The sequence below is a fragment of the Lissotriton vulgaris genome, chromosome 5 (genome assembly GCF_964263255.1).
Source record: "Lissotriton vulgaris chromosome 5, aLisVul1.2, whole genome shotgun sequence".
NCBI lineage: Eukaryota > Metazoa > Chordata > Amphibia > Caudata > Salamandridae > Lissotriton > Lissotriton vulgaris.
In genome coordinates this window covers 68,539,617-68,827,974 of record NC_141693.1, presented here as the reverse complement: position 1 = coordinate 68,827,974, position 288,358 = coordinate 68,539,617, and the positions used below count along the sequence as shown (strand labels likewise).

The 288,358-nt window shown below is 48.0% G+C and overlaps 1 protein-coding gene across 1 annotated transcript; it reads left to right on the top strand.

Moving 5' to 3' along the window:
* Positions 1-118,619: 118,619 nt before the first annotated feature.
* Positions 118,620-247,615, top strand: LOC147710199 (E3 ubiquitin-protein ligase TRIM39-like). Its single transcript, XM_086919328.1, has 5 exons — positions 118,620-118,961; positions 128,279-128,452; positions 207,478-207,500; positions 236,601-236,650; positions 247,107-247,615. The coding sequence occupies exons 1-5, from the start codon at positions 118,620-118,622 to the stop codon at positions 247,613-247,615; spliced, it is 1,098 nt and encodes a 365-aa protein (XP_086775454.1).
* Positions 247,616-288,358: the final 40,743 nt, after the last annotated feature.

The window sequence follows — 288,358 nt, the reverse complement described above, 5'->3', positions numbered from 1 at the left end:
CTGGTGGTATGAGGTGCTGATTCATCTTGATCATTGTTAACCTCTCCACATTTTTGGGCGAGAGGCGGCTCTGTTTGGAAGTTACAATGCCACCAGCAGCACTGAAAACACGTTCAGAAGACACGCTTGCGAGTGGGCAAGACAAGTAGTTTAAAGCCAGGTTGGAGAGCTGTGGCCACAATTCTTTTTTCCCATGCCAATACGCCAATGGGTCATCATTAACATAGACCTCTGTTGAGTCATTCAGATAGTCCTTCACCATCGACTCAAGGTCCTCCTCCAAGGTTCCTCCACTTTGCTTAGCTGTTGCTGTGACCTTTTGAGAACCAAACCCAAGCCGAGCTAGCCAATCCTCTTCAGCCTCCAATGTTACTGTTGTGTCTGGTGCAGATGATCCCCTTCCGGTGTCTTTAACGGCTGAGAGGTCACTTGTGCCACAGCCACAGGTGCAGAAGTGGATTGTTTTGACTGCCTCTCCTTCCACATGTACTTGGGCTTGTACTTGCACATGTGGTTGTGGTTGTTGTTGCGGCTGTGGTTGTTCAACACTTGTCAGATGAGTTACAACAACCTGTGTTGATTCAGGGACATTGCTGCTACTTTCTTGCGATGAGCCAACATCACTGGTCGATGGTGATTGAAGTACACTGACTGCCTCTGCAGCACTCAAGGGCTTGGACTTAAGTTGGCGTGGTGGTGGCGGCACTGAGCCCAATGGAGCGGGGGTGCTGCTCCCAGCTTTGTCCCCAGCGGATCCCGCCGCTGCTGCAGGCGTACTTGTTTTTTTACTCCCAAAAAACATGGCGGCCAGCACACCAGCCTCCTTGGTAACTTGCTTCTTCTGCTCCTTACTGGCAACTTTCTTGCTAGAGGAGCTACGGGGACCTTTTTTTGGGGCCATCTTCTTCAGAGCAGGTCAGAACAGCAGGCCGCAGTTGCACGAGTTGTAGAGTTGTCTGTGGCCAGACGTGATGTCGCGTGACGTTATGCTGCACACACACACCGCTGCAGGACTTCTTACTGGCACTGGTGGTTCTCCTGAGTCTTGTGCACCTAAAAACAATGGAAGACAGAGGAACATCAGTTCAGTTATACACCCCAAAAAAATCGAAAAACACAGAAAAATCAGCACAATCCCATGCCCTCCATGATGTTTAAATTCAAGAAAACCCACAGAAAGACTAGGCCCATGCAACACTCACTACCCCTGGTGAAAGGGCCACAACAACAGGCCAAAAAAACGAACATCACAGAAAAATAAGCACAATCCCAAGCCATCCAGCCCCACCATGATGTTTAAATTCAAGACAACCCACAGAAAGACTAGGCCCATGCAACACTCACTACCCCTGGTGAAAAGGCCACAACAACAGGCCAAAAAAACGAAAATCACAGAAAAATCAGCACAATCACAAACCATCCAGGCCCTCCGTGATGTTTAAATTCAAGACACCCCACAGAAAGACTAAGCCCATGCAACACTCACTACCCCTGGTGAAAAGGCCACAACAACAGGCCAAAAAAACGGAAATCACAGAAAAATCAGCACAATCCCTAGCCATCCAGCCCCTCCATGATGTTTAAATTCAAGACAACCCACAGAAAGACTAGGCCCATGCAACACTCACTACCCCTGGTGAAAAGGCCACAACAACAGGCCAAAAAAACGAACATCACAGAAAAATCTGCACAATCCCAAGCCATCCAGCCCCACCATGATGTTTAAATTCAAGACAACCCACAGAAAGACTAGGCCCATGCAACACTCACTACCCCTGGTGAAAAGGCCACAACAACAGGCCAAAAAAACGTAAATCACAGAAAAATCAGCACAATCCCAAACCATCCAGGCCCTCCATGATGTTTAAATTCAAGACACCCCACAGAAAGACTAGGCCCATGCAACACTCACTACCCCTGGGCATAAAGGTTGAAAACTAGGCAAAATGGTTGCAGGCCTAACAACACTGCCTGCATTCAAAATGGCCCCCTCCCTCCCAGCACATGGTCAGGGCCTGTAGCAGCACTCAAAATGGCCCCCAGCCACATGGCCTGTCCCCATGAACACCCCAAAAAATCGAAAAACACAGAAAAATCAGCACAATCCCAAACCATCCAGGCCCTCCATGATGTTTAAATTCAAGACACCCCACAGAAAGACTAGGCCCATGCAACACTCACTACCCCTGGTGAAAAGGCCACAACAACAGGCCCAAAAAACGAAAATCACAGAAAAATCAGCACAATCCCAAGCCATCCAGCCCCTCCATGATGTTTAAATTCAAGACAACCCACAGAAAGACTAGGCCCATGCAACACTCACTACCCCTGGTGAAAAGGCCACAACAACAGGCCAAAAAAACGAAAATCACAGAAAAATCAGCACAATCCCAAGCCATCCAGCCCCTCCATGATGTTTAAATTCAAGACAACCCACAGAAAGACTATGCCCATGCAACACTCACTACCCCTGGTGAAAAGGCCACAACAGGCCAAAAAAACGAAAATCACAGAAAAATCAGCACAATCCCAAACCATCCAGGCCCTCCATGATGTTTAAATTCAAGACACCCCACAGAAAGACTAGGCCCATGCAACACTCACTACCCCTGGGCATAAAGGTTGAAAACCAGGCAAAATGGTTGCAGGCCTAACAACACTGCCTGCATTCAAAATGGCCCCCTCCCTCCCATCACATGGCCAGGGCCTGTAGCAGCACTCAAAATGGCCCCCACCCACATGGCCTGTCCCCATGAACACCCCAAAAAATCGAAAAACACAGAAAAATCAGCGCAATCCCAAACCATCCAGGCCCTCCATGATGTTTAAATTCAAGACACCCCACAGAAAGACTAGGCCCATGCAACACTCACTACCCCTGGTGAAAAGGCCACAACAACAGGCCAAAAAAACGAAAATCACAGAAAAATCAGCACAATCCCAAGCCATCCAGCCCCTCCATGATGTTTAAATTCAAGACAACCCACATAAAGACTAGGCCCATGCAACACTCACTATCCCTGGTGAAAAGGCCACAACAACAGGCCAAAAAACCGAAAATCACAGACAAATCAGCACAATCCCAAACCATCCAGGCCCTCCATGATGTTTAAATTCAAGACACCCCACAGAAAGACTAGGCCCATACAACACTCACTACCCCTGGGGAAAAGGCCACAACAACAGGCCCAAAAAACGAAAATCACAGAAAAATCAGCACAATCCCTAGCCATCCAGCCCCTCCATGATGTTTAAATTCAAGACAACCCACAGAAAGACTAGGCCCATGCAACACTCACTACCCCTGGTGAAAAGGCCACAAGAACAGGCCAAAAAAACGAACATCACAGAAAAATCTGCACAATCCCAAGCCATCCAGCCCCACCATGATGTTTAAATTCAAGACAACCCACAGAAAGACTAGGCCCATGCAACACTCACTACCCCTGGTGAAAAGGCCACAACAACAGGCCAAAAAAACGTAAATCACAGAAAAATCAGCACAATCCCAAACCATCCAGGCCCTCCATGATGTTTAAATTCAAGACACCCCACAGAAAGACTAGGCCCATGCAACACTCACTACCCCTGGGCATAAAGGTTGAAAACTAGGCAAAATGGTTGCAGGCCTAACAACACTGCCTGCATTCAAAATGGCCCCCTCCCTCCCAGCACATGGTCAGGGCCTGTAGCAGCACTCAAAATGGCCCCCAGCCACATGGCCTGTCCCCATGAACACCCCAGAAAATCGAAAAACACAGAAAAATCAGCACAATCCCAAACCATCCAGGCCCTCCATGATGTTTAAATTCAAGACACCCCACAGAAAGACTAGGCCCATGCAACACTCACTACCCCTGGTGAAAAGGCCACAACAACAGGCCCAAAAAACGAAAATCACAGAAAAATCAGCACAATCCCAAGCCATCCAGCCCCTCCATGATGTTTAAATTCAAGACAACCCACAGAAAGACTAGGCCCATGCAACACTCACTACCCCTGGTGAAAAGGCCACAACAACAGGCCAAAAAAACGAAAATCACAGAAAAATCAGCACAATCCCAAGCCATCCAGCCCCTCCATGATGTTTAAATTCAAGACAACCCACAGAAAGACTATGCCCATGCAACACTCACTACCCCTGGTGAAAAGGCCACAACAGGCCAAAAAAACGAAAATCACAGAAAAATCAGCACAATCCCAAACCATCCAGGCCCTCCATGATGTTTAAATTCAAGACACCCCACAGAAAGACTAGGCCCATGCAACACTCACTACCCCTGGGCATAAAGGTTGAAAACTAGGCAAAATGGTTGCAGGCCTAACAACACTGCCTGCATTCAAAATGGCCCCCTCCCTCCCAGCACATGGCCAGGGCCTGTAGCAGCACTCAAAATGGCCCCCACCCACATGGCCTGTCCCCATGAACACCCCAAAAAATCGAAAAACACAGAAAAATCAGCACAATCCCAAACCATCCAGGCCCTCCATGATGTTTAAATTCAAGACACCCCACAGAAAGACTAGGCCCATGCAACACTCACTACCCCCGGTGAAAAGGCCACAACAACAGGCCAAAAAAACGAAAATCACAGAAAAATCAGCACAATCCCAAGCCATCCAGCCCCTCCATGATGTTTAAATTCAAGACAACCCACATAAAGACTAGGCCCATGCAACACTCACTATCCCTGGTGAAAAGGCCACAACAACAGGCCAAAAAAACGAACATCACAGAAAAATCTGCACAATCCCAAGCCATCCAGCCCCACCATGATGTTTAAATTCAAGACAACCCACAGAAAGACTAGGCCCATGCAACACTCACTACCCCTGGTGAAAAGGCCACAACAACAGGCCAAAAAAACGTAAATCACAGAAAAATCAGCACAATCCCAAACCATCCAGGCCCTCCATGATGTTTAAATTCAAGACACCCCACAGAAAGACTAGGCCCATGCAACACTCACTACCCCTGGGCATAAAGGTTGAAAACTAGGCAAAATGGTTGCAGGCCTAACAACACTGCCTGCATTCAAAATGGCCCCCTCCCTCCCAGCACATGGTCAGGGCCTGTAGCAGCACTCAAAATGGCCCCCAGCCACATGGCCTGTCCCCATGAACACCCCAAAAAATCGAAAAACACAGAAAAATCAGCACAATCCCAAACCATCCAGGCCCTCCATGATGTTTAAATTCAAGACACCCCACAGAAAGACTAGGCCCATGCAACACTCACTACCCCTGGTGAAAAGGCCACAACAACAGGCCCAAAAAACGAAAATCACAGAAAAATCAGCACAATCCCAAGCCATCCAGCCCCTCCATGATGTTTAAATTCAAGACAACCCACAGAAAGACTAGGCCCATGCAACACTCACTACCCCTGGTGAAAAGGCCACAACAACAGGCCCAAAAAACGAAAATCACAGAAAAATCAGCACAATCCCAAGCCATCCAGCCCCTCCATGATGTTTAAATTCAAGACAACCCACAGAAAGACTAGGCCCATGCAACACTCACTACCCCTGGTGAAAAGGCCACAACAACAGGCCAAAAAAACGAAAATCACAGAAAAATCAGCACAATCCCAAGCCATCCAGCCCCTCCATGATGTTTAAATTCAAGACAACCCACAGAAAGACTATGCCCATGCAACACTCACTACCCCTGGTGAAAAGGCCACATCAGGCCAAAAAAACGAAAATCACAGAAAAATCAGCACAATCCCAAACCATCCAGGCCCTCCATGATGTTTAAATTCAAGACACCCCACAGAAAGACTAGGCCCATGCAACACTCACTACCCCTGGGCATAAAGGTTGAAAACTAGGCAAAATGGTTGCAGGCCTAACAACACTGCCTGCATTCAAAATGGCCCCCTCCCTCCCAGCACATGGCCAGGGCCTGTAGCAGCACTCAAAATGCCCCCCACCCACATGGCCTGTCCCCATGAACACCCCAAAAAATCGAAAAACACAGAAAAATCAGCACAATCCCAAACCATCCAGGCCCTCCATGATGTTTAAATTCAAGACACCCCACAGAAAGACTAGGCCCATGCAACACTCACTACCCCTGGTGAAAAGGCCACAACAACAGGCCAAGAAAACGAAAATCACAGAAAAATCAGCACAATCCCAAGCCATCCAGCCCCTCCATGATGTTTAAATTCAAGACAACCCACATAAAGACTAGGCCCATGCAACACTCACTATCCCTGGTGAAAAGGCCACAACAACAGGCCAAAAAACCGAAAATCACAGACAAATCAGCACAATCCCAAACCATCCAGGCCCTCCATGATGTTTAAATTCAAGACACCCCACAGAAAGACTAGGCCCATGCAACACTCACTACCCCTGGGCATAAAGGTTGAAAACTAGGCAAAATGGTTGCAGGCCTAACAACACTGCCTGCATTCAAAATGGCCCCCTCCCTCCCAGCACATGGCCAGGGCCTGTAGCAGCACTCAAAATGGCCCCCAGCCACATGGCCTGTCCCCATGAACAACCCAAAAAATCGAAAAACACAGAAAAATCAGCACAATCCCAAACCATCCAGGCCCTCCATGATGTTTAAATTCAAGACACCCCACAGAAAGACTAGGCCCATACAACACTCACTACCCCTGGTGAAAAGGCCACAACAACAGGCCCAAAAAACGAAAATCACAGAAAAATCAGCACAATCCCAAGCCATCCAGCCCCTCCATGATGTTTAAATTCAAGACAACCCACAGAAAGACTAGGCCCATGCAACACTCACTACCCCTGGGCATAAAAATTGAAAACTAGGCAAAATGGTTGCAGGCCTAACACTGCCTGCATTCAAAATGGACCCCTCCCTCCCAGCACATGGCCAGGGCCTGTAGCAGCACTCAAAATGGCCCCCACCCACATGGCCTGTCCCCATGAACACCCCAAAAATTCGAAAAACACAGAAAAATCAGCACAATCTCAAACCATCCAGGCCCTCCGTGATGTTTAAATTCAAGACACCCCACAGAAAGACTAGGCCCATGCAACACTCACTACCCCTGGTGAAAAGGCCACAACAAAAGGCCACAAAAATGAAAATCACAGAAAAATCAGCACAATCCCAAACCATCCAGGCCCTCCATGATGTTTAAATTCAAGACACCCACAGAAAGACTAGGCCCATGCAACACTCACTACCCCTGGTGAAAAGGCCACAACAACAGGCCAAAAAAACGAAAATCACAGAAAAATCAGCACAATCCCAAGCCATCCAGCCCCTCCATGATGTTTAAATTCAAAACACCCCACAGAAAGACTCAGTGCCCCAAAACAGCCCAAAAATCGAAAATTCCAAAATTGTAGTTGCAGCAACTGTAATGCCCCAAACAAACTTACTTGTGAAATTTCTAATCCAAAAGTGATCCAAAGAAAGTCAAAAAGGCCTCAAATCCAAATATCCAGCAGCATCCACAAAAAGTAATCCTTCCAGCTCCAGATCCAAATGAAAAGTGACCAGGAGATGGACAAAGCACAGGGAGGAGCCTTCTGGACAGGAACAGGAAGTTGAAGACTGTGGGGCACTTCCTTCCACCCACCCCCCCCTCCCCAAAATGGACTACTCGCAAAAAAAGTGCAGGCAAATGTCAACCTGAGGAGTTATTCTAATAAAAATCATCATTTCCAGAAGGTTTATGCTGCTTGCTGGTGAATTTCTTGTGCAGAATTGCAAATTTTGTATTTTCGCGAGTGCGAGTTTGTTGCTGCTTGCCGCATCTACAAGCTCGTAATTGCGAAGTCCCGCGATACGTGATCACGGCGTACTCGCGTTGACAAACTCTCCCTGTGCAAGTTGGCAAGCCGCGATGACGTAATCGCGCTCGCCAAATTCCCGCGGGATCCCGCAGCAAGATCCAAAATGGCGCAGCACTTGCAAAATATCGAGAAAAACAACTCGGCAAATGCTGAATGACGGTAAGTAAACGCCGCGCGCCGCAAAATTGTATCACCAAGAAAAAAAAATCCGCTGCGTGCGAATTTGCGGATTTTCGGTAAATTCGCGAGCGTTCGCGGATTGCGAATTTACCGAAAATCCGCGAGCGTAACAGATTTTCCGCCCATGCTTATCCTCCACTCCGCGGCCACAGAGGCGACAAGGCTGATCACCCCCTTTTCTCTCCCAAGGGGGAAGAAACTGATTAATTGCGCCAATCCCCAAGCGAAGTTTTAGGAATTTTTCCTTTGTTGTAGTTTTTATTCCGATTTTCAAGTAAGATTGCGGTTTTAAAGCTTTGTACGTATTCAGTACTGCCCATCCGTGTGATCATTTGGATAACGTGTTTTTATCTTCTACAACAGGCAATTGTCGACATACCCTGGTTACTGTTTTTTTAAATACTGGGTCTGACACTGTAATGTTCCAGAGATCTGTCAGCCCTAAGAGTTTATTTGAGTCCTGCAAGTAATCTCTAGCTGGTGATTTAGCTGGACGGAGTAACTCAGTCCAAATTTGGCTGTTCAGGGATCCTTCTGCTGTTTCTTTGATTTTATGCCAGCATTTTACACATGCTCCCCTTCTTTCGATTGATTGTTTTTGTAGCCCGAACTCCAGCCGTATTTGGGCCAGGGAAGCATACCTAGGAAGGTGAAAAATGGATCGATGTGCGTTAGTTATTGTGTTTTCTACAGATGTTGCATCTTTGCCCTTCATTGCTGGGCTACCATATGTGATTGTAGGATGAAGTTTTGCTTGCAGTACTTTTATTAAAGGGTCGAGTGTTAGGTCCGGCAGTTGCTTCTTTAGAGGTTTTATGGCCAAATACACCGTTACACCTTTCCTTCGCACGATTCTATCTGTGGTTTAAATGAGTTGTTTTGGTCTAATATTAATCCTAGATATTTGTAACTGGGTACTTGATCTAGGCAATGCCCATCCAGGAATCAATTGAAACTTTTCTTCCTGTGAAAATTTACTGCCATTATTCTTGTCTTGCTGTAATTTGTTTTCAGGGCGTTCCGTTCTGCGAAGCTATGAGTCACATTCAGTAGATGTTGTAATCAAATGGGCGTTCGACTTATCAGAACCAAGTCGTCGGCATATAACATATTTGATACGGTTATATTTCCTAGTTTCAGTGCGTGATTTTTACACTTGTCCAATTCCCCAGGTTAGTCCGCAAGATATAGGTTAAAAAGCGACGGGGCAAGGACGCACCCTTGTTTTAACCCTTTTGAGGTAGGGATTTCTTTTGATACGTGGGTCCCTGCGCCTAGCCTTATCCTTATCTAAGTGTTTGTGTGCAAGAGCCTTAGCTGGTCCAGAAGCGGAGGTGGTATTCCCATCCCTTGAAGTTTTTGCCAGAGCTTTTTTCTGTCCACGTGGTCAAAGGCGGCTTTAAAGTCAATAAAGCAGAGGTACAGGGGATATTTCCCCTGTTTTGCTGAGTCCATCAGTAAAGTTAGGGCCATTATATTTGTTGTTGTTCCCTGACCTTGTCGGAACCCGGTTTGTGTTGGTGAAATAATATGGTTGTCTGTAGCCCAGGTTGTTAGGTCATTTAAAATAAGCCCCGCATAAGATTTTGCCTCGGTGTCTATAAGGGCTATCAATCTGTAGTTTTTTGGCTCAGACCTCTTCCCTTGTTTGTAAATCAGGCTTATGATTGAGCCTCTCCAGGACTGTGGAATTGTAGATGTTTCAAGTGCATGTTTGAAGACTGGTTCTAGTGCATTGCTCCAAAATTCAGGATCATGTTTGTACAGCTTTGGCGGAATGCCGTTGAGGCCGGGGGCCCCTGCCTGTCTTCCCTTTGCTCTTTGTTTCTGAATCAAGGTAGTTCCCAGGCTATTGGGCTTCTCTTTTGTACTTGCTACATTCCCTTTGGTCTGTGTTGTGACCAATTCACTTGGTAGTCGGATGGAAACTTCGGAAAGTTTTTCTTCTGGATGGACGTGGTTTTGAAGTAGCATATCCTTTGTCGAACTGTTCACTCTCTCAGTGCACAGAGTGGCACTTAGAACAAGTTTAGAGTTGGCTTCATTGAAATGGTTATAAAGAAAGTCGACCCAGGCCGTTTCGGAGATATTAGAGTTTATTCCGTGATGGGTTGGGCGTTGTAATCTGTTAAGTGATTGCCAAAACTTGACGCTATTTTTCATGTTTGACTCGTAAAGTAATTTAGCCCATAGATCGTTGTTCAGTGATCTTTTCCTGTCCCATCTCCTTTCTTTTAGGAGAGCCTTAGATCCTCGGAGAGATTGCTGCAGTTTTTGATCAGCCGGTGTTTTTCGAAGTTCCTTTAAAGTGGAGTTTATGATCTGTTTCGTTTTTTTAGAGACTGGGCTTATAGCCTTTTTTGTTAAATTGACATCCTTACTGCTCGGATTCTGGTTGGTACCTGTTGGAGTTTTGTCTCCAAGCAACTTGGTGAATTTTTCCCAACTGTCCATCGGGTGTTCTGAATTTTCCTTAGCACGGGTTAGTGTGTTTTTTGCTGTGCTTGATACTATCTCCATGTTGAGTGAGTTACATCTTATTCTCTTGAGATTTATTGCTTCTGCTGAGACTATATTTTTATCAGCCTCCAGTAGTAGGTCTGTCTTTGTTTTTAGTGTCAACTCCTGTGGCATATGGTCACTTGCTACATTATTGCCTATTTTGAAAGTGGCTATTATTTTAAACAGAGATAAGGACATGAAAGTAAAATCCAGATGTCGGCGCTGGTGGATTGTCCTCCTTGAAGCGGCCATTTACTGATCTTAAATTTAGGTGTTCCAGTTCCTGAATAAGGCATTTGGAACACCGTGTTTGCTTCACTTTTTTTACGGGGCCTTGGGCTGGAATTCCCCGTGCGGCTGTTACTTCAGTTGGCGGTAGTTATGGAGGTATTGATGATATCGGTGAGCACAAGGGAGATGATGGCTCTTCCAATGTTGTATATGAAGTGGACCATAGGTCTGAGGGGGCTTCTGAGTGGATGATATTCATCAGGGATGTGGTGTCTTCATTTCAGAGGGGCTTCCAGTTGCTTAGCTGCTGTTTGGCGATAAGGGAAGTGTCCTACTGGCCATTCATATTGGTATGCTGTGGGTCGAATGTGTTGTAGATCTTGGCAATCTTCTGTAGAAAGAAGTTTGAGAGGTCATTGCAGAGTTCTTGGGATGGGATGATGTTGTTGCTGGCAGCTGAGGGGTTGTAGAACTCCTTGATGATGGTGAAGAGTTCTTTGTCTTTGTTGGTGCTGGCTTCAAGAATGAGAGTTAGGGCTTTTTTCTTTGCATCACATGGTTGTTAAAGGTAGAGGTTGAGGGATGCTTTGTATGTGGATTTTGTGGAGGTGTTTTCATCGAGTATCTTTTTTTTTCTCACATTGTTTACAGTAGCACTTGGACTTCCTGAGGTCCTGAAAATTATTCTGGCAGCTGAGTTATGAATAGTCCGCAGTCTTCTGGTGAGTTATTTTTTTGGTCCCGGCATAGAGGGTATGCCTGCACTCCAGACTACTTGTGACAAGGGCATTTGTGACAGTTTTCCAGGTGCTAACTGGGAGCCATTTCAAAATCTCCCTCAGCATTTTCAAGGTATGGAAGCATGAGGCGGTGACAGTGTTGCTTGAGTGGCCATTTCTGTTGATGACGATCCAGAGGTTCTTGGTGTAGGTGGTGGGTGTCGGTCCTGCTCTGTTGGCTACTAGGTGGAGTCTAATGGTGAAGTGCCCTTCCCGAAGATCACAGTTTCAGTCATGTCAGTGTTCAGCTTTAGACAGTTAGTCTTCATCCAGTGGGCGATTTGAGTCATGCAGATATTGAAATTGATTCAGGTCCTGGGCATCTTGTCAGTGAGGGAGATAATGAGCTGTGTGTCTTATGGTAGGAGAGCACATTGATGTTGTGAGAGCGGATGATGCGGGCTATAAGTATCATGTATGAGCAGATGAGGGTCGGGCTCAGGGAGGATCCTTGTGGAACTGTGAAGATGAGGTTGGAGACGTACAAAGTGTTTGGTGCCAGACTGACTGGCTGGCTCCTTCCAGTCTGAAAGAAGTAGATCAATCGGAATGCCTCCCTTTGGATTCCATTGTTGTCTAGGCGTTGGATGAGGGTAGAGTGGGAGACCGTCTCAAATGGTGCGGAAAGAAACAGGAGGTTGAGGGACATTGTATCGCCTCTTCCCAGGTCAGTAGGAGATAAACAAATATCACATTTAACGCCTTCGACACTCATGACGAGCTGTGCTCGTCATGAGCCACGGCGCTCCGGTGCTCATGACGAGCTCAGCTCGTCATGGCCCGTGGAACGCTCAGGTGCGGGGAGAATTTCCCCGCTGTGCTGAGCGTTCCACGGGAGGCAATACACCTGTGACGAGCTGAGCTCGTCATGAGCACAGGAGCACTGTAGCTCATGACGAGCTCAGCTCGTCATGAGCATGCGGGCGCTGTGCGCGCCCCCTCCCCCCCAGCGCTGCGGGGGAATAACCCCCGCAGCAAAGGGGTTAATGAGGTAAGTTTTCAGGTGTTTCTCATCCTAAGAAAATCAGATTGAACATTTATCGAGGTCAAGCCCATTCTGTAAGCACCTCCTCTTGGGATTTAAGACATCTGGGTTTGATACGGTAGAGACAAAAAGCTTTTTTTTCCCTATGATCTTTCATGGGTTGTTAGCGTGTTATCTACTCCGCCATCAAAGTCTTCATCCAAGACATAAAGCACGTTTAATTGAATTCTTTGTTGGGGGTGAAGCCAGTAGAGGATAGAGGGCGTCAGTGTAAGTGATGTTAAAGATTTAGGAACAACCTAGCAACCTTTTTCCAGATTATCAGTGGCAGCTAGTGACCTTTAAAAGTGGTGAGACGTAATCTTTGGCTTAGATTCATGAAAGAGCCTGACTTCTCAGAGGGTTTGGAGTTCTCTCACATGTGCCTGCTTGCACTCATTCTCAATCTCTCACTCCACTCATTCTCTTGAACACTTGCTTCACTTGGATTCATGTAGCCTCACTAATTCTCACTCATTCTCACTTAATCAATCCCACTCTGACTTACCTAGTCGCCCTTATTCTCACTTAGTCCCACTGATTCTCACTCATTCTGACTCAATAAGTGCCACTCTTTCTCACTCACTCAATATCACTCTAACTTGCCTAGTCTCACTCAGTCTTGCTTAATTCTAACTCACTTTGACTCAATCAGTCTCACTGATTCCGTTATGTTATGTATATTTGTATAGCACGCTAATCACCTACATTGTTATCCAGGCACTTTGCGGGTGGTTAGGTGGCGGTCTCTCAATGAGAATTTATACGGAAAGTCAGGATTTCAGTTTCTTGCGGAATTTAAAAAGAGATTAGAAGGCTGTGATATGCTGAGAGGTTGTTCCTTGTTCCATTCTTTGGGGGAGCTGTAGGAGAAGACTTTACCTCCTGCTCTGGTTTTGTGTATCTGGGGCACATGTGTTAGTGAGAAACGGGTAAGCATGGGCGAATTTTGCGAATCTGGCATTCGCGAATTTGCGTATTTGCGAACTCACAATCCGCAAAATCCGCGAGTTCTCGTGAATTTGCAGATTTTTTTTTGTGTTCGCAAGGGTTTCTGCCAGTTCGCGAGGGTTTTGTACCAGTTCGCAATTGCGAACTTACTTGTCGGCTCGCAACGGTCGCGACTATGTTGTTTCTACGTCTGGTTCATTATCACAGGTTCACAGCACCCTCTGTTTCACCACTGCCACCCTGTTTCACCCATGCCACCCTCTGGTACATCAATGCCACCCTCTGGTTCATCACTGTAGAATATGGGGGGGAAAAGCAAGCACACCTGCCCTGCTTCAACTGACATGAATTAATTTGGGGTTGATTTATTAATGTGTCACTGTTTTAAAATTCCAGTCTGGCACCTGCTTCCTTATCTGTAATTTGCTTTCTGTTGCAGTGCAATTTTTTTTCCAGGACCTTTGTGGCCTACTTGTAGCTATTCTATGAGCCTGCTGTGAGGGTCTGAGCAGGGTCATAGAATTGTTGCAACTAGCAACTGAACTCTGGAGGGGCCCCAGTCAGGAAGTACTACAGGGAATGGTTACTAATGATGAGTGAACTTTTGCACCTGCTGAGTGCTTTCAGTTTTGCAAAACTCGTTTTTCTGCAGAACAGCAACTGTAATGCCCCAAACAAACTTACTTGTGAAAGTTGATTTCTAATCCAAAAGAGATCCAAAGAAAGTCAAAAGGCCTCAAATCCAAAAAAGTGCAGGCAAATGTCAACCTGAGGTGTTATTCTGATAAAAATCATCATTTTCAGAAGGTCTATGCTGCTTGCTAGTGGATTTCTTGTGCAGAATTGCAAATTTTGTAATTTCACGAGTGCGAGATTGTTGCTGCCCGCCGCACCTACATGTTCGCTATTGCGAACTCTCGCGATGCGTCGCCAAACTCCCGCGGGATCCCGCAGCAAGATCCAAAATGGCGCAGCACTCGCAAAATATCAAGAAAAACAACTCGGCAAATGCTGAATGACTGTAAGTGAACGCCGCACGCCGCAATATTGTATCACCAAGAAAAAAAATCCGCTGCGTGCGAATTTGCGGATTTTTGGTAAATTCGCGAGAGTTCACGGATTGCGAATTTACCGAAAATCCGCAAAATCCCCGAGCGGAATGGATTTTCCGCCCATGCTTAGAAACGGGCTGAGTGCTGGTGCTCGAAATGTTGGTGGTGGAAGTGTATGGCTGTTGAGGTGGTGTTGCCTATATTGTGTGGTGTTTTGGATGTGTGTGTGAGGAGTTTGAACTGAGTGTGTTTCTGTATGGGGAAGCCCGTGAAGTTCCTTCAGGTGTGGAGTGATTTGGGTGTGTCGAGGTAGGTTGAGGACCAGTCTTGCTGCAGCTTTGTGGATAGTTTGGAGCCTGTACAAGAGCTGTTTGCCGATTCCTGTCTAGAGTATGTTGCAGTTTTCAAGTCTGCTGGTTATCAGGGCATGTGTGACTGCTTTCCTGGTGTGCTCTGGTAGCCACTTGAAGATTTTTCACAACATCCTCAGAATGTGGAAACAGGTGGAGGTCACCGCGTATTAATGGGTGGTCACGTCATGCTTGTTGTCTATGATGATTCTAAGTTTCTGCCGTGGGCAATTGGGGTTGATGGTGAACCCACGTCTGTCAGCCACCAGGTGTTTTCCTCCCAAAGATCACCATGTTGGTCTTGAGGCGGTTGGATCTCATTCAGGTGGCTACCATTGTCATGCAGGTGGCCACATAGTTTTTTATAACAGCAGTCTTGTCCGTCAGGGAGAGTATCAGTTGGGTGTTGTTTGCGTAGGAAAGAATGTTGATGCCGTTCGATGTGATGTCAACAAGTGCTATCATGTAAATGTTAAACAAGGTCAGGCTGAGAGATGATCCTCAGGGGACAGCACAGATGAGGCTCTTGGCTTCTGACGTGTAGGGTGGTATGATGACTTTTTGTGTTCTTCCTGTGAGGAAGGAGCAGATCCGTTTGAAGGCGTGTTCATTGAAGGCCCATTTCGTGTAGTCTTCTGATCTGGGTGGAGTGGTAGACTGTGTTGAAGGCCTCTGCGAGGTCGAGCAGGATGAGGGCAGCTCTTGCCCCTAGTTGAGGACCATCTTGATGTTGTTGTTTACTGCGATGAGGGCAGTTTTCGTGCAGCGATTAGGTCTGAAGCCTGATTGAGTGGTGTCTAGGATTTGGTGCATGTCGAGGTAGTGGGTGAGTTGTTTGTTGATTGCCTACTCTGTGGCCTTAGCTGGGTAAGGCAGGAGGGAGTTCAGGGGGTAGTTTGTGTGCTGGGTGGGGTCTGCCAAAAGTCTCACTCATTCTTTGTCTCACTCATTCTCTGACTTCCTCGGCTTCACTCTGGACCAGTCTCACACACAGTAACAGTTACAATCACTGACATTCTCCTGCACTCACGGTCATTCATTCTCGCTCCTACTCACTCACTGACTAGCTCACTCCTTCGATGATCCTGCCTTTCACTTACAATCCCATAGACACTTTTTTATTTACCTTGCTGCCTGTGCAGGTCCTATGTGGACTCCTGTAGTGCTATGTGCCATCGGGCAGCCATAAGCTCCGTTCTGCATCCAGCCAGGGCTGGTCCTAGGACTTTTGGGGCCCCGGGCAGAAAGGAAATGTGTGGGGCCCTTCTAATTTGCATACAGTGTGAAATCACAGGAAATTACATTACAGGAAGTCCCATTAATTGACTATCGTTCAGCGGCTTTGCAAGAAGTAGTTATCTTGGTGCGCATTACAGTAAAACAATAAAAAAATATTAAAAGTAATAAAATAAGTATACATATTTTTAAGTTCTATACATGAAAATAAATTCTATTAGTCATGTGGTACAATTCCTGCCTCCCAGTTATCATGCTAGCAAATGCTGGCCACCGCTGCATAGTGGTTGTTCCCAGAGTCAGTGCTGTGGCATACCGCTGGGATGAGCTGCCCCAGGCTTACCAGCTAATCTATTTGTTTTGCTCCACCTATTGAATATCCTGCTTGCCCACATCAATCCCTTGGCAAGCAAAAAAAGTTGGAAATTTGGCATCCACAGGAGCTTGCAGTAGGATCCAGGACAAACATCTAAGATGAAGAACAATCCTGTATCCTGTCACTCTACTTTGGTAGGCCTCAGAGCACTGGACCATGGCTGTGAGGTCCAGGCGAGAGGAGGACTCTCTTGGGCCTTGCAGAACTGGATGATGCTGCGTGGCGCAAGAGAGTGGGAACAGTGGTGTAGCAATGCCATACACCATTGTACAAGCAAGGTAAATTGTATCTTTCCACTACCATCTGGTCACTTACTGGACAGTAAAATACAGCCATAAGTTTTATGAATTGGGCCCACAACCCTTCTAGACCATGGTCACATTGCCCTTTCTACACTAGTGCTAGCGATGCCCTTTAGAGGGCTCCTCTTGCCCTTGGCATGGAAACCAGAAACTGTGCTGCAAAGCCCTGGGCAGCAGACTCCCTCACTTGGGCCTTTTAGCACTGGACTATGGTTGGGAGACTTCACCCTTGTCTGAACTCCGCAGCTCTGGATCATGGCTGTGCAGTGCATGGGAGAAGGAACCAGTGGCATAGTAGTAATGTAGATATCAGCCCTAATGCAAGAAAATGATTCCAGACAGTAAAACAAAGCCATAATTTGGGTGCATTATGTCCCTAATATCCTTGAGCCCTGCTGCAACTGCACCTACTGCACTATTGTCAACCACACCTGCTAATAGAGGACCCATGGGCCTCACAACCATGGTGTCCACTGCTGCTAAGTTCATGGGTGGGTGCCTCCTCCCCTGAGTTTCCAGCCATGACTGCGAGGACTAGGGAATGGAGGGCTCTTCCAGGCCTCACAGCTCTGGAACATGGCTGTGAAGCCCATAAAAGAGAGGGAAGAACCACAGCAATGGTGCCATGGCTCAAAGTAAAAGTAAGTGTCCCTTCACCCTCGTCCACTGGCTGCCCAGTACAGTAAAGCCATAATTTGGGAAGATACGGACTTTTTCTATCCCTGCGCATGGTACCACTGCACCTGCTGCACTACTGATTGCTATACCCCTCACATAGACCCATGCACAGGGCCAGGGTAAAATGCTGTGAGACAAATACAATTGGACCCACAGGTGAGGTCCCACACAAGCCACCCCCCTCTCCTGGGCCTATCAATCATGGTGTAGCATTGAGAGAATTAGGAGAGGTAGCTAACTACATATGGGTCTGACAGCACTGAACCATTGCAGCAAGGCCCAGGGAAGAGGGGCCCTCCGCAAGATCTTCAATTACTCCAGCATGGCTATGAGATGTAGGGCAGGGGCCTCCAATCCCTTAGGCCTTGCAACCACAGTCTAGCGATACAACATCAAGGGGGAAGACCCAGAATAGGGAAGCCCTCTTCCATGTGCCTTACAGCAATAGTGTAGCACTGCAAGCCCAGGGAAAGGGTGTTCCCACCTCTGAACTACCCCACTATGATCCAGAGTGGCGGAGTGAAGGGAAGGTTGGTCCCACAGCTGTGTTCTAGTGCTGCAAGGCCCATTGGATGTGGCCTACTGCCCTGGGCATCACATCCATGGTCTGGTGCCTCAAGGCCCAGAAGAGGAGAGTCCCCTTCCCTAGGACCCGCAGCCTTGGTCTCCAGACATTGCTGTCAGGGCCAAGTAGGGTGACCAATTTTCCATTATCACTTCACAGGACAATAGAGGGTGTCCAGTCACATGGTATAGTCATGTGAATGCAATAAAGTGGCTAATATATAGTCTTTCCCCAAGTTGGAGTGTAATGCCGTCCTGAGTCTACTAATGTAACCAACTGTTTGATCCTCTGCAAATAATTCTTTCCCTGTGCCTCATCCACTGATTTGACAATATGGCAGCACTTTGAAAAAGGCTTCATGTATGAAATGGATATTAAGAGCGTACACCCTTGACAGGGCCTGAGCATGGGTGGAGGAAGGTGGAAGATGGAGCTTGAGGACAGAGCTGCCGACTTTGGAACTGAGGTATCTGACGAGTCTGGTCTTGGCTGAACATCCTGTGATCCTGGGCAAATCACTTAATCTCTCCCTAGCTAAATAAGGAATATGTCCGTATAAAATGTAATTAGTGCTTGCGTAAAGCACTCCAGTACCTTTGAGTTGAGTTTGATCTATCTAAAAACTTCAGGAAACAAGCCTTTTCAATGCAATAGGTCTCGCATTTACTTGAGTTTGAGCTAGTGGCATTGTACATGACAATGCCTTTTATTTATGTTTTGGTTTTTAAAACAGATCAATACAAGGCATTGTCCTTTACAATGCCAATTAATAGCTTAAACTCGCGTAAATGCGAGACCTATTGCAGCAGTATAATATCTGCAGGGGGCAGACACGAGCAATCACCGGGGTGAATATACTGCTGAGTGACTAGAGGTGGGAACACCAGGGTATTCATGGAGTGGACTTATGTCTGAGCCTGGGCCTACGAGCCACACCCTCACAAGATGCAGCATGTATTTCTCGCAGCAGGCCAAGTAAGATATCAATAAGTCATTTCTCCAGCATCCCTGTTTCAAACACACACAGCGTATAGCAGTTCTTTCTGTAACATTTATTAAAATAAACATCTAATATCAGGAGACATTCAAGAATACATCTGTGACCTAATGATATTGCCGTGCGTCAGCTGAGTAATTTAGCACTTTGCCATTCATGACGGAATAAAGTAAGCCAGCGAAACAAAGTGACCCCTGCGGTCCCACAAGGTGTGCTCTTGATTCGTGAGAAGCATGTGAAGTGCAATCCGCATTAAGTTCAAGCAGGCAATCACATTCATACGTCTCAGCCGTCCTGCGTTTAACAATTGTGTCTGTAGCAGGGAGAGGATGGGGCAGTCCTGTGGTGCTCGTCATGGGTCAGTTATGGTGCAAGTCCTCCTGGGATACTGGCCGAACGAACTTTTGGCTAGCCCCCTCCCTAATGAGGGAACAGATGAGTGCACTTTCAGGGTCACGTGTACCTGTAGAGAACACATGAGAGTACACGCTGGGAGATGCTTAATTATGGGGGTTGGCAAGAGTATACCCTGGCTGGGGTAGGCATCAAGGGACAGGCGATGGTGCACCCTGCAAGTGACATATTTGCTGGGATGTGGGTAACAGTCCTCAGGACAGTGGGTAGACCTGCGGGGGCAGGTTTGATTACATTTGGGTAGGGATAAACCTGTGAGGGGCTACAGATGAGCGTTCACCCTCGGAGAGGTAGACCTGCAACCAAGGGGTGAGAGGAGTCACAGGGATGGACTCACCTTCAGAGGACAGTGAGGGTCCACCTGGGGAAATGTAAAATCAAATAGTGGAGGGACGCCGCGTAATTTTCTAGGGGGCAGCGAGGGTGCAGTAGGATACTGTGGGAGCAATCGCCGGGAAAAGCATACTGCGGGGGATCGGGGCGGTGGGGCGTCCTTAGAGGCAGGGGTATACCTGGAGGTGACAGGTGTGCATATTCGGGTGAGCCTGAGGTGACTCTTTATTGGGCGTACCTAAACTGAGCTTGCCGCTGTTGTGTGTGCACGGGGGGACCCAGGGAGAGCTAGGCGCGAGCCGGTCTCTTCCTGGGTATGTTCGCGCGAGAGTCAGGGCAACAGGTGGGGTCTGATTAGGGGAGCAGATATAAGGGAGTCAGGCTGGCGGTTGGGAACTGCGTGGCGGGAAGCTAGGGAAGGGAGGTTTTGTTTTGCGGCGCGCGTGTGTTTACCTTTATCTGGCTCCATGGAGGAAGCAGCGGAGGTGCGGAGGGCCGTGCAGACACTCTGCGAGGCCGGGCGAGAGGACCTGCTGCGGCCGGGTGTACCGGCGGAGGTGTGGGTCGGAATGGCCCGCCCCCCTCGCAAGGCTGCGGAGGGTGTGTCCAGGGCGGTGACAGCGTGTTTGTCCCCAGGCCCGGCGGAGGAGGAAGACGGAGAGGCGGCCATGCCGGCGGACGGGCCTATGCCGGTTCCGCCCCCCGCAGCTGTGGAGCCCCCGCCGGGTGTCCCGGGCGCCCTCCAGCAGGTATGTGCTTTACCGTTATTCAGTGCTGGTCTACGTGGGGCGCCCGGGGGGAGGCGGGGGCGTTCTGTGGGCCGGCAGGCTCAGCGCTCAGGCGGTCTTGCCCCGGGGAAGTCTGGGAAGCCACAGGCGGGTCCCAAAGCAAAGCGGGGGCGGAGCCTGGAATTGCATGGGCATACACAGCCCCCTCTCCCTGCTGCAGAGCATGTGGACACACCAGCTTCAGTGTCCGCCTTGCCGGAGGGGGTTTCCCCGTACCTCTGGATAAATGGGCAATGTTTCCTGCTCTCCCCTGCCACGCCGGTGCCTGGTCCTGCCCCCCTCACACTTTTGGCCCCCCACCACTGGGCGGTGCAGATGTTGGGCCACCTACTGCCGCGCCGCCTGCCTATTCCCCCAATGAGGCTACTACTCATGCTTATGTTTTGGACCCAGCGGGTGCTGTACCTCGCATGCTGCCCCCCCCGGCCACCAAGTCTGCGGCCCCCGGTGCGCCTGGCCCCCATACTGCCCCCCCCACGCCCTTGGCTCCTGGTGGGTTGGGTTTGGTCCACAAGGGGGCGCCCCCGGTTTCTGGGCAAGCTCTGTTCCCGGTCCCTAGGGGACGGCCAGGTGTCCTTCAGGGCGGTCCTGCGACTGGGTCGGGTGGTGTCAATGGTCTGGCGTCGGTGGGTCGTTCATCGGGGGGTGATTGCGATTCCGCTCTAAGGGAGGATGGTTTTGCGAATTCTTCCTTGTCTGGCTTGAGCGGCCGCAGTTTTCAATCTGCGCCTCCGGCTGGGCGGCTGTTGGCTGCTTCTACGGGCCCGGGAACTGTCCACACGGCTGTTTCCAGTGGTGGGCTTACAGGGGAGTTATCTGGAGCGGATATCTCTTCTGCAGCTTTACGTGCACACAGCTTTCAGAACATTGACTGGCAGTTTTATGATGGGGGTATTGGTGATGGGGCTATGCCTAGTGGCAGTGCGCAAGTTGCATTTTCTGACGAAGCTTTCCATGGGAATTTTCATGATGATGATTTGGAAGAAGGGGAATTGAGAGACAAAGATGTTGGGCTTTTGGCAGCACGGGCCCAGGGGGGCGGGTTGGGGCAACCCACTGTTTCTCGTGTTTTGCAGGCGTCTCGTGCGGACCATGCAGCAGTACGAGGGGCAGTGAGGTCTGGACCTTCTCAAGGGGATCGTGTGGCTGTTCAACCACAGTCGGAGCAGTTGCCAAGAGGTAAGGATGGGTGGTGGTCCGTGTGGCAACCCAGGGAGAGTCTCCCTGTTAAGAGTACAAGATCAATTGGTACGGGTGATGGGGTTGTTGGTGAGCGAGTCGCTCTGGCACCGAGGCTTGAGCGGCCGGTGATTTCGAATGTTTCTAGTGTGCAATTTTCAGGGGATGTTTCTACAGCAGGGGCTGGGGGGGCTGCTGCCACACCTGTTACGGAGGATAGTATCCTACCTAAAAAACTGCCTTATTCTGGGGTGGGGATGCCTTTGGGGTCCCATTTGTCTGAAAAAACGAAGAATCACATATGGTCTGGTGCATTTGTGGATGTTTTTCGGCTTCTACATAGAGATGTCCAAGCTAAAGAAGGGTCGAAGGAGGAGGAATTAGAATTGGCTCGGAGGCCTCGTGTCCCGAAGTCGATAGAGAATTGGACTTCGGCCTTTCTTATCTATGCCAGTGTTTATTGCCAACGTCATCCGGGCAAGGCGATAGACATGTTTAAATATGCCGATGTCATTCGCAAAGCTCACAGCTATTTCGGAGGCTTTGCCTGGTTGTCGTATGATGAAGAATTCAGGGCACGTATGAGTGTTTTTCCTGAGCGTTCGTGGGGGGAGGTTGATTCCGAATTGTGGCTACAGTGGATGGCATCGGCTCACCCGCCCGCTACGACCCACACGGCTAGCGGGCAACCAGTGTATTATCGGCCCTTTCCAGCTCGCCCCGCTCTGTCTGGGGCGGGGGTTTGGGGCAGAGGTCAATCATCCTCCTCTGGCACGTGCTGGCATTTTAACAGGGGTTCCTGTAACCGACCAGCTTGCAGGTATAAGCATGAGTGTTCGCAGTGTGGGGGACGGCATGCGCTCACCCAGTGTTTTCCCGGACAGCGATTTGGTGATCAAGGACGGGGTTCAGGGGGCAGGGGACAGCCTCAGCACGCTGTTTACAAGGGCTCCTACTCCTATTAAGCAGGATGTTCTGGATCTCTGGTGGGTCGATTATCCTGATTTTGAGGCTGCTAAGATTTTGTCTTGGGGTTTCAGAATTGGGTTTCGGATTGGGTATCAGGGACCCAGGGTGGGTAGGTGGTCTGACAATCTGAAATCTGCGAAAGAGAGTCCCCATGTTGTGCGGAAGAAGCTAGATGCCGAGCTTGCAGCGGGTCGGATTGCTGGCCCTTTCTTGAATTGCCCTCTCCCTGACTTGATCGTCTCGCCTCTGGGTGTGGTACCTAAAAAGGCGGAGGGGGAGTTTCGCCTTATCCATCACTTGTCATGGCCCGAGGGTGCATCCATTAACGATTTTATTGATCCAGCTGACTCAACTGTCAATTATGCTTCAGTGGACGATGCCTTGCGGCTCGTTCGCACGGCTGGTGTTGGGGCTTTGCTGGCGAAGAGTGACATTAAGTCGGCTTTCCGGCTATTGCCCATCCATCCTTGGGATTTCAGTCTTCTGGGCATGCAATTTGATGGTGGTTTCTACGTTGATAAGGTGTTGCCCATGGGCTGTTCAGTGTCCTGCTCCCTCTTTGAGACATTCAGTACATTTCTGCAGTGGCGCTTCACTTTTGTCAGTGGCCACGTCCTGGTCTGCCATTACCTTGATGATTTTCTTTTCATTGGTGAGGGTCACTCTGGGCAGTGTCAGTCGGCTTTGACAATCTTTCAGGCTCTGGCGGAAGAATTGGGAGTTCCTTTGGCGCCGGATAAGACCGAAGGTCCCTGTACATCCCTGACTTTCTTAGGGATTGAAATTGATACCATGTCTATGATGGCGAGATTGCCTGCGGCTAAAGTGCGGGAAATGGCTGCATTCATACACCTGGTGTTGGGGGAGCGGAAAGTGGTTTTGAGGACCGTCCAGAAGCTTTTGGGGTTCCTCAATTTTGCTTGCTGGGTTGTTCGAGCGGGCAGGACGTTCTGTAGACGTCTGGGTCTTTCAATGTCCGGCGCCAGCCTTCCCCATCATCGGGTGCGCATTACCACCGCTGTACGTGCCGATTTGACTGTCTGGCTCCGTTTCCTGCAGGATTTCAATGGCGTGTCCTTGTTTTTTGCGGATGAGGACATGGTGTGGCAAGTGCAATTGTTCACGGATGCGGCGGGAGCTCACGGATTCGGTGTATTTTGGGAAGGTCGTTGGTGCGCGGCCGGCTGGCCGGTGCACTGGAAGGAGCAGGGTCGCAGCATAGTGTTTCTGGAGCTCTTCCCGCTGCTGGTCGCTTTGTATCTCTGGGGGGAGGAGTTTCAGAATCGCTCCGTCTTGTTCCATGTGGACAATATGGCAGTAGTCCACCTTGTCAATCACCAAAAGGCTCGTGATTTGCGTGTTTTGCGGCTCCTGCACGCATTCATGCTGCGGTGTCTGCAATTAAATATTGTCTTTAAAGCTCGGCATGTTCCTGGAACTTCTAATTGCATCGCTGACTCTTTGTCTCGCTTTCAGTGGTCCGAATTCCGCAAATTGGCTCCTGGGGCGGACCTGGAACCAACGGCGATCCCACAGTACGTATGGGACCTGGGGGATTGAGGGTACACCATTTGGTCGAAAATTCAGTGGCTGACTCCACAAGGCGGGGTTATGTGAAGGCCTGGCATGAGTTTCTGCAGTTTGGTAAGGATTTGGCGGGGCCAATCAGGGCCGGGTTATCTGATGAGCAATTCCTTTTGCAGTTTGTTTTACATTTAGCGGACAAGGGCCTCTCGCCCACAACCATTTCTGGCAAGTTGGCTGGGGTTTCTTTTTATGGGCAGCTTTGGTGGGGGAGGGATCCTGTTGGGGGGGTGTTGGTTCGTAAAGTGTTGAAGGGTTTGACTAGGCTTCGGGCTGGTGGTCAGCAGCTCCGGCAGCCGGTGACTTTTGATCTGCTCCAGTTGCTTTTACCGGAATTAGAGGTGTGTTGCCATGATGCTTTTGAGTGTGCCAAATTTCGTTTGTGTTTTGTCTGGTTATTCTTTGGGGCATTTCGGGCCTCAGAGTTGTTGGGGTTGCGGGGTAGGGTGGGTATGACCAGCAGTGAGGTGGTGTCGGAGCATGACAGAGTGCGGCTGTGGCTGCGGACGTCCAAAACAGATCAGATGGGGAGGGGTAAGTGGGTGTTCCTGGGCAGGAGTGGTGTCTCTGCATGTTGCCCGGTGGGGGAATGGGAAGCTTTTGTGTCCTCCCAACATTTTTCCCAGGGGCCCATTGTTTGTCATGCTGATGGTAGCCCTATAGTTGCACCTCAATTGTTGGCTGTATTACGCAAGGTTTTGTTGCGCCTGGGGAGGGATCCCGTTCAATTTGGTACCCATTCATTCAGGATTGGGGCGGTGACGGAGGCCGCTAGGTTGGGGTGGGATTGGTCACAAATTCGTCGCATTGGACGTTGGCGCTCTAAGTGTTGTGAAAAATATGTGAGAAAATAGTAAATTTTTGCTTGTCTAACATTTCTTTTTCTCCTAGGTCCTTGGCCCTCAGTCGCCGGATCCAAGAGGAGGGTGTGGATCTTGGGGCACTCTTTTGTTAAACGGGCAGCTTTAGCCGCTGCCAGTCAGCTTTGTGGGAGATCACTTGGTTTAAACAGCATGACGCATGAAGTCTCCTGGCATGGAACGGGGGGCATGCGATGGGGTGGTCTTTTTCCCGCCTTGGCTACTTTGGTTTTACAGTGTTTGGGGGGCCCTCCGGATCTCCTGGTGCTGCATTTGGGCGAAAATGACTTAGTTTCACTCTCCGGTTTGACTTTGATGAAATTAATGAAACAAGACCTGGAAATCATCAAGACCACATGGGTGAGCACCATGCTGATATGGACTGAGTTTGTGCCTCGTTTGCAATGGCGTGGGGCGAGGAGCCATTCCGCCCTGGAAAAGGCTCGACGGAAAGTTAATAGAACAATGCGACTTTTTTGTCACTATTTAGGTATCTACAGTTTGGATCATTACCATTTAAAAGTCATTGGGCATTTCTTTTTACCTTTTGGAACTCAGGGATTTGATTAGCAAAGTTCTTCAGGTGCAGTTGTGGTGTGCTCCTTCCTTTCCATTTTTAGGTGGGGCAGGAAAACGCTAAAGGTTTTCCTGGGTGGCGGGTTTTTGCTAGTGGGGTGGGCAGCCTGGAGCGGGTTGGCCATCCTGAAGGGTAGCTAGTTGGGTAGTACTAGGGGTAGTAGGCAAGAGTTAGTTCGGGCTTTTGGGATTTAGGTTTTGTAGGCTCACTGTAGAGTTGAATTATGGTAAATAAATAAATAATGAATGTGTTCACGAAATTTATGATGCACCTGTCTTAAAATAAAGTGGCCTTTCTTGCTCCTAAAGAGGTGTGGACAGTGATTTCTTGCGCGAGGGGGGACCCAGGGAGAGCTAGGCGCGAGCCGGTCTCTTCCTGGGTATGTTCGCGCGAGAGTCAGGGCAACAGGTGGGGTCTGATTAGGGGAGCAGATATAAGGGAGTCAGGCTGGCGGTTGGGAACTGCGTGGCGGGAAGCTAGGGAAGGGAGGTTTTGTTTTGCCCCACCCACCCTCCCTCTTTTTTATTTTAATTTTTGGGTTTTTATTTTGCGGCGCTCTAGGTGCTGCTTTGTTTTTTAGGTTTGCCACTGTTAGGACAGGTGTCTTTGTTCTTTTAGGAGGCGGGTTTTTGCTAGTGGGGTGGGCAGCCTGGAGCGGGTTGGCCATCCTGAAGGGTAGCTAGTTGGGTAGTACTAGGGGTAGTAGGCAAGAGTTAGTTCGGGCTTTTGGGATTTAGGTTTTGTAGGCTCACTGTAGAGTTGAATTATGGTAAATAAATAAATAATGAATGTGTTCACGAAATTTATGATGCACCTGTCTTAAAATAAAGTGGCCTTTCTTGCTCCTAAAGAGGTGTGGACAGTGATTTCTTGCGCGATGCTGAGTCTTTGGGACAGGGGTGAGTCTGTGTGTTTGTGTGTGGAGGAGGGGGGGTTAATATACCCCTAGAGAAAGGTCCAACTTGACTGTAAATCTGAGAACTAAGGTAAGATTATATTTCAGTAGGTAGATAAGAAGGTAGAGTTATACCCGGGCCAGACCTACAGTTATACCTGGGGGAGAAGTTGGAGTATTACTCAGGAAAGAGGCAAACTGTATATGGAGAGAGAGGTGTCCACGTACAGCACGACATTCCTTTCAAAGTATCATGATATTGTTGCTTTTTCTAAACTCGTCTCGGTGTTTAAAGAGGTAACAGTTCAACGTTTGTATTTCATTTCAGTTGATGTATACACACCTGTCTCAGTAAAGAAGGAAGTGTGTACAGATAGGTTTTTTGAATGGCACTGTGTGTTGTCTTCCGGTTGTCTCAGAATGCTGACTTGAGTCCCAGGTGAGGCTGCGTCTCTCAAGAGGGAGGTGCGGTGTTATCTGAGTAGGGAGCGCGGATTATACTGGAGGATAAAGACAGGGGTATACCTGTGAGAGGCAAAGATATGCCCGGGTGGGCCGGACAGTGGGAACAATAAGGATGAAGAAGATAATGACAGGAGCAAGAGGGAGGTTACCCCCTACCAGACCAATACCATCATTTGAAAGTGGGCGCAACGTAGATGGGTAACACGCACCCTGCTATGGCCAGGACTATGGGCTTGGATAATTGAGGTACACGTGCCCTGTCCCAGCCTTTGCTGGTGGCAATGCAACAAAACTAACATGAAGTGCCACAGTGTTTCGGTCACTGTCGAAAACCAACGGAAATTAAACAAGGCGTCAGCGGTTGTTTTATTTAGTTGCATCGCCGTGAAATGGATCCAAAAAAAAACAAGCAACGGCTGTGAACACCCTCAACAGCCTGGATTCACAAGTGCAGCCCTTGCATGGCTGACTCAGGCTTTTATCCTCCCAGAGCCGTCCAATCTGTAACACTCTTTGTGTAAAGAGCCTCATTTAAAACTCCCCTGAAAGATCACCAGTACATACCAAAAGGAGCAAACAGTTAATAAAACTCGTAAATGCTAAAGATGGGAAGGGCAGCCAGGCATGGGAGATTTTAAAAAAAAATCGGGTTGGCGCTGTGTTTTTTTCGGAAAACAGAGCGCGCGCCTCCTGCTGTGGGCTGATATGGCACAGTATGCGGCGGCAGAAAGCATCAATTAAAACAAGCTGTAAAGACAAAGTTAAAACTGCCCCCACCCCACCCCAGCTCGCTGCAGCCAGTGCACTACGCCTAAAGAGACCCCTTCCGGGCCCTATGTCCTGCTGCAGTCGAAGACTCTAGAAACATTCACTCTGTGCACGGGATCATTGTCACCGTTAACTCATTCACCAAAGAGAAAAGCGTGAGCTGTCACCCGCTGTCTACAAGGGGGGCTTGGGGGAGGGAGCTGACCGAAGGGAGGTCTCCTCCCCCGGGCAGTTTGGGAGGGCTGCGAGGGGTTCTGCTAGCAGTAGCCAGAACGTTCTGGAATTGGGCTGGCCTAGTAGGTTTTGCCAGCCCAATTATAAATTCCTGTTGCCCCGCCTCCTAGCCACCATTTTAGGTTTGGTGACCTGTTGGCTAGGAGGACAGTTAGCGTTTTTTGTCAGTTAAGTTTTGAGGTGTTAATTCAGGGTTGTTAGGTAGCTCTTTATTGTTACTTTTCCCCCTTTTACACGTCTGAATGGAGGATTATCGAGTCTTGGAGGCCATGAGGCTGCTGTCGGAAGCAGGTCGCATGGACTTGTTGGTGGGAGGGGGGGCCGGCGCGCCCCCAGCGCCAGGCCTCCGCTGATGTGTCTGCTGCTGTTTTGGCGTGTTCATCGCCGAAGAAGAGGCGCTCTGGGCAGGTGAGTGAGAGGGACCGGTCTTGTACGAAGAAACCGGCCCCTCCGGGTCAGGCGCGTGTGGTGGTGGGGGCGGGGGGAGCTCCAGCGTTATCTGGCGCTCCTGTTACTGGTGCGCTTTTGGCGCGTCCGGCCCCTTCTGCCTCAGCGCGAGGGGCGCTTGCGGTGGGGGAAGCTCCGGCGGTATCTGGTGGTTCCGTTGGGCTTCCGAGGGAGGCGGGAGGCGCTTTGTCTAGCGCGTCGCTTTTGCAGGCGGGCGGGGCTCCTATTGTACAGGGCTTCGGATCGTCAGCACCGGCTGCTGGGAAGGCGGCCGGCAGGAGGGGGGGGGGCGGAGAGCAAGTGGGAAGCGCTCCGCTTCTGACCCGGTTGGGGAGAAACGGTCGGAGCATGTGAAGGGGATGTCAGTGCGTGGAGCGAGAAGAGGCTCCCTTCAGTTTGTAGAACTTCAGGGGTCTTTGCAGCATATGAGAGAGTCGGTGGGGCAGATATTAACCCCTCCAGGACATGTGGTTGTGGAAACTCAAAATTTAGTTGGCTGTGAGGAGGGGACATTATTAACCCCTTCAAGGCATGTTGTGCCACGGATGCCTGTTGTTGACAGGAATACTATAGGCAGGTTTTCTTCAGGTGGATTAGAGGGCTTTGGGGGTTTGAAACTTCAGGGGGGCCAGGTTTTATCTGAGGCTCATACAGGTATGGTTGTTCAGGGATTAGAGGGTAATGTGGGGAGTCCTTTGCTGTTTTCTACGCCTGGTTCTTCTGTGGGTGCTGCATTGTCGGTGGGGGGGGAGGGTTCCAGGGGAGAGGGGGAATGGGCTCAAATGGGGGGGGGGGGTTCAGTTTCTGGTGCTGCTTTGGATTTGGATGTTTCACGGCCTGCGGATATAGGGTCTTTTGGTCTTTTGGATGTGGATGACCGTTTTCGGAGGGAGGGTAGGGGTCGGTCACAGGTGGGCCAGAGAGCTTTTTCTTATGATACTAATGTTGGAGGGGCAGTGGTGGGTCATTCTGCAGGGGAATTGCAACCTGTTGTAAGAAGTGTGGGGGGTGTTGGTTTCCCTGACACGGCACCAGTTCATGACAGGGCATTCACACAAGTAAGTGGTGGGCCTGTGCAGGGCTTTAGGGGGGCTGTTCCATATTGGTCTGGGGGTGCGGGAGGCCCCTCTTTGATGTTTGGTTCTCCTGGGTGGGAGCATTTTGGTGCTGCAGGTTTGGCACAGCGTGGATTACAGAAGGATGGTGAGGGTCAAGTTCGGGGTGCAGGGGCCCCTTTTCAGGTTTCTTCTTCAGCAGTGGCGCTGATAACTTAGATGAGAGTGATGATGAAGAGGTGATAGGTGACTCTCCGGTCAGAAGGGTGCCTTTGAGGGGCTGTATTAGGGGGCGTTCTTTGGATAGGTTTCAAGGGATGGTTGTTGGTTCTAGTTTGCAGGGGACAGGGTCTGTATCAGGTGTTGTATTCAGGGACCCTAGCACACCAGTCCAAACTTTTTCTTTTCAGGATAGGGATAGGTGCGGCGGTCCAGACTTGGCAGGGCGTGGTCCAGTCCAATTTCGCCGAGGTGAAGTGAGGAGAATGCCTAGCGCGGCCCTCTCTGTTCCACCGAGGGAACCCGCCGCGGTTAGCACACGAGGGTCCGGTGTGACCCTGCTGGCCCCAACGAGTAGCAGGTATAGGTGGACTACCTTACCGGCGGCTATGGAGCCACAGAGTCAGCGCAAGGGGAGTTACAGGCGGGTACAGTCTGCTCCCCCCCCTGGAGGTTCTTCACAAACATTAAAATGTAATATTGTTGATACCGGGTTAGGTAAGACCCGTAGTGATGTGTTGCCTGCTGGTTTTGATTCGGTGGTCCTGGATTATGATGAAGATAGTCCTGAGGAAGGTGAATTACGGGATGTGGAGAGGGGGGGGGAACCCTCTCATGTGTCTGGTAGTGTTTTTCAGGCTCAAGTGGTGCAAAGTCAAGTGCAAGTCAGAAGAGAGCACGGCCCGTCGGTCAGGGCGCCTCGCAGACAGGATGCATTGGTTTCAGCACCACGGGTGGAGCCTTCAAGAGTGATCTCTTTGTTACCAGGTGAGCAGTTAGCTGCACAGGCCAAACCTACTATGGTGTCTGTGGGCACAGGAGGGGAAAGCAATGTTGTTATTGGTGAAGGGAGGTTGCTGAAAGGACGTTACGTTAAAGACACTGCTGTGGGCACTGATGATGTTTTGGAAGTCACAGGTAAAGTGGAGAGTGGTACTAGCACTGATGCTCCTAGTGCGGTAAAAGAGCCATTGGCCAGCAAGGAATTGAAAATTAAAAAGTTGCCTTATATGGGGGTCACAAAGCCTTTGGGTGCCCATTTGATGTTGGCTACAAAAGAACGTATTTGGAACGGTGAGCATGTGGAAATTCTTAAGCTGCTGCACCGGGAAGTCCGGTCCAAAGAAGGGTCGAAAGAAGAGGAGTTTGAGTTGGCAAAACGTCCTAGAGTTCCGTTAAACATTGAAAATTGGACGGCTGCATTCCTTATTTATGCGAGTGTATACTGTGAAAAGTTTCCAGAGCGCAGCGTGTCTCTTTTTAAATACATGGATGTTATACGCAAGGCACAGATTACTGGAGGGGGGTTTGCTTGGTCCCAGTATGATGAGGAGTTCAGGGCCAGGATGGCTTGGGATCCGGAGGCCAAGCGGGGGGAGCTGGACAATGACTTATGGCAGCATACCATGGGGTCTGCATCGGGGGGTAAGACTATTTTTACGGCCAGTGGTTTCCCCTTAATTTACCGGCCCTTTCAGGGCAAACCCACCCGGGGAGGGGTGGGGACTACTTCAACCACAGTCTGGAATGGGCACCTGCTGGGAGTTCAACAAGGGATCATGTAGCAGAGAGTATTGTAGGTTTAGACACGAATGCTCTGGCTGTGGTAGGCGGCACCCATTGTACAGATGCTGGGATAACAAGCCAGCAGGAAGTCAACAGGGGAAACAGGCAGGTGCAGGTGGCTCGGGGACGTCCCAACAGTTTTCAGGGGGAAGGGGATCCAGAGGTACTCAGGGTGTTGGGCCCAAGGGCTCATACGCCGGTTAAGTTGGAGAAGTTGCGCCTTGCACTTCAGGATTATGAGGATGAAGCTGTAAATAAAAAATTGTTGGATGGTTTTGAATTTGGATTCCGGTTGGGTTACATGGGTTCCAGACAAAGGACATGGTCTACTAATCTGAAATCAGCGTCTGAGTATGGCGCAGTAGTGCAAGACAAGTTAAATAAAGAAGTCCATGAAGGAAGGATGGCTGGCCCTTTTCATGATTGGCCGATCCTTAATTTGATAATATCACCTATTGGAGTGGTCCCGAAGAAAGATCCGGGACAATTCAGGCTTATTCAACACTTGTCATGGCCGGAAGGGTCGTCTGTCAATGATTTTATTGATCCAGATGCTGTTTCAGTCTCTTATTCCTCAGTTGACGTGGCCATGTCACTTGTTGTGACCGCGGGTGCAGCTGCTGAGATCGCCAAGTGTGATATAAAGTCTGCTTTCCGGCTGCTGCCTGTCCATACGGATGACTGGTGTCTACTGGTTTTACAATTTTGAGGCAAATGGTATCTGGACAAGGCTTTGCCGATGGGTTGCTCCATTTCATGTGCTCTTTTTGAGTGTTTCAGTACTTTTTTACAATGGTACTTTACTCATCAGTCTGGTCACTCACTGGTAACGCACTACCTAGATGACTTTTTCTTTGTCGGGTCCCCGGGCTCCACGGAGTGCCAGTCTGCTCTGGACACTTTCCAAGGGCTCATGGAGGATCTGGGAGTTCCTTTGGCTCCCGAGAAAACTATGGGTCCTGCCACTGTTTTGTCCTTTTTGGGAATTGAAATTGATTCTGTGGCAATGCGGGCTCGCTTGCCTGAGGATAAAAAAGTGAAAATGCTGGAGTTGCTTGAAACCATGTTATCAAAACGGAAAGTGTTGGTGAAAGATGTTCAGGTGTTACTAGGCCATCTCAATTTTGCCTGTAGGGTCGTGAGAGCAGGAAGGACTTTTTGTCGCAGATTGGGCAGGGCTCTTGCAGGTCAACATTTGCCTCACCATCGTGTTCGCTTGTCTGCTGGTGTCAAGGAGGATTTGAGAATGTGGAAATTTTTTCTCTCTTCCTTCAATGGTGTTCCTTTGGTTTGGGATGTTGACTTCCAGTGGGATGTGCAAATGTTTTCGGATGCAGCTGGCAATGATGGTTTTGGTCTATATTGGAATGGAAGATGGTGTGCGGAACGTTGGCCGGATGAGTGGTTGAATGGTGGTCGCAGCATTACCTTTTTGGAGCTTTTCCCTTTGCTGGTGGCTTTGACCCTGTGGGGGCAGGTCTTGGCACACAAGAAAGTGCTTTTTCGTGTGGACAACATGGCTGTGGTGGAGATTGTTAATCGACAGTCTGCCAGGGATGAACAGGTCTTGAAGCTCATGAGAGTCTTCGTGCTGGGCTGTTTGAAACATGACATTCACTTTCGTGCTTTGCACATTCCTGGTGTGGACAATGACATTGGGGATGCTCTGTCTCGTTCACAGTGGGGGAGATTCCGTGGACTGGCGAGGGAGGCAGACAGAGCACCGACCCCGATGCCGATTCATCTGTGGCACGTAGGCAACGTCGGGTCTTACAACTGGTGGTAGGTTCTTTGTCTGTGTCTACGCGTTCTGCTTATTCTCTGGCCTGGAGGGAGTTTCTGGAGTCCGGCGCTTGTAGGCGTGAGGAGGTTTGGCGTCGTTCTGAGGATGTGGTGAACTTCATTTTAGATCTCATGGATAAAGGGCTGACCAAGGTAACCATTGCAGGTAAATTTCCAGGGATAGCTTTCATGGGTAAGTTGATATGGGGTTATTCTCCTTCAGCGGGGGAGATTGGCAGGAGAATGCTTGAGGGTTGGGCCAGAGAGCAAGGGCACACCAGTAGATTCAGGGCTCCTTTATCTTGGCAGATTCTGGCTCGGCTGATAACTATTCTACCTTCGGTTTGTTCAGATGACTTTGAGTCAGGCTTATTTTCCATGTTAATGGCATTCATGTTTTTTGGAGCTTTTAGGGTTTCGGAGTTGTTGGGTTCGAAATGTAAGTGTGGCCTATTTTGGCGTGATGTTTTTTGTTCTGATGAGGGGGTGCATATCTGGTTAGCCAGCTCCAAAACTGATCAGACGAAGAAGGGGAAGGGAGTGTGGTTGCAAGCGCGTGCTCCGAGGATTACTTGCCCTTTACTGTTGGTGCGGCGCAGGCGTTCTTTATGCGGGGGTAGTGATGATGCGCTTGTTTTTCAGCATATTGATGGCACTCCTGTTACAGCATACCAATTTGGCATGGTTTTGCGCAAGGCTTTACACCACTTGGGTCTGGATGGGAACTTATATGGGACACATTCTTTCCGGATTGGTGCTGCAACTGAAGCCTTTAATAGAGGTTGGACACAAAGGGATATCATGAGGTTGGGGCGTTGGTCTTCAAACTGCTTTCAGCGCTACGTGAGAAGTCAAGCGGAGGAGGCGCATGCGTCATCTTCCTTCCCATGAGCTTTAACTCTGTTTTCTTTTATAGGATCTGTTGCTGGGCCTCGTTCTCCTGTGGTGACAGTCTGGATAGTTGGGCATTCCTTCGTGAAATGGGCCCGAGTCCAGGCGGCGCAGAGTTACTTCGGAGAGCTTCTGGGTTTTAATGCTCGCATGTTCAATTTGGTTTGGAAGGGGAAAGGTGGTATGCTCTGGAAAGAGTTAATTCCATGTCTTAACAACAATATGGTGGGCGGGCTATGTCCTGATATTCTGGTGATTCATCTGGAGGAGAACGATCTTTGTACCACTAAGGGTGTTGTATTGTTGCGAGCTATTAAGAAGGATTTGAGCCTTATCAAGGAGTTTTGGGCTTGGTGCCATGTCTTCTGGACTGAGTTAATTCCGCGTAGGATTTGGAGAGGAGCGGTCAATCCCAGAGCTGTTGACAGAGCCAGGAAAAAAGTAAACTCTGAGGTTTCTCGATGTTGCCGTTGTCTTGGTTTCAGCAGGATTTCCCATAGAGAGATTACATTTGAGACAGTGGAATTTTTCAGGGACGATGGTGTTCACCTGTCCAGAGTGGGGATGGACCTATATTTGTTAGAGTTGCGTGAAGTTTTGGCACGTTCACTAGCAATGCAACGTTGATCTTTGTTCATTTTTGCTTCTATTTTTCTGGTTGGGGGGGCAGAAAGGGAGGTGGTGTCGTTTTCTCTCCCCCCCCCACCTTTCTGGGTGGCGGGGTTTTTGTTGTCTCGGTGCGGTTTATTGTAATTTTTGATGAGTATTGGGCTGATTCATTGATTGACAGGTACAGGGGAAGTTGGTCATTGTTTGACCGTTCAGGTTTTGGGGGGTATTGGTGGGAGTGAAGGGTCAGGCAGGGTTTCTGGTTATCGAGGGCCTGGCTTTCAATATGTGATTGGGGTTTGATGACGTAATGGGTTAAGTGATGACGTAATGATTTGATTAATGACGTAATGTTTTATTGATGATGTTATGTTTATAATCATATTGTAATGTTTTAATGCTGTATTGTTGGGTGGGGGAGGGGCCAAATAATTTTAGGGGAGGGGGTGGGGGGCAGGGTTTGTAGTTAATTATTTATTTAGTGAGGTATAGTTTTGTAAGGCGTTGCCAGGGTTTTATATTTGTAATGTGCACCTGTTTCCTAATAAAGCGGCCTTTTTCACACTCAAAACATTTTTGGTCTACTTTTCTCCCACCCCTCGCCCTCCCTCCCAATGGCTGAAGCCGGAGTCCAGCGCTTTGAAGCGCTGCCACATCACCCCACCCTGGTGTAGCGTCCCCCCGACAGAACACTTTATAAATGGTGAAAGCGCGCACGCACGTGTGAATGCGGGTGCATTTTATATGTACTAGACGTGTGACCTTTCACTCACTTTATTAAAGACTGGAGTAAAAAGCGACGTCTCACTGTCCGAGCTGCCTGCAGACTAGTCCAGCACTTCAAAGCACCACCACCCCTCATCCGTGCTTTAATGAACTGTTAATGCGCTCGTGAACTGGGGCGCATCTGTAACAACTACTATTGAAAACTTTCAATCACGTAATTAAAGAGAAAGTGTAAACTTTTAGTGTTGTATTGCGCCTATTCTTTGCAGCTTCAAAGTGACGTGGCATGCCCGCGAGTTTGGACCTCACCTGCCTGTGCTGCATTTGGCTCTTGCTTCGCCGTGAAATGGATCCCAAAAAACAAGCAGCACTGAAAGTGATCACTTTCGTGATCGCTATTGAAAAATCACACTGGGTGAACACTGACCTTAAGGAGCCGAGTGATCCCATGAAGTATGCATTTCAGAATTCTTTATTTTAAACGAGCCGAGCGGCACCCTGCAGCCGATGATGAGTGGGAGGGCGGGGGCTGCCTGTGCATGCGCGCCACTCTGCAGTTTCGTTTTGCCGAGCGCGAGCCCGGAGAAGAGAAGTGCCGCATGAAGTCCCGGGTCCCAGGAGGGGGCCCGGGTGAAGACCAGCGGGGAGACTGCGGGGCCCCCATGCCTATGGGGAGAGCTCCGCTTCTTGGTAGAGGAGCTCGAGTGTTCTGCAGGGCTCCCTTGGCAGATGGTGCGAGTCCGACTCCGGTGAGGGGGGAGAGGGGGGGGGCGTGTGCCGTGTGCCGGTATGTGTGTGCATTCGCGCGCCTGTGTGTGTGTGTGTGCGTGCATGCAGAGGGGTGGGGGCTGGCTGTGTCTGTGTGAGCAGGGGCTGAGTTACTCTGCGCAAGCGCGTCTGAGAGGCGCGCTCCCGCGGTGAAATCTGGAAGGGAAAAGCGCGTGGGCGATCGCTGTCTTACATTCCCCCAGACACGCCAGCAAAAGTTAATCGCTACGCTATTGTTACGCTTGACCTAACAGAGGGGTGGGGGCTGGCTGTGTCTGTGTGAGCAGGGGCTGAGTTACTCTGCGCAAGCGCGTCTGAGAGGCGCGCTCCCGCGGTGAAATCTGGAAGGGAAAAGCGCGTGGGCGATCGCTGTCTTACATTCCCCCAGACACGCCAGCAAAAGTTCATCGCTACGCTCGACCAAAAAATGGGTTTCATTTATTTGTTCAAGGCTATTTGCATCTAAATAGCGGAAGGTGCTCCTGACCCCACAAGGAACATGACCCCCTCCTGTGCTGCAACGCCTTCCTATCTGCCCCTGATAAGCATCTCTTTCACAGCTCATCAGCGGCTGAGAGAGAGTTGCTTGTCTTTTTAAATGGTTAAAATGCGTGATAATGGGCATCATGTTTTGCCTTTCCGTAGAAAGTGATCTGGATCTCCATTCACGTGCCAAACTCACCAAATGTAGACGGACTCACAGCTACATCTGGAGCTGCAAGGCCCAGGGACGAAGGGGACCCTCCCCAGGGTTAAGCAGCCACAGCGGAAGTGGGCCTCTTCCCCAATTCCTCGCAGCGCTACACATGCCTGCGAGGCCCAGGGGAGAGACATCCCTTCCCTGGGCCTCGCAGTGCTGCACCGTAGGTGCGAGGCCTAAGACGGAGAAACACTTTTGCGAGGCCCCATGTTGGTGGGCTCAGCTGGGCAGCTGCCCCATGGTGCCCATGCCGATCGCCGGCCCCAGCCCTAGCACGAAACCAATACCTCAAACCTGTGAAGTCGTGAGTATTAGGTTTCAGCCTCTGATATTTCACTGCACCCTTTCCCAACTCCGTGACGAGCTAGGAGCTACAGGGTGTTAGGTGTTTTAGTCCCGGGCACTGGAGGGATTAAGCCTGCAGCACCCTTGGTACCTGTAGCAGTGGCGGTGTAACACATCACAGATGTTTAAGGCGGCGAGGCAGGCCAGGGCCCGGAGGCCAGGATTAGGATCTCACCAGCACTGGATATCACTCTCATGGCTGATGCAGGCCCCTACGCCACCTGTCAGAGAGTGGCAGCAGATGCCTCAGGTTGTTGCTGTCAGCCTTTTTTATTTTACCCAGAATATTCGATGCTTATTCACACTTGGTATAAAAAATGTGCCAGAAAACATGGAGGGCACAGGCCTGGGGCCCATAAGGGAGAGCCACCGCTGAGGATTATTCTAAATTGAGATTTTCTAGGTCAGTGTAGATGGAATTACAGTCATCCAGCTAGGTAAAACTAGGGCTATTGTGAGTGCAGCTCGGTGGAGTGGGACATAGGCACTGAAAGTTGGGTTTATGGTGGCTGCAGCACCCCCACAATATAAATGCCCATTTTTAGGAGTCAAAATCTCCCCCATATCACAAAGCCAAGCAACAGCAGGGCAGCCTGTGGTCAGTTACAGAACAATATCACAGTGGCTGATGCAGTCATTGGACAGTGTTTATATTCGGAAGGTGCTAATGACTTTAGGAGAGTCACAGAGTAATCCCTCATCTTCCAGTGAATAAGCGACAGGAAGTGACGCGCAATCAGACCAGCATTGCAGCTGCTACAAAGAGGAGAATGCCTCCTGCAGCTCAGTGTTTGAGGAGCCTAGAGAGGGCGAGGCCCAGGCTCTGAGGGACAGACTGATTCTCCTGTGAGGTTCTTGTCATCTGGATGTTGTAGACTGTACTCCACAAGCCTGCCAAGACGCTCTGGAACTGAATGCAACAGGGGCACGAGGCATGTGAAGTATCCGATGGTGGGACCACACGGCATGTTTACCTTCTGTTCCTCACTGTGTGCAACTAGCCTCGACTAAATCCAAACGTGCTCAACTCACGCACTTAGTTGTATTTAAGTGTAATCTGGTAATTCTGTGATGATTGCAGTTCGGTATAGTCTCCTGAGTAAGAGATTAAAGCAAACAAAACTAAATCTGCGCTTTCCTCCTTCGGTGAAAACTGTCTCTGCAATCTGCACTCAGTTCAATAAAGTTTCAATAATTCAAGTTGTAACCCAAAAAGTATTCATTTATTTTCTTGTTTCATCATTTATCTCTTTGTAGCGTAGTAGTCACGTTTACAACTTTTTGAAAAATTCAACAATGTGTCCACTGCATTTTGGGCTGCGCCCTTCATCAGGGCCCTTTCCCACAAGAATAGAACAAACTGAATTCAGTAAAAGATTCATCCAATCTTAATGCGAGTTAGTGGTGGTGGACAAGCCTCTGTAGATACGACGATTTGACTGGTGATGTGTGTCTCTCTTCGTGTCCTCGTACTGGTGATTCTTACAGTGAGACGCCGAGTAGTCAGGATAAGTAGTGAACGTCAGATCGCAGTTCGTAAAATGTGCTCTGTGAGTAACCTGAGGGGTAAGAGTGACCCTGAGAGAGCGCAAACTGACCAAAATGTAGAAATACATCACACTTACACGTAGTAAGCACAAATCATGAAGAGAAATGCCATGAGTGCTGATAGTATCCATAGTTATATTCTGAAATGTGTAGTTAAATATAGAAGTTTAAATAGAAGTGGAACTAATACAGAAATGTGTGAAGTAATACGATTTTATTAAGCGTGATAATTCCTGAATCCATGTTGTGTAGCTGCTAAAATGTAAGATGGCATATGGAAAGTTGAAATGTGGTAGGCCTCAGGGCCAGAGCAAGACGGGAGGGGGAAGGTGATTAAAATTCACAATATGGATTGCACTAATGTTTAGTATTAATGAGTAGGCTTTTTGATTTATAGATGTGTTTACCGAAATCAGTAGAATATGAGTACTAACATGCCAATAATTAAAGAAGAAGTTGAATGCTATAAAATATAGTAGAGCTGGAAAGCTTTAAATGTTGATTTATACGTATTAGTCTGGGTCGAAGAATGTTGCAATGCGGTTGGAAAACCATGAGAATTGGGATTAGGCTGCAGATGTCTGTCTGGAAGAGAAAAGGGGGTATTCAATTATTAATATAATGAATAGAAGCTTGTTCAAGAAATGGACCAGACATGGAGGAGGGTTCCGGAATGTTTAAGGGGTATCAGCGGGCCGGAGACGAGTCTGAGAAGCAAGGTCGACTCTAACCACAAGGCCTCATCATGGAAACAGCCAGAAGCTACACCACGTGAGGGGCGTCTCACGAGGGGCGTCCTAAATGTTGTTGTATTTTTGTATTAGGGACAGCACCCCTGGGGGAAGTTAGAGCAGACGCCTGAGGATCCTTTAGAGAGCGGATGGGTAGGCAGAGAGGGGCCATGATTGGAGAACTATAGGTTTTCACCAAGAGTTCGAGAGTGAGTGGCTTCCCTTGGGAGTCATTCACTGCTGACACCTTTGATAGATTGAGACCTGGTTAAGTAGGGATACCATCTAGAGCAGGGTAGGGAAAGCCTAACCTGTATTTTCCTTCCGCCTGTAAATGAGTGATAGATTTCAATATGTGTCTATGCTAACGGCACTATTGTTTTTAGAACTGGTATTGATAGTTTCCGTTGTTCGTCTGAGGGCTTTCAGAGAACACGTGTACGTAGTTGGGCCCGTGTATCTGGTGAATCTCATCTTGAGATGCTTGTACTTGCAACTTATAATAAATCTTTGAAAGCTAGAAGTTGTTTGTGATCCTTTGAAGCAGAGTCCTTTACTGGGGGAACTAACTTGGTAAGAGATGCACTTTCTTTCCTCAATGACAGGCAATAAAGATTCAGTCGGCCAGACCGGAGTTTTAGATCGATAGTGATAAGGTATTGATCAAAATCTCAACCCTTCCAGTTGGTAGCTATAGAGGATGGTTGCCTTCTTGAGGAAGGTGATCTAGGCCAGGTTAGATTACCCCAAGCCCCCTAGAGACCGATGATCGGAGGAACCGCCTGCGGAAGAAGGACCGGATGACGTGAGACAGAAAAGCAGCAGTATCGGTCGAGAGTGAGTATAAAGGGTCATGCGTGTTAAGATTGCGGTGTTTTGTATTGTATCTATGTTGTAATGTTTGGCGGAGTTGAATGACTGTAGAGAGACTGTGGAACAGGTTGTGAGCGCGCGCAACCGGTGGAAATCTTAGGCTCAAGGAGAGCTTAAGTGGTTCGGGTGTATCGGACACCCAGAAGTAATTGTTAACCAGGGTGAAGGGGGTCATGAGGTACCAGTGACCACCCGAAGGACCAGATAGGGGGAGTGAGTGCGCGAGTAACAGACGCTGGTCGGAAGTTACTGTGTGCGTAAAGAACCTATCAGAGTGACGACAGACATCTCGTCAGTTGGGTTGATAATTACAGATAGACTGTGGACGTACAGTCGAGGGAAGTGACCGCTTGGTCGGAAGTAGTCATTTTTCGGAGTATGAATGGGATGCATGCATGACCGCGAAGAGAGCTGAGAAAGGAGGGGTGCTGCTGCGAAGCGGAGACTAGTGACGTCAGAAAGTGCCGCGCTGGGATTGGCCGGCCGGGGAAAGACCGCGCTGCGATAGGCCAGCTAGCTAAGCCGCGCTAGGATTGGTGGATTGTCATCAGGAAGTAAACAAAGTATTCAAGCTGGAAATTTTGCGCATAATTATGAAGTGTTTTAAATGGTTAAGAGCGCTGTTTAAAAGAGAGCGCAGGGGATCGTATGAAGGGGAAGAAGCCCCGCCGGAGGGTACGCCAGCTCATTACATGGGGACAAATGTTGGGCTGCACACGATTCTGTGGATCTCAGAGTGGAGTAAGATGACAGATGGAAATGAGGAACTCACGTTCCCGAAGTACGGGACGTATAGATTAGAGGTGCTACACAGATTAAAAGCAATTATGACCTCTACGAGACCCTTGCCTAGACCAACTCAGTTCGAAGCCCTTAATGCATGGATTAGGGCAGCGCATGAGAAGAACATGAATAGACGGCAAGAAAGAGTGAAACGTTCGGTAAGAGCAGTACAGGATTCCAAGTGGGATGAGGATGCTAAACGATGGAGGGTGCATAACATGGAAGTAAATAAATTGTATCCAGTGTTAGAGATGCCCGGGAATAAAAACCCCCTAGAAGAGGATGACGAGAGCGAGACAGAGGATAGCCTGATAAACAGATTACTGACAGACAGGCCGCCTCCATATAACAGAGCAGGGGGAGATGCCGAGAAAGGGGGGGGCAATGCAGGAGAGCATGGGCCGCTTCCCAGTTCCGAATGGGATCCTGCTGCAAAGAAAGAACTGTCCCAGCCTAGCCAAGTGCAACAGGTGGTCGGGAGGTTTGTGGTGCAAAGAGCGCCAGAAATGGAGTGTGCCACATCCTACGCGTTACCTGATGCACTACAAGTACCGGTTACCATAGGTCCTATAGTATCGGTATATGATCCAGATAGGGCTAGAGGGGAGGAACGGGTACGGAGGGACAGAGAAAGAGCAGAGATGGCAAGGAGGAATGATACGATCAACTCCTCAAGCCAGTTGCCGATACCAAGAGATTGGAGCACCCCAGTACCCACGGCAGGGGATCTGGGGGACATTAGATACCCAGAGGATATGAGGGGACCAGGACGGAAATCCTTTCAGGAGTTAAATGAGTACATGAAGAAGTGGGATGAGGCAGTAGAGGCTCACAAGAACATCATAACTGCGGAAGCTGAAAGGGAAAGGCAGGACAGCAGAGCCCGGACTCACTGCGGGGCTGAAGAGAGCAGTCCGGAGTGGGACGGGAGGGAGAAAGACAGTAGGAGAGGCACCCATTGGGCCCGGAGTGGAGGTAGATCAGACCTGGAAAACGGAGGGGTGTCTCGCCCAATACGTAGTGATGAAGACAGAAGGGCTCGGGAGTACAGGGACAGCTTTAAGTGTATCCACTGCGTGCCAGACAATAGAGAACAGAGTGGGAGTTGCGAAAGGCCGCACCATAGTCCCTGTGATGACGGACATGAGCGCAGCCCAGGGAATATGGGAAACCAAGAAGGATCGTATCAGATACTGAGTGATACAAGGTCAAGAGGGGATGGGGACCGAAGGGAGAATAACAGGGAGTCCTACTGTGAGAAAAGAGGAGAGAACGGACAGAGTAAGGTAGGGGGTAACAGGCCTGTGTTCCATCACCTTCCAAGATCGGATGGCCGAGCATGGGATCTGGAGAGATGGGAACAAGAGAGAGCACTCCCCAACTCTCCCGAACCCAAACGAAGGGCCCGGAGTTGGGATGGGAGAGACACCTGTGAACCTCCCTCGAAGGAGATATTACGAGCAGAAATAAAAGCCAAAAGGCTCGATGTCTCCAGCTTAAAGTCAGATCTGGATGACATGGTAGATGGTACCCTGCCCTTAGAAAGAATAGACATGTATGAGCAGGGTGAAATTCTGTTCATGGCAAAGGACGTAACCCGAAAGGCGAGAGCAACCCATGAGAAATTAGTGGAACTAGCAGCCAAGTACATGGTAGACCTGTCAAGAACCAAAGCCTTACAGGGCAACCACAGGCTACATTACACAGACCGAGACCTAGATGAGAGGCGAACCATCGGATTGAAAACACACATAAGGGAATTGATCACTGGAATAAGGACATGGAGGGCCCTAGATAAGTGGGAGGAGAGGTGGTCCAAGAGAGGGACCGTCAGGAGAAGCACACTTATGATGACACCAGGAGGACAGCAGGGAGTAGAGACATACCCTTTGAGGGAAGTCGCAAATGGGACCTATGTCCACGTCCCTTGGAGTAGGGGGGATTTAGCTGCTTTTACCACCTCTTTCCCCAAATTGCGGGAAAACCCAGTGGAGTGGTATAAGCAAGTTGAGAGATTCGTAAAAATCTCAAAGGTCTTATGGATAGATTTGAACACGCTGTTTGACATAGTAGTGCCAGGAGATTTGTGGACCGCATGCAAGGTTAGCGCTGAGTGGCCCACCATAGAGCCCGAGAGAGATGCTAAGACTAATGGGCCGTCCGAGAGTGTGATGGCAAAGTTCGAGAGAGTAATGACTTGGCTGAAAGATAAAGTGCCAATGCAAGACATAGATTGGGTAAAAATTGACCGAACCAGACAGGAACCCAAAGAGACAGTTCACGAATACTATGAGAGATTGCTGAAGGCGTTCAAACAGTATAGCGGTCTAGATGTAATGGATCCAAAGGACATAGGGCAGTTTGTGTCCAAATTCGTCTTGGGTCTGAGACCGGATATTAGTTTAATGATACAGCAACACTTGATCTGTTGGCAAAATAAACCCCTAGACGAAATACTGAGGTATGCCAGGTACTGCTGTGATGAGATAGACTCCAAGGCTAAGAAACTAAAGGAGAAACTGATGGTGGTACAGATGCAGGCAGCAGGGAAGGGGGGACAGCAGCAACAGCAACCGGGAACAGGTACTGGAGGAAAGAAACAGTACAGTCAGAACAAGGACAATGGGGAGAACTCCACCTTTAGGCCCAGGATAGATATAACTGCCTTAAAGAAAACAACTAGGTGCCACCAGTGTAACGAGGTGGGACATTGGAAACGCGAGTGTCCCTATAATGTTGAGATAGGAGACGAAGAGGTAGAAGAGGAAGCGACCCAGAGTGCGCCTGCAAGAAGGGTAACGCAGTACCAGGGAAAGGTGCTCAAAGGGGGGGGGCCACCTCCCCGAGCTCAGTTCCCACAGCCACCCAGATTAGGGACTATGGGTAAGACCTATAGACAGATGCCACTGTTTGTCGGGGGAGAGGAATGTTATTATGTGGACCCACTAACTGGACAGAGGGTAGAAAGGGATGACTGCACCCTCGGGGCAGCTCTGGAGGTAGATCAGAGGGGACCCTACGTTGAGGCCGAAGTGGCAGGGTTCCCCACGACCTTTCTCGTGGACACAGGAGCCACCAGATCCACGATCAGGTCAGCCGCAGTGCCAGGCCTGCCCATGTCTGGAGAGACCATACAAGTGGTGGGGGTCGCTAACAGGAGGATGACCAGTCCTCTGACGGAACCCGTGCAGGTGAAAATAGGGAAGTACAGTGATGAGCACCAGTTTGTGGTTTGCGATTCTAGTCCTGTATGTCTGTTAGGAAGAGACCTTTTATGCAAATTGAACTGCACTATATACTGTACACCGCAAGGAGTGGAGGTACTGACAAATGATGATGATGCTGACTTTAAAGTCGCCAACTCCAGAATATGTGTGGAACTGTATCCCACCTTGACAGTAGACGAGCTCCCCTGGGATCTGAGAGAGACCGTTGCTCCAGAAGTATGGGATTTCACTGGGGAAGAGATTGGGTTGGTGAAAGGAGTAGACCCAGTGAAAATTGTAGTGAAACCACATGCTGAGTTCCCAAGAACCCCTCAGTACAAATTGACCCCAGAAACGATTGCAGGCATACAACCCGTGATTGAGTCCATGATTAAGCAGGGAATACTAAAGGAAATCGTGGGTAGTCCATGTAACTCCCCGATTATGGGTCTGCAGAAACCAAATGGGAAATTCCGGATAGTGCAGGACCTCAGAAAGATTAATAACATAGTCGTTTCGTGTTGTCCAGTGGTACCAAATCCATCAGTGATACTGTTTCAGATACCGTTCCAAGCAGAATGGTTCACTGTAATTGATCTTTGCCAGGCTTTCTTTTCGATCCCTTTGGACGAAGAAAGCCATTTTCTTTTCGCATTTAAGCTGGAAGGTCGCGTCCTAACATGGTGTCGTATTCCTCAGGGGTATACAGAGAGCCCATCGATCTTCAACCAGCTCCTGAAGAGGAATCTTGAAAGTCTAGTACTGCCCCAGAGGTCAGTTCTGGTCCAGTACATAGACGACCTCCTTGTGGCGTCAGAGACAGAGGAAGCTTGCAGGGAAGACTCTATTGCTTTGTTAAACCATCTAGCCGAAAATGGGCATAAGGTGTCCCCGGGAAAATTGCAGTACTGCCTGACAGAGGTACAGTACTTGGGACACAGAATTGAGAAGGGGAAACGGAAGGTGTCACCAGACAGGATAGAGGCCATCATGAAGATGAATGCGCCTAAAACGCAGAGAGAAGTCAGGATGTTTTTAGGAATGGTGGGATATTGCCGACAGTGGATCGCAAACTTTTCACTGAAAGCAAAGCCCTTACAAAAACTGACGCACAAGGAGGTGAGTGATCCGGTACCATGGGACAAAGACTGTTTGATGGCGTTCCTGCAGCTGAGAGAGGACTTGTGTCGTGCTCCGGCTCTGGGAATGCCAGATTACGATAAACCATTCTTGCTCTATTGCTGTGAGAGAGAGGGATGCGCGCTGTCTGTGTTAGTCCAAATCCATGGGAATGCCCGTAGACCAGTCGCGTATTTCTCGGCTACTTTAGACCCAGTAGCCGCAGCGTTGCCCGGATGTCTCAAATCCGTTGCCGCAACAGGTGTCAGCATTGAGAGGTGTGAGAACATTGTAATGGGGCACCCGTTAGAGGTGCATGTGCCCCACTCTGTTGAATTGTTGATGACCAGGACCAAAACCCAGCATCTGACGAATAGCAGGCTCACGCGCTATGAGCAAGTTATTCTTGCTGCAGAAAACGTGACCCTCAGGAGATGCTCTGTTTTGAACCCTGCCACCTTGATGCCACTTCCAAACGATATTGAGGGTGATGATGAATGTACAGACCATGACTGCCTCGATGTGACTGAACTATGCACCAAACCAAGACCCTACATCGTAGATGAGCCACTGACCGACCCCGATGAAATTTTCTTTGTCGATGGCTCATGTGTAAGAGACGAAGTTGGGCAGTTAAGAGCAGCTTACGCTGTTTGTACAATTACTGGAGTAGTGGAAGCTGGATGCCTGGAAGGAGTACACTCCGCTCAGGTAGCCGAGATTATTGCCCTGACGCGTGCCTGCCTGGCAAGCAATCAAATCCGAGTCACCATATACACAGACAGTCAATATGGTTACGGGGTAGTTCATGATTACGGGCAGTTGTGGTCTCAAAGAGGTTTCATGACCTCTTCAGGCTCTCCCATTCGCAATGGAGAGTTTGTGCGCCTGTTGTTGGAGGCATTGCAATGTCCAGCAGGTATCGCAGTTGTGAAGTGTACCGCACATACCAGAAATATGGACTTCGTGTCACAAGGCAATAGATATGCCGACGAAGTCGCACGGTATTGCGCGGAAACAGGGTACTCTTTCACCGAGGTGGAAGTGGGTGGAATAAATGTAAGGACTGAATTAGCTATGATATTGGAAACTGTTGATACTTGGGACGAACTGAAGGAGATGCAAGAAAATGCTCCTGATTGTGAAAAAGAAACATGGCAAAAGGCAGGATGTGTAGTGGGGGAGGCCCATTTCTGGGTTTCAGCAGATGGCAGAGCAGTGTTGCCCAATGAGATGGTGAGCCCAATGGCCCGACAAATACATGGTCCTGTCCACCTAGGAAGAGATGCTATGCTGAGAGTGTTTAGACAGACCTGGTACAACCCCAAGTTCAGAGTAGCAGCCGAAGCAGTGTGCCAACGTTGTGTGACGTGCCAGCAGTTGAATGTAGGGAAAAAGACACCAGTTGCACTGAGCCACATAGGGAGGTCAGGAGGTCCATTCAACCGAATGCAGATAGATTTTATTGAAATGCCAAGGTGCAGCCGCCTCCGTTATATCTTGGTGGTTGTTTGCGTTTTCTCCAGATGGGTTGAGGCATATCCTACACGCAGGTGCGACACCCTCACAGTCGCTAAGATATTGCTTAGGGAGCTTATCCCGCGCTTCGGGGTGCCGGCCTCTTTGGAATCAGATAGGGGAACGCATTTCAACAGCTCGCTTGTGAAAATGATTTGTGCAGCTTTAAATATAGATCAAAAACTACATTGCAGTTATCGACCAGAAGCTTCAGGAATTGTGGAGCAGATAAATGGCACCATCAAGGCCAGAATTGCGAAGGTGTGTTCATCAACATCTTTGAGTTGGCCTGATGCGCTGCCATTGGTCCTTATGAGCCTCCGTAGTACCCCGGATAGGAGAACTGGTTTGTCTCCTCATGAGGTACTGATGGGAAGAGCAATGAGGTTACCTTCTGTCCCAACTGCTGCATTGATTAGCATCACAGATGATATGATCCTGGACTATTGTAAGGGGCTGTCTGACGCCATTCATTCTGTGTCCCTTCAGGTGCAGGCTGCCGAGGTACCATCGTGCCAGGACCCTTGTCATGACTTGCTTCCTGGGGACTGGGTCCTGGTGAAAAAGCACGTGAGAAGCAGCTGCTTGGATGTTCGTTGGCGTGGGCCCTTCCAGATCATCCTGACCACCAACACGGCCGTGAAGGTGGGAGGCCTGCCCAATTGGATCCACGCGTCGCATACGCGGAGAGTTCCAGCACCTCTGGAAGAAACAGCTCCTCTCTCGGATAGACGTCCAGCAACGGACCGAGAAGCCATAGAGGGGGCTAGCCAAGCTGTAGAGGTGCCAGCGGAAGCAGGGAACGAGTCTGACCAAGCTGAGGACGGTCAGTACAACAGCGAGACAGACGACGCTACTGAAGGGGAAAGTAGCTGGGAGTACGAGTCAGACGCTGATAGGTCTGACAGAGAGCGTGAACAAACGAGAAGAAGACGGAGTAGAAGGGTACGCGGAGAAGCTGATTGGCCGCAGAGAAGGAGCTCTAGCCTAAGGTCAACTCTGGAGAGAACCCTTCCTCCGATATCAGAAGACTCAGACCCAGAAGACGGTGCTCAGGGCGCTGAAGCACCGGAGTTGAGGAGGTCAAGAAGAGTGCGGGTGCCTAACAGAAGATACTCCACCCCTGAGTGGACATATCTGGCGACAGATGGCTTCGAAACCAGTGACAGGGAGGATCAGAGCGGTGGTGGTGTCCAGTTCTGAGCCCATCGTAACAGTGGAGATACGATTGTTAGTACCCGGAGTAGAACAAGAAGGGTCACTGACATTCATGCTTCCCCGTCCTCCCCGCCTCAGCAAGATAAAGGACATGTTTCTCACAGAATTGCAATTCCCTGATTTTGGTACAAAGATATCAGCCGCAGAAGAGCACAATCTTCGTCTGGAAATATTGAATTTTGCTGTCGAAGCTGCAGGCGAGCGCCTGATAGTGGATGCTTAAAAGACTTTGTAAGTAAGCGTGAAGAAAAGAAGATTACCTAGCGCCTAGGAAGCAGAGAATCTTAGGGACTTTCCCTGAGTGGATGGAGAAGGGCTAGGGTTGTCTATATTGAACTAAAAGGAACTTTGGCGGAAAAGGTTGTCAGCTTCCAGTTGCGTGGTTCTCAAGACAAAAGGAGTAAAGAGACTGTAAAGGAACGAAAAAAAAAAGGGAAAGGAACTTTGTGCTGAGTTACGAGAGAGCCACACTATCTGACGAAATGGAGGCTGGTACCCAGAACCGCAGAGCGAAATGTATAATAGGTACACTAATAGTAGGAGTGATAATATTAATAGCTTTAGTAGTAACAGTCTCCTATGTAAAGGGACGTGAGGAAGAGGCAAAGGTAACTGATGTGAAATCTGTAGAGGCGCTTACACCCACCGTTGCGGGTGGGAAAGGGGAAAACACACAAGAGAAAGCGTTATTAGCTGCAGAAGCCCGCAGGTTACACGTAGATGAGTCCCAAGGTGACTTTAGGTCAAATGCTTATGCAAAATTATTGTATGAATATGTGGATGCCATGGAGGTCAAGGACTGCTATGTTTGCATGCAGTTGCCGGCATCTGTAGATGAAGGCATTCGATATCATCACCTCCCGCTGACATATGGCATTACATGTAGCTTATTGCTTAGTATATTTTATGGGAGAGATAGTTTTGAATACTATTTCTCCAATTATGACTCAGTGCTACCAGAAGTCCCAAATTATAAGCAGATGAATAAATGGGACTACTGGAAGAGTGAAGACAGATTGGCCAAGTTCTTCATTCCTTGGATTACATTAGATACTTCACATGCCCGCAGAAATAACCTGACATGTAAGGTGTCAGAGGTCGAGAAAAAGTTCATAGGGCAGGTGGATGATCGGAATAGGAGACAAAAGATTTTGAAAAAATCAGGACAAGGGAAAACAGATTGGACCGATGAAGAAAAGGTACACAAAAGAAAGGGTAGTAGTGGTCCAATAGCTTTAGATAGAACGCAGAGAGGAAAGTTATGTCTTCATAGAGCAAAAACATATTATGAAAATGTATATGTGGGAGAAGTTAGCTGTGAACATGCTTTCAATTTAGAGTACTACACCAAGGACTTCCTGAAGGGAATGCAAGTGATTCCAAATGTATATTTCGTATGTGGAAGAAATGCTTACGTGAAGCTACCTGATAATTGGTATGGCTCATGTTACTTGGCAATTATCTTCCCTAAAATATACCATGCCCAAGACTTAGAGATCATCGAGGGCAAGACATCATCGAGGGGAAGGAGAGATGTAGGAGGTGTAGAAATGGTTGGGGATGTCTTTGGGGCTGTGTTCCCTTTTCTAGGATTAATTCTTAATGATGTTAAAATTAGACGACTAGCAACAGTCGTAGACAGGTTGTCTGCCAGTACTGCTCAGTCCTTAATGCTGGTAGAAGGAGAGATGCAATCGATAAGGGCTATGGTTCTTCAGAACCGTCTTGCCTTAGATGTCCTATTAGCAAAAGAGGGCGGAGTCTGTAAGGCTTTGAAGGTCCAAGAATGTTGTACTTACATTCCAGACAATTCGAAGCCCCTTGAAAAGGTTATTAGGAACATAACTGATATTCACAAGGAGATCGAAGACCTGAGCAGAGAAAATGTCTGGGAAAAGGTGGGCCAAGGGATAAGTGACGCTGGAGGTTGGCTCACCACCTTAGGCAAAAGTTTTGTGTGGAAAATACTAAAACCTATCATCATAATATTGATCTGTGGGATCGTGTTGTGGGGATTGGTGAGGGTATTCAAATGGTACAGATCAAGAAGGTCAGAGAGGGCTCAGAGAAAGCAGCTGCAGAGATTGGCTGCCATACAAGATAGTCAGTACCGGAGTCTGAGGGCTTTGGAAACCCAGAAACGAGTTATGCTAGCAATCACTGCAGTTTGAATATTAATGATGACCCCGAGAGGTCATCAAAGGGGGGAACTGAGAGAGCGCAAACTGACCAAAATGTAGAAATACATCACACTTACACGTAGTAAGCACAAATCATGAAGAGAAATGCCATGAGTGCTGATAGTATCCATAGTTATATTCTGAAATGTGTAGTTAAATATAGAAGTTTAAATAGAAGTGGAACTAATACAGAAATGTGTGAAGTAATACGATTTTATTAAGCGTGATAATTCCTGAATCCATGTTGTGTAGCTGCTAAAATGTAAGATGGCATATGGAAAGTTGAAATGTGGTAGGCCTCAGGGCCAGAGCAAGACGGGAGGGGGAAGGTGATTAAAATTCACAATATGGATTGCACTAATGTTTAGTATTAATGAGTAGGCTTTTTGATTTATAGATGTGTTTACCGAAATCAGTAGAATATGAGTACTAACATGCCAATAATTAAAGAAGAAGTTGAATGCTATAAAATATAGTAGAGCTGGAAAGCTTTAAATGTTGATTTATACGTATTAGTCTGGGTCGAAGAATGTTGCAATGCGGTTGGAAAACCATGAGAATTGGGATTAGGCTGCAGATGTCTGTCTGGAAGAGAAAAGGGGGTATTCAATTATTAATATAATGAATAGAAGCTTGTTCAAGAAATGGACCAGACATGGAGGAGGGTTCCGGAATGTTTAAGGGGTATCAGCGGGCCGGAGACGAGTCTGAGAAGCAAGGTCGACTCTAACCACAAGGCCTCATCATGGAAACAGCCAGAAGCTACACCACGTGAGGGGCGTCTCACGAGGGGCGTCCTAAATGTTGTTGTATTTTTGTATTAGGGACAGCACCCCTGGGGGAAGTTAGAGCAGACGCCTGAGGATCCTTTAGAGAGCGGATGGGTAGGCAGAGAGGGGCCATGATTGGAGAACTATAGGTTTTCACCAAGAGTTCGAGAGTGAGTGGCTTCCCTTGGGAGTCATTCACTGCTGACACCTTTGATAGATTGAGACCTGGTTAAGTAGGGATACCATCTAGAGCAGGGTAGGGAAAGCCTAACCTGTATTTTCCTTCCGCCTGTAAATGAGTGATAGATTTCAATATGTGTCTATGCTAACGGCACTATTGTTTTTAGAACTGGTATTGATAGTTTCCGTTGTTCGTCTGAGGGCTTTCAGAGAACACGTGTACGTAGTTGGGCCCGTGTATCTGGTGAATCTCATCTTGAGATGCTTGTACTTGCAACTTATAATAAATCTTTGAAAGCTAGAAGTTGTTTGTGATCCTTTGAAGCAGAGTCCTTTACTGGGGGAACTAACTTGGTAAGAGATGCACTTTCTTTCCTCAATGACAGGCAATAAAGATTCAGTCGGCCAGACCGGGGTTTTAGATCGATAGTGATAAGGTATTGATCAAAATCTCAACCCTTCCAACCCCTTTGTCTCATGCATATCGGTACCAAGCTTATGGTGTTTTGGAAAGCGAACAATCTCTTGATAAAGGAAAGTCCAGTGAATCAGTGAAGCATCTGACACAGCCATGCTTTAGTGTGGCGTTACTAAAACACGAAAAAGTGAAGATGCGGGCCCTTGGTTCCTTTGTTATTCAACAGTGATTTCTTCTGGTACCTCATGTTCTACGTTTATAAATCAAAGCCTTAAAACCCTGCTTTTACTGATTCCCTCAGGTTTGTTTATTGGCCTCAGCATAAAGCCCCTGGTCCTATTGCTACTGGAACTGTTTTGGAATGAGACAGCCTAAGAGAAGGAGACGGTGGACTGCATGTCACGTGGACTAACATATTACAAACAAACAACTACACAAACAGGATATTTCATTTTGTTAAATCTTTATTAAAACAAGTTTTAATGTTTTCACAAATTACTATGTGGAGCGGCTATGATTAAAGGACACGGAGAGCACATAGACCAAAGAAGACACAGATATCTTAAAGCGAAGGCCGATACTTTGTAAGAGTTGTGATGTGTGTTACAGAGAAGTATCAGGTGAAATAACTGCACAAAGAATACATTTTACCAGCATTAGAATGAAAGAGCATGTGCTTGTTGTTTGTGTAAGAAAAAAACATTGATGGTTGACTAAGGGGCACTTTCCATTTGTTACTTACTTTAGCCACGCCCCCAGTGGTCCCCAAAGAGCCACACTCTGTACTCTGGGTTCCCTTCTACCATTGCATCCCTTTGTGTGAACTCAACAAGAGCCACCAAGTACTGGCGCGTCCCTTCATGATGATGATACCAGGCGCAGGACGCGGGTTGCAGGACGCTTTCCCGGACTGTCCTGACAACAGGTACAGTTCAAAGGTCATGCGAACCGTGGACGGTTCTGAGCAAAACGAAGATAGGTGCAACCCTGGGTCAGCCAATGTCACCAGTGATGTAACAAAACTTGAGGGGGCCCCCCTGCTAAGCACATAGAGGGGCCCCTCCCCGGCGGTCCGGCCCACCACCTACCACTTTGCCTTACCACCCAGAACTCTAATATATTTTGTTTTGACTTCAGCATGACATGGCCACGTTTTCTATCATGTTCATCAGTCCACTGCGTAGTGTACTGTTCCAGCAATATCTCCTAGGACGAATTGTGCTATTGAAAACCTAGGATTCCAAGTCTAAAACGCTTTTATTCGATTCCATCAGATAGATTTGCACATACTTGTCCTTTATACAAAGTGCTTGCCTGGGTCACCCCTGGGTCTGCTAGGCACTAAATGAAACTACAAATAAATGATCAACGCGACAAAGACTAAGGAACGGTAGCTGGCCTGGGCCCTCCCTCAGTCTGCGTTAGCGACTCTGAGTTCAAGAGAACCTGTTTTTTTTGCTTTGAATCTGCTGCTTTCAGTTTGGTATTCCTATTTGAATCAGATAATGTTTTTCAAAAGCAGTTACGCCAATGACGAGGTACACTACGCGGTGGATTGGTGAACATGATAGCAAATGTGGCCATGTCATACTGAAGTCCAATCAAAATATACTGGAGTTCTGTGTGGTAAGGCAAAGTGGTAGGTGGTGGGCCGGGGAAGGGCCCCTCCATGTGCTTAGGCCGCGATACCAAGCCTCAAGTAAAGACTTAGTGGGGGTTCCCTTCTTCCTATATCAATATCACTATCTTCCTGGTCCACGGGATGCAGCAATGATTAAGTGGTGGTCCACATAAATCAAAAGGTTAAGGACCACTACTCCGAACGCACACAAGCAGGAAACCACAAACAAAACTGCTGCGACCAGTGCCTAGGCAGCCATGCCAATCTAGGCTGCCAGTAAACAAGCTTTCCTGAGCCTGTCGATCTGGTATCACCTGCTCAGCCTTCCTTTGAATCATCCTGAAAGACTGCCCAGATGTGCCCAGACACCTCTCCGCAGGAGAGCACGGGAGAGAACCAGTGAAAGCGACACTAGAGCGAGGGAATCTGCTGGCTGGTCACAAACAGACAGCTTCTTGCAAGCACGCATTCAGCTAACCACAGGCAATGACCACACGTCGGTGGTCAAGAAGTGAGGCTGGCCCTTCCAGCCATGGCACCATCAAACGCCTCACTGCACTCCGAGCACACGACACATACCATCCTGGCCCAGGAACGTCAACATGCTGAAGCTGTTATGTACTATGCCAGGGCACCCCCACGTCATCCTGCTCCCTGCACAGAGTAGGGCTGCCAACCCGGGCGGCCCCTGGGGATACCAGGTGTCCCACCACTGAATTTGTGCACACAAAATCCACCTTCAACCCTCCTCTGTGTAAGAACGGACAATGCTAGCCTGCGCACCTGCCCCCTATGAGAGCAGTACATGCCTGCTACTTATTCCACCCACAATTCTGCCAGTCGGCCCCCGGCAGCCTTGATAGCATGGATAATGTATTCTCTATTATAACCCTCACCCCACCCGTAGCCAATGGAACTGGGAGCAAGTTAAAGCGGCTGCCTGGTAGCATCATAGGAGAGGCTGTAGGAGTTCTGGCTGATACCGTGGTCACCGGTGGATAAAAAAAACGTTCTTCCTCCAGAACTAGTAGCTGCAAATAGAGTAGGTGGAGGCAGCTGGGTTAGGAGGATAGTAGACACGGCATAAGCGGAACATAGAAAGGGGAAGAGAATAAGAGACATTCTCCCTTGCTGAGGTATAATAACAACCATTGCCGTTCTTTTGATGTACGTAACCCGGGTAAAATAAAACACTTTATTTAATGCTTGTGGTTTTGGCATGTTGCTGTTAAAGGCCACAAGGTGGCAGCACATCCCTAGTTCTGAATGAGGAAAGCCACACACACAAACACACACACAAACACACACACACACACACACAGTGTTTCCCTTGCGTGAACGAGCCGCAGCACCATCTGTTTGAAAGTTAATTACAAGCAGATGGTTTGAAAGCTTGTTCTCGCAAGGGAATCGCCAAACATGCACGCATTGCCATTGAAAGCATAGCAATGCGTGCACGTTTTTGGCAGAAAAACCGAATTGATTTCAAGAGGTCTCCTCCTATGCAGCGAATCTGCTGCATAGGCGAGACCTAAAAAACTCCATTACTTACAATATAATGCGTTGTAATGGCATGCATTGTAATGGTATGCGCTGCAATGGCATGCATTGTAATGGTATGCATTGCAATGGCATGCGTTCTAGTGACATGCGTTGTAATGTCTGAGTTGTAATGGGATGTGATGTAAATGCAGTCGCATTGTAACACCCGCGTTGTAAAGGTAGTGAGTTCTAATAACTGAGTTGCAATGGTTGTTTCCCCCCCAACTCAGACCCTGTTGTACCAGTTCATCCAACAGGGTCGCAGAGATTAATTAGCTCTAAGTCTCCCCATGACCCAGATCGGAATGTTGGTTTTGGGCGATGCATGAATGTGCGCAGTTGCGATTGAGTGAGTTTGAGATTTGATAAATGTGTTGGCTGGTGTGCAATCATGTATAAAAAAAACAACCAAATACAAATAGAAATGAATATATATATTGTTTTATAAAAAAAATGGAAAAAAACAAAAATGTATTTTGATATAACTGTTTTGAATAATAAAACTATGATAAATAAAATATATTGTTGAAGTATTGAATTGCTTAGACATTGTGTACAGTAATGTTTAGCCCACACTAGATTTTTTCTATATAGTAAAATAAATAGAGGTTGTGAGGGAGCTTGCTTTGTACATTTATTCTCCTTTTTGGTTTTTCCCTCTTCTCCCTTACCTTAACTTTCTTCAGAGTGGGTCCCCCTTGATAGTAATAGTGTTTCCCCCCACGTGGCCATACCAAAAACCCAAGATTGTTTTTATGGACTATTTTTACGGACATGCAATTGACAACCTTCTTTTGAACTGTACAAAGGCAAAGACACCCCTGAACATCAGAAGACTGCAAGGTGTCTCTACTAGAAGCCAAGATCTGCAGTGTTTTCGAAGTTAGGTATTTTTGTACCACCGTATACCATCTGCATAGTATAAGTGTGTAGGAAGCCGGCTCTCTAAGTTGGGTACTAAAATGAAGTGCCCTGTGCACAGAATCCACAGTGGATGTGCAGAGGTAAAATAGATACTACTAACCCTCTATTTTGTGGTAGTATGAGCGAACAATTAGGCTTATCATAAGGTCGGTCTAAGCATTTGTTGACACACAGAGGCCAGGAATGAGACTTGAATTACGTAGATTGTACAAAGTATTTATCCAATATAAAGATACTTGTTATTTCTCCACAAATTGGTCTCGGATTTATTCTTGAGTGTGTGTCTCATTCCTTGTCTCTGTGTGTGTCAACAAATGCTTATTACAACCCCGGATAAGCCTAACTGCTCACTCACATTACCACAAAATTGAGCGTTAGTACTGTCTATTTTGCCTCTGCTCACCCATTGGGGAACCCCTCGACTCTCTGTATTTCCCTCTCACAGAACAGGTTCATTAGAACATCAGCAGTGCGAGCTTCCCTCACATGAATAAGAGGTAAATCATGGCATCAGCAATGCGAGCTTCCCTCACATGAATAAGAGGTAAATCATGGCATCAGCAGTGCGAGCTTCCCTCACATGAATAAGAGGTAAATCATGGCTTCAGCAGTGCGAGCTTCCCTCACATGAATAAGAGGTAAATCATGGCATCAGCAATGCGAGCTTCCCTCACATGAATAAGAGGTAAATCATGGCATCAGCAGTGCGAGCTTCCCTCACATGAATAAGAGGTAAATCATGGCATCAGCAGTGCCAGCTTCCCTCACATGAATAAGAGGTAAATCATGGCTTCAGCAGTGCGAGCTTCCCTCACATGAATAAGAGGTAAATCATGGCATCAGCAGGGCGAGCTTCCCTCACATGAATAAGAGGTAAATCATGGCATCAGCAGTGCAAGCTTCCCTCACATGAATAGGAGGTAAATCATGGCTTCAGCAGTGCGAGCTTCCCTCACATGAATAGGAGGTAAATCATGGCATCAGCAGTGCAAGCTTCCCTCACATGAATAGGAGGTAAATCATGGCTTCAGCAGTGCGAGCTTCCCTCACATGAATAAGAGGTAAATCATGGCATCAGCAGTGCGAGCTTCCCTCACATGAATAAGAGGTAAATCATGGCTTCAGCAGTGGGAGCTTCCCTCACATGAATAAGAGGTAAATCATGGCTTCAGCAGTGCGAGCTTCCCTCACATGAATAAGAGGTAAATCATGGCATCAGCAGTGCGAGCTTCCCTCACATGAATAAGAGGTAAATCATGGCATCAGCAGTGCGAGCTTCCCTCACATGAATAAGAAGTAAATCATGGCTTCAGCAGTGCGAGCTTCCCTCACATGAATAGGAGGTAAATCATGGCATCAGCAGTGCGAGCTTCCCTCACATGAATAAGAGGTAAATCATGGCATCAGCAATGCGAGCTTCCCTCACATGAATAGGAGGTAAATCATGGCATCAGCAGAGCGAGCTTCCCTCACATGAATAGGAGGTAAATCATGGCATCAGCAGTGCAGGCTTCCCTCACATGAATAAGAGGTAAATCATGGCATCAGCAGTGCAGGCTTCCCTCACATGAATAAGAGGTAAATCATGGCTTCAGCAGTGGGAGCTTCCCTCACATGAATAAGAGGTAAATCATGGCTTCAGCAGTGCGAGCTTCCCTCACATGAATAAGAGGTAAATCATGGCATCAGCAGTGCAGGCTTCCCTCACATGAATAAGAGGTAAATCATGGCATCAGCAGTGCAGGCTTCCCTCACATGAATAAGAGGTAAATCATGGCATCAGCAGTGCAGGCTTCCCTCACATGAATAAGAGGTAAATCATGGCTTCAGCAGTGCAAGCTTCCCTCACATGAATAAGAGGTAAATCATGGCATCAGCAGTGCAAGTCTCATTCACTCACAGAACAGATACATCAGGGCATGAGCAGTGCAAGCTTCCCTGACTGGCCGACCAAGTGCAGCGCAGGCAACAACATTGTAGGCGACCTTCTTATACAAAACAAACATATTCTTCTCTTACACACAAAAGTGCTCTTTTTGCGGTCTGACCAGCATAGTTGTGGTAAGGCCAATAAAACCATTGAGAGACTCAGCAAAAATTGGTATTTTTCGTACTTTGAAACCAAAATAAAAATAGGAATTACAGGAAGAAAACACTTAAGACATGATTTCAGAACTGTTTATGCCATTCCTAAACTATTAAAAAAGCGAACTTGTATAATTGAAATGTTAAAAATGACACAGGCTCCAGTTCCTGCACTTACAAAATCTCGAAACCTCATGACGAGTAAATGGAATCAAACCAAGAGGTAATTAAATAACAGGCAGCAGAGGAGTCAGCCCCCTCCTGCTCTGTGCTGTAAAAGGAACCCGGAAGTCCCAGCGCACACAGAGAGGGGCAGACGCACAGACCCACCCACTTCACAAAGAGAGGGAAACTGAAATGTATAAATGATAACTTCCTGCATTTCTGCATCATGGCGTCAGCAGCTCAGCTCGGGAACCTGAAGAAAGAGGCCACTTGTTCCATCTGTTTGGATTATTTTACTGAGCCGGTGTCCATAGAGTGTGGACACATCTTCTGCCGCTCCTGCATCACCCAGAGCTGGGAGGGGAGAGATGGAAACCTCCACTGTCCAGAGTGCAGAGCAACATCTGGAAAAAACCTCCGACCCAGCAGGCAGATGGGGAACATGGTGGACATAATAAAAGAGATTCCTTTGCCCCCTGTGAAGTCCCCGGAGCAGAATCTGTGTAAGCAACATAATCAGGCACAGCTGCTGTTCTGTGCAGAGGATCAGAGGATGATATGTTCGGTGTGCCGGGAGTCCAAGGAGCATAGAAAACACTCAGCAAGTCCTGTAGAGGAGGCTGCAGAGGAGCACAAGGTACGTCTGTGGGCATTCGGGGATCACAAGGTCACACTGTGAGCCCCATCAAGGAGGCAGCCTTAGAGCACGAGTTATGTGTGGAAGTGTTCAGAGTTGACACGTCTTTCTGTGTGCTCCATAGAGGGAGCTGCAAAATAGCACAAGGTATGTGTGCACGTGTACAGAATTTACAAGCGAATACACTGCCGGCATTTTTGTGAAGAATTAGTGTCTCTGGGTGTTTAGGGATCAAAGGCACCCTGCGGGTCCCATACCGATGATTTTCCAAGTGCACAAGGTATGTGAGTGAGTGTTCAGAGTTCACTAATAAAGACATGCTATGAGTCTCTCATTTCAAAGGATAACTTTTTGTCACTCCTACACAAAGTTTCCTCTGGCTCTCCCAGCGATTGTTGCCCTCCCCCGGTCCTCCGAGAAGCCTTCACCTCTTGCCCGGACCCCCCCCTCGCTCTCTTGAACAACTCTTTGACCAGGGGGGAGGTCCCTGGACCCTTTAAACAGGCTGAGGTGGTCGCCATTTTGAAGAAACCCTCGGCAGACCCCTCCATCATGAGCAACTATCGCCCAATCTCCCTTCTCCCCTTTCTTAGCAAAGTTCTGGAATCGCACGTCACTCAGATTCTCAGTTCCTTTGTGGAAGACTCTGGTGTTTTGGACCCCCAGCAGGCTGGATTTAGACCCGCGCACTCAACAGAAGCCGTCATTCTTTCTGTTATGGAGGAACTGCGCAGGGGAGCGGACGGAAACATCTGCCAGGCTCTGGTTCTCCTGGATCTGTCGGCCGCCTTTGACACGGTTGACCATGATATCTTGGTCGACCGTGTCAGGGAGGCTGGCATCCAGGACACCGCCCTGGACTGGGTCCGCTCCTTTCTGACTCAACGCCACCAAGCTGTCAGACTATCACAGTTCTCTGCTTCCCAAGTCAAACTTACCTGTGGTGTCCCGCAGGGTTCTTCCCTGTCCCCCCTCCTTTTTAATTTGTATCTTTCCCCACTCATCTGTGCCCTCCGGCAGTTCAATGTCACAGCGTTCAACTACGCCGACGACATACAACTTATTTTCAACATCGATTCCTCTGCTGATTCCATTTCTACCTTCCAAAACACCCTTTGCTTTATCAGTAATTGGATGAGCTCAAACCATCTGAAGCTCAACCCCGACAAGACCGAGCTGGTTCTTGTCGGGGGCCCTTCCAACCCCTGGGACGCCTCCTTCTGGCCGGTCAGCCTCGGCAGCCCACCTCGCCCTGCCAACTGTGCCAAAAGTCTGGGAGTCGTCATCAGCAGCGACCTTTCTATGACGCCCCAGATCAGTGCGGTAGTCTCCTCCAGCCACTTCCAATTGAGGAAAATTAGGAAAATCTCCCGGCTACTTACTTTCGAGGCCCTTACCCTAGCTTTGCTAGCGTTAGTAATATCGAGGCTTGACTATGCCAACGCACTTTATGTTGGTATTCCAGCCTACCAGCTTAGGCGGCTTCAGCTCATTCAGAATCAGGCTGCCCGCCTGATACACTCTCTCCCAAGAGATCAACATGTTCGCCCCCTCCTGAAGAGCCTCCATTGGCTCCCGGTGGCCGCCCGTTGCAGGTTCAAGCTGGGCTGTATCATTTTCAAAGCCCTTGCCGGTCAGGGCCCCCACTTCATTTCTTCCCTCCTTCAACCCTATGTTCCCCCTCGCACTCTCCGGTCTTCCCAACTGGCCCTGCTATCCATTCCCAGATATAAGAGAAAGAAACATGGTGGGCTTAAGTTCTCCTATCTAGCCCCCACTCTTTGGAATTCCCTCCCTCTGCCCCTCAGACTGTCCACTCCGTACCCCAAATTCAGATCTTCTCTTAAAACTTTTCTTTTTACCGAATCCTACCAATAAAACTTCCTCTGTTGTTTCTTCATCTGCTCTCCTCATTATGGCGCCAAGAAACCTAATGGTGTTAGCTGCGCCTTACAAATTTCTTTAACATAACAATTTCTTTAACATAACAGTCTCACAAAGGAATACAAGGGGCCTTATTTATGAAGGCCTTGCGCCATCGGTGCGTCACTTTTTCCCATTTTAAAAGTGACGCACCGGTGGCGCAAGGCCTTCATAAATAAGGCCCAAGGTATTTAAAGCATATTTTAGGGATCACAGGTCTGTGATCATTCCGGGATGACTGTTCACTCTGTGGGTTTCCATGGGTCCCTAGAGAAGGCTGTCCATACGCATAATGTACGTTGGTAAGTTGTAAGTGAGTTTCAAAGAGAGATGCCTGTGTAAGAAACTGCAGAGGATCGCACTGTGTGTCCCTCAGACCCCCGAGATCAGAGGTTGTGCACTTTGCACCACATAAGCAGTTGCAGAAAATCAGAAGTCATATGTATGTGGGTGTTTTGGGATACAGAGACAGACTCAAAGGGTTTAATGTGGTAATGCAGAGTGTAGCGCCTCGGCTCACTCAATTGTCGGTGTGACAACGCAGGGTTAGCTTAGGGACTCATCTGATTATGGTACACAGCAGAAGAGGTGCAGACACAGTGTTGCAGTAATGCTGGGTGTGGCACAAGGGCTCACATTGGCATCCGTGCACATGACCCCCTAGCACTGCATATCACCTTGTAAGACACACCAGCTTCACACGACCATCAGTATATACTGGGGTGGTCCCAGTATTAAGAACATCAATAGTGTCAAAAAGTAAAAAGTACAGTGAGATTTCACAGATACAAATCAAAGCACGAATAACTTAATGTTTCAGTGTTGTTTAATCACACTGAAACTCATTAGCATTTTATCAGACAAAAATGGAAGGAAAGACATTTTTGTAAAAACATTGCAGTGCCCGGAGTGGGGGGTTGGGAAGGCGAAGGCTGTGATTTAAGTGGGGTGGTGAGGTAGACAAAGTCAAGGTGGTGATAACATATCACAGATAAACGTTCAAGCATTTATTATTCGTATCCCAGGATAAACACATCAATTAGATAATCATCATAGTACATAATCTCAGTACAGATTTGCCATGTAGCACAAGGTTCCACAGTAAAGTGAGTACTGTAGAAGGGACTGGCGTTTATGAAGTGTTGACGTTTCGACCCCTGTGTGTATGTACGATTATCAGGCACAGAGAAGTGTCGTGAATGCAGGGCTGGGTGTGCTAGAGCTACAGCATCAAGGCACACTTGGTCTTGGGAGGAACGCATGAATGCATGTCATGCTGGACAGTGACTGTAGGAGCCTGATCTTGGCAGTTTTCGATTCAACGACCTCCTCATGTTAAGTTTCTGAACACTGACCCAGGGGTGATCCGGACAAGTCCTCTCCTCGCAGGCCGTCCATCTCTGGAGTCCTTCAGCAGCAGCTACAGAGTCTCTTCCTCGGTCCTGGTGGTCTAGCGTCTCCTGTAGAAGGGAGACGGCCATCATTCCCGCCTCTGGTCTTCAGCGTTCTCTTCAGTAGAGGTCCTTCCTCGGTCCTGGGGTCTAGCGCCTCCTGTAGGAAGGAGACGGCCATCATTCCCGTCTCTGGTCTTCAGCGTTCCCTTCAGTGCTGTGAAGAGCTCCTTGATGTCAGCAGTTAGCGTCAAACCTTTGAATGGAACCCGTGAACTAGCGAGTGAACCACAAACGATCTCCCCACCGTTTAGGATAGATATTCAAGACAAACGGTTGTACGAGGCCTTGAAACCTTCTAATGGAAGGTGGGGGGGATGGAGCTTGGAGGGGGCAGGTGATACGCAGAAAAGGGGGGCTGTAGGCACTGACTACAACCAAGACTGATTCACCCTACAACAGAAAGCGTTTCACTCACACCGAGGCCCCCATCACGGCACACGGAAACCTCACCTCACATGTTCACAAGCCCTGCATCCTATAGACCTGGGCCTGAAGGTACCTGAGCCTGACAGCACCGTGAGGCCCTGCTAATGGTAATACAGCGCTGTACACATCTGTGTCACAGCATGCATGCTGCACATACAGCCAGATGGAGCCCAGATGTGACATACTACACAGACCCAAAAGGTAGTGTCAGTAGGCGCTCCCCTCTCTGAGGTTGAGGCGACATCTGCCCAACTACTATACTCCGCTGCCACAAATTGTTAGTAGTGTCATGAGCTGGTCATAGGAGGGGGATCCACCCGGGTTAAAATCAGGACAACTCCGGGTGGACCTCCATCTCATACTCTGCTGGAGAGCAACGCTCCAGATGTTAAGCACTTGTCAGGGAACTCGTGGTCCGGGGCTCCTGCACCAGAAGATATCCCAGGTCAGGATAGTAAACCGGAAGCAGTTTGTCACATGGACACTGCACCAAAACCTTTCACCCTACTGTTTACGCTCTCAATCTGACTGCTGCCATACACCCTGCGTGGGGTCAGTGTCTGCTCTCCTGCTCTGGCTGCCTGTTCTTTGTTGCAGACTGCATCAGCGTGCTGCCTGCTCTCTCACTACTCCTGTCTGTTCCCAGCTGCAGCCCTGTATGAGGTTGGTGTCTGTTCCCTCTTGCAAACCCAATAAAGAGCTGGTGTCAGCTCTCTAGTTCAGGCACGCTGCTTTTCACAGACCCTTTATGAGTCTATTGCCTGTTTTATGTTGCAGACCACATAAGAGGCTGGTGTCTGATTCTTGCTTCAGACCCTGGAAAGGGCTGGGACCTGCTCTGATGCAGAATCTCTCTGAGGGTAAGTGCCTGACTCCTGTCATAGGCCCTAAAAGAACATAATGTCTGTACTCACTCTCTGGCTGCCTGTTTCATGTCATCGACTCTATATGGTGCCAGTTGTCTGTTCTGTCTCACAGACTATGTAGGATGCTGGTACCTGCACCCTTCCTGTGACTGTTCGCTGACAGAGACAGTGTTCATGTTTGGTGCCCGCTTTCTCATTTCGGTTGTCTCTTCTCTCTTGCATACCCTATATGAGGCTTGCACCTGCTCTCTCTATGTGTCTGTCTGTTCTCTGTCACAGACCCTGCCTGGGGATGGGGCCTGCACTCTTCCTGTGTTTGTTTTCTATCACAGACCCTGCCTGGGGTTGGGGCCTGCACTCTTCCTGTGTTTGTTTTCTATCACAGACCCTGCCTGGGGTTGGGGCCTGCACTCTTCCTGTGTTTGTTTTCTGTCACAGACCCTGCCTGGGGTTGGGCCAGCACTCTTCCTGTGTCTGTTTTCTATCACAGACCCTGCCTGGGGTTGGGGCCTGCACTCTTCCTGTGCCTGTTTTCTGTCACAGACTGTGATCATTTCTTTGGTTAATTGGTCAAGTGGGTGTAGAAGCAACATATCCAAGAACAACAGTATGTGTGGCCAGAATTTACAATCTAGATATCTGTTGTTGGTACTTACAGTCTGGATACGGAGCCCCTGGAAAAAAATGTTGATGGGGGAGGTCAAAGGTGAGCTGTCAGGTCAGGAATAGTGTTCCTTCAAGTGAGGGGTCTTCAGATTTTTTCTGAATGTGGGAGAGTTGGCGCTGATGTCCTATTGATAGAGAAGCTGTGGCTGGTCCTTGGAGCATGAACGGAGAAGGCTTCTTCTTACGTTGTTTTGTCTCCAGTCTGGTGATATCCGTACTCCTGGTCTGATGTTGTTACCTAGAGCTGGCTAGTTTGCCTGACAGGTGAGCTGGGGTCTTGTTGAGCGCTTTATGTGATGCAGCCGGACATGAAGATGATCTGGCCTGAACAGTGGAGCCAGTTTAGGTCTTTTACCATGGCAATGATTACTTCAAGCCATTGCTGAGCTGCACCGCTTCATGAAAGCTGCCTTTCAGGAGGTGCTAGATTGGTGATGGGGAGATCGTTGACCAGGGCCTTGGGGAGGCCTGGTACGTTTGTTCTGAAGTCATGTTGCAGGAGAAACAACCTCTTCAAGAGAGGACATTAGAATCAAGCTTTCTTCGCATTCTTTTTCATTCATTCAGTGTGTTGCTTGAATAAGAGATCTGTGTGAAGGGTGGGGTAAAGACCGATAGGTTTCCGTTGGAGAACCAGGCGGAAATCTGTGGCTGTTTTGCGCTGGTGGCAGACAGGAAGAGTTCAGTCTTTGTGGGGTTTAACTTTAATACATTAGTTGACATCCAACACTGGGTGAGATCAGGGCAGATTTGAGGATGTCATTGGGTGAGGATATTTAAGGTAGAGTTGAGCATCATCTGCATATTGATGGATCTCGATGCTGCTGTCTGTAAGGATCCAAGAGATCCCATGTAGAGGTTAAAGATGATGAGAGAAAGGATAGAGCCCTGAGGTACTCTGCAAGAGACGGGGAATTACTGTGATAAACTAGTGCCAGTTGGTGCGGTAGGATGTGCACCATTTCAAGATAGTACCTGAAAATTACACACATTTATTAAGGGTGTTGATCAGAGCCAGTTGGTCGCCTTTGTCGAAGGCTGCAGAGAGGTCCAGGAGGTCAGGGGTCTTTCCACGTCTGGGCATACCCTGCCAACTCAGAGCGAACAAAGCGATACCAAAGGGGATGATGGACGGAGTGTTTGAGCAAATCAAACACTCAACCCCAGTCAACTGATCTGGGTTTAATCCATCACTGTTCTTTAGCTCACTCCACCACCCTAGTTCAGACATGGCCATATGCAAATCAGTCTGACCCTGTGCCTCATGGGAACAGTCCAGCCCGAACTGCCAAGCCATGTCTTCCCTGGACCGGAAACAAGCATCCTGGGACCGGTTTCGGATTTATAATCCTCATCAGCCAGGCTATCTTGAATCCAGTGGTAGAGTGAGCAAGGGAACCACGTCTGGGCATACCCTGCCAACTCAGAGCGAACAAACCGATACCAAAGGGGATGATGGACAGGGATGCAGCACGGTCTGAAGACAGATTGCTGGACCTGTAGAAAATTACTGTTGCTGATGTGTTTCTGTGGAGTGTGGCAACTGCTTTTTTGTTGATTATCCGTTTGAATGAAAGGTGGGTATTCAGGAAAACATTGGTGAGGTCGGCTGGGCCCAGGGATGAGTTCCTTAGCAGTAGAAATATCTTAAGAGTATCTGAGAGTGTTCTTTGACTTAGGGAAACGCTGAGAATGTTGTAGAAGGGCCTCTTCTTGGAGCAGTTGGATGATGAATAAAGGAAGGGCCTCATGTTCATGTGAGGTTACCAGAGAGAGTTCAGGATATTGGAGTGATCCATGTGCGATACTGGATTGAGTAAATTCCATTTGGTGGTGAGAAAATGAGGGATTGTTGGAAGCAGAGGGAGTGTGGAAGTGATACCAATCTCATTTGTTGATCTTGGTAAAGAAGAGTGTGATGGCATTGCATTTGTCAGATGATGCAGGGACTGATGGTTCCAGGAGAAGATTTATTCAATGTTTGACAGCCTTGAAGAGGGCTTTGCTTTTGTTGGTTATATCACTGATTGAGGTTTTGTAGTAAAAGAATTTAGCTGCTATGATGAAGGATCTGCAGTTAGTTAGTGTTTTTAGTAGGGCATTTAAACTACATGGTTGTTACGCTGTGACATTTCTGGTGGGCTTCGGTGTTTAGGCATGTTCTTCAATTCTTTACTGAAAAATGTCTTTGATGGAGTGTAGGCTATTTGTCATCTTTTCGGTTGTCCTTGATAACCTGGTGTAGTATATGTGATGGTGAAGGTTGTGGAAAGGTGGTCGGTTGACTTGAGGACGAGAAGGGGGCTGGTCCTGATGAGAGCTGAGGAGTTGTTTTATTTCCAGTGTGTACAAGGCTTCCTTCATTTGAGTTGGAGTTGCAGGGAAGTCTCAGAGGAATGTGGGTGGCTGCATTGGATGGATGCAGAGGTGATGAGAGGCAGAGGCGATGATGGCCGTGATTTCTTCTATTAGGTGCTAGTTTGGTCTGGCTAGTCTGTAGATCCGTTGAAAGGATCCTATTCTGTAGCTTGATAGAGGGAAGTGGTAGGAGAGGAGCTCAAAAGAGTTAGGTATGGTAGAGTTACCAAGGGTCAGAATGTTCTGTGTGAGACTGAAAGCCTCCACTGTCCTGTTTTGAGTGTGTGATCTACTCGAGGAAGCGTCTAATTTCAGAGATTAGGATACCCAGGATGTGCGTGAAGAAGAATGTGAAACAGGTCGAAGGTCAAAACTAGGTTGTATCACTGCACAGTATGCATTATTGGGCATCAATTAATTAATGTAGAATTAATGTTTTCATTCTTTGAGTCCCCAAAAAAATTTCTGTTTATTATTGGTAAATGGACTGCATACACGGTTATTGCATTTATAAAACGTGTTAGCTTAGATATTTTCACTTTGTTCTGTGTTGTTCTGAAATATTTGCTAGTGTCGCTTGGACAAAGTTTGTTCTTTAGTGCCCAGTATAAATCTTTCAATGCTTTGAGGCATAAAGTGGGCACAATGTCAATTAGCAGTAAGTGCCAGCGATGAAGCTAGTTTCCTTGGTGCAAGGATTCTGGTACCAGGTCCTTCTAGGCAAGAACAGGAACAAAGAAGTGATACCGTTGTCTGTGAAACTTGGGGCTGGTGCCCACAATCCTGATAAGTGCAACTGGTACTTACAATCTGAATCTGTTTGGGTGGTGCTCACAATATTGTTTTATTTTTAGTTTTTCAAATACAAACAATAGGAACTGCGAGTTCCATCAAAACCAGCCAGCATGACATTGCATTAATGAAACGGCATTACCGTACAAGACAACCGAGTGTCACCTATAGAGTAATACATCAGGTGAGCAGCTCGCACAATACAGTGATCAATATAACAATTCACATACCACTATCTTCAATTTTAACCATTGCAGACCTGAAATGCACTTGAATCCTCGGGGCGCACAAATAGCAGAGACCAGACAAGCACACTATATCGGAAAAATACACGTCAGAGAGTATATAATATCAAGGCAGTCCACAACAGTACCTGGAGGCCATACAGCATTAATCATCCACAGGTGGGCTGGGTTCAGGGAACCAGACCTACTGCGTGCCCAAGTTAAGAATGGTTCCCAAATGTCAAGTGGCCTCGAAGTTGGGGGCATTAAGTCCGAGAAAACGCTAAGTTGTGTGTGACCGTACGTGACATCAGTCAGCCAATCCTGTATACAAGGTACTCTCTTTCTCCCCCATCGAATAGCAACCTGTCTTTGTGCAAACAGTAAGAGGAGTGCATGTAATTTGCTCTCTTTTGGCGGTGTGTCTTTCAACTGCAGTAAAAACTGCCAGCCAAAATGTAGTAAAGTGTGGGCAATCCCAAGCTATATGTAAAAAAGAGGCAGGGTTGTATCCACAGTGCCAGCAGCTCTCGTCTTCCCTTAGTTTCATGTGAAAGCTCAGTTAGCTGTCTACCGCAGAATTCCCACTGTTCGTATGTCAAAGAGCAGGGGTAAAAGAGGACACCCATGTCTAGTGCCTCGCGTTATATGGAATGGGTCAGATAACAATCCATTTACCCTGATCCGCGCTATCGGCATATTATCTATACTACTATTATAAAGAGAGAACACAAACCTTTTGGCAAGGTAAACTCGGGAACCACAGCGCCAATCCACACACCCGATACATCGTTGTAATCCTCAGGGTTTGCAGATGGACATAGGCTATATAAATGAAAAATAAATACGTTATTAAAAAATATAAGTTACAAAAAAAAGTAGTCCCTTCAAAGTAGCGCCGGCCGCAATGTGCGTGCTGACATCAGGAGCGGCGTAGAACAGCGCGGGTTGTGTTCAACAGATTATCGCCAGCAATAAACGCCCTCTGGCAGAAGCAACACTTTCACTTTCATCTGTGCGAGGTGCTTTCCTTCCATGCAGTATACAGACCGCACATAAGCGGAGACAAGCACACGCTCTCCGCCCCGGGTCCGCAACAAACCTCACGGGTTTCTCCAGCTGCAGCAGGTAAGTGGCTCTGACCCGCCAGCTCTGTCCATAGGGCCACGTGCTCCTTCTTAAGTCTGCAATATTGGGCACCAAGGCACTCAAGCTCCCCTTCTCTGGCTAGGCAGGGGGTGGGACCCCACACCTCTGGGCTACGGTACCCCCGCACCACACACTTGATGGCTCTCACCTGGAAGGACTTCCTGCCGGCGGGCCGCCGGCTTTCTGCATGCTATATTGTTCGGTTTTTATAGCGCCGACCATCCGTGCGTTTACATTCTCTTTCCAAACGCTGGATTTCGGGAAGACACTGCAGAGGCGTGGGTGACGAATTGCAGAAAAGGTGGATGACATTAGGGAAGGAGGACAGGATAAGAGGGTGTGTTAAACGCAGACCAGGCATGGCCAAGTTAGCCTACCTGTGCCATGTTAGCCAGGCATGTAATTATCCTGTGACATGTGCCATGTAAGACTGGCTTCCTCCTCATTTGTCTGTAAAGCGTTCTAACATTTCCTTAGATAATGCCCGTGATAAATAAAAACTTTAGTCACTAAGTAAATAAATAAGGGCTGCAAGTGAAATTATGTTTGCTTCACAGGGGTCGGAAAGAGCAAGTCATTTAATATTTTGTCCTTCTAAGGCAGAGCATTTCCTCAGTTGGATTAAGGTCGGATCAGCCCTGCTGTCTTCTGGCAGGATGTCGTATTGCATCAGAGTGAAGGATGGATTCTTTCTGTGAAAGCCTGGGGCGGCTTTACCACCATGAATCAACCAAAGACCAGGCTTTAAGACTGCTCCACCCCCGCCCCTAACCGAAGTTGTTCTCCCCTAGAAGGGGTGGTGCAAAATAAAAACATTATTATTATTACCAGTTTCCTTCCACGCACAGACCACTTTGCTGTTTTGTGGTTCACTCTGTAGAAACCCTACCTCTTTGTACCTCAACAGAAAGAAACATCTGGTCCTTTGAAGAGCAGTGAAAGATGCATCTGCACTAAATGATGCGAAACATCTGTATTTTAAATATTTCCAAAGTAAGCGCTTGCATCATTGCTAGCTAAACCGCCTTACCCACTGCGCTAACATACCCCTTCTTTGAGGTGGTTTTCAGGGGCACCGGGAGGGAGCCCAGACTCAAGACACAACGTAGTTCGCGTTGATGTGCAGAAGGTCAGAGTGGGGCCTCATTCTAATTTCTATATCTGCCAGTATTGTCACCACTTAATATAAAGAACATTAATACATCAGAGTTTAGAAGTCACGAGACGTGGTCATGCGCTGAGAGCTGTGTCAGGCTGACGCACCCTTTAGTGGTGTCGGATTGGGATCACAATTTGGCCTGGGCACTGACGAAAAAAGTGTCCCACATTCAAGGGGCGCGGCCCACAATTAAGGGACGTGGCCCACATTCAAGGGGCGTGCCCTTTCATGAAACACCATTTGGTTACACACGTCACTGTCCTTGAATATTAGATGTAAATACATTAGGAATTTGGACAAGTATGGTAGTGCACTGTCCTGTGACCAGCTGAAGGAGGGCATCAAAGATCAGAAATCTATACTTCTATACTACTATTATAAAGAGAGAACTGTGTCCTTTGAGCCAGGTAAAGTACTCCACCAATCCAAACACCCAAGACATATTTGAAAACCTCAGGGCAAGCAGAAGGACATAGGCTATTAAAAATAAAAAATATATGTTGTTTAAAAAATTTAGAAATAAAAATAAAGTAGTCCCTTACAAGTAGCGCCGGCCGCGACTGCGTGATGACATCATTTGCGCTCCCTGGCAACACTTCCTGAAATGGCGGCGAATCGTGCTGCCCGGGGTGTCCGAGGCTGTGCAGCTCTGCGGATCGTGCCCACGTGCGTGCTGACATAATTTGCGCTCCCTGGCAACACTTCCTGAAATGGGAGCGAATCATGCTGCCCAGGGTGTCTGAGGCTGTGTAGCTCTGCGGATCGTGCCCATTGACGGAAGATCGCGACCTGCTGGGAGAACTGCCACGGCCCTGCTTGCTGCTGGGCGAAGTGGCGGCCTGTGCGGGCGGGGCGCCTGGAGCGGAACCGGACAATCTCTTTGAGCGCGGACGGGGGTGAGTCCTGGAGTGACTGGCGCTGCTTCATGCGCGGGGAGCAGGAGGTAGCAAATGGTGAATTACAGGAGGAAAAGCGCCTGGAGCTGGACCGGCGGCTGAGGTAAGGCTCAGGCTGTCCGGGACACGGGCGGGAGGGGGCCGGAGGGGGAGGGGGGCGGGAGGTTGGCCCTGAACAACGGCGGCTGATGTAAGGCTCAGGCTCCGGGACACGGACAATGTCGTGGCGGGCGGGGGCCGGGGCGGGAGTGCACGCAAGCCTGAAATGCTGCCCCCAGCCCCCTTCTGCCCCGGGCAACGCTGGGGCGGGCTGCTAGTTATTATTATTATTATTGCATTTATTGAGCGCACAGCTACCCGGAGGTTTCCCGGCGCTTGCCTTGGGAATCCGTCCTGGCTTTTCCCTGTGAGATAGCCCCTACAGGGCATCCCCAAGGTGAAAGCCAGGCATCCCGCCACAGGGGGGCCGTTGTGGAGATTAAGCAAGCTTAATGCCCAGAGTTGCAGAGTGAGAACCCATGATTAGAGCAGTCACCGAAGCGAGAATTATCAAGTCCATGGACATTTGATCTCAAGACCCTGCCGCGTCGGGAATTGAACCCTGGTCCCGGGTCTGACCTCAGCTTCCGGGTCTGCCTGCTCTACACCGTGAGCCACACTTCTCCACATAGTATACAATAGCCTTATACGGTTTATTAATAGAGGGCTTAGTCCCATGCGCGCTAGTATGGTGAATAAATATGGCCACTCAAGCGTGCCAAACGCTTTTGTTGCGCCTAAAAAAATAGCGGCGGCATGCACTTCTGGGTGAAGGTAGTGTAGCACCGAGAACAGTGTGCGCAAGTTATGAGATGTCGACCTTCCAGGGATAAACCTCGATTGTTCAGGGAGTGCAATTATGGGAAGTAGCGGCTGTAATCTATTTGGCAATAGCTTAGCATACATTTTGACGTCCACATTTATCGAGGATAATGACCTATAGGAGTCTACTTCCATTTCCACCTTCCCGGATTTCAATAGGGTTATAATTATGGCTTCCATCATTGACTTAGGCAGAGCTCCCGCCTCCTGCGCTTCCTCATAGACTGCCAGCAGTCTAGGGGCAAGCTCCTCCACATAGGTCTTAAAAAATGCAGTAGTCAGGCCATCGGGCCCAGGTGTCTTATCAAGTGGTAGACTTTTAATGACAGGGCTACGTCTTCCACCGTAATGGGGAGATCCATATATTCTCTATGGGTATTGTTGAACCACACTAGAGCAATGGAGTCTAAAAAGTCTTGCAGACCCTCTGGGCTAGATTTTTGGGTGGCAGTGTACAGGGTAGAAAAAAATGTGGAAAATTCACTAAGAATCTCTGATAGACCCCTACCAGCATCTCCGCTAGAGGTGTTAAACTCATGAACCAACATAGTGGACCTAGATGGGCGGATCATACCGGCCAGCGTGCGGCCCAGTCTGTCAACTTCGCCGTATCTTCTCGCCTCGGCATATTTGCCTACGAATTTGACCTCCCGCTGCGATTCCTCAGTAAATTCCAATAGCTTTTCCTTTAGGAGCGCAGCTGACCTCGGGTCGTTTGTAGAGTAGAACTGTTTCTCAAGATCTTTTATCTGCCCTTCCAAGGTAGAAATGGTACCTTTGATAGCCTTCAAGACCCTGGCCTGCCTGGCGATGCATTGACCTCTAATAACCACTTGGAAGACCTCTCAAAGTGAGGCCTCAGTATCTACAGAGCCAGCATTAAGAGTAAAGTATTCAGTGATATTAGAGCGGATTTCTTCCTTAAAGGCCTCGTCTAGTAGCGCATGAGGGGGTAATCGCCAAGTGAAAGCGTGGGAGCGTTCCCGGAATGCATAGCTTAAGCAGACAAGGGGCATGGTCTGACAGTGAGCGCGCCAAGTGCAATATCTCCGATGTCCAGGTAGCGATGTCATGTGAAACTAACCAATAATCCAGGCAGGACCAGGCATTGTGATGGCTAGAAATGCAAGTCCCCTCTCGAAGTTTTGGGTGGTGAGTTCGATACATATCTAACATAATATCTTGTAGTGCAGCGCTAGATTGTGGGTGTAGGGTACGAGATGTGCCCTGTCTATCCATGTCATCATCTAATATTGCATTCAAATCACCACCCCAAAGGACTGTATTGCAACCGGTTGCTCTAATCCTAGACCAAAGAGTGTGGAAGAACTCCGGAGAGTCCACATTTGGGCCATACACTGCCACCAATACTAAGGGTATACCACCCAGCTTCCCATGTAAGAGTATGTACCGCCCCTCTGGATCAGCATAAGCAGTTTGCTCCATCCAGTCTACCCCTTTCCTAATCAGCACTGCCACACCCCGGGCATAGTTCGAATAGATAGATGAATGCAATGTGACCCACCTGCTGTGCCTTAATTGGTGTGACGGTTTGACGTTTAAATGTATTTCCTGCAGTATACATATGTCAATGTTGTGTCTAGATAAATATGCATGTAGAAGCCTGGCCTTCCTACCATCGTATAACCCCCTAATATTCCACGTAAGAACATTCAGTGTATTAGTGTGTGTTCAGGCCGGGAGCCCGTGTATTCACCTTCTGCATCTGAGCAGCGCAGCTGCTCCGTATAACCAGCAAACACTCCAATTTTCTCTGACCCAGCATGCTGGCTTATGAACAAAAACCCAAACCCCATCCTCCACCCACCACCCACTCCAACCCCCCAATCAGGTTGCAGCATACCCATCCCAGTTCGAACCTGTGAAAACATCAAAAGGAATAAGGGGAGACTTCCCATGAGGGCGAAGTAAAGCCGGCGAACTACCCTGCTTGCACAGGGTGGCCGGGAGTAATGCATAAAGACAAGCAAAGGTTACCAACATCAGTGAAATAACATTTGTTCATGTGCCTCAGGACCGCCAGGCACCATCATCCCACCTCGGGAACTAACAGATCAAGGAGCGAAAAAAAGAAGAAAACTGGCAATGTTAAATGAGATCGGACCTCTCCATAGCTTGGTAATATATCAGCGTAGGAAAAAAGACATAAATACGGGGACAAGTCAGTCATTGTCACTGAGATGGCCTCCCAAAGTTCCCTCAGCAGCACCAGTGTTTTTCGACCTCTTCCCGCCGACATGTTTAGCAAACTTCAGGGCAGATTTCGCATCTGTGAAGTAGAGAGCAGTGCCATCATGCAAGACCTTTAACTTAGCTCAGTGGTTCCCAAACTTTTTCAACCCATGGCTCCCTTGACCTATTAGCCGTCGGCGGCGGCTCCCCACTAGGTTACATATTTTTTTTAGGGTGAGGGATGTAAGCCCGGCCTCAGCAGTACTTCCATTTTATTCCCCGAAAATAATTGGAATGATGCCAATGAAGGTATTATAATAATATGAATAGACCATCACAATTTAATTTAGCTGTAACCGTGAGTAGGAAGTATTTCCCTTGCACAGAGGATATTGGTCCCCTTGCCCACACCCAACTTGGTCAGTGTTTGTACGATGCAGTCTAGCGTTTTAGAAATCCTAGAAAAGCATGGAGAGGGTAAACGCTATGGTTCATCTTCCTCCAAGCGAGAGCCTTCTGAATGTGCCATGATGCAAATGTGGTAGAATAGGCACTACCACCTCCCCCAAATATACAAGGGACAATATGGGGATTAGTACATGAAGTGCAATGGGAGGTTTAGAAACCAGAAATGAAAAACAGAGAGCACGCTCCTTAGGTAAGCTGTTTAGTGTAATGAGATTATCCAGCTCACCTCAGCAGAATGGTATGTCGTTGGCTTAACAGCCACGTTTTCAGTGTGCACAAGTGACATTTCCATATTTTTTGGTCACCCATGAGTGACATTCACATTTATCATTTGTCACACCTTGCTTAACACTGTCACGTGCACTGGATTAAGAAAGGTTTACAAAATTAAAATTGTGTCTCATGAAATGTAGTGTAGTACCTGGATTAAATAAACCATCCTTACCTGAAATCGGATATCTTGTGATTTCTGAAGTTGCCCTGTGTCTTGTGCCAGCGTACCTTCCCCATATATTTTAAATTGCATTAAATAAATGCAATCTTTACCAACTAGCAGCTGTCTTATCTCATATAGCCTTTCATCTGTAAATTAGATATACATTTTGGATTAAAAAAATGTAATGCTAGTTTGGGAATCCAAAGTACTTCAATTGATAGTACCCCAAATTAATGACCCACAATCACGACTGACATAGTCCTCTTCACCACCTTAGAAAGCTGTGTCAGACTGACTAACACTACCAGTGCCTTTGAAATGCTGCAGTTACTGCCAATCCAGCTGCCACCAGCCTGCACGATGCACACTCATCACCACTTGCTTTTGAATTGTTGCAGGCTGGCTGACTGTTTCGCCACACTAGGATGGGGGGCTTCCAGGTTCTGTTGTGTAGCCAGGTTGCTTTTTCTGGAAGGGAGCCTGGCTGACGCCTTGGGACTGCAGATGTTAACAGCACTGGTTACAACTGTGCTTAAACACCTGGGCACTCCGCTAACTGTCAAAGCCCGGTATCAGTGATGAGACAATAATGTGCCTCTGGTTCCTTGAAACACACACAACCGGAGGGCAGGAGCTGTAAAGTTGACTTTCTTTGTCAAAAATCTCTTGGCAAACTGGGTCCGGGTTGGCGTGGGGACTTAGAAGGGCATGGGCCAAGCAGGATGCAAAACAACGACATCCTGCACAACGCCAGAAATACTTGAGCATCGAGTTGCACAGTGCAGAGGGAACCGCTGTTGCCAGATTGACTCCATATTGCAGAAAACCAGCAGGGAAAGGACAAGAACTGTAATAGGCCTCTCTGCCTCAGAATACTCATCCTGTACTGCATCGAGCCCGGCGTGCCTCTAACATGTAAAAAAAACTGCAGTTTGGAATGACCGTGATTTTGTTCGAAACGCTTGCAGTTCTAGAAATAAAAAGAAGACTGCACAAACACGGTCCTCGAAGGAAATGCATGTCTTTCACAGCTCAGTGGTTCCCAAACTGTGTGCTTGGTGCGCGGCGCCCCTCGTTGGTTTTGACGGCGCACCGGGGTGCCGCGGCGCACAGTTTGGGAACCACTGGCTTAGCTGGATAAAGCAGGGAGTATGTAATTTGTCCCTGCATGAGGATTCGCTTGGCGGGGAGACGCTCTCTTCGTGCTATCTGCACCGCTGGAGTAAAGTCAGGGTAAAAGGAGATAGTGTTGCATTTGTGGGAAATTTGACCTCTCTCCCTCGCCAGGCACAGAATAAGATCCCTGTCCTGGTAATTCAGTAGCTTGGCCAGAATTGGTCTGGGTGTCACACCAACAGAAGGCTTCGGACCTAGGGACCTGTGGGCTCTCTCAATTATGAAAACCGAGGACAAGTGAGGGTCAAAGAGCTCATGTAAGAGATCTGCAACAAAGGCCTCCATTTTAGAAATGGCAGTGGTCTCCGGAATGCCCGTAATTCGGAGGTTATTCCTTCTAGACCGGGCCTCCAAATCGTCGTTCTTGGCCCCTATGATACCTAACAACTTATCCATGTGCAACAATTGTTCCTTAGGTTCCACCTGGAATTCATGGAATTCTGTTTCCCTTTTTTCAAGTACGTCCAACCTAGTCTTGTGGGCAGACACCTGTGTCTTTACAGAATCCAATTACGCAGTCAGGGTGTCCAATTTAGTATCTATGTTCCGCAAGCTGGAGCGCATTTCCAGCATCAGGGTCCACAAGTCTTCCCCCTGATCATCAGCCTGTGAGTCTCAATGAGCATCGCCCTGTGCGTCCGGGTTTGGGTCTGTGTGTCTTGTGGAGCGCTGATTCTCAAAGTTCAGCTTAGGCTGTTTTGCATCCGGTTTACCCATTATGCCAGCAGCCAGCCGGCCACTCAGGGCTCACTGTCCTACACGTGTGTAATGGGCCTGCACGACGTCCCACAATCAGTTGCAAGCTAGCGGGCTATGTACAATTTCAATACTTTTCAGACTCTCGCTCCAGCAATATCCCCAACAACGACTGGTCAAGACCTTTTAGGGTCAGGCTTCAGTTGACCAACTGGTGTGGTCAATCAGGATGTAGCCGTGCCGCAACCCGTGCCAGTGTCTATCGTGTTATGCTTCGCCTCCAGTACATGCAGAGGGGTATACGGGCTGTTATTCAATATACAGGGACTTCAGTGGCCGCACAAATCAGCTTTTAATGGCATTGCTCTCCCCCGCCTGCGTGTCTCGCTTCAATGGCGGATGAGTCACTCAGGCCACAGCAATTACAGGTGGTCTCCCAGGCACAGCCTTTGGTGCAATGTAGCGGGGTCAGCAGCCCCTCGGGGTTAATGTATGAAATATGGCCCGATCTCCTGTGCTGGAACTGTACTCACCAGCAGCTCCCCTGCAAACGTATACCTTGTTCGAGCTTGTTGTGCGTGTATTGGGACACCACAACCCCACCAGCCGCCTCCTACCTCCTCACCGCCAGGGTTCTGCATTGGTACACAAAATGGCGTTCTCGGCCTCCCGGATCGCGCCTTTCCGATCTCCGCAAAGAGGTCTCCGCGTCCCAATGTAGCCTCGCAGCTCCTCGTACCTTTTGAGGTGGTTGCCCAGTCCGGGTACAGCCTCCGATCACCAATCCGGCCCTCTGCCGCCTCTCGTTCCACCCAGGACCTAGTAGGCCTCAACAGCCGCGGGCTCGATTTACAAGGTAGCCCAGTCGTGGCAATGGGCGGGAGTCAGCAGGTCAACCGCGGCTCTGCGTGACGACTTGTATCTCCGACACGCGATGCACTTTGCTCCTGAAACCATCAGTGATGTAGGAGCGGGTTCCCCAGCAGCTCGAGAGGTTATTTCTGCGCTGCTACAGCTCCCTGGGTGCAGGATAATTACAGGATATTCTCCCGGCCGGCGGAGCACGCTCACAAAGCGGCCATTCCACGGCTCGGCTAGCCACGCCCCCAGTGCTCACAATATTAATGTATGAATGGTATATACCAGGGGTCTCCAAACCGGTCCTGGAGGGCAGGATGCATGCCAGATTTTTTGGATATTCCCATTGAGATACATGTAGTAATTTTAAAAATCTGGCATGGATCCGGCCCTCCAGGACCAGTTTGGAGACCCCTGGTATATACATTCTTCACAAATGAGGCAGGTACTGCAGTGACTCTTTTTTGTAAGTAAGACCCCACTCTACAGATCTACAATTACTTCTTGCACTTTCATCCCTGCAGGTAAAACTTCAAGAGTGGCTGCATCGTCTGAAGAAAGAGGAGGAATATATTCTGGAGTCTAAAGCCAAGAAAGAGGAACAATGTAGAACCATGAGGGTGAGTGGCTGCAGTGTGTGCTGTGTTTCTGTGTGTCTGTATATGTCTGTGCCCATGTCGTTGTGTGTGCCTCTTAAAGTTCACGACACACAGAGGCTGATGAGTCGCCCTACAGACTGGGTCATGGTCCTCAACAAATAAATATACTTACTGGAGTCACTACACATGGATATTGGGCTGAAATCGGCCAAGGAGTTGTCCAAAAAAACATGAAATCAAGAATGGGAATTTGCTTAGTATCGTAACGGTAAGTCCCAATTCTATTAAAGACACGGAGGCGAGGATTATGCTTTATTCTATCTTTGCTTTATTTTAACAAGTTTAACAGCAGCCCAAAAACTCAAACTTTATCAAGAAACAAAAACTCAAACTTTATCAAAAAACAACAACTCCCATAAGTCCTAGGGAGATCCACAACAATGTAGTCATTTCATAGTGTCCATTTATATCCAAATAGTCCTTTCACACTGTCCTTGCTTCCTCTTTCTTCGTGCGAGTTACGCCAAAGTTTCCTCACTGGTCCGGTTTGGAACCGTCATCGCCTAGGAAAAATAGGGACAGCGAAAGGGTTGAACCAAAAAACCAATTGAAGATGCAAAAGTCAACATTCTGCCCTAGAGGAACTAAAACTCATTCCCAAATGGCAACTGCCACAGTCAACAGTATTATTACCGCACTCATGAACGAGTTACTTACCACCATACGGTGAGGGCTCGCCCCAAGGCGCTCCGGGCAGGATAATCCTCGCCTACGTGTCCTTAATAGAATTGGAACTTACCATTACAATACTTGGTCAATTCCGATTCTATGTCAGAACCGGAGGCTTAGATTATGCCAGTTCAAACCTTACTTACCACTAACTGAGCCATTTCAACTACCGGTTTGTAGTAAAATCCCTTGAGGGGCGAGTCTGAGGACCAATCCACCACCCGCATTAAGTACTCTAGAAGTGTCCCCAAGGAAACCGCTTTAGAGGCCATGGCTCCTCTTGCCGAATGTTCGCCAAACTGCTTTGTGTCTATGCCTGCTTCCTGCATAACCCAACGCACCCACCTGGCAATGGTGGGGGAAGAAATAGCCTTGTGGGGCTTTTTTAGGGCAATGAGCAACTGGCGTTCGCCCGTAGGATGAAATTCTTGAGTCAGTTCTTCGTACACCTTGAGGCAGTCCACTACACACAGCTTTGGCACGTCCGAAAAAGCCAGATATGAAATCGTGCGAGTGAGGGATTTGGTGCGACGCCCCACCGTGAAAACCACCCCATCAAGGGAGAACACTCTTGCTGGAATATTCAAGGCTCGCACATCAGACACTCTCCTGCAGGAGACCAAACAAAACCGCATCGCCAGCTTAGCTGAGAATTCTTTCACTGAAAGGTAGCTGTTCGGCTGCCAGGACAGAAAAAGATTCAGGACCAGGTTGACGTCGCACAGAGTAGAATAGCGTGGCTCCGGAGGTAAGAAGAGGGGAATGCCCCGCAACAACTTGCAAACGAAAGGGTGTTCACCCACTGGAGCCCCGTCCACCGGGGCATGACTCACGGAGATCGCCGATCTAATCTCATTGATTGAACGGTACGCCAAGCCATCCGTAGCCATATCTGCCAAGAAACTCAAAATTTTAACAACATCTGCAATCCAGGTTCCTCCGAAGACACCAACGAATCCATCTTGTCCAGGCGGAGCGATAATGCTGCGTTCCTCGAGGCAAACAACTCGCTCGACCCATCCCAGTCCAGATTTCGAGCTAACCACAGCACCGAGACCGCCCTCATCGCAGCCACAGACGACATCAGGACCCTGATGGACAAAGGAGAAACAACAGCTCTCATCCTCCTAGACCTCTCGGCAGCCTTCGACACCGTCTGCCATCGCACTCTAATAACCCGCCTCTTTCACACCGGGATCCAAGGAAAGGCCCTAGACTGGATTACCTCATTCCTCTCAGACAGAACACAGAGAGTCCGCCTCCCTCCCTTCCGCTCAGAAGCCACAGAGATCATCTGCGGCATACCCCAAGGCTCCTCGCTCAGCCCAACCCTCTTCAATATCTACATGAGCCCCCTCGCCGCCATCGCACGCAAACACAACATAAACATCATCTCCTACGCCGACGACACCCAACTGATACTCTCCCTCACCAAAGACCCAGCCTCACCAAAGACCCAGCCACAGCCAAAACCAACCTCCTGGAAGGAATGAAAGACGTCGCAGAATGGATGAAGCTCAGTCGCCTGAAACTGAACTCAGACAAGACGGAGGTCCTTATCCTCGGACAATCCCCATCGGCCTGGGACAACACCTGGTGGCCCACAGCACTGGGCTCTGCACCAACACCCACCGACCACGCACGCAACCTGGAATTCATCCTGGACTCCTCCCTCACGATGACCAAGCAAGTCAATGCCATCTCATCATCTTGCTTCAACACCCTGCGCATGCTCCGAAAAATCTTCTGGTGGATCCCCACCGAAACCAGAAAAACCGTCACCCAAACCATCGTTACCAGCCGACTGGACTACGTAAACGCCCTATACGCAGGAACCACAGCCAAACTTCAGAAACGAGTACAGTGCATACAGAACGCCTCCGCACGACTCATCCTCGAGATCCCCCGCCACAGCCACATATCCGTCCACCTGTGAAACCTGCACTGGCTCCCCGTCAACAAGAGGATCACGTTCAGGCTCCTCACCCACACACACAAAGCGCTCCTCAACAGCTGCCTCTCGTTCTACACCCCCACCCGCCAGCTCCGCTCCGCCAACCTCGCACTCGCCACCGTCCCACGAATCCGCAGAACCACCACCGGAGGAAGATCATTCTCCTACCTGGCAGCCAAAACATGGAACTCCTATGACTAAATCAGGACCATCTCACCTTCAGGAGACACCTCAAGACCTGGCTATTCGAGCAGTAGGCGACACCCCCCCCCCCTCCCCACCCCCCTTCAGCTCATTGAGACCCTCATGGGTGAGTAGCGCGCTCTATAAATGTATTGATTGATTGATTGATTGGTAGTACTGTCTGCCCATTGACAAGAGACGCTCAGTCGGCTGCGATAGGCCAGGGAGTGACCAGCGTTGCCTGAAAGTCGCCAGGCCATCAGTTGGAGGGAACCCTGAGCCGTGAAGTGATGGGGAACTTGGTCCGGATTCAGGAGCAGATGAGAAAACCAGGGGAGTTGGATTGGAGAATCCCAGGAAAGTTCCAGTAGAACCGAAAAACCAGTCTTGCGATCTCCAAAACGGAGTCACCATGACCACCTCCGCCACCTGATGACTGGTCTGGGCCGCTGACCTTGTGAACATCGAAAATGGAGGGAAGGCATAACCGTCCTCCTGACTTCAATCCTGAAGGAAGGCATCGGTGGCTGTTGCCAACGGATCCGGTCTCCACCTGAAAAATCTCAGCACTTGATGGTCGGGCGGGATGCAAAAAGGTAGGCTGAAACAGCCCCTGCAGGTCCTCCAGCCACCTGAAGACCAGTGTGCCCAACTTCCATAGGCTGAATAGATAAGATGTCTCAAGTGCCAATCTGCCACCTGGTTGGCTTACCCCAGAAGATACTGCGTTGTCAACGAGACGTGATGCGCTAGACAAAAATCCCAGAAATCTTTCGCCAGAGCCCCTAGGTGGTTGACATACCAAACCGCCAAAATGTTGTCCATTTTTAGAAGGACACATAACCTCGTCCCTGGTTCAACAACAGACAGCGATAGACCCCTCCAGGAGCTCCAGACAGTTGATGTGAAGGACTTGTTCGTCTAATGACCAGACTCCGCAAGTGGAGAATTCCCCGCAATGGGCGCCCCAGCCTGTGCTGCTTGCGTCGGACTCTATGACCAGATCCAAAGCGCAGCCGAAGATTCCTCGGCCATTTCAGGCCTCCATGTGAGCCAGCTACCAATCCATTTCTTCCCTTACTTCCGCATTGAGCGGCACTGACTGAGCTTAAGACAGACCCTTCCGAAGGTGGTAGGCCTTAAACCATTGAAGATTCAGAAAAGGGGGTGATGATGAACAGAGTGTCTGAATTAAGCAGACCACTCTTACCCAGTCCAAAGATCAGGGCTTGATCCATCACCGTTTTTTAGCTCACTGCACCATCCCAGCTCAGAACTTGGCTATATGCAAATTAGTCTGACCCTGGCCCAGTGCATCATGGGAACAGGGCAGACCAAACTACCAAGCCAATTCTTATACTGGGAAGGAAACAAGCTTCCGGGGACCGGTTTCTGGCATTTCAGCCGTCTTCGGCCCGGCTTGCTTGAATCCTGATGGTGCAATGAGCAAGGGACTCACATCTGAGTATACCCTTCCACGCTTATGGTGGACAAAAATGATTCAGAAAAGGGGGTGGTGATGAACATTGTGTCTGAATTAAGCATACCACTCTTACCCAGTCCAAAGATCAGGGCTTGATCCATCACCGTTTTTTAGCTCACTGCACCATCCCAGCTCAGAACTTGGCTATATGCAAATTAGTCTGACCCTGGCCCAGTGCATCATGGGAACAGGGCAGACCAAACTACCAAGCCAATTCTTATACTGGGAAGGAAACAAGCTTCCGGGGACCGGTTTCTGGCATTTCAGCCGTCTTCGGCCCGGCTTGCTTGAATCCTGATGGTGCAATGAGCAAGGGACTCACATCTGAGTATACCCTTCCACGCTTATGGTGGACAAAAATGATTCAGAAAAGGGGGTGGTGATGAACAGAGTGTCTGAATTAAGCAGACCACTCTTACCCAGTCCAAAGATCAGGGCTTGATCCATCACCGTTTTTTAGCTCACTGCACCATCCCAGCTCAGAACTTGGCTATATGCAAATTAGTCTGACCCTGGCCCAGTGCATCATGGGAACAGGGCAGACCAAACTACCAAGCCAATTCTTATACTGGGAAGGAAACAAGCTTCCGGGGACCGGTTTCTGGCATTTCAGTTTAGTCACCCTCTCAAACTCTGTTTGCAAATAAATCGCCTTCAGGCGTTGTCACGGGTTTCCCCCACAATACGGACCTCTGCTGGGGTGTTACTTATATATAATAAGCAGGGAGGACAGACCCGATCACCGGGCATAACTGTGGCAGCAGGGGACAAGGCTCGATCAACGCGACTCCCTCAGCACGGTCTCCTCGATCTGAAGAGACGGCGTAGCAGGAGGAGGCAAGACGGAGCACTCAACCTAGCACCGCACCAATACCGGTCTCGGCTGCGTAAGGGACCCCGAAGCACTCCAGCAGCTCAGGAAACCTGTGAAGAAAAACCGCAACAACGCGGGAACGTTCACTAATAAAGTTCACCAATCCAAACCACAACAGGCAAGCGATAAACTACACCATCCCCAATTAAGAACCTTAAACAGTCCCAAATAGAGAGAATGAAAAAACACAACTTAACTGGCTGGGAAGCAGCGAAGAAAGAGGAAGCAAGGACAGTGTGAAAGGACTATATGGATATCAGTGGACACTATGAAAAGACTACATTGTTGTGGATCTCCCTAGGACTCATGAGAGTTGTTGTTTTTTGATAAAGTTCGAGTTTTTTGGCTGATGTTAAACTTGTTAAAATAAAGCAAAGAGAGAATACAGCATAATCTGAGCCTCCAGTCCTGACATAGAATTACTCTTCTGACCTTAAGGTAGTACTTACATACTTAGAAGATGTATGTTAGAGTATGTATGTACAGGTGTAGCATTATCTGGCTGTCATTATGTACCAATGTGTGAGTGTGTATATTATTATTATTATTATTATTATTTGTAGGGCGCACAAATCATCCCCAAGGGTATCTCTCGGATCTATATATGTGTATGCATGCATGTTCACAATTAGGTGTACGTGTCTAAGTATGTAGTGAGTGTGCTGAGCGTCTGTTTTCCCAATATCCAAATTGAATGAGTTCAAAGTTGTTTTTTGTACATATTTTCATACTTTATTATTATTTCACATGCTTCTCCACAAGTGACATATGTTTTACAATCTGTTTTCCGATGATATTAGTATTGAAAATAACACGTTTCACCCCATACAAGGACATGGGATTGGTATCAGCTTCTAACAGCCGATGGCCTGGGTCAGGCTTCAAAGGCAGCAAGATCTTTGAAACTTTCCACTGTGCGATGCAGTTCCTGCTTGGGGGAAGGTTTTGTCACCTCCACCAAGAGCCGGATTTGTTTTCTGCCCTCTAAGGGTGATGGCCCTCCACCCATGGTGTAAGAAACATGTCTGGTAGTGGTAGCGGGCTAAGGCTAATCAGAGATCACACCAGTGCTGGTAGGTTTTCAGGTATACCTCTAAGGTGCCCTTTGGGTACATTTGTTAATAAATACAACACTGGCGTCAGTGTGGATTTATTAAGACGAGATGTTTGGTACTAAACATCTCTGGGTTCAGTGAAGCCATCTTGGTGCTGGGGAACTCGTAATGACGAGTGTCCAGCCCAGGTACTTGGTATGGCTTCCCTGTTCACTTACAATATCTGAGGATTTACTTAGGTATTGCAGAGCCATATCTGCTCAGGCAGATATGTCCACATGTCAGGTATAGTGCACCCTGCTGTAGGGCTTGCACAGCTTGCTATAGGGATGGCTTACCTATGTCTCATGCAGGGCTATGTGCCACGCAGACTCTTCAGTTTCTCTGCACCAAGACACGGAGCCTGCAATGGCAGTGTGCATAGCCTTGGTGAGGGATCTCTAGGGTGGCACAATTCATGCTGCTACCCTAGTGGCCCTCTTCAGTCCCAATGCCCTAGATACCAGGGGTACCATTTGCTTGGGAGTTATTTGGAGGCCTGAAGTTGTGTACAGTTTTGGGAAAGAGATCTGGCACTGGGCACCTATTTGGCAGAGACCCAGTGCACTTTCCTTAAAAATTCCTTCATCAAAAGTGGGAGCTAACAATGTCAAAAGAGGCACGTTTCTACACTGCGGAGTTCTGGATGGTTTGTACTCTTTTAGTGAGTTGCTTGGAGATCCCGGCGTAGAAGGTGCTCCCATCGTCCTACTTGCTGGTAATTAGGGTGTGAGTGACAGTTTTTCTAGTTGCTTGGGAGCCATTTGAAAATCTTCATTTTAAACATCTAAAATAATAAACTCAAATGTCTTGTTATCCAAGAAACATAGGTCTTGATTTAGATCTTGGCGGTAATGGTCCCACTATGGTTTTATTCTATTCTATTCTATTGTTTTGGTAAAGCGCAATCAGCCGCCCCAGCGAAGAGGCGTCCCGGCGCTAGAAAATCACAGACCAGGTCTGAGAATAGAAGAAGGAGAGGAGGATTAGGGGAGAGGGAATAAATGCGTTTTAGTGGCTTTTCGGAAGGCCGGTAGATTGTCTATGAAGCGGATGTTTTGTGGCAGGTCGTTCCATCAGATTCTCCGTCCGTCTACTAGGCGGTACGGCCGCTCTATTTAGATGCATGCAGGTCAATTGAGGAAAGAGCATCGAAGTGCCTCCGCCTCTGTCAGAATTTCTCACCTGCATCGACGGCACCATTGGGAAAAACGGCTGTTAGTGGGAGGACTGCCACTTAGTCCACCAGGCTAATCACAATGTGGATTCTCTCTGACATGACTGTGGCAGTAAAGCCTCCACACCTGAGTTGGCGAAGTGGATGGGATATAAGGCAGAAACACACCTTTTTCCACTTTCACACTGCCATGGACCTGATCTACTAAGTGCTACTGCTTCTGTAGCTGCTGAAGGTAAACACCTCATTTACCTGTTACCAAATCACTTCTCTGTTTACCTTTGCTCAGCACTCCTGCATTTTCAAATCTCTCATACAAGCAATAGCATACCAATGTGCAAGACATTTGTGTTTAATGTTGACGTTTAAGAAATTAAAAAGAACACACCTGTGTGATTACACTGCATTTCCAAATTTGGTGCAAGTTCCCTTAAAAAACATGGACATTTACATAAAACAGGACATCTATCACAATTTTTAAATGTGACCATACAGGTGTGTTGAAATAAACTGTGTAAATATAACATCATGTAGAAATTGCACTAGACATGATGTAATCTTTGCTGTTAAAATACCTGTAAAATCAATGTCAGCCCAAAACGTGACTCACAAAATATATTTGTTCACGTAACATTTCCCCTTGTCTAGTGCAATTCCTGTATTTAATAAAGTTGACTTGATACAATATTATTTTAAGGTGTAATGCATATATGTTTATTCCTGTCACTCATTAAGTTAAAATAAACACACCTGAATGGACACTTTATTGTTTTTTAAAAACATCTATTCATTGGGGCTAGCGTCCATTATCCTGATGAATGCTTGCACATAATCTCTAATGACATTCACATACCAGGGCTCGAAAAATCCACACGCCCACTCGATATGGCGAACCCCATTTAATCAGGACGCGCTATTCTTAGGAACTACTCACCTGTTCTGGGCTGACAATAGGTGTTCTGATTGCTCCCAAAGTGAATGAGCAGTAAAGGTGCCTTTAAATTTTGTTATCTTGTCACATTTGCTTGACTTTCAGAGACAGAGGTCAAAAGTCAGTTTGTCTTCCTACATTTACTTTTGCTTCTGTGACTGAAGTTAGAGGATTTTGTAAAGTGAACCGTGTGACAGCAGTGCTGTGCAAAGCATGTGAAATGAAAGGCTGCAAGATGTCAGGTTTTTTTTCTAACCCAAAACTGAAATAGCTAATCAGTGAACTGTTCAAACATTTCAAATATATTTCACTTGTTATGAAGACACATTTTTGTAATTTTGTGGTGAAAATAAGATTGTATAGGATCAAAACAAATCACAACACTTTACTTGGTGATGTGCAAATTAAATCTTTTGCTGAAATACAATTTCCTAACATTGTTTATGAGCTATATAGTTTTGTCAGTAGAACTACATGTTAGTGGGAACTTGTTGTAGCCAATTGAAAATGGGCCATCTGTAAATGACAGTGCACTACTACATCATGCTTTACTTATATATTTATGAAAAGTGAGTTTTTACACATGCACTGGATATATTCCTGCTTCTGCCCAGATGGCAAATTGATTAGAGAACAAAGAGGCAAGCCAGAGATCAAGTGTACCCTATATGTGGGCTTGATTCTTATCACACATCGTCGTGTGGCTCAACCCGGTCCTCCCTTCCCCCTCTCTAAGCAGTCCAGACACACGTTATTTTATTTAATTTGAGGTTTTTTGTTTTTTTTAAAACCTTTATTTACAAAATGCACGTTACACAGCGTCTGCCTACAACCCCTCAGGGCCGGCCACTATGACACACAGTAAAAGAATAAAGCAGGGCAGTACACATTAGAGACGATCACTGGGCGCACATTATGGTGTGGTGCACGAAACAATACTTAAAGGATATCGAAGGTTTAATTTTATAGTTTTGTCGAAATAAAACAACAAACACAAACACATGGCATTATACTGGCAAGGGTCATAAGAGGGGGGGGAGAAAGGGAAGGACTACTTATATGAAGGAACAAATCTGACGTGGGGGGGCGATCATGGAGGAAGAGAGGATACAGATAATGCAGGAAACAAAAAAGGAACGCCAATCATGGGGAAGAGGGGATAGCAACGTCATAATCGAGTGGAGGGGAACAAATATCACCACAATATGAATTCCACTGTGCCCAAACCCTGGACCATTTCTTGGGGCGGCCCCGTGCCTCGTACACCGTCTTTTCTCGAAACATGCACCAGTCCATGTTGTCCTTCCAGGCACTTAGCCGTGGTGTCCTGGCGGAACCCCAGAGCTGAGCAATGTCCCTCTTGGCAACCATGTTGCCCAGAGTGACCCAGAACGTCTGAGCAGCAGTACAGTCCGTAGGCTCCCACACATTGAGCAGGCAGCGCCGTGCCTCAGGAAGGAGGGGGACTCCAGTGACACGTCCCATCACATCATGCACCCTGGACCAGAAGGCCGAGACAACCGGGCATTCCCATAGGACATGAAGAAAAGTACCATCCATACCACACCCACGCCTACACCGTCCATCCGTCGCAAGCCCCATTCGCACCAGTCACATACCAGTTACATACACACGGTGGAGGATCTTTAGTTGAACGAAACGAAGCCGGGCCGGAATAGCTACTTCCTTAGGGGAAGAAACAGCCGACTGCCAGTCCTCATCGTCTAATTCAAGCCCGTCTGCCGTCCAGGAAGCACGGAGTTTCCCCAGCTGGTCAGCCCTGTTGTTAATAAGCTTCTTATATATTAAGGAAATCGTACTATCAGGGACGTGGCCATCCAGGATACGATCCTCCAATGGGGAGGATTGCGGAATATCAGTCCCAGGGGGAAAGGCTGAGGACAAGGCATGTCGAACCTGCATATACCGAAAATACTCCTTATCATCAAGCTGATATTCCAGTTTTAGGGCTGCAAAGGACTTCACAGTGCCCCTGGCCCAAAGATCCTCCACCTTACTGATCCCAATCATATCCCACCTGTCAAACCCTTTCGTCCGCCAAAGGTTGCCTAATCGATCAGAGTCGTACAGTGGGGTCATACGCGTCAGCTTGCCACTCCAGCCCGTAGCCACAGTCGCATCCCTCCAGGCCCGCACCGCACACTTCGTAGGACCTGTAAGGAGACGGATTGGTGACTTCGAGTACAGAGCCCTATTGAAGTTGCCACCGGGCAGCAAAAATTTGTCCAGGGCAAAGGCAGGAGCGGGTTCCGATGAATACGTTACGTGGTTAATGGCGCTTAGGTGCGAGACCCAGTAGTATCGTTTGATATCTGGCAAAGCAATACCGCCATCGTACCAGGGAAGGGTGAGCTTAGATAGCGCGATACGGGCACGTCCGTCCCAGATCAGTTGCCGCTGTAGACTTTCGATCTCGCGAAAGTAGCGAGCGGGGACTGGGTCGAAGAAATTCTGCAACGCGTAGAGAAATCGAGGGAGTGACATCATTTTGAAGAGCGCCGCTCGCCCCAGCGGGGACAAGGGCAATTCACGCCATCGCCTCACATCCTGTTTAAGACGACGGAGCGGAGCATAAAGGTTCCGTTCATAGCGCACCGCTGAAACCATGGAGACATAGATCCCCAAACACTTAAAACCGTCCTCCGCTACCAGAATCGGAAACCTATGGGGCAGCGGCGGCAGCACCCCGCTATGACATAAACACAGGATTTGGTCCAATTGATGACCAATCCGGAATTTTTACCAAAGGATGTAAGAACGTCAAAAAGCACGTTCAAGGACTTTTGGGGGAAGTAAAATAAAGGAGGATGTCGTCGGCATATAGTGAGACGCGATCTTCCAGATCCGGCGCCCACCGGATCCCTTTAATCGAGGGTTCCCACCGGAGCCACGCCGCAAGGGGTTCAAGCGCCAGCGCAAACAGGAGCGGGGAAAGCGGACACCCCTGACGGGTGCCGCGTCCCAATGGGAATGGGTCAGAGCTTCTGCCATTCACCACGACCTGGGCCAGCGGTTGTTCATAAAGAAGCCTCACCCACGCAATGAAGTTAGGGCCAAATCCGAATTTGGAGAGGGCCGCCCAAAGATAAGGCCATTCAATGGTGTCGAAAGCCATCGTGGCGTCCAGGGAGGCCACCACAGCAGGCTCCGCGAGAGTTGCAGCTCTTGCGAGAACACCATGAAGCCTACGCAGATTAAGTGCCGTGTTCCTATGTGGTATGAAGCCGGATTGATCCGGATGAATCAGGTCACAGATCACCGTCAACAACCTATTGGCCAGCACCTTGGCAAGGATTTTAGGTTCCGCGTTCAGCAGGGAAATGGGGCGGTAGGAGGTACAGCAAACACGAGGCTTGCCATCCTTATAAATGACCACTATAGTGGCAAGGAAGAAACAGAGATAAAACGATGGACCCTTCCTAATGTCAGCACCTGACTACCTTTCTCCCCGAAAAGTTACGTGGCCCTTGAGTTACTAAAGGGAATTGTGTGCACACTGGCTGGCACCCATCGTTACTGTGCCTATTCCCTAGGGAATCCAAGTACAAATAAAACAACCGCAAAGGTGCACCACAAAGGACAAAAAATAAGTGCAAATGATATTTAGCACAAGAAAGAATTTTTTCTCAAAAAGATGTTGGTAATCTTCTGGTAATCTTTATTTTCAATTTTCAGTAAAACATACAGCCACGCGTTTCGTCCCAAGCTGGGACTTCTTCAGGGCTTTTATAATCTTGGTTCGTCACTTTTAGAGCGAATATACAGGAAAGAGTCCGAAGGGCGCCTTCCCAGACTCAGTAGTCCTAATATGCAAGCCGGAATATGTATTTCCTTCCAGTTTGGAGCAGTCAGGGTTGAACTGTAAAGTTTTGAGTGGTGAGGACAAAGCTTTGCAGGATTCCTAAACAATAAGAAGGGTCGGTATCGCAACCTTAATGTGTATATGACTCATTTCATATTCTGAGTTATTTGTCGGAATTTCAAAGGACAAGAGGTCCTATATGTCCCAGGGAGGAGGATGTGGGCACTGTATTCCAGTAGGCCGTTCGTGTTAAAACAGCCGGCGCCCATCCACAAAGCCTTCGTCCCGCCGAAACACCCGCAAAGTCGATGTGTTCCTATATATGTGGCAAGGCGCTGTTCAAGCGGAAGGATTCCGGCCTCGAACGCGTCTAGAAACATGGTCCGCAAATGGGCAGCCATCTTGTCTGGTCGAAGTTTGTAAAGCTCGATAGGCAGACCATTGGGCCCCATCGCCTTACCCGAGCGCAAGGATCTGATAGCGAGGGCAATCTCATCCACCGTAAAAGGAGCCTCCAAAGCCAGGCTCTCCTCCTCAGAGACACAAGGAAGAGCTATATCCCGCAACAGTAAACGGGAATCGGCCTCATCACGATCACTCACCGGAGTGTAAACCTTCCGGAAATGGTCCACAAAACAGTCAACAATCGCACCGGGGTCAGACACACATTCACCAGACTCACGAACAATGACGGGCACCACACGATTCGTTCTTTCAGCCTTATCCAGCCACGCAAGGAGTTTGCTAGCCTTGTCTCCCACATCATACAGCCGGCCCAACTGATTTGCTCGCATCAACTTAGCAGCATCAGTCACACAAGCTTTGTAATCCGCCTGTTTCAACTCCATAGTGTGTAAAAGCGCAGGTGTGTCATCCCCACCCAGCTCACTTTCAAGTGCTGTAATTTCAGTTTCAAGGGCCAGCACGGCCTCCCTCTTGGCTCTCCGTTCAGCAGCAATAAGAGACAGTGCGGATCCCCGTATGACCGTTTTAAAGGCCTCCCAGAGAACCGTAGGGGAGTTCACCGAACCCACATTTTCATCGAAATAACAATCAATAGCCTTCACCAAATCTGAGCGGAGCCAGGGGTTTCGAAAGTGCCAGGGGGAACTCTGTTACCAGAAAAACCACCAACAGAGACCTCAAGCAGCAAGGGGGAATGGTCCGAGATACCCCGGGGGAGATGGCGAACTTCCCGCACCAAGGATAGGGTAGAAGCCAGCATAAAGAAGTAGTCTATCCGGGAGAGGCTGCCATTCGCACCAGAGTGGAAGGTATACTGCGTCTGAGAGGGGTGCAGCGAACGCCAGACATCCACCAAACCAAAAGTTTCAGCCATATCATTGAGCCACATCTGGGACTGCAGCAGAACTCTAGGGGGCAATCGATCACATTCGCCAGACATCACAGAGTTAAAATCCCCACCCATCATCAGCAAACCATCGGGGAGACCAAGAAGAGTCTTGCCGAGATCGGCATACGTTGTCGCCTGCAGCCCCGGTGGGATATAAACAGCTACTAACACAAGTGGCTTCCCTTCCCATCTTCCAGAGACAGCAGCATATCGTCCCCGATCGTCTAGGATAACCTCATCAATCTCAAGGGCCAGGGAGGATTTTACCATTATACCCACTCCCCGGGAGCCAGACGTGAAACCAGCGTGGGCGGCCAATCGGTAGCCCCGACGGTCGAGAGCTTTACAGGCATTACCAATCAAGTGGGTTTCTTGAAGGAACACAACATCAGGGGCATGACGCCTTATAAATTGTAACACAATGCCACGTTTAATCCTGTCACCCAAACCATTGACGTTCCAAGAAAGAACCTTCATCTCACCCCCCACATCCCAATAAGAACAACCCAACCCACCCCCCTCCCGTAACCACAGATCAAGAATGCTTGCACTCAGCAATATGCCATGAAAAGAGAAAAACAACAAGGAACACGAAACACAACCAAGTCCCCACCAACCACCCCCCAACCAGGAACCCGTTACAACGCCCCCCACCCTGCACCCCTGCTGACTAAAGAGCCACCCCAAACTGCAGTGTGCCTGTCGCCCCATCTGATCTACACAAAGAAACCCCTGAGGAGGAAGGGAGAAACCACCCGTACCCGCACCACCACGGACATAATCATAAAGCATACAATATGAGTTACTCTGCAAAGTTCACAGTCCCAAGCCGGACCTCTGGGGCCCCAAGTTAAACCTGGGCCGTCGCACCACCGTCCGCGCCTCCGTGGCCTCCGCTCTCGGTGTCATCTCTTGGCAACGAGTCCAACCAGTCACTAGCTCGATCAGGCTGATCGAAAAAGTAGGCACGTTCCCTGTATTCAATCCGTAGGCGAGCCGGAAACAGCATTGCATATTTCAGTCCCAAATCCCTCAGGCGACGCTTTACTCCAAGGAAACCAGAACGTTACCATTGCACTTGGGGAGTGAAGTCAGGATAAATCGAGACAGAGTTATTATCGTACTTCAACGGGCCATGTTTACGAGCGGCCTGAAGAATGGCGTCTCTGTCCCGAAAGTGAAACAGCCTAGCGATGATAGGCCTCGGGGGGCCCCCCGGCTTCACTTGACCACCTGGGAAGCGATAGGCACGCTCGACCGCAAAAAACTTGCTGAGGCCTGCGGGAGCGAGTTTAGCAACAATGAGTTCCTCGACCAGTAGATCGATCGAGGCAGCACCATTGTCTTCCGGCACTCCGACCAAGCGTATGTTGTTCCGCCGGGCCCTATTATCGTAGTCCTCCATGCGTTTGAGAAAAAAGGTCTTGCGAGGAACGTAAATTCCCTATCTCAGACTGTGCTTCCGCCATGTCCGTCACCAAACTCGATGCCTTTAGGTCCAACGCCTTGACTCTCTCGTTCGTCTTGGCCAAATCGGCACGAATAAGAGTAACATCCACCGCCACCGTGTCTATCTTAGACACGATGGCCTCGTATTGTTGACTCATATCGGCCTTGAGGCCTGCAATGGCGGCCAGCAGGTCCTGTAGGGACACGTCTGAGGAAGACGACATGTCCGTCTTCGGATCTTCCAAGCCACGACTGGCGGCGCCAGGGGAACCTCTCGGTTGGGTATAGCGTTCGATCATGTCAGACTGGATCGACCCCCCGCGAGTATTGGTCTTCTTGCGTTTCTCCGCCTCGGGTTTCGTCGCCATGATGTATTCAGCACCGGCCAGGGACACCCGGGTGCCGCTGAATAGTGACGAGTCTCGAACCCCAAAAGTCTGGTTTCGCAAGAGATTGTCACGGGCCACCTAGCTGGCACCGCAAGTGGAAGCGTTCTCAGTGAGAGCAGCAGACCAGGATGAAGCAGCAGGTCCCAAGGAGTCAGAGACGAGAGGGCTGGAAACCGAAAGTGAAAGTGGCACACCACCGGTGGAGCAGATGCCAGGCAGCCGTTGTTGTTGCATTACAGCTCGGTCATATGAAGCAGCAGAGACCCCGGTCTCGTCGGGGGGTTAGGCCAGAAAGTTGGAGACGATGCAAAAATGGTCCCCGATGTCCGATCTCGACCAAAAAAGGGATCGACGGTGTCAATGAGAGTAGCACTTCAAAAGCCCGTCGAAGTGACCAGGATAACTGAAGGATAAATCAAGAAGGGCGGCGCGGGTCTCAGGAGCCCTCTGCTCACGCGACCATCTTGGATGCCCGCGTAGCTCCTCAATTTGAGGTTTGTTAATGTCACAAACTCCACACAGCTTTTATGTTCGTAAGTGTTCACAAGAAATAAACAAAGGTTCTCTTGCCTGGGCCAGGTCCTTCTCCGGGGCTTCTTCCAGCCTCTCTCTACTTCTGGCTTCTTCCCACTGAATCAGGCTCAGGGATGGTCCCAAAACAAAGGAAGTGAACAAAAAAAACAACTGAGGCTACTGTCCACCTGAGAGTACAAAGGGGGGGAAAGTGTACCACCACCAGAGCCCTATCTTTGTGAGAGTGCCTAGTGTGGGGGCTTTGGTGCTCCCACCCTGGTGCCTTTCAAGCGTGCCCACAGCCCTTTAACAACCACGGCGCATGACCCGGGCACTTGCCTGCTTCCACAACCCTCCTGGGCCGTGGTGATGGAAGACCCTGCTCCCGAGTCCACATGGATAGCAGCGGTCTTAGACGCAGTGCACCCTGAGCAGTATCTATGTTCTACGTCATCCTGGGTCCTCATGCTCTCCGGTCCGCTGCAGTCATCCTCCTCTTCGGTGTGCTCCTTCTCATGCTTTCTCCCCACTTACTCGCGGTCCGTTTTCGTCCTCGCCTCTCCTCCGCCAGCACTTGACTCAAACTCCTCCAACCACACATTCGCCTCCCCGCAACCCTTTTCACCTGGCTCAGCTATCGATGAGCCAGGTGCTGCGTCCGCTAGACCGCCTCTTTCACTTCCGGTCTGGCGGATCGCGGTGGCCATGTTGGATAGGTCCGGGTTGTTTGATGGTTCCACACATCACAGTCTCTTGAATAAAGTTTTTTTGTACAGCAGAAATAGTGAACTTGCATATTTGAAGGTGCTCTCTTATGTGATAATAAAGGCGGCTCGATAAGACAAAATATTTGCCAAGGATCACACAATTTGAGACCAGTTCACAGGTCAAGTACATTACAGTTAGGTCGAGTAGATTATTCAAGTTACTAGACCTGCAGGTCTGGCAACATCTTTATGATTTTTCGAGCCCTGATTATTCTATTTTATGTTTAAATGTCTTTTATTGGTTTTCAAGTCAAGGATACAACATACAAGTAAGTCACGTTCTGGGCTTATCTCTAATGTTACAGCAGGTGGATCGGCTCGGATAGAGAACAATGACCCAAGAAACATTTTAACATTACCCCCTTACCAACCCATCCTCCAAGCCTTGATCATGTGCAGTGCGTTCTTTCAGACTCTTCTTATGTTTGGCTATTCCAGAAGGATTTATGCTTGTGTTGTGACTTATCGACTGATGTTACAGGTTGTGGTGGGTCAGCAAATCGCAGTAGAGTCAGATACTTCGGGCAGGTAAGTTCTGTAAACTCTGAAGTCAACGGTTTCAGGAAGGGCTCCCAAAGGTCTTGGAAGGAAGCTCCTGAATTAGGGAGCGATAGAGAAAGTTTCTCCTTCCCTAGTATCCCCCACAGTCTGTGAAGCCCCCCCAAGTGAGATGGGGTAGTCGCAGTGCCCCAGTGGGAGAGAATATTTTGCAGGGCCGCCCCCAGCGCTAGTGCCATTTACCTACCTCTCTGTGTTCTAAGTGGAAATGTGAGCGGATTAGGGAGGCTCAGAAGAGTATAATCAGTAAAGCGGGGTATTTGAGTGTTGAAGTGAAAGTCAATGTTGTCCAGAATTTTTCCCCAATAGTTTCTCAGATGGGGGCATTCCCACAGCAGGTGGGTCAGAGTTCCCAATGAGCTGCATGCTCTCCAGCATTGGGGACTACGTGACCGGTTGCCTCTCTGGAGTCATGGGGGGGTTAGGTACCAATATGTAGCGATTTCCGTAGCCGTCTCAATGCTCGCTACATTGCCCGCTGAGTGGCAGTCTCTGTAGTAAATATCCATCCATTCTTTTTTCAAAAGTGTCCTGCACAGTTCCCCATCCCATCTCAATTGTCCGGGGGATTTCCCTGGCCCTGGGTCACGTTTGAGGAGTTTGTAAAGCTCTGTGATTAGACGTGCTTCCGTATATCTTGTAAGTAGGCACTTTTCGAATGAAGTGAGGGGTCTCTTGGCATTTTCCCGTATCTCCGGGTGCATTGCCCAGTGTCTAACCTGCAGATATCAGTAGCGTTCTGTCTCTGGGAGGTTGTGCATTCTGCGAAAATCTGTGAAGGCAATTGGAACTTCCACGTCAAAGAGGTGTCCTTTAGAACAACAGCCTTCTTTTGTCCATTGTGCAAATTCTGACGAGTCCAGCCCTGGAGTGAAGTCTGGATTATTTACTATTGGTGTTATTGGATAAGGAAGAGTCGTAAGCCCGCTGTCCCAAGCCAACAGAGTGGGATGCATTACCTTGGAGAAGTATAGGTTTCGTGGCCTAGCTGCTTTAGCGAGAAAGGGAACTCCCCAGAGTGGTTGTCTAGCCAGAGCCCTATCCATGAATAGCCAATATTACTCAGACTCCGGCCATGACAACTCCACCAGTGGCCGCAGCTGCACTGCCCAAAAGTGGTCCTGCAGGTTAGGGATCCCCAACCTCAGCCGGGTCTCTAAGGCTTAACTCCCTATGTAGTCTAGGTCTTTGATCATGCCATATGAAGCTCTCCAGGTCCTGCTGTAGTGAGTGCAATACCCCTTTGGGGGATCAACTGAATGGTCTGGAATATATATATTATCTTAGGTAAAATTGTCAGCTTTATTGCTGCTATGCAGCCAAACCACAACAGTGAGTAAGGCCTCCACCTACAAAGTCAGTGTTGGATATGTCGCATCAGCGCCATGTAGTTCGTCGAATTGGTAGTCTGTATATTAGCCGTGAGCTGCAGCCCGATTGGATTATGTCTTGTGCCCAATGGAGATGGGGTGTCCGTTTGAGCGACTCTGAGGTTTTGGGACCCAGGGATAAATTGAGGGCCTGTGACTTGTGTATGTTGACCTTGAAGCCTAATCTTGAGCAAAGCGTTGCAACTGTGCCAGAAAGGCCAGCAGTGACTCCCCGGGTTTCTCTAGGGTGGCAACAATGTAATTGGCATAAAGGCTTATTTTATGTTCATCGCCCCCGAACTTTACCCCTGATATTGAGGGATCATCGCTCACTTGTTGGGCCATGGGCTCCAGGGTGAACAGGAGTGGCCCCAGCTAGAAATCTTCGCTCTACTTCAGCTAGATTGGTTAAGGTAGCTACGTTTAGGAAAGCCAGAACCGGCGGCAGAACTTTTGCGGTTGCTGCGGCCAAACTGTGGAATGGACTGCCTCTGGAAGTAAGACACATCAGTGAGCTCTTACCCTTTAGGAAAAGGCTAAAAACGTTGTTATTCCCCAAAGTTTAGCTGATGCATTGCCCTCTACTAGTTGCCAGTACCTTTTTGTTGCCTGCTTTTTGACGTGCACTTTGAGTTCTCAGCTCCAGGACGCCGTAAGGTGATAGAGCGCTTTATCAATGTAATAAATAAATCTAATAAATAAAATAAGAGTGGACATCCTTGTCTGGTTCCCTGTTGGCTGGAGAATGACCGTTCACCCGTACTGAGGCGAAGGGGCTAGTGTAACTGCTCAGCACCCAATTAATAAAATCTGCAGCCGTCCTTGGTGGCTCAGGGTTGCCTTGAGATAGGGCCAAAGAACTCTACTGAACTCCTTCTCGGTGTCTACTGAGAGTATCATGCGTTCATCCTTGAAGCGTTCGGACTGTTCTATTCTTAACATCTAGAATCAAAACGCTAGGAAAGCCTTTGCATTCACTGCTACCCTGTTGCAAGCTGCTCAATTTAATTCGTTTTTAAAATCCCCGTTTTTGGTCATTTCTTTTTTCTTCATTTACTTGTTTTACCTTGCTTTTAATTAAGGCCACTCGCAGACTCGCACTGCTGCCACCTTACCCCCACTCTAATTTGGTGAGATCACCGCGTTTTCGCGGGTCCCTGCCCACTGTCTTGTTTGGTGGCCATCTTGGGAGGGGGGACACTGCCGGCGGCTCGGTTAACGCTATAGTCTTCAGGCGCTCGGCGAGCATAAAGGCAGGCACCTCACAGGTGAGCACCCTTAACATCTAGAATCAAAACGCTAGGAAAGCCTTTGCATTCACTGCTACCCTGTTGCAAGCTGCTCAATTTAATTCGTTTTTAAAATCCCCGTTTTTGGTCATTTCTTTTTTCTTCATTTACTTGTTTTACCTTGCTTTTAATTAAGGCCACTCGCAGACTCGCACTGCTGCCACCTTACCCCCACTCTAATTTGGTGAGATCACCGCGTTTTCGCGGGTCCCTGCCCACTGTCTTGTTTGGTGGCCATCTTGGGAGGGGGGACACTGCCGGCGGCGCGGTTAGCGCTATAGTCTTCAGGCGCTCGGCGAGCATAAAGGCAGGCACCTCACAGGTGAGCACCCTTAACATCTAGAATCAAAACGCTAGGAAAGCCTTTGCATTCACTGCTACCCTGTTGCAAGCTGCTCAATTTAATTCGTTTTTAAAATCCCCGTTTTTGGTCATTTCTTTTTTCTTCATTTACTTGTTTTACCTTGCTTTTAATTAAGGCCACTCGCAGACTCGCACTGCTGCCACCTTACCCCCACTCTAATTTGGTGAGATCACTGCGTTTTCGCGGGTCCCTGCCCACTGTCTTGTTTGGTGGCCATCTTGGGAGGGGGGACACTGCCGGCGGCGTGGTTAGCGCTATAGTCTTCAGGCGCTCGGCGAGCATAAAGGCAGGCACCTCACAGGTGAGCACCCTTAACATCTAGAATCAAAACGCTAGGAAAGCCTTTGCATTCACTGCTACCCTGTTGCAAGCTGCTCAATTTAATTCGTTTTTAAAATCCCCGTTTTTGGTCATTTCTTTTTTCTTCATTTACTTGTTTTACCTTGCTTTTAATTAAGGCCACTCGCAGACTCGCACTGCTGCCACCTTACCCCCACTCTAATTTGGTGAGATCACCGCGTTTTCGCGGGTCCCTGCCCACTGTCTTGTTTGGTGGCCATCTTGGGAGGGGGGACACTGCCGGTGGCGCGGTTAGCGCTATAGTCTTCAGGCGCTCGGCGAACATAAAGTCAGCCATGCTGACGCGCAGCGTCATCACGCAGCGTCATCGCCGGAATGTCGCCGGAGTTTCGCCAGAGTCAAGCCCGTCTGTGCCCGTCCGGGCCCAGACGGGCTCAGGGCACAGTACTCTGCTTAACTCTGTTGCGCAAAAAGTTCCCACTCTGAGATATTCTAGGGAGTCTCTGCTGTCGTTACGTATGTCCAAACATTCCAGCTGCAGCTACTGCTGGGTGGAAGGTACCCCGTTTGCACATTGTAATGTGTGTTGTTCTGCTAGTACCTGTAAGGACCGGACTTTGCTCTCTATGGCTCTGCTTAATTGCAGATCACTACCTTGCCATGCCACGGAAATTAACTCCCTCCTTTTAGACCACAGCTTGGATGCCTTGTTCCTTACGGAAACTTGGCTGACCTCTTGTTCTGGTCCTGACATCGTTAAAGCCCTCCCTTCGGGATACCTCATGTTCCATTTGGATAGGCCGGATGGGAGGGGGGGAGGAGTGGCTATTGTATACAGAGACAAATACGTATGCAAAGCGGTAGATTGCGGCATTAACAACGCTGAAGGCTGTTAATTTTCCATATGCATATCTTCTACTGTCTCCATTTCCGGCCTTCTTGTGTATCGGCCTCCTGCAACGCTGGGCAATTTTGTAGACTCCTTCATCGAGGCAGTGATTCCACTGGCTGCCGCATCCTCCAACTTTGTAATTCTCGGGGACCTCAACTTACATTTCGATGACCCGGACGATGTAGTAGCGAGAGATCTACAAGCTATGCTAGGTGCACTTGATTTACATCTTGCCAACGTTGGTGTCACCCATAATAGGGGTCATCAGCTCGATGTCGCTTTTGCCAATTCAAAGAACCTGCAAGCGCTCCAGCCGTTGGCTCTCCCCTGGACGGACCACTACTTAGTCCCGCTTAGATGGCAGCTGGTGAAGTGGAGAGACCCTGTACCCACACAGTACACAGTAGAACGACTCTGGTCGAAGCTGCCAGTGGACAGTTGGGCGGCAGAGTTAGCTAGAACCTGTCCTCCCCGGTCGCTGATCCCATTATTGCTGACCAACACATGGGAATTTGGCTGACTAATGCTTTGGACTCGTTGATTCCAAAAAAAAGGAGGCCTGTCAGGGAAAGGAGAATTGGCTCAGCTCCCTGGTATACCCCCGAACTTAGGGGTCTTAGAACCTCATGTAAAAGATTAGAACGCGCATGGAGGAGAGAGCTGACGAAGGATAGTCGAGAAGATTACAAGAGAGAGATGAGGAAGTATAAAAACGCGCTGAAGGATGCCAAAAGGAACTTCTTCAGCGATAGGATCGAGAGTGCTAGTAATTCGCCAGGGGAATCCTTTAACATTTTTAAGGAACTTCTGAAGGCCCCGGTCCCGCCAGTATTATATGACAATCCTAAAGAAAAATGTGAAGTACTGGCTCACTTCTTTCATTCTAAAATAGAGAAGATCCTGTCCTCACTGCCTGTGACCCCTCAGATCCCGGAGTTAGATGTTAGCCCAGTAATTTGCCCTGCTGAGCTCTCCTCCTTCGCCCCTTTTTCTGAGGAGGAGGTCACAAAAGTTTTGAAAGAGATGAAGAGTGGATCTCCTAGTGACCCAGTCCCCATGAAATACCTTAAACTAGTTGCGAACACTCTGTCCACTCCGCTCACTGACCTTATCAACCGTTCACTCTCTCAGGGCATAGTGCCCCAGAGATGGAAAAAGGCAGTGGTGAAAGCACTTTTGAAAAAACCAGGATTAGATTCCTCTAACCTGGCCAACTTTAGGCCTATTTCACTTCTGCCCGGCTTCTCAAAAGTCGCAGAGAAGTTGGTCAACCGTCAGCTCTCTTGTCATCTAGAGTCACATCACCTGTTGGGAGACTCCCAGACTGGCTTCCGTCCCGGTCAGGGGACGGACACAGCCCTGCTGGCAGTAGTGGAGGAAGCAAGGAGCATTCTTGATACAGGAGGGTCAGTGGCAGTGATCCTCCTGGACCTGAGTGCTGCCTTTGACACCGTAAGTCATCAGGTGCTCCTCCATCGCCTGTCAGAGGTGGGTGTGTCAGGGACGGCCCTGAAATGGCTGGAATCCTTCCTCTCTAATCGGTTCTACCAAATCTGGGAAGCGGCAGAGCAGTCGACCCTGTTCCCTCTTCAATGTGGAGTCCCGCAGGGCTCATCCTTGAGCCCTACCTTATTTATTATATACATGACTCCGCTTGAAAGAGTGGTCGCCCCTTCAGGAGTGAAGATTATCAGCTATGCTGATGATACTCAGCTGGTGGTAGGCCTCACCCAGCTGGTGGAACAACCTGAAGTTTTGCATGACTGCCTTGCAAATGTCCATCGTTGGATGTCCCACTCTGCCCTAAAGCTCAATGGGGAAAAAACTGAGCTGATGCTCATAGGCAAATCCAGTCCCTCCATTATTGCTAGCTGTTGGCCCCGGTCTCTGGGTGATCCACCATCTCCCAAGAAGGAGATCAAGACCTTGGGAGTTTGGTTGGAGGAAGACCTGTCCTTCAGGACCCACGCCAGGAAGACCGCGGGGGTCTGTTTTGGTCTGCTGCGGTCAGCCCGTAAGGTGCTGCCACTGCTCCCTGATCCAGCAAGGAAGCTGCTGATTCGCGGTTTAATCTTGTCGAGGCTCGACTACGGGAACTCGATGTTTCTCGGTGCTCCCGAAGCGACTTTTAAAACTCTCCAACAAGTACAAAATGCAGCCGCCAGACTGCTGTTGGATGTTCCTAGAAGACATTCAGCTGCCCCGGCCCTGAAAACGCTGCACTGGCTCCCCGTTAAGGAGCGGGTGAAATTTAAAGCGTTATTCACGGCCCACAAAATTCTACATGGTAAGGGCCCTCCCATTCTCTCCACTATGGCACGCCCTTATAAGCCCACACGTCCTCTGCGTTCGGAGCAAGGACATCGTCTGCAGTCAGCCAGAGTAAGGAAGGCTCGCTCTGGGGGCAGGCGTTTTTCAGTGCAAGTGGCGACTTTATGGAATTCCCTGCCCCTTAAGATCCGTTCAGAGCCCAAGATCTTACTCTTTAGGAAACTTCTGAAGACTCACTTGTTTCCAGTGTAGCGATTGAGCTAAGCTTTCCTCCTTGTTCTGTCTCGCGCCGGGATGCTCCTGGGTAACTGAGCGCGCTATAAATGTTGTAAAATAATAATAATAATAATATTAGGTGTAGGAGGTGCTTAGTATTGTCAGAGCACTGACGGCCCGGGACAAAACCCGACTTATCAGGATATATCAGCCCTGGAAGGTGAGAAGAGAGCCTCTGAGCTAAGATACAGGTAAAGATTTAAGGAGGGATATGGGATGGTGTGACGCACATTGGCTTTTAGCCTTCCCTGGCTTGGGTATTACTGTTACTAGTGCTTCTAACATCGTGGGTGGAATGGGGGCAGAAGAACCAATCGAATTGTATACCCTCACCAGAAGTGGAGCTAATGTGGTACAAAAGCTTTTATAGAAGAGGGAGTGAAATCTGTCCGGTCCTGGGGATTTTAGCGGTTTTATTTTGAAAATAGTGGAGATTACTTCCTCCAGTCTGATTGGGGTTTCAAGTTTATTTGTTTGATTAATTAAAATCTTACAAAAAAATTGATAAAATATTATCAAATATAAAAAGATTTAAAACACTATCTACACGATTGCTATTATGTCTTACTAAAATACAATACAGGGTATATTTTGGGATACAGTGAAAAAATGAATTCAAATATTACTCCTCTAGTTTTTTTCCAACATCACTTAAAACTTTTACTAATGCAGAGATCATAAATATATCTTTAGAGTTTAGGCATGCCATCAATACTTGCCTACATGTCCCTACTCCACGGTCATTAAATAATCTCTTTAGGATAAATTTCCTTTTCGTTTCTAATTCGGGGCAAAGACATAGTAAATGTATAATCTTCTCTTGTCCACATTTACATAGCCTACATTCAGTGTTCTCTTCAGTCTTTTTCCATGTGGGTACACCCGGGAATAAGCCAAAGCGTGCTCTGATAAAGACTTGCTTGTTTTTCTGCGACCATGGTGTTTTAAGATATTCTTGGACTTCTTTTTTGATAAATCCATTTATAATTGGCCATGCATGTTTACTTTTTACAAGTATGTCCTTGTCTTTTATCAGCGACAGATGAGTAGTAAGTTTGTTAATTGTTTTTTTTTAAACTTTCTTGGGTAATGATATTCTCCCAAATCGATATTACACCAAATTCTTCCTTCACTTTCTTTAGATAAGACCAGGCCTGTAGCTTCCTATTGTTTTTGACTTTTTGCCGAAATAGCTGGGACATTTGGTTTTCTTGATCACTTTTTATTCGGTTCCACACTTTAAGAGCTTGGCCTTTACTTGCAAATAGGTGGTTATTTATCCCAAATTCTAGCCTCACCTGCGCTTGTAAGGCATTATTCGGCAGGCAAAATAAGATTTTATATGTTTTTGAAACTGCGTTGTTAATAATCTCTGCATCTTTCCCATTTAATAACTCACAGCCGTATGTCAGGGTTCGTAATAATTTTGCCGAAATGATCTTTAGTAAAGGGCGATAAGACAAGTCACTTATTTATTTCTGAATAATCCTAAATGCCGCAACCAAAGTATTAGCTTTTCTCGTCATTTCTTTTTTTTGCGGAAGAAAATTTCCACTATCATTAAATATAACTCCAAGATACCGGTAAGAATCAACCTGTTCTAATCGAGTTCCTTCCAACATCCAATTATATTTATTTTTAAGCCTTGCATTGTTTTTAACTACCATTACTATGTTTCATTTATCACTATATCATTTTCTTTTGCGTACATTGATAAACGATCAATTAACCTTTGCAACCCAACTTTAGTCTGACTTAAAAGTATATCATCATCTGCGTACAACAATCCGCTCGGATTCTTATATTATTCCGCTTAGAGCAGTTCTCGAGGTCCTTCGCTTGGGCCTGGAGGTCCAGTTGCTGGTCATGAAGGCAGAGTACCTCCTGTTGGAGATGCACAATCTCCCTGTCTCTCGTAGCGGTCTGCGTCTCTAATGCGTCAACCATTTCGCCCACCGAATCTATATCTCTTCTTATGTCTCGGAGTTCCATGGTTATCTCTTTCTACATGGAGTGGAATTCTCATTTCAGCGAGGCGAATAGATTTTCAAGAAAGGTAGTGTCATCCGGCCTATCATCTTGACTGACTTACGCTAGGGGTAGAGGGACTTAAATCAAGCACTGTATAACACTAACCACCAGAGGGCCCTGATAGGGCCTACTAAATATTGGTCCATCTTTGGCACACTGTACACAGAAAGCTCGGATGGAATAAAAAGATCACACAGACGACACCCCTTTGGGACACTGCCATTTTGGGTATATTACGCAATAGTAAAGGATTCAAACGATGGGATGACATAGGGACATCGCATGTAGGGGATCTCTGGGCCAAGGGAAAGGTAATTCCATTTGCCCAACTCCAAGACCAATACGAGATGGCGCCTGCAAAACTGTTTCGCTATCACCAGATTCGGCATGCACTGGAGGCAGCTATTCTGCCTGACACCGTCCCTCCAGAGGCTTCCCCCCCCCGGGAAGACAGGATATTGACTGAACACATGCACAAAAAAGTCACATCCTTAACATATAGGAAACTTATTATTAATCACCCTGACCCCTGACTTTCACTACGGGAGAGATCGCAGGAATAGGTGGGAGACATGGATGAGACGGATTGGCAGGAGGCGCTGGCGTCCCAGAGGGAGGTGGCGATCTCGTCAAAACTAAGTTTAATTCAACTCAAAGTTTTACACCGGATTTACTACACAAGGGTAACACGATCGGCTCACCTCGCCCCCGGGGTGCGGCACCGCAAGCCCGCAACTCCGTGGCAGGACCTGTCTCCGGCCCACCGCTTCAAAGGAGCTTCACTCACCACTCCTGGTGCTGCCCACGACCGCTGCGGCGTGTGCAGCTCCTGCTCCGAAGCGGCTGCCCGCCGCATGCAGCCCGCAGCTGTTCCCGTGCTGTGGAAAACCTTCTGCGCATGCGCGCACTCATCGGCATCCCCCCACAGTTATTCTGCCATCTGCTCTGCTTGCGGCCGACACGGTAAGTAGGCTGCGACGCGAGTGCCACCATGCAGCTCCTGGACACCCCTCCCATGCGGCAGGAGGCCGATGGAGCACTGTTCAGCCACCCCTGCTCACGCTACAACACCCCAAGAGTCTGCCGGTCAGCCACTCAGTGAAAGAGCACCTGGTAGCTGGGGCCCCACGCCCCAATACAACACCTGCCATAAAGCCAGACTGTCCTGCACCAGCGAAGCTGCCACCTGCACAACACCCCCACGCGGTGTTCAGGCCACGCCCCAAAGGTCGTGCTTAGCATGCACCGGCCTGCCATACGCCTCATCTGCTGCCTCATCACGCCCACTCAGCGTAAAGCCAAGCCACAAAACCCGCTGCGGACCACCCTACGGCGTTGGCAGCCCGGCCCGACCTCGCTGTTGCCCGCGCCAGCATGGCTACGGTGCACCCGCTTGAGCCCTTCACCATCACAGGGCCCCCGCCCTCTCAAGCAGCGCACTGGAATGAATGGGTGGAGCACCTAGAGAACTTTTTTGAGGCCGCGGAGATCGCAGTCTCACGGAGAAGGTCCATGCTGCTCCATCTTGGCGGGGCGGACATCCAAAAAATCTCAACGCGCATCAGAGAAGCAGGCCCGACCAGAAACTACGCCACAATGCGCGATGCCATCACGGCCTACTTCGAGCCATTCGCCAGCCCCAACTATGAGCGTTTCCTGCTGCGCGAGGCCCACCAACTCCAAGAGGACTCTGTAGACGTGTTCTACGCCCTACGGAAGGAGTTAGCAAGCACCTGCACCCTCCCGGACGCAGATGATGAGATCCGTGCCCCATTCATTCAAGGCTGTGCGTCGTCCAAACTGCGCGAACGTGTCCTGCAAGAAGACAACATGCCGATGAGGGTCATCCTAAGGCTCGGCCGCTCCAAAGAACTGTCAAAAGCCAGGGCTGCGCACATGGACCCTACGCCCACCGTCGCTGTCAAGACAGAACCAGTGTGCACCCTTCACACAGCGGCCCAGGAATCGCACCCCAGGACCGCCCGACCAAAGTCCACCGCGCCCTCTCAGCCCTCAGGCAGCCGGCGATGCGGATGGTGCGGAGGCCCATCGCCTCACGACGGAGCCTGCCCTGCGCAAGGTAAAACCTCAAAAGTGTATCGGTCAACACCGAGAAGGAGACAGAGTGGCCCACCTCGGAGAGTACGCACGGTTGAACCATCCCCCGAAGGTCCACCCAACAGCGACATGGATGACGATGAGCCCGATGCAGCCACGGTCCACGTGGTCAGGATGCTGAACACCCTCTCTGCTGACCAATCTGCCACTCCAATGTGCACCGTCAATGTACTAGAACAGACAGTAGCAGCCCTCATTGACACTGGGGCCACCATAAACCTCATTACAGCCAGCGTCTACAGAAGCCTGCTGACTCCCCCAGCACTTCGCCCCGCCAGGGTACAGGTCTACGCCTACGGCACCAGGTCTTCACTCAGGCTCTGTGGAGTGTTCCAGGCTGACATCCGCCACAAGACCTCCCACCAGCAAGCCAAGGTGTACGTCTCTCAAGAAGGATCTGGATTCCTACTCGGTTGCCGAACTGCACAAGATCTCAACCTGATCCACTTCGCATTCACTGTCCACGCCCACGACCTGGATAATCTGTTAAATGGGTTCGAGAGTTTGTTCGAAGGAATTGGATGTCTAAGGGGCCCTTCAATCCGCCTGCACATCCACAAGTCAGTGGCCCCTGTCGCCCTCAGTCACTGGAGAATTGCATTCCATCTTCGCCCCAAAGTAGAAGCAGAACTAAGCCTTCTAGAGAGAGCCGGGATCATCGAAAGGGTGCGAGGCCCAACCCCTTGGGTGTCACCCATCGTCGTTGCGAAGAAGCCGAAGCAATCTGATGCTGTCCGCATCTGCGTGGACTTGAGAGTCCCTAATATCGCCATCAAGCGTGAGCGTCATTTGACCCCAACGGTGGATGACATCATTGGAGAATTGTCAGGCTCTAAGTGGTTCTCTAAAATGGACCTACGCTCAGGATACCACCAAATCCCACTCCATCCGGACTCTCACCCCATCACAACATTCTCTACCCAAACAGGCCTGTGGCGCTACACCCGCCTCAACTTTGGAATCTCCAGTGCCGCGGAGGTATTCCAGAATATAGTCAAGACCGTCCTCCAGGGACTGGACGGCGTCCTAAATGTCAGCGGCAACATCTTCTGCACGCACCCACCCTTGAAGAACACCTCCAACGCCTTCACGCCGTGTTCACCCGGCTCCGAGACAATGGACTCACCCTCCACAGCGAGAAGTGCAAGTTCCTGAGGAGGGACATCAGTTTCTTTGGGTACTGCTTCTTCGACAAAGGGATCGGCCCTGATCCGGACAAAGTCAACGACATCCAAAACGCTCCTGCACCAACATCAGTGTCCGGAGTTCGCAGTTTCCTGGGCATGGTTACATATTGCGGACGCTTCATCAAAAACCTGTCAGACATGACTGGTCCCCTGCGAGACCTCACCAAGACCACCAGCCACTGGGTGTGGGAAGCAGTACAGGAAGAGTCGTTCCAGAAGACCAAGGCTGCCCTTTCAGACAAAACGACTCTGGCGTACTGCGACCCCAGAAATGAATCTCAGCTAGTGGTAGACGCTAGCCCCACAGGTCTCGGAGCGGTGCTAGCCCAGCAGCAGGCCTGTGAAGAGTGGGCCCCCGCCGCCTACACCAGCAGGACCCTTACACCCACAGAGCAGTGCTACTTGAAATTGAGAAAGAGGCTATTGCAATTTTCTTTTTTTTTTTTTTTTTTTTCCAAAACCTTTATTGCTCTTTGTCATTTTACACAGCCATTGGCCTACAACCCAACGGGCCGGCCGCTATCACAGTGTGGAGGTGAGCAATTATGTAAGAAGTCCATACATTTTGGTGTTATATCCGTGGTTTGATTAATCCGCAGTTTAGTAAAGGCGCATCTTACACCATCAATGTGTTAAATTAAGTAGGTTTGTTTTTTTGTTTTTTAAACAATAAACAACGTAAAAAATCAACAAAGAAATCACAGGTAGGTCATCACTTGCTGGAGTAAGTCCACATACATTATGCCTCTGTACGTTTCTGACACATGTATCTGCATGTAAGTCTGTAGGGTCGTATATATTGGTTGAACCTGATGTTAAGTACACCTGGGAGTTACAACGGTGTGGGTGCTCCGATTGTTCCTTCATTTCCAGCCCTCCCTTCCCTCTTGGCTCTCTTAACCCCCACCCCCACCTACACTCGCCGCCTACCTGGGAACTTTAATCATCCTCCCCCTCTTCGTCCGACGATATTGGATCATCTTCTGGTAAGGGGTCACAGATGTCTCCTCTGTATGTGTTCCACGGGGTCCAAATCTTATTCCATTTTCTCGGGCAGGCCCTGCTAGCATACACTTCCCTTTCCGTGACCATTACCCTGTCCATATTCTCACACCATTGTGTTCTCGTCGGCACTTCTGTTGCCCCCCATTTTTGCGCTATGTCTTTTTTAGCTATTATCATGCCCAATGTAACCCATTGCTGGCCGTGCCTAGTCAAGTCGTTAGGTTCCCACACATTGAGTAGGCATTTTCGAGGTTCAGGGGCCAGAGATATCCCCATAGTCTGTGATACTGTGCGCAGCACCCGTCTCCAGTAATCTTGAATGCGTGGGCAATCCCATATCGTGTGAAAGAACGTCCCTTCCTCCCCACACCCTCGAAGGCAGAATGGGTGTTGGGCGCGGTGTATGAGGTGCAGTGTTGTTCTAGTGTAGTACACCCTATGTAAGATTTTGAGCTGTATGAGCCGGAACTTAGCTGAGATGCCCACTTCCTTGGGCGAGGCCACTGCTTCATTCCATTCGGCCTCGTCCATAGCTGCTACGTCACCCTCCCATTTTTCCTTAAGTTTGGTCATGGGATCTGGCAAATTATTTATTAACTTACGGTATGTGAGCGAGGTGACTCATTGCAACATGAAGTCCGTAAGGAGGCGGTCTTCAAGCGGGGAGGCCTCTGGTACTTCTGTCTCGGGGGGGATGGCTTTAAGCAGTGCATGTCGAATCTGCGCATATCGGAACTCTTCTCGTGCTCCTAGCGCATATTGTTCTCTCAGCTGTGCAAATGGAACCACTGTGCCTCTTTCCCATAAGTCTCCCACTGTGGACAGCCCAATCTCATCCCAATGAGAGAAACCCTTGCTATTTCGTAAGTTCCCCAGCTCTCGGGAGTCCCACAGGGGAGTGAGTTTAGTTATTCTCCCTTTCCAACCTAGTGTCGACAGTGCCTTGTGCCATATCTCAGCTGTGAGTTTTGTGGGTCCCGTCAACTTGCGTGTTACCCGTTGGCTATTGCAATTTTATGGGGTTTTCGCCACTTACACATATACCTATATGGGCACCCGTTTGTGGTAATAACTGACCACAAACCCCTACGCACTCTTCCATGGGTCCTCATCATGACCCCACCCAAGAATAGAGAAGTAGGTATTGCAGCTTCAGGAATTTCAATTCACGGTGGAGTACAGACCGGGTACCCGCAACCCCGCCAACTTTCTGTCCTGGCACGCCCGGCCCATCACGGGGTTGGAAGCGGCGGAGGCCGCAGCCACGGAAGAAGATGTACTGATAATTATGGAACGGTCCAGGCTCCTCCCGATCTTGCTAGAAGAAGTAATACGGGCTACTAACGATGACGACTGTCTCCAGAACGCTGTCCAAGCACTTTCCTCAGGAGACTGGAGGCCCCTACAAAACCCTACGTCATTTCGCACCGCTGAAGCGCAGTCCACGTTGAAGGCTCTATACCAGGTGCGCAACAAACTGTCAGTCTCTGCCGATGGCTGTCTCCTAAGAGGTCCTCGCCTTGTTCTGCCCGGATGCCTGACTCACCAAGCTGCCCTCCTCGCACATGGAGCACACCAGGGGATAGTAAAGTTCTAGAACAGCCTCCGGAGCAAGGTCTGGTTTCCGGGCCTAGACCAACAAGTGGAAGCCATCATTCAATGCTGTCCGGTGTGCCTCGCGACCGGCCTTCCCAGCCGCCCAGCACCCATAATCACTGAAGCGGGCACAACCTCTCCATGGAGGCAGCCTCCCAGGAGGAAAATACATGTTGGTAGTTGTAGATGACTTTTCACGGTACCCTGAAGTAGAGATTCACTCCTCCTGGAGACGCAATTCCCAAACTGAAAAAGATTATGGCAACTCACAGCCTGATCGGAGAACTCCGGACGGACAACGGCCCGCCTTTCACCAGCAGTGAATTTTCAGAATATCTTTCGTCTCACCGAATCAAGCACCGCCGGGTGACCCCAAGGTGGCCCCAGGCGAATGGTTAAGTTGAGCGGCTGATGCGGACACTGAACAAGACAATCCAAATAGCCATATCCGACGGCCACATCCTCAAACAGGCCATATACCAATTCCTTCGGGAGTATCTCCTCACACCCCCCTGCACCACCAGAATCTCCCCGAGCCGCCTCTGTTTTGGCCGAGTGGTGACTGACACCATCCCACACCACCCGGTGTGGACTGAGTCCCCGAATCCTACGAATCAGTCAATGCCCAGCAAGAAAAGACCAACCAAGATGCATCCCAGAGGAGGCGTGCTGAAGACAGTATCATCGGTGTTGGTGATCGTGCACTAGTGCGAGACCGCCACCCAGGCGGAAAGTTCAGACTGCCATTTGAGCTGGACCCATGGACTGTGACTGAAGTCAAGGGCACAATAGTGACAGCCTCTCGAGGGAACGAGAAAGTAACCAGGAATGTATCGTTCTTCAAGAGGGTTCTCGCTGACGAGTTCAAAGAGTTTGAAACGCCCAATGAGCCAGCTCCTGCGGAGCCGGACAGCCTGCTCAGACCGGGAGAAGGTGCCCGAACCACCCTGGTTACAGAAGAGTCCCAAAGTTAAGAGCGCCAAAGTGTTCAGCCGGCACCAGAGAATGAAGACTCGATGGATGCACCTCTGACCCCTCCGGACAGAAACAGTCAGAGTCGATACAGTCTGCGGCCCTATCCGAGGCCGTCCCAGAAATACCGAGACTTTGCGGCCCACTGTCAACCACTGTAAGCCAAAAGTGGAAGAATCCCGGCGAATCAAGTAAGACTGTTCCATGAGTGTCTTATGTGTCAGAGACTGCTGACTATAGTTTAAAAAGTTAAACTGTTTACTCAATATTGTTTGTTCGTTCTTTGGGCAAAGGAGGAATGTAATGTTGTCAGGATAGACCAGCCCACCTCGCAGTTACCTAGAGGGGGTGGTCTCTGTAGACCCCTACTATGTCCTTGTAATGAACCGGCCCGGTCTGTGCTCGGCCGTCACGCAAGGCGCTTAATAAACAGCTCAGGAACCTGGGCATGGTTCCGTTCGAGTCTGGCCACCACTCCATGACCGTGTGTGTGCCCCTCATTTGTAGTCTGCCAGGCCTGCCTAGCTGCGACACTACACTGCCCTTTGCAATTAACATTGGGCACACAAACGGGCCATCTTCCTATTGTGTGACAGTATGATACAGGCATTTCATATTTTGCGTTCAAATGGCTCCTGTGAAACATCCCTAGAAAGGGCTACAGCAAAGAAACCTGGTAGAGGGATTCATCTAGTGACCAGACTGCACGTGCCTTTATATTATTGTGGACCTTGTTGAGAACCCAGTTGTCATAGTGCAACAATATTCCCAAAAACAAATTCCAGCACACAGAGGCAATGCTGATAGCGTTGGGGGTATTTTGAACCAGAAATACCGAGATACTGAGCAGAGCTCCCAACACAAGCAGGGAACAAGCGCTGGAAAACTGCCAAAAGCAAGATTTATAGGCTTATTTTCAATGTCCAGCTTTGTGGCATGTCAGCGGCATGTTCTAATTTGTTTTACTCTCGCTGCCAAACCCGGTTCCGGATCGAAGTGGACGTGTTTTCTGTGAAAAAGCGGCGCCCCCTTTTAATCGGCTGCTCTGGCTGTGAACTAAAGGGAGAGTTGGATGGGCTTAACAGGGAGTGCCCGAGAACATGGTCAAGGATAGGTTGCAACGCTCAGTGAGGAATGGGTGTTTCTGAGCAGCCATAGAGACTGGGAGTCTGTGACCCGGACTTTTTCTTGTAATTTGAGGTGCGGTTGGGTGCAGAGGCGCAACTAGAGCCACATTTCGGAGGGGGGGCTAGGAAAAAAATTCGGGGGGGGGGGGCTGAAACATTAAGCAGTAGGTAGAGTGGCGCTGCAGGTGCTCTTAGAAGGGGTGAAACATCAACAAAGCCTCTTTAACATGCACATGGTCTTTTAAAGACCTGTGAAGTGCTCGGGTGCAGCTGTGTGTGTGCCCGGGAGCTGTCTGAGCCCGGGCTGCCACACACGACGGGGGGCTGAAGCCCTTTGATTCCAATGGATGTTGCGCGCCTGGTTGGGTGACGCGCAATGGGGCACATCATGATGACGGACGGACCTGAGTCCGTCCGCCACCATACAGTAGGAGGGAACCTCCGCATGGCCTGCGGAGGTCCCTCCTGTGCAATTAGGATGTGACCTCCACCCTGGCGGTCACATCCTCTATTTTTAACATTGCGGCGGGTGCTGCTTCAAGCTGCACCCGCAGCAATGTTAAAAATGCACGCATTGCATTTGTATGTAGAAAGTGGCAGGCACCGCGCGGTGCCTGCCGCTTTCTACATACAAATACAGGGGGGTACCATAGGTACCCCCCATGTGCACCCCCCACCCCACCTTCACCTAGGGGGCCCGCCACGGGCCCCCGTAGTGAAGTTACACATGCTTTTCCATGGCGGAAAAGCAGCCGCGGAAAAGCATGTCTCAGAGCCCATCCTAATCTGGCTGACGGTGTCTGAGAGACACCGTCACCATATTAGTGCTTTTCCACCGCGGTTGTAAGCCAACCGCGGCGGAAAAGCTGCGGACGGAAACCAGGACCCACCAGCCATCCTAATGTGGCGGTGGGTCTTTGGTGGGTCCGCACAGGATTTTCCGCATCCTCCGGGCCGGCGGTGGCTTCCGCCGGCCCGGAGGATGCGGAAAATCCTCCATCCTAATGAAGCCCTAAGTGCTCTCGGGACAGGGCACAAGTCCTAAAATAAGAAGAGGTGGGACGCTGTCACGACTGGAAGTGACGTCACGAAACGTGGCATGTACCATCGCCTCCCCTCTCTCACCTATTAGATGCGATTGCATCTGTGAAGCCAGCGCGTGTGCAGCATGCAGTGAGCTCCGAGCTCCTCGTCCCAGAGAGGCCAAAGAGTGAAGTCCAGTAGTTTGGCAGGGGGGACGGCGTCCACTTGGTACAATAAGTGGGGGAACCTGCGTGGTACCCCGACTCGATCCCTGTCTCGGGCCTTGCACAGGGAGGAGGGAGCTTCACGATGATTGTTAAAGGGATACTGTGCTATCTACTGCGCAAAAGAATTCATAAATTGCATGTCCCGTAACTAATGCAAGCCTGCTGCATTTGCTCAGCCCGGGGGATAATTAATAATGTAAGCCTCGGAGACAGGCTGCAGCAGCAGGAGAGGTAAGAGGCTTTGGTCGAAGGCAGCCAGGTGCACACTCACAAGCAGGGTCAGGTTCAGTAACTCATGTGGCCGGCAGCCAGCTTTAGGAAATGGCGGATGATGGATGTTAGATAAGTGAGGCTAAGAAAAGGCTAACCCCACTGAAAGGAGAGCCTTCACAAGGAAACTGAAAAAGAAGAGCAAATAAAAGTAAGCAAATAAACAGAAAAGCAATAATTCAGGTAACAGTGCCATTCTTTAGGGATCGAAACCACCCAATCAAATGTGAAAATTAGCCACAGAAAGGATGGGATTTTCCAAAAGCACTTAAAGGAATCAATGGGAAGCGAGGGATGTGATCAATGTCCCTGGAGGAGGTACAGCATGCATCGCAGAGTAGCGCATGCGTGCTACTAGGCTCGACCTAAAAAAGGCACTATTGTGTTATGCATAATGTGTAATTTTAAAGTACAATTAGATAGACCTATCTTTTTCAGTTTTGGTAAACTACTAGTTGGTGACTTTTTGGTATTTGAAATTTTGTTGTCATGGTAGAAAATAGTGAGAAACATTGCCTACTTTCTATCCAGTCATAAATAAACAATCATTGGGCTGTTGGTATTTTAAAATGTATGATGGAACTAATAAAATACTACAACACTAGGCTTTGAGTTTGTTATTTGTGCTTTTATTCAACAAAACTAAAATAACTAATAAACCAAAAAAGGAAAAATCAGTCATGGTGAATGAAACCATTCTTGAAGTGCAAAAAATTGTTTCAAATCCAATGTCCAAAGTACAACTGCCCTCAAAAATGTGAATGTGTCCAAAAATAGTCCACAGAGTAAATGGTAGTCACACACTGGAGGAAATTAGGTTCTGCGTCTCTTGGAACTGTTTGTGGTGATCTTGCCAGACTCGCCTGGTGGTCCGAATGAACGTGGGCTCCTGCGCGGGGCTGGTGGATTCTCAGTTGCATGGACTGAGGTGGGTGCAGATATTGTCTCTTGTGCCAGGGCCTCCCTTTCTGGGGCTGAGGCAGATAGAGTTGACCCAAATGTAGCCGTACCACAGGAATGGGTAGATAGTTCAGGAAAAGCCCTGCAATTATGGGTGTAAATGTCCAGCGGCACCCCAGTCAGGGAGCCCAAATTGGAGTTGTGATTCTCCATCTGAACATTATGCTCCATTTGCAACTGCTTCAGGTCCCGGAGCTCTGTAAGGACCTGGTCCATCATATCTCAGGATTGATGGAAGGATCCTAAGACTTGGGCGATGGTGGCCTCGGTGAGACTGATCCCAGTGGCCTCACTATGCTGGTCCACAAATCCCTTAAATGACCCCTGCCCCTACTACGCTGTGGCCTTGAACCAGTTTCCCCACTCCTACTGTATCCTAGCTGATCTGTAGGTGGTGGTGATGTTGTCTCACCAGCAAAAAGGACTGGAGGGCACAAGATAGGTGTGATGGTGCTTTGAACATAGGAATTGGAGGTATTCCTTCTGCTGCCGCTCGAAGGGCAGCCAGGCAGAGAGGTCTCCCCGAGAGCCACATCCCTCCGTATTAACGTCATACATAAGAATCAAATATCAACAAACAAAAGGAAGATACCCCAGTGAATTTACAATAAGCATTGTTAATCAATCTTGAATTTCTTTTCCTCCGTTTTTCATGCTCCTCTTCTTCTCTCCCCCACTCTTTCTATGTTCTTCCTATCCTTCACCTCCACCATCCTTCACCGGTCACTTTTTTTTTTTTCAAGTATTCGATTTCATTTTTACAAGAAGTTGCTCAGCCTCATTTACATCAGTAAAAAAGTAAGTGTGACCAGATTTCATAACTTTGAGACGAGCAGGTTCTTGAAGGTAGACCGTTGCCCCCCTAGATTTAAAAGGATCGATCAGTTTACGCAACCCCCATCTTTTATCCATAGTAATCTTACTAAGGTCAGATTTAACAAAAAAAGTTACATTATCCAGTTTCATGGGAGAATTTGGTCTAGCTTTAATTGAGACCACTTGTCTTAGCAGATAGTTGTCGAAGTAGATCATAATTGGTCGCGGATATTTACTTTCCTTGTTTCTTAGAGTTATAGGCAATCTGTGCACCCGCTGCAGTTGGGAGTCCCAGTCCCAATCAGACAGGTCCGGGAATGCCCTTTCAAATAGTTTAACCAAGTAGGCCCTAGCATCTGAGCCCTCTGATCCCTCGGGAATTCCAAAGAGTCTTAAATTCTGTCTCCTCTGCCTATTTTCCAGTTCTTCAACTTTATTCTGCAGAGACCCTATTGCTTCGTTGTGTTGACCTGTTTGGGCCGTAGTAGTAGCTAACGTTTCCTCCACTTCGACAACCCTCTGTTGTAGTCCTTCAATCTCCTTTGAAACCCCATTCAGTTTATTAGTAACTTCCTGCATGCAACATTGAATCTTACTATTGTCTTCCCTTAGTTGAAGAAAGTGTTGTTGAGTTTCTTGGCGATGTAACATTAAAGTTTTAAGAATTAGATCCAGGGAAGAAGTATCAGAGGGTGTATTGGAATGATGGGAGGAGGTTACAGATAGCGCATGGAGAGCCTCGCACCCGGAAGCCGTACCAATCCGGGGAATATCTTTGGGGTTCGGTTGAGTATATCCAATAGAAGGTATATTATCATTGGAGGTTACAGTTGAAAATACCTCCAATGGCTCTAAATCTAAGTCTGGATCTAATAAAACCGCATTTTTTATGGGAGAATTTTGCTGTTTTTTCGAAATGACACCTTCTGTGGAAGTAATTCCTGAAGATATCAGGGCCATATTCTTGTCGCCCCCTTGAGGTTGCATCCACTTGAGCAGAGGTGTTTGGTCTCTTATCAATTTCCCTGCTATAGTTAATAGTGCTAATGTAGAAGTTAACATTGCAGGATCCAATTTTCTTCCCCCTTTCTTTGCTTTATTTTCCCCCCCCCTTCCCCACTTCTTGAGGCCCGAGGGGTTATTGTCCTTGACTTCAGTTGTAGCATGTTCTCTCTTTTCACACCCCTCCCCTTCTTCAAAAAGCTCTTCATACTCATTGTTGGAGTCATTGTCTAGTATTTCTTCTGGCATCACTACCCCATCTCTGTCTGCTCTCAGTTCTCCCGCGATCTGATCTGGTGCCGGGGCTTGTGTTGGCAAGGAAATATTTGTATTTGTATTTTCGGTTGTTATTTCTGTTGCAACAGTAACAGCCACCGCCATTGCCCGTGCCCTCGACGGAGTGAGTTCCTTCAATAACCCAGCTGTATTGTTATCAAGTTGAATGGCTTGAGTGGTCTGAGCGGTTTGAGTTATTTCGGAAAATTGAAGAGATAGAGGAATAGCATTTAATAGGGATGTTTCCAGTTCTCCCTCTTGTGCTTTCTCTTGTTTTTCCTGCTCTTCTTCTGGCTCCGCCAGTGGTTTATTTGCTCCTCCTTTTTCGCATAATTCCCCTGGCATCTTCAAATACTCCAGAGCGACCTTGGGCACATCACCCAGGCTCTTATTAGAGGCAACGGCCTCCACCAATTTGCTGATATCTGTCTCAGCAGCAATCTCTGCACCAGTTTCATCAGCGGACACAGAACAGCCTGCACCATCTAAGCCCATAGTATTCATTATGGCTTTCCTGGGAGATAAAGTTTTGTTTTTGTCTCTATTGGGGTTGTCTTTCAAGGTTGGCGAAAGGGTATTATCCTTAGAATGCGTAGAAGAAGGGAGAAGATGCGGGGGGTAGGCTGTGGCTTACCAGTTTTTCTCACTGTGTCACCCGGGCTTTCAGGAGCATCAACAGCACGCCATGGCATCCTTGCAACTACCGCCGGTGAAATAGGTTTAATCTGTTTGAATACCAGAGCGGAGCCTTCTTCTGCGCTTTCCCCCCCAGAGGGAGCACCCTCACTGCTCGATTCTGTCGTACCGGGTTTTTACGCGTCATCTACGCTGTTACTTCTCCTCCTCCTCCGTGAGGCACAACAACCGCTAACATCAAACAGTTACAATAGTCAATGAGTATCTGAACCTCACCTAACGGCAATCCTTGTAGTCACCACTCACCACTTAGTTAAGCACTGTCAGTTGAGCACCGTCACCACCACCACCGCAGCTCCTTGTTTTCGTTTATCCGCAGCAAACCATTCAGGGTTACCTCCGAGGAGCCTGAACCCCAACACGCGGTGAAGTAGTAGAGTGACAGGTAACAAGTAGCTAGTAGCGAAGTAGCAAAGTAGCAAGACGGGCAACAGCAGCAACCGCAGCCGTATCTTCACTATAGCTCCACCGTCAGGTCGGTCAGCACTCTGGGTCACATCCGTGATTTACACCACGTCGAACGCGCTGAACGCGCTAGATCAGAAACACCTGCACAGCCTTGAGCGAGCACTCGAGCGGCAACAGCAGCAGCAGTTCAGCAGGTTAAACAGGTCTGCCTCTTCAACTCTTCGAGACCGAACCAGCGACCCAAACCAGCAAGCCGGTAATCCCGTTAGCTCATGTACCTTCCTTATGTCTTATGATCATCAGTTCATATTCGCGTTCATATTCGCGTTTTGAATCGGCGAAAAAGACGCCAGTATCTTCGGAGTTCGGGGCTTCACCGGGAGCTACCTCTCCGTGGCGTCTTCAGATCGCCATCTTGCTTCCTGAGCACCAGGGGTAGGCTTCCGGGTAGATACGGGGAGGGAATGCTTTGAGGGTTGGGGGCTAGGGCCAGGGGTGAGTGTAGGGAGGTGAAGGGACCTCCCTGGTACCATAGTCCATACTTCCCTCCCCCTTACCTGGTCTGACCATTATCTTCTCCCGTTTGATCTCATATTCCCGGCGGCATCGAATCCAGTGGAATTTGGTAGGGATTATAGGAGAAAATGGCATCTAGTTAATTGTACGGCTTTAAAGCCCACTTTTGTGTGTCCCGTGGACCCACCTACCGATGACATTGATGCAAGTGTTACTCAATTTAATTCAGGTCTGTTATCGGCTATTGAAGTTACTGCCCCTTTGCAGTCTATCTCCTCGGCTAGATCCCGCCCTTCTGCCCCATGGTTCTCTCCTGCTTTGCGAGAGGAAAAAAGCTGTTGTAAAAAATTGGAGCGCAGCTGGCGACTCTGCTATAATCCCGAAGCAAAAAGCACTTATAAAGCTGCTTTAAAGAATTTTATTAAACTAAAAAAGTCTACAATGAGAGAAGTTTTTGCCTTACAAATCAAAAATGCAGAAAACTCGGCTAAAACTCTTTTTAACATTGTAAAAGACTTTGTTAAACCTCCTGCTATGACTCCTCAGAACCCTTCTAATCAGATTTTATGTAATGGCTTGTCCGACTATTTTCAAGATAAAATTGAGAAAATTACGTCCTCTTTCCCACTTGTCCCCCTATCTGAACTACCCCCTTTCAGTGTTGAGAACAAGGATTCTATCGCACCATCACTGATGGCTTTTAGGGATCTCACCACTGAGATGGCACTTAAATTACTTATTCAGTGTAAATCTGGTTCTCCTTTGGATATAGTCCCGCCCAAGGTGATGTGCAGCTTAGCGCCCCTTCTGATTGAGCCCCTCATTTCTATCTGGAATTCCTCACTACATCTGGGCCAATTCCCTACGGCCTGGAAGGAGGCCATGCTGGTCCCCATCCTGAAGAAGGCGGATGCAGACCCGTCACAATTTTGTAATTATCGCCCAATTTCCCTCCTTCCTAAACCAGCGAAGGTTTTGGAAAAGGCAGTCCAATTGCAACTCGCAGACTACTTAGAGACTAATTCTTTACTACACGATTCCCAGTCGGGTTTCAGAACGGGTTTCAGTACTGAGACAGCGCTCCTGGAGGTCTCTGAGACCATTCGAGAGTGTGTGGATGGGGGCGAGGAGGCCATGTGGGTCCTCCTCGACCTATCCGCCGCATTCGATACGGTGTGCCATAAAATACTACTGGATCGCCTGCAGCAGATCGGACTGGGGGGTTCCGCTCTGTCATGGATCAGCTCCTTTCTTAAAGGACGAACGCAGAGGGTACTACTTAAACTATTCCAATCCGATAGTAAGCCCCTTGTCTGTGGAGTCGCGCAGGGCTCTGCGCTGATTCCATTGTTTTTTAATGTTTATCTAGCCCCGCTGGCGAAGGTGGTTGAGTCATGGGGGGTCAGAGTGATCTCATATGCTGATGATACACAGCTAATGTTTTCTTTCAGAGATCACTCTGACTCCAGTTTCGCCAACTTTCGACACTGTCTTGGCGAAATCTGCTCTTGGATGACTGCTAACCACTTGAGACTCAATACTGATAAGACGGAGGTCCTTTTTTTTAATCAGAAAAACCCAATACCGTCGAAACTGTGGTGGCCTACGGTGCTCAATCCCCCTCCGATTCCTGTTCAAACTGTTCGCAATCTGGGCTTTCAGTTTGACGATGCCCTATCGTGTAAAACCCAAATAAACAAGGTCACTGCAGCCTGTTTCTGGAAATTACGTATGATGAAAAAGATCTTTCCATTCCTGCCCATTGATGCCCGCAGAACAGTCACTCATGCCCTAGTAACATCCCATCTGGATTATGGCAACAGCCTTTATGCTGGGGCCCCCTTGTATCAAATCGAACGACTTCAGATCGTCCAGAATGCGGCTGCAAGGTTGATTGGCAATATCCCCCACCGTCAGTCGGTTGCATCCTACCGCAAAGAGCTACGTTGGCTCCCCATCTCCAGTCGCATCCAGTTTAAAATGCTGACTCTAGCCTTCCGGGCCCTCAACGGGTCAGGACCGAGCTACTTACGAAGGAGACTTGTGATCTCCCAATCTGTTAGATCTTTACGGTCTAACAACCTACGTCGTCTCATTGTGCCTCGGTTTCGCAGCTCCAGAATGGGAGGAAGAGGTTTCACAGTCATGACGGCTAAACTTTGGAACAATCTTCCTCTTGACCTGAGGTTCACTTTGTCTGAAACACTCTTTCGCAGCCGACTGAAGACTTGGCTATTCTCCTCTGCATAGGTGTCTCCCTCCTTTTTCAGCATGTAAACTACAGCACCGGGACACCCCTTTCAGGGGTAGCCGTGCGCTTTATAAGCTTCAAAAATAAATAAATAAATAAAAAAGGGACTAAAACGGGGAAAAATTCATTGCAAGATGGAACAATGGTACAATGTAATCAAAAAAAGAAATAAGATATTCATTTGGTTTTTTAATAATAAACTTTATGTACAGAGGAAAGCTAAATTAGAGTTGATAAGATATGTCTTTGATTAGATGTATGATGTGGAATGTAGCTGGTCTCAATAGTAAACAGAAGAGGAGACTTGTACAAGAAGAAATGAGCATGTATAAACCACATTTGGCACTACTTTCAGAAACTCATATTGGGTATCAAGATAGGAAACTTTTGACCCAGATGGGATATGAGCTAGTTGTATGCTCAACTCTAGGGTCATCAATCCGGGGTGTAGCTATCTTAAAACATAAACAATTTATGATGGAAATTATTAGAACTGCATCTGATACACGGGGGAGGTGGGCAATTGCTCAGGGTCAAATCGAACACAAGAAATATGTATTCTGTCTGGTATATGGGCCTAATATAGATGAACCGAAGCTGTATGAACAACTTAGTATAGAATTATTGGATTGGGAGGGAGAACTAATGGTTATGGGGGATTTTAATTGTGTGATGGAATATAGGATAGATTCTTTAAGGCAAAGCTCTTCAATTAGGATGCGTAAAGTTAGAGCTGCCATTATAGAACTAGGTAGGTTACATAATTTGAGAGATGTTTGGCGTTTCAAATATCCCCATATTTCTGGATATACATATTATTCAGCACCTCATAAAATGTGTTCCCGAATTGACATGGTGTCGGCAGCTGATCGAATTCTAGATAAATGTAAAATAGAACTTTGCCCGAGAGTCACATCAGACCACAATCCTATCTTGCTAACATTTGATATTATAGATCAGAAGCAAATGGCCCGACCCTTTACATTTCCTAGATATTTATTTACAGATCTCCAATCTATTTCAAAACTACAAGAACATATTAGAGAATTTATCGAACTAAATATCAACTCTGCAACTAATAGTATGGTGTGGGATGCTTGTAAATGTAACATAAGGGGATTTGCCCAACAGTATATATTTAGAAAAAACGCTGAAACTAAGAGAGATACAAAGGCTACCACTACCAATATACTATTAATGGAACAACAATTAGTTGAGGCCCTTGAGCAGGGGAAAACTAATGTGAATGAGATAAGAATGAATTTACTAAAACTACAGATATCAATTAAAAAGACACTAAGAGAGAGATACTGTGCCAAAATCCACAAATATCAGTTAGCACAATGCTAGGAGGGGATAGAATTGGCAAAGTATTGGCATACAAAGTGGTTGACAAAAAAGCTAGAACAACGATTAAAACAATTAAAGGCTCAGACCAACTTAACTATAATCAATCGGATCAAATTTTAGATCAATTTGCAAAATACTATAGGAATCTTTATACCCCGGAAACAATCCCTATGAAGGATAAAATTACCCAATATCTCAATAAATTCATGCCAACCCAAAAAGATAATGAAGCCTTAAAACATCTTAATACGAAAATAACAGCTACAGAAATAAAAACTGCTATTTTAGCCCTACCCTCGGGAAAAGCAGCAGGAGAGGATTGCCTACCTATTGAAATATGTTCCAAAGAATTATTACCGCTTCTAGAGTTAGTAATAAATGCTATTGATGAAACAGAAAAGGCCCCCACATCATGGAAAACAGCTAAGATCGTTTTTTTTTCTTAAGAAAAATAAAATTCCTGAAGAATGTGGCTCATATCGGCCAATTTAGCTGATTAATGCGGACGCTAAAATATTCGCAAAAATCTTGGCAAATTGTTTGGCACCAATAATGCCGGGACTTGTCAATATGCAACAACATGGGTTTGTGATGGAGAGAGACACTACCGCACACATCAATACAGCCATTACAGCGTTCGATGCTGCTTCGACTACTCTCACCCCACTCACAATGGTGTTGTTAGATGCAGAAAAAGCATTTGACCGAGTGGGGTGGGAGTACTTGTGGGCAGTGTTGAAGACGCATGGTATCCATGGGCAGTATCTTGGATGGATTTGTTCACTGTACGATCACCCAACTGCCAAGATTAGTTGCTTAGGAGTAGAGTCAGCAAATTTTATGATAGAGAGGGGAACAAGGCAGGGCTGTCTACTGTCACCCCTACTCTTCGCTCTTTCTCTGGAGCCGTTTTTAAATTCATTGGAAGTACAAGATAATATCATCCCTGTGGAACATGGAGGGAAACGTTTAAAGATAACCGCTTTTGCGGATGGTATAGCGGTATTTACCACTGATCTAATAAAAGCAATTCCTGAGATAATTAAAGAAGCCATCAATTTTAGAGAAGTGTCAGGTTATAAATTGAACGTTAATAAAACCCAGGTTATTGCCAATCACAAACCGACAGAACCTATCGGGGGTTTATGCCCAAATGCAACTTATCTAGGAATTAAGATAGCGGCAGATGTGGATAAGATAATAACATTGAATTACCAACCAATGCTTAAGGATATACCTACCACCTTAAGAAACTGGCATAAGATACCCCTTAGTCTGGTGGGACGTATTAATTTAATAAAAATGAAAATTGTGCCCAAATTTTTGTATTTGTTCAGATCTATTCCTTTACAACTTAACAATTTTTTTAAAGAAACTGGATGGTATCTGCATCAGTTTCGTATGGGGCTATAAAAAAGCCCGCAGGTCAATCGAACTTTTAAAGCTACAGATTGAAAAGGGAGGACTAACATTCCCTGACTTTAAGTTATATTTTTTGGCGACTTTCATTAGTCGTATACGTAGTCTCCTTAAAAATGGAAGCCCGTTATTCTACCATCAATTTATGCTAGGACCCGAGAGTAATCGATTTCTACTTAGAGATCATGATCCAAATTACTTTAAAAGAGTAAAATTTAAGACCGCCAGACATATTAAGAAAATTTGGGATAAAATTATGACTATCGATAAGATCCCTTTCTATAATGCGGAAATACAATTATGGGGAATCCAAGATTACCTAATATTTTCTCGGATGGGGCTGGGACCCAATGGGCTGGATATGGTATTTCATTGGGGGAACTCTATGGATCTAATGGTTTCTTAAGTTTTGCTACTCTGAAACTTCTATATAAAATAAGCGATGATATGTACTTCAAATACATCCATATTCGAGATTTTCTAGTTCGAAAAATGAAAATTGAAGCAGTAGCTAGTTCAGATATTTTAAAATGTCTATACTCAGATAAAACAAAATCGCTTATTAGTCAAAGCTACAACTATTTAATTTCAGGTAAGATGGATGACTGTGGGAAAATAGCAACCAAATGGTCGAATAGCTTAGATATAAACATCAGCCCTAATCAGATCTCAGCTTCATTTAGAAAAATTAACCAGGTAGTACAATCCTCCAACTTAAGGCTCCAGCTTTATAGAACTATTAGCCAGCTCTACTATACTCCTCAAAGAATTATTAAATGGTCATCAGGAAACCGAACAAACGTGAGAACTAAATGCCCGAAATGTAATTTGGAAGCGGCTGGCATTGAACATATGCTTTTCACATGCCCGGAGCTATCTATATTCTGGAAAGGAATCATTGATGTTTTAACTAAGATGCAAATTGTAACTCCACCGCTTTCGGCGCATTTGGTTCTACTGGATATCCAAGATGTTCATTATCACCATAAAGATTTAATATCAATAATATACGCATGTGCTAGGTTAGTCATAGCTAGATTATGGATATCTAAGGAACCTCCAAGTATAATGGAATGGTGGATTTTGATTAACGAGGTTCGTACAATGGAACTGGCATTAGCTAAACTCAGAGGTCCTAAGGCCTTGAGTAAGAGAGAAAAAATCTGGGCACTATTTATTTGATTTTCGATTTTTTTTCGATTTTTTCGGACTATAGCTATTGGATGAGACCAATGTGAACTTGTACATTTTAGATCATTCTATGAAACGTATATATTGCTGTCCTCTGTCGTAAGTTAAAAAGGATATTAATGTTTCTTCTTTCTTAAATGATGTAATATGTTAATTTGAAGACGATATCTTTCTTGCAATAACAATAAAAATATTTGAAAGCAAAAAAAAAGGAATTGGAGGTATTCGTAGGCTCAGATGGTGTGATAGCTGGAGTGGGAGGTGTAGGTGTGGGCCGAGCGAGACTCACTGGAACCTTGTGCCGAGATGGACCAGGCCTCTACTCTTCACCTGGTCTTTCAGGATTGGTGTCCTCTCTGGATGCTTCATCCTGGGCTGGAGCAGAGGTTTCCTCAGTGGCAGATGGTGGGGCTCATGCTCTGGCTGTTGGACCTACTATGAATGTAAAAAAAAAAATATTTTATAAAAGTGTGGATTACACATCCAATGAATTTTAAGCCAAAAAATAAAGCAACCTAAAAGGGAAAATATTTTGCTTATCACGATTAGACCTTTCTATGGAATTGTAATGAATTACACAAACAGTTTATGTTTCATATTAAACTACTTCAAAGAAACAGGTAAGAAGATGTCCTGAAATTATAAAATATGATAGTAAGTATACTTGGGAGGTACCAACAATTCAACACAACACAGTTGAAAGGTGAAATATGAAATGTTAAACATTCCAACGTATAGCAGGCTAAAAAACAGACATTTACACAACTTAGAGAGATGTTTAGCATAAGTCATCATATAAACAGTGCAGAGTTCAGATTTCCTTATGCTACTTATATCCAGCGTACCTATTTACATGCCTTAAAGTTTTTGTAGGCCAATTAACATTGATTTGTGAAACTAATGACATCAAGTCAATTACATGACAAGAAAAGGACTACAAACAATTTTCAAAAGAGAGCATTAAATAGAGAATGAACAATAAATGTGATAATACAATAGCAAAGGGAGGATGAGCAAAACTATATGGCAATACTATTTTCACTAAACTGAAACAAGGCATCATGGTACTTGTAGTTATTTCAATGAAACATTCACAGCACTTCAAAAATTGTAACTTGGACATACCTTGTGTAAATCTGCAGTTAAAGGATAATAGACATTTACAATGTGAAACCCATATATGTTATTTGATATTTGGAGTACAACCACTTACAAGCACCATAACATCATGTGAAATGTGATGGCTATTGAAGCCTGTTATCTTAAATACAACTCTATACATACAAATAAACAATACAAACAAGATGTTACTGATATCTTTAGGTTCCTGTGTTAAATAAATTGTGTGGACCACAGTAGCAACAGCTAAGTTCAACACAAACAGGACATTTAGGTTTAGTGACACATTGAAAGGTGCAATTTACCAGCCTTCCCCCCACCAGGTATTCCTGTTAAGCATTCAAGATGTAGGATCTGCAAGACCTTCTCCTCCTAGGGAAAGAGTTGTAAGGGGGGCCTGGGAGAACCACCACCAGTCCTGTTGGCTTTCATGTGACGCTTGGAGGCTAGGGACACACTTTCCCTCGCAGGTCTTTCCAACTCTTCCTAATTTCCTCCTGTGTGTGCAGGTTCTTAAGCACAGCATTCACTCTATCTACCATACTGGGCCACATTTGCCTTTTCTGAGACAGGTATTTATTTTGGACTTGGACTCCAAACAATTGTGACTCTTAATTTTATGATTTCATCCACTATGAAAGACAATTGTCCCTCTGTAAAATGTAAATTGTTGTGCCCTGGCATTGTTAAATGATTAACTTAACTGAATGTAATTTCCCACAAAGGAAATAATTATCAAAAGAGACAAAATGAACAGTTAACAGGAAAAGCACAGAAAACTTGACTGAGAAATCGTTGTCAGATAATGTTGTGCTGCTGTGACATGGCAAAGGATCATAGTCTGAAATGGAGTGTGCTTTGTAGTTTGGTATGCAGGTGTTAACAACTAGGCAAAACACATAAGGTGTGTGATGCTGGCATCCACCCTACAGCCACAGGAATGGTTCAGTGCTGACTGCATCCAGTGACAGACTCACTCCGTTCGCTAACCACCGCTGGTACACCGCCAACACAACTATGAAATCTAAATAGACTCTGCACAACCCCGCCACTCTGACGGCGACGGAGTACTATTCGCCAGCAGAGGAGCCCATCGCGTCAGCAGTGGTGAGCCGATTACGCAACGGTAAACAATCTGTCGACATGGACGGTGGTTCGGTCAGAGCACATGTAAATACGGACGACATGAGTCCGTCAGCTTGATGGAGTGCTTGGAACCGCCTCCGCGGCCATCGTCAGTCTATCAGCTTTATGGAGTACTTGAAACCACCGCGGGACAACAGTAGTTCCGCCAATATCTAAATCAGGCCCTATGACTGACCCTTGTTTCTCTAGAAATGTAATTAGGACTACTTTACTGGCACTAGTGGGCAGCTCTCTTCCACATCTCCTTTTGGTCACTTTGGAGCACAAGAGACATTCCTCCCGTCCCCTCATTTAGAAACCAGCAGCAGACCCGGCTGTTCTCCAGAGCCTTTGAGTAAACCTCTTAATTTTGAATTTACATCTGCCAGAAGCAGTAGCTAGAGGTTACTGCCACATGTTTCAGGTATACATTTATGAAATAATTAAATAGACCTAGACCTCAGTCCCACCTGGCCTCAGGGAGCTTTATTATTACAGTTTCACACAGCACATGAACACTTTTCTTACTTGGACTGGTGATGCAACACAAGGACGCAACCCTCTACCAAGGAGAAAGCTAAGAACTTCAACCCTCCGCCAGGAATGGTGACACAATAAAAGAACACAGCACTACCATCTAACTGTATTCTAGTGACACGTCACAGGAACACAACCCTCTACCTGTATACTAGTGACACAGCACTGGAGCACCGCCCTCTACCTTCATACTAGTGACAGCACAGGAGCACAACCCTCTACCTCTATACTACTGACACAGCACAGGAGCACAACCCACTACCAGGAGTGGAGGCATAACTGACTCCACAGAATCCTGTCATTTTTGGTGAATCTAGAAAGAGACACCTCTCTCCAGGGCTGAAACCCTCCTATTTGTGCTGGGGGGGAGACATACATCACCTGATAACACACAGCCTCCTATCTTAGGATAGGACAAGATATGTAAACAACCTTCTCACCCATCTTCTATAGGAATCGCTGAAATACCTAATGAAGACTGTGCCGTAACATTGATTTATCCGGCAATTCTCCATTTCATAACAGAATACACATAATTTATTTATAATTCTGAACGTGAAATTACCACATCAGTGATTTCTTATCACTTTGATTGAGGGTCGTAGAAGGATATCCCCTCAGCATCTCCTGGGCAAACACAGCCAGTGTCCTGCAGGCAGGGGCAGCCCGCACTCCCCAAATCTCATGGCTTCCATCCCAAGTGCTGAAACTTCTGGGCCCCTTCTTCTTTTACATTCTCTCCTGTCATTCACATCCACTCTAACTTGACCTCAGCCAGTTTCTCCACTCAGCCTGACTCTGGGTCTTTGACTGTCTCTGCCTACGTTGTGTTCTCTTCCTTGCCCTCTCTCCATGGATTGAGCTTTTCTGCAGCTTCACAAAATCTGACGTCTATACAGTTTGTGAGGTGTCTCAGGGAAGGGGGAGGGTAGGAGTGTGAGAAGGACGGAAGAGGGTATAAGGGAAGGTAGTAAGAGAATGCAGTTCAGAAATTAGGAAAAACGCTCTTGTGTTCATATTTTTGACAGCAACTATCAATCCCTCCTCCTGAACGCCCACTCTAAGGACAGCTTGTAATATTTAACCAGCTTCTCTTTGCTTCTGACAGAACAAGCTAAGAACTCAGAAGAAGAAATTTGAAAAATGGCAGAAACTCATGGAAAAAAATGAGGAAAAACTACTTGATAGACTGGAGGCGATATCCAATCAAATCACCTCTCTCAATGCCCTGATAACGGAGATAGAACAGAAGTGTAAGGCGCCAGCTTGGGAACTTCTGAAGGTGAGATACTTTTTGGTAAATAAAACAAAAGAAGGTAGTGAAATAGTCATATTTTCTGTGCAGGATTAAATGTATGAGTGGAACACACTTGGAATATTTACAAGCCCTCACCACCCCCAGAGCGTCACTTTTTGTGACGCTCCAGTGGCTGAGCTCCCTGCACCATATTTACAAAGTGGCGTCAAGCCACTTTTTGTGGCTTACCACCGCTTTGTAAATATGCTACCTTTTCACGCTTGTATCTGCATGAAAGGGGCGTGCAATGGGTATTGGTGTGGGCGTTCCACCTCAACGGCCACTGCTTTTTGACGCTGCCCCAGATTTGCAAGTATCTGTAAATCCGTGACAGGGCCAAAAACTAATATCATGCAAGAGCAGGCATTAGAATGGCATAAGTAAAGAAAATGCTTTTATTTCTCCTTTTTCTATGTGTGCTGCATTGTGCAAAAAGCCAATAACGTTTGTGACCCTTTCTGCACATAAACAATCCTTAAATAATGACGATTTTCTACTTCTAGGTGTGCTGTCCAATGTAGCAGTCATAGAAGTAACAAATAGTCATTATGGATTGTTTATGTGCAGGAAGTGACTCTTTCTGCACATAAACAATCATTCCCTGCAATGTAGGCACCCTTGCACTACATTTTCTAGTAAACATGCGCGTTGACCTCCTGGCAGGGTAAAAGCGCAGTGACCCAATGCACTCTGTGAGCCGCATACAATACACAGACATGGATAATTTACAGTGTGCTACTCAATGCTGAAAGCCCAATTCAATATAAAAGCAGTGGAATGTGCAGTGACCACTTACAGTGTTACATACAAGTTAATGCAACACACCATGCAATTCCAGTGACCAAGGAGCAAAATGTGAAAAAAGCAGGATGTAAATGGAAAGCTGTTTAGTTCAATAGTCTTTATTCGGCCACAACAATGGCCATAAAAACACAAAATTAAAGTATATTATACATCATTTCGTTTTTCGCATTCATAGATTATTAAAGGCCTTTGCACATTAGATTAAAACAGATTTGCTGCCTAACACAGCAAATATATTAAAGTCCCCACAGATGATTAAAGGACAGGGCCAAGTTGCTAGTTCTAATTCGAGATCCTCAAAGATCTCCAGATTGTCTTGATTTGAGCCAGATTGCGCATACGGTGTACCCGATCTCAAGTTCGACCAACGCCCATGTGCATCAGTGGCTTTGCGTTTGGCTCCGCCCATAGCAACCTTAGCAAAAATTGCTACCCCCCCCCCCCGAATACTTGAAATCTGGGATGTGCAAGCCAGCATATTATAACCTCTCATACTCATCATGTTCCTTTTTTCCCATGAGATATGCCTTTCTTGAATACATACTATTTCCAGATTATTTAATCTAACAAACTCAGCCATCCGTAATCTTTTATTCCGATCATTTAAACCACCCACATTTATTGTGCATATACTTATCTTACCCATCACTAATTATTTTCTTAAACCAATCTGTTACTTCTTCCTTGTCTTTTACTACCTTACTGGATGCACATCGTAATGTATCTCTAATAACCTTAGATTCAACTCTACATTATACAACCCTGTCTGACTCCTCTGGCGACCTTTATGAGTTTAGTACAAACACCTTGTTGAGTGTAGCGGACCTTGGTGGTGATATCCCAGTGTAACCACCTTATGAGGTTCAGCAATGGCGGATCCACCCCAGTTTCTCCATTAATAACTGTTAGACCTGGTACCATTGGTGTGAGTCTCCCTTCCAATTTTCGCTGATTGCCTGTTTTTGATATATTTTGCTGGTTTAGATTCTTTGGGCTCTGTGCCACTGCTATTCAGTGCCATGGTGCAAGTGATCCCTATGTTAAATTGATGTACTGAATCCAGACGCCACCGTTTTGCTCTGATCGAAGCAACCGCGGAGCAAGAGCGGAGCAAGAGCAAGAGCAGGAGGGTGCGAGCGGAGGACGCGAGAGGGGAGATGCCAAAATCTGTTGAGGGTTGCTTAGGATTGTGGTTCTGTTCGGCTTTGAGAAATCATTTTTAAAAAGCCCCGACGAGACGCCGAAACTCGCGGTCATCCAGCCACCCGAGGGTAGCGGTGGCCATTACCCATGAAACAGAGCTGACCTGAAGCTATGCCCTCAGCTGGACCTGGAGCGAGTACAGTGTGGAAAACACAGGTGAGTACAACTGAGTACAACGAACTGGAGTGACGGCACCTTATTCTCCTGCATTACACACCCATAGTCAACAGTGGAGGGCGAAGGTTGTGCAGAAACGCCAGAGAGCTGTACATTGTGAGTACAGCAGCTGTTAGACAGCGGCTGCTGAGAGTGGGCTGCAGACGGTTGTGGAGGCGTACCCGGTCCGCTGGCTACATGCTCTCTGCTCCGGCCCGCCCTGGTCCAACGCAAATTACAGGATCTAGGACAGAAACAACGTGGGACGGACTAGCGCACAGAACCTGCTCCTGCAGCACCTCTCACAGTATCACTGCATCACATTCCTATTTTAGTATCATCATCGGGGTCTGACAATCCTTTGTGCAAACTTACCTGCCACTGCTGCCGTTGCTCAAAACGGTCAGGGGGGACCGCAACCCCGTACCTGCCCTCATGCTGCTCCCGCCTCCCGGACACCATTGCCCAGCATTCCCTGTGTGGCGCACGCATCTTGCGTCACAGGGCTTCTTAAGCGCTCAAGGGCTCCCGCATCGCCAAGGGCTGGCCCGTCCGCGCCCGTCAAAGGCCATGCTGGGCCACCCCTCCAACATTGACATTGGAACAGCAAGTAAGCCTGTGTAACTGGACCTGGTAACAAGGGGGGTCTTTCATTTTTGCTATAGGGACTGATCGAGAGACTGTGCTTCAAAACTACGTCAAACGTTTTCCATTGTAAACTGCTCAGTCTTCTACTTTTTGGGGATGAGTAAAGTCACTCGCAAAGGGGGGGCAGGGCCAGGAGGGGTGGGGACCTTAGACACCTTATTCACACGGGCTGAATCCGTGTTAATACACGAGATTGAGCTGACTGAACAGAGGCTTTCACTGGATCCACTAGGTTCATCTATAGGGCATGTTTCAGTGTTAGAGTCATCAGTGGTCCCACCTGTGAGCCCCCAATCATCCCCTGTGATCGTAGGTAGCTCACAGATAAGCACTTCCAAACCATGCCCTGTGGACAACTCATCCTCCTCGCCCCCAGCTTCCCCCATTAATATGCTCACTAGGCAGCAAAAGTTATCACAAGCCCAAGGAGGAAATGACCAGACAAAGAAAATGAAAGCATGGAGTGCCCCAAAGCCACCCACCAGGTCTCAAAGCAGGCTAAGAACAATAGTGTGGTATCTGGGAGGGGAGGGGAGGGTCCCAAGCTTTACCCACTGAGATTAATAACACCAAGGTGGGCGCTGTTAGTTTAGAACCATCTGCATTGGGGCCCGAGGAAGCCAAGCTCTTAGCCCTGATTGATCCCCTATGTCTAAATTAGAAGCTATAGACCAGAGATTAATCAAAATAGAGCAGCATATAATAAAATCCCAACCTACCTATCCTGGGAATAGCCAGTCTGAAGTTATAGCTACTGGTCTGGTGGGTAATCCATCTGGGTCACCCCGTCATATTGCGGCCTGCCTACTCCTTTCCATAGTAATTCCTCCGAAATCATCCATACCTGTAACGGGGTGGACCGGCGTGCCCATTCGGACCAGGACTTGGGGACCCTTCAGGGACTCTCAAAACATACCCCCCTTCTTTCTTGCCCTTCACAGAACGACTTACCAGATATCAATTGCGGAATTGGCTCACTGGAAGAGGAGATGGAAATGCACTGGCCCTTTAATTCCCAGTCAGCAGAAGAGTGGGCGGGTCTACACGAGGACGCTCGAACGTCAAATGCGGAAGTCGCAGGGAAGCCGGTGTGCTTGTTCACCCGGAGTGGAGACGTGTGGAAGGAGAAGGAAGAGGAGCGGAGAGATCAGAGGAGTGTAGAGGAGACGAGGAGACGAACGGAGGAAGCGGAGAGCAGTGGAGAAGCGGCGCCTGAGACGGAGGTTAAGCCAGGAGGCCAACGTCCCCACGAGTCGCCCAGCCACACACCCGGGGGAGGTGTGTGGCTAGCCCAGGTACGGAGCAAGATCAGGGGCTGGGTTGGAAGGAAGGGCGATTCTACCGAGTAGTCCTGGGTATTCCCTTATCCCGGTATCCCTTTCCCTGAGCACCGCCCCCCCCCCCTTTCACCGGCCGGACATCTAGAGAGTGTTACACGGGTTTATGCTTCCTCACTCCTTTTTCCCTGAGCACTTGTACATATCGAGCACCTTCCTCACGACTTGCTGTGTTTGTTTCTGTCAAGAGGCAAGACGGACATCGACGGAGCCTCGACCCGACGGAGTCCAGAAAGAGTTCGGAAGAGCGAGAAGGACAAACCCCGAAGAAGACGAACCTTTCGAAGCCGCTCACCCCGTCGAACTGACCCTACCCAAAAGACTTGTACAGATTACCTGTTTTCCACATTAAAGCCCTCTGTAACAAAGACATGCCTCTTGCCCATCACTCCCGCGCCCGTTACAGTGGTGGAGAATGCGGGCAAAGAAACCATCTGTATAGAAAAGATGGAGACAGTGGTACAACAATTGGTGAAGGGCCAGGAGCGGCTAGAGAGGGTAGTGGAGCAGCAGTTGAATTCAGCACAAGCCGACAGGGAGATCCTGAAGAAGGCCTTGTCAGCGCGGCCTGAACCTTCTCAGCCCTGGGTAGATCCGGTATCACGAGGAGGCAGTGAAGAAAGACTCATTTATTCATTTATTTATTTATTCGATTTGTATAGCGCGAACAAATGCCCGAAGGCGTCTCGGCGCTGTGGGCAGAGCAGGGTGTGAGTTGAGGGGGAGTATCATTGGTTGAAAAGCCAGGTTTTCTCTTTTTTTCTGAAGATAATCAGAGTGGGGGCTGATCTGATATCGGGATCAAGGGAGTTCCACAGTTTGGTTGTTGATACTGTAAAACTGCGATCGCCCCAGGTGACAGTTCTGGTTCGAGGGACCGTCATGACGAGTGCATTCCTTGAACGGAGAGATCGTTTGGGGACGTAAAATGCAAGGGGCTTTAGGAGAAAATGCAGACCATGTTTTTGCGAGGCTTTAAAGGCGATACAGAGGGCTTTGAATTTTATTCTGTTCCTTACTGCTAGCCAGTGAAAACCTTTGATGATGTGGGCAATGGGTTGAAACTTGGGAGTACCAGAGAGCATCCTGGCCCCAGCATTTTGTATGGACTGAAGCTTTTTGATGACTTTAAGTGGAGCATTGAGCAAAAGTCCATTACAATAGTCCACAGGGGACATTACAAAAGCGGTGACCAGGGTTTTGCCAGAGTTGGGGGGAAGAAATGGAAGAATCTTTTTTATGGTTTTTAGTTTGAAAAGAGATTAGGAACAATGGAGTTTACATGTGCCGAGAAGGTGAGTTTATCGTCGATGAGAACACCCAGATTTTTTACTTTGGTGACTGGGAGGGGAGGAGGGACTAGATCAGTGGGCCACCATGCATCAAGCCAGGTGGGGACGAGTTTGCCAAATGTAATGACCTCTGTTTTATTAGAGTTGAGCTTGAGACAATTTATTGCCATCCAGTTGCTAATGGCCAGCATACCCTGTTGGAAGTTTGCAGCAATTTTGTCTCCATTGTCTTTGATGGTAAGAACCAATTGGGTGTCGTCTGCATAAGATGTTAGGCTCATCCCACAGTCCTTAATGACCTTAGCCAAGTCTGTTACATAGATATTAAAAAGGGTTGGACTGAGGGATGAGCCTTGAGGGACACCACAAGGTAACGTCATCTGTGTAGGTTCCTAGCTGGACCGTTTGAGTTCGGTGAGATAGGAAAGATGACAGGAGATCTTTTGCTTTGGCCTGGATGCCGATGGCGTTGACACGGTCGATCAAGATTTTATGATCAACCGTGTCAAAGGCCGCAGTAAGGTCAAGAAGGATGAGCACAGCCCGTCCTCCTTGATCAAGGTCTGCTCTTATCTCGTCTGTAGCCTTGATGAGGGCGGTTTCGGTGCTATGGTGTTTTCGGAAGCCGAACTGGGTGTCATCGAGGAGGGAGTGCTCTTCAATAAATTGGCTCGGCAGCAGTATCCTTCCAGAAGTACCACCCTGGTGAGGATCCAGACTCGTTCTTGTTGAATTCGAGAGAGCGGCAAGAGCGTGTGGATGGCCCTTTAGCAAGTGGCCCTTCTTCCTGGCCCCGCTTCTCGTGGGCGAAGCCCAGGCCGCGTATCAAGTGGCCAATCCCACAAGAGACACCCCATATGCTGAGGTAAAAAGAATTGTACTGGGCCATTCTAGGCTTGGATCCAGAAGCCTACAGATTGAGGTTTCGGAAGGAACGGGGAGCCCTTGGAGAAAACCCCCAAACCCTTTTTGTACAACTGAAAATGGCCGCAGACAAATGGCTCACCCCCTCCACCAGCTCCAAAGAGGAGATCATGGACCGCATATATTTAGAGCAGTACCTAGAGGCTCTACCCTAAGCCACCCAACGGTGGCTTCGCCAGCACCACAACCTGACAACTACACAGGCCATTGATATGGCCGCCACCTTCGCCAGGGCACAGCCCAAGACCTCCGGGTGGGACAGCGAGAAAACCTCCAAACATGGTCCCAAAACAGAGAAGCGGCCTGTACGACCTCTAGACCCACCACGGCCTCGCCCCTGGAGGCCCGAAGGCTCTGGGCCCTCAGGGCCGCAATGTTTCGACTGCGACAACTGGGGCCACATTGCCCGCTTATGTCCGAGACGACGACAACAAGACGAACCTATGGAGGTGGGGTACCTGCCCAAAAGCGGTCTTATATTCAGCTGAGATGGGGAGCTCTTACAGAGTAAGTGTCAGGGTGAACGGCTCCTCTATTCAGGCCCTTTTATACTCAGGCTGCAGACAGTCCGTGATCCAGACCCAACATGTGGCCCTTTCTCAATACTTACCCCGGGAAAGGGTGAGCATAAGGTGTGTGCATGGAGACGTTAAGCCCTACCCCGTAGCCAACATCCCGATACAGCCCTTGCATGGGGAACCTCATATAATAAGGGTAGGCGTCCTATCTTTCCTCCCAGAAGACCTGATTATAGGGACAGACAACCCAGCCTTCCTGCACATGTTTAAGAAGAGTATAGAACAGGTCCCGGTTCTCCCTTCCCGACCATCCCAATCCAGAGACCCGTTCCCTGCCCTGTTGTTACCGGACCCCTGGGTGTTGGACAGGAGCTTCTGATTCCCCCAGGCTAATGATCCTACCCTCTTAAATGCGTGGGAACAAGCCCACCAAGACCAAGACAACGAACCTTCCAAGTACCCCCGGTTCCTGATACAAAAAGATCTGCTATATCGACAAGGAAAGCAAGATGATCCAGCGCAACTCTTGGTCCCTGTATCCTTTAGGGACCAGGTATTATTCTTCGCGCACAGCCATCTGGTCGCGGGGCATACCGGAGCGGAGAAGACCACCCAAAACGTTCTCCTGCACTTCTATTGGCCAGGAATCTATAAGGACACTGCGGTGTACTGCAAGAAGTGTAGTATATGCCAGAGGAAGAACATGACCAAACCGCCATCCGTCCCCTAACAACCCCTACCCATTATAGGGAAACCCTTCGAAAGGGTAGGAATGGACCTTATCGGGTCTCTACCAAAGACCCGGAAGGGATACCAACACGTACTTGTTGTCGTTGATTATGCCACACGGTTCCCGGAGGACTTCCCCTTAACCACTACCACCTCAAAGCAAGTTGCTGAGAAGATGATAGAATTGTTTAGCCGAGTAGGATTTCCCAAAGAGATCCTGACGGATCAAGGCACGCCCTTTGTTTCCAAGCTCATGAAGGAGGTCTGTAACAACTTAAACATACACCAGATTCGTACCTCAGTATACCACCCGCAAACCGATGGCCTGGTCGAGCGCTATAACCGTACCTTGAAAACCACGCTCAGGAAAATGCTGGAAGTCAGCGGGACCGAATGGGACCAGATATTGGCCCTAGCGCTGTATGTGATCCGAGGCCAACGACAGAGTAGTACGGGAGTGTCGGCTTTTGAACTACTGTGCGGCAGACAGCCGCGATAACTACTCGACATGACTAAGGAGGCCGGGGAGAACGAGATTCCAGTAGAGACTGCCACAACGTTGGACTACGCCCAGAGTCTCAAATCCAAACTAGGAAAACTACTATCTGAGTTCAAACGGAAGCGAATTCCACAGATTGGCGCGTTGTAACTGAACGTCCTACCGCCAGCTCTTGCCTTTTTTATTTTAGGGACTATAGCCTTACATGCCTGGCTAGAGCGGAGAGTTCTGCCCGGTTGATACTGTCTTGCTAGGTCCCGAATGATGGCCGGTCCTGTGTCCCAGAAGGCTTGATGGAATATACACATCGCCTTGAAGGCAATTCTTTGTCGCACTGGAAGCCAGTGCAGGCTGAGATGGCCGGCCTTTGCCGACATCCTTCGTGGCAGCTGGAGCACTGTGCGGGCCGCACAGTTTTGCACAATCTGAAGCTTGCGCAGTGTGTAGTCAGGGGCGCCCAAGTAGAGTACATTGTTAGAATCCAATCGGGACTGAATCAGACCCTGGATGACCACCTGCTTTGCCATCATCGGCAGAAGGGGAAGAACTTTCTTCAACGTCCTTAGGAGGCCAAAGCAGGTGGCCGCAAGTTTTGTGGCCTGCGTATTAAATGAGAGAGTCTTGTCCATCCACACCCCAAGGCTTTTTATATTATCCCTGGGTGCAGGGGGGGTACCAAGACATGAAGGCCACAGGGAGTTGACAGCAGAAGGGTTAGCTGGGCCCAGGAGTAAGTATGGGCGGAAAATCCGTTACGCTCGCGGATTTTGCGGATTTTCGGTAAATTCGCAATCCGCGAGATTTGCGAATTTCCCGCAAAATCCGCAAATTCGCACGCAGCGGATTTTTTTTTTCTTGGTGATACAATTTTGCGGCGCGCGGCATTTATCATCGTTTGCCGAGTTACTTTTCTTGATATTTTGCGAGTGCTGCGCCATTTTGGATCTTGCTGCGGGATCCCGCGGGAATTTGGCAAGCGCGATTACGTAATCGCGGCTTACCAACTTTTACAGCGAGCGTTTGTCAACGCGAGTACGCCGTGATCACGTATCGCGGTACTTCGCAATTGCGAGCTTTGAGATGCGGCGAGCAGCAACAATCTCGCACACGCGAAAATATAAAATTTGCAATTCTGCACAAGAAATCCACCAGCAAGCAGCATAAACCTTCTTGAAATGCTGATTTTTATCTGAATAACTCCTTAGGTTGACATTTGCCTGCACTTTTTTTGCGAGGAGTCCATTTTGGGGAGGGGGGGGTGGGAGGAAGGAAGTGCCCCACAGTCTTCAACTTCCTGTTCCTGTCCAGCAGGCTCCTCCCAGTGCTTTGTCCATCTCCTGGTCACTTTTCATTTGGATCTGGAGCTGGAAGGATTACTTTTTGTGGATGCTGCTGGATATTTGGATTTGAGGCCTTTTTTGACTTTCTGTGGACCACTTTTGGATTAGAAATTTCACAAGTAAGTTTGTTTGGGGCATTACAGTTGCTGCAAGTACAATTTTGGAATTTTCGATTTTTGGGCTGTTTTGGGGGCTTTTGCCCAGGGGTACTCAGTGGTGGGTGCACTGAGTCTTTCTGTGGGGTGTTTTGAATTTAAACATCATGGAGGGGCTGGGTGGCTTGGGATTGTGCTGATTTTTCTGTGATTTTCGTTTTTTTGGCCTGTTGTGGCCTTTTCACCCGGGGTAGTGAGTGGTGCATGTGCCTAGTCTTTCTGTGGGTTGTCTTGAATTTAAACATCATGGAGGGGCTGGATCATGGCATGGATTGTGCTGATTTTTCTGTGATTTTCGTTTTTTGGGCCTGTTGTGGATGGACAGGCTATGTGGTTGGGGGCCATTTTGAGTGCTGCTACAGGCCCTGGCCATGTGCTGTGATGGAGGGGGCCTTTTTGAATGCAGGGAGTGTTCTCAGGCCTGCACCCATTTTGCCTAGCTTTCATCCATTATGCCCAGGGCCCAGGGGTAGTGAGTGGTGCATGTGCCTAGTCTTTCTGTGAGTTTTCTTGAATTTAAACATCATGGCATGGGATTGTACTGATTTTTCTGTGATTTTTGTTTTTTGGGCCTGTTGTGGATGGACAGGCCATGTGGTTGGGGGCAATTTTGAGTGCTGCTACAGGCCCTGGCCATGTGCTGTGATGGAGGGGGCCATTTTGAATGCAGGGAGTGTTCTCAGGCCTGCACCCATTTTGCCTAGCTTTCATCCATTATGCCCAGGGCCCAGGGGTAGTGAGTGGTGCATGTGCCTAGTCTTTCTGTGGGTTGTCTTGAATATAAACATCATGGCATGGGATTGTGGTGATTTTTCAGTGATTTTCGTTTTTTGGGCCTGTTGTGGATGGACAGGCCATGTGGTTGGGGGCCATTTTGAGTGCTGCTACAGGCCCTGGCCATGTGCTGTGATGGAGGGGGCCATTTTGAATGCAGGGAGTGTTCTCAGGCCTGCACCCATTTTGCCTAGCTTTCATCCAATATGCCCAGGGCCCAGGGGTAGTGAGTGGTGCATGTGCCTAGTCTTTCTGTGGGTTGTCTTGAATTTAAACATCATGGCATAGGATTGTGCTGATTTTTCTGTGATTTTCGTTTTTTGGGCCTGTTGTGGATGGACAGGCCATGTGGTTGGGGGCCATTTTGAGTGCTGCTACAGGCCCTGGCCATGTGCTGTGATGGAGGGGGCCATTTTGAATGCAGGGAGTGTTCTCAGGCCTGCACCCATTTTGCCTAGCTTTCATCCATTATGCCCAGGGCCCAGGGGTAGTGAGTGGTGCATGTGCCTAGTCTTTCTGTGGGTTGTCTTGAATATAAACATCATGGCATGGGATTGTGGTGATATTTCAGTGATTTTAGTTTTTTGGGCCTGTTGTGGATGGACAGGCCATGTGGTTGGGGGCCATTTTGAGTGCTGCTACAGGCCCTGGCCATGTGCTGTGATGGAGCGGGCCATTTTGAATGCAGGGAGTGTTCTCAGGCCTGCACCCATTTTGCCTAGCTTTCATCCATTATGCCCAGGGCCCAGGGTTAGTACTAGTGAGTGGTGCATGTGCCTAGTCTTTCTGTGGGTTGTCTTGAATTTAAACATCATGGCATGGGATTGTGCTGATTTTTCTGTGATTTTCGTTTTTTGGGCCTGTTGTGGATGGACAGGCCATGTGGTTGGGGGCCATTTTGAGTGCTGCTACAGGCCCTGGCCATGTGCTGTGATGGAGCGGGCCATTTTGAATGCAGGGAGTGTTCTCAGGCCTGCACCCATTTTGCCTAGCTTTCATCCAATATGCCCAGGGCCCAGGGGTAGTGAGTGGTGCATGTGCCTAGTCTTTCTGTGGGTTGTCTTGAATTTAAACATCATGGCATGGGATTGTGCTGATGTTTCTGTGATTTTCGTTTTTTGGGCCTGTTGTGGATGGACAGGCCATGTGGTTGGGGGCCATTTTGAGTGCTGCTACAGGCCCTGGCCATGTGCTGTGATGGAGGGGGCCATTTTGAATGCAGGGAGTGTTCTCAGGCCTGCACCTATTTTGCCTAGCTTTCATCCAATATGCCCAGGGCCCAGGGGTAGTAAGTGGTGCATGTGCCTAGTCTTTCTGTGGGTTGTCTTGAATATAAACATCATGGCATGGGATTGTGGTGATTTTTCAGTGATTTTCGTTTTTTGGGCCTGTTGTGGATGGACAGGCCATGTGGTTGGGGGCCATTTTGAGTGCTGCTACAGGCCCTGGCCATGTGCTGTGATGGAGGGGGCCATTTTGAATGCAGGGAGTGTTCTCAGGCCTGCACCCATTTTGCCTAGCTTTCATCCATTATGCCCAGGGCCCAGGGTTAGTACTAGTGAGTGGTGCATGTGCCTTGTCTTTCTGTGGGTTGTCTTGAATTTAAACATCATGGCATGGGATTGTGCTGATTTTTCTGTGATTTTCGTTTTTTGGGCCTGTTGTGGATGGACAGGCCATGTGGTTGGGGGCCATTTTGAGTGCTGCTACAGGCCCTGGCCATGTGCTGTGATGGAGGGGGCCATTTTGAATGCAGGGAGTGTTCTCAGGCTGCACCCATTTTGCCTAGCTTTCATCCATTATGCCCAGGGCCCAGGGGTAGTGAGTGGTGCATGTGCCTAGTCTTTCTGTGGGTTGTCTTGAATATAAACATCATGGCATGGGATTGTGGTGATATTTCAGTGATTTTAGTTTTTTGGGCCTGTTGTGGATGGACAGGCCATGTGGTTGGGGGCCATTTTGAGTGCTGCTACAGGCCCTGGCCATGTGCTGTGATGGAGCGGGCCATTTTGAATGCAGGGAGTGTTCTCAGGCCTGCACCCATTTTGCCTAGCTTTCATCCATTACCCCAGGGCCCAGGGTTAGTACTAGTGAGTGGTGCATGTGCCTAGTCTTTCTGTGGGTTGTCTTGAATTTAAACATCATGGCATGGGATTGTGCTGATTTTTCTGTGATTTTCGTTTTTTGGGCCTGTTGTGGATGGACAGGCCATGTGGTTGGGGGCCATTTTGAGTGCTGCTACAGGCCCTGGCCATGTGCTGTGATGGAGCGGGCCATTTTGAATGCAGGGAGTGTTCTCAGGCCTGCACCCATTTTGCCTAGCTTTCATCCAATATGCCCAGGGCCCAGGGGTAGTGGGTGGTGCATGTGCCTAGTCTTTCTGTGGGTTGTCTTGAATTTAAACATCATGGCATGGGATTGTGCTGATTTTTCTGTGATTTTCGTTTTTTGGGCCTGTTGTGGATGGACAGGCCATGTGGTTGGGGGCCATTTTGAGTGCTGCTACAGGCCCTGGCCATGTGCTGTGATGGAGGGGGCCATTTTGAATGCAGGGAGTGTTCTCAGGCCTGCACCCATTTTGCCTAGCTTTCATCCAATATGCCCAGGGCCCAGGGGTAGTGAGTGGTGCATGTGCCTAGTCTTTCTGTGGGTTGTCTTGAATATAAACATCATGGCATGGGATTGTGGTGATTTTTCAGTGATTTTCGTTTTTTGGGCCTGTTGTGGATGGACAGGCCATGTGGTTGGGGGCCATTTTGAGTGCTGCTACAGGCCCTGGCCATGTGCTGTGATGGAGGGGGCCATTTTGAATGCAGGGAGTGTTCTCAGGCCTGCACCCATTTTGCCTAGCTTTCATCCATTATGCCCAGGGCCCAGGATTAGTACTAGTGAGTGGTGCATGTGCCTTGTCTTTCTGTGGGTTGTCTTGAATTTAAACATCATGGCATGGGATTGTGCTGATTTTTCTGTGATTTTCGTTTTTTGGGCCTGTTGTGGATGGACAGGCCATGTGGTTGGGGGCCATTTTGAGTGCTGCTACAGGCCCTGGCCATGTGCTGTGATGGAGGGGGCCATTTTGAATGCAGGGAGTGTTCTCAGGCCTGCACCCATTTTGCCTAGCTTTCATCCAATATGCCCAGGGCCCAGGGGTAGTGAGTGGTGCATGTGCCTAGTCTTTCTGTGGGTTGTCTTGAATATAAACATCATGGCATGGGATTGTGGTGATTTTTCAGTGATTTTCGTTTTTTGGGCCTGTTGTGGATGGACAGGCCATGTGGTTGGGGGCCATTTTGAGTGCTGCTACAGGCCCTGGCCATGTGCTGTGATGGAGGGGGCCATTTTGAATGCAGGGAGTGTTCTCAGGCCTGCACCCATTTTGCCTAGCTTTCATCCATTATGCCCAGGGCCCAGGGTTAGTACTAGTGAGTGGTGCATGTGCCTTGTCTTTCTGTGGGTTGTCTTGAATTTAAACATCATGGCATGGGATTGTGCTGATTTTTCTGTGATTTTCGTTTTTTGGGCCTGTTGTGGATGGACAGGCCATGTGGTTGGGGGCCATTTTGAGTGCTGCTACAGGCCCTGGCCATGTGCTGTGATGGAGCGGGCCATTTTGAATGCAGGGAGTGTTCTCAGGCCTGCACCCATTTGCCTAGCTTTCATCCAATATGCCCAGGGCCCAGGGGTAGTGAGTGGTGCATGTGCCTAGTCTTTCTGTGGGTTGTCTTGAATTTAAACATCATGGCATGGGATTGTGCTGATTTTTCTGTGATTTTCGTTTTTTGGGCCTGTTGTGGATGGACAGGCCATGTGGTTGGGGGCCATTTTGAGTGCTGCTACAGGCCCTGGCCATGTGCTGTGATGGAGGGGGCCATTTTGAATGCAGGGAGTGTTCTCAGGCCTGCACCCATTTTGCCTAGCTTTCATCCAATATGCCCAGGGCCCAGGGGTAGTAAGTGGTGCATGTGCCTAGTCTTTCTGTGGGTTGTCTTGAATATAAACATCATGGCATGGGATTGTGGTGATTTTTCAGTGATTTTCGTTTTTTGGGCCTGTTGTGGATGGACAGGCCATGTGGTTGGGGGCCATTTTGAGTGCTGCTACAGGCCCTGGCCATGTGCTGTGATGGAGGGGGCCATTTTGAATGCAGGGAGTGTTCTCAGGCCTGCACCCATTTTGCCTAGCTTTCATCCATTATGCCCAGGGCCCAGGGTTAGTACTAGTGAGTGGTGCATGTGCCTTGTCTTTCTGTGGGTTGTCTTGAATTTAAACATCATGGCATGGGATTGTGCTGATTTTTCTGTGATTTTCGTTTTTTGGGCCTGTTGTGGATGGACAGGCCATGTGGTTGGGGGCCATTTTGAGTGCTGCTACAGGCCCTGGCCATGTGCTGTGATGGAGGGGGCCATTTTGAATGCAGGGAGTGTTCTCAGGCCTGCACCCATTTTGCCTAGCTTTCATCCATTATGCCCAGGGCCCAGGGGTAGTGAGTGGTGCATGTGCCTAGTCTTTCTGTGGGTTGTCTTGAATATAAACATCATGGCATGGGATTGTGGTGATATTTCAGTGATTTTAGTTTTTTGGGCCTGTTGTGGATGGACAGGCCATGTGGTTGGGGGCCATTTTGAGTGCTGCTACAGGCCCTGGCCATGTGCTGTGATGGAGCGGGCCATTTTGAATGCAGGGAGTGTTCTCAGGCCTGCACCCATTTTGCCTAGCTTTCATCCATTACCCCAGGGCCCAGGGTTAGTACTAGTGAGTGGTGCATGTGCCTAGTCTTTCTGTGGGTTGTCTTGAATTTAAACATCATGGCATGGGATTGTGCTGATTTTTCTGTGATTTTCGTTTTTTGGGCCTGTTGTGGATGGACAGGCCATGTGGTTGGGGGCCATTTTGAGTGCTGCTACAGGCCCTGGCCATGTGCTGTGATGGAGCGGGCCATTTTGAATGCAGGGAGTGTTCTCAGGCCTGCACCCATTTTGCCTAGCTTTCATCCAATATGCCCAGGGCCCAGGGGTAGTGAGTGGTGCATGTGCCTAGTCTTTCTGTGGGTTGTCTTGAATTTAAACATCATGGCATGGGATTGTGCTGATTTTTCTGTGATTTTCGTTTTTTGGGCCTGTTGTGGATGGACAGGCCATGTGGTTGGGGGCCATTTTGAGTGCTGCTACAGGCCCTGGCCATGTGCTGTGATGGAGGGGGCCATTTTGAATGCAGGGAGTGTTCTCAGGCCTGCACCCATTTTGCCTAGCTTTCATCCAATATGCCCAGGGCCCAGGGGTAGTGAGTGGTGCATGTGCCTAGTCTTTCTGTGGGTTGTCTTGAATATAAACATCATGGCATGGGATTGTGGTGATTTTTCAGTGATTTTCGTTTTTTGGGCCTGTTGTGGATGGACAGGCCATGTGGTTGGGGGCCATTTTGAGTGCTGCTACAGGCCCTGGCCATGTGCTGTGATGGAGGGGGCCATTTTGAATGCAGGGAGTGTTCTCAGGCCTGCACCCATTTTGCCTAGCTTTCATCCATTATGCCCAGGGCCCAGGGTTAGTACTAGTGAGTGGTGCATGTGCCTAGTCTTTCTGTGGGTTGTCTTGAATTTAAACATCATGGCATGGGATTGTGCTGATTTTTCTGTGATTTTCGTTTTTTGGGCCTGTTGTGGATGGACAGGCCATGTGGTTGCGGGCCATTTTGAGTGCTGCTACAGGCCCTGGCCATGTGTTGTGATGGAGGGGGCCATTTTGAATGCAGGGAGTGTTCTCAGGCCTACACCCATTTTGCCTAGCTTTCATCCATTATGCCCAGGGCCCAGGGGTAGTGAGTGGTGCATGTGCCTAGTCTTTCTGTGGGTTGTCTTGAATTTAAACATCATGGCATGGGATTGTGCTGATTTTTCTGTGATTTTCGTTTTTTGGCCTGTTGTAGTGGCCTTTTCACCAGGGGTAGTGACTAGTGAGTGTTGCATGTGCCTAGTCTTTCTGTGGGGTGTCTTGAATTTAAGCATCATGGAGGGCATGGGATTGTGCTGATTTTTCTGTTTTTTTTCGATTTTTTGGGGGTGTATAACTGAACTGATGTTCCTCTGTCTTCCATTGTTTTAGGTGCACAAGACTCAAGAGAACCACCAGTGCCAGGAAGAAGTCCTGCAGCGGTGTGTGTGTGCAGCATAACGTCACGCGACGTCACGTCTGGCCTCAGACAACTCTACAATTCGTGCAACTGCGGCCTGCTGTCTGACCTGCTCTGAAGAAGATGGCCCCAAAAAAAGGTCTCCGTAGCTCCTCTAGCAAGAAAGTTGCTAGTAAGGAGCAGAAGAAGCAAGTTACCAAGGAGGCTGGTGTGCCGCCCGCCGCGTTTTTTGGGAGCAAAAAAAAAAGTACGCCTGCAGCAGCAGCAGGATCTGCTGGGGACCAAGCTGGGAGCAGCACCCCCGCTCCATTGGGTTCAGTGCCTCCACCACCATGCCAACTTAAGTCAAAGCCCTTGAGTGCTTCAGAGGCAGTCAGTATACTTCTACAATCACCATCGACCAGTGATGTTGGCTCATCGCAAGAAAGTAGCAGCAATGTCCCTGAATCAACACAGGTTGTTGTAACTCATCTGACAAGTGTTGAACAACCACAGCCGCAACAACAACACCATGTGCAAGTACAAGCCCAAGTACATGTGGAAGGAGAGGCAGCGCAAGGAGATGCGCAAGCAGAGGTGCATGGAGGGTCACAAGTGCCCACAATAGTTGTTCCTCCCGAAGTAGGGGCACATCAGGAAATCGACAATCAAGCCGAGGTATCATTGGAAGCCACTCCTCCTGATGATCATTCATTGTCTTCCACATCCCTAGCAAGGAAAAGATCAAGGTTGGTGTCTACATCTTCTTCAAGCCCACCTCCTTCTGATGAAACGGATCCCAATTGGGAACCAGCACCACTGCCGTCTGAGAGTGAGGCACACCATGATCTGACAAAGGTACCTAAGCGTAAAAGGAAGGTCGTCGAAAAACTCATAGCTATGGAGTGTGATGAGGCTCAACAAGAAGTGACGGATACTGCTGCTGGTGAAGCCTCTCACGATGACGACGGTGAGGCAGTCATCATAAAGGTCACTGCAGCCCCAGCGGGCATGCAGCAAAGAGACATTTTGACCCTATCCCGAGAAGCTGCTGAGCATGATGATGATGTCGACGAGGAGGCAATGGACATGGAAACTAGTACACCAACACCTACCGCTTCCATATTTCTTTCTCGCAAGAAGGGACCTCCATCCATCTCGACCTCAATTAGTGGTGGTGAAAGTGCAAAACGTACTGAAGTTCGGCAATCCACATCCTCCACTTCATCTGGCATTAGCAGCAGGACCACCACCACCAATATCGCCGCCTCCTCCGGCCCCCAAAGACATTTCAAGTCTCCAGTTTGGGACTTCTTTAGTGTTTGCCCAAAAAAGGAAAACATAGCCATTTGTAGCATTTGTAAGCTTCGAGTTAGTCGTGGTAAGTTTGGTACCAACTATGGTACCGGAGGCCAGAGAGGTCATCTTAAGAGAACGCACGCTGTCCAATGGCTTGCGCACCTAGATGCGGTCAAGGAAGCCCGAATTGCACGTAATGAAAACGTTGATTTTTCATCTGATGATGACGAGGAGGAAGAAGACGATTCAAACACTTCACTTACACCCAGTACCCCTGTCAGCAGCACACCCCATGTGAGCCACACTAAGAGTGTGGGAGAGAGTGAGACATCAATGCGAAAAAGTTCATCAGCGAGCGTAACTGGGTCAAAGATATCATCATCATCCCGTAAATCCTTGGTCCAGGGCAACATTAAAAAGATGTTGTTTACAGAAGCGCAATATGAACGCAACCACCCACTGACGCGTCTGTATAACACTAAGCTGGCTAAAATGCTAGCTCTGGACCTTCTCCCTTTTTCTTTTGTAGAAGGGGTTGGTTTTCTAGAATTAGTGGCAGCGCTCTGCCCTAAATGGAAGGTTCCTAGCCGGTTCTATTTTGCCCGAGTTGCGGTTCCAGCACTACATGAAGATGTTCTGAAGGTGATTGGGGCAGCTTTGCAGAAGAGTGCTGTTCACACTATACATCTGACAACAGACATGTGGACCAGTGGCGCCGGCGCTGATTACATGTGCATCACTGCACACTGGGTCTCTTTTTCAGGGGCTAAAGCAAAGCTAAACACAGGTGTTGACCCGGACATTGTTTTTAAAGCTGCTCTGAAACATGCAACACTAGCCATGTTTGGTTTGGAGAAACGTCACACAGCAGAAAACATTTTGGATGTCTTTAACACAAAGGTCCTTAACTGGCTGTCCCCCAAAAAACGCCAGGTTGGTTATGTTTCCACGGACAATGGCACCAATATAGTTAAGGCCATGAAGCTGGGCGACTATTTCAGAGTGCCGTTTTTGGCGCACTGTATAAACCTGGTTGTCCAAAAATTCTTGGGTAATAAAGACAGTGCAGCGTACAGAGTATTGGACACCTGCCGAAAAATGTGCAACCATTTCAGCCATTCTTTTAAGGCCCGGAAGCAGCTGAGGAGCCTGCTATATCAACGTCAAATGCCAGTGAAAGCACTCATCCAGGAGGTGGTAACACGTTGGAACTCAACCTTCTACATGCTTGAGCGTCTGTATAAGCAGTCAACGGTACTCGATCACTATATCTTAACACAGGGTACAGCTCAGAAGGAGGACCTGAGGATGGGTGCAGCGCAATGGAACATAGTTAAAAGCCTGACACGCATGCTTCGTCCTTTTGAGTTCTTCACGCGTGCAGTCAGCAAGGAGGACTGTAATTTGGGAAAAGCTATCCCATTGTTGTACATGCTGGAGCACCAACTGAAGGAGGTGTGTTCTGTGTTTGAAAAAGATGAAAAAAACCAAGACTCTTTTGTTCTGGCTGAGAAATTATTAGAGCACCTACAAGGTGATGAACGTCTTAAAATGATCCACTCAGACCAGCATTACATTTGTGCTACTATTCTGGATCCACGCTACAAAAAGGCGCTGGCAGGCCAAGCATTCTTTCCTTTTGCTGATGAAGATGTTACAAGTTACAAACGGTGGATAGCCTCCTCAGCCAAGAGGTTTGAAAGAGAACGGCAGCAAATTGAAGGAGAAGGCAGTACATCAGCATCAGCAGGCCATCCCCAGTCACAACAATCCTCTTCTGCACCTGTGGCTGCGGCACAAGTGACCTCTCAGCCGTTAAAGAGACCGGCAACCGGATCATCTGCACCACCAGACGCAACAGTAACATTGGAGGCTGAAGAGGATTGGCTAGCTCGGCTTGGGTTTGGTTCTCAAAAGGTCACAGCAACAGCTAAGCAAAGAGGAGGAACCTTGGAGGAGAACCTTGATTCGATGGTCAAGGACTATCTGAATGACTCAACAGAGGTCTATGTTAATGCTGACCCATTGGCGTATTGGCATGGGAAAAAAGAATTGTGGCCACAGCTCACCAACCTGGCTTTAAACTACTTGCCTTGCCCACTCGCAAGCGTGTCTTCTGAACGTGTTTTCAGTGCTGCTGGTGGCATTGTAACTTCCAAACGGAGCCGCCTCTCGCCCAAAAATGTGGAGAGGTTAACAATGATCAAGATGAATCAGCACCTCATACCACCAGATTTCAGAGTACGAGAAAGCGCGCCGGATAAAGACGAGGTGGACAGCAACATAGATGAGGGAATTTCTACTCTGTCAGGTGACACTGACTTCACCCTGCCTGAATTCGCAGAGTATGATGACGAAGCCTTATTCTTATTCACGGACCGTGATACCGAGCCCTGAAAATGAGACAACGAATCACTAACTTTCTTTTTCATCCTTATTCACTTTTATTCCTGTGTCTGTCTTTCTTTGTTGTGCACAGTTAATATAATTCAAACTTTAATCAGATAATCACAAAAACAAGCCCATCAGCAGAACTGTCTTCACTTGTTTGCTAATTGATTTGAAGGTGCCGCAGTCTGCATTCCTCAGGTTCACAAGTTCAGAAGAACATGCTCCTCTATCGTCCTCCTCCAGACTCCTATTTCCATCAAAGCAGAGGGCTGGTTTACGCCCAATGAAGAAAGACTCAGCACTTGTGGGGGTGTTGTTCTACCTCTTTGCAGGTGAGTTGACGGCGCTGGGGCCATTGCTGGGAAGCTCTAATACCGGATAAAAGTGGTTTGGACCAAATCCCAGGCGGAATTTTTTGTCTGTTTTTGATGACTTGCTTGCGTTTGAGGGGTTCTTAGGGGGGGTTCCGTCTGTTTGTGGGTGAGTTTCGGGGTCCGTGAGCACTGCTGGGACACTCTAATCTTGATTGCATTTGCTTTTCAGGAAATCCGTGTTGGCAAACCGGACTCATGGCCTAGCTACGCAGCGCGTTTGGACTGAAGGCCGAGAAATATTGTAAGTAGGAGATGTTGCTTTTGGCCTGTTTGGGGGTGTTATGCTTTTTGGCGGGTGGGCTGGCGGGTCTTCGGCCATTCCTGGGAAGGTCTAATACCGGGTAGAAGTGGTTGGGACAAAATCCACGCCGATTTTTTGTTGTTGCTATTTCTGACATTTTGCTCAATGTAGCATTTTCGGGGGCCTGTTTGGGGGCTTCCTGGTGTTTGTGGGTGGGTTTCGGGGTCTGGGAGCACTGCTGGCTATGGATACTTTACTTTGCAAGAGGTTTGAAGCAAATCCATGGTGGCAGAGGGGAGTTAGGGCCTAGCTGCAGAGCGCGCGCGGAGTGATTTGAGAAATTTGGAAAAAAATGACGAAGTCCCCATTTTTGTACTTTTGCTCTTTGGCTGTTTGGGGGTCTTCTACTCGTTTTCTCCTGGGTTGACGGCTCTGGGGCCATTGCTGGGAAGCTCTAATACCGGATAAAAGTGGTTTGGACCAAATCCCAGGCGGAATTTTTGTGTGTGTTTTTGATGACTTGCTTGCCTTTGAGGTGCTCTTAGGGGGGGTTCCGTCTGTTTGTGGGCGAGTTTCGGGGTCCGTGAGCACTGCTGGGACACTCTAATCTTGATTGCATTTGCTTTTCAGGAAATCCGTGGTGGCAAACCGGACTTATGGCCTAGCTACGCAGCGCGTTTGGACCGAAGGCTGAGAAATATTGTAAGTAGGAGATGTTGCTTTTGGCCTGTTTGGGGGTGTTATGCTTTTTGGCGGGTGGGTTGGCGGGTCTTGGGCCATTCCTGGGAAGGTCTAATACCGGGTAGAAGTGGTTAGGACAAAATCCACGCCGATTTTTTTTGTTGCTATTTCTGACATTTTGCTCAATGTAGCGTTTTCGGGGGCCTGTTTGGGGGGCTTCCTGGTGTTTGTGGGTGGGGTTCGGGGTCTGGGAGCACTGCTGGCTATGGATACTGTACTTTGCAAGAGGTTTGAAGCAAATCCATGGTGGCAGAGGGGAGTTAGGGCCTAGCTGCAGAGCGCGCGCGGAGTGATTTGGGAAATTTGGAAAAAAATGATTAAGTCCCCATTTTTGTACTTTTGCTCTTTGGCTGTTTGGGGGTCTTCTACTCGTTTTCTCCTGGGTTGACGGCTCTGGAGCCATTGCTGGGAAGCTCTAATACCGGATAAAAGTGGTTTGGACCAAATCCCAGGCGGAAATTTCTTTGTGTTTTTGATGACTTGCTTGCCTTTGAGGTGCTCTTAGGGGGGGTTCCGTCTGTTTGTGGGTGAGTTTCGGGGTCCGTGAGCACTGCTGGGACACTCTAATCTTGATTGCATTTGCTTTTCAGGAAATCCGTGGTGGCAAACCGGACTTATGGCCTAGCTACGCAGCGCGTTTGGACCGAAGGCCGAGAAATATTGTAAGTAGGAGATGTTGCTTTTGGCCTGTTTGGGGGTGTTATGCTTTTTGGCGGGTGGGTTGGCGGGTCTTGGGCCATTCCTGGGAAGTGCTAATACCGGGTGGAAGTGGTTGGGACAAAATCCACGCCGAAAAGCCTTTTGGCACTTTTTGTAACTTAGGGTTCGTTAGCCCTAGCAGCAGGATTGCATGTGTTTTGGGGTGTTCTACATTTTTGCAACTGAGTTCTGGGGTCTTAGAGCACTCGTGAGAATGTGTAATTTTGGTTGCAAGTCATTCGAAGAAAATCCATGGTGGGAAAGGGGGGATTTGGCATAGTTAAAGAATGCCTTTGCCACTATTCTTAACTTAGGGTTCGTTAGGGTTAGCAGTATTTCGATTGCATGTGTTTGGGTGGAGGGGTTTTCGAGTCTTGGAGCGATGCTGGCTATGGATACTTTTGCTTGGTTGCTTGCAAGTGGTTTGAATGCAATCCACGGTGGGTAAGGGTGTATTTGGGCCTACTTTTACTTTCAAAGTACGTTTTGTCACCAGTTTTCTACTAGGTCTCGTTGTTTGCGATTTGATTCGGGGTCTTCTACATTTTTGCGACTGGCTTTAGTAAGGGTCTGGGTGGGAGCACTGCTGGGAAGATCTAATTTTGTTCTAAAACACAGTTTACAGTACACCTAGCTTGAGGGGAAAGATCCGCTACATTAATTTGCCCATACTTATTTATCCTTCAAAAGGTGACTCAGACAGAGTACGCACTGTCAAAAATATTGTACTGTCTACTAGGAAAATCAAAGTGTGAGTTTTTGCACTCCACAGCCTACATACCTTATATTTATTTATCAGTGGTGTTGTAATAATATATCACTTCCTGTTTTTCGTTGAATAATTACAGGCCGGGTTTCAGTCTGTGCAATGGGGAAAAAAGGATGGAGTCAGGCTTCACATTAGCGAGCCGCAATTCAGCATCCGCCAGGCAGAGAGTGGACAGGGTGTCTTCTGGTCACCAACATTGATGGACGAAGCGTCAGATGGAATAGAGGAGTGCCGCTAATAAGAGGATTTTTTTTCTGCATGCAACTTACTTACCAAATTCAACAGGACAACTACAACAACATACAGATACAGTATCCATTGTGTTTTTCTAGGACTGTGACTGCATTTCTTGGATCTCTCTCTGCTTCTAAATTGATCCTTTAACACATCACTTAATCCACTCCACTATCACATCTGCACCACACATAGTCATTTGTAAGTGCTCCTACGTAATTCGCAAGTCGCAGCACGCCCCAGCCCGTAGAGGACTGGGATGGCCCCAATGATGAAGCATGTCACCAAGGGGCAACCCTGGTGAGTGAGGGGACACCTAGAAAAAGAGCAATTTCTCCTTTTCTATCTACTACACCTTCCAGACCAACCCCATTGAGTGTTGTGAATGGATTTATAGTGACCAGCAAGGCTCTCAGGTATCTGGCAACAGAGACCTTATCTTGAATATAGTTATCAATAATTCCACACACGCCCTGTACTGTCGCATTCTTTCTCTCACAGTTGTCGAAAGTACTACTTACTTTTCACTGACATGCATGCACTAGTGCATGCACTTTCAAAGATTGATGGATAGGTTTGTACCCAAAGCTTTATTTATGTTCAATTGTTTGTCCATGCTGTGCTTTTTTTACAGGGTGTCTTCTGGTGGTGACCAACATCGATGGACGAAGCGTCAGCTGCAATGGAGGAGTGCCGGTAATAAGAGGATTTTTTTTCTGCATGCAACTTACTTACCAAATTCAACAGGACAACTACAACAACATACAGATACAGTATCCATTGTGTTTTTCTAGGACTGTGACTGCATTTCTTGTCTCTCTCTCTGCTTCTAAATTGATCCTTTAACACATCACTTAGTCCACTCCACTATCACATCTGCACCACACATAGTCATTTGTAAGTGCTCCTACGTAATTCGCAAGTCGCAGCACGCCCCAGCCCTTAGAGGACTGGGATGGCCCCAATGATGAAGCATGTCACCAAGGGGCAACCCTGGTGAGTGAGGGGACACCTAGAAAAAGAGCAATTTCTCCTTTTCTATCTACTACACCTTCCAGACCAACCCCATTGAGTGTTGTGAATGGATTTATAGTGACCAGCAAGGCTCTCAGGTATCTGGCAACAGAGACCTTATGTTGAATATAGTTATCAATAATTCCACACACGCCCTGTACTGTCGCATTCTTTCTCCCACAGTTGTCGAAAGTACTACTTACTTTTCACTGACATGCATGCAGTAGTGCATGCACTTTCAAAGATTGATGGATAGGTTTGTACCCAAAGATTTGTTTATGTTCACAATTGTTTGTCCATGCTGTGCTATTTTTTCTTGTCTCCCAAAACCTTTCCCAAAACCCCCGTACCCATCCATTTTTCAAACCCTAACCCTCTTCCCCCGGGCTGTGTGGTTTTGATTGATGTGTGACTAAATTACAGCAATAAATCCACACACTTGCTGGGGAGGATAAGGTGATAGCAACAGGCTGGTGAAGAAATCCGAGGATATATTCTTACTCTGCTTGACAAAGACCCATGGCTAATGTCAAAGAACTTCAACCGAATTAGTAGTTATACTTTACCATTTGTTAGGCTACAATGTGGCACTGTTCTAGTGTACTGTCACCTGCTATATTCTCTATTGTACCGTTGTATTGCTCAGGAGGACAAACCATATTTCATTTTCTTTTTTTTCATAGGCATGCAACTGCCACTGTGTCACACCACTAGTACCACCGCTATGAGGAAATTTTATCCGCCCAGGATCGCCAACCTTATTCGCTGTTTCCCCTGGAGCCAGCCCTGGGTTTAGCCCTACTTTAAAACACAAATTACCGGTAAGATAAGCGTTTGGTGGGAGGGAGTACAATGGAGTATTAGGAGAGACGAGAGACTGACGGTAGTACTACTAAAGTCCTAGGACTCTTGAATTCACTTCACTTACTCTGTGAGAGGCACTTAGTGTTGAAAACATTTGGGCATTTACACTTAAAGGAAGAAAATGGAACTAAACTTTCAGGAAAACAAAGTTACTGTTAAACCCCCACCCACCAGGCAAGCAGTAAAAAACAGGTATGCTCAGATAAAGTTTGAAAAAGTATATTTATATGCCTAACAAAATAATCTCCCGCAAGACCCTCCCTAACCCCAACGGTTGTCCTTTAAAAGTCCCAAACCCAACTCCCGATTCCCACCCCCCAAAAGTCTCTAAAAAAGGGGCAAGGGACACTATGGGTGGATGCTGTTTACTTTTTGGGCCAGGGCATCATACTCCTGGCGGAGCAAGGCGTGCTCTACGCGGAGCCCCTCCAACACGTTTGTGAAGTGGTGGAGCTCCTGCTGAAGGCGGGACACCCTCAGGGTACTGCGGCGCAGGCGTGCCTTGCAGTTACAATGGCTGTGAGAGGCAGCTGTTGTCCTTGCTGCTCGGCGGTGGCGTTTGGCTTTGGCAGCCCGGCTCAGTCTGGCTGGAGCACTGTGCTGGGTGGCAGCCCGTGGGGGCACGGAGGCCGATGCAGACGACGTTGTTGTTGTGGTCGACTGCACACTTTCGTCGTCCTCCAGGGCCCCCAGCCGCCGATATTCTGCAACAGTGGCAGCGATCCTCCGTTTGCCGGGCCGCTCTAGCCAGCTCCTTCCTCCTTGTTTGTTTGGAAGGAGCATCTATATGAAGAAAGAAAGACATAGTCTGTAACCAATGCTCTTTAAGATTAACTCAATCATTCAGCAGAAATTTGTGTTGCAGTACAACTAGCAACTTGCAAGCACATTACATAACTATTGAGGCCAGTATCTATCTAACCTCCCACTTCTTCATCCTTGCTCTAACATTAGTGGGAGTTTAAGGAACAAATTCTACGAGCACTATGGACTTCCATTGGAGTCGACTATGAAAGTACACCAGTCTTATTCTTCTTCTTGTCTCTTGTTAAGGAAAATTGGTACGTTATCTTCTGCAAGCCGGCATAATGCCAGCGCAGTGAACTTGCACCCGAGAAAAAGAGACGCACGCCATGATGAGTGACCTAGACTTGCGTTACTGTACCGGTCCAGTACATGCAGGTGGTGAAGCTCTTACTTTTCTATTACGGTTGGCACTGAGAATACTCTGTTACAAGGGCTACTGCTTAATTAATTTAACTTTCACCCTACAGTGCAAATGAGTACTAGAAATGTAAAAATGAAGAAGATAAATAATCTGATTATCTATCACTTCACATGGGATGTTTTTGCTTACATATGGGATGACTTTAGGTGCTTTGCTTTTTATTGAGTGACCAGTGATACATCCACACATGAATGACTGAGTACTACTAAACTTATTAAGAGAGGTAGGGAGTGGCCACCGTAATAACCGGATCTATGCTGTGCTTGCAATACAAACTACTGCTACTATTGATGGTAGTATTTGGACAAAATTACAACTTCTTTTCCTTGCCTTTCCTACACTGGAACGGACGTGCGGGTGCTGTGTTACATGCTCTTCAAAGTTACACTTAGTTCATCCACTGACCGTCTACTCTCTCTAGATCATGGGTACTCACAAACTTTCTCTCAGGGGCTAAATTTACAGTGTAGTTTGTGGCCGAGGGCCGCACTGGTGGGGGCGGAGTCAGAGGGGGCGGGGCTAAAGCAAAATGAAAACTTGTGACCATGAGGTTGCACACAGGTCCCTGCAGCAGATGCCTTCATCCACTGAGCCACCAGACCCAGCATTTACATACATCTCTCTCCCTCCTGCTCTCCCTCCTGCCCTCCCTCTCCATCTCTCTCTCCCTCCTGCCCTCCCTCTCCCTCCCCCTCTGTCATCTCACTGTGTGTGTGTCTGTCTGTGTCAGCCTTCAGCCCGGGCTGAGACAGCTTCCTCAACGCGCACACACAGACAGCCACACCAAAGTACTTAACAGGTCTTTAAAAGACCATTAACATATTATTGAGGCTTTGTTTGTTGTAGCGCCCCTGCATCTCCACCCTGACAATCACTGCTTGCCCGGCCCCACAGAGCAGAGGCTTTGTTCTATTTCACCTCTTTGTGGCCCTGCATCTCCACTCTGCTCTGTGGGGGCCGGGGGAGCAGTGATTGTCAGAGTGGAGATGCAGGGGCGCTAACAGGTGAAATACAACAAAGCCTCTGCTCTGTGGGGGCCGGGGGAGCAGTGATTGTCTGCAAGGTCTGCGCACCGCCAAGGAAGGCTTGCCAGGCCGCCACCGGCCCGCGGGCCGTACTATGAGTACCCCTGCTCTAGATACACATATGCTATTTAAGAGTCAGATAGTAGCATGATCCAGGTATATTATGGACACATACAGTTTCTGTGTCACCCACCCAGGCTGTTGTCCTTCAGTTCCACCAATCATTGCTTCATCATTCACCCAGGCATGCATCTCATATTCTTTCCTTCCCAGCCACGTCTTCAATCTCAATAAGTAAGGAATATATAAGAGCTTACCTCTGCCCGCCACCACCACCGTCTGAACTCTCAAAGCCGGCACTGGAACCGCCGCATCCTCCCCTGAGGAATTGCCCTCCGCCTCCGTGTCAAGCACCACCACCTCCGCGTTGGCCCCGCCACCAGATGTTCCACCTACAAAGTACATTTAAGAATGTTAGAATAAACCACTCACTAGTATTTGGTCTAGGAATGAAGACATGTGAAAACAATGTAATTTGTGACTGTGTACTCTAAAGTAAAAAAAAAATGTCCCTTTTTCCAGGGAAGGGTGTTGTCTTGCTGCACTTTTTGGCACAACTGATGAAGGCTGGCTTTTTAACACGCACCATTTTTCTCCACACAGACAGAAGATGGACTTCTAACAACAAGATCAAGTTGAAACAAGGTGAGAGCTCGGCTCGACCACAAGAAATGTCTTCAATTAATCGTCAGCACTAACCACTTTTCCAGTCTCAGTTAAACGTTTAGTTTTTTTATTATGACTTCATTTTAATAAATGTGTTTACTTGTAATAAAGCTTTTAAACTTAAATAGACTCTGTGTTTTTTGGTCCAGACTAGAGTGACTGAGCGAATGATTTTGCAAGTTTTACAAGCATGAGTCCGTGCCTCTGACACTTCTTGACTCTGACTCCGTACTCTTGAGCTACGTTGGATAATCATCATTGGGGATCAATCATGGATGAATTCGGGAGGTAAATGACTGTGCCACACTATGTAGTCACTCAGTAAGGACATTGGGGGTTCAAAGTCTGTTATCACAGAGGTATGTGGAAACTCTAACAGCGCCTATTATAATTGATAAGCAATGTACTATTTATTGTCCATAGTTGTTTCTGCAGAAGAATTGTCCCCTCAACAGTAGTGGTATGGATTGTCCTCCTATCCAAACCAAAAGGTAGTATCTTATTCTTTCTTGGTGGTCATACACATTTTATAGTTGGGAATTTTCAAAGCAGATAGAACACTTCAAAAGACATTATGGACAATCCCAGAGGACTGCACTGCACTAAGTTGATAGAGCTATTGCTGACTAGAATGGGAGTTTCGCCAACCGTGCAATCTTAGTTAGCTACACAGACAGACTAATAAGAATAATGTAGTAATACCACAGGGAGTCATAGTAGAGGCAGGATAAGAATTTAGATACAGTCTACAAGAAGATCAAAGACGATTTTGAAAAAATCAAATGAGGAACGCTAGGAAAAATAGGTAGTAGTCTAAAATGAAAACTTACTGGGGCCAGCAAAGGAGCCCTGCCCGATCCTGGCCCTGTTCAACAGCATCCGCCGCCTGCTGCTCCTGTGTCCCCTCGCCCCTGGGGGGAGCTGACGTACAACATGAAAGAAAGAACAGAAAACATGGATGATTGTTGCTTGTCAATGTCAACCAAATCAAACTTTTCGTAACAACAATAACAAAATATTTCCGCCAAATTATATTGATTAGGGTTAGTTTTCATTGATTTGCGGACCTGCGACTTTGAAAGTCACGTAACTCACTAAACAAAGTACTCAAAGGTTCACCTAGGACTGGCAGGCAGCAGTCCGCAGGCAAGACGCAAAGTGACAGACAAACTCCATTGTCATTTCAGTCAGATCAGTGACAACACTAACAGTTGCCTGCTACATAACCAGTCATTTAAATAGTCAAACTATCAATCCACCGCCACTATTTTTCTTATTGTCAGGGGTACAAAGGAAGGGGCAGATTTAAGCCCCTTGCGGCTCTTTTGCTCCGTTCTTGCGTGACTTTTGTGACGCAGCAGCTAAACAAAAGAGGCGCCATGGTGCGGCGTATAATATTATAACAACGTGACGCATTTGGGAGATGCATCCCGTTATAAAGCCCTGCGCCATCAGGGGGCGTTCCGGCGCAAGGGAGGGCATTCCTGCGCTGGAACACATCCTAAAAGTGGCTGAGGGAAATCTACAAAATGTCAATCAGTCACCTTTAGGACAATGATGCGTCACACAAACCCTGCACCTGCTTGAAGCAGACGTACGGCTTGACCCAGCATTGGGGAGATAGGGTACCCCAGAGCATTGCTGGAGCTGCGCCATCGTTGCGACGCAACTCCAGCAGTAAAGCTTCGGTGACGTTTTGGGCCCATGGTGCGCCGCATTGCAAATACGGCGCACCATGTTTGGTGGTGGTAGCGGGCCGCACAATTACTGGCGCATCCCTGCTACTTTGCAGGGATGCGACGGTAATTGCAATTCTGCCCCTTAGGGGCATTCTTACATACGCGTTCTGGCGCATCTCCAGAGATGCGCCAGATCAAATGCGTCACGCAAAACTACCCTTGCGACACGGCAGATGCGCCTCATTTACAATGCGGCGCGCCCTGGCGCAAGGGTAGGCACTTGCGTGACGCATCTCGTCACGTAAGAGCGGCGCATCGCTGGAGTCACGTCGCCAATGCAATGCAACTCCAGTAATGCTCAGGGCCACCCAATACTTAACATGCTGTGTCAGTCCTTACGCCTGCTTCAAGCAGGCATAAGGAATTGAATTGACGTAGCAGCGTCGCAGAAGTGCCTGCGTTAAATCTTGTAGATTTCACGCAGGCAATTTTGCGAGGCGCACAGCCGCAGGACCGCCCACCCTGAATACTAGGAACGCACCCATTGTGGCGCAGGCCCATGGCTTTATAACGTGACGCATCTCCCTAGATGCGTCACGCTGTAAATGACTCGCAGGGATGCGCCACGTTTACGCCGCTGTTGCGTCACGCAAGGCAACGTAAACGTGGCGCAAGGGGCTTGTAAATGTAATCTGCCCCCTAGTGTCTAGCATTACGCAGTTCTGTGAAGTACACTCATACATAATTGTTACTCAGGCCAATGAGACCACAAAATAGAAAACAAATAAGCATAGTAGCAACGCCACTGAGAAGGAGAGCAGTGCACCTGAAATGCACAGAAGATTTTGAAATATAATTTAACTACAATGTAATCGTCAGCAGCATTATTGGCTTGCTCCATGTAAAAAACAAATATTTGCAATACAACAACACAGAGCAGGAGAAAACATAGTAGTGAGTGATGAAATAGCTACTACTACTCACCAAGCCCGGGGATCTCCAAGCCGAGCTGGTGCAGCAGGTCGCGCTCCCTGTCCAGGACGTCCGTCCAGCGGTGGGTGACCTGGCTGTAGGTGCGCTGGACCCCGGAGAGTTGGGACATGGCCCAGCACACCTTCTCCCACCGCTTCCGGCGCTCCCGGATGTTGTAGCCGGCCGCGATCCTGCCGCCTCCCGCGATGGTCCTCGGCAGGCGGCGCTGGACGAAGTAGACCAGCGCGCCCACTTCCTCCGGGCTGAAGATCTCCCGTCGGGTCACCTGCTCCCCCCTCAATCGCCCGCATGCTGTCCTGGCACGGGGTCCAGGACTCCTCCTCCCCGCCGCCGCTGCGTCCCTCAAGTGCCTGGGCAGCTTCACGGCGCCTGGCTTCACCATGGTCTGGGCAGGTAAGGTAGGAAGTAGAAAATTTAGAAGGAATAGGATAGGGAAGAAGAAAGGAAAAGAGTTTAAAAAGTAGTTTAAAAGTAAACAAAAATAGCAGAAAAGACAAAAATATACAGCTAGGAAAAGAGAGGGATAGATAAGAAGCAAAATCGTTTGAAAAAAAACTGAAAACAAGCAAAGGATGGCAAAGATAGCAAGAGGATAAACACCATGCCCAGACACAGGAAATGAATGAAAAACAAGATGGCCGCCCGTTCACGAGCGCGAAAGTAAGTTCGCACGCAATTTTCCTCGCGATCTCGTGCGAACTTGTACTCGCAATGCGCTTACCTCGCGAGATTATACGTAGCGGGCGGAAACGGAAATACGTCACGCAAACAAAATGGCCGCGCCCGTACTCGACCTTGGGGTAAATTTGCGTGTTGCGCTGCAAGAGGCTTGCGAATACTGCAAAAAAACTCGCGAAATAACACTCTGCAAAAAAAATATAAAGCTCATTTGCACGAATTGGCGGCTTCCGCGCTCGGTTTCGCACGACGCCGAGCCTCGCAAATAGCGCAAAATTACCGAAGAACGATTTTTGCAAAAGCAAAACAAATGAGCAGGTGCAAAAGGTCAATCTCATGATTTGTAACGATTCCCTGTTGTGCTTCCTGAGGGGGCCCTCCAGAATTCAGTTGCCTGCTTGCAACAATTGTGTGACCCTGCTATGACCTTAACTGTATGCCACAAAGGTCCTGACTCCTGATTTACAGCTAAGGGAGCAGACAAGCAGGTGCCAGGCTGGAACTTCAAATTCAGTGACACATTAATTAGCCCCTAATTCATTATTGTCAGTTGGGGCAGGGCAGGTGTTGTTAATAAACTAACCCCAAATTAATTCATGTCAGTTGAAGCAGGGCAGGTGTGCTTGCTTTTCCCCCCCATCTTCTACAGTGATGATGTAACAGAGGGTGGCATTGATGTAACAGAGGGTGGCATGGGTCAAAGAGAGGGTGGCAGTGGTGAAACAGAGGGTGCTGGGAGGCTGTGATGATGAACCAGACGTAGAAACAACATAGTCACGACCGTTGCGAGCCGATACTGGCAGAAACACTTGCGAACACAAAAAAAAAAAATCCTCAAATTCGCGGGAATTTGCGGATTTTGCGGATTGCGAGTTCGCAAATCTGCAAAATTCGCGAACGCGAGATTCGCAAAATTCGCCCATACTTACCCAGGAGCATCAACTCCGTTTTATCCCCATTCAGCTTGAGGAGAGAGGAGGTCATCCAACTCTTTACCTCCTCTAAGCATTTTAATAGGCCACCTGAGGATGGCAAGCCCGGCTCCTGCGCCAAGGAGACCACTAGATGATCTTAATGCCAAACGGACGGACAACCTCAGCCAGTGGTCTCATGTAGATGTTAAAAAGCGCAGGGCTTAAAGAGGAGCCCTGTGGGACCCCACACCTCAATGGCCTGCTTGAGGATACAGAGTCCCCATTAAAAATTTGGAAGGACCTGTCACTCAAAAAAGATTTGAGCCATAGCAATGCTCTGCCAGCTATTCCAACACTCGACAAACGCCCCAGCAAGATGTCATGGCTGACCGTGTCGAATGCCGCGCTCAGATCAAGGAGGATCACTGCCACTGATCCTCCCTGATCCAAGATCTTTCTGGTTGCCTCGGTAACTGCCAGCAGGGCGGTCTCTGTCCCATGCCTGGGTCTAAATCCCGTCTGGGTAGCATCTAAGAGCTGGTTGTTCTCGAGGAAAAGCATCAGATGGAAATTGATGTGCCTCTCGAGAACTTTGCTTGCCCAGGGGAGCAGGGAGATGGGACGATAACTGCTGAAGTCGCCGGGGTCCAAATTAGGTTTTTTTAATAGAGCACGCACCATAGCCTGCTTCCAAGCAGGCGGCACGATACAGGAGGATTTGGAAGCATTTAAGAGATTCAAGATGGTCGGCAGAATCACCTGAGGTGCCCACATCATGATTTGTTGAGGTGCTGGGTCACATGGGGATCCAGATGATATAGGTAAACTAAAAGAGAGACAGAAGCGTCAGAAAGTAGCCTACAACAGAGGAAAGAAATGAAGGCAACTTCAGAAAGACGACTGGGCTTTAGTTCTCCTATCATCCTCCACTCAGAAATTCCGAGCGGAATGGGTTGGACCACATAAAGTGATTGAGGCGATTGGTAGAACGAGCTACAAATTACAGATAAGCCTTCCAAGACGCAGACCTACCACATTAATCTGCTCAAAAAGTGGTTGGGACCCCTTTCGACAGGAGTGAACCTGGTTTCGGACCCCCCCGGGGAGTTCTTCTACGCGAGATCAACTGGTAATCAATGATGAGCTGGACATACAGCAGCTTACAGAGCTACAAGATACCCTTGGAGAACACGACTCCGTGCTCTCTAACGTCCCTGGAAGGACCTCTCTGGCCGAACACTGTATTGATACCCCACCTGGAAAAACAGTCAGGATCTGGCCATATCGAGTACCAGAAGCCCGAAGAACCGCCATCAGGAAGGAAGTACAAGATATGTTGGACCTTGGGGGTATCCGCCCCTCCAAGAGCAATTGGTCTAGTCCGATAGTCATGATCCCAAAACCTGATGGGACAAGACGTTTTTTCATGGATTTTCGAGCACTGAATGATATATCCAGCTTTGACGCATACCCAATACCTTGAGTAGATGAACTCCTTGAGAAACTTGGCGACACGCAGTATATCGCGACCCTAGACCTCACCAAAGGCTACCGGCAGGTGCCCCTAAGGGAGGAGGATCGAAGAAAGACCGCTTTTTCCACGGATGATGGACACTTCGAATTCACCGTCCTCCCTTTTGGGCTACACGGGGCACCTGCCACTTTTCAACGTCTAATGAATACCGTTCTGAAGAACTTAACCGGATTCGCGTCAGCCTATTTAGACGACATTGTCACTTACAGCCCGGACTGGACCACGCATCTCACCCACCTACACTCTGTGTTTAACGCCCTCGAAAAGCAGGCCTGAAGGTTAATTCAAAGAAATCGCGGGTGGCGTACCAAAAGGTGAAATATCTGGGCTACGTTTTGGGACACGGCCTCATCGAGCCACAGATTGAGAAAATACGAGCCATCGCTGACACCCCTTTTCCGACTATTCGGAGAGAGATGAGGGCCTTTCTCGGCCTAGTCGGATATTACAGGCGCTTTATCCCCCAGTCCGCCCATCTGGCCGCCCCCTCACAGACTCCCTGAGACAGACAGACAAATCCACCACTCCCATCCACCCCACTGAAGCCATGCAGAACGCTTTCGACCGGCTGAAACACCTCATCACATCCACTCCCGTCCTTTCATCTCCCGACTTTACACAACCCTTCTCCTTGCACATGGATACCTCAGATTACGGCATTGGGGCAGTACTCTCCCAGAGGGGGACCAATGGTCTTGAACACCCCATACTGTCCATAAGCCGCAAATTGTTTCCTCGTGAGCTTAAGTATGCGACCATTGAGAAAGAGTGCCTGGCCATAAAATGGGGCGTTGCGAAGCTTACCTACTACCTTGAGGGACACCCTTTTGACTTGTACACCGACCATGCCCCCTTGATGTGGATGGCCCGCAATAAATCCAATCACGCCAGGGTAATGCGTTGGTTTTTATCCTTGCAGCCTTATGCATTTTCAGTTCACCATCGCAAGGGTTCTGACAATGTGGGGGCTGATTTTCTCTCTAGGCATCCACTTCCCGAACGTAAGCGTCCAAAGGGGGAGGTGTGTAACGGGGTGGACCGGCGTGCCCCTCCAGCCCAGGATTTGGGGACCCTTCAGGGACTCTCAAAACATACCCCCCTTCTTTCTTGCCCTTCACAGAACGACTTACCAAATATCGATTGCGGAATGGGCTTACTGGACGAGGAGATGGAAATGCACTGGCCCTTTAATTCCCAGTCAGCTGAAGAGTGGTCGGGTCTACACGAGGACGCTCGAACGTCAAATGCGGAAGTCGCAGGGAAGCCGGTGTGCTTGTTCACCTGGAGTGGAGACGTGTGGAAGGAGAAGGAAGAGGAGCGGAGAGATCAGAGGAGTGTAGAGGAGACGAGGAGACGAACGGAAGAAGCGGAGAGCAGTGGAGAAGCGGCGCCTGAGACGGAGGTTAAGCCAGGAGGCCAGCGTCCCCACGAGCCGCCCAGCCACACACCCGGGGGAGGTGTGTGGCTAGCCCAGGTACGGGGCAAGATCAGGGGCTGGGCTGGAAGGAAGGGCACTTCTACCGAGTACAGAAAAGGGGGTGGTGATGGACAGAGTATCTGAATTAAGCAGAACACTCCTACCCAGTCAACAGATCAGGGCTTGATCCATCACCGTTTTTTAGCTCACTGCACCATCCCAGCTCAGAACCTGGCTACATGCAAATTAGTCTGTCCCTGGCCCAGTGCATCATGGGAACAGAGCAGACCAAACTACCGAGCCAATTCTTTACTGGAAAGAAAACAAGCTTCCGGGGACCGGTTTCTGGCATTACAGCCGTCTTCGGCCCGGCTTGCTTGAATCCTGATGGTGCACTGAGCAAGGGACTCACATCTGAGCATACCCTACCACGCTTGTGGTGCCCAAAATGATTCAGAAAAGGGGGTGGTGATGGACAGAATATCTGAATTAAGCAGAACACTCCTACCCAGTCAACAGATCAGGGCTTGATCCATCACCGTTTTTTAGCTCACTGCACCATCCCAGCTCAGAACCTGGCTACATGCAAATTAGTCTGTCCCTGGCCCAGTGCATCATGGGAACAGAGCAAACCAAACTACCGAGCCAATTCTTTACTGGAAAGGAAACAAGCTTCCGGGGACCGGTGTCTGGCATTACAGCCGTCTTCGGCCCGGCTTGCTTGAATCCTGATGGTGCAGTGAGCAAGGGACTCACATCTGAGCATACCCTACCACGCTTGTGGTGGCCAAAACGATTCAGAAAAGGGGGTGGTGATGGACAGAGTATCTGAATTAAGCAGAACACTCCTACCCAGTCAACAGATCAGGGCTTGATCCATCACCATTTTGTAGCTCACTGCACCATCCCAGCTCAGAACCTGGCTACATGCAAATTAGTCTGTCCCTGGCCCAGTGCATCATGGGAACAGAGCAGACCAAACTACCGAGCCAATTCTTTACTGGAAAGAAAACAAGCTTCCGGGGACCGGTTTCTGGCATTACAGCCGTCTTTGGCCCGGCTTGCTTGAATCCTGATGGTGCAGTGAGCAAGGGACTCACATCTGAGCATACCGTACCATGCTTGTGGTGGCCAAAACGATTCAGAAAAGGGGGTGGTGATGGACAGAGTATCTGAATTAAGCAGAACACTCCTACCCAGTCAACAGATCAGGGCTGGATCCATCACCGTTTTTTAGCTCACTGCACCATACCAGCTCAGAACCTGGCTACATGCAAATTAGTCTGTCCCTGGCCCAGTGCATCATGGGAACAGAGCAGACCAAACTACCGAGCCAATTCTTTACTGGAAAGGAAACAAGCTTCCGGGGACCGGTTTCTGGCATTACAGCCGTCTTCGGCCCGGCTTGCTTGAATCCTGATGGTGCTAATTTGCATGTAGCCAGGTTCTGAGCTGGGATGGGGCAGTGAGCTAAATAACGGTGATGGATCAAGCCCTGATCTTTGGACTGGGTAAGAGTGGTCTGCTTAATTCAGACTCTCTGTTCATCACCACCCCCTTTTCTGAATCGTTTTTGGCCACTATAGGTGTGGCAGGGTATACTCAGACATGAGTCCCTTGCTCACTGCTCAATCAGGATTCAAGCAAGCCGGGCCGACGACGGCTGAAATGCCAGAAACCGGTCCCCGGAAGCTTGTCTCCTTTCTGGTGAAGAATTGGCTTGGTAGTTTGGTCTGCCCTGTTCCCATGATGCACTGGGCCAGGGACAGACTAATTTGCATATAGCCAGGTTCTGAGCTGGGATGGGGCAGTGAGCTAAATAACGGTGATGGATCAAGCCCTGATCTTTGGACTGGGTAAGAGTGGTCTGCTTAATTCAGACACTCTGTTCATCACCACCCCCTTTTCTGAATCGTTTTTGGCCACTATAGGTGTGGCAGGGTATACTCAGACATGAGTCCCTTGCTCACTGCTCCATCAGGATTCAAGCAAGCCGGCCGACGACGGCTGAAATGTCAGAAACCGGTCCCCGGAAGCTTGTCTCCTTTCTGGTGAAGAATTGGCTTGGTAGTTTGGTCTGCCCTGTTCCCATGATGCACTGGGCCAGGGACAGACTAATTTGCATATAGCCAGGTTCTGAGCTGGGATGGGGCAGTGAGCTAAATAACGGTGATGGATCAAGCCCTGATCTTTGGACTGGGTAAGAGTGGTCTGCTTAATTCAGACACTCTGTTCATCATCACCCCTTTTCTGAATCGTTTTTGGCCACTATAGGTGTGGCAGGGTATACTCAGACATGAGTCCCTTGCTCACTGCTCAATCAGGATTCAAGCAAGCCGGGCCGACGACGGCTGAAATGCCAGAAACCGGTCCCCGGAAGCTTGTCTCCTTTCTGGTGAAGAATTGGCTTGGTAGTTTGGTCTGCCCTGTTCCCATGATGCACTGGGCCAGGGACAGACTAATTTGCATATAGCCAGGTTCTGAGCTGGGATGGGGCAGTGAGCTAAATAACGGTGATGGATCAAGCCCTGATCTTTGGACTGGGTAAGAGTGGTCTGCTTAATTCAGACACTCTGTTCATCACCACCCCCTTTTCTGAATCACTTCTACGAGTAGTCCTGGGCATTCCCTTATCCCGGTATCCCTTTCCCTGAGCACCGCCCCCCCCCCCTTCACCGGCCGGACATCTAGAGAGTGTGACACGGGTTTGTGCTTCCTCACTACTTTTTCCCTGAGCACTTGTACATATCGAGCACCTTCCTCACGACTTGCTGTGTTTGTTTCTATCGAGAGGCAAGATGGGCATCGACGGAGCCTCGACCCGACGGAGTCCAGAAAGAGTTCGGAGAAGCGAGAAGGACAAACCCCGAAGTAGACGAACCTTTCGAAGCCGCTCACCCCGTCAAACTGTCCCTACCCGAAGGACTTGTAAAGATTACCTGTTTTCCACATTAAAGCCCTCTGTAACAAAGACACGCCTCTTGCCCATCACTCCCGCGCAAGTTACAATACCACTCTTACCATCACCCTTTGCCCCATTGATTCGCAAGGAAGGACCAAAGGGCCCAGTGGGGAGACTACAGGGTCAAGGTGGGGTTATGTTTTTCTCCACCTTCCACCTGAGGCAACACCCTACACCATAGTACTGGCCAATTTCCCAAGCATTCAATTCCAAGAAGAGGAACATTGGTCTTCACAAGAACAAGGCCCTCCACTTTCTGAATACTAGGACAGGGCTTGGGAATCATCTCTTACCCGAATTTAAGATGGTTAGAAGGGTTGCTTGGGTAGGTCATTCTGATAAAGGCCTGGATGGAGACTGTGTAGTTCTAAGCTTCAGGTCTCCGAGCATGGTCCGGTGTATTCTGGCACGGGCAGTCTCCTTTAGGGTCAGTACAAAGGCTATTAATGTTTTCCCGCTGGGTCACTTTTATCAATCAGTTAGAAATCCCAGAGGGGCAATACAGAGGATACCCTTGCACCCGCCAGGCCCTCATAATTGTGCAGTCCTGACCTCCAACAGGTACGAGGTACTTAGCTCGCTGGAGGATAATGTTTGACTGTATCCTAAACTTGGTTCCAATACTTCTAGGGAATCCATTACCAAGGACTCAGGCAAATACGAAATCATATTGAATATCCAGAGCCCAGGGGGTCCTCCTCTAATAATAATCGATCCACCAGAGGGCTTAAATAATTGGGAAGATGGACCTGGGGAATACGATAGTCCAACTGAGACTATCTTGGATGGAGCGGGCACACCGGTGGGCGAAATTGATCTTTGTGTAGTCCCTGGTGACAACCGGTTCCATCCAAGCAGTAAATCCAGCCCTGGTCCTTTAAATTTACTTTGGTTTCCTGGAACATTGCCGGGTTAAAGAATAAAATAATATCATCAGACTGGCTGTCCTTTATCGGACAAAACAATATTTTGATATTTCAAGAATCATGGTCAGTGGGCCCGGAGTTTAGACAAGGCTGTTTAAATTTTTTTAAGCCTGCTACTCCTGGTCAAAAGGGTAGACCGATGGGGGGGACTAACCATCTGTGTGAGACAGGATGATAGGTATAAAGTTCAGCAGTTGGTCACTGAGAGTAACGATATCTTATTAATTAAAATTAAAATTCTGGATTTCAAGGACCTTTTAATTCTTAATGTTTATGCTAGAGGGATGCCTGGAGGTAAAGCTTCTGACATTGTTGCCCTCTTAGATTCCTATCTCGATCATTATAAAGGAGTGGGAAACCTATTAGTTGCCGGTGATTTTAACTGTTCTTTTAAACTTCTAGACACCAACGAGGTAGACCTTGGCCTTGAGGAGGATCTTTTATGGGACATTCGAGAATTAACCCTAATCCTTGGATGGAAGCTGCATTGCAGCTAAAAGTATTATGCCTAGAGCATGGGTTAAGGGCTGTGAATTGGAGGACGAAATCTGATAAGCAGGCTCTCCCACTTTCAGCAGCGGATTGCGTAGTAGTCGTATAGACTATATACTTCTTAACAAGGAATACTGGTCCTCTCTCAAGGACATGGTTGTTGTGGAAAGGGTGGAAAGTGACCATAACCCCTTGGTACTGTCACTTCACTTATTAGGAAGTTACGCCCCAGAAGATTGTTTAGTGGGTATAGAAGTGCAGCTCAGCAATGATACCAGGAGAGTAAAATGGTCGAACACTCTTAATAAAGAGGACCAATTAGTGGTCATGAGCAAGTTTGTCGCCGAGGCAACTATAGATCTCCAAAATTGTTTTACGCAGCAGGAAATCAAGACTAAAGTTATTCCTATCCATACCGAACTTTTTAACAAGCTTAAGGGCTTTTTTATAACTACCGTAAAAAACCCCAAGAACCATGCTAAATCCGCGGTGGATACATGGTACGGGAAATCATGTAGGGAAGCATAAAAAGCATTAGCCAGGGCGATGTGATCTAAAAACAGGGACAGAATTAAAAACGCGAGGGCGGAATACAAGCTAGTGCAGCACAAGGCTAAAAGGGAATGGGACGAGCAGTTTTGGAACAAGCTGTATCATGCCAGCAAAGATAGGAACATGGCTGCCTTCTGGCATTTGGTTAAATGGGGCAAGGGGAAGCCTAGTCAACCACCTTCCAACCATGTAGCACCGGAATTGTGGGTTTCACATTTCATGACGCAGTTTGCTTCCGCTGCTCGAGATTCTGAGCTGTCCCATGGTTTTCCCATTATCCCTGTAGACATTCCTGCCTTGTATTTCACTAAGCAGGAGGTTGAAACAGCACTTAACACGGTCTAGAGAGGTAGAGCGCCCGGGTTAGACTGTGTACCTGCTGATCTGTTCTTGCATCACAAGGTAGTGTGGGTGAACTACATCCAGTCCCTAGTGGACTGGATGTAGTGGACCTTTTTAATCTCTAAAATGCAACAAGGTCTCCAGATGGCGATTGTGAGATTTGAGGTGTTTTGCCGGGACCATGGTATTATCATCAATGTGGATAAGACAAAGTTCATGGTGCTACATAAGCATAAGATTGTAAGAGGGGTGGTAGCCATGAATAAAGTCATATTAGAGCAGACCCACGTTTTTTCCTACCTGGGTATTACCCTAGGGTGCAAACTAGATTGGAAACCACATATTGACCAGCTGGCCATTAAACATGCTCAACTGGCCAGTGCCTTAATAAAGTCACAACACCTCTCTCTCACAAAGCCGATTGCCCCCATGCTTAAAATTGATAACACCAAAATTAGCGCTTCGGTCCTATATGGGGCCAAACTTTGGGGCTTCGGCAACATAGCGGCACTGACGAACTCTCAAAATAAGTTAATGAGGGGCATAACTGGCCTCCCACAATCCACTCCATTACTGCCCCTCTATTATGATTTGGGATGCCAGTTTATAGAGGATGTGGCACGATATAGACCTGTGGCCTACTGGAGAAGACTCTGGGTAACCCCTGGGTAACCCCTGAGTCAGTGTACATTTACAGATCTGTGGTTATTGGAACATTAGATTGTATACACAACTATCAAGTGTTGAGTATAATGCATGCAGCATAGTGTGAGGGTGATGACACCTGTGATCGTACATGGAGGGATATAAGGTTTAACATGACATTCATGTGGAATACAACTCATGAATGCACAGTGGTAACGTGAGATAAATGCATTGAAGTCATTTTTATTAGCCATTACGTGTTTATGTACCTACGTGGTCATGTACCGACATATGATTTACTGTATTGTTTCAGAAAAAAGTCTCCTGAGGAAGAGCAGTTATGCTTGAAATGCATCGGGCATTTAAGGAATGAGAAAATGTAATGAATTTCGAAAGTTATGATTTTGAAAAACGACATATCTATGGAAATTAAAGAAAAAGAAAGCATAACGAATATGTGAAGACATTTATTTGAAAAGAGTATGAATTAATATTTCGAGTGCTTATGTGACAGTGAATGTTGGTGTCAAGAAACACACATTTGTATCTTATACTACCCCCAATGTTCAGTGGGAGATTCACATAAGGCACCAACCACATTGTGAACAACATTACAAACTGTCAACATCATTGTTTGAAATTTATTGAGTGCGGAGCCACATCCCAATTGGTTCTATCATTTATCAGTATCTGAGCAAGTGGTCTCAGCGCACCACCATAATGCAATTTGACGAAATAGCACACACAACGGAACAAAGAGCTGAAAATTTGGCTTTTAATGAAGCTGACACCAACAGGATATATTCATTGATTGAGGAATTTGAGGAAATATGTCCAGGTACAGGATCAAAGGAGGCAAACATAAAGCAATTACTGTACATGTCAAAAAAGATCATCAACCAAAAACTGCATGCGAGCACATTAATAAAATACCACAAAACACAACGGATTCCACGTGGACTAAGGATATCATTAAAATCAACTTTATGCAAGAATAATGCAAGATTCACTGAGAGATGGTTCGCAATCTTAAATAAATGTTCATTAGACTTAATATTGCTAATAGTGGAAGAACTTGCTAAACTTTTGGATGATCTAACAAAAGAAATAAACTTGTTGAAAGATGATCTCACTAAAATGACAACTAAGGATGAGCGGGATCAAATATTAGCAGACACCAACAAAAAAGTGGAGGAGTACACAAAGGAAATCAATGATCGTAAACTCAGAAAATTTAAAAGGGATACCACAGATTACCGTCTAGGAGAGGTATACACATGGGCTGATATTTATGCTAGGAGGAGACAACAGAAACCAAATAATGATAAATCCTCGGATGAAACATCTTCGGATGACACACAACAGAGACGGGCACCTTTTGACAACAGGAGAGCACGAACAGCCCCAGCGAGTAGGCAGATAAACCAATACCCACGACATCAAACATGGAAGTTGACCTGGCCTCATCAACATCGTCTCCTTTTTTAGAGAAAGGCACTGGACCCCAAACAGAACCCGGAGGGGGAAAAAAACAAACACCAGCCGAAATCGTGGCCAAAAACACGAGGAGTCAGAAACTCTAGTAATCAACATATCAAAACACGTGATGACTACCAATGAAATTCAAACACTACAAAAAGGATCGTCATACGTGCCCACATACCATTCTAATATATTGGAAACCAGAGTATGTCTATATAAATTCTTGAGATCATTGAGACTACGCCACTTTTTTTCAAATGTCATTGAAACACCGACATCAAATGAACCAAAAGAAAACATAATGATGGGATTAAGACCTAAGAGTAAATATATCCACCCGGTGAGCCATAAGGTATTAGACCCATTCGAAAGAGTTGTGACAAAAGAGATTGAAGACATTTTCAAAAAACCAAGATCAAAACAGACAAATTTAACCCAAAAAGACAGACAAACATTACAGAAATTGGCAAACAATCGCCAAATAACAATCAGACAAGCCGATAAAGGAGGTGCACTTATCATTATGGACACTGAATACTATGAACACCAAGTTGACACCCATGTGCAAGATCAAGATACATATCTGAAAATGGAATTGGATGCCACAAATGAATTTTTAAAAATTCTGACTAATATAATTGGAAACGCAGTAGAAAAGGGGATCATAGGCCAAAAAGACAAAGAGTATCTGTTGAAAACTAATCCCTCCATACCGTACATTTACATGACACCAAAGATCCATAAACACGCTACAAAACCTCCGTTACGTCCAATCGTGTCTACTGTGGGATCTATACATGAACCCATTGGAAAGTTCATTGACAAGCATTTACAAAACATCGTTCAGAAATCATCAACGTACATAAAGGATACTACTCACTTTCTAAACATCCTTGAAGAAGAAAAGATCAATTTCACAAAAGATATGACTATGGCAACAGTGGATGTAAAGTCCTTATATACTTCCATCCCACATAACTTAGGAATGACTGCCGTTGAAAGCTTTCTGGTTAATGAGGACAAAAGTCAGGATTTGAAGATATTCATCATGGAGCTCATCCATTTAACCTTGTTGCATAGTTACTTCATGTGGAAAGAGAAATATTATGTACAATCGTCGGGAACTTCTATAGGCAATTGCGCAGCACCTACGTATGCCAATACATTCATGCACATATTCGAATTCTACCATATACTGAACCAACAAATATGGCAAAACAACTTGATCCTTTATAAGCGGTATATCGACGACATATTTGTCTTATGGAAGGGAACTACAGACAGTCTAGAGGAAGCCTTACAACATCTCAATGAAATAAATCAACGAATTCAATTCACATTCACAATCAACAAAAATAAAATAACATTTTTGGATTTAGCAATATCAAATGTAGATGGTAAGATTACCACCAGTGTGTTCACAAAAACTACGGACAGAAATAATCTTCTGCACTTTAACAGTTTCCACCAACCGCCACTTAAGAAGCACCTTCCATTCTCACAACTGGTCAGAATAAAAAGGATAGCATCTACTAAAGAACTATACAACAAACACAAGCAAGAAACATTATCAAAATTCAGAAACAGAGGATATCCTGAACCCATTCTGGACGCCGCTGCAGGAAGAGCAGACAAATTACAAAGACATCACCTGTTTTCCTCGAAAACAAAAACAGAAGAGCAAAGAACTGTATTTGTCTCAAAACTTTCCACACTGAGTTATAGTATCAAGAAAGCAATAATCAAACACTGGCCATTGTTGGCACTGGAAGAAGACTTTAAAGGTACTTTTTCAAATCCACCTATATTTGCATATGAAAGAACAAAAAACATTAAGGAACTCATCAAGAATCCAAAGAAGGAAGACAAAGAGAAATATAAAGGAACACTGCCCTGTCACAATTGTGGGAACTGTTCAGCTATCATCAAAGGTAGTGTTATTAATCACCCTACTAAAGGAACACCAGTGAAATTGAAAGTTTCAGGATGCATGTGACAGCTATAACGTGATATACATGTTAAGATGCCCTTGTGGTCTATCCTACGTGGGCAAAACACAAAGAAAAATAAAAACTAGACTTATTGAACATAAGAGCAACATCAGGTTAAAAAACCTCAAATCAACAGTGGCAACACATTTCAATGAAGCCAAACACAACCCTTCTCAATTAAAATTCTGTATACTGGAAGTAGTCACCATTCAGCCAGGAAGAGATAACAATAATCAGTTATTGAGAAGAGAGACATTCTGGATGAATTTTTTTATGCACCCTTTACCTTAAGGGGTTAAACGAACGGATGGAACTGAGTTGTTACCTATGAAGTGATATTTACTCAGAGTAGATATGGACTATATGATGATGTTGGATGATGTGTACAGTATGATTTTTGTTAATACTATGCTCACGTTCCCCAGATCAATATGAAATGCACACTGAGTTGAACCGAATTATTTATTAACATTATGTCCATTTATACGATACATATTCAATCGATTTTCAACACGTTCATTTATAATCACATACACTGACATACTAGAGTACAGGTAGATAAAACACACAATTTACCCTAGATATGTGGTGAGTCGAATACATTCAGTCAACATAGTCCGTTTTTAGTGTTTAGGCACCTACACACCACGTGATCGGACCGAGAAATACATAGAGATTATCAGAGATAGAGTGACGAACGCTGTAACTCATGGAGAGAGAATACTTTGTAGCGGGTGTTTGAAACGCACACGGTAAGATAGTGCAAGATTTGTTAACGATGTCAACTTTTTGCCGAGTTTTAAATTGTGAAATATCTGTAACGCGATAGTTACACGGAGGTCTATCTTTGTTGTTTATTATTCACAGTAGCGGGTACAAGAAATTAGAAGTACCGTCTAAGGTCAGTGTACGTTTGCAGATCTGTGGTTATTGGAACATTAGATTGTATACACAACTATCAAGTGTTGAGTATAATGCATGCAGCATAGTGTGAGGGTGATGACACCTGTGATCGTACATGGAGGGATATAAGGTTTAACATGACATTCATGTGGAATACAACTCATGAATGCACAGTGGTAACGTGAGATAAATGCATTGAAGTTATTTTTATTAGCCATTAAGTGTTTATGTACCTACGTGGTCATGTACCGACATATGATTTACTGTATTGTTTCAGAAAAAAGTCCCCTGAGGAAGAGCAGTTATGCTTGAAATGCATCGGGCATTTAAGGAATGAGAAAATGTAATGAATTTCGAAAGTTATGATTTTGAAAAACGACATATCTATGGAAATTAAAGAAAAAGAAAGCATAAAGAATATGTGAAGACATTTATTTGAAAAGAGTATGAATTAATATTTCGAGTGCTTATGTGACAGTGAATCTTTGTATCAAGAAACACGCATTTGTAACCCCTGAGCTCTCCCTGTACGCTCAGGCTTTCGTTGAGGTCAGGGATGCTGATAGTGCGCGCAAATTCCCATGGCTGAGGCAGGCACAGGCCAGCTACAATGAAATGGGCCTCAACCTCTTGTGACAAAATCCAGCGAATAGTGTATTTCCATCTAGAAAGGCTTTCAAGGAGTTATATTGGAATATGGTCTCCATGAAACGCTTCAAGTCACTAACCAGTCCTTCCTTATCAAGATATTACTTGGAGATCAAACATGACACCGTTTACGAAGGGTACTGGGATTTTATTACGTTTTTTAGCGATAGGAAACGGTATCACCAATTTAGGGTGGGTACACTCCCAGTCAATTCATTTATTGGTAAATGACGCGCCAAGACTAGCACAATATGTCCATTTTGCCCGACCCAGCCTGAATCTATAGCACACATTCTATTTATATGTCCAGTGTACAAACAACCGAGGCACACATGGTTGAAGCCCATCTGTCTGTTGAAGGGCATTAATACTGGCAAAGAGGCTCTAAGGATACTAAAAACAGACTGCACAGAACCAATTGTAATTGCTGCTGCCAAATGTTTACACTAGATGTGGGTGATTTGTACACATAAGCTAAGCTTGATTGAAAGGTTTTATATTGTATTATCTGTAGATAGGGAAAGAAGCAAAATCCTTTTCTAACTTAGTTACAACTACCCTGTGGTATACACTGTATTATGGGTTGGGATTCTTTACAGTTTTTATTCTGTTTTTAGAATAATGTATTGTACATATGGATGGAGTAACTTGTCTATTTACTTTCCTATTGTGTTTGTTTTTTATCCTTACGAGAATGGAATGTTTAATATTTTAAATGTTTATATCTTTTATGATTATGTTTATCGAAATAAAGACTTTTCGAATCGAATCGATGTACTGATTAGTGACTCCATAATTGGCTTATTTGGTTTACTTGTCAGACCTTAGTACAGTGCACAACGTGTGCCCCGGTTCTGTAAATCAAATGCTGCTGGTGGGTTTGCAACATTGATTGTGCCAACCACAAAAGCAGCTTGTAAAGTGTGACTCAGGCCTGCCATTGCAGAGCCTGTGGGCAGTCTAGTACTGCCATGTCGACTTGGTAAGTGCATCCACTTGCCAGTCCCTAAACCTTCCCTTTTCTACATTGTAGTCACCCCTAAAGTAGGCCCATGGGTAGGATGCATTGTATGTAAAAGGTAGTACATGCCCTGATGTGTGTGGCATGTCCTGAAAGTGAATTACAGCCATTTTCATGTTTCACTAATGCAAGGCTACCTGTCCCTATAGGCCAGAATGGGCAGTTTGATTATAACATCTTATAATCCTAACTGACCCAGGGAACATGGTAGAAATTCGAATTTAGTATGCCTGAACTCAGGATGATAAAATACATATTTTAGTAAAGTTAGTTTTAACATTCTGTCGTTGAAAATACCACTTTTAGAAAGTGGGTTTTTCTTACCTAACCATCCAGCCTGCCTCTGCTAGCCTGTGTATTGCATGTCTGGTTTGTGAGTGACATGGGCTGGGGAATCTCCAGGAGACAGGGTGAGTCATCACAGGCCTGAATAGACCTATCTACATGTAAAGGGGTGGGAGGAGTAGCACCTGTGCCTGAATAGGGCTGTGTCTGCCTTCCACAATGCTGGCTCCACCTCCTGTGGTGTGTCTGAGGACCCTATGGCCCACCCTGACAAAGGAAGAAGGTGTGCACTATCAGAATGCACCCAGAACTGGTTTGAACTAGGTACAGGGCCCTCTGCCCTCAGAGGACAACATATTTTGCAGTATAAATATTGGGGCCCAGACCTCAGGACTTTAGATCACTTCTGGGAAAACAAGATGAACCTTTGCCAAGGAGAAGAACAAAGGAAGCTGCAGGAGTTTGGACTGCCCCTCTGCCAGTGTGCTGTTTTGCTGGGTTGGCCTGCAGTAGTTTCCTCAGTTGCCAGGGAAAGGAGAAGGAACTTTTAAGGAACTTTCATCATGTTGCAGAATATTTCTCCAAGGGCTTGAACTTGTGCTTGCCTCCTGCTGAAGTCTCAGGGCTACAAGAATTCACCACCAGCTCCCCCCTGAATTTCCTTGCTGAGATTTCTACCTGCAGGAGCCTGCGTGTCGCTGGGAGCTGGAAGCGCGACTCAGCGAGAAGAAGCGTGTTGCCGTCGTAACTGTTGCCGTCGCATCGCCGGGAAGCGTGTCGCCGCCGCTGCATCACCAGAGAAGCGTGTCTTCGTCTCAGCTGTTTGCCTTTGCATCACCCGAGAAGCTTGTCGCCACTGCAAGGGTTGCCGTCACATCACCGGAGAAGCGTGTCGCAGGGCCTGGCGTGGCTCCAAATTTACAGAGTTCGCCGCACGGCCATCTGGGGTGCACTTATCGTCTTCACGTCGTTGCATCGCGTCAAGGGCACCATCTTATCGCATCGCATCGAGGGTCCATCTTGCCACATTGTAACCGGAACACAGTACGAGAATCAACGTATCATCTCCTCCTTCCCGGTAAGGAACAGACGCATTCCCTACTCTGCGCAAGCATTGAGGCACGACGCATTGCCTCCCCCGAAGCAAGGAACCGACGCATCACCCTCCCTGTGAACCTTTTGTTTGTTTTGCGTTACGCATCCAAGGTACTTTTGTGTGAGATGTGTTGCATTTATCATCAACTTGAACTAAGTCACTTCTACCACCTTTAAGTCTATTGTGAGTACAGTATTGTAGATTTTTTCTCGTTTGTGGTCTTGTGTTAAGTCTATATAAAGAATACCTATTTTTATAAAACCTGTGGGGTGTCCATCTGTAGTGTTTTCACTGTATTACTGTATGTGTTCGCAAATGCTTAACACACTGCCTCTGAGATAAGTCTGCTCTTGCCAAGCTACGAAGGGGGTGAGCTGGGGTTATCCAGGAGTGTAATCCCCTTTCCCTGACTAGAAGCAAGGGTCCCTGTTTGGTCAAAGGTACCTACCTCTGCCAACCAGAGACCCCCAGTTCTAACATTGGTGGTCAGCAGTGAGGATTCTGGACTTTGTGACTCACATACAGTCATTGGTGTACACTACTAGTGAGTGCAGACCAAACGCAACCACATACTTTTGGGTAGAATGTTTTTTCTTTCCTTGGACTGTTATTTTTTCTCAGAACTACCAATTCTTACTGCCATGAGCAGACCAGCATCTGTTGCATCTATGGATCTAGATTTCGAGGAAGAGAGGTTGGAAACCTACAATGTGAAACAGTTTAAGCACTTCTGCAAAAAATTTAAAGTTGCTACCCAAGGCATTGCCAAAAAGGATGAGTAGCAAAAGGCGCTGAGGGCCTGGGTGGAAGCAAAACATGCCCCTGATCTGGTGGTGGAATCAGTAGGGGATGCAGATGGGAAGCTGGATAGACAATTGGTTCCAGCCAGAGAAGGGGCACCGTCCCAGCCTGGCAGTAGCGTCTCTTCCAAGAACCTATCCCCAAGAGAGCTGGCTGGACAGGGAGTAAAATAGGTTGCACAAGCTAGAGATGGCCGGGCTCAAGATGGAGGGTCAAAGGGACCTAGAGAATAGCAGGTTGTCTTTGGAAAGAGAGAGAATGAGATTGGAACATGAGAGGATGTTGAAGGAGATAGAGCTCAAAGCAAAAAGCTTAGAAATAAATCCCTCTGGTGGCAGCGCACCATCTGTGTCTGCAGAAGACAGAGTCTATATTTCCAAGGAGGTCATCAGAGAATTCCAGACAGGAAGATATTGGGCAGTGGTTTGCAGCCTATGAGATAGCAATGTTGACCCACCGGGTCCCTGAGAAGGATTGGGGAGCAGGGTTGTGGGGCTGCTTTGTGAGTATGGGAGGGATACATTGTTAGACCTACCCAGTGAGAATGGGATGTCTTATGCCCACATGAAGGAAGTACTGATGACAAGGCATGGGTTAACCCCAGAACTCTATAGACAGAGGTTGAGGAATTGCAAGAAACTGGAGGCAACTACCTGGGTGGAGTATGTGTCTTTCTTTTGCAGAGCTATGGATGGTTGGGTGAAGGGTAGCAAAGTTGATACTTTTGAAGCGCTCTATGATTTGTTTGCATGGGAGTAGTTGTCTGCTAATTGTTTTCCAGAGCTACACCAGCACCTTATTGATAGCAAGTTAACTAACCCTAGGAAGCTTGGTGATGAGGCGGAACGCTGGATCAGCACCCGGGTCCACAAGGGTCACGTGGGAGACTTCGCCAGGCCGGTTCCCCAGCAGAAGAGTGGGGTGACAAGGGTCAACAGAGGAAGTTCCAGAGAGGCCCCAAAGTTATTCCCCAGGGAAGGGTTCCCAACATCCCCCTGAAAAAGAGCAGGAGGATCGACAGGTAAACCTGTTCACAGGACCACTCTAAGTGCTTTACGTGTGGTCAAGTGGGCCACCGTTGGTATGATGCAGTGTCCCAAGAGGGATCCCAAAGCACCACCTTGTTTACCACTCCATCAGATGGCGAGTGTAGCCCTGTGGGGGGAAGAGTTGGGTGTCCAAGGTGGGTGGGATCCCACAGAGCTGTCCCTTGTCTCTTTAGGAGACTTTGAGATGGTCCCCAAGTCCCAGCTGCCTGATAACACTAATGTCGGGATCTAGCCCAACGCGCCTGCATAAGGAACTACAATCACCGGCGGTCCTGGGCGCGGGACTACATTTCCCAGAGTTCCCGGCGGGGATTCCGGGATATCTGCCGGTAGGCCAGGAAGTCCGGTGTCAGTAATTCTTTCAGGATTTCCTAGGCGGCGGCTGCTCCTCGGAACGGCGCCTTTCCAGAGGCTCCGTGTGTTCCAGTCTGTCCGGTATTTGTGGGAGCGGTTTGTTGTTTATCTGATAGCGCGCTGGCTAGCGTGTGGAGCAATGTTAAAGTGATTTCCGATATCGAAGTCACGAAGACTGTTGTGGTTGGAGATTTGCCTCGCGGCTGCGAGGAACTGTTTTGTTTGTTATATGACATTGAGCTCGCTGCTGCGAGAAAACATTTGGGCATTGTGAGCGTTTCGCTCTTTGGGTATAAGCTCATAGAGGTGCGAGCATACTGGTGTGGATACGAACCTTCGAGTGGCGGAGTGCAGGGGGGGATTGTTGGACCTCCACACTGCCGTCACGAACCCAAGGCATAGGGTTCATGAACATATTGGATTTGTGGCAAAGCAATTACCAAAGCGGAGTGTGGTAGTGATTGAACTACACACTGCCGTGTTTGGGTATTTTTGGCATCAGCAAGGAAAGAAGGACTTAATCTGTTTCTGTTCGAATCAGATAACAGTGTTAAAGTTTCAATTATGGTTTAAGCACGGGAAGTGCCATTTCACTATACTTTTGGGATCCTTTTTACAACTCAAACGTTCTCACAGTGGGGTAGGTTTAAGTCAGTCATTTTAGGCTTTACGCTTCCCCAACCAGGCTTGTTAGTAACCCTTTTCTTTTTGTATTAATCAGGAAGGAAGACGGGAGATACAGCAAAGGGTGGTTTAGAGTCAATCGTTTTTCAGGTGAATACATGTTGGTATGGTGTTAGTAAGAACTAATGAGAGTAGGATGTAGCCATGTATTAACCTGTGTATTTTTGTCTTTCAGTTTCTTTATCCCTGCTGCCCCTTTCCTTCTCCTCTTTATTCTTTCTGGGTTTTTTCCCCTTTATGGGGTTTTTTCCCTCGCCGTATCGTCTGAGCACCCTGTGTTTATACTTCAGGGTGTTCGGTCGGTCCGGAGGTGGAGCATTGTTGCTGCACATGTATCCTGCGGAGTGCAAAACCTAACAGAATTACTGACCCAAGAAATACACTCTGCCTGATTCATATGTAGCAACAATGGCGTCCATGGAGGATGTGTTACAAGCCTTGGTTTTGGTACAGCAGGAGCTGGCCTCCTCCAAGGCTGAGACCGCAGCTTTGCGTGAGAAGGTGGAGCGTTTGAGTGGTAACCCGTTCAACGCTTCCGCATCGTCTTCTAATGTTCAGGTTACTGTACCCCCACCCATTCCATTGGCCACTCCTGAACGGTTTTCAGGGGATCCACGTAAGGTGCATGTGTTTATGACACAGGTGCTCATGCATTTTTCCTGTAAACCGTCCTCGTTCCCCACAAATCATTCAAGGGTGGCATTTTTGATTTCTTATTTAATTGGGGATGCAGCTGATTGGGTGGTACCATTGGTGAAACGTGATGATGCTCTTTTATCTAATTGGGCAGAGTTCAAAAAGGAATTTGAGAGGGTCTTTGACCGAAGAGCCACCACTTTCTGTGCTGATCGTGAGCTGTTGACATTAAGACAAGGTAGAGGAGAGTTGATAACATACCTAACGGCCTTCAATAGGCTGGTGGTAGAAGCATCATGGCCAGAGGAGAAAAAACTATCTTTGTTTTATCAGGGGTTACATGATGATTTAAAGGATGTAGTAGCGCAGGTGGATCCTCAGCCCACTACTTTTGAGGACATGGTAAACCTGGTGTTAAGGTTAGACAGTAGATTAACGGACAGGGGTAGTAATAGGAGACGGTGGGAAAGAGGAGCGTACTTTGTTGACAGAAACCCTAGGAAAGCATCCGGGGGTACGGACGCTACGTCTGAACCAATGGAGATAGGGGCTCTTAGAGCACCATTGTCTAGAGAAGAGAGAGAAGCCAGAAGGGTACAGGGCTTGTGCATGTACTGTGGTAAGAAGGGGCATTACGTCCGGGAATGTCCTTCTAAACCAAAAGCATCAGGGACTTTTAGTAGGTTTAAGAAAGTCGCGGTGTCTAAAACTGTACCAGAGAACGAACAGAAGGAGGACCGCACAGCGGGAGTAGACGGAGAACAAGCATGGAAGCTTACCTCCCTGTCCTCCTCGGGTGATGAGGAAACAGAGCCTCACCTGGTGGTGGTGATGACGTTAGAATATGAGTTAGAAAGATGTCCGGTAATGGTGATGGTGGACTCAGGGGCGACTGGTAATTTTGTAGACGAGGGTCTGGTAAGACGTCTAGAATTGCCTCGAGTTCTTAGGGAGACACCGGAAGATGTGTTGGCAGTGGATGGGCAGCCTTTAACCTCAGGTCAGATAACGGAGAGGACTGGTGATTTGGGGTTAGCAATGGTGACGCAAGGGTATGTGCATTCTGAGGTATTAACATTGAATATCATAGATGCTCCGCAGTACGAGATTATTTTGGGCATGCCTTGGCTGCATAAACATAACCCTGTAGTGAATTGGCAGTCAAAATCTATTCAGTTTGACCCAGAGACCTGTAAGGACCATTTAACTCCTTGTATGTCTGCTAATGTCTCCGTGTTAGCCACACCATTTTTGGCAGCCACTGCTGCGGAAAAGGACGTCAAGCTACCAGTAGTATACGCTTCTTACAGTGATGTGTTCAGTGAGGTGAAGGCAGAAACTCTGCCCCCTCATCGGGAATACGACTGTCGAATTGATTTAGTGGAGGGGGCATCGTTACCATCTTGTAGAGTGTATGCTTTGTCTGTGCCCGAAACCTCCCATCTGAAGCAGTACATTGACCATTATTCTCGATTGGGATTTATACGCCCCTCTCGCTCTCCCGCAGCTTCCCCTCTTTTCTTTATATCAAAGGCCAATGGGGACTTGAGAGCATGTGTGGACTACAGGGCATTGAATAAGAACACCATTCGTAACCGATACCCTCTTCCACTCATTTCAGTCTTGCTCGACCAGGTGAGAGAGGCCAGGATTTACACCCGTTTAGATTTACGTGGGGCATATCACCTGGTTAGAGTAAGGGAAGGGGATGAGTGGAAGACGGCGTTCAAAACACGGTTTAGTTTATACGAATACCTAGTGATGCCTTTTGGGCTTTGTAACGCCCCAGCAGCATTTCAGTTTTTCATAAACGATGTGCTAAAAGAATACGTAGATCAATTTGTGGTGATGTATATAGATGACATCTTGATATATTCTCAAGAAGTTTCATGCCACACAAACCATGTCTGCAAGGTCCTGGACAAATTGAGAGAACACCATCTCTATGTAAAGCTGAGTAAATGTGAGTTCGGGGTGCATGAGGTGGAATTTTTGGGTGTGAATCTTAGTCCTGAAGGATTACAGATGTCAGAAAGGAAGGTACAGGCGGTGAGGGATTGGCCAGCCCCTAAGAATGTGAAAGAGGTACAGAGCTTTTTGGGGTTTGCCAACTATTATCGCAGGTTCATTGTACACTTCTCCCAAACCGCTGTCCCTATCACTAGGCTGTTAAGGAAAGGGAGGTTATTTGAGTGGACAGTGGAGGCTGAGCAAGCTTTTCAGGCGCTAAAAAAGGCCTTTGCTACCGCTCCAGTGTTGGCGCATCCTGTTCTGGAACATCCATTTATCGTGGAAGCTGACGCTTCGGATGAAGCCATAGGTGCGATCCTGTCTCAGAGAGACGTACATACTGGTCAGCTTCATCCTGTTGCCTACTTGTCGAAAAAACTGAGTTCTGCTGAGGTCAACTATTCAATCGCAGAAAAAGAACTCTTGGCAATAAAAAAGGCTTTCCAGGAGTGGAGACCGTATCTGTGGGGAGCAAGTCAGGCAGTTACTGTGTACACAGATCACCGGAATCTCCAGTATATGTCCGCTGCTAGACACCTTACGCAAAGGCAGATGCGGTGGATGTTATTCTTTTCCGAGTACAACTTTGTTGTAACCTTTCGTCCTGGCTCGGAGAACAGAAAAGCGGATGCTCTTTCTAGACAGGGAATCCCCGCCAGACAAAATGCAGAGGAACAGTCAATAATTCCTTCCACGAAGGTGGTTTGTGTAGTGAGAGCTGAGAAGTTTCTGGAGGACATAAAAGACTCTAGGTCCACGGACTGTTGGGTTCGTTGGGCTTCTGCCAAACCAGACAGGAAGATTAGGCAGGGCTTACCCTTCTATGGAGAGTGCTTGTTTCTGCCTAACATGGAGATTAGAAAGAAGGCATTCAGTTGGTGTCATGAAGCTCCTGCGGCGGGACATCCAGGGATCACAAAGACTGTGAATTTGCTTAGAAGGCATTTCTGGTGGGAGACTCTTGTGAAGGACACCACTCAATGGGTGGGCAGCTGTGAAGTCTGTGCTAGAAGCAAGGGGGAAACATCAAAAAAGAAAGGGTTGTTAATGCCGATGCCCACGCCTGATCGCCCATGGTCAAACATTAGTTTGGATTTCATCACAGGCCTCCCAAAAGATCAAGGGAACACCGCAGCACTGGTGGTTGTGGACAATTTGACGAAAATGGGCCATTTCGTACCTTGTGTGAACCTCCCCAAAGCTAGCCAAACAGCACAGATAATGGCATCACAAGTTTTTCGTTTGCATGGCATTCCAAGAGTCATTGTGTCTGATAGGGGGCCACAATTCATTGCTCGATTTTGGAGAGTATGGTGTCGTGCATTGGGCATAGAAACAGCATTATCTACTAGCTTCCATCCTCAAACTGATGGACAGACAGAACGTCTAAATCAGACTCTAAAGAAGTACTTGCGATGTTACTCGAAGGAGGCTCATGGGTCTTGGGTGGAGTTGTTGTGGATGGCGGAGATGGCCTACAACAACGCCTGGCATAGCTCCATAGGAATGTCCCCATTCAAAGCAAATTATGGGTATGATGTACGTACTTTGCCGATACATATACCGGAAGAGGTAAATGATCAACCCTCGGTAAAAGAGCGGGTGCTATTGATAAGAAAAATACACAGCACAGTGCAAAAACATTTGCTAAAGGCCAAAGAAACATACAAACGGTGGGAGGACAGACATAGGATACCTGGTCCTCAGTTCGAGGTAGGAGATAAGGTTTGGCTCTCGACCAAATATATTCGTTTCAAGCTCCGAAGCGTGTTTCATCCGCGCTTCATTGGGCCATATCCTGTGGTGCGCCGCATCAATCCTGTGGCATACAAATTGAAGTTGCCTAACACTTTACGAATCCACCCCGTCTTTCATGTTCAGTTGCTGAAAAAAGCTCTTACCTCACGCAGAACTGCACCTCCGGTGCTGGCCAAGGATGGGAATCTGGAGTATGAGGTGAGATCCATAAAAGACTCCAAGTTTCGCAGGGGTGTCCTATGGTACTTGGTGTCATGGAAAGGCTATGGGGCGGAGGAGGACTCCTGGGAACCGGTTCACAATGTCCATGCTCCTAGAGCTGTGCGAACATTTCACGACAGATACCCCGCAAAGCCTGGGCCTAGGAGGCGCTTGGGAGGAGGGCATACTGTCGGGATCTAGCCCAACGCGCCTGCATAAGGAACTACAATCACCGGCGGTCCTGGGCGCGGGACTACATTTCCCAGAGTTCCCGGCGGGGATTCCGGGATATCTGCCGGTAGGCCAGGAAGTCCGGTGTCAGTAATTCTTTCAGGATTTCCTAGGCGGCGGCTGCTCCTCGGAACGGCGCCTTTCCAGAGGCTCCGTGTGTTCCAGTCTGACCGGTATTTGTGGGAGCGGTTTGTTGTTTATCTGATAGCGCGCTGGCTAGCGTGTGGAGCAATGTTAAAGTGATTTCCGATATCGAAGTCACGAAGCCTGTTGTGGTTGGAGATTTGCCTCGCGGCTGCGAGGAACTGTTTTGTTTGTTATATGACATTGAGCTCGCTGCTGCGAGAAAACATTTGGGCATTGTGAGCGTTTCGCTCTTTGGGTATAAGCTCATAGAGGTGCGAGCATACTGGTGTGGATACGAACCTTCGAGTGGCGGAGTGCAGGGGGGGATTGTTGGACCTCCACACTGCCGTCACGAACCCAAGGCATAGGGTTCATGAACATATTGGATTTGTGGCAAAGCAATTACCAGAGCGGAGTGTGGTAGTGATTGAACGACACACTGCCGTGTTTGGGTATTTTTGGCATCAGCAAGGAAAGAAGGACTTAATCTGTTTCTGTTCGAATCAGATAACAGTGTTAAAGTTTCAATTATGGTTTAAGCACGGGAAGTGCCATTTCACTATACTTTTGGGATCCTTTTTACAACTCAAACGTTCTCACAGTGGGGTAGGTTTAAGTCAGTCATTTTAGGCTTTACGCTTCCCCAACCAGGCTTGTTAGTAACCCTTTTCTTTTTGTATTAATCAGGAAGGAAGACGGGAGATACAGCAAAGGGTGGTTTAGAGTCAATCGTTTTTCAGGTGAATACATGTTGGTATGGTGTTAGTAAGAACTAATGAGAGTAGGATGTAGCCATGTATTAACCTGTGTATTTTTGTCTTTCAGTTTCTTTATCCCTGCTGCCCCTTTCCTTCTCCTCTTTATTCTTTCTGGGTTTTTTCCCCTTTATGGGGTTTTTTCCCTCGCCGTATCGTCTGAGCACCCTGTGTTTATACTTCAGGGTGTTCGGTCGGTCCGGAGGTGGAGCATTGTTGCTGCACATGTATCCTGCGGAGTGCAAAACCTAACAACTAAGAAATACAGGCAGTGGGTGACCATCAATGGCCATAGGGTGGAAGGTCTAAGAGACACTGGGGCTAGTGTGAAAGCTGTCTGTTGCCGGCTGGTGTCCAAAGAGCAGGTTTTCCCTCATGCATTCTTCCCTGTAGTTGCAGCGGACAACTCAGAGAGCCAGTGTGAGGTGGCTCAGGTTCCCTTTGAGTGGGGCGGGGGTCTCAGATACTCTCCAAGTAGCTGTGAGGCCAGCCATGCCAGTGGATTGTCTGTTGGACAATGATTTAGAGAGCTCCCCTTGGGCTAAGGTGGAGAAGAAGGATCATTTGGCAATGTTGGGTCTGCCTGAGTGGGCGTGTGTGACCACTTGGTCTATGGCAGGGTGTTCAAGAGGTCATGGAGCCTGAAAGTATGGCCCAGGAACCTGCCTTAAAGAGAAGAGGTAGGGGGCATGGGAAACCAGCCCCCATTGTTCCCACGGTCCAGGAGGAGGCAGACCTTGAGGGGGATGCCCTGGAACCTACAGAGGAGCAAGTTTCTGAACTGGGGGGCCTGTCTGAGCTGACCAATTGGCAGCAAGAAATAGGACCCCTCCAGAGAGGAATTTTGTGCAAAGCACACAAAGTGCCCTTCTCTTGTGGGTTTGCGGCAACAGGCCACAAACCAGACAGCAGGTGATCAGTCTGGATCACATTGGATCTACTGGGAGAACGACCTCCTGTATAGCGAGCCTAAGGTTGCTGAGCCTGGGTCAGCCCGTGTGCTGGTGGTTCCCTAGCACTTCAGAGCCGTCCTACTGGGGTTGGCTCATGATGTGCCGTTAGCTGGGCATCTGGGGCAGGACAAGACCATTGAGATGCTTGTCACCCACTTTTATTGGCCCCAGATGCGAAAGAGTTCAGACACTCAGTTTAGGACTTGTCAAACTTGCCAGGCAAGTGGGAAAAGTGAAAGGAAGCACAAGGCTCCCCTCCAACCTTTCCTGTAGTCAATACCCCCTTTGAACGGGTAGGCATTGACATTGTGGGGCCCCTGGACCCCAAGACAGCCAAGGGGAATAGGTTTAGCCTGGTCTTGGTGGACCATGCTACCCGGTAGCCGGAAGCCATCCCTCTCAGGACAGTGACGGCCCCCGTGGTGGGACGTTCACTGATGGGGATTTTCTCCTGTGTGGGGTTTCCCAGAGAGATGGTGTCAGATTGCAGTACAAACTTCATATCTAATTATATGAAGTCCCTGTGGCAGGAGTGCTGTTTTACATTCAAGTTCACCACTCCTCACCTTCCCCAAGGTAATGGGCTGGTTGAGAGATTCAACCGGACCCTTAAAGACATGATTATGGGTCTTGAGGAACCTATGAGGCATAAGTGAGGTATCCTCTTGCCATGCTTTCTTTTTGCTTTCCGTGAAGTGCCACAGAAGTCCTTAGGGTTCAGGCCCTTTGAACTGCTGTATGGTCACCCGGCAAGCGGACCTTTGAGTCTGGTCAAGGAATGCTGGGAGCTATCTCCCATGAAACCTCCCCAGGATGTATACAGTTACATGCTGGCCTTCAGAACCAGACTCGGTGATTCAGACAGCTCTATTAAGGTAAATCTGGAAGCCAGCCAGGAAGAGTGAAGCAGTAGTACAATCAGAATGCCACTCTGATTGAGCTTCAGCCTGGTCAGAAAGTTTGGGGTCATGGCCCCGGTACAGCCTTGTGAGCTCCAGGACAGGTGGACCGGACCATTTAAGGTGGTGGAGTGCACGAGTGATGGCAACTATCTGGTGAACTTGCGGTCTCGTAGGAACCCTTTGCGGGTCCTGCATGTTAACCGCCTGAAGCCCCACTTAGGGAGGTCTGAAGTGGGCATGCTCTTGGCAACAGATGCTGGGATGGAGGAGACTGAGCCTCTTCCTGACCTCCTGTCAGCCTCACAGCAAGATGGGTCAGTGGATGGTGTTAACCTTTCTTCCACCCTGAACCCTGAGCAACAGAATGACTGTGGCCATTTGCTGGGGCAGTTTTCTGACTTGTTCTCCCTGGTTCCTGGTGTCCCAGATTGGTGCATCCATGATGGGGACACAGGAAACAGCTTACCTGTGAAGCACAAGTCTTACAGGGTAACTGACAGGGTGAGAGCTAGCATTAAAGAGGAGGTCTCAAAGATGCTTGCACTAGGGGTGAGTGAGTCCTCTAGCAGTCCTTGGGCCAGCCCAGTGGTCTTGGTCCCAAAGGCTGTGGCGCGGGTGCCACATCCAAAACTCTGGTTCTGTGTGGACTACCGAGGGCTCAATTCAGTCACGAAGACTGACGCGCACCCCATCCCCAGAGCTGATGAGCTCATTGATCAGTTAGGAGCTGCACGGTACCTCAGTGCGTTTGATTTGACGTCCGGGTACTGGCAGATCGCCTTGACTGATGGGGCCAAAGAGAGGTCAGCATTCTCCAAACCAGATGGGCACTTTGGGATAAAGAACGTCCCTGCCACCTTTCAGAGGTTAGTCAACCAGGTGTTGGCTGGACTGGAGGATTTCAGTGCCCCCTACCTGGATGACATTGCAGTGTACAGCGCCAGTTGGAAAGAACATCTGCGCCACCTCTGGGAAGTGTTGATGGCACTGCGAAGGGCAGGCCTGAAGATCAAGGTGAGTAAGTGCCAGACCGGGCAGGGTTCTGTGGTATACTTGGGGCACCAAGTAGGGAGCGGACAGGTGGCGTCCCTACACCCAAGATTGATACCATCCTGGCATGGGAACCCCCCAAGACCCAGACACAGGTGAGAGGCCTTTTAGGACTCACAGGGTACTACAGGAGGCTTGTCAAGGGGAATGGCAACACTGTTGCACCCTTGACAGAGCTGACTTCCAGGAAGCAGCCCAAGAAAGTGAATTGGACTGACACCTGTCAGAAGACTTTTGTCGCCCTGAAGACTGCTGTGTGCGCAGCACCCGTGCTTCAGGAGCCCAACTTCTCAAAGGAATTTATTGTCCAAACAGACGCTTCAGAGCATGGTGTGGGGGCTGTTCTTTCACAGATTATTGAGGAGGGCCTAGACCAACCTGTAGCCTTCATTAGTAGGAGGTTACTTCCACGGGAACAGAGGTGGAGTGCAATTGAACGTGAGGCTTTTGCTGTGGTCTGAGCACTGAAGAAGTAGAGACCATATCTGTTTGGGACTCACTTCTATGTTCAGGCATACCACAGACCCCTCCGATGGTTGATGCAGATGAGGGGTGAGAATCCAAAGTTGTTGAGGTGGTCCATTTCCCTACAGGGGATGGACTACACGGTGGAACACAGTCCTGGTACAGAACACAACAATGCTGATGGTCTGTCCAGATGTACCGCCTTAGTGAAAAGAACTCCCAAGGGGAAGGGTAGTTCTCCCCACATTTTAGCTGGAGGGGATAGGTGTTAGACCTGGTACCACTGGCGTGAGTCTCCCTTCCATTTTTCACTGATTGCCTCCTCTTTTTTTTATATGTTTTGCTGGATTAGATGCTTTGGGCACTGTGCCACTGCTATTCAGTGCCACAGTGCAAGTGTTCCCTATGTTAAATTGATGTATTGATTAGTGACTCCATGATTGGCCTATTTGGTTTACTTGTCAGACCTTAGTACAGTGCACCACATGTGACCAGGGCCTGTAAATCAAATGCTGCTGGGTGGGCTTGCAACCCTGATTGTGCCACCCACAAAAGCAGCTTGTAAAGTGTGACTCAGGCCTGCCATTGCTGTGGGCAGTCTAGTATTGCCATGTCGACTTGGTATTGCACCCACTTGCAAGTCCCTAAACCTTCCCTTTTCTCCATTTTAGTCACCCCTTAAGTAGGCCCAAGGGTAGGGTGCATTGTTGTAAAAGGTAGGACATGCCCTGATGTGTGTGCCATGTCCTGATAGTGAATTACAGCCATTTTTGTTTTTCACTATTGACAGCCTACCTGTCCCCATAGGTCAGAATGGGCAGTTTGATTATTACATCTTATAATCCTTACTGACCCAGGGAACATGGTAGAAATTCGAATTTAGTATGCCTGAACTCAGGATGATGAAATACATCTTTTAGTAAAGTTGGTTTTAACATTCTGTGTTTGAAAATACCACTTTTAGAAAGTTAGTATTTTCTTACCTAACCATCCAGCCTGCCTCTGCTGGCTTGTATATTGCATGTCTGGTTTGTGAGTGACAGGGGCTTGGGAGGCTCTAGGAGACAGGGTGAGTCAAATCAAATCAAGCTTTATTTGGTACATACATAATGTCCATAAAAGCATACTATGATAAAAAAATACATTTATATACAATTATTTCAAAAATCACTTTTCTTTTGTGTTTAAAAATAGAAGCCTTATCCTCTTATATAATACAGGAATATCTTCTATCCAATACAATCTAATCTATTTCATAATTCACGGTTTCCAGATGTACAAGGTCCTTCCTTAGTTTGATGGCCGATAATATATAACAAATTACTGCGTTACAGGTTAATACATTCTCCAAGTTTGGAATATAATTAAAAGCGACTTTGAAGGAATACAGACTATTTTCTCTAAAAATGGTCCGAACATTTTTTTCTAATATCTTTATAAAAATTACAGAAAAGTAAAAAGTGAAAGGTACTCTGTGAAGACCTAGCGCACCACTTGCCCCTCTTGGGGAATGCAAAGAGGTAGTGGAGCGTATTAATCCGTAATCTGGTTAGGTAAAATCTGTGCTGGACATCAGTTATAAAGATGAGATATGGCTGAATACCCGTTGATATTGGCTCTTCTAGATAATACGATATGCTCGATTTGATACTCGAAGTGGCACCCCTTGACTAAGCTCTAACATTGAGGAGTCTCTTTTTTAATTCTAATTTACTAAAGTTTTGTATATCTTCGGGTTTGGTCAGATTCACCGCCAAGCCACATTCTTTTAAAAGTCCACAGATATAGCTTAGCCATGTTATTTTCTTACAATGATCTTGGGACAGACAATCTGATCTAATATCCCTTGTAAAATGTGTCTCTTCCCTAATCCAGATGCGATGCCACAAAGTTAAGGCGGCTATGCTAATCAGATCACGAATGTATGGTGTGCCAGTCTCCATATGCAATATAATATTGGCTGTGGAGGCCGGTACAGCTAGCAATCTTCTCCAAAAATTATTTTCTAGGGCTTGCAACAGTGAGGTATCTCCCTCGCCCCAAAGAGCTCCCCCCATAACAGGCCCCAGTGATGCACTTTGCCTCATATAACCTTAGAATTTCTGGTACTGTTTTTTTATCAATTTTTTGCGAAAATCTAAAAATGGCCTCAGTTAATTTCACAAATTTTAATTTACATACATTTATGTGTGCATTCCACGTACCCTTACTGTTAAAAAGGATCCCCAAATACGAGAAAGACAATGTCCTCTCTATTAGTATGCCATCAATATAATGTGATTTATTCTTAATATTCCTTTTCCCACATGACATAACTAGGGTTTTATTCAGATTAATTTTTAAGTGCTTTTCCGTCATAAAATTAGTAAAATTATCCATCAATAACTGTAGGCCGTTTGCTGTCCTTGAAATTAGGACAGCGTCGTCGGCATACAATAATAATGGGGTTATCCACTTACGGACCTTAGGGGCATCTGTAGTAATGAGTCAACCCCATTTATATAAAGCGAAAATAGGAGAGGCACAAGAGTGCAGCCCTGTTTTATCCCGCGTGGGATGCTAAAGTGCTTTGTGCATTCCCCATTTTTCCCGAAGCGTATCTGTAGTAATCTCCTTCTTATGTAATGAATGTCCCTGGATCTGATGCTCTTGCTATGTGATGTCATTTAGAATGTTGAGGAGGTTTGTGCTTGAAGTGAGAGCAGTTAGAGAAGATGGGCTGAGCAGCCAGGAGGCCGCTCCTGGTGGGGCATATATTAGGAACTTACATCAAGACTACATTGGAACTTACTAAGCTGTAACTTAATGAATGAACTACAACTACAAGAGCTGTCTACTGGACTTTTTTATTTCTACATTGGCGACGATTTAAAAGGAGAAGAACTTACGCGTGGAGAAAAAATAGAACATTTGCCATCTACTGGAACTGGAACTGAAGGTACTTATATTACTTAAGACATTGAACTATTTAAACTATCTGGCACCCGCCCCACCGTGACCCTGACAACGGTCGCCCTAAATAATTCTATGTGCCAGATCCACTGAAAATGCACTGGAGACAGACATCCAACCTTGATGTTAAATGGCTAGCCAAAGAACACTGTGTTGATGACTTTTGGCAACTATTGGGCCTCGTGTAAGGAGTCTGTGCATCAAGAGCAGTGATTGTAAAGCACCTCAACATTTTAGTACTGACCCTGGAACCAAGGTGATTGGGGGCAAAGACTCATGTGTGAAGTCATTAAAGTGCCAGATTCCTCTTCAATTCTCATAATTGCATTTCATAACAACAACTAAGCTTTCGACTGTCTGGTAAAGAAGTCTTTTGTATGCTGTATTTTCAATCTTAACCTTCAAGCATCATTCAAGATTCAATCCACTGTTTCACATAGTCTCTACTGGCAAGTTTCCTGCCTCAACAATCTCAAAAGGAAGTTCACATTTCCGGCACTGCTATTTACAAGGGTAAACATTTCTTCTAAATCTCAAAAGGAAATACTTAGTAAAGGCATCTTCCCCATCTCAGAAAGTACAGAAAGTACAGCGTTTTTGGTACATTACACTCAAGGCATTTTTCAATCACCTACTGAACTTTAAAAAAGGTGAGTTTTCCTAATTAATTCAAGCCTTGTGCGAGTGTTTCCTCTACAAACTGCCTGGTGAAGGAGCCTTCATGGGTATTCAGGGACATTCAGAGATATTACTTTCAAGTGAGTGGACTCTTTTCAGTTCGTGTGCATCGTGTGTAGGCAACATTGACTTGGATTTCGTGTGACTTTCTGCACTTTTAATTTCTACCAGGAAACTCGGCATTATGAGTAAAGTCTGCACTTTCTCAGCGTTTGTCTTCTAAGTTTTAACTTTGCCTCGCATGCCTGTTTACTCACCTTCCTGTGCCCTATGTCCGTTGGTTGACGGTTGGTGAGGAACGATCTTCTCTCCGTCCTGTCTGCCTCCCTTCTGATGACATCTGTGGAATGCATCTGGGGATTAGCGAAGGTCTCCTATGACGTTACGCTTTCTTTTGGCTGCAGTTTTCCTGTTCTCTTCGTCAGATACGCTCTGCCCGTGAGCCATCCGGCGGTGGCGTGACAGCGTGCCACCATCTTCTTCAAATGTGTGGTTTCAGTTCAACACGCACACTGTGGTCTTCCGGAGTGGAGGTCACGGTTTGGGTCTGCAGTCTGCTAGAAACGTTGGTAATGACGTTTTCATTATTGCTTCATACCGCCGAGTGTGCAGCAGATAACTCAAGTAATCTAAAAATCCATGCCAGAAAACACAGTGGTGAGAAACCATACGTTTGTGATAGATGTAGACAGCGATATGCTCAAGCTAGCATCTTGTCTATTGGAAGTCCACTGTTACTGATGGGAGCCAATTGCACATCTCTGATCGATCAACCAGCATCATATTGGGTGTGTTATTTGACCATCTTTAAGTTCGTTTAAGAGGTGACTTTGTTTTTCTTGAATGCAGCGTTTTCAATGCTATGCTGCCACCAAGTACCAGATATGTCATATTTATTAACAGATCTACATGTTTTCTTTCGTAGCTCAATTGACAGTACACAAGTGCAAATGAATGGTATTTAGTACCTTACATTATACTGCCATCTAGTGTCTTTTAGGAATAGTGAGTTTATTTATTCCTATTGCTTGTTTTTAATATGAACTTCAAGGATAACAAATCGATATATGTGACTTCATATTCAGTGCTTTGCTGTTCAAGATTAATATGCCTATTTTGAAAAGGTTAAGTTTAGATCTTACTTAAAGAGCCTTTAGTGTATAAGGATAAACTCTGTGGTGGTATACATGTCAGAGGTAATTTTTTTAAAATGTTTTCTCATGTTACAATTTGGTATTTACAGGCTTTACAGTGTGTTATAGGGAGGTAGATTCCCCTTTATAGTAATTTACAGGGAGGTGTGTTCCCCTGGTGAGTGGATGGATTATTATAGTGTCTGTAGTTGAGGGAATGTGATATTTCCTGGAATTTATTATTATAGTGTGTGTAGTTGAGAGAATGTGATATTTCCTGGAATTTATTTTCTCCTGCAAATGTGTTCGAGAGAGGGCATTCCTTGTCCCTGGTAGGTGAACGGAATGTTACAGTGTAGGCAGTAGAGGGGATCTGATATTCTCTGGTCCTGCGATTTATTTTCTCCTGCAAATGTGTGCAAGAGAAGGCATTCCTTGTCCCTGGTAGGTGAACGGAATGTTACAGTGTAGGCAGTAGAGGGGATGTGACATTTCCTGGTCCTGCAATTTATTTTCTCCTGCAAATGTGTGCAAGAGAGGGCATTCCTTGTCCCTGGTAGGTGAACGGAATGTTACAGTGTAGGCAGTAGAGGGGATGTGATATTTCCTGATCCTGAAATTTATTTTCTCCTGCAGATGTGTGCAAGAGAGGGCATTTCTTGTCCCTGGTAGGTGAACGGAATGTTACAGTGTAGGCAGTAGAGGGGATGTAACATTTCCTGGTCCTGCGATTTATTACAATGTGTGCAGTAGAGGACATATGGTATTCCCTGGTCCTCACATTTCTTTAAGTTTACGACTTCTATATTAATATTTTGTTATCTACATTGCTATTATTATATTTACTATGCCATTATTGTCATTATTATCACATGGAGAAAGATGTTTTACTGTTTATTACTTACATTATTATTACTATTTCATTGTATTTGTTATTAGTACATAGGCAAGGATATTTTATTACTTACATTTCTCATTTGCTTTACTTTTACATTATTATTATTATTACATAAGAAGAGTTGGTTATATTATTATGGTGTTCTTTTATATGTACTTCTGGAATGTTTATTTTCTCTTCCTATGTTATACTATTTCGTTCTGTTAAATATTATAAAGGGGAAGATGTGTAGTAATCTCCTTCTTATGTAATAAATGTCCCTGGATCTGATGCTCTTGCTATGTGATGTCATTTAGAATGTTGAGGAGGTTTGTGCTTGAAGTGAGAGCAGTTAGAGAAGATGGGCTGAGCAGCCAGGAGGCCGCTCCTGGTGGGGCTTATATCAGGAACTTACATTGGAACTTACTAAGCTGTAACTCAAGGAATAAACTACAACTACAAGAGCTGTCTACTGGACTTTTTTATTTCTACAGTATCTTCGACGTCAAACGTGCATAGATTTGTGATAAAAAACTAATAATATTCTGTGGGGCGCCCATCCCTTCAAGCGTCTGCCATAACTTTGAGTTATTTACCAAATCAAATGCGCTTGCCAAGTCTATGAAGCAAAGATGAAGGGAGCCTTCCCTTGCAAGGGTATACTTTCCTATTATTAACTCAAGGTTCAGGCACTGTTCAGTCGTTCTGATGCTCCTTCTGAAACCGTACTGGGCTACAGACAAGATGTTTTTATCTTTTACCCATTGTTCCAGTCTGGCCAACATCATTCTGCCCATTACCTTGGACGTTGAGTCAAGAAGTGATATTGGGCGGTAACAACTTGCGCTACTCCTATCACCCTTTTTAAAATGGGGACTATCACACTCTCGGCCCAGATTGCAGGTATCACCCCATTAATTGTTGCATTAAAAAATTTGTGTAGGATAGGGACCCAAAAATCCATGTTAAATTTAAAAACATCAATTGGGACCCCGTCCGGGCCTGCTGCTTTCCAACTAGCACTGTTCATAAGAGCTATTCTAATCTCCTCATGACTTATACTTTCTAGTTTAATGTTATTTAATGCAATAGTACTATTATTCTCGACTGTTGTAGTACACTGGTGTGTCTCATTAAAAATAGCTTCAAAATGGATTAAACACTCTTCCGGAGTCACTACTGTCTCCACTTTGACAGATTGGGCCTTCTTAAAGAGTGGTTGGCCCAAGGTTTTCCAGATAAGTGTTGAGTCTTTAGTCTCAGCAGCTTTAATCAAATTGTCCCATGCATTGTCTGTGATCTCCATTTTTCTTTGATTTAAGGCTTGTTTATATAATTTCCACAGGGTACTATTGTCTTCCATTTTCCGGGGGGCAGCTTTTAAAGTTAACTTTAAATCCCTTTTTAGTCTGGAGCACTGCTGGTTAAACCCTCTTGGGTAATATACCCTATTTGTCCTAGGGTTGCGTTTCAAATTACTGGCAATTGCAAACGAGATCTTTAAAAAGGCCATAACTATATCCGTGCTACTGGAGGAGTTATCTAAACAAGTTACTATGCAATGATTATTTTTTTGAACTATCCTTTCTGAAAAGGCGTTTGGATCACCTCCCGCCCATTTAACGGAAATCCCATTTTCACCCTGTGTCTTTATGTCAGCGGCATAAACACATGGTACGACTATTTTAAAAATTGGAGATTTCAGGGTGACTAACAAAGGATGATGGAAACTTATTAAGCTCGGATTTACACTGCATTTGTGTTCAAGGGACCTACAATTCTTTGAGATGATAAAGTGATCAATACATGAGGATGACCTAGCTCCCTCGAATGTGTAGGTATTACTCCTACCTTCTAGGGCGCTCTCTTTTGCGTCCTTATCCATAATTTCCAGGTTATACTTACACATAACATAATTTATGCTTTCCCCATAATTGTTATATGGGAAATGTGAGGGGTTATCACCTATTTCATCCTCATAACCGCATTGAGGGTGAGTCAGCACAGGGCTGAATAGACCTATCTGAATGTAAAATGGTGGGAGGAGTAGCACCTGGGCCTGAATAGGGCTGTGCCTGCCTTGCACAATGCTGGCTCCACCTCCTGTGGTGTGTCTGAGGACCCTGGACCCCACCCTGACAAAGGAAGAAGGTGTGCACTGGCAGAATGCACCCAGAACTGGTTTGAACTAGGTACAGGACCCTCTGCCTTCAGAGTACAAAGGAGTTTGCAGTATAAATATTGGGGCCCAGACCCCAGGGCTTTAGATCACTTCTGGGAAAACAAGAGAACCTTTCCAAAGGAGAAGAACCAAGGAAACTGCAGGAGTTTGGACAGCCCCTCTGCCAGTGTGCTGTTTTGCTGGGTTGGCCTGCTGTGGTTTCTTCATTGCACACCTTTTCAGCGCCAGAATGCTCCTTTCGGAGCGGCAGTCGCGCTCTACAAATACCAAATACAATACAATACAATACAATAAAATACATTGCCAAGGAAAGAAGAAGGAACTTTTAAGGAACTTTCATCATCTTGCAGAATATTTCTCCAAATGCTTGAACTTGTGCTTGCCTCCTGCTGAAGTCTCAGGGCTACAAGACTTCACCACCAGCTCCCCCCTAAATGTCCTTGCTGGGAATTCTGCCTGCAGAAGCCTGAGTGTCGCTGGGAGCTGGAAGCGCGACTCAATGAGAAGAAGTGTGTCGCTGTCGCAGCTGTTTCCGTTGCATCGCTGGAGAAGCGTGTCGCCACCGCAAGGGTCGCCGTCGCATCACCGGAAAAACCTGTTGCAGGGCCTGGCGTGGCTCCAAAGTTACAGAGTTCGCTGCACCACCATCGGGCGTGCACGCATCGTCTTCACATCATCGCATTGCATCAAAGGAACCACCTTTTCGCATCACACCGGATTGTCGCATCGCATCGAGGCACCATCTTGCTGCATTGTAACAGGAACGTAGTTCGAGAATCAACGCATCACCTCCTCTCCGGTAAGGAACAGACGCATCCCCTACTCTGCGCAAGCATTGAGGGGTGACGCATCGCCCCCCTGAAGCAAGGAACCAACGCATCACCCTCCCTGCGAACCTTTTGTTTGTTTTGCGTTACGCATCCAAGGTACTTTTGCCAGAAACGTGTCGCATTTATCATCAACTTGAACTAAGTTACTTCTAACACCTTTAAGTCTATTGTGAGTACAGTATTGTGGAAGTTTTCTCATTTGTGGTCTTGTGTTAAGTCTATATAAAGAATACCTATTTTTATAAAACCTGTGTGGTGTCCATCTGTAGTGTTTTCACTGTATTACTGTATGTGTTCACAAATGCTTAACACACTGCCTCTGAAATAAGCCTGTCTGCTCGTGCCAAGGTACCAAGGGGGTGAGCAGGGGTTATCCAGGAGTGTAATCACCTTTCCCTGACTAGAACCAAGGGTCCCTATTTGGTCAAAGGTACCTACCTCTGCCAACTAGAGACCCCCAGTTCTGTCAATGACCACAGCTTTTGCCAATCCACCAAGTCAAAAGCATAATAGAGGTCCATAAACGCCACATGTAATGAACCTCTTCTGGCCTTTACATATTTCCTGAGATAAGGGATAAGTTCAGTGCCTGTTCGATGGTCCCCAGTCCTGGACGGAAACCATATTTAACCTTTGAAATGAAAGAGTTATTTCAGCCCATGTTTCCAGTTTTTCCAGGATCCCCCATCCTAGAGTTTTTACTAAGCATCTAACAAAGAAAATGGGCAATAACATGTTGACCTACTCCCTTTCCTAAATATAGGTACTACAATGGATTCCTTCTGTGTGTTAATTGGGACCCCATTCACAGCTGCTCTAAAGACATTAGTAACTAATGGGCTCCAAAATTCCAAATTAGGTTTTAACATGTCAATGGGGACTCCGTCAGACCAGGGGCCTTGCCTCGGGCAGCACTCTGAAAAGGTTTTGTGACTGCTTTTACTTCAATAAATTGGCTTAGCCAGACGTTGTAAAAAAAGAGTGGGCCAATTTTCGGTTCCATACGGGGTTCTCCCAGGATGGTCCTCAGGATGAAAAATTTCAGAGAAATGAGTTACTCACTCCTGTTCTAGGACGTTACATTCAATTCCATTTAAGGGGGACTCTGTGAAGAAAGGTCTATTGATAACCTTCCAATAAAGCCTACTGTCTTTTCGATGGGCCACTTTATCCAGTTCTCCCCATGCTTTGTCCCTGATTTCCCTTTTCCTGGTTTCTAGCGCTTTTTTATAACGGTTTCAAGTTCACTTTACCTCCTCTGTGATGCTATGGGATTGAGTTGGTAGCTTTATTAAGGGCTTTTAAATCCGAAGTGCAGTCCAGGTTGAAGCAGGAGTGCAATGTATTGCTTTTTAGCAGCCTATTGTTTCTTAGTAGTTGGGCAGCTGTCTCGCAAATCGCAGACATATTCCTTATTTTATTGGGATTAGCTTCCGATGAGAGGCATTTAGAAATATTCTGACTAGCGTCTTTGACTAATGACTAAGGACTGATGGCAAAAGGACCACCACCACCAACAGGCTGGCGGTCCTTCCACCATCACCAAGCGCACTACCCACTGCCAAATTAGGGTGGTGGTGAGTACTGCGGTGGGCGGAAAGTCCGTCCGCCGCTTCACCGCCAAAGGCTATGGCACCGATTGCCTGGCGGACGGTGCAAGGCCCCTAAAATGGTGGCGGTGCCTAGCAGGAACCGTCCACCAAATTAGGATGGGGGTATTTGAAAGGCCTTTCTGTGGCTGCGATGGTTGGGGGTCACTGCACTGAGGTGTACCCATGGTACCCATCTGCATTTCCATGCACCAAGTGGCAGACACCGCGTGGTGCCTGCCACGTAGTGCAGGGAAATCCAGTGCAAGCACTTTTGACATTGTGTAAGGTGCTGCAGCCAGCAGCACCGCCCGCAATGTTGAAAGCCCTGGATGCGCCCCTCCAGTATGGCAGGTGCATCCTAATCACAGTGGTGAGACTGCCCCATGTCTGGCGTTTGATCCCAAACACCGCTACGATGCCAGGCGGACCCAGTCCGCCCACCATCGTAATCAGCCCCTAAGTCTTGAAAGAATTTATTGGGGTCGATTCGATCCCATTTTGTCCGTAAAAGTTCACTGCAAGGTCAAGTAAGCCACTGTTCCCCATTTGCAGCTGGATGTGAAAAAATAAGATGATGGGATAATGTGCACCAACATCTTAGAGAATTGGAAAGTGTAAGGAAAGGCCTCTTTTTGCATGTTCCCCTGCATTTTTGGACTGAAGCTTGCTGGTTTTTTGACTCAGAGTGCACTGAGGCCTGCAAACCAGATCTCAGTGCCAGTGGTCTAACCCCTTACAAAGTTTATGGGCTATACCCAATTGGCAAGTACTGACATACATATAAGTCCCTAGTATATGATACTCCGGGCATGTAAGGTAGAATGTCCACCCAGGACTGCAGCACTGATTGTGCCACCCTGTGTGTGACAAAGCACAAAAAGGGTCCCAGCCTGCCACTGCAGGCTTGAAGAGCAGTCTTACACTGCTAGTTCAGTTTTGCCATTTAAACATATGGCAAAGCCACCTCTTCCCAGAATGACATATATGCCACCCATAAGGCATGCCTATAGAACATTTATTATATACCTAGACAATCTCAGAGATAAATATGTGACCATTCAGACTGAAGACTGTAAAGCCTTAATATTTAAGTATGAGTCGACAAAAAAGGAATTGTTCAGAGGATCCCTTATCTACCACCCCCGGGTCCCAAAATTAACTTTTTAAACTCCATTAGTTCTCTCCTTGAATGATATCTGTAATACAGATTTTACAGTCCCCTGAGATATTAACTTCTATTTGGAATCGCAGGACAACAGAGATACCACTACCCTACTCGAAGTCATGGATGCCTTTGATCTTTCCCAAATAATAACAGAACCCACCCATAGTGCTGTTCACACTTTGGATGCTTTATTTTCTAATAGTAAAGCTATCTCTATCCTTAAAGTGCTTCCATTATCCTGGTTGAATCCCTCAGCTATCTTTTTCGAGCTTAAGTGCGCTGAAGCAAACCTAGCTCTAAATAATAGGCATAATTCAACCCAGTACAGGGCTTGCGCCAATCAGGACCAAACCCAATTGCAGAAAGTGCTGATGGAATCATCTCTCCCATTGGTGGAAAACCCGGAGCTAGCCGCCCAGATTTACTCAGATTTGCTAAACACGGTCTTCTTTTAATTCTGTCACGCTCAAGAAGGCTCGTCAAGGTAGGAAAAAGTCAACTGCTCCCTGGTTTTCGGAAGCTCTCCAATTATAAAACCAAAATTGCAGGCGCCAAGAAAGGAAATGGAGGGCCCAATATGACTCTTATGAGAGAGAAATCTTCAAACTTTTCCTATCTAAATATACATCCCTCCTGGTCAAGGAAAAGGCGATATATTTTACTTCGCAATCGAATCTTCAAAAAACTCAGCGGAAGAACTATACCAGGTAATTAACAAACCAAGGCTTGTTGCTCAGCCCCACTCTTTTTAATAATTATGAAGCAGAACGGGCCCCCCTAATCCAATCCTTCGGCTTCTCGCTCACCTCATATGCGGACAACACGCAAATTGTAGGCTCCGCCTCTAACAACTCCTAGGACACTAGCCATCAAATTCAGACTTGCATGAGATATATCAACTCCTAGATGAGCAAGCACTGCCTCAAGCTTAATTCTGGAAAGACTGAAGTGATCATGTTCGGAAATATTCCCAGCTTCAGGTCAGCTCCTTGCTAGCCTGCAGAAATGGGACAACTCCCTGTCCCTACCAACAAAGCCAAGAGTCTTGGGGTCATCATAGAGGACAGATTGAATCTGGGTAAGCAAATCAATGCAGTGGTTTCATCATCTTACAATACCCTTAGAATCCTCAGGAAACATCTCTGTCTACTCCTTAATACCAGGTCGCTGCATCGACACACTCAGGAAATTTTTGATCTCCTCTCTACGACCAGTCCTATGTGCCTGATGCTTACTGAGACATGGCTCAATGAGTCCTCCCACCCGGACATTACGGCAGCCATTCCCTCTGAGTATATCATCCATCGACATGATAGAGATAAGGGAAGAGGGGGAGGAGTCGCCCTGGTTGTGAAAAAATCTTTTCCATGCACGGTCACGCACACAAACACCATCGTAGGGGCTGACTCTCTCGCCTTCACCATCTCCCTATCGCCTCAGCAAGCGCTGAAGGGTCTTGTCGTTTACAGGCCTCCGGGCCCGGTGGGATCGTTTTTTGATGATCTCCAGCAGGCTCTGTCGGTTCTTGTCTTAAGATCAGAGCAATGTATATTGGCAGGGGATTTTAACTTCCACATGGATGATAGCCAAGACCAGGATGCTATCAAGCTATTGGATATTACCTCTACCCTGGGCTTGTCCCCCCATCTCTTCGGCCCGACCCATAATAAAGGCCACACACTTGATCAGGTCTTTTCCACCTCACCTATCATGGATGTTACACTTCTTCCGGTCTTATGGTCTGATCATTGTCTTGTTCACTTTGAAATATCCTCTGCTGCGAAACATATGGTCAGTACTACGAGATCACTGGGTAGCAGTCACAGGGCGTTCCATCGGGTGACACCAGAGCTATTAGCTCAGGCTTTGGTGGACCATCCCCTGTCCTATTCGGGTGATCTGGAGACTGACTTTGAGAGCCTGCAAGTCTGGCTCCTAGCTAGATTAAATGAGCTCGCTCCATTACAGCCAGCCAGGGTGGCCTCTCGTCGGATTTCGGCCCCTTGGTTTACGGAGGAATTGGCCCATCACCGTAGGCAATGTAAAGTTGCAGAACGGGCTTGGAGAGCCCAGTACGATTCTGAGGCTAAACAAAATTATAAATCCATGATGAAATCTTATCATGATTTAATTCTTCAGGGCAAGAAATGCTATTTTTCCAAAAGAATTGAGGATGCGGCAAACTCCTGCAAGGAGATTTTCTCAATTGTTCGAGAATTTACCACCCTGCGTTCTATTTCAGCTCAGGACGCCCCGGCAGAGACCTGGGCCAACACCATTGCTAATTTTTTTACCACCAAAATTAGGCAAATACAGGATTCTTTTCCCCCGAGATCAATGGATGATCCATCGACTCGGCCGTTTGAGACATCTCTCCTGTCGACTTCAGGCCCAGTCCTGTTTGACTTTCCGCCCCTTACGGTTTCCGCATCCTTAGCTCTGATGAGGAACCTCAAATCGGGCTTACCGCTAGACCCTTGCCCAGCAAAATTTTTAGCGAGAATGGCAGATGTTATCAACCCTATAGCCAATCCCATTCTCAACCTCTCTCTGAGTCAGGGATCTTTGCCTCAATCTTGGAAACAGGCCATGGTTCTACCTCTCATCAAGAAGCCAAATCTGGATCCAGAAGTGCCTTCCAACTATAGGCCAATCTCGCTCCTTCCTGCTCTTACCAAAATCTTAGAGAAACACGTTCATAGCGTGTTATCTAACTTCCTGGAGTCAAACGACCTACTCCATGAGTCCCAATCGGGCTTTCGTTCCAACCTAAGCACCGAGACGGCGCTCTTGGAAGTCACGGAGATTGTGAAGGAGGCACTGGACACCGGAGGCAGGGTGATGTTAGTTATGTTAGACCTGTCGGCGGCGTTCGACACCGTCCCCCATGAGGATCTCCTCACTAGGCTACATGACATCGGTCTAGGGGGGACGGTGCTCAACTGGTTTCGTTCCTTCTTAGCCAACCGCCGACAGACGGTCTGGGTCCCACCTGGATCTGCCGAAATGCCGCCATTGGGAGTCGGAGTCCCTCAGGGCTCTGTATTGAGTCCCACTCTATTTAACATCCTTATGACCCCTTTGGCGACATTGGCGGAGTCCTATGGGGCCCGGATCGTCTCTTATGCTGACGACACCCAGCTTCTGTTCACCTGCCACAAGAACGAGGATTTCGATGGAGCAAGTATCCGAGAGTGCCTTGGGGCTGTTTTTAATTGGTTCCACCTTAACAGCCTCATGTGCAACTGGGATAAATCCGAGATACTATTCTTCGGATGCCCATCGGAACCAGTATGGCAGGGTTGGTGGCCCCCTGACATGTTCCCCCCAGCTCAGTCATCTAAATGGGCTAAGAACCTGGGAGTCAAAATTGACAATGAGCTTTCGCTCAAATCCCAGGTATCCACTCTTACGGGAACGTGCTTCGGGATCCTCAGGATGCTTCGCAAGTTCTTTCCTCTTCTATCCGAGGAACACCGGAGGATAACTGTCCAGGCACTGATAGGATCCAGATTGGATTACGCAAATGTTCTATATCTGGGCCTGCCAGAATATCTCCTACAGCGTATGCAGGTGGCCCAGAACGCTGCAGCCCGAGCGATTTTTGGCCTGCATCGCCGGACTAGTGCCTCTAACCTTCTTCTATCCCTCCATTGGCTTCCTATACGGAAGAGGATAATGTTTAAGGCCATGACCTTAACCCATAAAGCCCTGCATGCTAATGGTGCAAAATTTCTCCAGAAGAGATTGGATTTCTATCGGCCATCACGATCCCTAAGATCGGAATCATTGGCTCTGGCAGTGGTGCCACGGATCAAAAGGGCCCGATTGGGAGGCCGGTCCTTCAGGTTCCTTGCCCCCCAGCTATGGAACTCTTTACCGCTGTCCTTGCGGACCACATCGAATTTGCTTGCCTTTAGGAAAGGTTTAAAAACTTGACTGTTCTCCGGTTAGTCTGCTTTTTCTTTTCTAGGTCTCTGTCTTTTTAATGTTATGTTTTCCAGCTCTCTTCTAGGTCTGGAGCACAAAGCGCCGGGACACTCCTTTGGAGTAGCCGTTGCGCTATAAAAGTCCCTTTTAACATAACATAACATAACATAACATAACAAAATACTAAAGTTTCTCCCCAACAAATGCCAGGAAGACAGCTATCACCACCTTATTACTTTCCAAAATAGATTACTGTATGGGCCTTTACATCTGCCTGCAGGCTAAATATGTCAATAAACTCCAAGTTCTTCAGAACTCGGCAGCAAGATTACTAGTCGGACTGCCTAGACATCACTCTGTCTCTCTTGCCATAAAAGATCTTCACTGGCTGAGTGCAAAGAACAGGATTACATTCAAATCTCTTTGTCTAGCCTATAAGGCCCATTTATGACTCAGGTCCTCTCTTTCCGAAGAAAGCTTTTTCTTAGTACACCCCCACCAGAAATCTAAGATCATCAGGATCCTTTAAAATAAATACCATTAGATACAAGAAATCTAAATGGGGAGGAAGCAGCTTCCTGGCAGGAGCTTCTAAACAATGGATTCTCCCTTTGCACATTAGGTCAGCTCCCTTCTTTCTACAATTCAGAAAACTCCTAAAAACCTGGCATGTTAATCAGTAGCCTCCTCTCCCACACTTGCTCTGCACTCTGACTAGTGCCAAGACTCCTCCTGGTATACATTGCATTCTACAAGTTCCTTTAACATAACATAACATAACATAAGATATAGAACCCTATGACAGAGAGCCATGTATTATGCAGTAGGCCATATATTTTTTCATATGTCTCAACAGCAACAATTCGAAATTGTTGTTTTGCTAGGAAAAGTAAGTATCCCATTGGCTAACACAGGGTTCCCAGCTGCCATCCCAGCCTGGCTATCACCTGAGTGGGCCTACATAATTGGGTACTGTAAGGTATTAAATTAATCGTGGCATTAAGCCTGATGTACAGGTCGAATTTAGTGCCACAATTAAAGGAAGGCAACTTTTAAAAAGATGCCACTCTGTGACACAGCTGGTCCAGTGGCTTCAGAGGGGCACTGGCCAAAAGACAGCATTCTGCCCACCTGGGGAGTAGTGTGAATGACTCCCAGGCTTAAGAACAATAGACCTCCTCAAAAAGGTGAGTTGAAATTGAAATTGTGTGTGTCTTATAAAGCGCACTTCTACCCGCACCGCAGGCCTCGTAGCGCTATAGACCGCTGGGGAACCCGTCCTGGCTTTCCCTGTGAGATAGTCCCTCCTGGGAGTCTCCAAGGTGAAACCAGGCATCCCCGGCGTTTGTGAGGGGCCGTTGTGGAGATGAGGCAAGCTAATGCCCAGAGTTGCCGAGTGTGATCTCTGGTTGGAGTAGGCACCGATGCGAGAATTGTCGAGTCCGCTGATCCTGGTCCGAGACCCTGCCGCGTCGGGAATCGAACCCTGGTCCCGGGCCGTTCTCTGCTCTCGGGCCGTTCTCTGCTCTCGGGTCTGCCGCCTCTAACCAGTGAGCCACACCACTCCACAGTTGTTACCTCCACTCAGCACGACGCCACTCAGGGTGTTAGCCCAAAGGCAAGCTTCAAAGGGGAAGCTGCCTTTGGTAGGCAAATGGCGATAACACTCCTGAGAGGCTCCCCTTTGTTCAGGTAGATAGACTGGAGACAGGACCAGAGAGGAAAGATTGATGCCCAAACTGTGATTCCTGTAGACGTGTTGCCCCAGATAGTCACACCTCTAGTGTGGGGTACCAAAGTTCTCACTATTGGGGAACGTTCAAACATCTTGAGGGTGGCTAGAATAGTGCACCCTGGGATTGCCACATACCACATGTTGCTGGAAATTTGTCACCTAGTGGGAGGAAACCTGTTAGTCCATTGGCTAGTGACCGTGTGGTGCCTTCGGGGCACTTTCCTGGGATAAATATGGCACCTTTGGCACCCTGAACCTCAGATCACACTGGAACTTGAACAACCACCAAAAATGGACTGCCCTGCTGCCCTTGGACCTGCACACAGGGAGGCTGCACAGTCTGTTGGACGGCACCTGCTGCACTTTGGGTTAGCAAAGGTGTAACTGTGCCTGTGGCTCCTGGCATGGAGAAAAGTCAGGCTCCAGCCCCAGACCAAAACAGTGACTTCAAGGATCAGTTGGCTGACCCACTGGAACACGCTTCAGGGACAAAATAGCTGAAGAAGCCCAAACTGGCAAATTGGTTTCCACCGCAGATGATTCACAGCTACCAGCCACTGGGCACTCACAGCCCAGCTGTCACCGCCCCCCCCCCCCCCCCCCCCCAGACATGCAATCAGAGTCAGGCAGCAGGCACCAAATGGCTAAAGTAAGTAAATGTCAACTTCGTAAAGAGGTATTTTCAGAATTGCACCTTAAAATTCAACATCACCATACGCTGTGAGTCTAAATTGTGATTCCTGAAACAACAAACTCGAAAAGTGTAACTATTCCCAATTGTGAATCACACTTATAAAATGTAATATGGTAATTCCAATGTTATTCTCTGGGAGAGTTGGGTCTTGCAGAAGTGAAAAAAACAATTTGGGAGTTTTTTACTACCAGGACATAGACAACCTAAAATGACATGTCCTGCCTTTTAAATACATTGCACGCTGCGCTTGTTTGTCCAGGGCCTACCTTAGGGGTCACATATATGTATAAAAAGGGGAGGTTTGTACCTGGCAAAACGGGTTATTTTGCGAGGTTTCATGGCAGTGCAAAACAGCACATATGGGCTCTTCATTGACAGCCCTGAGACATGGTTAGAGGGTTACTTCGGTGGGTGGCACAATTAGTGCTGCAGGCCTACTAGAAGCATTTAATTTACAGGCCCGGAGTATGAATAGTACTACTTTACTGGGGACTTATAAGTAAATTATATATGCTGATTGGGGATGAACCAGTATTACCATGTTTAGAGGAGATAGCACAAGGACTTTAGCATCTTCTGTGGAAACTGATTTCACTGTGTTTGTTTCTCTGTTTGCAGGATGCCAGAAGCACCCTGAGCAGGTAAGGCTGGTTTATTATCCTCCTCTCAGTGTGTAAGGTGCAGGTCTCAATGCTGCTGTGTGTAAATGCCACTACTGAGCTCACACAAAGTGTTAGGAAGCTTTCAGAGCCTCATAAATCACTTTACATCCTCAAAAAAACCCTTATGTTTTCAGAAAATACATTTGATTCCCCCGAAAACTCCAGTACTTAGAAAACTTCTTGTATCATCGGGAAACTTTCTTACATTTTCAGAAATCCCTTTGAGTCAACAGCAAACACCTTTGAGTTCTGAAATAATTGCATCAGAAATGTGTAGCTGTGCTCACAAAACATATGTATAGCTTTAAAACGTACCTGAAGTCCTAAGAAAAGTACCCTGAACATATAGAAAATGGAAGAACATTCTGGAAGAGTCCCCTCAGGATTTCCTCAATTCAGAGTTAATAATAAAAAGATTATTTAAAAAAAACTAATTTCAGAATTTACTAACTGCGATGCCAGTCTGCAAAACATCCCTTTAGTGCTTCCAAACATACTTGAAATTTCATTAAAGCAATAATTAAGACCTCATTCTTTAGTATATGCCCTCCAATCAGAAGAGGTCTCGTCCAGTTCTCATAAACCTCACTGTAATCCTCATATCGGCTCCCAGTCCTAAGAAATCTCTCTCCGGTCTGCAGTGACCTCCCTCCAGTCCGTGGCATCCTCTTGAGTCTTCAGAAGCCTCGTTTCAGTCCGCAAACCTCTGCCCAGGTCACTGATCACTAAATCCGGGCAGCAAATCTTTCTTCAAGTCCTCAGAGACTTCCTTCTGTGTCTTCTGAAACCTCATTTAAATCCATGAATGAATGACTCAGTTTATTGTTTGATTCATACAAAATGTAAGATCAACTTGTTATTTCCTCTTTTTTGTTATATTCCTTAGTATTATTAATTTTAAATATAAAACTAAATGGTACCAAAACTTGCTAAAAACCTAGGGCGGCCAACCCTGAGATCAGTAAATGGAACATCTAATGCATACAAGTTGGATGAAACATGCACGGTAAAAACATCATACCAATAATTAACAAGCATTTACAATGCAACGGTCTCGGCAATATTAAAGGTAGAGCTATTGGCATTGCTCATGACATTTTTTTTCCATTTAAAAAAAAATATATAAATAAATGGTATTGTCATTTACAATGGCAATAGGTGAGCATTAGAGAGTAGTAGAGAGTATTCGCGGACATATTTCCAGAAGCACTTCAACATGGCTTATCTACGAACCACTAAATGTTGTAAATTTGTTGCAAACAAAGAAGTAATCTTTTGAGAGTACATTCCCACTTTTTTTCCTTAGACCTTGTGAAACAGACCGTCAGCATTAAATCTCATGCAGATTATCAAGTTGTTGGTCCATGGATAATTGAAGTGATGCATTTTAAAATGGCATGGTGTTTTGGTCTTCCAAACTAAAAAGCATTGGCAAAGCTAATAGTTCTGGCTTACATCAGAAATGCCCGGTTACTCACCGGTAATAACCATTACTCCGAGTCCTGGTCTCCCCGTCCCATTCCTGATACGTGAGCAGCTAGTCTGCTCTACAGAACCCCTACCTAGCTGAACTGTTGGCACTTCCCCCTAGGACGACGTCACCATCACGTGACTACAAAAGGGGGAAGTGCCGGAAGAATCATCCTGAAAATACCAAAGACAACAGAACGAAACACATACAATCACCCACAGAAAACCCAAACCAGGGAGGGAGGGAAGGGCTCAGGAATGGGACGGGGAGACCAGGACTCGGAGTAATGGTTATTACCGGTGAGTAACCGGGCATTACCTCCTCGTCCTGGTCTCCCCGTCCCATTCCTGATACGTGAGCCCATACCCAAGCACACGGTGATTGTAAGAAAAAACAGACCAGAAAATTTGCAGTAAACAGGTCCATTTAATCCACAAAAGAAAGTACAAATCATAAATCATGTACAGCAGACAGGACCGAAGCCCCAAAAGCAGCGGAGGCCGCCATCCCCAACTCCAGACGATAATGGGCAACAAAAGTGTGGTGAGAAGCCCACGTAGCAGCATTGCAAATGTCACGCAAAGAGGCACCCCTGAACATGGCCCAGGAGGACGAAACGCTCCGAGTCGACCGACCCTGAACAGAAGAAGGCAGGGGACATTGGACCGAAACATAAGCGGAAACTACTGCGCCCTTGACCCAACAAGACAAGGTGGACAAAGAAGGGCGAAGCCCCAGGCCCGACAGGCCGTAGGTGACGAACAGGGAATCAACCTTACGGAAACCAGCCGTACGCTCCAAGTAGATGTGGAGAGCCCTCAACACATCCAAAGAATGGAGTAGCTCCTCCTCAGGAGAGGCAGGAGCAGGAAAAAACACAGGGAGAACAATATCCTCCTGACAGTGACAAGTTGAAATCACCTTAGGGAGAAAAAACTGACTCGGACGGAGAACGACCTTGTCAGCGCGGAAGCGCAAGAAAGGGGGGGAAGCCATCAGCGCACCAATCTCACCAACCCTACGCCCAGAGGTAATGGCCACCAGGAAGATAACTTTGGCAGAAAGGAATTTCAGGGCCACAGAGTCCAAAGGCTCAAACGGGGGACCCGTCAAAGCCCGTAGAACCAAGGGCAGATCCCAAGGAGGCACAGGGGAACGGGAGACAGGACATTGAAGCAAGAAACTCCTCAGAAGGCGAGCCACCAACGGGGAGACAGATGAAACAGAGGAACCCCGAAAGGCAAGAACGGCAGCCCACTGCGCCCGCAGGGAAGAAACCGCCAGTCCCAAGACAAAACCATCCCGTAAGAAGTCCAACACCCGCACGGCCTCACAGGAGGCAGGAGAGAGATCCCTCCCAAGACACCAGGTGGAAAAATTCTTCCAGTGACGGGCATAAGACTTCAAGGTGGAAGGACGCCGGGAAAGCTGAAGACACTGGGCAACCTCTAACGAGCAACCCAGACCCAGCAAACTAAACCTCTCAAGTGCCAAACCCCCAGCCGGAGGCGACGCAGGGAGGCAAGACTGAGAAGAGGAGCCCGCAGGGGGGAGGGAGACAGGGGAAACCTCCAATGAGGGCAAACGGCAAAAGTCAGCAGAAGGGGAAACCAAGACTGCCGAGACCACTCTGGAACCACCAGGAGAACCTCCGCCCGATCCAAACGAATCTTCCGGAGGACCCTCGGAATCAATGCAAATGGAGGGAAGGCAAACAGCAGACCCCCCGACCAAGGAATCGAGAAAGCATCGGTCGCCCAAGCCAATGGAGACGGAATGATGCTGCAAAACAGAGGAAGAAGGGCGGAATCCTCCGAGGCAAAAAGATCCAGCCAAGGAAGGCGGAATCGGAGGACAATCTGTCCGAACAGATCCGGGGACAGACAGAGGGACACCGAGGAGGGGAACACCCTGCTCAAAGTATCCGCAGGCCCATTCTCCTATCCCGGAAGATAGACCGCCGTCAGAGACAACAGATTCGACTCGGCCCAAAGGCCGATCTCCCGGGACAGGAGAAAGAGAGAAAGACACATGCCCCCCAGGTGATTCACATAGGAGCGAACCACCTGATTGTCGGTCTGCACAGAGACCTGTTGCGTGTTTATCTAGGTTCCTGATCGATACTGTGACCTTATGCCCCTATTCGGCTATAAATCCCTTTATTCCCTATATTGGCATAACCGTTCAAGTGCGATTTTCTGAAAAGTCATCTCTGGCCTCACACGAACAGAGCCACATTCCAGCATGACTCTCTGCCACTTCCTTTGCGACCAATTAGTGCAATGACAGAGCAGTAGTCACTATCTGATATTCCTAGATAACACTCCGAGTTCTTCAACAAGATAAAAACTCAGCAAACCTGGAAATCCCCGCTTGCTATGTTTTGATTAGTAATAGAACTCTAATGAGCAACTGATAACTATCACTTCCTAGTGACATCTTTAATTGACGTCTTATGTCCAGCAAACTTGCGTCAAACCCGGCACCTGTCAGGTATAAATATTACCAACGTTGCCTTAAGCAATGCGAGCCTGTTGCCCGGTTAGGAGCTGTTGTGAGCTACGAGCTACTGATGCTGTCTGCCTGCATGACCCTGTGTTGGTAAATCTAGCACTCTGTCGCTGCAGCCTGCTATCCTGTGGTGGTGAAGCTGCTGATTACCATTATCGCCGCTACAGCGCGAACTATGGTGCAGTACGCTTAAGGAGCTGAACAGACGTCCCTCTGCGAAGACATCCAGCAGATTCCAGCTGCCCGCGGACGCTGTCCCCCCTCCTTCCTCGACGCGCTGAAGAGCAGCCGCTGCCTTTCTCGTGCAGAGAAATCCAGCTACAGCGTTTCCGGTTTACCCTCGCAGGTGACTGGGATATCGAGAGAGACCCCTGAAGGAGATACCAATCCTCCATCATTCTATTCAGAGGTATGGTGTTGACTAAACCCTTAGACGAGAATCCTTGAAACAAACCTTGGCAAAACCAACTTAACTTAAGCTACTTACTTGCTCCCCTTTCACGTGTTAGGCTTAGGTCAGGCACACTGGGGTAGGCTTAGTTAGAAGCACCAGTTGAGTATGTTAGCCTAATGTATATATGACTGTATATATGTTTTATTACTTTTAAACCATTGTATGGCTAAGAAACCATATCAATGCTTTTACAGTTCTATTTCGCAATACTTATCTTACTGTACGTACTTTTTATAATAACAATTATTGCAATTGTGGCAATACATTTCTCTTGTACGAGAAGAAAGACTGTTCAATAAATGTTAACCCTTTATTGACAAACGCCCGTCTCTCTATTCTCTACATCTCGTGAAAGTAAACTGCACTAGACTGACTGAGTGAAATACATGTCTATTGTTTCACACGACCCTAGAGATTGACTCTTGATCTGAGGAGCAAAGTTGTCATGTTGCACGGTTGTTGGAAAACTGAATCCCTTCTTGTCTGTGCCAAGGAAGCTGATCACTTCCTATGCAGAGAAGAAAGTTTCCAGTGACCTCTGAGCTAGTTGGTAACACAACCCAATTAAGTTTAGCATAGTCAGTGGAGGCCTGGAATATCCGCAGTTCCACGTCGATACTACTGTTTATGTTATTCCAATGCACAGTGCCTAGTGGGAAACTAGGAACTACACTACATGGCGCCCAACGTTTGGTAAGGCGATAAACTAACGCAAGACTTTTAGAGTAACTCAGTCGTGCATATTTCACACCCCTTTCTCCCGTAAATACTCCAATAGACGTCTGGAGTGGGTGAAAGGTTAAAATCCGCCCGACCTTAGTAGGAAGAGATTCCTATGTAAAGCTCTGGTTTATTCAACGTTGAAGGATACAGTGTTCCAAAATATTGTGCACCTAATCTTTGTCTCCTTGGAGACCTACTCTGCAAAGTCTGCATTTCTAAAAAAAAAAATGACAGACAGTGAAGAAGAAAGGGAAGCAGTTAGACTAGCTTCCATACTAATAGAGGAGGACTCGAGTCTCCTACACACAGATCCGGATGCTATAATCATCCCGGTCCAGTTAAGAAAATCTATAACTTCAAAACTTATAGTAAACGGACTGACACCTCAGGGTGGTACAGTAATTTTCGTGATAGAGGCTCACGAGTATCGGCAGACAGAGGTATTCTATTCATGGATAAACTTTCCAGCGGTAAACGCTAAAACAAAAGAGTTTCACTATTACAAAATAGAGAAACCTCCGGAAGAGTACGCTCCTTTCGAGGAGATTGAAATTCCACTTAAATTTCAAGAGCACCTGCTCTGGTTTAATGGCGCCCTAAAACACAATGATCACATAACTAGGCTCGGTCCACTAGGTAGACCAGGAGCCACGTGGCCGGTTCTAGCCAGCTACACACCACATCCTGACATTGTAAAAATGTCTAGAGAAGAGCTGTTAGTACAGCTAAACACATTAATAAAAATACATAGGCAATTAGTCCAATATGTAATGCGGACTGCAACAGTCCAGCCAGCTGTTAATACACCACAGCTGACCCCTCATCAGGGGAACACAAATAAAATTACACCACAGAGCATACAGTCATGTCTTGGTAAAACACCCGTAAAACGGGAACAAATTCCTTTCTGGTTAGCCCAGAAAATCACTCAAATAGAGGCAGTATTTCCTGATACTACCCCTATAGAGAAACACAGAATCTTGACCATCTGCCTTCCTATGGGAATCGCACCACACGTGGAGGACTGTGACACTTGGGGTACAGTCTTTACTTCCATTTACACAAAAACACACGGTGTTCCGTCTATGGCGGTAATACCAGAAGTGCTAAAACAGATTCAAAATGAATTCGGTCCAGAGCCCGCTTTAAATCTAGGTATGAAATTACTGAAAGACTTCAAGCAGGTCACGGCTATATTATTAGCCAATATTAAAGGAGAAGCAGCATCTGTGGCGATTCGCCAGAAGTTGAAGGAAACAGATATAAAAGATCCTGTTGAGCTTGCAAAAATCATAGAAAAATGCTATGAAGAATTAGGTAGAGACAGCTTGGGTGGGAAACCGGTAAAGCCCCAACTGCTCGAAAATCCTGAAAAATTATTTATTAAAAATAATTTAAATACTCCTAAAAAGAGCTGGGATGGAAATAAACAATCCAATCCCAAGGAAAAAGTTTTCCAGTCCAGAGGAAGGTCTCCTCGACGGAGGGAAAGAACTCCGACTCGAGAACGCCAGTCTCCCCTGAGGGAGCCCTCTGAGAAAAGATATAACCTTAGAAATAGGGATAATCTAAAAAAACCTGATAGATATCAAAGTATTGATACACGTCCCTCTCGATCTTTTCCACAGAATTCGGAAAGAAGAGGACGGTCAGACCCAGGAGAGCACACCAAGTCCAAAGACAAGGAACCTGCTCAAAATAAGAAATCTCAATTTCAGAAAAAGAAGGTAGCCAGTATTAGAGTAATCAACCATGCCGAGAATACTGAGGACACAGTTGAAAAACGGGGAGTGGGCATTGACAATGTTGGACAGTGCAGCAGAAATCAGTATAGCGCGCAAGATCTTGATGAGTCATCTGGAGACAGTGGACACGAATGAATACATTCAAGTTGAAACTGCAGACGCCAGACTTAGCGAGCCCCATAAAATATACGAAATAACATTGCGTATAGAGGGTGATAAGACTAGGAAAATTAAGGGTCTATTTTGGGATAAGCTCTCAAAAGGCTATGATATTCTGTTAGCTGAAAAAGATTGGCCCCCAGAGTTTGTCAGGGAGTGCCCTCGTGGCGAAGAAGTGATTATGCCTGCCTTCTCGAATCACATACCGATTCACAAAAAATACACATATGCAAGGAAATGGGCAGTAGCCCAGGCACCTGCATTATATAAAAATCATGTAGGATGGGATGAGGATTCACCACCTCACAAAATCCAATTAAAAAGTGAACCAACTGCCCAACGGCAGTATCCCATAAAGCAAGAAGCTAAAAAACAAGTCAGGGAGATCTTAGATCAACTTGAGTACCAGGGGGTGATTGAAACATGCACCTCTCAAATGAACAATCCTTTGTTTCCTGTCTCCAAGCCAGACAATTCATATCGTCTAGTTTTGGACTACAGACATCTGAATACATGTTGCAAAACTTTTGCAGTACAAAACTCGCATAGTGCAGCCCTAATGAATAACATAGTTAGGAAAAAATATAAAACGACATTAGACATTTCTAATGGTTTCTTTTGTCAAAACATTGCACCAGAAAGCAGATATTTGACCGCTTTCTCTGCATTTGGATCGCAGAAAAAATTCTGTCGACTCCCACAGGGGTTCAAGAACAGCCCAGGACTATTCTCAGCTAGGGTAACAGAGTTACTACAAATCTAGGATGATGAAGCATTGTCTTACGTAGATGATATTTATCTCACAGACGACGACTTGGATACTCACTTGAAAAGAGTGAACACCATTATACTTGGGTTCGCAGCAGAGGGTTACAAATTCAACTTTAAAAAGTCCCGAATTGCCCATCTGACAGTACTATTTTTAGGGTACGAATTATCAAGTGAAGGGAAAAGCCTAGCGGACAACTTCTTAGAGAAGTGCGCTGTACTCCAAGCTCCAAAAACGCTGAAGAATTTACAATCCATTCTAGGTTTTCTGAATTTCGGAAGAACTTACATACTAAATTACGCAGAGAGGGTTAAACCTCTCTACGAACTAATTAAACCTGATTTTAAACAAATCCATTGGACTCAAAAACACACAGAAATTTTGAGATCACTGCAAACAGACATGTTAGCAAAAACAAAATTAGATACACGTGACAACACGATCGATCTTGTAATCCGAGTCATCCCAGGAAGATGCGGATTCACGTACCTGACCTCTAATGAGGGAGAAAAGGTACCAATTTCAATTAAATCTCACTTGTACACACAAGCAGAAAAAACATTCAGTCACACAGAAAGAACTGTGAAAGCAGTGCAAATCGCATTAGCAAATGAACGAGAACTAGCACACGGCAAACGGATTAATATCCTTACAGCGGAATCCGCCTTCGAGGCGCTATTCAGCCCAGTAAACCTGCCTACAGTGTCACTGGATCCGAAGTGGATAGAGTGTATAGATTCTCTAGGAGCGGAAGACGTGAAATACTATTTCGCCCCGCAATTTGAAGAACTGAATGATTTAGAGTATGAAGAAGAATATCCTCTGCCAATCGAACTTCTGCCTCTCCCACAATACGCCTGTATAATCTATACAGATAGCTTTGTACAGCATTTCAACGTAGAGAGAAAATCCTACGATGCAGCATGTGCGATCATTAAAGGTCGTTGGCTGTGCGGTAAATTCAGACCGAAAGTAACAAAAACTGAATCGGTAAGAAACTGTTCGGTTCAGAGAACTGAAATCAGATCTTTAAAGATGGCGCTCGAAAATGCAGAACGTGAATTCCCGACACTTATAGTGTGCGATTCTCATTTTTGCGTCAACTCTTACAACAATAAACTGCAGAGTTGGATCGAAAACGACTACAAAGATGACACAGGTGCCACAATAAAGCATAAATTGCTCTGGAACGAGGTAGCTCTTTTACACAAAGAACTACAAAAGACTCACGTGATTCACGCACAGAGTCTTCAACGTGATGGCGTTCACGTTGCAGGGAATTCATTGGCTAATACAGCCAAAGCGGAAGCAACTAAACCGGCTTCCGTAGCCACAAAAAAGCGTACAGATAAATACATAGACGTTGAAACCATGCTGGCAGTAAAAACGACCGTAAAAGGCGACTGTGCAGCACTACCCGTAAACTATCCACTCAATTATGCATACATAATCGATGCAAACTCCGTTCCTTTTGCTCGAATCCCTGGAGTGGGGGACAGAGTAATTCCAAACATGAACAGGAGAATATTTTTAATAGCAGACGCACACATGGGTTTGGGTCTAAGGCACAGAGAGATCAAGGAATCACTGACTGAATTACAATCAGTATTCTGGTGGCCGGGAATGAGTGTAGAACACCAAATATATGCAAACAACTGTGAAAACTGTAATAGGGATCGCAGTAGCGAACGTTGCTACCGGCTACCAGTCAGAAAGAGCGTAACACTGCCTACACCCCGTCCTGCGTCCTATTAACAGTTAAGATGAAAAGCACTTAAAAAATGAGGCCTCCAGCGCTCGGCTGACGCTAGAACGGTTATAAAAGATTTGCGAGTCAATATCGGCACATACGCAATTACCACGTTCCATTCTGACCAGGGTCCTGCTTTCAGCTCTCGAGCTTATAAGGAGGCCATGGCTAGCATGGGAATTGGGTTGCGGTATTCTTGTCCGTCGCACCCCGAAGGGAACAGTGTGGTAGAAAGAAAAAACCGTGACATAAAGCAATCTATAACAGCGAAGGTATTAGGTTCAGGCGCTGGGTGGGTCAAACATTTAATAAGTGTCCAGACTAGTCTTAACAACATGCCAAGAAATTCTCTAAAAGGTTTCAGCCCATACGAACTATTGTTCGGAATTAGAATGCGAGTTCAGGACCTCGATAGTCAGATGTCAGTGGTACAAGAAGAAACAACGCACTTTGATGTAAAAGATCGTTTGGCTGTTTTACAGGAACTGAATGAAACAAGAAAATCATTAAGCAACATAAAGTTAAAACAACAGCCAAGTACCACTGACGAGGCACCACCCGCAACAGCCTGTCTGGATTCCAAAGATTGGGGATCTAGTCAGAGAAAAGATCGCGGTGAAGAAGGAATTTGGGCCTTCTTACAGAAAAGCAGTACCTGTCTTGGCAGTCACCGGAACAAGATCAATTGTGCTACCGCCCCTTGCTGGTAAAAAGGAGAACAGAGTCGTGTCTATCGATCTGGTAAAACCACAAGCATGTGGCCTATAATCAACAGTAGGCCCAGTGGACTCCCAAGAAACAACAGAATACCCAAACTTGCAACAATCCAAGAGGTTCAAACTGAAAGACTCATCACATTCGATCAGCCTGCAGTGCACAATGAAGGACTATGCAATAATGCCATGGAACTCGTGCCTCTTGAAACACAGATTGAAACAGTTCGTCAAGAAGCAACACCAGTCTACAATGATGTGGCATCAGAAAGTGCTACCGAGAGACAGATTGAAAGAACAATCCCATCAATTGACAGAACTGCCTCTGGTTATTTCATCAACTTCGACAACTTCTCTGAAGATTTAAATGATCCCGAAGTGATGCCAGAAACAAAAAAGTCTTTTAAAGAAAAAGCAACAGAACTCTTTCAACAACTGAAGGAAATCTACCTAATTTCCCCTTGGCTAGAGTTCTGGTTCGGTCTAGGTGTATTTTTCCTCCTGCTTTGGCTCATCATGGTACTTTGTTTGGGAAAATTCATTGAAGGAAAATATATTACAATGGACACAGCAAGTCAGAACATCAACCTAGTCCTGAAACCACACAGATCATCCCACGTGAAGAAAAGAGAACTGTCAACAGTAAATGTCACAGCAATTCCAATACCTGGTGGGGTAGTATGGGAGAAAACAGACTATGAGATCTATGGTCCGGTCGAAATCCTGAAGTATCCTCATCAACTAAAGGTTTCCTTAAGTGACTTTGTGACACCTAGTACATTCTCTGATGATTGGGACTTTAACAGTATTAATGACATGATGTCTGATTTAGTAATGTCAGCTAGATTCACAGATCATGATTATTTACAAGGTTCATCTAGTTATGAGCAGTTATTCTGTTACACCCACTATGGGGATCATTACTTGCATAAATCTGCACAGTCTAGAAATGTTTTTATGTATAATCAATGGGAACATTGTGCTACACCACCTAAAAGCAGTTCTAAAGCATTTTTTGAGAAATTCAAATACTTCTCAGGGTTTAACACCAGTGATGCAGAAACGTTTTATTACAAACTGTTAGATAAAACAGGAATGAAAACAATGCTGACAAATTCTAAATTGATATATTCAGAAGCATTTTATGACAAAATGATGACATTTGGTTTTGATTATTGGAAAAATAATATTGAAACGAAAACAATTTGGGGTACAAAAGATTGGCAGGTGCAAGGCATAGAAGCACTATTTAGAACCTGCATGATACCTGAACAAATGTTATTTTTAAATGACACAATACACCAAACATCTTGTCTTGGCCTAGCTAAGATCAAAGACCTTAAAACACCGTCTATTCCGAAGCCAATACCAGAAAATGCAACCACAGATATTGAGTTAGACGTGTCACAAATTTTACATTTCAACAGAACACATCCTGATTGGAAAAAGTGGTTAATCTGGCCTACAGACACAAATAGCTGTCAAGATAGATTCCTGAATAAAACACAGGGGTTAAAAATGACCAGATTAGACCCTAGATACTCCCAGAGACAACATCCAGGGATTATAACAACATACAGTGTAGGGAAGCTCTGCCTTGAATGGCTAACAACATCCACACTGGCTGAAATTAAGCAACACTTGTCTTTACTAAAAGATGGTGCTGATTTGCGCGATTTCATTCTTGGACCACGCAAACAGCGTCAAAAGCGTTTCATAGCGACCAGTATCTATGCTGCTTACAACGAGGCTTGGAAAGTAAAGCAAATTGAAACTGCTGAAAAAATACGAGAAATTGATCGTATTAATTTGGAAAAATCACTTTCTGTGGTAGACAATGGGTTAATGACTCTGTCTTCCAGAATATATTCTTTGGACAATATTGTATCCTCTGCCTTTGATGTGATAGACAGAGATTTGCTAATGTTACAACATGGCCAGTCTCAATTACGCTCTATTATAGAATTAGGCTGGACGCTGCAAAATCTTCGTTCAGGCTATGTGCCTTGGCGTTTAATCAACACAACGTCATTATTTTCCAGTTTTAACCTTACTGATAAACAGATCAGTTTGGCACAGAAAGGAGCAGACTATACAATCCTGAGCATCGAAAAACTCGAGAGATTACCATTGACAATGTCAGAGAGTCCTGTCATTGAATGGATAATACACGGAATTATCACAATTCCGATAACAACTTTCCGATTTAAAAAGTGCCTTGAGTACATACCTGCTGGCCAGTATGAACAATTGGGTAAAGGATATGTAAAATCCGAATGGAAATTACCATACACTCATTCTTGCTATAGTGACAGTGACAAAAATGTATTTCTTAGTGGTGAAAATTGTAAACATTCACTAAGCGGTATACTTTTGTGTCAGGGTATTAATTTACACGGAGCATGTGATGGAAATTCAAACAACCTTTCATGCCACCAGCTAGTCACACCTGCAACTCAGATAGAGCCCTTCTTTATGCAACTTTCGAACGGGAGTTACATTCTTAGAACGGATCACAGATGTTGTGGCCTCGCGCCAGGGAAAAGTTATCTAGTACAAGTTACGTCCATGGTCAAATGTTGTATGCAAGCATTGTTCCCGAGCGGGCCTCCAGACATAGTGACTCCCCTCTGGCCTCGTCTGAATCTCTATTCTATACGAATTGATACATTAAGCAAAATGAAATCTGTACTTTTACAGACAACTGTGCCTATAACGTCATCTAAAGAGACGTATGATCTTCTAGTCGCAAGGACGGCTACTGAAGTTCATGACCTTTTATCAACAAATTGCCCCGTGCATTTCGTAGAAATGTTCAGCCAACTCCTTAACATGTCTAGTGCAACAAGCATCCCAGGCATATTTAAGACAGTCTTTACGGGACTGCTAACACCCTTCCAGGCAATTTTGGGAATCTTTCCTAATTTTGTGCACTCCATTTTTGGCGGCATACCATTATTTTTGGGACTCGTTGCAGGGATTCTATTTTTGACCCTCCTGCTACGTTATGGCAAACCTCGCCTCAGACATAGCTCCCATGGGAATGGAAGAGACAATCCTAGCAATGCGCTACCGGGACAGGATAACTAACGTCCTCGGATTGGCCAGGCTGAGAGATCTAAACATGACCTGGTTCCTTTCATTCAGACCAATATGGCAAAATTGCATTTTACCTGTGCTACGGTGTATGCTTTGCGGCGATGAATGCGTGTTGGACATCTGTCTTTCACTTCCATCAGCAGTACCAATGGACGTCGATACTTTGCTCAGTCCAATAACGGCTCACGCATTGTGTTGTCCCCAGCGGCTACCAATCCTGATGACGGCATTCGTGGAGACTCCTGTACTACAGCCAAGTGGTAACAGTGGAGCGAGTGACAAAAGCAACATCATCCAGGTACAACGTTCTGTGAGCATTGCTGGTCCTGCCTTCGATGACAGCAATCATTCTCACACCTGCCAAGTTACAGCGCTATCTAATTTGGTTGAACTATCACCTGAATTTGTAGACCAATTCTTTGAGAGCCTGTCTGATACGATGTTCTCACCCACAGAGAAACAATAACTTTTGAGAAGCTTTCCGACACACAGCGTTCCCATGAACTCTGAATTCGGCCTTCAGTTTTGATCAACAAAAACTGCCAAGAGCTTTGGAAATCTATTTTCTTTGAATTTGACAATTTTTTCTAATATTGACCTTTTTTGGCAAGAACAATTCTTTGCTTAACGTAAAAACTATTCTTAGAGAACAGAAGCTTCACACTTCTATTTCTAAACACATCTAGAGACATAACAACATAACACCAGCCTCTAGCACACATGTTATTACAATGCATTTTTATGTGATGATTTATCTCGCCTTTCTTCTGTCAGAGATACTTCATGTGTAATTCCTTTTGCATAATCGTTCATTGATTTCATATGCAATAATTTTTTGAATGATTACTATGCTTTAAAAAAACGTACAGTACCTAAATTCCATGTATTACAAGTACGCCTATTTCGAATGCATTTATGTATTTTGGGGTGGGCAATGTTACACATGCATCTAATTGCTTAGTTTTAGTAATTTTGATGGACATTAACCCGTGGAGTGGGTGTTGCGTGTTTATCTAGGTTCCTGATCGATACTGTGACCTTATGCCCCTATTCGGCTATAAATCCCTTTATTCCCTATATTGGCATAACCGTTCAAGTGCGATTTTCTGAAAAGTCATCTCTGGCCTCACACGAACAGAGCCACATTCCAGCATGACTCTCTGCCACTTCCTTTGCGACCAATTAGTGCAATGACAGAGCAGTAGTCACTATCTGATATTCCTAGATAACACTCCGAGTTCTTCAACAAGATAAAAACTCAGCAAACCTGGAAATCCCCGCTTGCTATGTTTTGATTAGTAATAGAACTCTAATGAGCAACTGATAACTATCACTTCCTAGTGACATCTTTAATTGACGTCTTATGTCCAGCAAACTTGCGTCAAACCCGGCACCTGTCAGGTATAAATATTACCAACGTTGCCTTAAGCAATGCGAGCCTGTTGCCCGGTTAGGAGCTGTTGTGAGCTACGAGCTACTGATGCTGGCTGCCTGCATGACCCTGTGTTGGTAAATCTAGCACTCTGTCGCTGCAGCCTGCTATCCTGTGGTGGTGAAGCTGCTGATTACCATTATCGCCGCTACAGCGCGAACTATGGTGCAGTACGCTTAAGGAGCTGAACAGACGTCCCTCTGCGAAGACATCCAGCAGATTCCAGCTGCCCGCGGACGCTGTCCCCCCTCCTTCCTCGACGCGCTGAAGAGCAGCCGCTGCCTTTCTCGTGCAGAGAAATCCAGCTACAGCGTTTCCGGTTTACCCTCGCAGGTGACTGGGATATCGAGAGAGACCCCTGAAGGAGATACCAATCCTCCATCATTCTATTCAGAGGTATGGTGTTGACTAAACTCTTAGACGAGAATTCTTGAAACAAACCTTGGCAAAACCAACTTAACTTAAGCTACTTACTTGCTCCCCTTTCACGTGTTAGGCTTAGGTCAGGCACACTGGGGTAGGCTTAGTTAGAAGCACCAGTTGAGTATGTTAGCCTAATGTATATATGACTGTATATATGTTTTATTACTTTTAAACCATTGTATGGCTAAGAAACCATATCAATGCTTTTACAGTTCTATTTCGCAATACTTATCTTACTGTACGTACTTTTTATAATAACAATTATTGCAATTGTGGCAATACATTTCTCTTGTACGAGAAGAAAGACTGTTCAATAAATGTTAACCCTTTATTGACAAACGCCCGTCTCTCTATTCTCTACATCTCGTGAAAGTAAACTGCACTAGACTGACTGAGTGAAATACATGTCTATTGTTTCACACGACCCTAGAGATTGACTCTTGATCTGAGGAGCAAAGTTGTCATGTTGCACGGTTGTTGGAAAACTGAATCCCTTCTTGTCTGTGCCAAGGAAGCTGATCACTTCCTATGCAGAGAGGAAAGTTTCCAGTGACCTCTGAGCTAGTTGGTAACACAACCCAATTAAGTTTAGCATAGTCAGTGGAGGCCTGGAATATCCGCAGTTCCACGTCGATACTACTGTTTATGTTATTCCAATGCGCAGGGCCTAGTGGGAAACTAGGAACTACACTACAGACCGCCCGACCCCGAAGGAGAGGAGCGAACCAAAGGAGAGCCAGCCAGACCGCCCTCAACTCCTTCCAGTTCGAGGACTGGAGGGACTCGAATCGGGACCACCGACCCTGACCCTTGGAAGAACCCAGAACAGCCCCCCATCCCAATGCACTCGCATCCGTGGACAACACGGCCACAGACTGAGGGGTAAGGAGATCGAACGCCCCAGAAAGGGAGAGAGGAGACAACCACCACTGGAGATCCGCCCGAATCCCCGGAGTGACAGGGATCAGAGTCTCGTAGTCCAAGGAGGCGGGATCCCAGTGAGAAAGGACATGATGCAACAGGGGGTACAGATGCAGCCTGGCCCAAGGAAGGAGATGCAGAGTGGACACCATCTCCCCCTGACTCCGTAACCAGAGATGGGCAGACACCTGCAACTGGGAAAGAAGCCATGAAAGGTGGCGAAACAAAGTCAACAGGCGCTCCTGGGAGAGGAACACCATGCCCAGGTCCATCCGGAAGAAAGCCCCCAGGAACTTCAGGGACTGAGAGGGTACCAGGGAGGACTTCCGGTGGTTGATAAGGAACCCAAAGGAACCCAGCAGATGACACACCTGGGCCACATCCGACAGAGCCTGCGGAAAAGAGGGAGAGACAATCAACCAGTCATCCAGGTATGGAAACACCAGCAGCCCCCTGGAATGAAGAATACCCACCAGAGGGGCCAGGAGCTTGGTGAATACCCTGGGCGCAGAGGACAGGCCGAAAGGCAGCACCCGGAACTGGTAGTGATGGGTCCCCACAGCAAAGCGCAGAAACCGCTGGTCGGCAGGATGGACAGGAACATGAAGGTACGCATTCAACAAATCCAGCGACGCCAGGAAGCCACCCGGAAGGACCAGAGGCAGGATGGACTGGAGGGTCACCATCTTGAAAGGGCGATGGACGACGAAACGGTTGACACGCTTCAGATCCAGAACAGGACGAAGATCCGAAGTGTCCTTCTTGGAAACCAGAAAGAGGATCGAGTAGCAACCCTCGCCCCTTTCCAGCGGTGGAACCTCCACAATAGCCCTTTTCTCCAACAGGAGTCGAACACCTGCCAACAAAGACACTCTTCACAAAGGAAGACGGGGCAGGGGAGTCTGAACAAAACCCGGAGGAGGAGGAGAGGAAAACTCTATCCGGCACCCTTCCGAAACAGTCCGAACCGCCCAGGCATCCGGAACCGACAACCACTGGGCGCGGAAGCACTGGAGTCGACCACCAATGGTCAAAGGCAGACAGTCATTGCGAAGAGGAGGAAGCGGGGGTGGTAACACCGGTAGTGGCCCGGGGCTTGGCACTTCCTGGGGCCCCCCGGCCACGACCCCTGCCTCAAAAGGGCTGAGAAGCGCCACGAGCAGGAGGCCCAAAAGCGCGACGATAACCAAATCCACGCCCCCGAGCAGGAGGCCGGACCGGAGCCACCAGCTTGTGGTTCTCCGCGAACTGCTTGACCATGCCCTCCAGCTGAGGACCGAACACCTTAGAACCTTCAAAAGGCAACTTAAGGAGGACCGACTTCTGCGAAGAGTCCGCCTTCCAGGAACGCATCCAAATATGACGCCGGGCAGCAATGGAAGCACCAGAAGCGGCGGCCGCCGCCCCCAATTGTCGAAGGAAATGTCCGACAGGTAACGCACCTGCATCTCCATCAAAGACAGAAGAGGAGTGGCATCTTCGCCGTCGTTCAGCAGAACAGACAGAGACTGGAAGTCTTTAAGGAGCGACTGAACCATATAGTTGGAATATGCAGTCGCCCGGACAGAGAAATTAGAAGCAGCATAGGAACGCTTCACCGCCCCTTCAACACGCTTATCCACAGCGTCCGCAGGAAGGGCGTCCTCAGAAACAACCAAACCCTGAGAGGAAAGGCCAGCCATCAAATTGTCCACTTTCACAGCCTGAGGGAACTCATCTGCAAAGCCCTCAAGAGGGTAACGTCTGGACAGGAAACGAGGGAAAGAAGACTTGTCCACCTCCTTCCATTCGTGAGACAGCACATTACGCACAGCACCATGCACAGGGCAAAGAATCCGGAGCAGGCTGGACATACTGCGTAAAAAAGTCATCCTCAACAACAGCATCCGCCGGAGGAGAAAAACCCAAGTTGGACCTCACATGGGCAAACAGGTCAGAGAGCTCAGCACCCTGAACAAAACGACCACGGACACCCTCATCCTTCTCAGGACCAAAGTCATCCACAGGATCAACTTGTGCATCCAAAGAAACACGAGGCATCTTGGGAGGAGGCCCAGCCGCGTCCCTAGCCAGGAAAGCAGCAGCCACAGCCTCATTAATAATGAGGCGCAGGGCATCCAGAGGGGCCGCAGAAGAAGAAGCTTCGGAATCCATTGCAGAAGCACAAGTCCAAACAATACACCCAACAGGCAAAAACAAGGACAAGAAAATACCAAAAAGGACCCCATATATAGGCGAGGACCCGAACACCTGTGGGAGGGGAAAAAAACTGGGCCAGTATAAGAAGCCCAGCCAGCCGCCAAAATCGCCCCCTTAAATGATGCAAGACACCAAACTCCATGAAAAAGCCCCTGCCCGCTAAAGCAGGGCGAAAAACGGACCGGAGAATGCCCAGGAACGGCCGCTGGAGCAGGCCAACCCAAGCCAGGTGAGCACCACGAAGCACAGAGCACAGAAAGGCTGCTAACGCGAGCCGCGTGCAATAAAGTGCCCCCACAACAAAGCCGGCCGCTAACGCGAGCCGTGAGCAACAAAAAATGCCCCCATGAGGTGTAATCAATGTAAACATAAAGGAAGCCAAATGTAGCTCGGGGGAAGCGGCAGAGAAAACAAACCAGAGGCGGCCGCTAGAGCAGGCCGCCGCATTTAAATAAATAAACAGCAGGGAGACTTACCCGAGAAAAAGGAAGCCTCCAGGAAACAGCTCAGCCAGGAACGCGGTCGTAGACCTCAGAAAAAAGAAAACAGGATGATTCTTCCGGCACTTCCCCCTTTGTAGTCACGTGATGGTGACGTCGTCCTAGGGGGAAGTGCCAACAGCTCAGCTAGGTAGGGGTTCTGTAGAGCAGACTAGCTGCTCACGTATCAGGAATGGGACGGGGAGACCAGGACGAGGAGGTAATGGCTGAATGCTTCCATCCATTCAGTTACTTAAACATCCTTCCTTGAACTCAGTCACTCTCCCTTGCACTGTTCATTCTCCTATTAATTCTTGCATTCACTCTCACACCCATCCACAACACCTCATACACACACACTCACCAATCACTGAAGCAGTACTAGCCAGATCGATTGACATTCCTGCTTGCTTGTGAGACTAGTGAGAGTGCTATCACTAGTGCGAGACTGCTACTGGATGAGGGATGTAATAGTTTTCAGAGTTGCTGCTCCTCTGTGAAGGGGTGAGTACTGTCGGAAGTGTGTGACTACTGATCTGTGGGCAGTGTGAGATTGCTTCTGGCTGTCTGTGACTGCAGGTTGGATGATTGCTAATACGTAATGGGTGTAAGAATGCTTCTAGCAGAGTGTGACTGTTACTCTGTGAGGAGTATGAGAGTGCTGTTGATATTTATGGTGTTTTGCTTGTTCACTATAAGTGGTGTAACAGTTTTCTCTTATTTTCGTCGAGGCCACATAGCTAATGACACACTTTCTACTTATTTAACACTGTAAATAACACTTCTGGAACCATTTTTAAGCAGTTGTATTTTTCTGCTTGTGAGCCTGATTCGCCTGTATCATCACACACACAGCCATAAACAGCAGTAGTTATTCCCGGAAGGCCCTCACTATGGTGACTCGATGTTAGGCAAAGAACAATACTGTGACGTACGGTATTTATCAGATGCACTAAGCAGCACCTATTACCAGTTTTCACCATAAAATGAGGGAACAGAGTGGGGCTTTTGTTGGTAAATGCATGTCCCAGTATTTGTCAGTCATTTCTCCGTTGATAAACATTAGCACACTGGGCGTGCTGGGATTTACCGGAGGGGGCATTTTGTATCTGCCAGCATCATCATTTGATAAGTGCGGAAACAGGCCTCGCGCACATCTGGGGAGTTAATGAGCCGTTCATAACGCGCTGCTCATCCTCAGTGCTGGATTGACACTCGGCGTCATGGAATGTACTGTGGACCAGAGGCCCTCACAGGTCTTTCAATTAGCAGCAGAGAGCAGGCGCTGCCGCTTTTCATTATGTAACTCCACTCTTCTCCTTTTCAGTGGTATTTGACAGAGCAGACGCCCGCCAGGATCCATAGATCCGGCCATTGAGGCTTTACAGAGTCGCATGTCTGCAGAGGAAGAGACTGCATCAGTCCGCCGTGGGGAGTCCCTGAGTGCGCACAAGATATAGTGCAGGGATTTTGATACAACAACAAACTGACTTAAAAGCAGAAATACTGATCTCGATATTATCCACTTCTGAAAGGCAGTTTAGAGCAGATTTAAGGTTATTTGTGACCTCAAGAGCAAGAAACTGTTTAGAGTTTGGCGCACTCCAAGGTAGTCTGTGGCCACTCACTGTGGTGGGCGTGGGGAGCGAGCTATGGCCTTACTGACAGTTGTCTGTCTCTGGGAAGCGGACTCTGGAGGGACAACGGAAGCCTGGGCGAGGCGACCAAAGGAACTCTGTTTCCAGAATTACGCTTTGTGTAGAGAAGCTACAGGCTTCGAGAAAAAGAGATATTGTCTAAAACAGAGGTACAACCCCTCCAATATACTAGTAGCACCACAATTAGCAAACACAAGCCTATTGATGAAATCGCTTAACCAAATGAAGCTGGCTAGTTCAAGAAAACTGCCGTCACACACATTAACTGTCGTGCGACAAACGGAATCCCCCAAATTCATAGCTTTCGAAGACAATGTTGCACTGTAGTCCCCGAGCTAATTGAGTTACACTTCTGAGTGGACAATCTAGGCCTTTGCTTTAGAGTCAACAACACTAAACAAAGCAGTAATATGTGCATTAATAGAATTCCTAAAATCGTTTCTGTAAAAAATGAATAAATCAAGAGGAAAATTACATATTCCTTGTATAGAAACAATCTACATTTCCGTGCTCTTCGTTTCTACAGACTGTACTCCTAATTTCCGAGTCAATGTGAGCTGCGGGCGGAGGGACAGGGGGGAACCCGATCAGAGGAGAGCTGCGGGCGGAGGGAGGGGGGGGAGCCGGACAGAGGAGAGCTGCGGGCGGAGGGAGGGGGGGGGGGGGACCCGGACAGAGGAGAGCTGCGGGCGGAGGGAGGGGGGGGGGGAACCCGGACAGAGGAGAGCTGCGGGCGGAGGGGGGGGGGAACCCGGACAGAGGAGAGCTGCGGGCGGAGGGGGGGGGGAGGGGGGACCCGGACAGAGGAGAGCTGCGGGCGGAGGGAGGGGGGACGGACTGGGAGGACGGGTGTGAGCGAAACGGAGTAGGGAAGTGGGAGTCTGCAGGGGCTGAGAGGGGGGCTGCAAGGTGACTGAAGAGGCGACCTCACAGGGGACGGGTTGGTGCAGGCTAGACGGCGAGAAAATGGCGGACTCGAGCTTCCGCTATTTTTCGGATTTGGGGGCGTGGTTTTGCTGTCCTGAGTGACGGACTACGTCACGAGCTAAAGAACAGCAAAAATGATGCCCCCAAATCCGAAAAAGACGGAGCCTATTCGGAGGGACAGCTGTCTCCTCGAATGGCTGGCCTCCATTTAGGAAGCCAGCCAATGGAGGGAGAGCCAAAAAGAGGGAGGGATAAAGCAGCCCTCTTACTGACATTAATTCTCGGACTTCCGGTCTATTACCGAGACCTAAAAACTGTCGGATTGTGCCTTGACAGGTGTAAGAAATAAAGCAGTGCTGCAGCGCACTTGTAGACTGTCAAAGTGTTTTCGAGCTAAAAGGAGTGCCTGTGAATTAGAAGCCTTTATTTCTGTGTGAGTTCTGTCTTTTTGCTGTGGGAGAAGACTCATTTCAGTCCTTAAACAGGTAAATAAGTTTCTAAACCTTCATCATGAGGTGACACTCACATATGTGCTGCTTGTTTCCTGGCTGGTCTTGCTAACTCATTATTGATGTAGCTTAATGAGACATCATGAGTCTCAATTATGTATTCTGTTGTGTAGCTTACAATGTAATCGCCTCAAAGCCTGTACAGATACACATCCTCTGGATCACTTAATGAAAAAATCCAAGATGGCAGTGGAACACATAAAATAATTTCACATGGTTTCAACACTGATTGGAGAACTGATAATTTAAGGGTCCAGTCATGTTCACAAGGAAAATGTAGAGGAACAAGGTTGAATGTGTGGAGGACCAAAGGCAGCCTGGCTGTTTGACTGGTGTGACCCTATAAGGTGCAGGGTAAGGGAGATCAAGAAAGAGGTGTGTCAGAAAAAAACCTATTTACTGCTTTTATCTATGAGGGCGATTTAAAATATGGAATGCGTGTAACTCCTCGAGATTTTAGTATTGAAGTGAGATTCCTGAGTGGAAGTGTAACAGCATGGACACATGGCCCACTCTTCTCCTGTGGAACGCAACTGCTCTTGGATGTTGCACTGCCACTGTATTCCTTGCAACCAGGTGAAAAGGATCATACTGGACCATCTAGGTTTAGACGCTGAGGCGTAGAGACTGAGATTTCGAAAGGAACGGGGCGCCCCAGGAGAGAACCCCAAAACCCTTTTGGTGAGACTCAAAATGGCCGCTGATAAATGGCTCACCCCCTCCACCAGCTCCAAAGAGGAGATCATGGACTGCATATATTTAGAGCAGTACCTCGAGGCTCTTCCCTACGCCACCCAACGGTGGCTGCGCCAACACCATAACCTGACCACTGCACAGGCTATTGATATGGCTGCCACCTTCGCCCGGGCACAGCCCAAGAACCCCGGCTGGGACAGTGAAAAAAACACCAAACCTGTTCCCAAGCCGGAGCGACGACCTGCCGATCCACCCCGGCCTCGCCCCTGGAGGCCAGAGGGCTCTGGGCCCCCAGGACCACAATGCTTCGACTGCGGCAACTGGGGTCACATTGCCAGGCTCTTCCCGAAACGACGACAACAAGAAGAGTCTATGGAGGTCGGGTACCTACCCAAAGTGGTGTTATATTCAGCTGAGATGGGGAGCACGTACCGATTAAGTGTTAGGGTGAACGGTTCTTCTGTTCAGGCCCTCCTAGACTCCGGCTGCAGACAGTCCGTGATTCGGGCCCAGCATGTGGGAAGGTCTCAGTACGCACACCACGAGCTAGTGAACATAAGGTGTGTACACGGAGACGTTAAGCCCTACCCCGTAGCCAACGTCCCGATACAACCCATGCATGGGGATCCTCACATAATACGAGTAGGGGTCCTATCTTCACTCCCTGAAGACCTGATTATTGGGACCGACAACCCAGGTTTCCTGCACATGTTTAAAAAGAGTATAGAACAGGGCCCGGTTCTCCCTCCCAGACCAGCACGGCCCAGAGACCCGTTCCCCGCCCTACTGTCCCCGGAACCCTGGGTATTGGACAGGAGTTTCCGATTTGCCCAGGCTAATGATCCTACTCTCTTCAATGCCTGGGATCAAGCCCACCAAGCCCAAGGCAACGATCCTACCAGGTAACCCCTGTTCTTGATACAACAAGACCTGCTATACCGACAAGGAAAGCAAGACGAACCAACGCAGCTCTTGGTCCCTGTCTCCTTTCGAAACCAAGTTTTGTTCTTCGCACATAGTCATCTGGTTGCCGGCCATACCGGAGCGGAGAAGACAACACAGACCATTCTCCAACATTTTTATTGGCCCGGAATCTATAAGGACACTGCGGTGTACTGCAAGGAGTGTAGAATATGCCAAAGAAAGAACATGACCAAACCACCGTCAATTCCCTTACAACCCCTGCCCATTATAGGGAAACCTTTCGAAAGGGTGGGCATGGACCTTATTGGGCCTCTCCCGAAAACCAGGAAAGGATATCAACACGTGCTGGTGGTCGTTGATTATGCCACGCGTTTTCCGGAGGCATTCCCCTTAACAGCTACCACCTCCAAACACGTAGCTGATAAGATGATAGAGTTGTTTAGCCGAGTGGGATTTCCCAAAGTGATCCTGACAGACCAAGGCACGCCCTTCATCTCCAAACTCATGAAGGAGGTCTGTCAAACTTTAAACATACACCAGATTCGTACCGCGGTATACCACCCGCAAACCGATGGCTTGGTCGAGCGCTATAACCTCACCCTGAAAACAACGCTCCGGAAGATGCTGGAAGTTAGGGGGGCGGAGTGGGACCAGATATTGCCCCTAGCACTGTACGTTATCCGGGGCCAACGCCAGAGTAGCACGGGAGTATCAGCATTCAAACTACTCTACGGCAGACAGCCGCGGTCCCTACTGGAGATGACCAAGGAGGCATGGGAGAATGAAATCCCCGAAGAGACCACCGCTACATTGGAATACGCCCAGAGCCTCAAAACTAAACTAGGCAAACTAAGAGACCTGGCCTATGCTCACCTGGATGACAGTCAGAGGCGACAGAAATTAGCCTACGACAGAGGAAAGAAGTGGAGACACCTACAGAAAGGCGACTGGGCTTTGGTTCTCCTACCATCCTCCACTCAGAAGTTCCGAGCCGAATGGGTTGGACCTCACAAAGTGGTTGAGACGATTGGTAGAACAAGTTACAAATTACAGATGAGTCCTTCCAAGAAGCAGACCTACCACATTAATCTGCTTAAAAAGTGGTTGGGTCCCCTTCCGTCTGGAGTGAACCTGGTCTCGAAACCCCCAGCGGGTTCGTCTACACGAGATCAACTAGAGCTCAATGATGAGCTGAACTTTCAACAGCTACTGGAGCTACAAAACACCTTGAAGAAACACGACTCCTTGTTCTCCAAAATCCCCAGAAGGACCACACTTGCAGAACACTGTATCGATACACTACCCGGAAAAAAAGTCAGGATCGGTCCCTATCAAATACCAGAAGCCCGAAGAACCGCCATAAGGAAAGAAGTACATGACACGTTGGACCTTGGGGTCATCCGCCCCTCCAAGAGCGATTGGTCGAGCCCCATAGTCATGATCCCAAAACCTGACGGGACACAACGTTTTTGCATGGATTTCAGAGCACTAAATGATATATCCAGCTTTGACGCATACCCCATACCTCGAGTGGATGAACTTATTGAGAAACTCGGCGACGCACAGTATATTACCACCCTGGACCTCACCAAAGGCTACTGGCAGGTGCTTCTAAGGGAGGAGTATCGAAGAAAGACCGCTTTTTCCACGGATGATGGACACTTCGAATTTACCGTCCTCCCTTTTGGGCTACACGGGGCACCTGCTACGTTTCAACGCCTAATGAACACGGTATTGAAGAACCTGACCGGATTCGCCTCAGCCTACTTGGACGACATCGTCATCTACAGCCCTGACTGGTCCACGCATCTCACCCACCTTCACACTGTATTTGACGCTCTCGAGAAAGCTGGTCTGAAGGTGAATGCAAAGAAATCGAGGGTGGCCTACCAAAAGGTGAAATACCTGGGCTACGTTTTGGGACATGGCTTCATCGAGCCTCAAATCAAAAAAATACGTGCCATCGCTGACACCCCGTTTCCAACCACCCGGAGAGAGATGAGAGCCTTTCTTGGCTTAGTCGTGTATTACCGGCGCTTTATCCCCCAGTTCACCCACTTAGCCGTCCCCCTCACCGACACCCTCAAACAGCAGGGAAAATCCACCACTCCCATCCTCCCCACTGAAGCTATGCAAAACGCCTTCCACCGGCTGAAGCATATCATGACTTCTACCCCGGTCCTTTCATCACCCGACTTCACAAAGCGTTTCTCCTTGCACACTGACGCCACAGACTACGGGATCGGGTGGTGCTCTCCCAGCTGGGGTCCGATGGTCTGGACCACCCGATACTGTACATAAGTCGTAAGTTGTTTCCTCGAGAACTTAAGTATGCGACTATCGAGAAGGAGTGCTGGCCATAAAATGGGCCGTGGACAAGCTTGCATACTACCTTGAGGGCCACCCGTTCGACTTGTACACGGACCATGCCCCCTTACTATGGATGGCCCACAATAAGTCCAATAACGCCAGGGTGATGCGCTGGTTCTTGTCCTTGCAACCCTATGTTTTTTCGGTTCACCATCGCAATGGTTCTGACAACGTAGGGGCAGACTTTCTCTCTCGTCATCCACTCCCCGAACGTGAGCGGGGAGGTGTGTAACGGGGTGTACAGACTAACCCCTCCAGAGCAGGACTTGGGGACCATCCAGAGGCTCTCAACACCTTCCCCCCTTCTTTCTTGCCCTTCACAGAATGACATTTCCGAGGTCGAGTACGGACAGGGCTCCCTGGACGACGATGTGCGCTGGCCCTTTAATCTTCAGTCTGATGAGGCATGGGCGGGGCTTGAGGTGGACGCTCGTACGTCAAATGCGGAAGACGCCGACAGGCCGGTGTGCTTGTTCACCCGAAGCGAAGGAGCAGGGAGGAAGAAGGAAGAGGAGCGGAGCTGTTGCTGGAGTGCGGAGGAGACGTGGAGAAGAGCGGAGGACGAAGAGAGCAGCGGTGAAGCAGCGCCTGAGACTGAGGTTAAGCCAGGAGGCCAACGTCCCCACGAGCCGCCCGGCCACACACCCGGGGGAGGTGTGTGGCTAGCCCAGGTACGGAGCAAGATCAGGGGCTGGGTTGGACGTACGGGCGGTGCTACCGAGTAGTCCTTGGTATACCCTTGTCCCGGTGTCCCTATCCCTGAGCACTGACCCCCTTCACATACCGAACGTCTAGAGAGTGTGTCACGGGTTTTTGCTCCCCCACTCCTTTCTCCCGAAGCAGCTGTACATATTCTGAGCACTTTCCTCACGACTTGCTGTTTTTGTTTTGTCGAGAGGCACGACGGAAGTAGACGGAGCCCCGACTCGACGGAGCCCAGACGGGCATCGGAGAAGTGAGAAGATCAAGCCTAGAAGTAGAAGGAGTAATCGAAGCCGGTCTTCCTGTCGAACAGTCCCTGCTCGAAAGACTTGTACTGACTACCTGTTTGCCTCATTAAACCCCACTTTAACAAGAACACGCCTCCTGCCCATTTCTCCCGCGCCCGTTACAGGCCCATAGGAATGAATGGAGTACTATTACCTAATAGCAATTACCTAATTACGATTTAGTATCTTTAGGAATCGCAATTAGGTAATTGCTATTTTCTTACATACCATTTTGCATTCCTTAAATAGCGATTACCTAGAATTTGCTATTTACGAAATGCAAAATGGAGTTTTGATACATGTGGCCCATAATGCTTTTTCTCCTTATGAGATTACCTGCTGGGTCAGCATTGGGACACTCTGAGTAGCTTGAGCTATATGAGCCTTTTCATTCATTCATTCACAGTGAAACACTACTTTAGAAGTTCCTCACTACTAGGACACGGAAATTTAAACACACATGTCCTACTTTTTAAATACAATGCAACCTGCCATTATACATATTCAGAAGGACGGGTTAGGCCTGGAGCAAGGTTTAATATTCCAGGTTGAAATGTTAATCTAAAACAGCAGTGGCAGGCCTGAGACACGTTTTAAAAGGCATACCTTTGCTGGGTGGCACAATGAGTGCTGCTGCCCACTAGGAGCATTTCATTTACAGGCCCTGGCTAGAGGTAGTACCATTTACTAGGGACTTACAAGTAAAGTAAACCAATGTTACCATGTTTTCAGAGGAGAATCAGTGGGTGCTGGGGGACTCTGACTGGATAAACCATGGAGATAAAAGCCCAAGGGACTGCACCCCACTTGTTACCCATTAAAGTTAATCCAATGGTTGCATTTTAAGTGTAGAATAACCGCAGCCTGGGATTGAGTACATGGCTTTGAATGCACTGCCCCGTGTACGTGGGGACTTTTAGTGCACTGTGAGGTTCTCATTTAACACATCCCTTTTCACACAACTATACACACAAAGAAGGAGTCCAGACAGTAATATTATATATCATTAATAAGATGAAGCCCCAGGCTGATCTTGGATCCTCCATAAGAGAAATGCACAGATAGATTCTATGGATGCCACAGACGGTTTCAGCAAATCATGAAAAGAAGAATCCTAAATGCTTAGAGTTTACAGCATATAGTGTTATGATGTCCCTCTCCAGAGGTAGTATGGTGCACTAATCCCATTAAAAGTTCTAGAACAGGGAAGACGGGGTTTACAGTGGCCGGGATTGTGTGTTTATTGATCCATGGTTCTAGAGTAACGATAAATGGGTTTAAAGTTATAGGTATTGCATGCTCATCCCATCAAGGTTCTAGAGCAGTGATGAATGTGATTCCAGTGACAGGGATTGTGTGCCTGTCTGCTTCTCTAGTGAGGATAAGGGGACAGAGATCTCCCAAAGCTTTTGAGAATTCATTATCGCTGTAGAAACATACAATGTACCCACTTTGATGGTCTGTAATGTAACACCCTGAGAAGGATGAAAGGATGAGTTTGCCTTGCTGGAATTCACAGTTGTGTCTTACAGGTCAGACAGATGCCAGCAGTGAGCACTTACCTCACTGAGCCCTCTTGTGAACTTGAGGATATATTGTTAGAGGGGTTTGTGCTCTGACGTTCTAGAGCAGCGATGATGGACTTTGCAGCAACAGAGGTTATTTCATAATCCGTCCAAGGTTGTCGAGGAATAGTGTCAAGGTTCACACGGGCGGGGATTGGGTGTGGAAGTGTTGTGTTGTGGGTGCTGACAGGAATACACATGGACCTCAGTTCGGAAAGTATTTATCAAATATATACTCGAGACTACCCCAGGAGCGACGTCACCTGTTAGTCTGCCCCCCTCTCACTGACCTAAGCTCTGCTCCTAGAAGACCCACACCATGGTGCTTTGTGTCATCACATGATGCATGGTGGTCTCATTGAGCTCTCTGCCTTAGAACACCCACATCTGGCATAAGATATTAAAGGTCCTTTTGGATATCGTTAGAGCTTTGTCTGTTGTGTATGAACAGTAACTCGCACTGAGCTCTAGTCCGCTGGTGCTGCTCTTAATACTGAACCTTATTGCAAATACAGGTCTTATGTGATGTTCATCCTCTGTTCCTGTTGCTGTCATTGCTCTTTAATACAAAGATTATATGTGTGTTTTTACAGGTGTAATAATGTGGAGATTCAGAGCCCAGAGGCTGTGAAGAGTTATAAAGGTAAATATCACTGTGATGATTAGCTGTGTATATTACTTTTCATGAAAATCGTGAGGTGTGGTGTAAAATGGTATGACTTTTATGGTATGAGATGGTAGGATATTGTATGATATTGTGGTTTGTTATGGTATGGGATGTTATGGTCTGTATGGGATTTGATGAGATGGGATGGAATGTTATGGTGCTATGGTATGGTATTTAAGGGTAATGTTCACTTGAGTCAGGGAACAATTGCTTGATTTGTGTCTGCAACCTTTGTCTTGTTCAGCTTTTTCTAGGATGTTACTTTTACCCATTCTCTATAGGTGCTGCAGCACTTCATGAGTTTAAATTGTTGTTCCCCCTTAGACATTCATGCAATTTTTTTCGGAAATACAGATGCAGTAATTTCAAACACGACATTAATGACACAGCTAGGATGGAAAACTGCAGGCAACTCCATGATTGCAGTATTTTAAGACTTTCACGTTTGAATGGGAAGTTACCTCAGAAATCTGTATTTGCTGCATGTTATGTTATGTTAATGGATTTTATAGAGCGCTCATATACCATTTGCTGTCTTGGCGCTGACTACTATAGAGTACAATTAACAAAACCTTAATTATTAAACAGCCATGTCTTTAGATCCTTTCTAAACAATAGCAGAATAGGCAGGGCTCTAATGTAGGGAGGAAGAATGTTCCAGAGCTTGGTTGTTCCTGTGAAAAAACGTCTGCCTCCCCAGTTCAACTTATGGAATCAGGGAACCACCAGTTCCTTGAGCGTAGAAGTCTGATGGGTTTACACCACTCGAAGCTGTGCTTCAGGAACTCAAAGTGCTGTGCAGAGCCTTGTGGGTGCTGCAGAGGGCCTTGAACTTAATGCGACTTCTCACTGGAATTTAGGGATTCCTAGTAGAAACCTAGCGGCTGCATTTTGCACGGTTTGCATAACACATTCTATGTTCTCTAGTGCGTCTATACTGACCTAGCGCATGCAACTACACCAACCTAGCGCATGCACACATTTACTAACATCGCCTCTTTTGCTAACGTTCACCCAACCACACGACGCACATCTATACTCACCTCTGTCTCTGTTTCTCTCTCCCTCTCTTTCTCTTAATTTTTCTTCTCTCCCTTAATGTTTGTGGTACAAATTCCATGAGGGATGATCTGGTGAAATGTGTGCCTTGTAATAATGATTCACACAGAAATGCAATCTTCAATTAAATCTATGTTGAAACCTAATTTGGAATCAGGAGTTTTATGATGTGTCTTGAGAGTTCATGAATATATTCTGTCTCAGTGTTTCTGTTTGCCTCATGACCCTCAAACTCTTCCTAAATAGGCACTAACTAAATTTGCTCTTTCTTAGGAATGCACAAATACCTGTGTGGTAAAGGCATGTGTGGTAAAAGCACAAATACCTGTGTGGTAAAGGCATGATTGATAAAGGCACAAATACCTGATTGGTAAAGGCATGCATGGTAAAGGCTGTGTGGCAAAGGCACACATACCTGTGTGAGAAAGGCATGGGTGCTAAAGGCTGTGTGGCAAAGGCACACATACCTGTGTGGTAAAGGCATACGTGGAAAAGGCACAAATACCTGATTGGTAAAAGCATGCATGGTAAAGGATGTGTGGTAAAGGCACAAATACCTGTGTGGTAAAGGCATGCGTGCTAATGGCTGTGTGGTAAAGGCACACATACCTGTGTGGTAAAGGCATGCGTGCTAAAGGCTGTGTGGTAAAGGCACACATACCTGTGTGGTAAAGGCTTCCATGCTAACGGCTGTGTGGTAAAGGCACAAATACCTGGGTGGTAAAGGCATGAGTGCTAAAGGCAGTGTGGTACAGGCACAAATACCTGTGTGGTAAAGCATGCGTGCTAAAGGCTGTGTGGTAAAGGCACAAATACCTGGGTGGTAAAGGCATGCGTGCTAAAGGCTGTGTGGTAAAGGCACACATACCTGTGTGATAAATGCACACATACCTGTGTGGTAAAGTCACAGATACCTGTGTGGTAAAGGCATGCGTGCTAAAGGCTGTGTGGTAAAGGCACAAATACCTGTGTGGTAAAGGCATGCGTGCTAAAGGCTGTGTGGTAAAGGCACAAATACCTGTGTGTTAAAGACATGTGTGCTAAAAGCTGTGTGGTAAAGGCGCACATACCTGTGTGGTAAAGGCACAGATACCTGTGTGGTAAAGGCATGCGTGCTAAAGGCTGTGTGGTAAAGGCACACATACCTGTGTGAGAAAGGCATGGGTGCTAAAGGCTGTGTGGCAAAGGCACAAATACCTGTGTGGTAAAGGCTGTGTGGTAAAGGCACACATACCTGTGTGGTAAAGGCATGCGTGCTAAAGGCAGTGTGGTAAAGGCACAAATACATGTGTGGTAAAGGCATGTGTGCTAAAGGTTGTGTGGTAAAGGCACAAATACCTGTGTGGTAAAGCCATGTGTGCTAAAGGCTATGAGGTAAAGGCACACATACTTGTGTGGTAAAGGCATACATACCTGTGTGGTAAAGGCACAGATACCTGAGTGGTAAAGACGTGCGTGCTATAGGTTGTTTGGTAAAGGCACACATACCTTTGTGGTAAAGTCACAGATACCTGTGTGGTAAAGGCATGCGTGCTAAAGGCTGTGTGGTAAAGGCACAAATACCTGTGTGGTAAAGGCATGCGTGCTAAAGGCTATGTGGTAAAGGCACACATACCTGTGTGGTAAAGGCATGTGTGCTAAAAGCTGTGTGGTAAAGGCACACATACCTGTGTGGTAAAGACACACATACCTGTGTGGTAAAGGCACAGATACCTGTGTGGTAAAGGCATGCATGCTAAAGGCTGTGTGGTAAAGGCACACATACCTGTGTGGTAAAGGCATGCGTGGTAAAGGCTGTGTGGTAAAGGCACACATACCTGTGTGGTAAAGGCATGCATGCTAAAGGCAGTGTGGTAAAGGCACAAATACATGTGTGGTAAAGGCATGCGTGCTAAAGGTTGGGTGGTAAAGGCACACATACCTGTGTGGTAAAGGCATGCGTGCTAAAGGCTGTGTGGTAGAGGCACAAATACCTTTGTGGTAAAGGCATGTGTGCTAAAGGCTATGAGGTAAAGGCACACATACTTGTGTGGTAAAGGCACACATACCTGTGTGGTAAAGGCACAGATACCTGAGTGGTAAAGACGTGCGTGCTAAAGGTTGTTTGGTAAAGGCACACATACCTGTGTGGTAAAGGCATGCGTGCTAAAGGCTGTGTGGTAGAGGCACAAATACCTGTGTGGTAAAGGCATGTGTGCTAAAGGCTATGAGGTAAAGGCACACATACTTGTGTGGTAAAGGCACACATACCTGTGTGGTAAAGGCACAGATACCTGAGTGGTAAAGACGTGCGTGCTAAAGGTTGTTTGGTAAAGGCACACATACCTTTGTGGTAAAGGCACACATACCTGAGTGGTAAAGGCACAGATGCCTGAGTGGTAAAGGCATGCATGGAAAAGGCACAAATACCTGACTGGTAAAGGCATGCATGGTAAAGGCACAAATACATGCGTGCTAAAGGCTGTGTGGTAAAGGCAAACATACCTGTGTGGTAAAGGCATGCATGCTAAAGGCTGTGTGGTAAATGCACACATACCTGTGTGGTAAACACATGCGTGGAAAAGGCACAAATACCTGTGTGACAAAGGTATGCATGGTAAAATCTGTGTGGTAAAGACACAAATACTTGCATGGTGAAACCATGTGTGGTTTAGGTACAAATATATGTGTGGTAAAGGCATTCTTGGTAAAGGCACATATATCTGTGTGGTAAAGGCGAACAAATATGTGAGTTTTAAAGGCTTGCTTGGAAAAGGCGCAAATACCTGTCTGGTAAAGGCATGTGTGATAAAGCCTGTGTGGTAAAGGCATAAGTACCTGTATGGTATAGGCATGCAAGGTAAAGGCACTGTGTGTTAAAGACTTTGTTGTATAGACTGTTTCACAATGTCTGATGTAGTGTTCTCTATCGTGCGTTGTGCAGTGTGGTGTTCTGTGTAATGTATTGTGCTGTCTAGGGCGGGCAGTGTGCTGTTAAGTGCAGTGTACCCAGTGTACTACACACCATGTCTAATATGGTATGCTTTGCAGCACAGATTACTGTCTAGTACAGACTTCTGGCATGTGAGTTGTTCTGTCTAGTTCACTGCACCATCAGTGAGCATTTTAGTACAGTTTGATGCTTAGTGCAGAGTGCAGTTTAATACAGTATGCCATCCAGTATAGTGTATCAGCTAGAACAGTGTACCACAGTATTTTATCTAGGACAGTGTGCCAAATAGTGCACTGTGCCTTCCAGTGCAGAGTTCTATCTATTACTGTGTGATCCCTGCCCAGTACAGTATACCATCAGGTTTTTTAGGGTCACTAGTGCATATTCTGTCTACTACAGTGTGCTGTGGATTACAGTGTGGCTTTCGGTACCATGTGCCATCTAGAACATTATTGTGTCTGTTGCACTGTGCTGCCTAGAGCAATGTCCCTTTTAGCACAGTGCACCTTCTAGTACACTGTTCTCTCTCGTGAAAAGTGTGGTCTAGTGCATAGTGCCTTCTAGTACAGTTAGCTCTCTGGTACATTGTACCTTCTATTACACTGTGCCGTACTAACTTCCTAGCTTTTTATGCTGTCTAGAGTATTTAGTTGTCTGTTACTAAAATTTAGAATTGTCTTCTGTTACGTGCTGTTTGTTGTCTAGCACCGTATGCTGTCCATTTCAATGTATTATATGACGCAGAGTGCCATCCAGCATAGCAGGCTCACTAGTGCTGTGCACACTAAAGTACAGCGAGTCTAGTAATTTACTGTGATTTGCTCTGCAGCCTTGTGTATTACCTTGTACAGTGTGCAGTCTAATGTACTGCATAATGCGATGTGCTGTACCTTACAGTGTCCTTCCTGTTGGTCTGCTCTGGTTAATGCAGTGCGCTGTCTGGTGTACTTTGCTATAGTATGCAGTGGACTGTTTAGTAAAATATGCTGCCTAGTGCAGTGTGCAGTGTAATTTTACATCTACTATAATGTGCTCTCTAGTGTATTGCACCCTATAGTACAGTATACTGGCAAGTACATTGTCCTGTCTAGTGCACTGTGCTGTCTCATGTAGACAACCATCTAGTAAAGTGTACAGCCTTGTACTGTGTGCTCTCTTGTGCATAGTGCTGTGCAGTACACTATACAGTTTAGTAAAGGGAGATACCTAATGCAGTGTACTGACTAGAACAGTGTACCTTATGGAAGCTGTCTGCTACACTGCACCATCTAGTACAGTGTGCTCTCTAGTGCTGTCTATTGCTAGTGTAGTTACTTACTATCCCTGAGTAGCTCTTTGCTCCCCTATTATAAATAGAGCAACCTTCTGACAAGTGCTAGTGCTATTTCTTTCACATTAAAGTGCTGATGTGCTTCTTATCACATTATAGAAATGCTGGTGCTCTTCTTTTCACAATAAAGAAGTGCTGGTGCTCTTCCTTTTACATTGTAGAAGTGCTGGTGCTCTTCCTTTCACATTAAAGAAGTGCTGGTGCTCTTCTTTCTCAAAAACTACTGAAAGAATTCACACCATTTAAAAGAAGGTCGCTTTCTGAAGCAAGCTTGCCAAATTTGGGGTAATTCCGTTCAGCAGTTCTGGCTGTAGCCCATCTCAAAATGTCCTATGTTGTGGAAATTAACATGGAAAAACCGCGTTTTGGGACCCCCTTTTTTTCTCAGCCCCCGCTTGAAGAATCACACCCAAACTTTCAGGATAGGAGCTGACTTGGATAGACCTTTTTGGGGAGAATTTCGCGAAGATTCGTCAAACGACACCAAAGTTATTAGCAAATCAAAAAATGCTTTTCCTATGAAAACTAGGTTCTAACTATAACCACCTACTGGCGACCGCCAGTAGGTAATATATACATGTTTGACTGTCTGAGAAAATTGTGAAGCGAGCACCAATTTACCTGGGTGCATTACGCTCACTGGTCTCAGATAGAGGCAGGATAGACACTGTTGTAAGATAACTGGATTCCCTCTCATTGTGTTTATTGTGTAGCGAAACTGGGAAGACTAGAATATACCCATATCAAATACTTCTCACTTCTTCTCGGTGTATAATGTAGTCTAGTATTCTTCATGTGTGGTAGTGTAGTGTAGTTTGCCTCATGTGTGGTAGTGGGGTGCAGTTAGCATTTATGGTAATGTGATGTAGTGTAGTATGTGTAATGTGTGGTTGCGTAGTTTGTGTGGTGTAGTGTAGTATGTGTCATGTTTGTAGTTTGGTTCATGTGTGGTGTAGTGTAGTATGCTTCATGTGTGGTAGTGTAGTATCAATTAATCAATCAATCAATCAGAACATTTGTAAAGCGCACTACTCACCGGTGAGGGTCTCAAGGCTCTGGGGGGGAGGGGGATGCCGCTACTGCTCGTATAGCCAGGCCTTGAGCAGTCTTCTGAAGGTTAGTAGGTCCTGGATCTGCTGTAGGGGGATGAGGAGGGTGTTCCAGGTCTTGGCGGCGAGGTGGAAGAACGATCTGCTGCCAGAGGTCGTTCTTAGGATGCGGGACGGTGGTGAGGGTGAGGTCGGCAAAGCGGAGCTGGCGGTTGGGGGAGTAGAAGCTGAGTCGTCTGTTGAGGTATGCAGGTCTGGTGTTATAGAGTGCCTTGTGTGCGTGGGTGAGGAGTTTGAAGGCGATCCTCTTGTTGACGGGGAGCCAGTACAGGTCTCTCAGGTGGGGTGTGATGTAGCTGCGCGAGGAATGTCGAGGATCAGGCAAGCAGAGGCGTTTTGAATGCGTTGAAGTTGTTTCAGGAGTTTGGCCGCGGCTCCTGCGTAGAGGACGTTTCTGTAGTCCAACCTGCTGCTGACAAGGGCCTGGGTGATCATTCTTCTTGTTTCAGTGGGGATCCACCTGTAGATCTTGTGGAGCATGCGGAGGGTGGCGAGGGCGAGGTCGGCGGAGCGGAGCTGGAGTTTGGCGGTGTAGAAGCGGAGTCGTCTGTTGAGGTATGTAGGTCCGGTGTTATGGTGTGCCTTGTGTGCATGGGTGAGGAGTTTGAAGGTGATCCTCTTGTTGACGGGGAGCCAGTACAGGTCTCTCAGGTGGGGTGTGATGTAGCTGCGGCGAGTGATGTCGAGGATCAGGCATGCAGAGGTGTTTTGAATGCGTTGAAGTTGTTTCAGGAGTTTGGCCGAGGCTCCTGCGTATAGGACGTTTCCGTAGTCCAACCTGCCGCTGACGAGGGTTAGGGTGACCATTCTTCTTGTTTCAGTGGGGATCCATCTGTAGATCTTGTGACGCACGCGGAGGGTGTTGAAGCAGGAGAACGAGATGGCGTTGACCTGCTTTGTCATAGAGAGGGTAGAGTTGAGGATGAACCCCAGGTTGCGTGGATGTTGGAGCTGTTCCCAATGCGGTCGGCTACCAGGGGTCGTCCCAGGCTGAGGGGGTGCGGCCGAGGATGCGGACTTCCGTCTTGCCTGAGTTTAACTTCAGTCGGCAGTTCTCCATCCACTCCGCGACAGCTTTCATTTCTTCGCGGGGGTTGGTTTTGGCGGTGAGGGGGTCCTTGGTGAGGGAGAGGATCAGCTGGGTGAGGTCGGCGTAGGAGATGATGTTGAGGTCGTGCAGTCGGCGACATGGGCAAGCGGTGCCATGTAGATGTTGAATAATGTTGGGCTGAGGGATGAGCCCTGGGGTACGCCGCAGATGATCTCGGTGGCTTTGGAGCAGAAAGGGGGAGGTGGACTCTCTGGGTTCTGCCGGTGAGGAAGGAGGTGGTCCAGTCCAGAGCCTTGTCTCGGATCCCAGCGTCGTGGAGGCGTGTGCGTAGGGTGTGGTGGCAGACAGTTTTGAAGGCGGCTGACAGGTCCAGGAGGATGAGGGCAGCGGTTTCTCCGTTGTCTAGCAGGGCCCTGATGTCATCGGTGGCGGCGATGAGGGCAGTTTCGGTACTGTGGTTGCTGCGGAACCCGAACTGGGATGGGTCCAGGATGCTGTTCTCCTCGAAGTAGCGGGTCAGTTGTCTGTTGACGGTCTTCTCGATGACCTACACTGGGAACGGGAGCAGGAAGATGGGCCAGAAGTTCTTGAGGTCCTTGGGGTCAGCCTTTGGTTTTTGAGTAGGGCGTTGATCTCGGCGTGCTTCCAGCTCTCCGGGAAGGTCGCCGTCTCGAAGGAGATGTTGATGGCTTTCCTGAGATGGGGTGCGATGGTGGCGCTGGCTTTGTTGAAGATGTGGTGTGGGCAGGGGTCTGACGGAGATCCGTAGTGATTGGTGTTCATGATTTGGATGGTGTCGTCGTTGTTTATGTTGGTCCAGGAGAGCAGGGTATCGGTGTGGATGGTGGCCATGGGGGCGGAGGTCTAAGTGGTTGTCGGGCGGTCATGACGTTGAAGCTGTCGTGGATGTCTGCAATCTTGCGATGGAAGAAGGTGGCAAGGGAGTCGCACAGGTCTTGCGAAGGTGGGATGTCATTGGTGTTGGAGCTGGCATTGGAGAGTTCCTTCACGATGTTGAAGAGCTCCGGGCGAGGGTGGTGGTTAGCTGGTCTTCAGTGACTGCTCCAGCAGCGACGGGGGATCTGTTGGGTGCGATGGTGCGTAGTGGGTTTCCGGAAGGTGAAGTGGATGCAGCAGTGGTCGGTCCAGTGCAGTTCGGTGGTGTGGTTGAAGGAGACGTGGGAGCTTGCGGAGAAGATGGGGTCAAGCGTGTGGCTGGCAGAGTAGGTGGGTGTTGAAACTAGTTGCCTGTGTCCGAGGTTGGTGAGGTTGTCGATCAGGGTGGTGGAGTTGGTGTTGTTGTTGCTCTCGAGGTGGAAGTTCAGGTCCCCAAGAAGGATGTAGTCTGTGGAGGCGAGGGCATGTGTACTGACGAAGTCGGCAATGGAGTCGATGAACTGTGGTCAGGGTCCGGGGGGTCTGTAGACGAGGGTTCCTCTGAGGGTGGTGTTGGGATCGGTGTGGATCTGGAAGTGCAGGTGTTCGGCGGTCGTCGTTGTTGGCGAGACTCTGAGAGTGTTCCTGCGGACGATGTCGATTCCTCCTCCTACTCCGTTGGTGCGGTCCCTGCGGGTGATCTTGTAGCCGACCGGGATGGCTATGGCGATGGCGGGTGCCGAGGAGGAGTTCAGCCAGGTCTCCGTCAGGAAGGCGACGTCTGGGGAGGTAGAGTCGAGTAGGAAACAGAGTTCAACAGCGTGTTTGCGGGCGGAGCTGGTGTTGAGAAGAATGCATCTGAGGTGGTTGCGTTCTTTCCTGGTGGGTGGATTTGCAGATATGATGCTGGTCAAGCTGCAGTTCCGGCAGGAGAAGGGTTCTTGTGTGCATTTCCGGGCAGACAGGAAGCAGGTGTGTGGTTGTCCGGTGTTGGGTGTGTGGAGGGTGCTGGCATCGTAGCGGTGTCGAGCGTCATGGCGTTCGCGGGGGCCAGGGGTTCTGGCGCTAGGCGCAGTCCAGGCATGGACGGGCGCAGACAGGCGTGCCTTCGGCCTGCCAGTGGCGCTGCCGCCATATAAGGGGAGGTGGGAGGGAGGAGCAGCTGGGAGGTGGGAGCGGGGTGGCGAATGGATGAGCAGTGGGGCGGGTATACAGCGGCGGGAAAAACAGGCGGAAAAGTCTACGGAAGGGCACACTAAAATACGAGATGAAAATAGGGGAATAAAAATAGAATAAAACACAGAATGGGATCAATAAAAGACAACACAGTATGGGAGGAAAATTACAGCAAGGCAACAGACACAGAACCTGCAGCCTACCACTGGCCTTGAACTTCAGGCAGCGGTAGCAGCGGGCTTGGAGGGCGCTGACACACAGGTGGTGCTGTGCGGCGTGGGGAGCGACTTGCCTGAAAACAGGGGCATGTGTGGTAGTGTGGTGTTATGTAGTATGATTGTGGTGGAATATTCTTCATGTGTGGGAGTGTGGCGTAGTGTAGTATGCGTCATAAGTGTTAGTGTGGTGTAGTTTAGTTTGGGTCATGTGCGTTATAGTGTAATGTGTGTCATGTAGGATAGTGTGGTGTAGTGTAGTCTGCCTCATGTATCATAGTGTGATGTAGGGTAGTATGTATCGTGTGGTAGCGTGGTGTACTGTAGTTCGGTTCATGTGTGGTGCAGTGTAGAATGCTTCATGTGTGATAGTGGGGTGTAGAGGTGTATGCCTCGTGTATGGTAGTGTGGTGTAGGGTAGTATCCTTCATGTATGGTAGTGTGGTGTAGTATGCTGTATCGTGCAGAGTAGTGTGTAGTAGAATATCCTGTCTATGTGTTGCTGTTTGGTGTAGTGTGTGGTCCAGATGAATGCACTCTTTAGTGTAGTGAGCAGTATAGTGCTGTGTGCTCTCTAGCACAGCGTGATTTTTCCAGATGTGTTTTAAGTTAATCATATTTGTAACAGAAAGCAGTATTTACAGCCTTTATTTGTGTTATTAATTCTGAAACTCTTCTCTGCAGTGATGGTGTCTCTGGATCCAGACACAGCTCATCCACAGCTCCTCTTGTCTGAGGGGCGAAGACGAGTGAGAGGAACAGGCACAGCACAGCCCCTGCCGAACAGTCCCAAGAGATTCACCTTCTATCCTTGTGTGCTGGGGAGCGAGGGGTTCACCTCAGGCAGACATTACTGGGAGGTGCAGGTGCTGCAGGAGGGGGTTGTGTGGCATGTGGGGGTCGCCGCAGAGTCTGTGAACGAGAAAGGAGACTTCACATGGTCACCTGAGGAGGGAGTGTGGGCTGTGGAGGGGTGTGATGGTATCTACAAGGCTCTCACCTCCCCTCAGACCCCTCTGTCCCCTCGCGACATTCCCCTAAAGCTGGGAGTGTATCTGGACTATGAGGGGGGGCGGCTGTCCCTGTACAATGCTGACTCCCTGGAGCTTCTCTACACCTTCCCGTGGGCCCCCTTCACAGAGAAGCTCTTCCCGTACTTCTGTCTCGGGGGAGCGGAGCTGAAGCTGGTGTGAGAGGCACAGAGAGCTTCACCCCCTCATCCCTCCCTCCCATCCCCTTCTGCAGTGATAACTATGTGAGCAAGAGCACAAGCAGAGAGGCTTTTAAATAATAAAATACTTCCTTTGGGGATATGTCTCATGGGAGGAAGTAGTAATCCAGTGACTGGAAAATAAGGTTTCTTTCATGTAGATGCATTAATGTATAGATGTCAGTGGACCCTGATGTGAAGCGCCCACACCTCACCAGTTGACCCCCAGTTTAAACACCAACATGCCGAAGAATCTTCTTCACAATGACCCTCCAACATGTTGCCATGACAACCAGAAGCCTCATGTGAAACTGACCACTATGTATCTCTTTTCCTTGTACAATTTTACAACAAGCCCAGAAAATGTATGCCATGTGAATCATACACCAAACATCAAGTGAGATATGATAAAGTCTCTGTAGAATTCAAAAATTTGCATTTCATCGACATGCAGAGCTTTGACTTTAATATGTCACATTATAGCGATGCGCCGAGAAGTACTTATTAAAAGTGAACACGAACTCTGTATGTAGCCCAGATTAAGGGCGGCTTTAGAGCAGTGTGACCTGTGCAGCCGCAGCTGCGCTGACCTGGGAGCGGCTGTTGTATTCCATATAGGTACCCTAATATAGGCACAGGTAACATCGTAACCCTTCACCTATATTCTTCCCTACATTACATACATAACGGTTGTTAGGGACTGACCTTTTACCTAGATACGACTGCATTCAGAACACAGGTTTTTCCTGGTTCAAAATCCAATACATTATGCATGAGGATTCTTGGAAGCGCAGCAGGACGACCATCTCCTGTATAAAATCTATGTATAAAGTTAATTACTGATGTCATCCTAAATCCGACAAAGTAATACAGCGAGGTAGGACCCCGTGGGGAGACCTAAGGGTACATATACATCACATCTTGCTAAAAAAGAAAGAGGAGACCAGGACGTCTCGGCCGACACTGATGCGAAACGCCGAGGTTCCTGCATGCAGACACTCCAGCTCGCAGTGGGTCTAACATCCCTTGCGGGATGTCCAACCCGAGACCAAGACAGAGGCCCACTGTCTCTAAATCCAGGTAATGGGGTTGACTTTATCCTAGAGGGATTCTTGGCCTAACACCTACACACATGCTTGGTACACTTAGGTACATCTAGTTAGGGAGGCATTGTAGGAGTACACATCCTTTTATTATCATGTATTTTATAAACTTGTATGTATTCATGATTAGTGCAAGATGATAGAACTTTACCATCCTTTTACTTTCATGGTGCTTCTAATCATTTATATCTGTTATTGTCTAACGGTTGTTGCAGCTCATCTGTTTTACACCAGAATAACAACTGTTTAATAAATGCTTATTGAAAACGGCCAGACCGTTTATTCTGTATATCTCTCCGAGACTAAGTAAGTACGAGTGACTGAGCGAAAGGTAGTACATTGTTTCCACGGTCCTGAGGGATCAGGGTTGTCATGTTCGATGGCTGCCAAGAACTATTCTCTCCTTGGTAAGAGGAGATTTTAGTGGCACTGTGAGCTAGCTGATACAGAAGGCCAACATACCCAGTGGGGGTGTTTAGATTTAGTATGACACCAGTCCTACACTACAGTGTATGCTGTCCGAACGCGCAGATCCTGTATAATTTTTATAGGAACTACACGACATGGCGCTGGTCTCAGAAATAACTTTGTCTTTTAAAAGCATCTGCTGTTTCCTGTGTGTCCGCCAGGATTCAGGCAGCAATAAAAATGCCCTGATAACACAGGTGATTGATGTTTCTGCTGGAGAGAGATGGAAGTTTTGTCTAGTGTCAGTGTTGACTCATCGTAAAGTAGCACAGAGGGTTAATATGCCTGCTGCAAAGAATGTGTACATGCAAATCACAGGACGGTAATCCTCATTGGTTTGTGTAACATTTGCTATAGACTGATTTACAGTGCTCTGACACCTTAGGGAATAAAACCAAAGAAATACATGTAAAGAGGGGGTGTGGAGATGTGAGAGGTACTATGAGAAGGTGGTAGTGAGGAAATCTGTGGAGAAGGATGCCATCGGGGGAGGGGAGCCAAAAAGATTGTTGTACTAATCGCCTCTAACTCTAAAGCTGGCACTGTCTAAATTCTTATAGATAAAGCAACAAACAATATAGCTCATTAAATCATACACAATAGCTTTTTGTATTCTAAATTCACGGATTTGAGGGTGCTTCCATACCAAATAGTGAAGGATCGATGATGTTAAATATTTGCCTAGGATCACACAATTTGGTTAAGCAGGGAAGCCACGATTAATCCAGGTTTTCTGGTTTCACCTTGTACAAACCAGCTACTAAATGTGTTTCTATTGGTCTCTCCTTTTTACCTCAAATGTTAATGATTTTCTGTCCATCCCCAGTGAATTAAGCTGAGGTTGCATATTAATTTGTCGGGTTTGAAACTTTTTTCGCTGGACAGTGTTTTTGTAACATGGGATCATGACGAGGCCGGTGAAAATACATCACAATCAGATCTATTTTTTATACATTACAGTATAAGTTGTTTCCTTGTGAAACATCTGCCCTGCTGCACAAGCCACAGTTGTAATTTACTAAATGTGCACTGTGCCAAGAACATGCAAACTCTGGCATTTTGAAATATGGTGCATGATCAATGTGGAATAATGTTAAATTCCAGCATAAATACAACACAATATTAGCCTCCTGTAGTAGCTTTCATGACTCCACAAAAATGTCCAGGTCGCGCAGACATGTTAGGTAGAATTATTTTGTGCCTACATATTTTTTCCAGATGTTTTGTTCTAAATACAGGTCATTCTGGGTTAAAAGTAGAATCTATTTTTGGCATGAAATCTGCCGTCCAAGCCAACACGAAGTACATGCTGGGCCTGAGATGACAAAGTACTTAACAGAAAGCAACAAACTACATGTCCCTGTAGGAAAGTGCTTCTTTTTGCATTTTAGCCCCACACTTTTTGCAATATTTAATTTGGAACTGTAAATGTAAGTGAACTGGTCGCATGGGGTGAGCATATGGAGAGTGTAGGCAGCCTACAAGTAAGCATCCCATTGGCTACTACTTGTCCTTCCCTTTAATGCCCCTAAATTTAGTATTTAGGTTGCTCCCCTATACTTAGACATCAGATTAGATGGACAAAAGAAGAAACAGAAAAAGATTTGCTGCCGGTGAAAGATCTAAGCCCTGCTGCGGACGAAATTGGCACCAAAACCTGCCACTGCTAAATGACTCGACTGTTGTGGCGTGCTGTCTCGACCTGAAAGCTGCAAGGCTCCAAGAAACCCCAGAGTCCTTCCAGCCTTCAACAAATTGCCAACAACCTCCTTTTGAGCAAGAGGCTCTAGTCCCTGGCAGTCTGCCGGTAAAGATCTCCAAGTGGTGACGACGTTCACTGACTGTGTCGATACGACTCACAACCAACTTTCCAGTTGCAGCAACCAAGGCATGTTGACCTCAGTCCGGTGACCGAACCTTCAACGCATCTACCAGAGAGAGGGCTCCTCACAGCACCTGCAACCGATGCAGGAATTGGTCCCGCTCCAGTGAGCCTGAACCCTATTCCTGGGGGCATCAACTGCGAGACTGCCGCAACTTGGGTACGACCGCCCCTGCGATGGACTGCCCTGAACCCCACCTGCGGCCCGACCGTCACCCATGACCTCCGGTACCTCTGATCCAGGCAACCCTGAACAGCCTGCCAAGTCCTGGGCCACCAAAGACCTTCATCCTTCCAGAAAAGAACAACCTCTGAGCCCCAATGGACCGTGGTCATCCGAAGCTCCTCGGTGGAGTCCGCCTTCCATTGACCGCAGTGGTAAATGTGTGTGTGGTCCTCTGCTATCTTCCTTTACACCTTGTTTGTATTAACTGCGACGGTAACTGTGTTGGCGGTGTTCCTAACGCTAATGCATACTATGCTTACCCATTGCTTTATTCACTGACCGCGATGGTAAATGTTTGACTGTGTTTTCCGCCTTGTTCTAAAATACTGAAGAAATTGCATATTACGAACTTCACTGCTTTATTTTGAATTACTGAGATTCTGCCAAGTATTTTTCCAATTTTAAAGGCTTACTTTCTCAAAACATATATAGGGATACTTTTTTTTAAACCTTTATTTAAAAAAATTATAAAGAACAAGCGTACATTCCAATACACATGCTCGACATTTAATTCCGTTAATAACTTTCTAATAAACAGTAATGTTGTAAGAAACAAATTCACGTTCAATGCTAGGTAACACAGTGAATAATTCCCATTCATCGCTTATATCCTACATAATATAATAAGGGAAGCTTATAAAGCGCTTGTTTACGCAGAAGCGTGTCCCCGCGCTACAACTGAAGAACTCTGGACAGTGTTAAGGAGTGAGCCCAATTATCTGGAAAACAAGTATGTTTTTAAGTTCTTCCGGAAGCTGGTTTCAGATGGGTCTAGGCGGAGATAAAGAGGCAGGGAGTTCCAGCTTTTCGCTGCCAGATGGCGAAAGGAGCGTCCGCCCATGCGGGCCCTTTTAGCCCTAGGAACTTTAAGTAGGCCTCCATTTGAGGAGCGCAAAGCACGTGATGGTGTATACCTGGTCACAAGGTTCTGAAGTGGAATTGGCGTTTTCCTAGCGAGGATGCGGTGACAGGTACAGAGGGCTTTGAATTCCACTCTGCTTTTTACTGGCAGCCAATGGAGGGTTTTAAGAGCGGCCTTGGTGTCCGATCTTTTTGGGATTTTTAGGATGAGACGGGCTGCCAGATAGATACTCAATTGCTTATGTTGTTCTGTGGGTTAGCATCCTGTTCAGTCTTCGAACTAACAGATGTTTGCTCCAGTAAGCAGGAATTGTAAGGTTGTCAGGTGTCCAACGGCCGAGGCACTGGTGTTGTAACTGTGCATATAGCCCACTGGTAGTATTGCAATAAGACATGCTGAGCATCCGACCCTTTAGTGTCGGCAGGTATTTACTTCCCCAGTGAATCTCTACTTCCCTTTTTACTAACAATAGTGCCATTGCACTGAAACGCTTGTATGGCTTCGCGGTTTCCTTCACATACTCCAGCAGTGCCTGCTTGGGCGAAGGGAAAAGGCTCAAGCCGGTCATTTTCGATAGCTTACTAAAAAGAAACCCACGCTCGAATCGCGCCACTTTGACACAGTTCCAGGCCATGTGCGAGAAATCAGCCATCGGGGCAGGTGTGTGGGTGCGATGGACCCATATGGTGAGTCCTGACAGGAGAGACGTAGGCTCGCCATAAAAATTTGAAATGCAATATCTTATGCTTATGATTAAAAGAAACTTTACTTGTTTATTCGCAGCATAGCTGCCACTGGTCATCAGGAATAGGGGCACCCAGACCCCATTTCCAGGCTGCACGTACACCCTCATCCAGTGAGGCTCTGTACATTACTACTTAACTGAGGACACCACGCTGAAATACGGCGCTTGTGCTGTTTCGATGGAGGCCTATTATAGCCTTTGATTTCTTTATAATACAAGTCCAATAGATGTACAACTACTGTGACCTTTTTTCAGCATAATCGAAGCAGGAGTTTTATACATTAATAGATAGAGTACGCATCTACGCTAGGAGATATACTGGCATTATCGTTTCTCGTCCTTGGAGTATTCTCCTAATCGTGGGGACTTTCGACAGTTGCCTCACGTTATTAAGGGAGTTACACATTACTAAACGATTCCCTCCAGATTATTACTCTGCTTTGGGAGTCACTTTAGACGAATGGCCTGAGATTCGATATGGACCTTTTCAAGGATCATCTCTGTCTTCCATTTCCATAAGAATAGAACACTAGCTTCCAATTCTCCTTGGATTTTTAAACTTCTGCACGCAAAGCCTTGAAGAAGTTACATTGTAACGAAACACGTGTTGGCTGTTTTTCCACCATTACCAACAGCGAGGCCGCATGGTCTTCCCCTCCATGTATTTACTAATGACAACAGAACTAATGTCAAGAAATATTTGCTTGTGTTTTGGACTACACCCTGGTTATTTGCTATGCACTTTTGTATGAAACGCCAAATTTGACATTACATGAAATTGCGCAACAATCTAATTGTATGGATTGGTTTCCTGTGCAGTCATATCAGATGTTTAATTGTAATTGTGTAAAACTATTTGACAACTAGAATTAATTTAAAGAGTGCCGAGGTATAGCGGTTTGTTTAGGCTCTGTACATTCTCGCCATCAGGTGCTCACTGGTGATATCCTTAATAAGTAGTGTTAACAGGGGAAATCCTCTGGTTCCAGTGGGTAGCTTAGTACCAGGGCTCTAAACGCTCTCTGCAATCAACTTAAATTAAAGGCTCTAGACCCTGGAGTCTCCCATCTTCTTCCCTGGAGAATGTAAGTCCATCAGGGAACATGTCCCTAATTGTGCGCAGGTTGAAATTGGTTAATATTTGTTGCATCGTGCCCTCTTTAGTAATGGGTACCCAGATGTTCGCAGCCAGCGGAAGAGCTGATGAGTACAGCAACTGTGCTCTTGTGGTTTGTGCCAGTTGCAACCAGGACCAGTTAGTCGTAGACAGTGTTTATATGTCCACCGAGTTTCTTTTTAAACCAGTCAGGAGTAGTGCAGACAAGGGGTTGGGGTGTGCCAAATCTCTGCCTCAGGGCGTAAATATGGAATTCTGAAATCGGAATGAAACCAGTGTCTGGAAAAACTACACTACTCCACTAAGTAGTATACGTGGAAATTAGGGATTCCAACCCCCGCTCATATGGGAGCTTCAAAGTATCCCAGCTGATTCTCAGCTGTCTGCCTCCCCATACCAAATGCATAAATTGTATGATCCACAGCTCTTGGGGTCTTTCCCTGCCTTAGGTATTAGTGTGATGACTGCCTCTCGGAGAGTTGGAGGGAGCACACCGCTTTCTATTCCTTCCTGACAGACATCTATCAGGTAGAGGGTCAGTGTTCTTTTGAAGGCTTTATAGAAATTGCCAGGAAATCCATCTAGACTGGGAGCCTTGGACACATCCATCATCTATGACTTGAAACACATCGTCCACTGTAAAAGGCTCTGCCAGGAACTCTCTATGCACATTTTCCAGCCACACTAACACTATTTCATCTAAGTAGGCATTACTGGCCTCAGCCTCGCAGGTCTTTAAGACTCCCGGCCCCTTTTGATATACATACCCCTCTTATCTATGCTTTAAACGCTTTCCATAGTGTCGCTTTTGTGTCCCCCGTACCCTTATTTAATACAAAAAATGAATCAATGGCCTGACCAAGTTCGCTAGCAAATGCAAAATCCCGTAGTGCTATCTCAGGGAACCGCCACCGTTTGGCTCTAACACCCGGGCCAGGGATCCTCAGCCCCACCGTGACCGGAGCATGGTCCGACAAGGTGTGCGGCAGATGTACAGTCTTATTTAACCAAATAATCACGTTGGGAGTGAGAAACCAATCATCCAGTCTTGTCCATGTGTTATGTGGTGCTGAATAACATGTGTACATTAGCTTATCCGCATATACGTGTCGCCATGCATCAGTCAGCTGATATGTCTCTAACAGTCCTGTCACAGTTTGCCTGGCTCTTGGTTTCGTATCTGACATGCTAGCTGTGCTATCCAAACGTGGGTTCAATAGGATATTCAAATCCCCGCCCATGCACACATGTTCTACCCCCATCCTGCCAATACTAGCCTGTAGATCAGTAAAAAATTCCGCATTGTCTGCATTAGGGGCATATACAGTAACAAACAGTATTGTATGCCCTCATAGCCATTCTTTTACTAGTAGGTACCTGCACTCCCGATCCGAGTAGACCTCCACCGCTCTAAAAGGTATTCCTCTATGGAGCAATATGGCCACCCCTCTAGAATAGATACTGTAATTGGCAAAGTAGCGATTTACGCCTCAACTACTGGCAAAGTTGGGGGGTTATGCGGCGACAGGTGGGTTTCCTGCAAGAATGCAATGTCAACATTGTGACGCTGTAAATAGTTTAATATTTGTTTCCTCTTCCGAGCATTATTGAGTCCCCGCACATTCCAATACATAAGCGCTATGGTATCAACAACATTATCCATATGCATTAGTCTTCAATTTAGTACATATGCTGCTACATGGTCTCACCATCAGTACGTTTATTCTTAGCATGTGTCTATAAGTTTGCAAAACAAAAAAATATGTAAATTGCACCCATTCTGCCAACCCCCTCAGACTCATACTGGGGAAAATCCCAAGTCCCAAACATTAAGGTAATCATAACACTGAGATCGTGACACACAACAGGTGCAGGTGCGAGGGGGGGTTGACAATGCTACGCCTAGTCCCCAACCATACTTGATCAATAAAGAAAGGGATGAAAAAACAGCCCACCCCTCGGACAGCGATCGCCCCCATGTGCAGTAATAGATTAAAACTCCGGTAATACTCATCAGCCATGTTCAAAGCAGGTAGTCTATCAGCTGGCCGAGAACAAGTCAGCACTAGCACCGGAGTTTGGTAGCCCAGGCGAACGATCCGGAGTTGGAGACTTTTTCTGGTGTCCGCTCCCGTCTTGCGATCGAAGAAATTCTTGCACTGTAGCAGGTGTCTCAACAATTTGGGACCGGCCCTCCACATCTACTCTGAGTCTTGCAGGATACAATATGCCATACTGCAGACCAGCTTTTCTCAAAGCAAGTTTGACTGCAGCGTATTTCTTACGAGCGTCATATACCATTACCGTGAAGTCAGGGTACAAAGCTATAGTCGATCCCTGCCAGTCCAATGTTCCTTTCTCTCTCACCATTCCAAGGCGGTGTCCTGGTCCCTGAAGTTGAGAAGCCTCGCCAGAATGGGACGCGGAGTACAGCCAGGACTAGGCCTAGGGCCCATGGTGCGATGTGCTCGGTCAATGACAAATGTAGCAGTGAAGCATCTCGGCCAAACAACTCGACTTGCAACCTCTCAACAAATCCATCCAACCACTCAATATTCGTGGGCTCCGGCACACAACATAATGCGTACGTTATTACGCCTTCCATGAGCCTCCAATTCTTCATTCTTGATAGCTATTGTTTTGAGTACCCTTTCCGTTCTCTCAATCTTTTTAGCGGTTTGTGCAGCTCTTAGTGCCCACACCGTCACCCGCTCCTCCCCGCACTTGAAAACATTTTAACCATGAATGATACACCAGACACTTTGTTTATGGGTAAAGAATTGCTGCAGGTTTATTATCATACAACCATAGTATGACATTAGTGGGTCAGACTTTGTGAATTGTGTGCACCTGAGGCGGAAAGCCGGGTGTTAGGCTACCTGCATCACCTCGTTTTTGAAATTCCTTGTTAAAACTTTGATTTGCGCCATATTTTAAAGGCAATTCCTGCATTCCCCACACTCTCGGACACATTGGTCACAGACCCTGATACAATAGCGGTTTTGTGGCGGCGATATTGAGGGAAGAGGGCAGTCCCAGCGCTCTAGCGCTTGAGACTACAAAAGGAGGAAACGCGAGAACTCGCAAGACTTCGTGAATTGTGTGCACCTGAGGCGGAAAGCCGGGTGTTAGCCTACCTGCATCACCTCGTTTTTAAAATTGAAATTCCTCGTTAAAACTTTGATTTGCGCCGTATTTTAAAGGCAATTCCTGCATTCCTGCATTCCCCACACTCTCGGACACATTGGTCACAGACCCTGATACAATAGCGGTTTTGTGGCGGCCATATTGAGGGAAGAGGGCAGTCCCAGCGCTCTAGCGCCTGAGACTACAAAAGGAGGAAACGCGAGAACTCGCGAGACTTTGTGAATTGTGTGCACCTGAGGCGGAAAGCCGGGTGTTAGGCTACCTGCATCACCTCGTTTTTAAAATTGAAATTCCTCATTAAAACTTTGATTTGCGCCGTATTTTAAAGGCAATTCCTGCATTCCTGCATTCCCCACACTCTCGGACACATTGGTCACAGACCCTGATACAATAGCGGTTTTGTGGCGGCCATATTGAGGGAAGAGGGCAGTCCCAGCGCTCTAGCGCCTGAGACTACAAAAGGAGGAAACGCGAGAACTCGCGAGACTTTGTGAATTGTGTGCACCTGAGGCGGAATGCCGGGTGTTAGCCTACCTGCATCACCTCGTTTTTAAAATTGAAATTCCTCGTTAAAACTTTGATTTGCGCCGTATTTTAAAGGCAATTCCTGCATTCCTGCAATCCCCACACTCTCGGACACATTGGTCACAGACCCTGATACAATAGCGGTTTTGTGGTGGCCATATTGAGGGAAGAGGGCAGTCCCAGCGCTCTAGCGCCTGAGACTACAAAAGGAGGAAACTCGAGAACTCGCGAGACTTTGTGAATTGTGTGCACCTGAGGCGGAAAGCCGGGTGTTAGGCTACCTGCATCACCTCGTTTTTAAAATTGAAATTCCTCGTTAAAACTTTGATTTGCGCCATATTTTAAAGGCAATTCCTGCATTCCTGCATTCCCCACACTGTCGGACACATTGGTCACAGACCCTGATACAATAGCGGTTTTGTGGCGGCCATATTGAGGGAAGAGGGCAGTCCCAGCGCTCTAGCGCTTGAGACTACAAAAGGAGGAAACACGAGAACTCGCGAGACTTTGTGAATTGTGTGCACCTGAGGCGGAAAGCCGGGTGTTAGGCTACCTGCATCACCTCGTTTTTAAAATTGAAATTCCTCGTTAAAACTTTGATTTGCGCCGTATTTTAAAGGCAATTCCTGCATTCCCCACACTCTCGGACACATTGGTCACAGACCCTGATACAATAGCGGTTTTGTGGCGGCCATATTGAGGGAAGAGGGCAGTCCCAGCGCTCCAGCGCCTGAGACTACAAAAGGAGGAAACGCGAGAACTCGCGAGACTTTGTGAATTGTGTGCACCTGAGGCGGAAAGCCGGGTGTTAGGCTACCTGCATCACCTCGTTTTTAAAATTGAAATTCCTCGTTAAAACTTTGATTTGCGCCGTATTTTAAAGGCAATTCCTGCATTCCTGCATTCCCCACACTCTTGGACACATTGGTCACAGACCCTGATACAATAGCGGTTTTGTGGTGGCCATATTGAGGGAAGAGGGCAGGCCCAGCGCTCTAGCACCTGAGACTACAAAAGGAGGAAACGCGAGAACTCGCGAGACTTTGTGAATTGTGTGCACCTGAGGCGGAATGCCGGGTGTTAGGCTACCTGCATCACCTCGTTTTTAAAATTGAAATTCCTCGTTAAAACTTTGATTTGCGCCGTATTTTAAAGGCAATTCCTGCATTCCCCACACTCTCGGACACATTGGTCACAGACCCTGATACAATAGCGGTTTTGTGGCGGCCATATTGAGGGAAGAGGGCAGTCCCAGCGCTCTAGTGCCTGAGACTACAAAAGGAGGAAACGCGAGAACTCGCGAGACTTTGTGAATTGTGTGCACCTGAGGCGGAAAGCCGGGTGTTAGGCTACCTGCATCACCTCGTTTTTAAAATTGAAATTCCTCGTTAAAACTTTGATTTGCGCCGTATTTTAATTTCAAATGTATTTTATTGAGCCAATAAGCATGGTAAAGCAGCACATTACATAGCATTCGTAACAGGGAAACCATGTGACAACAGCATGCAGGCGTGGTTTCAGCACGCTGTACAACGTGGCGGAAGTTATGGTTTTCAAATGAGAACAGTGCGATGCCCATGAGGCAAATGGTATGCAAAGTTAGCAAACAGTTTTGAATAAACAACACCCTCAACTCCCCCGCCCTCCGAATCACCCCCCTCCCCCCTCCCTTTCCAGTGTGCCGTATGTGGGAGAGCCCTCGGGCTCTGGTTAGAAAAGAGCAGTCGAGTCTACCCCTGGGGGTCCTGTGCCCCGCCACTCGTATCCGTGAGTCGAAGCAAGCGGAGATACTTCGGGCAGGTTATTTAGTTGAACTCCTTAGACAGGAGAGATATAAACGGCTGCCAGACCTTTTGAAATGTATCCGCAGTTTGTGTTAGAGTGGCCTGTATGCGTTCCATGCCCAGCGTGTGCCAGAGTTTATGCAGCCATCCAGTGTGTGTGGGTTTGGTTGGCGTTCCCCAGAGTGATAGGACATGTTGTGTAGCCGCCTGTATAGCGATGCCCATCTGGCGGCCCCTAGTGGATTTCAAGGGGAAGGTAAGTGCGTTTTGGAGTCCCAGGATGGTGTATGCGGGAAATCTTGGAATTTCGGTGTCGAAAGTTGAGTCTATATCATTCAAAACAGCGTCCCAGTAGGTGCGGACTTCCCTACATTCCCAGAGGATGTGTGTTAGAGTGCCCAGTTCCCCGCACCCTCTCCAGCATATGTCGCTCCGGGATGGATTGCCCTTGTGAAGCCGGACTGGTGTAAGGTGCCAGTAAGTCGCCAGCTTCAGGGCCGTTTCCCTGCCCGCTGTGTTGCGTGTAGTGTGCGATGCCCTGTAGTACACCTGGCTCCATTCTTTAGGCGTGAGTGTTCTGCCCAATTCAGCCTCCCATCTCTTCTGGCCCGCTGTTTTGCCTAGCGCTAAGGGGGGTGTAAGCATTTTATATAGATCTGAGATAAGATGACGGTCATTGGTTTTAGTCAGGAGCCACCTCTCAAAGGGGGTTAGTGGGCGCCCTACCAAGGCAATGATCGCGGGGTCAGTCAGCCAGTGGCGCAATTGGAAGTATTGAAAAAGATGAGGGTCCACCATATCATAGCCGGTTTTGATGTCTGCGAGCTTGAGAAAGCCCTGTGTATCGAAGAGGTCTCCCGCACACTTCCATGCAGTGCCGCGCCATTGTGTGAAGGAGCGGGGGCCGTTGCCCGGCGGGAATTCTGGGTTATCGAAGATAGGTGTGAACGGAGATGGAAAAGTGGTCAGCCCTCTTTTGACTGCTACCGCCTCCCAGACTGTAGTGACAGTGCGCGTTATGGGTGAATTTGAGAGGTAAGTCGGTCGGTGTTGTCTAGGTAGAAAGGGGACGTCCCAGAGGGATCTCTGGGCCATGGCCCTGTCCTGAAAGAGCCACCTTTTCTCTGACTCGGGTCTATACCATTCCACTAGGTATCTAAGTTGCGCCGCTTGGAAGTATTGTTGTAAGTTGGGGATCCCCAAGCCCCCCTCATCTATGCTCCTGTGGGGCAGTTGTTTATGCTGTCGCGCCCGTTTGCCTTTCCAGATAAAGTGATGTAGCGCAGTCTGAAGAACCGGGATAGTTCCTCTCGGGGGGATCACTGGTATGGTCTGGAAGATGTACAGGAGTTTAGGCAAGGTCGACATTTTCACAGCCGCAATTCTACCCAGAAGGGACAGGGGTTGCTTAGACCAGCGCGTGAGGTCCGCCCGGATCTGAGTGGTGAGAGATTTGTAGTTAAGAGCAACGGTCGACGCCGTCGAGGAGGTAAGGGTAATTCCTAGGTACGGGAGTTCCGTAGCGATTTGGAGATTACAGCCATATGTGGCGGACCGATCTCGGTGGCGAGCGTTTCTCCCCAGTGGTAATATTAGGGACTTCCCTCTGTTGATCTTAAAGCCTGCAATCTCTCCAAATGTGTCTAGCTCCTCTAGAAAGGCGAGGACCGAGCGGGTAGGTTGGTCAAGAGCGACTATGATGTCGTCTGCGTAAAGGCTGATTGTATGGGGTTCACCGCCAAATGTGACGCCTGTGATGTCTGGGTTATCTCGGATTTTCTGCGCCAGGGGTTCGATGTAGAGGGCAAACAGAAGGGGGGACAAGGGGCAGCCCTGTCTTGTACCGCGTTGGATCTCAAAGGGGTCAGAATGCACACCTCCCAGCCGGACACGGGCTAGGGGATGGTGGTAACAGCTGGCGATCCAGGAGCGGAAGCGGTCGCCTAGGCCAAAGCGTAGCAGCACTTGCTGTAAATATGTCCAGTCAACGTGGTCAAACGCTTTTTCCGCGTCTATGGCCACAAGTACAGCGTCGGATTCCTGGAATTGTGCTTTATCTATGAGATGCAGCATTCTTTTGGTGTTATCGCTACATTGGCGATTGGACACGAAGCCCGATTGGTCAGGCTCTAGAATGCCGGGTAGGAGCGGGCCCAGTCGGGCCGCTAGGACTCCGGTGAAGAGCTTCAGGTCCAGATTGAGCAAGGAGATCGGGCGGAATGCTGAACATTGTGTTGGTTTCTTGCCCGGTTTGGGCAGGACAATCACCTCGGCCGCCAGCATATGGGGGGGAATAGAGCCAGGACCTCCAAAAGAATTAAAGAGCCGGACAAGCACAGAGGCCACAAGGTGGCCGAATATTTTGTAAAACCCCGCCGAGAATCCATCCGGCCCGGGGATTTCAGTGGGCGGAGCCTAGATATAGCTGCCGTGACCTCCTCCAGGCGGATAGGAGAATCCAGTGCGGACGCACTGGATTGGGACAATTCCGTGATTGTCGCCGAGGACAAGTACGTGTCAATACTCCTACCCGACGGCGCTTCAGCTCTGTAGAGGGAGGCGTAGTAGGTTCGGAACGCATTTGCGATCTGGGGTTCCTCAGAGAGAGTGTTCCCAGAGTCGTCTGTGAGGGCAGCTATTTTGGCATGCTGGGTTTTAGCCTTGAGGGCGCTGGCCAAGAGTCGTCCCGTTCTATTGCCCCCAACATAGTACGTGTGCCGGAGGCGGAGCGCAGCGAATTCAGCTCTATCCATGTCAAGGGAGGCCAGTTGAGCCCTGGCAGCTTTCAGTTGCCGCCATACCCGCGGAGCGCCCGTGCGACTATGCACCCTTTCCAGCTCAGCAACCTGGGTCGTGAGCTCAGTTCTCTTCTCTGTCCGAACTTTGGTCTCCTGGGCAGCGATTGCGATTAATTCCCCGCGGACCACGGATTTTAAGGCCCCCCATAAGGCTGTCAACGACACCTCAGGTGTGTCGTTGAAGGCCAGGTAATCAACAATGCATTTGTGCAAGCGTTCTCGGGTTTCCGGCCGCTGCAGCATGGTTTCGCGGAGGCGCCATGCACCTCGGGGGCGGGAGGGCGTAGGGGCAGTGATTGTCAGTTCCACCGCATCGTGGTCCGAGAGCGCCGCGGGAACAATATCAGTCTCAGCTAAGTTAGAGAGCAGCTCCGATGATCCAATGAAGTGGTCTAGCCTGGCATACGTGTGATGGACGTGAGAGTAGAAGGTGTATTGCATTGCGTTCGGGTGTGCGGTTCGCCATAAATCCACCAAACCCCTGTCCCGCAGCCATTCCACCCCTGACTCCGTGATAGCGCCGGAGTCCCCATAGCGGCGTCCCGATCTGTCTTTAGTGGAATCCATGACTAAGTTGAGGTCCCCCCCAATAAGCAGAAGTGACTTGGATGTTTTGAGGGATTCAGAAAGTGCATCTTTCAAAAATGCTTCTTGACCCGTGTTAGGAGCATAAACTGACCCTATTGTAAGTCCTATGTCGCCGAGCCGGAAATTGTGCGCGAGAAGACGGCCCTTGACTTCACCCGCTTTAACCCCCACCGTCCCGTGAAAGTATCTAGAGATCAAGATGGCTACCCCGGCTTTCTTTGTGGGAAGGGAGGAAAAGAATTGTTGGGGAAAGGCGCGTGAGCGCATCCTGTGCCAGTCCTTGGGTAACAGGTGAGTCTCCTGAAGTAGACAGAGGTCGGCCCCAGAGTGTTCCAGATAAGAGAGTATAGCCCTCCTTTTAATGGGATTGTTCAGGCCTTTGACGTTTAGCGTCAACAACTTCAGTTTAGGGTTAGCCATGAACGCAGGGTGCGGGTCGGGCAGCGTTCAGTAGCGCGGTGACACTCAGGGCAAGGCCTGGTTTTCGTGTGGCACATAGAGAGGGCATGGGTGCATTAAGCAGATTCGTGTATGTTAGTAGGTGCACCCCCGAAGGGGAGTTTAGCATTGAGGTGAGGATAAACGACGCAGCTGCACCGCAAAAATCATCGTCCCCCCGGCACACTGGTTCCCACCCTGGTTCCCACCCCAACAGCCCCCCTAAAACATCCCAAACAGGCACAGTCAGAGGCCATGAAGTTAAACTTTTGCAAACAGTCCCCTCCACCCCCCACCCACATCCCAGGCCCCAACACCCAAAAGTAAATAGGTATAGTCCCAGTCCTGGTATTCCACACAGGGCTGTGGTAAAGGTCTTCGTGTGGGTCATGTCCCGTGGCGGTCACATCGGCCCCCCGCCCGAATCCCGCCCTTCAATGGGAGATGAGTTAAGCTAAGGTTGATCTCCCGGATATTACAGACTTCACCCAGAAGAAGAGGTCTCTTTGGCTACTTCCGCCACTGCTGTCGCTCATTCCTGCGTGATGATGAAGGCGTCCGGTTTCAGGTGGTGCGAGGGCGATCTCCTACGTTTCACTGTCTGCCAGTCCCCTTCAGAAGGTCTTTGGGATGAGCTGGGGGTGAGTCCGTCATCATCGTGGTCGATTCCTAGGAGGGTGCACGTGTCTTTAAGGGAGCGTAGTTGGTGCAGCTTCCCGTTCCATTTGAAAATGAGTCGAAACGGGTGGCCCCAGGAATATGGAGTCTCATGTTGCCGTAGGAAGTCTGTTGCTTTCCTGAATTCTTTGCATTTTTGCAGGGTGATGGCCGAGAGGTCCTGGTACAGGGCTATAGAGTTCCCCTGGAATTGCAGAGGCTGGGCCCGCCGCGCCTCTCGGAGAATCCGCTCTTTCAACGGAAAGTCGGGTAGAAAGGCCAGTATGTCAGGTGGCGGAGCCGAGGAGCGTCTGGGCAACCCAACCCTATGTGCCCTGTCGATGCGCACCTCGAAGTCGTCCGGCACGCCCAGAATGTCCCTGAATAAGGCCTGTAGGTAGCTGGTGACGTCAGACCCCTCCGCTTTTTGAGGAACACCCCGGACCCGTATGTTGTTCCGGCGGGAGCGGTTCTCAAGATCTTCTGTGTGGGCCTGGAGGTCCATCTGTTGGTCAGTTAGTCGTACTATTTCCTGCTGGAGGTGTGTGATTTCCAGGCTTCTGGTCTGATCCGCTTCCTCCACTGCGACCACTCGCTCCCCCAGGTCCTCCACGTCCCGCCGGAGTTCCCGGACCTCCCCCGCCACCTCTTCTTTTAAGGACCTGAAGTCGTCCCTGAGTGTATTAAAGAGTGTCTCCAAAAAGTTCCTAGTGATGGGCGACTGATCGTCCGCTGGTTTCGGCGATGTTTTGGCGGTGACCGGAGAGGGCGGGTCTTTGCTCAACTTCGGTTGGTTTTTGGCCAGGAGTTCTGGAAGTGTCTGCGACCCTTTCTTTGATCGCTGCCCCGCCATGGCGTAGCCGGGGCCCTGCAGGTTGTGAGCTCGTCAGAGGGGGTGTCTTGGCGCCGCTGTGTGAAGGCAAAGGTGGGACTGGGCGTCTCGGGAGGTCGGCCGTTCCTTGTCCTCGGCTCTCTGATGGCGTTGTATGGCCTTTCCGGTGGCGGTCAGCAGGGAGGGTGCTCGGGAGCTCGTCGCGGGTGTCAGCTCGGCGTAGGGTCAATATGGGGAGCGGGCAGCGCAGGAGTGCACAGGCGGGCTTCTGTGGCAATGCTGGGCAGCAGAGGTCTAGCGCTGATGCAGGCACGCCCTGTAGGAGAGTAGGGTCTGCAATCCTATGATCACCCAGATTTTTTTGCTTTTGTTTCACTGGTTTACGACTTTCTCTGGCTGTGGGCCTGCCAATCAGACCCACAGCCTGGCTGTTCTCTTTCTAAATTACCACATGTACCCTAGGTGCATTTACCAATTGGTACTGGGCCACCTTATCAGACCCTGTAACTCAGGGCATAGGTGTACCCAGGGCTGCCAGGGGCTGCAGCATGTATTATGCCACCCCTGGCTGGCCTCCTAAATTTGACACAACTGGTTGCATGACAGCTGGGGCAAAGTCGTGTAATCACCCTTTGCTGTAGGTGTAGTATACCTATACCTAACCCTAAAATGGACACACAGATTCCTATCAGTCACTCCTATGGCAGGCCTTGACAATCCTGAAGGCAGAGTGCTTGGAATCGTGTGAGATGGTGCTCTGGCATGAGCCGAGCCTGTCTGCAGCTTGCGGAACCAAGTCCTAATAGCTGTTCCATGATATCGCATACCATATACTCTTAAGTGCATTATAATCCTCGCGGTTAAATGCTAACTTTGGTATTGCTTTATCAAAACATGTCGAGTAAGGTGTCATACGAATTGGAATACTAACCCCTCGCCAATTCTGGCGACGGGGTTAGCATTCCACCCTTCTAGAGGGACACGACATGTATGTAACTGTGAACCCCGGTTAAAGTTAACTAAAGCCTCAGCTCCACAAAATGGATGCTGCCACCACAGACACGAGTCTGACCCCCTGCAGCTGGGAGTCCTTCCAGCGAGGGGAGCCTGGACAAAGGGTTTCCTGTCAGGGGCGGTGCTAGCACCGTCCCAGACATGGTTTTGTGTATCCTGGGTAGGCAGGGCTTTTCAGGAAGGTGACTGCTGAGTGGCACCCCGGTGCTCACTACGCATAGGCCGGTCTGAACCAGTTCCAGGGGCACACCAGCCCCTGGCCTGGGGAAGTCCGGCATGGCAGAGGGGTGTAACCACCCCCCTCCTAGTCCCACCCATAGGCAGGACCTAGTCACCGGGTCAGCCCCCTTTTTTAGTATAAAGATGGGAGCGGGCCCCCTGTTCAAATTAGATCATCTTTGGAATCAAGACACGACTTTCTTCGAAAGGACTTCAAGATTTCTTCTTCAAGATTCTCCCTTGTGGCTAAGGAGTAGTCACCCTGCATCAAGCGGGCACCATCCTAAGAAACACTGCGGTCTGCTGCAAGTCCTTCTTCACGAATCCGACGACCCAGCTCGACGAGACCCGGCTTCCCTGGCACCTCTGACCTCTACTCACCTCTACAGCAAAGCTGAGAACCGTGAGTGCGACGAGACCTCGAGGGACCGACGATCGCCAAGACTGCACGATTTCTGCGTAACAAGCCCACCGAGTCTTCCACTGGTGAGTGCTTTGGGGTCCGAGAAGCCCCAACCCTGCGCAGCTCCAGCACCCAAGATCAGCCTCCCTGCATCTCCACGATCTGCGTGGGGCCCTTCTGCTGTTTGCTGTGCACCGCGTTGTTTGGCTACTAGCCGGCTGGCTTGTGGCCTTCTGAACGACGCCCGACGACATCACTGCTGCTGGTCTGGTTGCTCCAGACTGGCCCTTGCTTCCTTCTTTAAGAGAGGCACCCCGGACCCTCCTGGTCCACTCCAGACGCCATTTTAGGTCCACCGCGTGGGCTTGAATTTGCCAAGGCTTTGTTGCCCAATCCTGGGTCCAGCGACGCCGACAGCTTCTATCTTCGTGGGACAGCTCGATCCTCCTTCCTGGTCGCCGACAACGCCTCCTGGTCCGTGAGATCTCCGAGCACAGCGTCACCCACTCGCCTAGTCGAGGTGGCTACCATCCGGTGCCCTCCTGGTGCCCACTGACTACTGGCTAGTAGTCTCGAACTTGGTCCCCTCTGCTTTCAGGTGTCATCTTCCATCGATCCAGGCTTGGATCCACCGAACTTTCTTCACTGGTCGCCTGCCAGCAACTTCTTTCTTCCAGGCTCCTGGTCCGTCAACGAGGATTCCCGACGTCCTTTGAGTCCTATGCAGCTGCAGCCCCTGGGCTAGGTAACTTCGGCATTTCGGTGCCCCAGCATAGCCTCAGTATCCAAGGGTCAGAATCTACTTTCGTTTTCCTCCTACCAGGTCGGGTTCGCCCGAGAACACTAACTTTGCAAATTCTAGCTACCATAGACTTTGTCCGCATCTCGCGTGAGAGTGCACACACTGCACCCGAGTCCCCTGGGTCTCCTAGAAGTAATCTAACGATTCTATAGTCAAGTCCTAGCGATTCCAAAGCCTATTAGTACTATACTTACCTGCTAGTAATTTCGCATTCCACTTTTCAAGTATATGGTTTTCCGTGCCCCTCGGGCATTTGTATATACTGTGCTAACTTAAGTATTTTTGTAAGAGTTTTGGTTTGTGCTTAGTACCCTGTCCTCATAAAGAGTACAGGGCTGTTGTGATCTTTAATAAATAACTGTTTATTTTCATAACACTTGTGTGGTGTCCTTTCACTTGGTGTTCAAGGGGTATATGTGGTATAACAGCTGGCTTAACACGCCCTCTCGAGTCTTTAGCCTTAGACTGCTCGTATCCACGCTACTAGGATAGCTGGTCTATAAGGTTGACTTACAACCAATCATCAATAAGGGTTGCTGGACTGATACATAGTGTTCACTAGAATAGTGAGCACTGCATATCAGGCCACCTTCTCACATTGGTGAGCAGCTGTTGGGATTTGAGCTTGCTGTTGTTTTACCACACGTATCCTAAGAATATCTTGTTGAAAGATCACATAAGTACTGTTAGTACATATAACTAAGCTTAGAATACTCTGAGTTCTACTGAACCAGCTGTTGCAGCTCCTCAAGGCCTAGCACACCTTGGCTGCAACTCTTAGCAAGGGATCAGTAGGTAAACACATAGTGTAGGTAGGTGCATCACTTACACCACACTAGAAACAGTATGTCGGACAAAGGAGGAAACTCTGAGTCTCCCCTTGTGTCAGCTGACCCTCCACAGGTCATCCCTTCAAGATATACTGTGCTGAGCTTCAAGGAGTTAAGACAGGTGTGTCACTCCAGGAAGATCAAGCAGGGGTCTAACCCCACAACTTCCTTTCTGATTGGTCTCTTGGAGACTTATGATGCCAGAAAAGCTGAGACCCTTCTTAGCTCTTCTAATCCAGGAGGCATGCCTCCCCTTGAGGGAACCAGAGGTGACCCTGACCTCATCCACCTCTCAACTGAGAACGAAGATGTGGAGGAGGATGAGGATGAGGATCCCTCTGGAGATGAGGCAGACAAGGGACAGGTAGACGTCGTTAGACTAACCAGGTCCAACTTAAGCAAACATGACAGTGGTACTGGGGGACCCCTGGGGCCACTATCAGGTCAGCTTAACATTGGGAATGGACGAGCCAGATCTCTGTCAAGAGACTCTGGCAGATCCCTTCAAACCAATGGCTCTCACAACTCTTCTCAAAGAGGGATGACATCCCCTCAGAGGAGAGTGTATGAAGCTAAAGAAAGGGCAGCCAATCTGAGGATTGAAAGGGAAGAACTTGCCCTGGCCAAAGAGAGGCTTGCCTTTGCTAGAGAGCAACAGTTAAGTGGGGTAGTCCCCACTGGTGGCAGCATTGTACCTAGCAATAGGGAAAGGAGTTTTGATACAAAACACCTTGGGAAGATAGTGCCCCCCTTTAAACAAGGGGATGACATCCACAAATGGATTACTGCTTTGGAGAGGGCCTGCACTGTGCAAGGTGTTCCCCAGAGTCAGTGGGCAGCTATCTTGTGGCTCTCCTTTGAAGGTAAAGGAAGAGACAGGCTCCTCACCACAAGGGTGGAGGATGCTAACAATTACCAAGTCTTGAAGAATACACTGGTTGAAGGGTTTGGCCTAACCACTGAGCAGTACAGGGTGCTGTTCAGGGATACCCAGAAAACTCAGTCTCAAGATTGGTCTGATTTTGTAGATTGTGCCACTAAGGCTTTTGAGGGCTGGTTGCTGGGCAGTAAGGTTACTGATTATAAAGGATTGTATAATTTGATGATGAGAGAACAAATTTTAAACAATTGTCAGAACCAGTTGTTGCATCAGCATCTTGTTGACTCAGATCTGACCTCTCCCCAAGAATTGGGAAAGAAGGCAGACAGATGGGTCAGAACAAGAGTTAAACAGAACCAGGGCCAGAATCAAGGTGGTCAGAAGAAAGCAGACCAGAAGGGTAAAGATTCTAAGGGGGAACAAAATGACCAGAAGTCTTCGACAGGTCCCCAACAACCCAAAGAGGGTGGGGGTCAGGCTCCCCAAAAGAAGAAAGAAGGCCAATCTAAAAGGTGGTGCCAATACTGCAAAAGTAAAACTCACTGGTTTAGTGAGTGCACCAAGAAAGGAGGAGGGCAGACTCCTGCCACTGCAGCCCCTAAGGCACCTGTGCCCCCTAGTACAGCCAGCAGTGGTAGTGCACCTCCCAAGGGTTTAGTAGGGTTAACCCTGGGTTCTGAGGGGTGTGACAACTTAGTTGGTACACTCACTCAGGCTGTCCTTGTTTGTACAGGGGATGTGGATATGTCCCCTGATATAAGTCCCAATACTTTGGGCAAATACAGACAGACACCTTTCATTAATGGAAAAATGGCCCAGGCCTATAGGGACACTTGTGCCAGTGTCACAATGGTGACACCTAACTTTGTGGACCCTGGACAGATCATGCCAGGTACAGAATTCCTGGTGACCAATGCAAGCAATGTCACTACCAATCACAGTATGGCAATTGTAGCTTTCTCCTGGGGAGGGGTAACTGGCCAAAAGAAGGTTGTAGTTAGTTCAGACCTCCCAGTGGATTGTTTGTTGGGCAATGATTTGGAGTCATCACAATGGTCAGAAGTGGAGCAGAGGACTCACATGGAAATGTTAGGCTTGCCAGCACATGTGTTTGCTGTGACCAGGTCACAGGTCAGGAAATGCCCCACTGAACAGGTGCTGGATCCTGGAACAATGGACCAGACACCTTCCAAGAAAAAGAGCAGTAGGGTTAAGGCTGTGCCTTCCCCCTTGCCCCAGGTTGAGGATCAAGTCTCAGAGGAGGCTGACCTACAGGAGTTGAGGGAAACTGAGCCCAGAGAGTTTGAACTTGATCAAGTTGAATTCTTGGGTTCAGGGGGACCCTCAAGAGAAGACCTGGGGAAGGACCAGTTAGGCTGCCCTTCTCTTGAACCCCTCAGACAGCAGGCTGCTGGGAACGCCACAGGTACCCACAAGGTATACTGGGAAGATGGACTCCTGTACACTGAAGCAAGAGACCCCAAGCCTGGCATGACCAGGAGGCTGGTTGTACCCTTGTCTCAGAGAGGTTTCCTACTTACCTTGGCCCATGAGATTCCCTTAGCAGGTCACTTAGGCCAGACAAAGACTTGGGACAGGCTTGTCTCACACTTTCACTGGCCTCACATGAATGAGGATACCAAGGAGTTTTGTCGCTCCTGTGTCACTTGCCAAGCCAGTGGTAAGTCAGGTGGCACAACAAAGGCCCCCCTTATACCAATGCCTGTGGTGGGGGTGCCCTTTGAGAGAGTGGGGATTGACATTGTTGGTCCAATGGAACCCCAGACAGCATCAGGGCACAAGTTTATACTGGTGGTAGTGGATCATGCCACCAGGTATCCTGAAGCTATTCCACTTAGGACCACCACAGCACCTGTGGTGGCAAGGGCCCTAGTTGGAGTGTTCTCCAGAGTGGGCTTCCCTAAGGAGGTTGTCTCTGACAGAGGTGCAAACTTCATGTCAAGCTACTTAACTGCTATGTGGAAGGAGTGTGGTGTCAATTACAAATTCACTACACCCTATCATCCACAATGCAATGGGCTTGTTGAAAGGTTCAACAGGACCCTAAAAGGGATGATTCATGGACTACCTGAAAAGCTCAGGCGTAGATGGGATGTCCTGATTCCCTGCCTTCTGTTTGCTTACAGAGAGGTCCCACAAAAGGGGGTTGGCTACAGCCCTTTTGAACTTTTGTATGGGCATCCTGTGAGAGGCCCCCTGTGTTTGGTGAAGGAAGGATGGGAGAGACCTCTCAAAAAGCCTGCAACCAGCATAGTGGACTATGTACTTGGTCTCCGCTCCAGGATGGCTGAGTATATGGAGAAGGCATCAGAAAACCTTAAGGCCAGTCAAGAACTTCAAAAAGCTTGGCATGACCAAAAGGCTGTCCTGACTGTTTACCAGCCTGGACAGAAGGTGTGGGTGTTGAAGCCAGTGGCCCCAGCAGCACTCAAAGACAAATGGTCTGGGCCCCACACAATTCTTGAGCAAAAGGGAGAGGTCACCTACCTGGTGGACCTTGGAACTCCCAGGAGCCCCCACAGGGTGCTCCATGTCAACAGGCTCAAAGCATATGTCGACAGGAAGGACATGAGCTTGCTCATGGCCATAGATGAGGGACAGGAGGAAGAGAGTGACCCTCTCCCAGACCTGCTCACTCAGAATCCTGATGATGGGTCAGTAGATGGTGTTGTCTTTTGTGGCAGCCTCTCTGAACATCAACAGAAAGACTGTAAACAGGTTCTTCAGTCTTTCAGACATATGTTTTCTCTGACACCCAGTCAGACCAATTGGTGTACCCATGAGGTTGACACTGGTGACAGTCTTCCAGTTAAGAGTAAAATCTACAGGCAGCCTGATCATGTTAGAGACTGCATAAAAACTGAAGTGCAGAAAATGTTGGAGTTGGGAGTCATTGAACCCTCAGATAGCCCTTGGGCTAGTCCAGTAGTTCTAGTGCCAAAGCCTCACACCCAGGGTGGTAAGAGAGAGATGAGGTTTTGCGTAGACTAAGGGGTCTCAATGCAGTCACTAAGACTGATGCCCACCCAATACCAAGGGCAGATGAGCTGATAGATAGATTGGCTTCTGCCAACTACTTAAGCACATTTGACTTAACAGCTGGGTATTGGCAAATCAGGTTAGCTGAGGATGCCAAGCCCAAGACAGCATTTTCAACCCCTGGTGGGCATTATCAATTTGTGGTAATGCCCTTTGGTCTGAAAAATGCACCTGCCACCTTCCAAAGGTTGGTGAATCAAGTCCTTACTGGGCTGGATGACTTCTGTGCAGCATATCTAGATGATATTGCTGTCTTTAGCTCCACCTGGGAGGATCACCTGGTCCACCTGAGGAAAGTGTTAGAGGCTCTGCAAGCAGCAGGCCTCACTATCAAGGCCACCAAGTGCCAGATAGGGCAGACACAGGTTGTATACCTGGGCCACCTTGTAGGTGGAGGCCAGGTTCAGCCACTGGAGAGCAAAATACAGTCAATCAGGGACTGGGCTCCTCCAACCACCCAGACTCAGGTTCGAGCTTTCTTGGGCCTGACTGGATACTACAGAAAATTTGTCAGGAACTATGGTTCAATTGTGACACCATTAAATGAACTGACAAGTAAGAAAATGCCAAAAAAGGTTCAGTGGACAGCAGGCTGTCAAAAAGCATTCGATGACCTAAAGCAGGCCATGTGCACAGCACCTGTCCTTAAGAGTCCAGACTACTCCAAACCATTCATTGTCCAAACAGATGCTTCTGAGTTGGGTGTGGGAGCTGTTCTTTCTCAACTGAATTTTGATGGTCAAGACCAGCCCATTGCTTTTATAAGCAGAAGGCTGACCCCCAGAGAGAAGAATTGGTCAGCTATTGAGAGGGAGGCCTTTGCTGTGGTTTGGGCCCTGAAGAAGCTGAGGCCATACTTGTTTGGCACTCACTTCAAGATTCAGACCGACCATAAGCCCCTCTTGTGGCTAAATCAGATGAAGGGTGAAAACCCCAAACTGCTTAGGTGGTCCATTTCCCTACAGGGGATGGACTTTACAGTGGAACATAGACCTGGTACTGATCATGGCAATGCCGATGGGCTCTCCAGATATTTCCACTTAGAACAAGAAGACTCACCTGGTCAAGGTTAGCTTATTGTCCCAAAGTTTGGGGGGGGGTCATGTAGGAGAGTAGGGTCTGCAATCCTATGATCACCCAGATTTTTTGCTTTTGTTTCACTGGTTTACGACTTTCTCTGGCTGTGGGCCTGCCAATCAGACCCACAGCCTGGCTGTTCTCTTTCTAAATTACCACATGTACCCTAGGTGCATTTACCAATTGGTACTGGGCCACCTTATCAGACCCTGTAACTCAGGGCATAGGTGTACCCAGGGCTGCCAGGGGCTGCAGCATGTATTATGCCACCCCTGGCTGGCCTCCTAAATTTGACACAACTGGTTGCATGACAGCTGGGGCAAAGTCGTGTAATCACCCTTTGCTGTAGGTGTAGTATACCTATACCTAACCCTAAAATGGACACACAGATTCCTATCAGTCACTCCTATGGCAGGCCTTGACAATCCTGAAGGCAGAGTGCTTGGAATCGTGTGAGATGGTGCTCTGGCATGAGCTGAGCCTGTCTGCAGCTTGCGGAACCAAGTCCTAATAGCTGTTCCATGATATCGCATACCATATACTCTTAAGTGCATTATAATCCTCGCGGTTAAATGCTAACTTTGGTATTGCTTTATCAAAACATGTCGAGTAAGGTGTCATACGAATTGGAATACTAACCCCTCGCCAATTCTGGCGACGGGGTTAGCATTCCACCCTTCTAGAGGGACACGACATGTATGTAACTGTGAACCCCGGTTAAAGTTAACTAAAGCCTCAGCTCCACAAAATGGATGCTGCCACCACAGACACGAGTCTGACCCCCTGCAGCTGGGAGTCCTTCCAGCGAGGGGAGCCTGGACAAAGGGTTTCCTGTCAGGGGCGGTGCTAGCACCGTCCCAGACATGGTTTTGTGTATCCTGGGTAGGCAGGGCTTTTCAGGAAGGTGACTGCTGAGTGGCACCCCGGTGCTCACTACGCATAGGCCGGTCTGAACCAGTTCCAGGGGCACACCAGCCCCTGGCCTGGGGAAGTCCGGCATGGCAGAGGGGTGTAACCACCCCCCTCCTAGTCCCACCCATAGGCAGGACCTAGTCACCGGGTCAGCCCCCTTTTTTAGTATAAAGATGGGAGCGGGCCCCCTGTTCAAATTAGATCATCTTTGGAATCAAGACACGACTTTCTTCGAAAGGACTTCAAGATTTCTTCTTCAAGATTCTCCCTTGTGGCTAAGGAGTAGCCACCCTGCATCAAGCGGGCACCATCCTAAGAAACACTGCGGTCTGCTGCAAGTCCTTCTTCACGAATCCGACGACCCAGCTCGACGAGACCCGGCTTCCCTGGCACCTCTGACCTCTACTCACCTCTACAGCAAAGCTGAGAACCGTGAGTGCGACGAGACCTCGAGGGACCGACGATCGCCAAGACTGCACGATTTCTGCGTAACAAGCCCACCGGGTCTTCCACTGGTGAGTGCTTTGGGGTCCGAGAAGCCCCAACCCTGCGCAGCTCCAGCACCCAAGATCAGCCTCCCTGCATCTCCACGATCTGCGTGGGGCCCTTCTGCTGTTTGCTGTGCACCGCGTTGTTTGGCTACTAGCCGGCTGGCTTGTGGCCTTCTGAACGACGCCCGACGACATCACTGCTGCTGGTCTGGTTGCTCCAGACTGGCCCTTGCTTCCTTCTTTAAGAGAGGCACCCCGGACCCTCCTGGTCCACTCCAGACGCCATTTTAGGTCCACCGCGTGGGCTTGAATTTGCCAAGGCTTTGTTGCCCAATCCTGGGTCCAGCGACGCCGACAGCTTCTATCTTCGTGGGACAGCTCGATCCTCCTTCCTGGTCGCCGACAACGCCTCCTGGTCCGTGAGATCTCCGAGCACAGCGTCACCCACTCGCCTAGTCGAGGTGGCTACCATCCGGTGCCCTCCTGGTGCCCACTGACTACTGGCTAGTAGTCTCGAACTTGGTCCCCTCTGCTTTCAGGTGTCATCTTCCATCGATCCAGGCTTGGATCCACCGAACTTTCTTCACTGGTCGCCTGCCAGCAACTTCTTTCTTCCAGGCTCCTGGTCCGTCAACGAGGATTCCCGACGTCCTTTGAGTCCTATGCAGCTGCAGCCCCTGGGCTAGGTAACTTCGGCATTTCGGTGCCCCAGCATAGCCTCAGTATCCAAGGGTCAGAATCTACTTTCGTTTTCCTCCTACTAGGTCGGGTTCGCCCGAGAACACTAACTTTGCAAATTCGAGCTACCATAGACTTTGTCCCGCATCTCGCGTGAGAGTGCACACACTGCACCCGAGTCCCCTGGGTCTCCTAGAAGTAATCTAACGATTCTATAGTCAAGTCCTAGCGATTCCAAAGCCTATTAGTACTATACTTACCTGCTAGTAATTTCGCATTCCACTTTTCAAGTATATGGTTTTCCGTGCCCCTCGGGCATTTGTATATACTGTGCTAACTTAAGTATTTTTGTAAGAGTTTTGGTTTGTGCTTAGTACCCTGTCCTCATAAAGAGTACAGGGCTGTTGTGATCTTTAATAAATAACTGTTTATTTTCATAACACTTGTGTGGTGTCCTTTCACTTGGTGTTCAAGGGGTATATGTGGTATAACAGCTGGCTTAACACGCCCTCTCGAGTCTTTAGCCTTAGACTGCTCGTATCCACGCTACTAGGATAGCTGGTCTATAAGGTTGACTTACAACCAATCATCAATAAGGGTTGCTGGACTGATACATAGTGTTCACTAGAATAGTGAGCACTGCATATCAGGCCACCTTCTCACACGCCCCTACTGTCGCAATGGGAACGCAGTTTGGCAGCCCTGGGAGGCCCCTCGCCGGAGGCCCGATTCCGCCCCCCGAGTGTTGTGGCTCGGCCCACCGTAGCCCCTCTCACCTGATGAAAGTTGCCCTGAGAGATGATGCAGGGGTAGCACCACTGCGGCAGCATCAGTTGTGGGTCCGTGCCACTCGTTGCGAGCAGTCCATGGGGAGATGGGCGGAAATGAGGGGTCACAGAAGCCAATCGCCGGGGGCTCGAGCGTGCCCCCCGAGATCTATCACCATTCCCCCACCGTGTTCCTCACCTGTGTGCAGCAGTGTTCAGTGGAGGTGCCGGTGTGGGCTGGCAGCACCGCTCTGGTCCGGGTGTCTTCCCCGGCTGCCCAGCACTCAGTTGCAGGAGGCGCTATCACAGTGATGCCTCAGTGGTTGCGCCGCCAAAGTGTCCAGCTCTCCACAGCGCACCCCCGGGTGCCACCGGCGGGACCAAGGCCGAAGCCGGGGGGTCGATTTTGAGGATGTCGGCGGTGTGGAGTGCGCCGGTCGGGCCGCAGGGCTGGAGAGGGTCAGGCTTCAGGACCGCTGGGCCGGGGGCAGGCTTCAGGGCCGCAGGGTCGGGCCCGCGTATGTTGCGGCAGGCAGCGGGAGCAGAGCGGGGGCTGCCAGGGTAGAGCACGCAGTGTCCCAAACGCCGGGCAGCGTCTTGGGTGATTCCAGGCGCCCCCCCCGGTGAAGGCGATGGCAGTCAGGGTCTATAGAGGGTCGGCAAGGTGCGAGCCGGAGGGGGAGCCGCCGCGGTGGCCAGTCACGCTTCTGTCCGGCGCCGGAAGGCTCTAGGCGGGCCGCCCTTGGAGAGCGTGTGCAGGCCTTGAAGCCGGGGAGTCGATTTTCGTGACTCCCGGCTGGCACACAGCGCTCCGCTCGGTGCTCCTCTGGGCCGGGGGGAATCCCGCAGGTGGAAGCCGGGACCTCACAGGAAGGCACGTGTGCTCCGGGTTCCCTCCGATCGGCGCATCAAAGGGCCACAGGATCTCCGCAAGGCTCCAGGGGTAGAGCACGCCGGCTCTCACCAGGCCACGGCGGCCGCCATGATGTGGTGGCGGCGAGCGGTCAACGGCTCCCCCAAGCTCCAACTCGGCACCAGCGGCAGTGAGCAGGGCACCGGACGGCACAGCAAGAGTCCGGCAGTAGAGGCAGCCGAATTGGGCGTGATAGGGAGATCAGGCTATGTAACAAGGCGCGATTTAGCGGGATCGGGCAGGGAGCCCCCGGGACCTGCGACCGATCACGCCGCCATCTTAGCCACGCCCCTCTGCGCCGTATTTTAAAGGCAATTCCTGCATTCCCCACACTCTCGGACACATTGGTCACAGACCCTGATACAATAGCGGTTTGTGGCGGCCAATTTGAGGGAAGAGGGCAGTCCCAGCGCTCTAGCGCCTGAGACTAAAAAAGGAGGAAACGCGAGAACTCGCGAGACTTTGTGAATTGTGTGCACCTGAGGCGGAATGCCGGGTGTTAGGCTACCTGCATCACCTCGTTTTTAAAATTGAAATTCCTCGTTAAAACTTTGATTTGCGCCGTATTTTAAAGGCAATTCCTGCATTCCTGCATTCCCCACACTCTCGGACACATTGGTCACAGACCCTGATACAATAGCGGTTTTGTGGCGGCCATATTGAGGGAAGAGGGCAGTCCCAGCGCTCTAGCGCCTGAGACTACAAAAGGGGGAAACGCGAGAACTCGCGAGACTTTGTGAATTGTGTGCACCTGAGGCGGAAAGCCGGGTGTTAGGCTACCTGCATCACCTCATTTTTAAAATTGAAATTCCTTGTTAAAACTTTGATTTGCGCCGTATTTTAAAGGCAATTCCTGCATTCCTGCATTCCCCACACTCTCGGACACATTGGTCACAGACCCTGATACAATAGCGGTTTTGTGGCGGCCATATTGAGGGAAGAGGGCAGTCCCAGCGCTCTAGCGCCTGAGACTACAAAAGGAGGAAACGCGAGAACTCGCGAGACTTTGTGAATTGTGTGCACCTGAGGCGGAAAGCCGGGTGTTAGGCTACCTGCATCACCTCGTTTTTAAAATTGAAATTCCTCGTTAAAACTTTGATTTGCGCCGTATTTTAAAGGTAATTCCTGCATTCCTGCATTCCCCACACTCTCGGACACATTGGTCACAGAACCTGATACAATAGCGGTTTTGTGGCGGCCATATTGAGGGAAGAGGGCAGTCCCAGCGCTCTAGCGCCTGGGACTACAAAAGGAGATGGGCACTCCTCCGCGCAGCGGACGCGGACAGCGGCGCCGTAGTGGCGCCGAAGTCAAGCCAAAGTCCTGCCCGTCTGCGCCCGTCCGCGCTGAGTCCGAGCTTAGGGCCAGAAACTCCGTACCGGTCACCACCTACATGTCACCAACTAAACAACATCTATTATCTTTGAATACTCATACTTCGCTCTGTCCTCAAACCATCGCGGTAGACAAGTGGATGGGACCTATTAACTGCCCACAATGCAAACAAAATATTGTACCCTTCATGACACAACGACCCAAAAACACCGATAGGACTCTCAAGGGAGGCCTCATAAATGCACGCTCCATGTGAAAGAATGCCCAACATGTATATGACCTTATTGCTGAAAATGACCTCGATTGTCTAATGGTAACTGAGACGTGGCTCAAAGATTGGTCCAACCCGGGCATAGTCAAAGCTCTACCCTCGGCCTTCCTAATACAGAGATTGGACAGACCTCTTCAACAAGGAGGAGGACTAGCAATCATACATCGTGATTCCCTTAAATGTTCCATCATGGAAATACCCGAAATAAAAGATGCAGAATGCTTGAGTTTTAGTCTGCAAGCTCATGATTCTTATACCTTTTCTGGCCTATTAGTATACCGACCCCCCGGACAAGCAACCCGGTTCTTAGATAGTCTCGGGGAAGCACTTGCTAACTTAATTCTACGATCCGCAAATTTCACCTTGCTAGGAGATACAAACTTACACCTGGACAATCCCAATGACCCTAACGTCATATGCTTCAAAGATATCCTGCGCATACTGGGTCTGACAATCCAAACTGTGGAGCCAACTCATAATGCTGGGCACATATTAGACTGCATTTGCTCTAATATCAATACAATTACAGTAGAACCACCACTGACCCAAACATGGTCAGATCACAAGTTCATTAGTTTTAATCTAAAAATAGATAACAATAAAAAAACTAATCCAATCCTCAGCAATACAAGCTCAACCCCCTGCTGGAAAAAAATCATCGAACACCCGGACCTAATGAACTGGTTCAGAAGCAGAAAAACCTTCACCAGTGGGAAATGTGAACACTGATAACGAACACTACGAGGGTTGGATGAAAACTATTGGGGAAAGACTGTCAACAGGAGGAACCAAATCAAAAAAGTTACAAAAGAAAAAATCCGCTCCTTGGTACACCAACTCCCTAAAGGTTAAACTAGGAGAAGTGAAACTTCTAGAAAGAAAATGGCGACACCAATATAAGAGCGAAGATAGAGAAAACTATAAAAAAGCCAGGAGGAATTACCATACCTCTATCAAACTTGCGAAAACAAACTATTATACAAACCTGATTGAGTCGACCAATAATAACCAAAAAGAGATATTCCAAATAGTCAACGGCTTTAGAAAACCCAAAATATTATCTCAGGAAATTCCACCGTCCCAAGCTCTCTGTGACAAAATTGCGGAATATTTTGAACAGAAAATCACAAACTTTACAAAAGAGTTCCCACAGATAAATCAGCTAGCATTAAACATAGATGACCCTACAATTCCAAAGGATGCATCTGGATCCACAACATGGGACAGTTTTACCATGATCAACTCAGCCGAGTCCTCCCAAGCCATCTCAAAACTGAACTCAGGCTCCCCTCTCGATCCCTGTCCTCCTTTATTACTTAAGGCCATAAAAGATGAGGTCAACCCAATGATCAATTCAATATTGAACTCTTCACTGCAAACAGGAGATATCCCCACATGCTGGAAGGTCGCAGTAGTCAAACCTCTCCAAAAAAAAGCTTTTCAGGATCCTACGACATTGTCAAATCTTAGACCCATATCACTTCTCCCAGCACTATGCAAACTTACAGAGACATGCGTAAACAAACAGCTCACCGCATATTTAGAGGACAATAACCTTCTCCATCCAAACCAAGCGGGCTTCCGCTCTCACCACTCCACTGAATCTGCCCTCATCTTTTCGACGGAAACAATCAGAGCCGCTCTGGATCAGGGCAAAAGAGCAGTCCTGATCCTTTTGGATTTATCCGCAGCATTCGACACGGTGTCCCACGATATTCTACTTCATCGCCTGAGTAGTGCAGGCATAGGGGGCACCGTGTTGAAATGGTTCACCAACTTCCTTAGACAAAGAAAACAGACCATCATTCTAGGGCCATACCACTCTGAGGCAAGGGAAGTCCAATCTGGGGTACCTCAGGGCTCCAGCTTAAGCCCCATACTATTTAATCTATACATGGTCCCATTAATGAAACTCATCTCCTCCTTTGCTATTAGCTCAAAAGCCTATGCCGATGACACTCAACTTATCCTAATTCTAGATGAGGACGCGGCAATCGCTGAACGCTCCCTTAGAGATTGTCTGAAAGCCACTTTTGAGTGGATGAACACAAACCATTTGAGATGTAACACCGCAAAAACCGAAATCTTACCCTTCGGGAAAAACAATTTGTTCTCACCCCAGACCTGCTGGCCATCCAACGCAGAAGCCCCGTCGAGCACTATAAAGAGTGCCCGAAACTTAGGAATCAAATTCGACGAGGCATTGTCCTTTAAGCAACAGACAAGTGAAGTGGCTGGCTCTTGTTTCAACGTCATTAAGAGTCTTCGAAAATTCTTTGATTTCCTCCCCCTATCAGCCAGGAAAACGGTAGCGGTGGCATTAATCACATCCAGGCTGGACTATTGTAACAGTCTGTATGTAGGGGTGAACAAAGCAGCACTACACAAGCTGCAAATGGTACAACACACTGCAGCAAGACTAGTGCTAAAAATGCCAAGAAAGTCCTCGGCATCTGCAGCACTTGACACTCTTAACTGGCTCCCCATACAAAAGAGAATCCTGTTTAAACTACTGATAATCACCTTTAGGGCATTTCATAAAAGAGGCCCAACATACCTGCTCAACAATTTTAATCGCTACTACCCTGGACGTCATCTGAGATCTGCTACGACCAACCTAATGATTATCCCAAAGTTCCGACTGGCCACTAGAGGTGGAAAGTCTCTAGCGGTCAAAGGCTCTAAAGCTTGGAACAAACTCCCACCTCAAATTCGAGAAATCTCTTGCGAGAGCAAATTCAGGAAAGCCATCAAAACCTGGATCTACAACCAAACAGGTACTACCTGCATAACCCTGGTTTAAACTGAAACGCCTTCATGGACTACTACATCTCCCTCCTTTTGGAATACACAAGCCACAAATAAGCGCCAAGATGCTCCTCGGAGTGATAGAGCGCTATACAAATCCCCAATCAAATCAAATCAAATCAAATCAAAATCTTACGGGCGATCCAGGGCAGGCAGCCCCTCGCTGCCCCGCCCGCCTGTAGAGCCAGCCAGCACGGTGGGTAGACGCCCGGACAGTGCCGCACCTTGTAGATCCTTATCTTGGACTCCCGCCCCTTTCAGGGCGGACCGGAATGGCACACCCCCGGTTGGTTCAGGCCCCCGAACCGCCCGAAGGACTAAAGGGGCTCCGTCGTGGTTTCCGGAACCTCCTGCGGCTCACGGTCTTAGGTTTGGGCACCCTTACTGTGCCGGGCAGAGGTACCCTTACTGTACCCGTCTGCCGCAGAGGTACCCTTACTGTACCCGTCTGCCTCCAGATCGCCCTGTAACTCCGCCTGCAACACAGAAAAAACATTAAAACGTTCCAATGATTTGCGCCGCCTGACATGCTGCTGGGTAAGCGGACGGGGTGGGTGCAGCACTCGAGGGGGGGCGGACGGACGCAGCCCGGGGACGGTGGCCGAGCACTGGGCAGAGGCAGGAAGCAGAGGACGCGGAAAGGGCGGACCAGGCCCTATATAACTGGCACGCCCACCCCAGGAAGGCCCTTCCCCGGCTGGGTGGCATGCAGGTACTTGGGAGGGGCAAGGGGGCTCCCTGGATTCACTCCCAACCCCAGCGCGCAAGAAGAAGACAGGGGGAGGGGGTTGGACTAGTGGCCACTAAGGAGGCTGCCCTGCCAATGTCCCCCTGCGTGGGACGCGGGCAGCGGCATTGTGCCCACACCGTCACCCGCGCCTCCCCGCACTTGAAAACATTTTACCCATGAATGATACACCAGACACTTTGTTTATGGGTAAAGAACTGCTGCAGGTTTATTATCATACAACCATAGTATGACATTAGTGGGTCATCTTACGGGCGATCCAGGGCAGGAAGCCCCTCGCTGCCCCGCCCGCCTGTAGAGCCAGCCAGCACGGTGGGTAGACGCCCGGACAGTGCCGCACCTTGTAGATCCTAATCTTTGACTCCCGCCCCTTTCAGGGCGGAGCGGAATGGCACACCCCCGGTTGGTTCAGGCCCCCCGGTTGGTTCAGGCCCCCCAACCGCCCGAAGGACTAACTGGGCGCCGTCGTGGTTTCCGGAACCTCCTGCGGCTCACGGTCTTAGGCTCGGACACCCTTACTGTGCCGGGCAGAGGTACCCTTACTGTACCCATCTGCCGCAGAGGTACCCTTACTGTACCTGTCTGCCTCCAGATCGCCCTGTAACTCCGCCACAGCTCTGGAGGAGGCTACCGTCGATGCCAGGGCCCCCCACACCAGAGTACTTTAGTGACATCCTGCAGCTGCGAGTGCATCTTGTAAATCTAGTAGGAATATATCCATGCCAACCTTGGATTAGTGCACCCCATCCTTTTCGTAGTAACCCTCGATTTTCTCTTGGATCAATGCATGCCTAATGAATCCTAGGCCCCTTCGTTCCATGAACTTCTGCATGGACCTCTTAACCCTACTGCGTGAATGTTCAACTGCCGCTGTGGATCTAGCGCCCCGCCATTCCCTGCGTGGCATGATCTCGGACCTTAGACAATCACCGTTCCAGTAAACCGTGCATAGTACTTATTGCCTCTGTCTCGTGACCAGTCACCCCTATTGGGCATTCGGTGGACCCCAGGCGTCTATTTAACCAGCATCCTATCCAGAGAAAATTAAGTTGGGCACCTGGAACATGCCCTCCCGGCATGAAAATACCGCCTAAGGCAACCCACTTTCGAACCTGAATAACCACTAATTAAATCTGACTCAGGCCGCACGCTTACTAGGGCACCTAGCCAGGCCGCACGCTTACCCGTGCACCTAGCCCAAGGCCTTCCACTGCATCAACCCTGCGGTTCGAATTCAGACTGTTTGTTATTACCTGGCCACGACTAAAAAAGGACACTACATCTTCAACCGGGCTACTGTTGGCTTAATCCAGGCTTCCCCGTTGCATAACATGGATAGCTACCCCATCGCTTCCTACCCTAGCCACTGATAGCAAACCACCCCTGCCATGTCTGCCCCGGTCTCAACTGCCCCGCGTGACATTCCCATCTTTAAGATGCGCTGGGGGTGGCATTAAGACTACGAATGGCACTTTATTGCTGATCACTAAAACAATGAGGATGAGGGCGACCCCTTACATAATTATTCCCATTCAACCAGCAAGAAACTCTCAGCAGACCATGGTTGGGGGCAGCCTTTGTGAGATAATCCTGATCATGGATCGTGCATGCGTGAGCAGGATATATACGCGATATTCTGGGCGACCGTCTACCCTTGTGGTTACTCCTTTGTCACCTATGAGCTGGTGCCAACAGCTGCCTAGAGTACATGGGCACACTTGGGGCAAATGCCATGGTGATTTGTGCAATTGCTATGCTTAACACTGCTTCCATTCTCCCTTACAAGCAGTCAAATCCTGGTTGCCCCCTAGAGCCCCTAACCCGGAAACGCATTCCGGCTCCCAGCACGGAGCCCACCCTGGCTCTTCCTGCTTACGTTACCACCTGACCTACTCAGATTGGTGCCTGCGAATTTGCTCAGTTTGTCCCGCAATGTAGAACCAGGTTAAACTATAATCCTGGACGTTAGGACTCAGCCCCCACACACTGGCCCAGTGTCCTCTTCCAGTGTACCGGCTCCCGGCCTTGACATGCCAGCCAGCTCGGCGGAATCTGACCCTTCTGGAGCGAGCCCGTGCGTTTCTGGAAGAAAGAACAAATCCATAAAAAACGTCCCCAACCCGTGCTGACAGGTAAATTATTGCTCACTTGGACACCAGGATCAGGGCGCATTCTTTGCGCCCCAGTTTCTGTACCACACAACACATTCCCTGCGCACATGGGGTGCATACTATGCCCATATCCACCAGTTGTTTAGAAGAGAATGGCTTTTCAAATTATTAGGAAGGCATGCATGATTCCCCTTGCTCTGCCACAGCCTGTGAGAACACCCCAATTATTGCCCAGCAAAACCCAATTGTCCAGACTCTCCAGTAGATCCTTCAAGATAGCACATACCACTATTTCCCAGGGGCTACCTAATATGTCCCGACCAACGTGTCACTTTCCTGAGTGTAACCTGCGTGCCCCAACCAGGGACCGTAATGACACTGAAGAGAACATGGGTCCCCCCGACCCTTACCGCTGCCCCCAGTGTGCTACGACCCTTATACCTGTTGGTGGCAGGTGGCTCCATCCTGTGAGTAGGGCGGTTCTCCAGCGCGGTTCCTGTATTAGCGACAGAAACATTCATTAGAAGCCCGGCCCCCCCACCCCTCATCTACCAATCCGGATTCTCCGTAATGAGCAGGGGCCAAGAAAGTACCACAAGCTACCCAGGCCAAGCATGTTTGGAGCCAGATGCATCAATGTAGCGCCTGGAAACTAAGTTAATTATTCACCTGCTGAATCTGCTAATGATCGATGCACCATGGAGTGTGTGATTAGCGTGACCTCCTAACTCGTCCCTGTACTATTCTCTTACCTGATGGAAGACCTATTCATATGCAAATATCTATTCTCCTTGGCTATGTAAGTGTCTTCCCGGAGTGTTCTTGTGGTTGGAGAGTCTGCGTGGTTCGGGGGTCTGCTATTTATTGCAGTGTTATCCTTCTACCTGTGTTTGGTACTCTATTGTAGCAAGCACCCGTCCCTATTCTCCTGTAACCCACTGAAGGCAATCCCTTACATTGTCTTTGCTTCTGGTATTTGCACAAGTACAACCATTGCCTAAGCAACATTTGTTCATGTGTTTGGGTGTCTGTCCTGTATGCTTTATTGTACCTCTCCTTGTACTCCTATGCTTTTGTAACTTGCACACATGTCACTTTTTCTTCCTGTAATGGACTGTTTGCTACATCTTGAATTGTTAGCTCACATTTGACACTTTGCTTCATGACGCTTAGCATTTGCTTGTGCACTGTGTTCACTTATCATGCTCATGTATTAGTTCTATTCCTATTGTGAAGGTTCTGACACCTCCGGGTAAAGTCTGTACTTATATAAGGCATAAGTGGGAGGCACTGGCTACCGACAGGCCCAGGATAACTGATCTTCACACTAGCTGTAAGCTGACTCACATGACACCCGTCATCCCCCATGAAGCTCACTTCATGCGAGAATGGGGATTCTTTCCATTCAACAGCGTCCAACAAGACGGCATGCCTGGGGCTGAGTGCTACGACAGGATCCCGTCCCATACATATCACAGCTCCGCTGAACTAAAGGCATGGTTACAACTTCGCTCATGGCTTGACCAATGACCCAACCGCTAATTCCATGACCATGTTAGTACCATTTCCTTTGGTTCAATGGGAGGCAGCCACTGAGCTCGGACAGCCAGTGTCTGAACAGTTTGTGCTCACCCCCTACTCAGCGAAGGCGGAACCTATATGCTTGACTCTAGGTGTAAAGCGTAATATACAAGCACTTTTCTACCTGCCTGGCTCGGGAAGACGTTTCCATGGACATGTCTTTACCCAGAAAATTGCAATTCAGTATGTGACCTCATCGCGGGTGCCTCCCAGGTAACACGTGAATGCGTAGCCCAGATATGAGCACTGTATTATGTAACGTACCACTATTTACCTGGACGGGGGAGGACCACCCTGTGTTATGACTGAACCAAATTAAACAGCGGTGCACTCTGTTCTAAGAGGCAGGGTGCACTTTGGGAACAAGGTACCCCGAACTAACTGTCCCGGCTCAGCTAAGGTGGTTGTCGCAGCATCTGCCGCACGAGAACACGCGCTGGGAAAGTTAGATTTAATATGCGGATTACGGAGGGCATCTTGCATATATATATATCCTACCGGCCCCTGCCCCCCGTAACTCCCGATCACTTAGGGCCCCAGGGCCCCTTGTACCGTGATGCTGCCCAGGGGAGATGGCTACGAATGCCCAGGTGGAACAGGCGGGCACAAGTACCCGCCCTACGTGGGCAGATCTAACTGCGCCAGGAGGTCACCAGGGAAGGGCAAATGTACGCAGCGGGCATGGGAGGGGTGAATCGGGCACGCTCACCTCCATGACTGCATGCCGCCCAACGAGAGATGTCAGCGCTAGTCCCAGCGTATTAGGTGTCTGCCATAACTGCAATACCCCTCCTTGTACTACGTACGCTCGTGTAAACTGCACACGTCGTTTCCCTTGTATTCTGTTTGCTCTAGTGCCTCCTGTAACGTGACGCTTATGTCCCAGGCACCAAGATCGCTGTGAGGGACGCCGTGAAACGCTGACACCAAGATTGCTGAGGGGGACAGATCCCCGTGGAGCCGCAACACTGCCTGGGCCCCTCCTCCGGACAGTGTAGAAAATCAAGCTCCCACTTCTGTCTTCCAGACACTGTGGGACAAAAACTTCCGGCTAGATGGATGGCATCCCTCATTCTAAATCGTATTGTGCCTTTCTTTTATAAAATGCTGTCACTTTCAAAACACGGATACATGAGAACAATAACTAGGAAAAGTTATATCTGCAAACAGGTATTACCTTGCATAAGTATAATGTTGTGGAAGAAATGGATTAGGAAAGCATTAGTTCATAAACAATGGAAACGGGGACCCGAAATCACTCATCGTGGTGTAGGCCTCTGCCCTTGCGGGTCCCTAAGGGTGAGAAAATTAATGAATACGTGCGCCGCTCAATCCTGAGCCCCTCGGGCCTGCCAACTCACGCACCGGGTATCCCTCTCCCAATCCCGACTCTCTGCGTCGCGACAAACCTGGAATGAAAGGGGGAGAATGAACACGTCTTGTTTCCCGTACTGTGGGGACTCCCCAGCAAACTCCACATTACGCCTGTGTCTTTGTTACTACTGCGACCGCTGACAACCGCATGATTAGACCCAGCATTGCTTGACCACTGCGCATAATTGTAAAAAAGGTTGCACCCCGCCTCCCTAGCCGGTGGGGTGCAGGCAGGTTTCTTGATTTACCCAGCCCAGCTGGTCCCTCCTTCCAGAAACCTGTAAGGTGCGCAGCGCCCAGGGGTAATACTACAGGCCTAGGGCCAAATGCCCAATGGTCAGTCGGTATGGTCATGCCCTTCATGATTGTTACTAGGACATCTATGCTATGTCACCCAGGGCAGCCGCAATCTAAACTTACCAACCTGGGAAGGCCTGAGCAACTTACATTCTGACGCCCAAACCGCATGGTGTTAGCATACAATTAGCTGGCTTAGAATTTAAAGAGAAAAACACCCATTCACATGACTGCTCTGAAAGGCGCGGCGCTCTGCTGTCTACGTCATGAGGAGAAACGTTTATTGTTTAACAAAGTTTTATCTAGTGAGAACTTGACCCGGTACCGGGTATCAGAGCGCTTTACGTAGCCCCCGTCGCATTATATAATGACTTTGCCACAGTATACTATTAAGCGGGGTTCTCCCCCCCAAGTGCCTGAAAAAACCCCCTCCTTTCCGCACTGTCGTGTAGCGCGTTGCACGACCTGCAGAAACCACACAGGAGTAGTGTCCGGTGACCTGGTCACCACCCTGTGACCCACAGGGTCCTAGTGTCCTGCGTCCGTCGTGGTCATCACATCTCCCCCCCTGTCACAACAAAGTCTTTTCCACATGCACAAGTTCTTGGTATACTGTCCACACTGAAGAAAATTATGAGAGAGAGGAAGAAAGAGAGAGAGAGAGAGAGAGAGAGAGAGAGAGAGAGAGAGAGAGAGAGAGAGAGAGAGAGAGAGAGTCTCTACATTTCTTCTATCAGTCTCTTTGTCTTTTTGCACTCTCTTCTTGGTCTTTGTTCTCCGCTCTGTTCTTGTCCTCCGCCTTCTTCTTTGTGTGTTATCATCTCTCCGCTTGTTCCTTGCTCTCTTTCTTCCACTTCCGGTGTTGTTATCGCTCTTTCCCCTTCTTCCATCTTGAACTCCTTGAAATGTGAGCTGTTTCTTGTTATTTTCCGATGATCTGAGACTGCAGTCACCATTGACCCTTTTACTCCAGTCACTACCAG

What these genes read in the sequence shown, in the direction of transcription:
- LOC147710199 (XM_086919328.1), top strand. Translation starts at nt 118,620, where the DNA reads ATGAGAGAAGTTTTTGCCTTACAAATCAAAAATGCAGAAAACTCGGCT. An exon ending in CAGCTTGGGAACTTCTGAAG is followed by an intron (nt 128,453 to 207,477) that starts GTGAGATACTTT and finishes CTCTGTTTGCAG; the next exon opens with GATGCCAGAAGCACCCTGAG. An exon ending in GGCTGTGAAGAGTTATAAAG is followed by an intron (nt 236,651 to 247,106) that starts GTAAATATCACT and finishes TCTTCTCTGCAG; the next exon opens with TGATGGTGTCTCTGGATCCA.